Consider the following 288,358-nt stretch of genomic DNA (forward strand, 5'->3'; position numbering starts at 1 on the left):
TTTCCTCAATGAGCATGTATTACATGTCTTGGGTAGGGGTGGGGTTCTAGTCCTTTCTAAATTTTATTACTTTAATTCAGGCAGGATACTTCATAGTGAAAGGGAAACAACCACTTTGGAGAGGTAAGGACCCTTGTCTCAACTTCTGTTCTCTCTTTGGACAGTCTGTAATTAAAAATTGCCCTATTAATGTCTATCGTGACAGCAAGGTTCCTCGCTCTACTGACATTTGGGGCTGGATAATTCTTTGTTGTGGAATGCCATTCTTTGCGTTTGGGCTGTCTTGCAGCATACCTGGTCTCTTCCCCATTAGATGGCCAGTTGCATCTTCCGCCTGCCCTCGCCCGTGGTAGCAACCAAAAATGTCTTCAGAAATCGCCAAATGTCCTCAGGGAAGCAAAATGACCTCTGACTAAAAACCACTACACTATCACACGTGTGCTCATTTAAATGTATGGTGTCTAGGAGATTAGCGGTAAAAATGTTCTGTTTTACTCATTTTGCTGGCTGAAACCTCAAGAATGATATAATTTGTGATCTGATGAAAACTGCTTTTGTGGTTACTGACCTGCACATTTAAGTAACCAACCTATGACTCAGTGGCTAGTGATTATCTGCATTTTTGAAACATATCCAGAAACAAACATGACAGGTTCAACTCCATGAGAAAAGCAAATGTTGTAGATGAAGGATGGCTTGTCAGCTACGGCCTTGATCAGATTTCCTCTCCAGCCCACCAACTAACCCCTTGCACTATTCATTATCCTCCATGACACACGGAAATGTGTGGAAGTTAAAAATGGGAAATTTCTTCCTAGAAAATTAATGATGTTGCATACACATAAACAGTTCTTTTTTATTAGTAATAAATGCATAGAGACAGTTGTAAAAGGTGAGGGAAAAGAGCATTTAAATATTGCACTTTATTCGGATTTTTTCCTCATAATGGAAACATTATTAGAGAACCATAGAAATGAGATAAGGGAAAATATGAGGTCATCTTGCCCATTTTCTTCAAGAGCGACACTGTTCTGTGTGCCCCCTCCCATCTCCAGTTCAGACTCTTGTTAAATATCCCCATTTTCATCATACAGGATACTTCTCATGTTTCCCCCCTGGAGAGTAACTCAGCACATGAGCAGAGGGCATAAATTAGTGAGATCATAATCTTCAAAAGATTACTTATTTAGTTAGCAGCACTGTTACTGGTTGCACAGAAAATAAAACCTCTAGCAAAGTCTACATCAGACTTTGGTGATCCAGGTTGATCAAACACAATACGCATCATGTCTTTAATGGTTTTACATCATTATACAACTGAATGGAGTAGGTCTGGGAGTCTTAATTGTTGTTTTTTGCAACTGTTGGAAGCTCCTAATTCTAGACAAGGTATAAGATACTTACAAATTCCTTATACATTCTGAAGATCTACTTTGGAATCAGTGCTTAAATTTCTTTCTTTCTTTCTTTCTTTCTTTTTTTTTAGTGCTTAAATTTCATTTTTCATGGCAACATCCAGGGTTTTCTTTAATGGTAAGTAATCAGCTGAATGCCTTCTGTGAAACAGGTATTATTTACGTTACTGAAGGTTTACTATTTTATGCAATCTCTGTATCCTACCAGAAACGTAGGTCTATTTACACACGAGAGAATGGAGGCTGAGAAAGGTGAAATAATTCATCCAGAGTCTTACAGCTGCTGAAAGGCAGAGTCCTGATTCAGCACATAGCTCAAGTCTGACACCCAAACTCATTAAATAGTCACAGAATGTGAGGTTTTCTCTAAAAATTTGGGTGTGTGGGGGAAATATACTTGCTTGAATTCTTTAAAACAAAGCCTGAGGGCTGCATCTAAAGAAAAAACAAAAGTCCATTATAATGGAGCATTCAGGAGCATAAGGACTGTGTGGCCCAGGGAATGGACTAGATTGGGCTGTTAGATGTAGAGAAATAGCCCAAGTGCTTTGTACTGTGACAAAGAATAGATTGGCTCTTTCTGAAGCTAGACAGATTTTAGAGAGGAGGGCTCCTTAAGGAAAATTCCTGAGATTCAGGGAGTGGGGGGAAGGGAGCTCCATATTTGGTTTCTGTGTCTATGCTGCAGGCTGTTAGGGAAGAGGCTAGGTCAGGGGGGCTAGTTTCCTGTAGAAGTATAGAAAATAGAAGTGTAGAACATAAAAAGAAGTAGCCACGGCTAAAGAAAACAAACCCAAATCCAAACGTAAACCCCAAGCCCAAACTTCAAACAGGTTGTGTGAAAGAATCCTAACAATTGGAAATGAACAGTCAAAACCGGACTCCAGCCTGTGAGCATTCAACCTGATTAATTAAGGTCAAGGTGGTGATGGAAATACCAGCTGGGGAGCATTTTGCCGAAAGATAAATTTGTCCTTCTGTATCTCTGCAAGACAGCAGGGAGGTGTGTTTGGAGCTAAATTAATTTGATTTACATCATGCCATGGTAACTTCTGTTCTCTCTCCCTGCTGTCAGATGTCTTCGCTGGCTCTTTCCCTCTCCTTCACCCCCACACATTTCATAACACGGAGAGAAAGCATGGATTGGCTTCAGGCAGAATTTAGAAATGGAATAACTCTAATTTGATTATTCGGTATCAGGTGCTATTCTCTCCTCCCCCTCCCCTCTTTCTTGAGGGAGAGAAGTTGTAAACCCGAGCCTAAGTGCTATATTTTTATCTTGCGCTTAATGGCACAAACTGCTTGACAATCAGAACTCGCTCCTTGTAGCAAAACCTGGCAGCTCACCTATCCTCCTGTGTTTCTCCAACAATACTAATGCTAGAAAACGAAGTTACCACCCATTAAGGACCCTGTTAGGAATGCGCTTTTTCTGGCCATGTAGCTTTCCGACTCTGCCAAGCTCTGGAGGCGGGGGTGGAGGGCGCCCCTTAGAGACGCCCCCCCCCCGGTTCGGGTTCGGGTTCGGGTTCTTGCCTCCAAGCCGCCTGCGCCTCCAAACCCCCGCCCGGCAGGGCGCCCCGTGCCGGTTCCCGTGGCCCCGCGCGCTGGGCTGGGCTGGGCAGGATAAGGTTACGCCGAGGCTGTGCTGGACCGCAGGGAGGGAGGCGGGTCCGAGCCCGCGCCCCGGAACGCTGATCACAGCCCCGGGCCCGGGCCCCCGCCATGGCGCGGGAGAGGCCTCCCGGGAGGGGCTGCGGCGCCCTGCGCCGGTGTGTGCTCGGCGCCGCGCTGCTGCTCGGCCTGCGGCTGTGCGCGGAGCTGCGGCCCTCCGGGTCCCGACCCCCGGCCCGCAGCGCCCCGCCGGGTCCGGCTCCCCGGCCGCCGGGGCCGCACCTGCCGCCCGCGCCCGGCCCACCCCGCGGCGCCAGCAGGAGGCAGGTGACCTACGTGCGCAGCGGGCGCCGCGCGCCTCCGGAGGGCGGCGGGAGCGGGACGCCGGAGCCGGGCTGCTGTGCCCCGCGCGGGCATCCCCGCCGGAAGGTCAGTTGCAAACTGTGCATTCTTGGGCCTGACACCCGAATCCCCCTCCTGGGCGAGGCCCCCGCTCGGCCCCGGCAGGCCGCCCCACTGGACCTTCAGAGAAGTCTTCGCTTCTCCCACCTCAGCCCTCTCTGGCGGCTCCAGTGGTGGCATCCTTCAGTGCCACCATATAACGCAGCAGGACCGAGCCCAGTGTGCCCCAGTATCTGCTCGGCGTCCGTCGCGTGCCCGAGCCCCCACCAGATGCGCAGCCAGCCAGGAAGGACCAAGCCCTGCTCTCGAGGAGCTTACATTTTAGTGAGGAGAGGGTGTGAGTGATGGGCAGCGGAAGGAAAAGCAAGGTGTTGGGGTGTCGTTTCTATTCTGTGCTTCCCACCGGTTTTCTCCTTGAGGCCCGGTCGAAGCCGGCAGCATAGCCACTGTGCGTGGCTTCTCCACTGTACCTTCGTCGCGGTGATGGAGATCACTTTCCAGCCTAATTTCCCTTCAGTTGCGCCGCAGACATTGGCAGGGTGATCGGCACAGGGTGAGAAGCCGAGCCCCAGGTCCTCCTGATGGCCAGTGAGTGGGAACCTTGAGGACTGTGTAATAACCTAGGTTTGTCTCACAGCCCTCGACAGTGTTGCTCTTCCTACCGCATTAACTTCTTGGCTCACACCTCAGTGAGTGGTTTAACCTCTGGTTGGTTGGTAAGCCTCTGGCCTCCTCACCCTCCTTTTGGAGCTCAGTCATTTTAAGAGCTGCAGGTCGAGCTGAGCCGGCCTGGGCCTCCTAGCCCATTAACCCTAACTGCATCCTCTCCAGCAACTTCTCTCTGTTCCCCAAGAGCATACTTTTTTCTTTTAAACACTTCCTGTCCCCCACCACCCGCCTCCTGGGGAGAGGGAGAACTCTTCCTTTCACTCTGCTGCTTTCTTTAGCTTCCCAGTCTAACCTACTTTCGGTGTCACAGCCCACCATTTCTTCCCCTGTTTTCCTTTCCCCCAGGCCTTGCCTCTGGCGCACAATACCCCTGCTGTACCCACCTGGCCACCAATGTAACCTGCTCAAATACTTTTTTCTATTTCTGAAACCTCACTTCCCAAGTAAAGTCTTATTTTGCTTTTTGACTTCCTTCTTCATGCTCCTGAGGTGCTTAAATGAACATGGTACCACTTTACGCCACCAGCATACCTTTGCCAAGGGCTTCCCATGTTCCAGATGCTTCATCAGGTGCTGGGGGCCCAGAAGAGTTCAAAGTCGGCCGAGGGAGGCACTCACCTTAGGCCTCTAGTAATGGGACCAATACTGTACTACTTACAGTCTTGCACTCTGGCTGAGGAGTCAAAAAAGGCTAACTGGGGCACCTGGGTGGCTCAGTGGGTTAAGCCGCTGCCTTCGGCTCAGGTCATGATCTCAGGATCCTGGGATCGAGTCCCACATCGGGCTCTCTGCTCAGCAGGGAGCCTTCTTCCTCCTCTCTCTCTCTCTGCCTGCCTCTCTGCCTACTTGTGATCTCTTTCTGTCAAATAAATAATAAAATCTTTAAAAAAAAAAAAAAGGCTAACTGTGAGGGGACGTTTGACCTAGGACTTGATATTTCTTTAAAGTTCAAGTTCTTTTGTTTCTCTCCATGTCCTCAGAGGTCCCTTCTACCCTTCCCTGTAGTTTTCCTCTCATACCCGCCCTCAGCCTCTGTTGTTTCTGTTGTCACCTGTCCAAGAATCACTCTTAAATCTTGGTCTCCACTGCAGACAACAGTAACTGGAGTCTGTCCTGCAAATGGAAAGGGTTGGAATGCGCGCAGACTCAGAGGGTCCCTCAAGGGAAAGTTCACGTCCATCCCTTTGAGGAGTCTGCTGCTGTGATTCAGGCTGGAGATGACCGTGGCTTATATGCGGTGGTAGAGGTGGAGGTGTGAGGAGTGATAGGATTCTGGTTGTATTTTGAAGATGGCGGGGGGGGGGGAGGAGAGTTTTTGTTACTGTTCAGCTTTGTTTTTTTGGGGGGGGGGCGGTGCTGGACAGAAATCAGGAGGTTGTTTTTAAACATGTTGAGTTTGAGATATTTTTTTGACATCCAGGTGGAAATGTCAAACAGGCAGTTGGGCATACGCGTTTGGAGTTGGAGGAAACGTCAAGGCTTAAGATAGAGATGTGGGAGTCATCAGTGTACAAGTGGGACTAAAGCCATGAGACTGTAGAGGTCAACTAGGGAGTGAGGGTGGCTACCAGAACCAAGTCACCTGGGTCTGATCCCGGGGGCTCTGTTTTATTAAAATTAATGGGAAAAAAACAAAAGGAAATATACGTGTAGAGTCTGGTATGTTACAAACACTCAATAATCATAGCTTTAACGTTCAGTCATCGGTCCTTAGTCTCAGCCGTTTTCCAAATGTTGCTTGTTGTAAACTATCTTCATTCCTTTGGCTTACGTGGATGCTCTTACTTGTGGGTGGGGCAGTACTCCTTTCCCAGGATTCATGCCCTTTCTGTCCTTGAACGGTCAGGTCAGGGGTCATCGCTTGGAAACCTTCCCCTATCTGTCCTACTTTCTTCTATGCTGATCCTTCCCCAGTTGGGAATGACAACAGAGATGGATTCTGAATTGTGAGTTGCTTTGCCTGTGTTAAGACCCGGTAATTCATTTAAGATTGAGTGTTTTGTTTCCACAGTTGTTCTTGATGGAAAGGATTGTATTTCCCAGAGTGACCTCTAGGAAATGCTTACTCCCGAGACACCAATATGTTTAAAAAATAAATAAATAAATAAATAAATAAATAAATAAATATGAATCTTAGTATCTCAGCCTATTATGGTAACTCTAAATGTCTTTGGTTAAAAATGTATAAGAAAGAATTAAGTTTATTATTTTTAAAATACTGTTTAATTTTTTAGCTTCCTAAGGAAGAATTGTCCCTGGATTTCCTTTCTCCCATCTATTTATTTACTTTTTTTCAAGATATACATTCTAACTTCCTCACATTCCTAGATAGTGGGAATCTGGAATTTGTTTCATTTTGCCCATTTTTTTTTTCAGTTGAATTAAAACATTCCTCAAAACGGAGAAGACCAGTTATCTAATCTGTTCTCCCACTTCTGCCGAACAGAGTTTGAGATCTCTTATCTCCCTGGGGACAAATCTTGTTCCTTTTTTAGCCTCCTATCAAGATGTGAAATGTAAGCTCCATATGGCATTAAATAATTGGTATAATGAAAGTTTGAAAGTTCTGTGCTTAAAAACCTTAGATCTCACTTTATTTAAATTTTGTTTGTTGAGAATAATGGTAAACAATGTGCTTTAGGTTCTTGGTTACTTTGTGGAAGGCACCTACCAGATTGGCGAAGGAGAGAAAGTTCCTTTCTATTTTGAGGACGCCTTTTGGTTTTGGGGTGGTTGAAAACCTGCATGAAATAATTGGGCTGCCGAGGGTTTCTTGTCCACGTGCTTCCTTTGCAGGTGTTGGAGGCACAAAAATTCTGCAATTATATTGCCACTTTAATCACAGTTTATGCTTCTCTTCCAGAAAATAATCTGTTATAAAAAAGAGAAGTGTAGTCCTCATATAATTCTCCCCCTCTTTCCTCCTTCCCTGTTTCACCAGCCATGCAAGAACTGGCTCTAAATATTACATCTTCTTTCACAGCAGAGATTGTAACCTTAGGGCATTGTGAAATGGGGGCAGAAGACACACAAATACTGCCTTTTTGGGTTAGGACTACCCTGCAACCCGTGCACTTTTGTATATACAGAAGCCTTCCCTCAGAGCTCTTAGGCTCCCAGATCTGCATACCACACATGCATAAACATTTTCCAGGAATTCTTTTTCTTTTTCTCCTCTCTGTGTCTTTCTGGTTTCTCTGTTTTAGACATGTGCCATGATCACATGGGTGAAGTGTTTTGTGGGGGGTATTTGTTGAGCACTAAGATAGGTCTCCATGATTTCTTCTTTTTTTTGTTTTTTTAAGATTTTATTTATTTATTTATTTATTTAGAGTGGGGGGGAGGGGCAGAGGGAGAGGGAACAAGAGAATCTCAAGCAGACTGCCCGCTAAGTGTGGATCCTGAGGCGGGGCTCAGGCCAAGAGATCATGACCTGAGCCAAAATCAAGAGTCAGACACTTAACCCACTGAGCCACCTGGCGCCCCTACCCCCACCCCCGGATTTATGCTTCTTTATGCAGTCCTGGGTAGATGTTTGTCTTAGAGGTTAGCAAACCATGTAAAAGACAGCAGCACAACCTAGGGCTCCTTTATGCAGGAGAGGCACTCAACACAGGGAGCCAGGCTTTCCAAAGAAATTTCCTCTCTCTTATTGGAGGTATTTTACTTGACATTTAATGTGTCGGGGAGAAAAGTGACGTCTGAGTCACAGAGCCACAGAACCCAGCGATGTGCTGTTTGGTTTGTTAGTTACAGATCCTTTGGAACAGTGTGTCAGAAAAAAAAAAAAAAAAAGCTGTTTCCTCTTCTGTAAAACCATATGGAAAAATTCGGTCTTTCTTCCTCACTTCACGACATCTTAGTTTTATAATTCTGTGATTTTCATCAAGGGGTAAGAGGAAGATACACAGTATACTCCCTTGATAGAGCCAACTGCCCTGTAAGTCCGTATTCTTACCAAATACTTGGCAGGTAGGTTTGAATGGCTTGTAAAATATGACCCAGCAGTAGTTTCCAGCTACCTGGATTTTTGCAGTGTACTTACATTTCTGTCCCTCAGGGAACAGCATTAATCAGTGCTCTCACACTGTCCTCAGGAGGGAAAGCATTTTTATTTTAAACAAAGTCGTTGAGGGTAATTGAATGAGCCCCAGCAATATGTGGGTGTGAAATAGCAGTTGCTTGGTTTCAGAAAGAAAAGCAGGTTTTGATTAAAACTTTGATGTGCCGGAGCCCAGGGCGTAGGCCTCTGCACTACTTCCAAACCCCACAGCTCCTCGGAGAGCATTCTGTGGGCGAAGGAACTGCTGACGGAAGCGCCATTGTTTTCCAACAATTTTAGGTTCTTGTGTGCCATTTGTCCAGTCCATTTTCCAAGGAAAAGAAAACCCTATCCATTTTCTCAAATTGGATTTCCCTTTTAGTCTGTGAAGAGAATCAAAGCTGTGTAGTTAAACTGGAGACCGTCAAGGGTGGTCGGCATCTGGGTTTTTCCATCTGTGCTATGACACCTTTGGAGTCCTTGTGCTTCCAAGGAGTTTGGCTCTTTATTCTGTGATTCATAGAAAGTAACAAGAGCCTGCTTCACTTGCCATGAGACCCACGAAAGCAAGAATCTACCAGCATTGATCAACTTCTTTCAAAAGAAGCCCTCGAGTTCTCTGGAGACCTCACATGGGTCCCCTTACTGACCTGTGGAGCCTGCCTGCCTTCCTTCCTAAGATTTTATTTGTTTATTTGATAGAGAGGGAGATATAATAAAAGTGGGAACACAAGCAGGGGGAGTGGGAGAGAGAGAAGCAGATTTCCCGCTGAGCAGGGAGCCCGATGCGGGGCTCGATCCCAGAACCCTGGGATCATGACCTGAGCCGAAGGTAGACACTTAATGACTGAGCCACCCAGGCGCCCTGCCTGTGGAGTTTTCTCTAAGAGAGGGTGGGAAAATTTGCTGTGCAAGAAGCATTTTTATCCTATTCCAATGACTGAAACAAAATTGAGTTGTAGGAGTCTTACAGAGTAGGACCATCTGTAACTTAAACCAATAGCCAGCTGGGTTGTTAGTGGATGGCTCAGGAGGTAGATTTGGCCCATGAGGAATTTCATTTTGAACTGTACGGTACAGGGTTTGAAGTATTTGAATGTAAGGGTTAGATGGGATGCATAGTGTCCAGCGGAATCCAGCTCTGCGCTCTCTGCATCTACTTGACCTGTCTGATCTCAGAAGGCATTTGAAGTTGCAACCTCTTAGCCAGATGTCAAAATTCACAATTGTTTTTCTTAAAAAGTGACAAGCGAGGTCAATGCTGCTAAGTGCAATGGCCCCAGGGCACACAAAAATTAGAGGAACAGAAGCCAAAGGTCCTTTTTCGTCATTCCTAGTAAAGAAAGATGAGTTGCCTAAGGCTGGAGTTGGTTAATGGGGAGAGTAAGATGGTAGAGGGGTATACTTAGTCAATGTAATGTTCTTTTGGTTGTAAACAAGAAAGAATTGACTGTGACCTAGCTTAAGCAAAAAAAGCTAAAACAGACAAGAAATTGAAGAAATATATTGGGAAAACTTAGAATTGCTCACTGAATTAGAGGAAGCGTTGAGTGACCGCTCTGGGCAGAGAAGGAGCCCAGCTGCTCGGGAAATCCCAGCTCTCCTTGACCTTCTCCCTAGATAGAGCGCTACGGTATCAAGACTCCAGCTTAATGTCTTCAGATACTCACCTTGGGTCAGCCAGCTCTAGCCACAAGCCAGAAACAAGGACCCAAAAGTCCCCTTCCTGTCCCAGAAGCCATTCGTAGAGAAAAGGAAACCTTCTGTAAGTCACTCTAAGAAGCCAAGTCCTTGACATTGCTTAACGACTTAGTGTAAGGATCGTACAGTTTCACCATTAGGGTTTTGTTTTTCTCGTATTTTATTTTATTATTCTAACTAGTCCAGTTCGGGGATCTTGAACCTGAGCCCCTAGGAACAGAGTGTAGGTTTTTTGTTTGTGTGAATACGCCTAGCATCTGTGCCTTTGTGTGTATGTTTCTTTATTGGTTAGCTATTCATTTATTGGTTAGCTAGATCTCTCTAGATATATTCTTATAGATAACCTTATTTTCATGTAGCGTTTGGCAGTAAGTTGACATCTGCATATTTGTCATTTTTTTATTCAGTTGGACATGCACACAAGATCTCTGTAGATGCAGTATTTTCCTTTTTTTTTTTTTAAGTAAAAAGTTATTTGTGAGGACTTTTAGTAGACAAAGTAAATGTAATCATTATGCAGCCCATTATCCCAACTAGGGTTCTCAAACCAAAGTCTTATGTTCTTTCATTTTGTTCTCTGTCCATGTGAAGTTACTTTGCAAAAAAAAAAAAAAAATCTGAAAATTCTTCAGTGCATCTGAGTATTTATAGCCCTGTTTGCAACTGGCTAGCTTGAGATTTTTTAACATGGAATTACTTCTGTATTCAGAGTCTCTGGGTTGCAAGTGACAGAAGTCCACTGAGACTGGTGAAAATGGTGATTCACTGGAGGAAGGCCTGAGTGGTTCTGAGGAAGAGCTGCAGAGGCCAGAAAGGGGCAGGTAACCTGATTATGGGCACCTGATTATGGGCTGAAATGAGCCTTGAAGACCTTCCTTTTTCCTATGACTCGTGACCCCCTAGGGACTGGGTATTGATCATTCCTTTTGACCACACCTTTGAATTTCCCTCCTGTGTTTGAGGAATTCTCCACCTTTCCAAGAAGAAAAGCCAGATGATGATTTTCTCACTCCTTGGGCACCTGGATGGCGTTCGTGATATACCTGCATGACAGTTTAGTTGGTACCTTAGAGATGGGAAGAAGCAAGCAGCCTGGAGGACAGCAGAGGGGCGTGGTGGCCGAGGTTCCAGTGGGGGTATCCGGGGCCCGGGGTGGTGTAAGGAGCCACGGTGTCCATGCCCAGCAGTGGGCCAGTGCAGTCTACACTGGCAGGAGGGTGATACTCCTGTCCTTGAGGTTCTGCAAGCTAATAAATCTTTAATCAATTCCTTTTCTACTTAAACTAGCCGTAGTGGTTTCTGTTGTTTATAACTAAGAACCTTGACAGATCGATAAATTAGAACTGGCTGTTTGGAAGGTTACAACTGTAATTTTCTCTCTCCAGTTTTGCTTGGTCTGTTTAATTCAGATTTTAGAACACGATGATTGGGGCTCAAGTGAACTATGGGCCGAGGGATCTTTCCCTGACGAGATAATTACATTTAGCTTCAGATACTAAATTACACAGATCCGCTAACTTATCACGAGAGACATCAAGCCCTTGTTCACGGCACCATTTGTCTGGGGTATCGGGCAGGCGGGCTGAGTCTATGCTGGGATCACAAACAACTTTCAGATCTCAGGGCTCCAACTAACACAAGTGTGTTTCTTGCTTGTGTTGTGCGTCCATTGCTGGTGGGTGGGGTTGGGGTGACGCCCGATGCCATGGTCATCCTCCCTTTGGACCCCAGGCTGGCAGCACAGTCCCCATCTGGAACCTTGCCGGTCTCCTTGGCAGAGGGCTGAGTACTCTGGAGGATTTTGTTTGGCATTAGTAAATGTCCCGGCTGGAAGCCATGTCCAGCATTCCTGCTTATGCTCCAGGGGCCAGAGACCCAGTAGGGGAGGACAGAGGCCTGCCATGGGCTCAGAAGTCAGCGAGCTGGAGGAGCCGGGTAGCAGCCCTTCTGCCACCGCAGTATGGGAGCCCTTCAGTCTTTACCTGAACGGGCATGGTCGAGGTCACGTTTTTCGTTCGCTGTTCTGAACTCCTTCTGAATATGCACATTTGACAATGTTGAATAAAGCCCGGGAAGCTCTCTTCAAGGGGCCTTGGATCTAAAATGAAGCAGACATCTGAATTTAGCAGAACAGGGAACTAAAGCAAGACTCAATTTAGATCTTGTAAACAGTGCTGGGGCACGTCCTGGAGTTTGTTAAATATAATGGTTCTCGTTGACATTGTTTATGTTAGATTCTTCGCACAGGGTAATGATGGGCTCACAGTCTACAGGTTTGTTTTTTTTTTCCCTGGGGAAAAGAAAAGCAAGTTTTGACTAAATGAAGCCATGCATCTAGATGAGCCTCTGGGGAGCTGACTCAAACTCCATGTTTAAAGCCATCTTCATGGAGACCGCTTACTTTTAGTTGGAGCAAGTTGAAAGGCTTGTTCTCGGGACTGGCCCCAAATCAGAGGCCATTCTCATGTTGTGTAGTGTTGGCTGTTGGGCACAATGTGACAGCAAGTGTTTTTATTTTTCATCTACTTTGAGTGGAGCACAACAAATCACTCAAAAGTACTAATTAATGAGATGCTCCTTGAGCCCAGGAATTAGATCCCTTGTGGAAGGAGGCCTCATCGCCCAGTAGATTTGGGGGTAGAATATGGGGAAACCAGTGAAGGTAACACATGAGATCCCGGAGGCCTATTTATGCGGATCTGCAGATGTCATGAAAATATTTTGTTATGATCAATCCTCCCCTGTGAGATGGGCTCATCTTTTTATACTTGACGTTGGAAGTTTAAATTCTGCTCAGCTGCTTACTGGATGTGGCATACCTGGTCTGAACTTCAGGTTTCTCCTCTGTGAAGAGCAGTGGTGCTTAACCCACAAGGTGGTTGTGTAGAGTAAACTAGAACATGTAGGTGGAAACCCCTAGCCTGTGGGAATAGTTCCTTCAATGGAGAAGGTCTCTGTTCAGCCTTATGTTAATGGCTGGGAAGCAGGCCCCTGGACATCAGAAAGCTATAGGCATGTATGTCTGTGGGGTATAAATTTAGCCCAATATTCATTGGGATATTTAATATTTCTTTTACTCTTGACATTTTATTTTTATTTTTTATAATAATAAAATAATATACATAATATAAAAGTTAAATATAATATAAAATAAAAATATAAAAATATTTATTATTGTTTATTTTAATTTATTTTATATATATTATATTATTATTAATTATTATTAATAAAATTAATTTTATTTTATTTTTATTACATCTTTATTTTAATTCCAGTATTATGAACATACAATATTGTATTGGTTGCAGGTATGGAATACAGTGATTCAGCAATTCCATATAGTACTCAGTGCTCATCAGGATAAGTGTTCTGTTTAATCCCCACCAACCATATTTCACCCATCCTCTCCCCCTTCCTCCCCTCTGGTCACCATCAGTGTGTTCCCTATAGTTAAGAGTTTGTCTATTTTTTTTTTCTTTGCTCTTTTCTTTTGTTTCTTAAATTCCACATATGACTGAAATCCTATGTCTTTCTCTGACCAGCTTATTTCACTTAGCATAATACATTATAGTTTCATCCCATATTGTGGCAAACGTCAAGATTTCATTCTTTTTAATGGCTGAACGATACTCCATTGTGTATATATGCCAGATCTTCTTTATCCATTCATCGGTTGGTGGACACTTGGGCTGTTTCCGTAATTTGGCTGTTGTAGATAATGCTGCTATAAACATCAGGGTGCATGTATCCTTTTGAGTTAGTATTTTTGTATTTTTTGGTAAATACCCAATAGTGTGATTATTGGATCATAGAGGAACTCTATTTTTAACTTTTTGAGGAAACTCCATACTGTTTTCCACAGTGGCTGCACCAGCTTGCATTCCCAACGGTGCAGGAGTGTTTCTTTTCCTCCATATCATTGCCAATGCTGCTTGTTTCTTACATTTTTGGTTTTAGCCATTCCTACAGGTATGAGGTGTTATCTCATTGTAGTTTTGATTTGCAGTTCCCAGATGATGAGTGATGTTGAACATCTTTTTGTGTGTCTGCTGACCATCTGGATGTCTTCTTTGGAGAAATGTCTGTTCATGTCTTCCGCCCCTTTTTAAACTGATTGTTTATTTGGGCACTGAATTGTATCAGTACTTTTTTTTTTTTTTAGATTTTATTCATTTGAGAAAGAGACAGAGCATGAGCAGAGGGACAGAGGGAGAAGGAGAAGCAGACTCCCTGCCGAGCAAGGAGCCTGATGTGTGCTCAACCCCAGGACCCTGAGATCATGACCTCAGCTGAAGGCAGACACCCAACTGACTGAGCCACCTAGGTGCCCCATATCAGTTCTTTATATTTTATATACTAACCCTTTATTGGAATTGTCATTTGCAAATATCTTCTCCCATTCAGTAGGTTGCCTTTTTGTTTTGTTGGTTATTTCCTTTGCGGTACAGAAGTTTTTTTATGTTGATGTAGTCCTAATAGTTTATTTTTGCTTTTGTTTCCCTTGCCTCTGGAGACATATCTAGAAAAATGTTGCTATGGCAACGTCAGAGAAATTGCTGCCTGTGTTCTCTTCTAGGATTTTTATGGTTTCAGGTCTCACGTTTAGGTCCTTGATCCAGTTTGAATTTATTTTTGTGTTGGTGTAAGGAAATGGTTCAGTTTTCTTCTTTTGCATGTAGCTGTTCAGTTTTCCTAACATCATTTGTTGTGTGTGTGTGTGTGTGTGTGTGAACCATACTATATTTGATTACTACAGCTTTGTAATATAACTTCAAGTCTACAGTCGTGATACTTTCTATTTTGTTTTTCTTTTTTCAAGGTTGCTTTTGCTATTTGGGATCTTTTGTGGTTCCATTCAAGTTTTAGGATTGTTTGTTCTAGTTCTGTGAGAAATGCTATTGGTATTTTGGTAGAGATTACATTAGATGTGTAGATTACTTTGGATAGTATAGACATTTTAACAATATTTGCTCTTCCAACCCATGAGCATGGAAGGTCTTCCATTTCTTTGTGTTGTCTTTAATTTCTTTCTTTCTTTCGTTCTTTTTTTAGATTTTATTTTTTATTTGAGAGTGAGAGAGACAGCTAGAGAGAGCATGAGCTGGGAAAGAGGTAGAAGGAGAGGGAGAGGCAGACTCCCTGCTGAGCAAGGAGCCCAGTGTGGGACTTGATCCTAGGACCCCAGGATCATGACCTGAGCCAAAGGCAGACAACCAACAGAGCTACACAGGCGCCCCTCATCTTTAATTTCTTTCATCAGTGTTTTATAGTTTTCAGAGTATGGGTCTTTCCTATCTTTGGTTAGGTTTATTCCTAGGTATCTTATTATTTTTGGCACAGATATAAATGGGATTGTCTTCTTAATTTCTTTTTTGCTGCTTCATTACTAATGTAGAGAAATGCACCAGATTCCTGTGCATTGATTTTGTATCCTGCAACTTTCCTGAATTCATTTATCATTTCAAGTAGTTTTTTGGTAGAGTCTTGGATTTTCTATATATAGTATCATGTCTTCTGTAAATGGTGGAAGTTTTACTTCTTTGTTACCAATTTGGATGCCTTTTACTTCTTTTTGTTATCTGATTTCTGTGGCTAGGACTTCCAGTGCTATGTTGAATAAAAGTGAGAGTAGACATCTTTGTCTTATTTCTGACCGTAGGGGGAAGTTCTCAGTTTTTCCCCATTAAGTATGATGTTTGCTGTGGATTTTTCATATAAGAACTTCATTATATTGAGGTATGTTCCCTGTAATTCTATTTTGTTGAGGGTTTTTTTTTTTTATCATGAATGGATGTTGTACTTTGTCAAATGCTTTTTCTACATCTATAGAAATGATTATATTTTTAAATATCCTTTCTCTTACTGATGTAATGTATCACACTGATTGATTTGCAAACATTAAACCACACTTGCATCCCAGGAATAAATCCCACTTGATGGTGAATTATTTTTTCAATGTATTTGTTGGATTTGGTTTGCTAGTATTTTGTTGAGGATTTTTGCATGTGTGTTCATTGGAGGTACTGGCCTGTAGTTCTCTTTTTTTTTGTGGTGTCTCTATCTGTTTTTGGTATCGGGGTAATGCTGGTCTCATAGAATGGATTTGGAAATTTTCCTTCCTTTTATATTTTCTGGAATCATTTGAAAAGAATAGGTATTAACTTTTCTTTACATGTTTGTTCCGACTTCACCTGTGAAGCCATCTGGTCCTAGACTTCTGTTTATTAGGAGTTTTTGATTACTGATTCACTTCCATTGCTGGTAATTGGTCTGCTTAAATTTTCTGTTTCTTCCTGCTTGAGTCTGGGTCTATGTTTCTAGGTATTAATGCATTTCTTCTAGATTGTACAATTTGTTGGTATATGATTTTTCATAGTATTCTCTTATAATTGTTTGTATTTCTGTGATGTTTTTTGCTCTTTCTCCTCCCTCATTAGTGATTTTATTTGAGTCTTCTCTTTTTTTCCTTAAAAAAAAAAAGGCTAGAGGTTTCTCAGTTTTGTTGATCTTTTCAAAGAACCAGCTCCTGGTTTTATTGATCTGTTTTACTGGTTTTTGTTTGTTTGTTTTTAGATTCTAGACCATTTATTTCTGCCCTAATCTTTATTATTTCTTTCCTTCTGCTGGTTTTGTTTGTTCTTTTTCTAGCTGCTTTGAAGGTGTAAGGTTAGGTTGATGTTTTGAGATTTTTCTGCGGATTGAAAGTGAGGGGATGGAAAAACATTTATCATGCAAATGATGTCAGAAAAAAGCCATGGTAGCAATACTTACTTATATTGGACAAAACAGACTTTGAAACAAAGACTGTCACAAGAGACGAAGAAGGATACTATATAATAATAAGGGGGATAAGCCAATAAGAAGATATAACAATTGCAAATACATAACCAACATGGGAGCACGGAAATACATAAAACAACAATTAATAAACAAAAGACCTAATCAACAGTAATACAATAGTAGTAGGGAACTTTAGCACCACACCTATATCAATGCGCAGATGATCTGAACAGAAAATCAACAAAGAAACCGGATGTAAATGACACACTGGACCAGATGGATTTAAGGGATATATTCAGAACATTCCCTCCTAAGACCAGCAGAATACACATTCTTTTCAAGTGTATATGCAATATTCTCCAAAATAGATCACACATTAGGCCACAAAACAAGTTGGAACAAATTCAAAAAGATTGAAGTCATACCATGTATATTTTCTGATCTCAACACTATGAAACTGGAAATCAACCATAAGAAAAAAATCTGGCAAGATCACAAATACATGGAGGTTAAACAACATGCTGCTTAACAGCAAATGGGTCAACCAGGAAATCAAGAAGAATAAAAAATTATGTGGAAACAAATGAAAATGATAACACAGTGGTCCAAAATCTTTGGGATGCAGCAAAAGCAGTTCTAAGAGAGAAGTTTATAGCAACGTTCTAGAAATTTAAAAAATATATAATATGCTGAGCATATATAAAAAATATATATAAAATAAGCTGAACATATTATATATGTTTTATATATTATGAACATATATAATATGTATATATACACTGATATGCATATATATACATACACATATATGTATTTTATAGTATTATTTTATATATATTATATATATTTTAAGATCTAAAAAGCTTGCAGTAACAGATAAGTTTTTGTTAGAATTTTTATTATAGATGTATTCCCTATATAGCTTATTTATTATGAAATTGTAAAGGCTGACCTGTTCACATTAGTTTGTGATTTTTTTTCCCCTCAAAGCTGATCACAGATATCTTTTAAAACATGCTGTTAAGTAATTGTGGTCTGTGTTAATGTGACTGTATAAATGTTTCCAAGGTTTTGAAATAAAATTTTGACTCAAAAGGATGTTTACAAATCTATTAACTATACCTCTTACTGTGACTGTGATTTCTTTAGTTCAGAGGAGGCCAGTGGTGTAATTAGAGGTTAAAGAGTTAATTGCTGAATGATTTTTCTGGTCCCATCCTCTGCGTTTTAGTCAATTAAGTGCATGCTATTATGCTTGGTGCCTTATATGCATTTAAAGATTTTTTTTTTATGTATTTATTTGACAGAGAGAAATCACAAGTAGATGGAGAGGCAGGCAGAGAGAGAGGGAAGCAGGCTCCCTGCTGAGCAGAGAGCCCGATGCGGGACTCGATCCCAGGACCCTGAGATCATGACCTGAGCCGAAGGCAGCGGCTTAACCCACTGAGCCACCCAGGCGCCCCCCTTATATGCATTTAAAAGATAAACTCAATTTAACCAACACAGTAAGCAAAATCTAAGCATTGACTCTGGCAGTAGGGGAAATATAAGGCCCTCAAGAAGGTTACAATTTAAAAGTGGGGTGGGAGGGGCCCCGTGCTCAGAGAGTGGCATATATTCTTTCGTTTAATTCTCACAACAAACCGAGGTGGTGGGAATTGTCCTTACTTTGTGGATGAGAAAACCAAGGCTCAGAGACACATGAATTTGCATAAGGCACACCTCTAAGTGGGGAAATGAAGGTTTAAACTCAAAACCCATGACATTTTCAATTTGCCCACTGAGATAGGTAGCTCCCAACTAATTCTCACATCAGGTAGATTCTTTACCAGATAAAATTTAAAATCTTCTTACGAACAAACCAAAAAACTATCCTACAGTAAAGAGACAAGTCGTAGACTGGGAGAGATACTGAATGCATGTTACCAATAAAGGGTTAATATCCACAATTTTAAAACACCACTGCCCAAACCCAAAACAACCCCTCTACCACACACACGCACAGTTAAAACAAAACAAAACAAAACAAACAAACAAACAAAAAACAACTGAACAGGGAATTAATAGAGAATTATCTGAAAAGGAAACCTGAAAGACCATGTGTATATATATACATGGGGGAAAGAGAGCAGTGTAGAGTATGCAGAAAGATCATTCCTACCAAGAAACAGGGAAAGCAGATCAAAACACAGCGAAATTCTGCTTCACCCCCAGCATATCAGAAAAAAATGCAAAAAAGCTGATAAAACAAGGATTGATGAGAATGTTGAGCAAAAGGAATTCCTTACTAAATGGCTTTCTCCCCAGCAGCTCCTCATTCAGTTTCTTTTGTAAGACCTTCTCTTACCTTTCCCATGGCACTCCCACTCCTCGACAGTTTTTTCTTTTATTCTTTCTTTCAAGATTTAAAAAAAAAATTTAAGTCATCTCTACCCGTATGTGGGGCTCACGAACCCTGAGGTCAAGAGTTGTAGGCTCCACGGACTGAACCAGCAGGTGCCCTTCTTTCTTTTATTCCCGTTTGCAGTCTCATTCCCTGTGAAGGTGGCTCACCACTGTGAGCTGTCTGGCTGGCTTTCCACCATGTCTGCCATGACTCTGATAGTAGCCGCACGTAGTAGGTGCTCAGTAAATACCGGTTGAAAGAATGGCTATTTTAATCATTGCAGTGGTAGATCCGAGTATTTGAGGAACATCTGAATCTTTCAGAAGCTACTCCAGAGTGCCTTCCAGGTATCTGATTTCTGAATCAGGTTATTCCACTACAGACTTGGAACAGAACACCCGGCACTGACTTTGCTTCAGACATTGGTGAGGACAGAACGGAGGTCACAAGCCATATCCAGCCTGTACCTGTTTTTGTATGGCCCAAGAGCTAAGAGCAGCTTTTATAAATGAACATTTGCACCTGACTTGATGTTAGGGTTTAAACACCAGTGAAGCCAAAAAGCTATAAAAAAAAAAATTCCTTTCTTCTCATTGGTAGATCTGTATGATAAAAAATTGTGCATAGTTGTTATATTTTGAGTTTCATCAATACAGATGTTGTAGAAATTTGTCTTTTCTTTTGTTATGTAGGTACATACTTAATATCCTTGATTTTGCTTCTTGGCTCACCATCTAAAGTATTTACTATCTGGCTTGTTGCAGAAAACCTTTGCTGACCCCTGCTATGGGAGTGGGCTCAGCACCGCTTAACTATGACCTCCCCGTGGGGGCGACCAATGGCCTTCATGAGAAGAATGGTCTTGCCATCCAACAGGGAAACTGAGAAAAAAGCTTTGGTCCTCACTGACCATTCATAGGAATGTCATCATGAAGTCTTCAGGGTCTTTGTTTTAAGGTCATTGCCATTCAGTGAACGTTAAAGGGAGTTAAGTCTTGGTGCTTTGTTTACTATTGCCGGTGACACACCTTTTGTCACACAAGTCTATTTTCGGGGCAGGCTGTATTACGACAGTCAGCTGACCCCATCTTTTCCAGTTTCTGAGGTCCTGGCGCTCCATATTTAAGATGGCTTGAACCACGTGCTATGTGAGGTCCAATACTTTCCCTGCCCTCTAATGTTCTGGTAACGTCTGAGGCTCACGTTTGCTGGTCACTCTTTCTGAATTCCCGCGCAGTGCTCCACCCAGGCCACAGCTTTCTCCTGTCTGCCCTGCCCAGCCCATTTCTTTAGTTCCCCCAGCACAACCCCAACAGAAAAGCCTTGCTGAAAGTCTCAGAGTCATAGTGGGAGACACCAATGCAGTTCAAAACAGAAGTCCGTTTAAAATTGATTAATTAAAGTGTTCTTGGCTTTGAGGATTTCCTACTGGCTGTATTTTCTTCAACTCATGCAACATTGAGCCTGCCTTCTCTTGTCTATACTTCTGTTCCTTTCTTCCATTTTCAAGGCGTCCCGCCCCTGCTGCCCACTCCCTTCTCTTGAGCTCCTAGCAAACGAACTCCAGATACATGTCATTTTCTTACGCAGGCAATTTATCTTCTTCTGTTTTCCTCTCTCCTTCCAGGCCTGGCCTAGAGATGAATTATGCTGTTCTGCTAGGAAGGCACAATCAGCTGCAATCAGTGTTTGTTTTTAAAAAATCATGTTTCTTCATCCTCTCGACTGTTATACAATCCGTATTATGTGCTCAGCACAGTGCCTTGGATATAGTAAGCGCTCATTACATGTTGGTGGTTCTTATTATTAGGAGAAGCGTGCCAGCTGTGGTCCAGCATTGGTCCCCTCAGCCTAACGATGGCTACTCCTTTTTTTATGGCATGGGGAAACACATTATTGGGGTATTTGGGGAGCAGCAAGGAATTGCTTCATGCAGAACCCCCCTCTTTCCTTCATGCATGTCTTAATTTCCTCCTGTGACTTTTGGGATCCCTGGGGAACTCTTCTGCCTTCCGTCTCCCATGGAAATGAGTTCACCCAGAGGCTGCTGCCATGAACAGTAGGGTTCAAGAATTCCTGGAAATAACAGCAGTTGCATTATTTGGTGTACACCCAAGAGAACTGAAAATAGAGGTTCACATAAAATGTGTACACAAGGGGCGCCTGGGTGGCTCAGTGGGTTAAAGCCTCTGCCTTCGGCTGGGGTCATAATCCCAGGGTCCTGGGATCAAGCCCCACATCAGGCTCTCTGCTCAGCAGGGAGCCTGCTTCCTCCTCTCTCTGCCTGCCTCTCTGCCTACTTGTGATCTCTGTCTCTCTGTCAAATAAATAAATAAAAATCTTAAAAAAAAATGTGTACACAAATGTTTATAGCAGCATTATTCAGAAGAGCCAGAGGTGGGAAGCAACCCAAATGTCCATCAGCTGATGAATGGATACATAAATACCTGTATGATGAAATCGTATTTATATTATTGTATAATATAAAAAGGAAAGAAGTTCTGATACATGCTACAACGTGGATGAGCTTCGAAAACATTACGCTAAGTGAAAGAAAACAGTCACCAAATGTGACATACTACATCACTCCGTTTTAATGGAATAACCAGTGGGCAAATCTGTAGTGACAGGAAGTAGATTAGTGGTTGGCTGAGGCTGGGCTGAGGAGGGGATGGAGAATGACTGCTTCTGGGAATGCGGTGTTTTTGGATGGGATGAAAATATTTTGGAATTAAATCATGATGATGGTTGCACAGTCTGTGTGTATATATAAAAAACCACTTACTTGTTTAAAATGGCAACTTTTATAGTATGTGAATTATATCTCAGTTTAAAATAATGCCCAGAAACCCATGGAATTTATGACCAGTGTGAAACTACATGCTTTTCTCTGTTCAGATAAAGATATATTAACCGTGGGAGACTCCTGGAACCCCCGCCTGATGGTGCTCTTTAATGGGATTGAGTGGGGTTTAGCAGAAATTTGGAATCCATGTGTTTGCTGCCCCAGGACATTTGCATTAAAGGGAACAGCACTTACACCCATACCTTACTTTTTTTTTTTTTTTAAAGATTTTATTGATTTATCTGACAGACAGAGATCACAGGTAGGCAGAGAGGCAGGCAGAGAGAGAGGAAGGGAAGCAGGCTCCCTGCTGAGCAGAGAGCCCGATGCAGGGCTCAATCCCAGGACCCTGGGATCATGACCCCAGCCAAAGGCAGAGGCTTTAACCCACTGAGCCACCCAGGCACCCCACCCATACCTTACTTTTTAACAATTTATTTTAAGTAGGCTCCACTCCCAGTGTGGGGCTTGAACTCATGATCCTGAGACCAAGAGTCATGTGCTCTACTGACTGAGCCAACCAGGCACCCCCAATCCCTTCTTTTAAACAACTCTTCCCAAGCTTACAGAAGCTTGCTGTGTCATTCTCCTAAATGGTCCTCCTACAGTTGTATGAGTGAGATGGTTGTTCTTTCCATTCCACCAAGAGGGACTCTGTTAAATAGTTGGTTCAATAGAGGGTATTATGCTAAGTGAAATGAGTCCGTTGGAGAAAGATAGCTATCATGTGATCTCCCTGATATGAGGAAGTAGAGATGCAACATGGGGGGTTTGGGGGGTAGGAAAAGAATAAATGAAACAAGATGGGATCAGGAGGGAGACAAACCATAGGAGACTCTTAATCTCACAAAACAAACTGAGGGTTGCCAGGGGTAGGGGGTGGGGGGAGGGTGGTGGGGTTATGGACATTGGGGAGGGTATGTGCTATGGTGAGTGCTGTGAAGTATGTAAACCTGGTGATTCACAGACCTGTACTCCTGGGGCTAATAATACATTATATGTTAATAAAAAAATTAAAAAATTTTAAAAAATAGTTGGTTCAAGGTAAATAGAGATTATAACCCAGCTGGCTGAGGTCAAATTTAATATTGTTTCTACTCTGTACTACGCCAGCCTCCATGTTGAAATCTGGATCTTAGGAAAATATGTTGATTGCTATAGATTTTAGATTTGATAGTAAGGCTTTTTAGATCTTTTCCAAGTCAACGAATATATTTTAAAGCTTAATTTTAGCTATTTTGTCAGGTTGGAATTTCAAGCATGCCTTACATTGCTTAAGAACAAATTTGAACTGATTGTATAATTATGATAGGGAATGTTCCTTTGAATAGTGAATATTCATTTTGTACAGAAGTAGTAAAAAAAAAAAAAAAGGCTTATTTACCTAATGTGCACTAAGAGGACATTAACCTCAATCAGGAGCAGACGGCTACCCCACATTTGAAACCTAAGTGTTTGACTTCATTTGGGTACCCTGGATACCGAGAATTGTTTTGGAAAATTTGAATGCCTGGGCCTTTTTCCTGGATAGGGAATGTTCTTATTTATAAAACCGAACCACTAGCATAGATGGAAGTCTGTTTAACACACACAAGGTTGTATCCTTCTTCGTTACCGTGATACACTGAGACAAGGAACAGGAAAAAAAGAGTACTATCTCTATTTATAATTTTGTTATTCAAAAAAACATAGGCAAGGGAGGATGCGAATAATCAAAATAAAGGCACATAGGTTTGGTCAAGTCATTAAGTTAATAGGAAAAACAGATCAAAAGTGCTCTTGAGGTTTTTATTAAAAAAAATTTTTTTAAAAGAACAAAACCATATAGGAATGGGAGAGGTGGGTATTTTATTCAAGGCGTTTTTTAGATTATAGTTATTTTGAAACCAAAATTTTTCAATTTAAAAATAGAAGTGGAGAAATAGGAACAGATTGGAGTTTGTTGGAAAAAAAAAATAGAGAACGAGAGAAGTACAACAGGGAGGCTCTCTGCAGGGAATTCTTATGATCAGCTTCTTCCCAAATTTCCTGTGGACTGTGGACAGGAGTTTCAAAATTTGATGAAAACAATTCGATGGAAGCTACCAGACAGACATTCTAGAACAATGTATATCTGTGCGCATACACACTTGCGGGTGATTTTCACGGACAGTGCAGGCCTCAGGAAGCCCTAAATTCTGCATCTGGGAGTGGATCAGAATCAAAGTCAAAGGCGTCTGCAGAATATAGATACTTCTGCCTCACCTACCCCAGGCCTCCTCTGAAGGAGCCCCTCCCTCTCTCAGGGAGGTGTGAGTTCAGGGGAAAGACGTGTCCATTATGATTGGGATGGCTGATTCCTCAAGGTGGTGTAGAAGCTTTGGTAACTAGTGTTCACTGTTAACTGAGAGCTGCCCCGGTGTGATGGGATTTTGCCTCCCCCAGGCGCCTCATTGCTGGCAGGGCTGAGCCCTTGGGAGATGCAGCCCAGAGTCAGGACCACACGAGGCCTGGCCTGGTGGGTGATGTGGTACCGAGGTATACAGTCCTACTGATGGCCAGTTTGGCCTTCCCTGGTCTCCTTAAGCTGTACCTTGGAGAAGAGCCATGTTTTGTTTTGGTTTGGTTTGGTTTTTTTCCACAATAGTAGCCAGTGGTTCCTCCCTGCTATTGATTTTTAGGTTACTTGACTTGTAAAAAAGTGTTTGTTTTATGTCCTAAAAATATTGAAGGTTAAAAAAAATGTTTTTAAAGGCAGACAGCTTCCTAGCTTCTTGAGAAGCAAACATAATGGAAGTTATCGTCACCTCTTCCGGCCTTCTGCCTTCTCCACAGTCCTACTCCATGTTTGAATTTTTCCAGCCGCACACTGACCTTAGTCTAGCATCTTTCTAAGTTGATTAATAACAGGGCACCGTCTCTGTGCGCTTGTGGAATCTCTACGACCATTTGATTGGCAAGATGAGAAACTTCAATGGAAACTCAGCACTTGGCAGTCATTGGTTGGTTAGGTAGAAGGTTGTTAAAGCAGTGATTAACAAAAAGTGTACACATTGTCTGTTTTTAACTCAAAACCTACACGTACGTTTGTTTGCCAGTCTTTTGCTGTGAGTATAGATGGCCCCTAACTGGAGTTCTGGTCTTTCTTGCCAAAAAACCCTTCTCAGCTGCATCACTCATGTTCAATTTTGGTTTCTTCAAAGTAGAGCAAGAACTTAATACTTGTGAAGCAACTTATATGCAGAACACCTTTAGAATTCAGTAATTTTGTTCTTCGATCTCACAGTTACTTCCCTCAGACTCAAGCAGCAGCATTTAAAAATAGTGCCTTTTTTTTCCTTAAGATTTTATTTATTTATTTGAGGTAAGAGAGAACATGAGAGGGGAGAAGGTCAGAGGGAGAAGCAGACTCCCCATGGAGCTGGGAGCCTGATGCGGGCCTTGAACCTGGGACTCTGGGATCATGACCTGAGCCAAAAGGCAGTTGCTTAGCCAACTGAGCCACCCAGGTGCCCAATAATGCCTAACTTTTACTGACTTGGTTTTTTTTCTGTGCAGAGATTTCATCAGTTTACCTCAATTCTAATTAAATTATAGAATTTCAGTAGTTCTGCACCACTGCTAGAAACTGGTGTGGGAACAAACCAAATGACTCCTGGTGAAAATATAACTAAACTAGTAGCAGAAGAGAGCATGGGAAGAGAAGGTGCGGAGGGTCAGCTGATCTAACAGGTTGGTTTGGTAGAGAGGTGAAGAGTGCTTCTGTTCTAATATATGTTGAAGGCCATAAAATTTTTGTGCCATGTTTTAGAGTATATTGGAGTTATTTTATTTGTAAGGCAAATTCCGACAAGGAGGAATGCATTTATTTTCCTTTAAGGGACTCTCCCCAGCATAGTTGTGCAGGTAGAATGTTGAGAACCAGATCAGGGCCCTTATGATCAGAGGGTGTATCCCTGCAAGGCTTTGTGGGATCAGGCTCTCACGACAGACAGAGTTTTTACCTCTATGCAAACAGTTAATTGTTCTGCATTTAACAAATCAAATTTACAGTAGTAAGTATTTATAGTTCAAGGTTATTTGTCAATGGTCTTTGGAATTATGAAACCAAACTTTCAATATAGTAGAAGAGCTCTGTGCTCTTCTTAACACATAGGTTTGGATACAGCCTAACTTGATGACTTGAAGGTATAGAATATGTATGGCTTTAACTTAAATTTTTAACTGGTGTTATGCTTTTTATCTATCAGACATTTAAGGCTGGGATGCGTGGGTGGCTCAGTTGGCTAAGCGTCTGCCTTCAGCTCAGATCATGATTGCAGGTCCTGGGATTGAGCCCCACTTCAGGCTTCCTGCTTAACAGGGAGTCTGCTTCTCCCTCTCCCTCTGCCCCTCCATCCCGCTCATGCTTTCTCTAATAAATAAATAAAATCTTTTAAAAAACCCGTTTAAGGATGATAATGACTTATTTCCATCTAAATAAATAAATAGTATTTATAGTTAGCTGGATTAAAAGGTTACTATAAAGCCCAGCTAGTGACTTTCCCTACTTTCATCCAAAGTAATAAAATAGTTGTCCTCAATCCTAAGGATTATATCATGTTCTTCCCTTCTTGGCATTTAAATCAATGTAAAAATATCCCTTGGAACCATTTCTGTGGGGGACTGTAACAGAAATAAAACACATGGTGTTCTCACAGGTTTGTAGTCCGGTTAGAGAAACAAGACCAACATACTTGAAACAGATCACACCAAACATCTGATCAAGTATAAAATGAGAAGTACAAGCGATGATTGTTGAAGAGCCTGTTTTGCCTAGTTTATTTTGCACATAGTAAAGGCTTGAGTGGTTAGGAAACTTGGGGGACGTTATGGGACTAAATAGTGGAATTTGAACTGACTGGTGAGTAAAGGAAAGAGCTGTGGGTAGGAGAAAAAAGGTATGTTCAGGACAGGAGGCATTTAAGGAACAGACTAGAGAGTAGGATTTGTTTTATAATCCTAGAAGGTCCTATAAGATCCTAAGAAGGTCTTTATGGTCTTTATCTGAGCAACCCTAACTGCCCGGAGTCTTGGCAGTGAATTGTCTTTGATTCCACTTCTTTTCTTTATTTACTACCTTGAGAGTGTCCATAAAACCAACGGTCTGCTCCAGCCCACTGTTCCATCTCTGATGTTGTAGCATTGGGAGAGTTCCGCAGGGATGGGTACATAAAAGGATAACCATCTTTTACCCAACATCTTTTAGCTTCCTGTGTCAGGACGGGATAGGTTATGCTGCAGTGACACATGTCCTCAAAATTTCAGTGGATTGAAATAACATATAATGTTTATAGTAACACGAAACCTTGGTATGGGGTAGAGAAAACTCCGAGGCCTGGCCTGGAGTCAGTCCACCGCCTCCCACGTACGGGACAGTCATGTGCCATTTTCTCTCTCCCAGCTTGATGTTCTCCAGTTATAAAGGAGTTTCTCTGGCTCATCTTTATGTTCTCTTTGAATGCAGTGACCCCTCTACAAGGATGAAACAAGTAAAATCTAAAGCTAGTAAGAGTTTCTGTCTTCTGGATTCTGTAAAGCGTTCATAAGTTCTTTCAGCATGCCTGTTTTTCTTTAATATAAGCACTACTAGCCCTTTTTCCCCTCATACCATTAGGAAATATGGTGAAAATTTTCATCAGCTTACATCTGTTATATTTATTTGCACAGTTTATCCCCTTTACTCTTGTCATTTCCAGTCTGAAGTGGGGAAAGGGGAACTGGGCCAAGCTTGGTGGCCTCTTCCAGGGTTTCACTTCTAACCTCGGGGATTCGCACTCCATTCACCAGAGAGCTCAGAGTCTGGAGAGTTCCGCGACAGCAAACCCAGTAATAATTGACCTCTGAAAAGGTCTGCCTCTCTCAGCGATTCTTCACGTTCCTGAAAAGGGCCACTTAGTGATAAAGATTGTAAATCCTTCCTTCCATTTCGGTTTGAAGCTTAAGTGCTTTGGGCTCCAGAGTTGTCCGGCGAGCTGGCTCTCCCCTGTGTTACACGGCTGGAAGCTTCCCACAGATGACAAAGAAACATTTATTGAGACGCTTCTACTTGTCAGGCACTATAACTTACAGAGCATTCAGAGGGAAAAATGTTCTATAAATACAGAGTCATGAGAGGAATGTCTCAGAACCGCAGTCTTCTCTCTAATTGTCAGGAGGATTCAGTCAGGCTGCGTCCTAGTGTATCACAATCCAAAGGGCCACAGAGTGGCAATATGGACAATATGAAAGTGACAAAAGAGTTAATAATGAATGAAAATATACTGGCAGCTGAGACATACATACGCACACGCATGTATACATATGTAATTCTGTGCAACTGATGGCTTATATTCAACGGGGTGTGAGAGCCTCGTCAGGAAACTGATGATGCCCTTGAACCGTGTGGAAGTGGTTGGTTTGCCTGGAGTCCTGGGCTCCGCTGGGCTCTTTTCCTTCTGCCCGCCCTGGGCCGCCCTACTCATGGCAGGAGCACCTTATGTCCCGCTTGTTTATGTCCTTTCTCAAAGGAGACTCTGCAAGCACCATCCAGCGTCTACCATTGACTTCCTGCGAAGGTCTTGCTTCCCACCGATGTGCTGTGCCACATGTGGCTGCTGCTCCACGTGGCGGCCTTTCAGGTGGCTGCAGGGTGCTGTGACTCTGGGATTCAGCTGCTCAGGGTGTGGCCTCTGGGATGCATTCTTTCTGCCACAATCCCTGTTCTCCTGCGCTTGGTGACTCTGGGTGACACGTTCCAATTTCCTCCGGTAATGAAAATCACATCTTGTGTAGACTTCAGAACTAAAACACTTTCCCTATAAAATTGTTGAGCAACACTGAGCTTTACCGTTGATGGACTTTCATTGGGCTCCACATTGTGCCTCAGAGGCTAAAGGGGCATCTGTGTGGCTGTGTCTGGCAGTTTCAGGATTGCAGTGAGGGAGCCCATGGAGAGACCTGAGGTTTGGCCTGAGGTTTGAAGACTGATGTGAGCTGAGAGCCACCAAAGAGGCCTCGGGCATTCTTTATGGACAACTCAGATTCCAAGGTGACCTTGTGGGGAGGGTGGAGATGGCTGTGCCGGGATTGGGGGAGCACCCCCTCTTTCTTCTCATACCGTCCATTCTCCTCTTCCCTTCTCAATTCCTTTCCCTCATCCCAGTGGCTTTCCTGTCTCTCCCCCAATACCCAACCTTTGCTATCTCCACTACTCCTTTGGCTTTGGCATCTACTCAGTATCCAAGGGTCCTTGAAATGGGTTTATAGGGGTGCTCCAGACCTTCTGCCCTGAGGCTGAGGATTCAGGAACTGGTAAATGTTTGGAGGAGATGTTTACTGTCTGGAGTTTTCTATCTGGAGTAAATCCATGAATTCTTAGCAGATTGATGTTGATTCAGACGATGTTAAGATTCTAGGATTTTGAATTCCAGAAAGTTCAGGTCCCCTCTATGTTTTGAATAGAGTGTGCGTGTATGTAGAAGTGTGCATGCTTGTGTGTGTGTGTGTGTGTGAGAGAGAGAGATTGAGAGAGAGAGAGAGCACTTGGGAGTGAAAGAGAGAATCCTTAAAAATGTGATTCATGTTGTTTCTAAGTTCCTATTTGTTATCTTAAGCAAACTTTCTTATATAATCTTACTTTCGTAAGACAAATGAAACTCCTTCCTCCTTTCCTGGTTGACGTGCTACCACCGTGAGAAACATGATTTGACATTGGAGTTCCTACTATGTATGCAGACGCTGTACAGTTTTGACATCATGAAAACAAACGAGAACCTTTGCATTTGCACCGGATCTCTCCAGGAATTTGGCTTCTCTTTCTACTGTCTATGATAAAAACCTAAAATATATCATGGTTTATTCTTTTAGCCATTCCCTGGTGCATTCCAGTCTCATGCAGGCTTGAACTATTTTGACACACACAGAAAACGTGGGGAATTTAAAGACGTCAGTCGAAGAACAAAACCCAGCTCAGATTTTGTTCGGCATTTCTTTCCAACTTACCGGGATAACTTAGAGATTAAATCTAGAGCTGAGTATCTATTCTTTCTTGTCCTTAATTCCTTCCTCAAAGTTACCCAGGCCTGCTTGAATTGTGGTGCATTTTTTCCTGTCAGAGTTGATTTGATTTCTGGTTCCCTTGCCTCCCAGCCCACACTCAGCGCTATGAGGCGGAGGCGGCAGATTGATGGGCGAAGGATTCATGATGCTGCTCTGGTTTGGGCTCCCGCCTGTGCGCTGTCTGCTGCCAGAGGCATTTAGCAGATGGACTTGGGGAGGTGGGCCTGGGCCTTCATAGGGAGGGGACCTCCTGGTAAGAGGCCCCTGTGGGATGGGCTCAGCTTTTCCCGCCTCGCTGTTCAGACCCTGGCCCACCACTGAGGCCATCCCAAGATTAGTAGACTCAGCTGTTGTTGTGTTTACTTTTGCATAGTTTGAGTTTGATATGTTTGGGCATTGGTTTCCTTGAGTCTTTGGGGGCTTATGAGATTCTTAAATCTTTAGGTTTATAACTGTTGTCAAATTCTTTCAGCCATTATATCTTTATATATATATATGATATTGATATAATATCATATATAGATTATATTATAATTATAAATTATAAAAATAGCTATTTATTTATTTATTTATTTGCACTGAGCATTCTTTCTCTTACTTCTGTGGCATTCCAATGACTGAAAGTTAGACCTCTTCATATTGCCTCACAGGTCCCCAAGGCTCTTTTTTTTTTTCCACTCCGCACCCCCCACCCCCCCCAAATCGTTTTTTCCTCTCTCTTGTTTAGATTGGATACTCTCTGTAGATCTGTCTTTAAGTTCACTGACTATTTGTTGTGTCCTATTCATTCTGCTGCTAAGTCTGTCCACTGAGATTCATTTTTCGGTTCTAAAATGTCCTTTAGGCTCTTTCTATCTCCTGTTTCTTTGCTGAGACTTTCTATTTTTCTGCTGGTCTCAAGATGTACACTCTTATGTCTTGGAGTATTTCTATAATAGTTGCTCTTAAGTTTTTGTCAAATAATTCCAACACCTGTGTTATGCTTTCATTGGCATCTGTTGATTGTCTTTTCCCCATGCCAACTGGGATGTTCCTGATTCTTCCTGTGCTGAACTATTTTGGGTTATATCCTGGACATTTTGTGTATTATATTATGAGACAGTGAGACGTGTTTAAATACTGGTTGAATTCAAGCTTAAATTTCAGCCAGCCTTCTGGGGATTGTGATTTCAATATCAGTCCTATTTTCAAAGGCTTTGTGATTCCCCCCCCCACCGGATCTATCCCACAAGCATGCCACCCGGTGTCTAGTCTGGGAGCCTGTAAAAGCCTGTCCAGTCTGTCACTTTGGTTCCCAAAGCCTTTGATATGCTAACTAGGGTCCGATCCATGCTCCTACAGTTCAGGAGTGCGCCCAGGACTTGATGACCTGCTTTGTGGGGTTGCTTTCCTTTTCCACGATTTCCTTAGTATTACCCAGTTTCCTGTGGTTTCCGAACCTCTGGTTGGAAAGGTTGGGCTTTAGTTACCTCTGCTCTGCCTGTGTTCTGCTCTATACTTCTGGTAACTATGCCTGAGTCTAAGGCCCAGATGTGGGAGAAAGAGAGAAAATATGGGGGGCTCACCCCATCCTCTTGGGGTCACAGCCACAGATCCAATAGTAAGCTGCTTTTTCCTCAGAGTTTTAGGTGCCTGGGGCCCTCTGCTTGGCTTCCAGCACTGCTGTGGGATTGCCCAGGAGTTGGGATGCTAGAATGGCAAAAGGGAAGAAAAAAGACAGGAAAACATGGGGGATTTTCCCCACTCTCCCTGAGCATTAGGAGACCCCTTCCCTGCTGGAGCCTGAATGAGAAGGGCTTCTCCTGATGCTCTGGGTCTGTGCCAGTGCCCACTTCGAGTATGTGGCCACCTTGAGTAGGGACTAGGAGAGATAACCCCAGAAGAAAAAGCAGTGGTGGCCTCCTGCAGCTTCTGTGGTACTTTCAGTTCTGATCTTCCCCTCCAAGCTGCCTGCCAGTATTTACTTTCCAGATTCTTCAAATCACTGCTCCGGGCGTTCTGGCCACGTTTCATTGCTGCGTTTGGGATAAGACACAGGGTGGAGGTGTGCTTACCCGTCTTTACCCTGCACCGAAACTGAGATTCTTTTTTAATTTTTATCTATCTATCTATCTATTTATTTATTTTTGAGATTCTTTTTTCTTTTTTTTTTTTTTTTTAAAGATTTTATTTATTTATTTGAGAGAGAGAGAGCATGAGCGAGGAGAAGGTCAGAGAGAGAAGCAGACTCCCCATGGAGCTGGGAGCCTGATGTGGGACTCAATCCTGGGACTCCAGGATCACGCCCTGAGCCGAAGGCAGTCGTCCAACCAACTGCGCCACCCAGGCGTCCCGAGATTCTTTTTTTTAATGACATTTTTTTGCACGGAGTACCTGAATTTTCAATGTCACCACAACATGTGTACCTGAACTCTGCTCTTTCTGAAACAGTACTAAGTGTGAGAAAAAGGCCCACAAGCATGCCGAGGGGAAGGTGTGGCAGCTGTCACCCCGGGGATGCACAGAGCCCTGAACACTCACCCAGGCCGAGTCCTAAAAGCCGTGATCATCTATGGGCATGACAGAAAGGTGGTGTCCAAGGCTCGCATACTCTCAGCGGCGCCTGGATCTGGGGTTTCTGCCTGGGCACTGTTTTGTGCCTCCCCCCTCCCCCAACCCCACAGCTCCCACAACCCCCTTCTCTCCTAAAAAGGAAGAAACAATTTCCTCCAATCATTGTTTCCTGCCCACTAACAGATGCTCCTCATTAGCACACAATTGCAAAATAAACATGTTTTGCTTGTTTTGGGTCTTTCTCAGAGAAAGCTTAGACTTCCCCTGACATGCTCAGTGGGTCGTTCAGTGTGACTCAAGGACTCACAACCCTGTTCTTATCTATGGGCCCGACCATACAGGCACCAGCATAAGGTTGAGAATCAGTTGTTCGCCATCTCTCCCAACAGAAAATTGCTGGCTCTAAAACCCGTCAGGAACTTACTGGCTGTGGGGAATGTGCATTCTGGGAGTCCCGAAACTTAACAAAAAGATCCCAGACACTGTACCAAATACCCAGCACAATAAACTGACCATTTAAATCACTCATCCTATAAATTCATCCCTAAAGAACTGTAGCATTGAAATACAGAGGAATGGACCATTAAAAAATGGTGGTATGGTCCTTGTTGGACAATTTCTCTGGAGTTCGATGAGGTTATTCATGAATGTGGGGGAAAACTGTGAAGAAGGAAGCTGTTATTCCAGATTTCAACCAAGGAAAGGTTTTGCACCAGGCGGAATCGATGGCTCTCTTTCTGGGTCATGGGTGGGTCTGCTTTTCTTTTTATATATATAGGTAATATACATATATATAGTAAATGCAGCCAGTTTTGCTTGGGGCTGGTGATCTTGATTAAGACATTCCTATTATGCACATAAGTGTAGGCTAGTAGGTAAGAGTATTTTAAAACATTGCTTTGTTTTTTGCGTTATCTTTTCATAGTAAAATCTCAGAATTCAGTTTCTTTGGCTTGAAAAATCTTTTTTTTTTTTCAAGAAACAAATTTAATGCTGAAATAATAAATTATAAAAATATCTGAAAGCCTCATGGCTCTGCTTGTTGTGGTCTCTTTGAGCCAGATCCATTATCTGTGTCCACTGGCTTGGACTGACTCGGTGATCACTTTTTTTTTTTTTTTTAAACCCTGTGGGATGCAGAATCTCAGATGTCTGCAAAATAGCCCCAGAACAACATGAGTTAGCAGTATATATCTTCTGCTGTCTTTAATCTTAATTTTGGGGCAATTTTTTTCTCTGCACTCAAAACATACCAGAGGAAGCCAGCTCACTCTTCAGTGCACGTTGCCTGGAGAAAGTGCCAGAAAAAGCCTTCACAAACAAAGTGGGGGCAGCTTCTTTCCGTCAGAAGTTAGGAACCCTGTCTTCCCTGAGTCACCTGTCTGTGCTGGGGGAGGGGCTCCTTCGTATGAGTGGCCTGATGGTTCAGGGGGCAGGAGCATGCACTGCAAAGGGGTCTAGAGGCCCTTGTCCCTGCAGCGGCTCAAGAAGATGGCTCCTTCTCTGGGGCAGCTCATTGTGTGTGCGGCGTTTGACATTTTAGCCCAGGTACAAGACAGATCAATGCCGAGTGACAGTACAAGCACTCCCTTCTGCTGAAACTGTTCCTTTACCCATCCTCAGAGGGAGCTGGGGTAGCAGACAGGCCAGGGAATCCATGTTTCCACCTCCTGGGAGTGAGGGGGGTAGCATCGTTCTGGCCCCATGCTATTTGGAGCCTATGGGTAACGGCATATGCTGCCGTTGAGGGAATTGTTTGGGGATAAAATCTTTTTTTTTTTTTTTTTTTAAAGAAAAAGGTTTTTTGTTTGGTTTTGTTTTTGCCTTGTTCTATTAAGCACCAGCCATTGGTGTTTTAAGGTGCTCTGAGAATCCCGTCAGCGGGATGTTTGGAAGGACAAATATTGATGTGCGCGCTAGAGAATTAAGACAAATGATAATTGAAAGAGATGATAAAAGCTAGTGGTTTCCTTGGGGAAATAATCACGAACTGCTGTCAGACTGACTCCAATGAGAACATTACTTTATGTGAAATGTTTTTTAAACAGCTCAACCAAAGCATTAAGCCAGATTACTTCTAGGGCGTCTCTTCGCTGTGTGTTTCTATTATCCCTCCACCTGAGGCTTCTCAGCTGAGGGTCACTGTTTCAGCTGCCATGTTGAGCCTCATCGTGGTCAACACTTGGTTGGAAATGAGAAATTCCAGATTGCAATCAGGATCCTGTTTGCGGATCCTGAAGATAATTCTATAGTTTTACCGTGTTCATTCACCCTGTGGGTTCACTGTTACCGATTTGCAAAGTTATTTTTGTGTGTTAGCTCATGTTAAGCAGCTCCTGCAGTGTTTAGGGTGTCTCTTTGTTTTTTTCTTAAAGATTTTATTTATTTATTTGAGAGAGAGAGACAGAGAAAGCATGATGGGAGGAGGGTTAGAGGGAGAAGCAGAGGGAGAAGCCCGATGCAGGACTTGATCCTGAGACTCCAGGATCGTGACCTGAGCTGAAGGCAGTCACTTAACCAACTGAGCCACCCAGGCACCCAGGTGTCTCTTTAATGAAGCCTTTGGGCTTCTTGCGGTGGAGACTGCTTGCCACAGTCTGCATTTGGGCATTTGTGTTGGGGTTATACTTGGGTCCTTCATGTCTTGGTGACCCCTTTTACCCTCTAGAGATATCTGTCAGAGCCCCTCCAGAACTGCATTGCATTTATTGGGTTAAAGCAATTAAATTAAATTATCCTGTTTTAAATTGTAACCTGGCACGAGGCATGAGTGTCCACTGAATGAATAAATGACCCTTGCTCAAGTCTCTTGGCCTCTTTCCAAAGGAAGCAATGCTGGAGACCTTCTATTTGCCTCTCCAGATCCTTTCCACCCTTCTTCTCCTCTTCTGCACCCCCAGAGGCTGACCGAGCATAGCCTCCCTCTTCTCTGCCTTCTCTTGCCTTTGACAGTTAGTGTGGGTATATGATAGGACTTGATGTGCCAGGATTAGCTTTATTCCTTTCTTGAAGGCCTTTTCCATACAGTGTCCCCCTCTGGGTTCCACACATTCCTCTTCCTCCTTGTTCCTTCAGTCTGAGGGTTTGTGAGGGCTCCTTGGGGCTACCGACCATGGGTGTTCCATTATTCCTTACTGGTTTCCTTAAACTCTGCCCACGCCTTTATAAATAGTTTTTCTATTAAATTCTTCTCAAATCAGCCAGCAGGAAGGAGCCCACTGTATCATGTGAGAACTCAGACTGGTATTTGCCTAAGTCACCCAGATGACAAAGCTGGCTCACTAGCTAGCCTCCTCCATCTCTCTTGCATTATTTCAAGTAAACACTCTCTTCTAGGCCAGCCTGCCTCTAAATTAGAATCAAAATAGCAGGGGTCAGCAAACTACAGCCGTGCAGGCCAGATCCTGCCTGCACCCTTTTTCTGTAAATGGAGATTTATTGGAACACAGCCATGACCGTTGGTTTACTCACTGTCTGGAGCTGCTCTGAGCGACAGCGGGAGGCAAGGAATTGCAACAGAAACCGTATGGCCTGCAAAAGCCTAAAGCGCTTGCTGTTTCCCTTTGCTTAGAGAAAGAGTTTACTGCTCCCTGATTTCGAGGGCCAGATGCTGGGGGACACTTAGGAGTGGCTACAGGATGAGAACATGGGAAGTTTTAAACCCCAGGCCTAGACACGTTTGCCCAAAACACGGTCTTGTGGCCACTGGGCAAGGTGCTCCCCCATGTGATGTGAGAAGAAGGTGACCAGACCAAACTGGGAGGTATTTGTATTTAAATGTGCTTATAAGGTCTGATTTCATAATTAGATAATTTCCTGAAAAGAATTGCTCTCCCTAGTGTCTCAGCATTTCCCTGTCCAAGTTACCAGACTGCCCTTCGTGGGACAGCCCAGGTCTTGTTCGTATCTGTGCGACCACTGTTCGGGACAGAGTGACCGATGCTCTGTATTGTTTGATCAAATGGTGACCAGCATCTACTTCAGAGAAGGAAAAAAAGTAGGGCGGGGGGTGGCGGACGGTATTAACTGGGAAGATATATTAATGTTCTTGGGCTTTCTGTGATTAGAGTCTCTGCCGCTCAACCTTCACAGAACAAGACAATGGCTATAAGAAAAGGCTGTGTTCCCAGAAAAGGTGCCCTTCAGGGCTACTGGCTATATCATTTGTGGGGTTCAGTGCAAAATGAAAATGTGATGCTCCTTGTTCGAAATTATTAAAGAACTTCCAGACAGTGTCTGCAGAGCACTGAGCCCAGCGGCGGCCCCTTGAAGATGGCACAGGTCACAAGCCCAGGCCTCCTGGGCTTGAGAAAGCGGCAGCCTGTAGGAGATCAGTGAGGATTCCTTAAGTCTGGGGAACGGCAGGGTGCTCAGCTACCACAAGAGGGGTTTTCCTAGAGATGGGGAGTGGCTCTGTGACCTACAAAAGCCCCAGTGGGGAGAGCCTGATGGGGTCAAGTGGAGTTTGCTCTGAATCAGAAGTCAGATGTCCCCAGGCTTTTGCAGTCTTTTGCTTAACCCAGTAGCTGGGCTTTCTCGGGCCCTGTTTGCTTCCCTGTGACTGACATGACATTAATGACGGCAGCTCCAACCCAGGTACCCTCAGCCTGTGCTCAGACGCGATCATTTGACAGAAGCGACCGCACAGCTGTGCTGATATCCCGTGTCCTTGTCACCCCAACCCCAAGCTCCGCCACCCTTCACACATGGGCCTGTTTTCTGTCTTTCGCAGGGTCCCCGGTGGCACATAGATCTGCAGCCGTGGGCGGGCCCTGCTCAGTCCCTGGATGAAGAGGTCTTGAGGTTCCTGAGCTACATCAGCACCCCTCAGGTTGTATTCCGGGTGCAGGCGGGTTGGGAAACACAGAAAGATACCGAGCAGCCCCCTTTAAAAAGGACTTGGATCAGCGAGGGGGTGGGGAGTCTCCCGGGGACCCCTGGGAGGGACTCGTTAGGGACAGAGTCTTTGAGGCTTTGCTGCTTAAACTTACCACTTACTCAGCGGCAGATAAGATGCCTTCCATTTGCCTCAGCATCTTCTGCCTTCCAGGGCTGTCCTCATCTTGAAATGCTTTAATGATTCATTCCAATGTGTTTTAAAGATCCACTTCTGGCAACTGCTCTGCAAAGGCATTCGAAGCAAAAGATTCATGCCCGTGAGTAGGCAGTCAAGTGTGTCACAAAACAAACCCATCATCCGGAGGTTCAAGTTCCATTTTGTATTTGGAGGAATCTGCCTTTTCGCTTTGCTCCCACAGGTGCTTGGCGGACCGAGCCCCGCTAGGCCAGAGAGCCCAGGAGATGATGCAGGCTGAGAAGCTCTCCTGTTCAAATGCTCTCAGTTCTCAGGGGACGGAAAATCCTGAGGGAGCATCGGCCTTTACCGTGGTCATTTAACACCCTGTGGCAGCGCCAGCCAGGGCTGAGTCCATGCCCCCAGCAAGGAAAGGGACTGTCCACTCAGCAGAGTCTAAGGCTCTTGATGAGCAAAGCAGGGGATTCGGTCCTCAAGTAGCCTGATCCTGGGGACAGAGACACTAGAGAAGATCAAGGCCCGAGGGATACTTCGCCCTGAGCTGAGCTGAGCTGAGCTGAGAGGTGTTAGGAAATTAGGAACTCGCACTGCCTGGAATGGGCCTCGGTCCCCTGGGAAGGTGCCCTGGGGGCCTGGTGTGGCCCTGGAGGTCCTGGGCTCTGTTTATGTCCCTTCGGCCCACTGGTTCTGGGCATCCCACTTGTCCCCCAACACCTTCCTGGCAGCAGAGCCCATTTTTCATCTGTGGAAAGAACATGTTTCTACATCTTTAGAAGGCTACTTTAGGGGTAAAAGAAAGTCCCATTTTTCATGTAATGCAGTCAGACAATTGGATCTTAATATCTGTCACCTAGACATGGAAGTAAAAGCTTGTTGAATTAATCATCAGTTATGTAGGATGATAAATTTGATCCCCGTGCTTTACATAATTTCATCTTATTTTGCTGCTGCAAATTCATTTGGTGGACTTTCATAGGCTTAATTAAAATGTTGAAATTTTAATTTTATGGTTTGGTTTCTACAGGAAGGACATGAAGTCTTTGACTTTAAGAAGCCCTTAAGGCACCAGAGAAAAATGCAAGGTGTTAACTTTATGAGTTGGATTTGAGAACTGTGGACCTGCCACCCCCCAAATGAAGTGACCAAGTAAAAGTCTCCAAATCCCATTTTATATGTATTTCAGGTTAATGTTCTATAACTTATAAAAGGCATGAAAGGGTTATTTCAAGCCCCTCTTGGATTTTTCCCATGAGTTCCACGTTGAGAGGAGAAAAATTTTGAAGGGAAAAGAAAAATATCCTACAAGGTAGCCTGATGTGACCCTGGGCAATTTATTTTGCTTCTCTGGCTCTCACTGTTCTGATCTTGAAAAGGAAAAGAGTTATTAAATTATTTCTTAGGTTTCTCCCAGTTCTCTGAGCTTATAGTTTGCCAAGAGTAGCAAAGGATTGTTATTGACTAAGTGTTTTTGAGCACCTACTTCATGCCAGGCCCTGGGAATACAGTCTCTGACCTTAAGCAGCTGAGAACTAGTTGGGAAGGTAGTTAAATGGATGCATTATTCAGATTGATGAGCACAACAAGAAAGATCTGGGTGTTGGAGCGCACTAGAAGGATTTTCATCCTCCAGAGAAACTGAGATAAAGTTCTAGGCCTCACAGTGGTTTTGCAATTAGGGGTTGTTTTGCCCAGGTGGGGTCCTATGTTTTTTTGGACTTCTAGGTCCCTGGGAAGCCAGCAAGTGGGAGCTCATCAGAGATGACAGGAGCTCATTCTTTCAGGATATTTTGCTAAACAGCGGTCCCTCCCCCTCTCTACGTAATGCAGAGGGTTGTTTTTTGTTTGTTTTGTTTTGGGGTTTTTTGGGCTGTTTTGGGGCTTAGGCTTTGTTAAGACTCCTCTTGACAACGAAAGCCTACAAAACTGGAAGAATATTAGAGTCGCCGTTCTCCCAAATTTCCACAGTTAGCAGTCGTGAGTCATAATGGGCCAGGGAGGAAAAAACCCTCTGAAGGTCTTAAAGCAAATTCCACCCCCATCCTCTTATGCTGCTTTTTAAAATTAAAGAAAAAAAAAATCTCCCTCAAATCTGTGTTCAAGCTTGCACAGCAAGGCCCAACATTTGCTCTGTTTGTCACTGATGCATTCATTCCTGAAGTCAGCAGGTATTTGTCAAACCCCTGTTCGGTGGCCAGTAGTGACTAGGGCGGGCAAGCTGAATCGCATACCCCCACGTACTGGCCGACCAGCTAGGGTGCACGAGGGTTGTGTGTTCTCTGACGGGGTGAGGAGATGGCTGGGGGAGCTTCCCCGGGCAGGGGAGCTTGGAAATAGAAGCACAGGGCGGGGGACAGCGTGACATCAGACTGCAATGTGCTGGCACCCCGTGGACTTGCACATTGCGGTGGCCCTGGTGGCACAAGACACCTGGGGACCTGAAGTTTCAAGGAAACACCAGAGGACGAGATGTTTGGCGCCATGTGCACAACATCGACCCCAGTTTAGTTAGGTATCGTTTTCTTTTTCTTTTTCTTTTTTTTTAATTTTTTTTTTTTAAGATTTTATTTATTTATTTGACAGACAGAGATCACAAGTAGGCAGAGAGGCAGGCAGAGAGAGAGGAGGAAGCAGGTTCCCCGCTGAGCAGAGAGCCTGATGTGGGGCTCGATCCCAGGACCCTGAGACCATGACCCGAGCCGAAGGCAGAGGCTTTAACCCACTGAGCCACCCAGGCACCCCTAGGTATCGTTTTCTAATGTCAAAGACCAGCAGGACATCTCTGAGTTCTGGAGTTGATGAGACGCTGCTGCTAACAAGAAATGGTTAAATCATAAACACAGTCCTCTGTTCTAAGGGAAGGCTCCAGATCCAGCTTTTGTTGGCCACCCCCAAACCATATGCCTCTAGGAAGCAGGCCTTGCAGCACAAAATTAAGCAACAGTTGCTGTTTTTAAAAAGAAAAAATAGATTTTAAAACATTAGCTATCTGTCTAGCTATCGTCTGTCTGTCCATCCATCCATCCATCCATCCATCTAACCATCTACCCATCTGTCTATTTGTGAGAATAACATAAAAATCCAAGTCCTGGAGATGCAAACTTTACAACTATAACAATCATATCTATTATATTTACTGCTACACACATACACCCTGGGATAAAAGGAACAAAAATACCACGCTTTCCTTAAATTTTGCTTTTCAAAATAATGGTATTGCATATACATACAGTTGATCACTGAAGTGATTCTGCCAGAAGTTCCCAAATTTTAAAGGCTACCTTTGCCAGATTCTACTTAGGCATTGCCGGATAGTCTGTTCCATCTTTTGGGATACCAGAAGAAAGGAGAGTAAACTAGTCCCTTTAAGGGGTGCCTGGCTGGCTCAGTTGGTGAAACATGTGACTCTCGATCTTGGGGTTGTGAGTTCGAGCCCCACATTGAATGGAGAGATAAAAAAAAAAAAAACCAACTAAGGAAATAAATAATCTTAAAAAAATAAATGAATCCCTTTAAGTTAAATAGCTAAAATGCATTTCAGAAACTGTTTTTTCCTGCAGTCTCTTATCCTTTGTGCAGGCCTAATTTGCTAAAATTACAAGGGGAATTAGAAGGAAAGAACGTAAGTTACTGGAGTTGGAACTTAGCTAGGAGTTACTGGCCTTGATTATTTTGCTTGCAAGAGTTTATTGAAGCCCTGGCCATAAATCTTAACGAGAACGTTTGAAAAATCAATATTTAATTAATTTTTAGGAGCTGAATTTTACCGATTCCTCCTGGTTGTTTTCAAAAGCCAATGTCTACAGGTGAGATGGTTAATAAATGGCCAAAATGGAAAACACTCCTGTGTTACATTTTTGAGCTAGGAGAGGAAAGGTCAACATTAGCAGAGAGACTGAACGGAGAAGAATGTCTTTCCAATAGGGTAGATCTGTGCAAGACGAAATCCGCGGAAGAAGAAACGCTTGAAGTGTCACCTTTAATAGAATGAAACTCTCCTCCCCAACATCGAAAGGAAGGGCTGCTGAACCTCAAAGCCCTGAACATTGACCCTTATTATTTATCTGGTTCCTGGAGGCCTTGCCCTAAGTGTCATTGCCTGCCTTACTGGCTTTTTGCTGGGGGTAGGTTTGGAGAGGTTGCTGTTTTCTTTTTAAAAGCACTGGCCCAAGTGTATCCTCCTCCCTGAGTTTGCTAAGGCACAGGTGAGGCCGGGCTGGACCATTTCAGTGGGGCTTTACACAAGGGCATCTGTAAACTCCCAGGACCACCGGCAGAAGCATGGCTTGGAGGAGTGTATTAAAATGCATGTTCCCAGGCCTCTACCTCAAGGATTCGGACTTTATGGATCCGTAGTGGGACTCAGAACTCTGGATTTGCAAGTACCTCCTGGGTCCAGCAGGATGTAGGCGGACCACACCTTGGGAAACACAGCGGGAAAGGTGAGACTTCAGTGTCAGTGGGGTTAGGAGGCAGTTGGGAACAAGAACCTGTGAGTGTCCATACCCTGTTCTGATTAAGAAGGTTCTTAGGGAAGAGTACACACAAAGAAACGGGAATCATCAAGCCGCTTTGATGAAAGTACTCTAGGAGGCTGCCCTAGAACAAATGGGACAGGCTTAGGAGGTCTGGCTGTGCTCTGGGGCCTACATAGCTGCCCAAATGGCTGTGTATGGGGGGCAGAGCATGTGGCAGAGGGACAGTGCCGATGTTTAAGGCACTGTAACCCGCCCACTAGTAAGAGGGGCCCAGTGAACACATTGAACGTCGATTAATTAGATTAGCAGTTCTTCCTCCCTTGCTGGGTGAGTGGGGCCTAGGCAGTGGGCAGGCGGAGGCATAATTTCCACTTATCTGTGGGAGGACAGAAGGAAATGAATTGTACACATTAACACGCTGATGCACCCACTTAATCAACGTATTCTGTAATAGTTACTCGAGAGAAGATTTGATTCCACTGTTATTATTTTTTCCCTTTAAAGAGTGATAAGACCTCAGTTGAGAGAAAAGAATGCATCTACAGGGTTTCACATTTCAAGCTTCCCTCTAAAATGTCCAGATCCTAGCAATGGACTCTCTCCTTTATCTCTGATAAATAGTGCCGGATGATTTTGTCAGGTCAGCAGCCCTAGGTGACGGCAGGATCAGGGAGATGCCGCGTGCATTGAATAGGCTACGTATATATAAGATTTTCAGATTAGAATTTCGGAAGCTCCATTAAATAAAAGAATTGGGCAAACTTAGAGTATCTTCTTCAGAAGAAAATAAGTTGCTGTTCTGTTTTCCAGTGAATCAGAGCAAGGAGCCCGAGAACATCCTTGGCTCATGCAGTGCTCTGTTGTCCGTGATGTGACAGCCAGAGCTGCTGCCCGATTCATGGAGCACGATGGTGATGATGGGCGTTCGGAGGGGTTCAGGGGAAAACTGATGCTTGTAACATCATATGGACCCCAGAAGAATATCTTGGCCACAGAACCTGCTTCCTTTGGTTCCAGCAGCCTCCATCATGCACACTGTGCCAGCCTTAAACAGAAATCAGAATTCCTTATTATACAGTATATTTGTTTTATATGCATTTGAAATCAGAGACTTGCTTCTGCTTGATTTAGATACATGTTCCCTTTGATTTCCTTATCTAATTTTGATAGATGAGCTAAAAGAAGTGCTTTGGTGAGCTCAGGCAGAGCTTCCTTCCTGCGTGGGGCTCTTGCTCTTCTTCCCTAGGAGGAAAGTCATTTGTATAGTGTTTCACGAAGAATATGGTTTGGGGAGCAGGGACGACAAATGGATCTCACTTGACCCTTGATCAGCTGTTTACCTGGGATAGTGCATGCTATCTTTCTGGACCACGGTGGTCCCAGCTTATCTTCCTGAGACAAGGAATTGATAATCTATATCCTTCTGAGACCTGTGCCCACAATCATATCTCACAACTTCCTGTGGGAACATTGAGGGTTACAGACCTCTGTGTTTTGCCAGCACCGTTCTCCTTGTCTGGAATGCCCTCCTTGGTCTCAGATTCTTGGTCAACTTCTGTTCATCCTCCAAGGCTAACACACCTCTGCAAAGCCTTCCCAGACCCCTCCTCTCTGCCACCTTTGCTCCTGACTTGGTCTGTCTTGCGTACTCTGTGCTATATATGGCTACAGTAGTCCTTAACTTCCCTTCGAACCTACTTATAGTCTCCACAAGGCTCCTTCTAATCCAATATTTGGAGTTCCTCTGAATATTTGGTGCAGTCTTGTGTTTCCCCAAGGAGAGGAGTAGTTAGCAGTGGAGAAGGACATAATTCTCCTATTACAGCTTTCAGGGACTGGGGAAGCATAACTCCCTACCTGCCATTTATCATCCAATGCTTTAAATTATTCATATTGATTTCCGATCCTTACAGATTGCATGCAATCACATGAGCACAGACAGCCTAGCTACTGACGCCAGCCCTGCAAAGAAGCCCTGGTCAGTCTGTCTTGATGACAGGTTTGGCTTAGCGCATCAAATCCACAACAAGCAATGCCGCCTCTACTCTTTAGGGTAAGTGCCTTTTATAGCGGAAGAACACAAAACACTCCTGCGAGTGGTGAAGGCTTTCTCGGCAACACAGAGTTACCCATGGTCAACAGGTGCTTGGCTTTGCCTCCTGCCATCGTTTCAGACCCCGCTGGCTGTCATGTAACTGTGAGCACTGCCCTTGTGGGTCACCGGAAGTGGCTGGGGCCATTTTCTCTCCCATGACCTACACTTAGTTGGTAAGTTGGCAACTTCAATTTTCAGCATGATGAGGATGGTCCTCTTGGTGAAGCCAATGATTTCCAGCTAGAATTACAGCATCCTTATTACAAAGAGAGTATTAAGAATTAAGAGAAGGAAGAGCGGGCATATTGGGAATTCTATACATACTTAGGATGAGTGACCCAAGATGAATGGTTTCACTGTTGGATTTTTATGTTTTGTGCCCATGGTAAATCCATGTGTACTTTGCATTAAAAAAAGAAAGAAAAGGGAATTCTTGTGAAAACAGTGTGATTTTGTCAAAACTGTGGGAAATATTAATATTCCAGTATTTAGGCCGAAAGTGACCTAAATACACAAATGGTTTTGGAGAGTTTTCTATAAAAGGACAAATAGAAAGTAATGAGACTATTTCACCAATTACAGCAGTACTCACATCCAGACCTGAACTTACAAATATGTGTCTCAGAAAAAAAAAAAAGGGCAGAAAAGAGTTATTTTTATTGGGGACACCCTATTCCACAGACTCTCTGTGGAAGCTGTGTGATGAGGTTCTTAGGCAGGACAGCTGACGTCCATTACAGAAGTGCTGGGGACCTTAACAGGTGTCTTGTGCTTTCTTTTCACTGATAGAATTCATCACTTCTGTGATTCACATTCAGGCACATGAATAACAACTGTCCATGTGAATCCTAGATGAGGGGGTTGGGTGGGGGTTGGGTCTACATTTGTGTATGTGCCCAGAGGATCACCATCGATGTCAAACTCTACCAAACAAGAATTCTTAGTTGCAGTCATTGTGGACTTTTTGTAAAAACGAAAGTTTCAAGTAAGAGTTTCAGGATAGTGGAAATGTTCTTCTATGGCTTCAATGAAGTCTGTATTAGGGGGGCTTCGTACACACAGTAGGCACTCAATACATGTTTGCAACATAAATGATTGCACCAGATAAGAAGACTAGGGAGAGACGCTGGTTATGCTGTGATTTAAACCAGGAGGCTAAGGTTTAGGAAATTAGTTCCTCAGCCATTAGAACAGAAGGGAGCCTACCAGCTTTGCTTCTAGCTTATAGAAAGAATGGGAGTTTTGACAGTAGATTTTATTTTCTATCATGTTAAAAATGCATGAAAGTAGGTCATAAAAATAATTTCATAGTACCACATGCAAATTGGAGAGCTCAGCTTGGTCCTGTTTTCTTGCTCTGAACTGCCTTTATATTTTACATATTATTTTACACCCTGGAATAATCTCATTTAAAGCATATCCCTGAGTAAAATGAGAACTGGGAAAGCTGTTGAGGGGAGAGAGCTTTAAAATTCCTTTTTTGCTTTCTAATACTTCAGAGCCATTTGATAAGAGAATCCTGCTCTAAGATTTCAGATGACTTCATGTAAAAAGGTAGTTTCTTACTTCCATTGAAATGCTCACTGTTCAAGCTCAGCTTCCTAAAGAGCAGATAGGGACAGTTGAATTCTTCAGAGAACAGACGTGACTAGATGATAAGGGCCAACTTTGACTCAAAACCGAAAAATGCTTAATTGAAGACTGGAAATTAAAGAAAATATTTCCGATGGGTAAAGGAAGGATGCTTTGGGTTGTGGATGAACAAGGAGGGTTGCCCTGTGACTCAGGACAGGGTCAGGATAAGCCTATTCCCTTTGCAGGTGGATTGCTCGTCTGGAGGCAGGTAAATGGCCCGCTGACATTTCAGTTGATGCTGAGGGAAGACAGAGACCCAGACCAGAAGTGGCGGTCCTGAAATGAGGCTCAAGAACAGGGAATGTGGGCCCTGGGTTCTCGGGGTTTGGGAGGATGGGGGCAGTTGTGAGATGGCAGGGAGGGCAGGGGGCAGGTGGGTCATGGGGCCCCCACACCAGGCCAGTTTGTGCTCTGGGCCCCTGGGCTGTGGCAAGACCATGTCACTGCTGTGCCCCGTCATTCCTGGCACACCGAGGATGGCAGATAAAGCCACAGCTAGGGGTCGCCTTCCTAGACAGGGAGAAAGGGATCTGAGCACAGAGGACCAGAAGACAAGGGCTGCACGCCTTTCCTCCATCCGAAGAACTAGAGGAGGAATCAAGTTCACCTTGTCTCGGAGTCTGGAACATCTTTACTAGGAGTCAGACCTTTTTTTTTTCTGCAGCTAATGTAAAAGCATTTCTCTGGGAGAGTGTGTGTACTCTGGGTGAAGCTCAGCTGAGAATTAAAATCGGATCCTTTTTAACTTTGAAATGGGGGTAGAAGAGACCAGTTAAGATAGGGGAAGGTGATGTACAGGAAGGTTATGTCCCCAGAAGGGGGAGGAGAAGAGGAAGGAGGGGCTGTGGATTTAGGTGCTCAAGTCGTCTGCCTGACCTCTTCAGCTGGGGGCTGCCCGGAGCGTCTTCTGTGTGAGGGGGAAGGTGCGGGTGGGGTGGGAGGGGGTGATAGCTAAAGCGAGTGGGGGAAAATCACCTATTTTATCCTGCCTGTCAAAGACTGTTATTTCAGGGGTAGACGTGAACGTGGAAGAGGGAACTTGAGAAGGGATCGTGCATAAGTCCATCTTTTTATTTTTATTTTTTAAATTTTTTATTTTTTAAATATTTTATTTATTTATTTGACAGAGATCACAAGTAGGCAGAGAGGCAGGTGTGTGGGGGGGAGCAGGTTCCCTGCTGGGCAGAGAGCCCAATGCGGGGCTCATTCCTAGGACCCTGGGATCATGAGGAAAGCAGAGGCTTTAACCCACTGAGCCACCCAGGTGCCCCAGTCCATGTTTTTAATCTCTTCTTTAGTTCTCTGGTAGGTGGCACCATTTGGTTTCAAGGCATAAATTCTCAGCATGAGACAGAAGAATGGTAGATGACACGTGGTTAGGCAACAACCGGTGTCTTGGGTGGGAAATCTGGGACTTCCGGGCGCCATGAGCATTTCACGAGGAATGACCGAGATCCAGAGCCAAACCTTTTCAACTTGTAGGAGTTCAATTAACACAGCCGGCGCTCTGCTGTAGATGAATGAGGAATCAGAAAATCATGGACCCAAGGGTCCTTTTACATAATTTCTTCCCTAATCACCACCTCCCGCCCCATGAAATTTTAATGGCATAGATAAATTGTATATCTGTTTGTGTAATGTATGTATCTGTGCCTTCCATGTAAAAAGGGGAGGTTTTTTTGGCTCCCAAGAATGGGTTTTTGCCCCCTTAGGGGTGATATCATCCCTGTTGAGAATATATGTTTTAGATGAAATCGTGGCATTTTATGAAATGTTATTTAACAAAACTAATAATTATAACATGTTTTTATCCACTATTCAGTGTTATTTATGCTCCAAAAAACTTATTCACCCCCTTCTAGTAGCTGCCAGTTTATAGATCTAATCATAATCACCTCAATAATTAGATAACAGATAACCTAATTATCTATTAGAGCTCATAATAGATCACCATTTGGCCAGATTCTCTGGGTCCTGCAGGGTTGAAGAATGGGTTACTGAAACTCTTGGGGACACCGTTGTCCAGTTGTGTCACTTCTTCCCATCCTTATGCCTCAGTGGTCATAGTTAGAAACCTTTCCTGTATCTGGTTAGAAACCTGTCCTGTATCAACTTTCTTGAGTTATAATTCACCTACCATATAGTTCGCTCATTTAAGACATACATTTCAATGGTTTCCGGTCACTACAGTCAAATATAGAACATTTTCATCACCCCAAAGAGGAAGCCATAAACCCAGTAGCAGTCATTCCCAATTTCTCTCCAACCCCTTTCCCACTTTTCACCCCTTGTCCTAGGCAACCATTAATCTACTTTCTGTCTGTAGATTGGCCTTTTCTGGACATTTCATATAAATGGAAGCATACAACATGCGGCCTTTTGTGACTGGCTTTTTTCACTTAGCATCAAGGTTCGGTCTTGTAACAGGTATCATTACTTCATTCCTTTTAATGGCTGAATAATATTCCATTATGTGGATATACCACATTTTATTTATTCACTCATCAGTTGATGGCTATTTGGGTTGTTTCCACTTATGGGCTCTTGTGATAATGTTGCAGTGAACATTCATGTACATGTTTTTGTGTGGACATATGTTTTTACTTCTCTTGGATGTATTTTTCCTTTTTCCTTTGGTAACAGAGCTAGTGAGTTTTGTGGCACCTTGCCAAAGACTGCATTCCCTAGCCTTCCTTGAAGCTCCAAGTGGCCATATGATTCGCTTTGAGCAGTGAGATACGAGGGAATGTGCCGTGTGCAACGTCTAAGCCATGCCCTAAGAGGAAAGGATGTGACCTTCATTCCCCTCCTACTTTTCCCTGCTGCCTGGAATGCAGATGTGGCGGCAGGGAGTGGAACAACTCTCTTTGATCATGAGATAGAAGCCTTATGAGATACATTTCTTGCTTCATGGAATAAACGTAAAGAAACATTCCTATAAAGTAGAATTTTCTATAGTGAATTCTCTTTCAAGTTAAATAAGAACAGAAAATGATCTTCTTACAGACCAAGTACATTTTTGCTGTAACTAATAGTTTTGCTTTGGTTATTTCATTATTTTCCTATAGTTATTTGTTCAGAAATCTTTCTTCATTAAGACTTGTGAGCTTCAGTTCAAGGGTTATATTTTATTTATCTATTTGTCTCTGGTGTCTAGTATAATGCCTTAAACATATTAAAGTGCTTTTTGAAAAGTATTTATTTATTTGAGAGAGTGCGCAAGAGAGAGAGCACAAGCTGGAGAAGGGATAGAGGGAGAGGGAGAAGCAGACTCCCTGATGAGAAGGGGGCTTGACATGGGGCTCGATCCCAGGACCCTGGGATCATGACTTGAGCCAAAAGCAGATGCTTAACTGACTGAGCCACCCAAGTGCCCCTTAAAGCACTTTATAAATATTTATTTATATACACAAATAGGATAGTGAAACATAGCCTGCCCCATGCCGTGTTGGATACTGTACTATGTATCTGGGAATTCCAGACCCTACCTCATTTTCTAGTTTTCTCTCCCTTGGAGCGGCATTTTATAGATCTGTCTGTCAGCCCTCATCTCATTGCACAGCACAAGGGATTCAGAAATAAGCAGAATATTACATTTCATGTTAGCTAAGTTGAATTTAAATAAAAACTTGAAGAAGTACCATTTGAATAAGTGAAAGTAAGAATTACAGCCCCTGATTCAGTGAATGCTGTTTATTATTTTCCAATTGAGTACACTTACATCTTAAATGTATTTTATTTAGTAAAAGTAACATAAATTAACTCCAAAATGACAAATTTCAATATTTTCATGTTATTTAGGGTATCATACAAAATAATTTCTCACCATATGATGATGAACTTAAATATGTATGTGTGTGCTTATGGAGTCTCTGGTAGAGAACACTTGTATGTTTTAGAGAATTTCTGGAAGGATACACAAAAAATTGCTAAGTGTGATTATCTCTAGAAATTAGTGGCCAATATTTCTAGGGCTAGAAAACTTCAGCTTTTCATTCTATCTATTTCTTTGAATGCTTTCTATGAGTATTGCTATTTTTTCATTATAAAAATTAGTTTAAACTGAAAACATACCGATATACAATAAAGTGCCTTACTAAAAAAAGTTAGTTACTGAAGTGTATGTGCTTAATTTAATTCTTAATTTTTTTTGAAGTCTTGATTAAAACACATGGTTTAGAGGAGAGAATGTTTCCTTAAAAACTATTTCGAAAATTCAGAGAAAGAAATTATTCACATTTCTCTACTCTAGAAAGTTTACACACAAATTATATTTAATGAGGACTTTCTTGATATAGTGTTTTTTTAATAAAGTTACAAAACTGCCATTTTCCATGAGATGACCCATAAAACACTGGTTTGCTCATCTAAGTTTCAACATATTCAATTAAGTGAAAAATTCCTTGGGCCAGGTGTATTTGGCAACATTGTGATCTATCCAGAAAGAAATCTGTCTACTAAATAATGTTTTGTCATTCTTATTCAATTCTTGGACATACAGTGCATGGCAGGTTTATAAGTTCGCTGTTGCTGTATAACAAATCGCTCTAAATTTCAGTAGCTTAAAACCATTATTTATGATGGCTTATATGTTTCCAAATCAGCTGGGCTTCTGTTGATTGAGGTTGGGCTCAGCTGGGAGACTTTACATCAAGGTGTTTTAGGCCAAGGGCAGTTCTGTTTTTCATAGAAGGCTGGTGGGGTCACAGAGGCTGGGGTACCTCTACGTTTCATGTCTTGTATTTTCCCGAGACAGCAAGTTGTCATCATGAGCATGATATGAGAGAGTGGACAGAAGTACTTAGAGCCTGAGCTCAGGACTGGAATACTGTCAGTTCCTTCCAAAAAGGAAATCGTGTGGTCAAGCCAAAAAATCCTGCAAAAAAGGGGCAGGATGGGACACCCTGCCCATGAAGAGCAGAGCATGGCAGTGGTATGGATGAAGGGTGAAGAATTAGAGCCAGCAGGTCAGTCTGCCACACTGGATTAGATGATGGAGAAATTGGGGGGACACTAGGATAGAGATGACAATGGGCTGATCTGGGTGAGTGTGGTAAGAGAGAAAAATTAGGAAACAGTATCTTTTGGGTAAAGGGAATGGTAGCGTTTGTGAGAAGAGTGCTAAATCTTCTAGCCAAAAGGGTAGAGAGAATTACAGGCGAGGGACAGCAGAAGGTTAACGTGCCATGGATCCAGTGAGGGGAAAAGCAGTGGAGTAGAAGTGAAGAGAAAACAAGGTCAGAAAAAGTATAATCAGAATGTCTAGGGGGAGAACCTCTGTGCTGAAGACTTATTTTAGTCAACTAAAAGCAGGTAAATAATTGTTAGCCAGTGAGCTTGTATGTTTCCATATTATGAAATATCTGAGACAGTAAAGTCTAAGAGAACGAAGCATTTCTGCACGGGGTTCAAGTTCGGTCGATGTATTGTAGATACTCTGGGAGATTTTGGTATCTTAAATCACATCTAAATATAGTATTTCGGGCAAAGAAGCTGTAATCACCATTTAAAAAAATAATCCTCTTTCATTTAATTTCATGTTTTTTCATCCAAACTGATGCTTTAATCAAAGTGATGAATATAACTCCACCAAACACGTCTGAGTAATATGACAGAGTAAATTAAAAATGTGTTAATTATATGAGTGTTCTGCATGATATGTTACATACCGCGTTCGTAGGTACAGCTAATTCAAAATTTCTTCCTCCTGTTGATGTGACTTTAAGTGAGGTATCTCTTCTATTTCTTGAGTAGAACCGCACACAGTTGCCTTTTCTTTAGCTGTACTATTTTATTTTATTTTTTGTTTAGCATTATTATCATCAAACCTACCTTATTTATTCAGCTCTTTGATGTATGAGGTCAGTTAAGGTAAACCCATAGGTAGTTGCCTGTAGGACATCTTCTGACATGTTAAATGTCCTCATAAGGCAGGGCTGATTTCCTCTATTATTGTTCTAATTGCTGCTTTCATTTTTTTTTTAATTTAATTTTTTTCCCAGTGTTCCAAAATTCATTGTTTATGCACCACACCCAGTGCTCTGTGTGATATGTGCCCTCCACAATACCCACCACCAAGAAGCTGTACTATGTTTTTTTAAAATGATTTTATTTATTTATTTGAGAGAGAGAGAGAGAGGGCATGAGAGGAGAGGGGTCAGTGGCAGAAGTGGTCAGAAGGGAGTCTGATGTGGGACTCGATCCCAGGACTCCAGGCCAGGACTCCAGGATCATGACCTGAGCCGAAGGCGGTCACTTAACCAACTGAGCCACCCAGGCGCCCCGGAAGCTGTACTATTTTAAAACGCATTCCATTTCTAAGGAAACAGCTATTGTCTTTAAGTCAGGCCTCATGCATCGTGGCCATTAGAATGGAGACAAAGTACCTCATTAGCAAACTGTACCTCTCCCTAAGGGAACGGATCCCAGCGCTTGTATTTTTGACGTCTTCTGAGAAAGCCTCTTAAGATCACTGGATCGTCTTGTTTCGTTGCTGCTATGATTCACATCTTTGTAAAAAATTAATTTGGCATGCCTCTGCATGTTTGAACATGTGTTTTGCTGGTCTGCATTTAGCAGATGATGTCTCTGCTTGCTTGATACCCAGAAGCTCTTAGCTCTAATGCTTTTTGTGATAGAAGAAGGTTTATTGACTGTGTGCAGTTAGCCATGTGTTAAAACAGGAGAAAGCTTGATAAGAGTAAGAAAATTGGCCTGAGAATCATCTTATCAATCCAACACTTTTGCTTCGTATTGCTTTGTTCTTACTGATTTCCATCCTCTTTCTTTCTAGGCTGGGGAGTGACGATACACAGTTTGAGGTTAGCTTGGCCAACAGTGGATGCGAAGTCCATCGTTTTGATCCTAGCGTGAAGTCGGCTCATCTTCTGAAGAGTCGGCGCCTCTGGTATCACCGCTTGTCCATCGACTGGCGGGACCCACACCCAGCTGTGGCGGCCCAAAACCCGCATAGCAACACCAGAAAGCTGGGCACCATTTTGAATGAATTTGGGCATCACAAGGTGAGAGTTTTCATTTGATTGCATAATGAAATTAAGTGAAAAGACTCATGAACTTGAAAAAAAAAATGCAAACCCAGAATTGGACAGTCGAGAATCCAGTTTCAAACTTCGTGATGATCGCTCGTCATTATTTATAGAGTCAGCTCGGTAGACATAAAGTTTTGGCAAAGATTGAGGTCTTTAAGTTGATTTGTAGATTGCAGTTGCTGTTGGGTAGTGCTAGGGTTTTGGCTAAGACTGGGCAAGGAAGTGAGAAGCCTACTTCTGGCAGGGACTCAAAAGTCCCATTTTCATTTGGCAATCGACTTAAAATGTTCAGTTGGAGCAAACTACTTATGCCGGTCCCAAATACAAAGTAATCGGGGCCAGGTTTTTGTTTGATAAGAGATCGCCCACATATTGTGCTTCTCACTGCTGTAGCAACTGTCTTGAGTCTCCAGGCTCTGGAAGGCCAGAACATACGTTATGTCTGATTAAAATGAACTTTGTAAAATGGAATGGACATTCTGTGTGTTGCAACGGATAAAATTATGTCGAAAGATGTCAGATCTCTGCAAGTGTCTTCTTGTGAATGGATAGCAAAAAGAAACTCAGTCTTTGAACTGTGTTCCTTGAAAGCAAAATTTTTGGTGTAGACCTGAGGCAATTGCACTCTGTAGGCAAATACTAGATAGTTCTCCTGAGTGTAGTTGGCCTGTGTTGGTTTGCCAACCCTTCCCGGGCTTGGCCTATTTTACCTTCCTGTTCTCAGCCAGAGATGACATGTGATTTAGAACATGCCAGAATGGGTGTTTCTGAAAAACAGTGTACATGGAATTCAATTTTAAACTTGAGTTGCCTGCCTGATCTTTAATACAAGGGCCTTTCCTCGTTGTGTTTTTTTACTCCTCCTCCTCCTATTGCTCCTCGTCCATTTTTTTTTTTAAACCCCCTTTAATTGGACAGCAGGAGCTTCTTCAAGAACCACTTCAAAGAATTTACTGCTCTTCTAACATGTGATTAACGACTGATTTGTATTTTGTTCTGCCATTGACAGTAACTAGCATTTAATGATTAGGAGACTCAATGCAACATACACAGGATTTGGGGGGTAAAATCTTCAAACAGAAACTGAAGTGGGAGCATTTTTCAGAACTTTATTTTATTTTTGCCACTTATTACCTTCAGAGACCTGTGGGGTTTTTTTTGTTTTTTGTTTTGTTTTGTTTTGTTTTTTTAAAAATTTTTTTCCTTACAGCTGAAAATTACAGGCTTGATTCTCTAATATGTCAACTCTTGGTGATTCAGACAGCTAGCTACAGATTCTTTGTGTTCATTTGGGACTCCTGTTGCTCCTCCTTAAGGCTCTTTATTCCCTGGCCCTATCTGCCCTCACCCTTCAAAGAATAGACTTTGCCGAGACTGCTTTTTTGGAGAATATTTCAGCAAAAGATTTGGTAAATGTGAGGATAAAATAAGGCTTTGAAGAATGATCCGTGGATAAAATATATCCAAGCCACATTTCCTATGAAAATGTGTTTTTAAATAATCAGGTATGCACCGGAATAGTGTTTGTTTAACTCCGTAGGAGCCACAGTGGGCAAAGTTTTATGCTGAGGATGAAGCATGAGATCTTTTAATGAGATCTTTTATGCTGCTCCTGGGACAGCAGAAATATTTACAGTAGTACCTAAAAAGGATAAATGTTTTAAAGGAGGTTTTTAATATTCCTAAGGCTACTTATTTTTATTAAAAACATTAGTAATGACACCTAAAAATGGTTGAGATGGTAAATTTTATGTTATGTATATTTTACCACAAAAAAAAAAAAAAAAAGAACACGAAAGCGATCTGGGCCAGAATTGCCAAGTATATATTTGCTGCTTTAAAAATGATCCTGGGTTCGTGGGATCGAGCCCCGAGTCTGGCTCTCTGCTCAGCAGGGACCCTGCTTTTCCCTCTCTCTCTCTCTCTGCCTGCCTCTCTGCCTACTTGTGATGTCTGTCAAATAAATAAATAAATAAATCTTTTTAAAAAATTCCATATGGAGGATTTTGAAAGATTCTGATATTCTTTCCTAGGTGTTTTTTTAGTTTGTTTGTTTGTTTTGGCAAATGCTTTAAAACAAAACAGCAAAAATGAAACCCATCAGTGAGCGATTGCTTCCATTAGGAACAGGCCTCTAGAAGCTACGTGGTGCCAGATAAAAGGAAACTTCATTTCTGGCCTGCAGCAAGCAAGGTCTGTTTTCATTTTCCTGCATGTGTACAGACAGTGGTAAAGAGGAGGTAGCCCTGGCGAGGAAAGCAAGTAGAAAACTCTCACACACATGTCTGTCCTTGAGTCTTGCCTTCTTCACTCATTTCTTCTGCTACCGACTTTAGAAAGGGTTTTTGTTGTGTTATTTCACCTCATGATGTAAAACTGTTTCATACAGTTAGGAGGTGTTTTCTAGGGGAAGCCGTGATTTTTCTTCTTCTCTTTATTCATCCGTAGATTCCAGCTACTCAGGCCAAAAGGAAAAGCCAGACTCTGAGAGGGTGACAGAAAGACGCATAGGGCTTTTGTTCTGCTTTGAAAACTCTTGGGTAATTTAAGTTGCCAGCTGTAAATCAAAAACATTTCTAAAGCATCAGGTGAGAGCAGCCGCATCAGCAAAAGTGGGAGAACCAGAAGCCAAGTCTGGCAGGGAATCCTATCCCCTGGGTCGAGCATTATTAATGATCTGCTCTCTTCTCCTTGCTGATGTGCTTGTTGCTGTAACGATGCTTAAGAATTTTTCCAGAACAGGACTGGGTGTATCGAGTCTGAAATTTCCGCTCATATTAATCATGATGTGTGCTTTTTCCCCCTAAAGCCTTTATTACACAGAGTACCCTAAATGATCCGGGCTGATTGAGAAATTACTACTTTCAGTCTTAACCATGCCATTGATGGTATGAGTAACAGTACTGCCTTAGAGGTTACCTCTGGAAGCTCGGTGATTGACGTTTGAAGCACCCATTCTCACGTTAGTTAGTTAATTATTATTATTATTATTATTATTTTTTTCATTAGTATTTGGCACCGATTGAGTCATTTAATTGCTCTGGTGCTCCGTTTCATTGCCAGTGTAATAGGGACCACGATCCTTCCCAAATGGATTGTTTTTGAGAATTCGATCAGAGAACGCAGGGTGACTTAAAAATAATTGTAAACTCGGGGGCGCCTGGGTGGCTCAGTGGGTTAAAGCCTCTGCCTTTGGCTCAGGTCATGATCTCAGGGTCCTGGGATCAGCCTCCAATCAGGCGCTCTGCTTGGCAGGGAGCCTGCTTCCCGCCCACCCCCTCGCCCCACCTACTTGTGATCTCTGTCAAATAAATAAATAAAATCTTTTAAAAAATGATTTTAAACTCAAAGAATTTTAATGAACAGTTTCAGAAAGTCTTCACAAAATTTTATAGAAAGCCTTTCTTTTTTCTCTTTGTTTTCTCGGAAAATATATCAGATTCCCCAGGAAATTGATAACCGCACCTAATTCAACTCAAGAGTTTTTAATGAAAGCTTTGTGCGGAAACTGAAGGGCAATTGGTTCTTCAGAGGGGGTCCTAGACAATTGTGACTGTTTGCTGCCCCGGGGCTGGAACAGCTTTGCTGGCGATCTTGTAGAAAGTAAACACTGTGCTGTAGAGAAATTAAATAAACTGCTGAGAATTAATACGGAGCAGAAGCAGAAGCAGAGCGCGGGGCCTGGGGCCGCGGGTGGGATGGCTGCGTGGGGGCGGGTCCCCGACTCCTCCACCACCACGGGGGCGGGCTGTCCCCCACGACCCTCGCTGGAGGGGCGGGGCCTGAGTCCCTGGGCCTGGAGCTCCACACCCTTCACCAGACCTCAGGTCTGTCCTGTGGTAGGCAGGTGCTGTGCTGGAGAGAAGGGGCGCTTTGAAATTGAGCCACAAAAACGTTCCCTTTCCTTTTGCTTATTACTTGAGCAAATTATAAACAAGATGTTGATAGCTCCCTAGAGTGAAAGGCTTCTTGGGAAGAATACTCCGGCTTTGCTGGTGGAAATGGAAAATGGTAGACTCAGGAAGAAAATTTCTCTGCATGGGTATATTATGTCACTCTTCATTCCTGGAAATTTCCTTTGCCTTAAATTCTCCTTTGTTTGCTGTTAGTTCTGCTGTACCAGTTTGTTGTTGTTGTTGTTGTTTTTTCTGTTAAATATTTATATGAAATATCATTCTAGATTCCTCTATTTTTTTGTTAATTTTCAACATAACTATTCATTGTTTTTGCACCACACCCAGTGCTCCATGCAATCCGTGCCCTCCATAATACCCACCACCTGGAACCCCAACTCCCCCATCCCGCCCCCCCCCCCGCCCCGCCCCTTCAAACCCCTCAGATTGTTTTTCAGAGTCCATAGTCTCTCATGGTTCACCTCCCCTTCCAATATAGTTTTAGTTCACGTTCTTTGTGTTCTCCTTCTCTTACAAATCTCACTTTTCGGTTTGTATTCGGCATGGGGGTACATTTTCCCTTAAACTTTCCTTTAAGTCAACTTTAAACTGACTCACCTTTCTTAGAATTATCTGGAGAAGTAGTACCCATGGACTCAAGAGTAAACTGTGGCTTAGTTATGTTTTCTAATACATGTTAAAAATACCTAACAAACAGAAGATTTTGAAATGCTTATTTGTAGCGCCTAAATTATATTTCATGTCATTTGGGCTCATATTTAATGTATACGTGAATCACCGGGGAATCTAATTAGAATGCAGACGTTGATTCTAAAGTTCTGGGGTGTGTCCTGAGATGCAGCATGGCATTCGTGGCATGCTCTTAGGCTCTGGTGAGACTTGCTGCTTGGGGAACTGTACCTTGAATAGCAAGACCTGTACGGTAGTCTGAGTAACACAGGAGCAGAGGGTGTTTACTTGTCATTGGTGTCTTCCAAGAGGCCTGGCACTGGACCACTTTATTTTGGTTTATTTCATTTTATTTTATATTTGATTTTATTATTTATTTCAGTGAGAGAGTGAGCACAGGGGGGAGGGTCAGAGGAAGAATGAGTGTGAGAAACCCAAGCAGACACCCCCCCCCCCCGCCCCGTGGAGCTGGGAGCCAGGCCCTGGGCTCCATCCCGGGACATGGTGATGAGACCCCGGCCAAAACCAAGAGTCTGCCACTCAACTGACTGGGCCACCTGGACACCCCTGGACCACCTTGTGTTCCGACGTCCGCCACCCTCAGCCTGAGTCCCTGACAAGGGTGGTATGAGGCACCGATAATGTCCTATGCTTCAGATCATTTTTCCATTTCTGTGCCAGCCTCTACCAGATTTCTGTTTCAAACTTGCTTGTTTCTTGGAACAGTTTTTTCCTCGGGAGGGACATTCCTTTATAAAAATGTCTCCTGGGGCACCTAGGTGGCTCAGTGGGTTGGGGCCTCTGCTTTCGGCTCGGTTCATGATCTCAGGGTCCTGGTATCGAGCCCTGAATCAGGCTCTCTGCTCAGTGGGAAACCTGCTTCCTCCCTCTCTTTCTGCCTGCTTCTCTGCCTACTTGTGACCTCTGTCTGTTGAGTAAATAGATAAAATCTTAAAAAAAAAAAAAAGTCTCCCCGTGGTCTCCCATACCAGTTCAAGGCCAGACATGCCCCAGTCCTAGGTGACTCGTGGTTTACTCTCCAGCTAGATCCCTGCCTGTCAGAGGTATGTTCGTAACGAAGGAGCATATGGCTTAAGAGCAGCACTCCATCGTTAGGCTCTCATCCCAACTACCTAGGGAAGTGCTCAGGAAATATATAAGGCACATGACCTCATTTTCTACCCAGCATCTTCCTAAATAAAACGTGCAGGTATTGAAGTTTGGATGCTTGATCTTTTCACACAGCCCACCACAGAATTCCAAAGCGGCAGCTAGAGCATCCAGAAGCCTTAGCCACTGACGTTCAGGATACTTGGATGGAAAACACCATGGCAACAAGATATGCTATGGTAAAGGTAGAAATCCAGGTGACTCTTTTAGGGCCCAGGGCAGTCTTCCGTGTAGACTTGTTTATATTACTTTTCCAGAGAGAGGTGTGTATCTTCTGTGTGTTTGAAGGCAACTTCGTCTTGCAGAAATGCTATTTAATCATGACAAGGCTGCGTTTCTGTGAAATAAGTCAGTAGCAATTTAGGAATAATGAGTCAGCTACGCTCCTAAATTGCAATTTGAGATGTAGAGACATTTTTCTGTCCCCATCAATCTGTAGTATACCTAAAGGACAAACCAGCTTGGGAACGGGGGTCTAGAACTTTGGCACTCAACACGTAGGAAATGAGTTTCGGCTTTTTACCCTTTTCCACTTATCTATAATGGTAAGATTTGCTGTGAAGCAAATTTCTGGGCTCGTAGTGATTTTTCAGACCATTCAGTATTTAGCTAGCATGCAGGTTATAAAGCCTGTTTGAAGAACGAGTTAGGTGCCTCTGGATCTAGCAGTGGTATGTGTTTTCCTTGGGCAGAAGCCATGACTGGTGAAGTCGTGCGTGAGCAGTGCTCCCGAGTCTGGACACCCACTCCCACCTCTACAACCGAGTGGTTCTCAGGTTGCACTGTAAGCATTGGTAACACTGGAAAACAAACCAAAATTAACAGCATAAGCAAAGGATCCCATCAGCTAGGGACCTTGATTAAAACTTCGAACCCAGGGGCACCTGGGTGGCTCAGTGGGTTAAAGCCTCTGCCTTCAGTTCAGGTCATGATCCCAGGGTCCTGGGATCCAGCCCCACATTGGGCTCTCTGCTCAGCAGGGAGCCTGCTTCCTCCTCTCTCTCTGCCTGCCTCTCTGCCTACTTGTGATCTCTGTCTGTCAAATAATAAATAAATAAATCTTTAAAAAAAAACAAAAAGCACCTGGGTGGCTCAGTGGGTTAGAGCCTCTGCCTTCGGCTCAGGTCATGATCCCAGGGTCCTGGGATCGAGCCCTGCATCGGGCCCTCTGCTTGGCGGGGAGCCAAATTTCTCTGCTTCCTTCTCTGCCTACTTGTGATCTCTGTCTGTCAAATAAGTTAAACAACAACAACAAAAACTTCGAACCCAGAACCAACCTTAGAGATTCTCACTTAGTTGATCTGTCATGGAGCCCGGGAAGCTGCCTTTTCAACTGACCCACCCCAACTCTAACCCAGGTAATAGGAAGATCACCCTGGGAGGGGCGTCAGCATGTAGAGAGGGCTGTAGGGACTCAGCCTTCCCTTTGCAAATCCCCCCTCCCCTCCTGTGCGGGAAACCCTTTAAACAAGAAGGGGGTTGAGAGTCTGTCCACTTCTGCAGCCTCCTTCTCTGTCTCTTCACTGAGTTCCTATGACCTCTGTGCCTCGCTGTTCCCTGTGAGAAGGTGTGGGATATGGGCCGTGACTCTTTGAGGTCGTACAGGCCAATACGCTGTATCCGTGAGAGAAATGAACGAAGAATTTTAAGGAGAGCAGAATTATGATGTTATGTAAAACAAAGCATTTTGATTGAGTGTTGCATTTTTGAGCTTTTCAAAGGCACCTGCCATTATTACAAAAGGGGAGGGTTCCACTCCTGCAGGAAACGAGCCTCTGGGGATCTGGTATTTGGTTTTCTTCTCTGCTGTGTACCAGGGGAGGGTGTAGTTGTCTGAGGATTTTGTCATTTTGGCAAAGTTTTGGGAAGGGGAGCCAAAGGAGTCCTGAGGGAGCAGAGGGGCTGTAAGCTTCGGGACCGGTGAAGGTTTCCCTCTATGTGACTTTCTTTTGCACAGAATGTTTTGTTCAGTGTTACACAGCCCAGTTTCACCGGGTCATGCAGCTCCGCCAGTTCCTCTCTCTTGTGTTAGAAAGTGCTTAATGCCTTTTGACAGTAAGAGGCCCCAGAACTTGCTAATCTATTGGTGAATCCTCTGAGGGAGTGTATTCCTGAGCAAACCCTGTGAGGTCACACCCCGGCCAGCCATTTCTGACCGGGGAACTCAGCCATGCCAGGGCTCAGAGGTGCCCTGCATAACCAGCCACCCATGAAACAGGCTCCAGGGACTTGGGGGAAAAGTGGCCATGGTTTTATTTGGAGGTAAAAGCTGATTTATCTTCCAGCCAGCGAGGAAGGTGTCACTTGCCACTTTTTAGTTAAAAACATAAGGACATTATAAAAACACTGATTTCCTAGCATGGAGTGGCATTCAACAGTTTTGCAATTAAAATGATAATGAAACATTTCTTGTGAGAGCCTCTCTTTAAAATCAGCACGCCATTAGAAGGAATTATGTAAAGCAGCCTCTCTGTTCCAAGTTTTATTTTAAGATTTAATTTATTCCAGATTCTGCAGGAAAAAACCATCCATGTGACAAGCCTGCTAACAGATGTCAATTTAGTTTTATAGCACATGCCTGCACTTCAGAGTCAGAAAATGGAGATAATTCATTTCGCCTGCTGTTTATTACATGACACAGCTTCGTAACACTACGCCCTGGAGGATAGCTGATTAATAACTTACGGGCAAGCAACTTATCACCTGCTTTCGTCTTCGGCAGTGTTGATTGTAAGCCTTATTTCACATTACCCTTTTGGATTAAGAGAGGTTCTGGAAAGAGCAAAGGTGACAAAAGTGGATTTTTCTCATTTAATTTCATCTAGGTCGAAAGACAGATTATATGGTGATAAAGAAATAAGAGAAAAAATAAAAATTACTCAACCCAAAAGAACGAAATCTCTATTATATTTTTTTTGTGGGGGGGCACCTGGGTGGCTCAGTGGGTTAAGCCTCTGCCTTTGGCTCAGATCATGATGTCACGGTCCTGGGATCGAGTCCCGCATCGGGCTCTCTGCTCAGCAGGAAGCCTGCTTCCTCCTGTCTCTCTGCCTGCCTCTCTGCCTACTTGTGATCTCTCTCTCTCTCTCTCTCTCTGTCAAATACATAAATAAAATCTTAAAAAAAGTTTTTTTTGTGTATGGTGTTGGTGGATAAGACAAAGTAGTTCTGTAGGGTAAATACTATATCAGAATCAGCCATAGTAGGGACTCTTCCCTTCTTCATAGTCACAGGGTCCACTTCACTATGTTGACATGCCATAGTAATTATTGGTTTATATGTTGGTCTTCTGTTCGTATTCCCATCTCTCTGTCCAGTCCTTTTATCCATCCATCCCTTCCTCCATTCATCTATCCATTCAGTAAATATTTGTTAAATATCTTCCATATGCAAGTACCTGTGCTTAAATAATGAAACTACAGGGAGAAAAGTTTCTCTCTTTTTTTTCAAAGATTTTATTTATTTATTTGAGAGAGAGAAAGAGAGAAAGCTCATGTGTTCAAGCACACACATATGCTTGGGCCAGGGGGAGGGGCCAATGGGGAGGGAGAAGGAAAGGGAAACAAGGAGAGAATCCCAAGCAGACTCTGTGCTGAGCGTGGGTCCCTATGCGGAACTGGATCCCATGGCCGTGAGATCACGACCTGAGCCGAAGCCAAGATTCATTGTTTTTTTTTTTTTTTTTAAAGATTTTATTTATTTATTTGACAGACAGAGGTCACAGGTAGGCAGAGAGGAAGACAGAGAGAGAGGAAGGGAAACAGGCTCCCTCTCTCAGGCTGAGCAGAGAGCCTGATGCGGGGCTCTATCCCAGGACCCTAGGATCATGACCTGAGCCTAAGGCAGAGGCTTTAACCCACTGAGCCACCCAGGTGCCCTAAGAGTCATCTGTTTAACTGACTGAGCCACCCAGTGCTCCAAATCTCTTTTTGATTAGGAAATTTAAAAAAATGCGGTAAAATATATGTAACATAAAATTTACTATCTTAACTATTTTTCAAAAAAAAATTTTTTGGGTAAATACAAGTTTAATAATCCATGGCTCTTCACCTGGATGCAGAGATTTTATAATCCCAGGATATACAACCATGCAACACAGACCCATCAGCCAATTCTAAAATAAATTTGGCTTTTTACAACTGTCCTGTAACCACTCAGCCCTTCTTCCATTCAAAATGACCCTCAACCCACCTGAAAATTTACTGTAGGGGAGCCAGAAACCTAGCTTTGAGGCCAACAGTAAAAACCATAGGAAAAATAAGTAATTCGGTGGTTAGTTGGTGAAAGCAGGGTATCTGGAACCCTTCCCTGTGCTGCTTTGCTCTTCCTGCTGTCATTCTTTCTGTCCCCCTCCTTCAGCCCATCCGTGTTAACTCCTGGTAGGTTTGAGTAAGCCAGCCATCTGAAACTTGGGTTCCCTTCTTTGGAGCTCACCATGGTGCTGATCTTCTCTTTCCCATCAGGAGCTCTGAACAGACACTTGTCCAAGGGCTCAAAGCCTTCTACAGAGCCTTTCCTTGGAATGGGTTTAGTGCGACCATCATACTTCTTCTGGGTGATGAACACACTGCCTGACAACTGGCACTTCTTCGAGAGTCTGGTCAGCTGTGTCCCGAACTGCTTGGTCTCCGGCAGCGCCATTCCAGGGCAGCTAGCTCCCCTGCCCAGCTTAACTGTCTTTGAGGGTATAGTAATGCTAAGTATTGATCTCCCTCAAGCTTAAGGTGGGGTTATGTACTGATAAACTCATTGTAAACTCAACATAAGTTGAACGTACATTTAACACACCTCACCCACACGACGTCATAGTTTAGCCTAGCCAAACTTAAAGGTGCTCAGAACAATTAACTAATCTACAGTTGGGGAAAATCATCTAACGCAAAACTTATTTTATAATAAAATGTTGGCTATGACATGTAACTTATTGAATACTGTTCTGTAAATGAGAAACAGAGTCGTTGAATGGGTATACAATGGTTATAAGTATATGGGTTGCTGATCCTTGTAATCATGTGGCTGACTGCGAGCTGGACAGAGGATCCCACCCCAGACCACTAGCCTGGGAGAAGATCAAAATTAGAATAGAATATGGTTTCCACCAAATGCATATTGCTTGTGCACCATTGTAAAATTGAAAAATCATGAAGTTAAACCATTGTCAGTTGGGAGCCATCTGTATACCACAACATCGTTGTGTACCCAATCTCTAGAACACTTTCATCTTGCAAAACTGAAAGTCTCTTCCCATTAAACATTAATTCCACCCCCACCCTGTAGCCCTTGGCTACCCTCATTCTATTTTCTCTTTCAATTATTTTGATTATTCTAGGTACCTCACATAAGTGAAAGCATAGGATGTTTGTCTTTTGTCACTCGTTTATTGCACTCAGCACAATGTCCTCAGGGTTTATCCATGTTGTAGCATGTGATAGGTTTTCCTTGTTTATTTAAGGCTGAATAATATTCCCTTGCATGTATATGCCACATTTTGTTTATCTGTCTGTGGACCATGGGGTTGCTTCTGCCTCTTGCCTATTGTGAGTAATGCTGCTATGAGTATGTGTGTACACGTATCTTTCTAAGACCCTGCTTTCCGTTCTTTTGGATACATACCCAGAAATGGAATTGCTGCATCCTATGGGAATCTATTTTTAATTTTTTTGAGAAACTGCCTTACAGTTTTTCAGAGTGGCTGTACCATTTTACATTTCCATAACCAAGTCTCTTAAGACTTAACATGTAGCTAAAAAACCAGACATGTGAGCCTGTAATGAGTGCTACGAAGAAGTGTGATGGGCTACGGGAGGATTTAATAGAGAAATCCAATCCCAGATGCCATTTACTTTTGTATTCCTGATGTCTAGTCCATAGCGGGGACTTGATAAGGTGGATATCCCTTGGTGCTTAGACCCTTTCCTTTGTTTCTTTCCTGATATCCAGCTGTCCTCTGTTCTGCAGGAATGGCACTGGAGGGCTAGGAAAGAACTGAACAGATGACTACCTTTGCCTTGGTTGCCTCTGTTGATCTCTGGCAAGAGTATGGAAAGTATTTTGTAGTAGTGTTCTTTTTCTCATTCTGTATCTCATCTAATACTCAAAGATGTTGAGATATTTCCACCAGATCCATCCCTGCCTTTTCTTTGGGAGAGAAAAGAGAAAGCTGCCTACAGATGTAAGATCAAAGTGTAGTGGAGTGAGGGAGTGGTGGGGTATTCATGGAGAAAATGTTCTTTCTATTCTTAGAACACTGCTTCTAGTCCCTAAAGAATTTTGTTCTGTAATGATAGCAAAAGGGCCTCTTGCTCATTTTCTCATTTGGCTTAAATCAGTAGCATTTTGCTCAATTCCGTGCTATTTATAGATATCTTAAATTGCAATTTAATTCTTGAGATTTTTAAAGGGAATTTGAGATTTTCAAAATGTATAGGCATTATATTTGGAGATTCTTAACTTCTTGCCTCTGATTTTATAAAAGGAATTTGTTTCTCTGACCCCCCGAGCCAATGAAATACATAGTTATTATTCTACCCAGTTTTTCGTTTTGTAGGCAATTGAGACAAAAATGGGGCCACAGAAATATTTGGCACAGCTCTTTCCTTTGAAATTTATATTGGTTTTGCTGTTTGCCATGGCAGTATTATGATGATAAAGTGCAGAGATCCAGTTATCTGTCTGAAATAAGTCCTGAGGGGTTCCCACAGTTGCCTCACTCATGGTATTAGCACAGGAAAATAATATCGGTGGCATTAACAGAATGCTGTTTTGGGGGCAAGTGACTGGTATTGGGCCGTGTTGTCCAGCGGTAGGGTGGGTGGCTCTCAGCCAAAAAGATCCTGCCACCGCTCTATCTCCTGTTTGTTGTGTGTATAGCACAAGTGAGTTAAGCCTTCTGAGCCATGTTTTCTTTTTCTGTGAAATGGGGATGATAATACTGTCTGCGCAAGACAGTAGGGGTTAAAGACAAAAAGTCTGTAAAGAACCTAACACGATGCCTGGTCAGTTGCTCCCCAGATGGGAGCTGTTTTTTAAAGTTACTAAGTTGGACTGATCGGAATGGTTTTAGGTAGTATTCAGATACCTGGAACGGAATATTATGGTTTGGGCCATTTGGTATATTTTATTGTTCTCTGCTTTCTTAATAATAGTGGGGAATCTCTAATAGGTCAGCGTTTACTCCAGAAAATGTTAAAGAGAATTCATGTTCTGGAATGGATTTTGGAAGTCCTTAGAACACAGCAGTATGAATCGGATGTCCACACACCACTGCAATTGTTCGTAGGATCGATCTTCCTGTGGTGATGGTAAAAAATGTAGTTGGTATGCATTTCAGATAGTCCACCTGCTTCGTGACATTGGTAGAAATCTTGTAGTTCAGTCATCTTCCCCATGTCCGTCTCTGGGGCATAGTACTTAAAGTCCCACAGGCTTATTGAGGATATTGTTGGGAAATCACTTGGCTGGTGAGCACTGATGTCTTTGGAAGTATTTATGTAGCAATGATTCTTTAAGACTTCAATTACATTTGCCTTATGATGTTGTATTTGACCTCTCTGTCTCTGAACCCCCCTGTTAGATCATTTTGCCTCCTTTTTGGAGACATACCCATTATAATACCAACAGTTGGCTGAACTAAGTGCTCAGGAATATTCCAGATAACTAAATTTTCTTACTAAGTGAAAAAGGTGCTATTGCTCATTTCTGTCTTTATTGTTCCTCTCCTGTGCTCCCTACTCTGGTAACTATGATGGAACTCAGCTGTTGAGTGAGGTTTCAATGCAGTTTTCCAACTTCTTCCTTACCTACCTACAAGTATTCTATGCTCTAGCCTCATGAGGCAGTTTGAGTTCGAAGTTGCCTGAAGTTTCTCACCCCATGAAGCTTCAATCATAATTCTTTTTATCACTAATATTCTCTCAGTTTCTGAGCAAATCAAAGTCTCACCTGTCTTTCAAGTGCTAGTCCGAATGCTATCTCATCCACAAAGCTGTTCTTAAAACCATTTAAGATTTTTAAATTACATAAGTGATATTTCTCCACTGTAGAAAATTTAGATAATAGAGAATACAGAAAGTAAAAGGGGGACAATTAAAGTCACATGTAATTCTACCATAAAAATAACAACTACTAATACGTATATTTCTTTTCTTTTAGACTTTTTCTTACTATGGTAAATATATTTTCACAGAATTAAAGTAAGATCGTACTGTGTATGCTATCTAATTATTTCCTTTCTGTTATGGACTTTATTTTTTTAGAGCATTTTATGTTCACAGCAGAATACAGGGGAACTTATGGAGATTTCCCAAACGCCCCTGACCCCCATAAGCACAGCCTCTCCTGTTATCAACACCACCACCCCTGCCCCCCCACCCCCCCACTAGAGCAGTACAGTTGTTATAACTGATGAACCTACGCTGACACATTGTAGTCACCGAAAGTCTGTAGTTGATGTTACAGTTCACTCTTGGTGTTGTACCTTCTGTGGGTTTGGACAAATGTATCAGGACATGTATCCATTATCATGGTCTCATGCAGAGTAGTTTCTCTGCCCTAAATATCCTCTGTCTCTGCCTATTCACCTCCTCCTCCCACTTCCCTAAACTACTGGCAACCATTGATCTTTTTACCATCTGCTTAGTTTTTCCCTTTCTAGATTGTCATATAGTTTAGATGATCAAGTATGTGGTCTTTTCAGATTCACTTCTTTCACTTCATAAAATGCATTTGTTTCCTCTGTGTCTTTTCATGGCTTGATAGCTCATTTCTTTTTAGCCTTGACCAATATTCCGTATCTGGATGTGCCATAGTTTATTTATGTATTCACCCACTGAAGGACATCTTGGTTGCTTCCCAGTTTTGACAATTATGAATATACCTGCTATAAATATCCACAGGCAGGTTTTCACGTGAACATGTTTTCAATTCCTTTGGATCGTATGGCAAGAGTCTGTTTAGTTCCTTAAGAAACTACCAAACTGTCTTCCAAAGTGGCTGTACCATACTGTTATGCATTCCTATCAGCAGTGGATGAGAATTCCTGTTCATCCTTCCCAACATTTGCTGTTGGCAGTGTTCCAGATTTTGGTCATTCTAAGAGGCACTGTGGTATCTCGTAGTTGTTTTAACATACATTTCTCTGATGACATGTGATGTGGAGCACCTTTTCACTTGTTTATTTGCCATCTGTAGATCTTCTTTGGCAAGTTGTTGAGGTCTTTGGTTCATTGTTTGTTTGTTTTTTTTAATTGTTGAATTTCAAGAGTTCCTTGTATATTTTGGATAATAATTCTCTATCAGATGTGTCCTTTGTAAATGTTTGGGGTTTTTTCCCCTAGTCTGTGGCTTATCTTTTCATTCTCTTGACATTTGCTTTCACAGACTAGAAATTTTTAAATTTCAGTGATGTCCAGCTTATCAATTCTTTCTTTCATGGATTGTGCTTCTGAATTACATGTGACTAAGTAATTCTTTTTTTAAAATTAAATTTTATTTTATTTTTCAGTGTTCCAAAATTCGTCGTTTATGCACCGCACCCAGTGCTCCATGCAATACATGCCCTCCTTAATACCCACTACCAGGCCCACCCAACCTCCCACTCTCCTCCTCTCCAAAAATACCTCAGTTTGTTTCTTAGAGTCCACAGTCCCTCCTGGTTTATTAAACCCAAGGTCATCTAGATTTTCTCCTCTGTTATCTTCTTGGAATTTTATATAGTTTTGTGTTTCACATTTAGGTCTGTCATCCATTTTGAATTAATTCTTGTGAAGGTGTAAGGTCTATTTTTAGATTTTCTTTCTCTCTCTCTCTCTTTTTTTGGCATGTGGAGATCTAGTTGTTTCAACACCATTTGTTGAAAGACCATATTTTCCTCCAGTGCTGTCTTTTGCTCCTTTGCCAAAAATCAGTTGACTCTATTTATTTGTGAATCTGTTTCTAGGCTATTTTGTTCCATTGATTTGTTTGTCTATACTTCCGTCAATACCAATCTGTCTTGGTGACTGTAGCTTTATAGTAAATCTTGAGGATGGATACTGTCAGTCCTCCAGCTGTGTTCCTCTCTTTCAATATTGCACTGGCTAGTCTGGGTCTTTGTCTTTCCATATAAACTTCAGAATTAGTTTGTTGATATCCACAAAATAAGTTGATGGAACTTGGATTGGGACTGTGTTGAATCTATATCAAATTAGGAAGAACTGCCATCTTGACAGTTTTGTGTTCTCCTAATTACAAACATGGAATATCTTTCCATTTATTTAGTTTTTATTTTATTTTGTCAACAGAGTTTTATGATTTTCCTCTTGCAGATCTTGTACATATTTTGTTATACTTATACTTAAGTATTTCTTTTGCTTCTGTCTCCTGAAAGAGATTGTCAAGAACTGGTATAATTTCTTCCTTAATTGATTGGTAAAATTAATTGGTGAACTCATCTGGGCCTGATGCTTTCTGTTCTGAAAGTTTACTGATTATCGATTTAATTTCTTTAGTAGATACAGGCCTATTCAGATAGTCTATTTCTGCTTGTGTGAATTTTGGCAGATAGTGACTTTCAAAAAACTGGTCCATTTCATCTAACTTTTCAAATTTGGGGGCACATAGTTGTTCAGAGAATTCCTTTATTATCCTTTCAATGTCCATAGGATTTGTAGTGATGTCCCCTCTTTTATTTCTGATATTAGTAATTGGTGTCCTCTTTCTTTTTTGCTTAGTTACCTTGATTAGAGGCATACTGATTTTATAATCTTTTCAAGAACCAGCTTTTGATTTCACTCATTTTCTCTATTGATTTCCTGTTTTCAATTTTGTTGATCTCTGTTCTAATTCTTCTTTTTTAAAACTTATTTTTATTTTTTATAAACATATAATGTATTTTTATGATCTCTGTTCTAATTCCTATTATTTCTTTTATTCTGCTTACTTTGGATTTAATTAGCTCTCTTTCTAGTTTCTTGCTATCCAAACTTAGATTATTGATAATAGATCTTTCTCCTTTAACATAGGGATTCAGTGATATAAATTTCACTTTAAGCACTACCTTCACTGCATTTCACAACTTTTTTCTTTTTTCTTCTTTTTCTGCATTCCACAGATTTTGTTAAGTTGTTTTCATTTTCATTTATTTCAAAATATTTAAAATTTTCTCTTGAGATTTCTTTTTTGATCCCTGTATTATTGGAAGTTTGCTTATTAATTTCCAAGCATCTGGGGATTTTCCAACTATCATTCTGTTATTGATTTCTAGTTTAATTCCACTGTGATCTGAGGGGAGGCATTGCGTGATTTCCAGTCTTTTAAATTTGTGAAGGATGTTTTTTGGTCTAGAATGTGGTCTCTCTTGGTAAATGCTCAATGTGAGCTTGAGAAGAATGCATAATCTATTGTTGGCTGAAGTAATCTTAGATATCAGTCATATACAGTTGATTGATGGTGTTGTTGAATTCAACAATGCCCTTACTGATTTTCTGCCTGCTGGATCTGCCATTTCTGATAGAAAGGTATTAAAATCTCTAACCATGATAGTGGATTCACCTATTTCTCTTTGTAAGTCTATTAATTTTGGGGCCACATAGTTTGGCACTCTGTTGTTAGGCACATGCATGTTAAGATTGTTATGACTTCTGGGAGAATAGACCCCCTTTTCATTACATAATGCCCTTCCTTATCCCTGATATCTTCCTTGCTTTGAAGTCTGCTCTGTCTGAAATTAATATAGCTATTCTCAGTTTCTTTTGATTAGTATTAACATAGTAAATTTTTCTCTGTCCATTTACTTTTAATTTATATGTGTTTTTGTATTTAAAGTAGGTTTCTTGCAGATAGTATGTAGTTTGGGTTGTATTTTGATCCATGCTGACAGTCTCTGTCTTCTAGTTTATACATTTAGAGCATTGACATTCAACGTGATTATGATATAGTTGGGTTAATAATACCATATTCATTACTGTTTTCTATTTCTTGTCTTTGTTGTTTTTGTTTTTGTCTTCCATTTTTCCTGATTTTGTGGTTTTAATTGAACATATTCTATGATTCCACTTTTTCATTTTTTAGTGTGTCATTTTATACTTCTTTTTAAACTTTTTTTGTGTATGTATGTGAGTGGTTGCCCTAGAGTTTGCATTACACATTTATAGCGAATCCAAGTTGACTTTCCAGTAATAGTATCACTTCCTGTAGCGTGAATACCTTATAATAACAAATAATCTTAATTTCTCCCTCCAGTCCTTTATATCATCGCTGTCTTTCATTCTGCTTACATATAAACATACAGTGTATACACGTGCACACACAATAAAATACCTTGTTGTATTGCTATTTTGAACAAACTGTTATCTGTTAGGTCAATTAAGAATAAGAAAAATATGGTTTTATTTTACCTTCTCTTATTTCTTCTACAAAGCTCTTTATTATTTTATATAGATCCCAGTTTCTGACATATATAATTTTTCTTCTCTCTGAAGAATTTCTTTTAACATTTCTTGCAAGGCAGATCTACTGGTGACAAAATCCTTCAATTTTTGTTGGTCCAAGGAGTTTTATTTCTCCTTCATTACTGAAGGATAATTTTGCAGAGTACAGAATTCAGGTCAGTGGTTCTCTCAGTGCTTTCAATATTTTACTCCACTCTCATTTTTTTTAAATTAAAAAAAAATTTTGAATATAGTTGGCATACAAGGTGACTTTAGTTTCAGATGTACAGTATAGTGACTCAGTTTCTCTACTTGTTATGCGATGCTTGCCGCCATCTGTTACCATACAACACTCTTACAATATCATTGATTAAATTCCCTGTACTGTACCTTCCATCCCTGTGAGTTATTCATTCCATTACTGGAAGTCCGTGTCCCTTATCCTCCTTCACTAATTTTGCCCAGTTTTTCTACCCCTGCCCCCTCTGGCAACCATCAGTTTATTTTCTATATTTTTGGGTCTATTTTTGTTTTTTGATTATTTATTCATTTGGTTTTTTTAGATTGAGATTTTTTATGTTAGATTTTTTAAACTTATACTTTGTTTTATTGGTCCTGTGGCATTTATCTTTCTTGGTCTGACTTATTTCACTTAGCATAATACCTTCTAGGTCCATCCAGGTTGTTGCAAATGGCAAGATCTCATCCGTTTTAATGACTGAGTAATATTCCTGTGTGTGTGTGTCTGTATGTGTGTCTCACTTTTTTTTTTTTATCCATTCATCTATGGATGGACACTTAGTTTTCTTCCATAATTTGGCTATTGTAAATAATGCTGCAATAAATGTAGGGGTGCATGTATCTTTTCAAATGAATATTTTCATTTTCTTTGGGTAAACACTCAGTATCCTCCACTCTGTTCTTGCTTGCGTATTTTCTGACGAGAACTAGGATGTAATTCTGATCTTTCTTCCTCTATAGGTAAGGTTTTTCTTTTTCCTTTGACTTTGCTCAGGATTTTTTCTGTATCTTTAATTCTCTGTAGTTTGAAAATGGTATGTCTAGGTGTAGGTTTTTGGTATTTGCTTGGTATTCTCTGAGCTTCCTGGATCTGTGGTTTGATGTCTCACTTTAATTTGGGGAAATTCTCAGTCACTATGACTTCAAATATTTCTTCTGTTCCTTCCTCTCTCTCTTCTTCTGTGTATGTTATACTTTAAGTGGTTGTCCCACAGTTCTTGGATGTTCTGTTCTGTTGAATTTTTTTTTCAGTCTTTGTTTGCTTTGCTTTTCAGTTTTGGAAGTTTCTATTGATACATCCTTTTTAAAAAGATTTTATTTATTTATTTATTTGACAGAGAGAGAACACAAGCAGGAGGAGTGGCAGGCAGAGGGAGAGGGAGAAGTAGGCTCCCTGCTGAGCCCAACTTGGGGCTCGATCGCGGGACCCTGGGACCATGACCTGAGCTAAAGGCAAATGCTTAACTGACTGAGCCACCCAGCTGCCCCAATTGATACATCCTTAAGCTTAGAGATTCTTTTCTAGGTTGAGTCCAGTCTACTTGTAAGGCCATCAAGGGCTAGGGCTATAGTTTCAGTGTTGTTTGATCACAAGCATTTCTTTTTGATGCTTCCTTAGGAGTTCCATCTCTGCTTACATCACCCATCTATTCTTGCATGCTATTTTATTCATGAAAGCCCTTAGCATATTAATCATAGTTGTTTTAAATTCACAATCTGATAATTCCAGCATCTTTGCCATGTCTGTTTCTGGTCTTTCTCTTCAGATTGTATCTTTTGCCTCTTACAATGCCTTGCAATTTTTCTTGATAGCCAGACCTAATGTATTGCATAAAAGGAACTGCTATAAATAGGCCTTTAGGAAATGTGATGGTAAGGTATAGGGAAAGGGGAGGTGTCCTACAGCCCTATGGTTAGGTCTCAGTCTTTAAGTAAACATCTGCCTCTGAACTGTGAACTTCTCAAGATTTTCTCAAGTCTTTTTCTTTTACGTTAGGTGGGACAGGATGGCTCGAGTGGGCTGGAGTTGGGTATTTCCCTTCCTCTGGCTAGTTAGCCTCTAAGAATGCCCCTGCATGTGACGCTCAGGTTAGCCAGCGTCCCCTGAGGGCAGCCTTGTTAGGAAAAACAGAACGGCTGCAGCATATTTAAAAATGATCCCCCCTCTCATGCCTTCCCAGAAACCTGAGGGGATTTTTCTCTGATGTTTCCTGTGGGAATAAGCTTAAACTCCTGAGAGTAAATCTCACAGTACTTGGGGGACCCTCCATGACTGGGTCTCCTCGGCCTTGTCTACACTGAGCCTCGAGCAATTTGTCAATTACAGTTTGGGTTTTCCAGCCTTGGCTCTGTCTCCTGAGACTGTGCTCAGGGAAGCCAAGCCTCCCGGTGTTCTCTCGGTACTTCTTGTTCTCTCATCTCGGGGGCTGTGGTTTGCCCTGCGTCCTCCTCTCACAGATCCAAGAGGTGTTGATTTTTCAGTCTGTTCAGCTTTTTACTTGTTGCTAGGATGGAGTAGCAACTTCCAACTTCCTACGTGAGGAGTTGGAAACCAGACGTTCATCTGCTTTTGTTTTTTACTTAGCAGAATATCTTGAACATTTTCTCATATTATTAGACACCTCATCTAGATATATTGCAGCGTTTTTTGTAATAGCAAAATTCTGGAAATAGTGTAGTTGTCTTTTAATCGGGGACCAAATAAGTGAAATCTCTATAAAACTTACACAGTTGCACTCTGTGACTGATAAAGAACATGCTACAGATCTGTATTTTATTGACAGGGAAAGATCTCCAAGATAAATCGGAGATTCTGGGGTAGGAGGAAGACATTTCACTGCCTGTCCTTTTGAAGAATTGGAACATTTTTTTTTAACATGTGTATTTTATACTTTTCCCATAACACTTTATGAAATGCCTACCTGCAGTGTAATTTTTAAGAGTTGTGTATATTCTAGTGAATGGATGTATCAGAGTTTATTTTATTTTATTTTTAATTTTTTTTACAGATTTTTATTTATTTTTTTGACAGACCAAGATCACAAGTAGGCAGAGAGGCAGGCAGAGAGAGAGAGAAGGAAGCAGGCTCCCCACTGAGCAGAGAGCCTGATGTGGGGCTCGATCCCAGGACCCTAGGATCATGACCTGAGCTAAAGGCAGAGGCTTTAACCCACTGAGCCACCCAGGTGCCCCTATCAGAGTTTATTTTAACCACTCAAATATTTTAGACATATACATGGATTATTTTCTGTTTTTAATTACCATAAACTGTGCAGTCATTAGGCAGTTCATATACATGGCTAAATTATCCTTAAGAGAGTTTGTACCATTTCACTTTACTGGGATTCTTCCAGTCAATGTGATTGCTTGCTTTTTTGAATTTCCATAAAGTTTTGTTTGCATACCTTTTATGCAGTGTAGCTGGGTTTTTTGTATCATAATTATCTGGGTACTTAGTGTATCTTTGTGATACACTTTGTGTCTCTCTATGATACACTATGGAATTTCCGAGATGGGGAGCTGTCATGCTCGTTTTTTCTCCACTGCAGCACAGAGCATAGTGCCTGGCCCATGTGCAGTGTGCAGTAAGTAAATACAGGTGCAGGGAATTGAGTTCGTTTCACACTGTTAATGAGCAGCTTTCTAAAATGGTGGTAGTGAAGTTGCTGGGCTGGCTCAGGGTCCTGAGATCATAGCCTTCTTTATAGACCACTGTCCTCTTTGAGGACCATCGCCAAATGCCAATACCTCTCATGGAACCATCTGACCGAGTGATCATTTTACCAGGAGAAACCACGACTATATATTCGTACTATAAAGTCCCAACAAGGACCACGAGTCACCAAGCTGTAGGATTAGACAGGATCGACTACTTCAGATTTCCCCATTAATAATTGGTTGCCATCTTCCATTTCTTTCTCTTCTCTTGGCCCTTGGTGGGCGACAATTAGCAGACCGTATGAAGGCTTAAGGAAAACTGATGAGTTTTGTCATGTGGACAATTACCTGGATGCAGTGTAGTCCCCCAGTATACTACCAGGTAAGCTGTTCCACACATTACAGGTCACAAATTAAGACACTTGAATCACATGGTTTATTGAATCCATTAAATACGCACTGTGAGAAATAAGGGGAAGAAATGGAGTAGGTCCGTGTTTTGGCATTGGGAACAAGTGAGGTAGAAAGACGGCACTGCATGAGTCCTAGTTTGCTGGTCAGTCACAGACCTGCTCTCCTTCCTCATCTCCCCCACCCCCTCCCATCACCTTCCTCCCTCTCCCCCTCCCCTTCTTCTTCTCTCATCAGCCTTCCCTGCCAATGGTGTCATAATGAGGAACGGAGTTGGGGTTTAGAGCGGGGTGGGGGGGCGCAACTGGAGAGACACAGGGACAAGTGTGTCGGGTCACAACTACAAACTCACTAATTGGTCTATGAGCAGCTTTGAGTTTTATTTGGCAGAATACCTGTGGGGCCAGAATGAGTATAATCCATAAATATGGGGTGACTCATATGCCTCATGTATATTTAAGGTTTAGTAACAATTTTAATGTTTACTCAGCATTTCTATCTCTGTATATGTTCAGCTCATGTCTCTACTTATTTTACTTATGCTTAACGTTTCCTGGCTTACTTCCCTATACCTAACACATCTTGTAAGTTTCATCTCTCCCATTTGATCTCTCGTTTTCTACAGCAGAATTGACTCTTCTCAAATACAGCAACAAATGAATGTTACTTGTTTGAAACTTAACATTGATAAGAGCGTGTTGATTAACTTTGTTTTCATCATTAATCTACTTCAGACCTTGAATGCTCAACCACCCCTCTCCAGTGTTCCACAGGAGCCTAAATTAATAGGGCCTTGTTCATAAAACAGCAAGCAAAGTGAGGTATTTGACAATACTGTAAAGTCATTCTGAACTTCACTCTTACGGTATAGTATTTTGTTGTAGAAGATAGAGCTGGGTGTGCACTTATCTTAGGACTTTCTGTGGAAATTATTTTCATTCTTTATTTTTACTTTTTTTTTACAGTTTTAGTTATTTATGAGGGACCTGGGTGGTTGAGCGTTGGTTGAGTGTCCAACTCTTGGTTTTGGCTCAGGTCATGATCTCAGGGTCATGAGATCAAGCCCTAAGTCTGGCTTTGTGGGCAGCGGGGAGTCTGCTTGGGATTTTCTCTCTCTCTTTCTCTCTCCCCGCCTCTGCCCCTCTCCCCTCACTCTCTCTCTAAAATAGGTAAATCTTAAAAAAAATTTTAAAAGCCCACAATATTTCTTACATGAATCTGTCCTCTTAGCACTCAAGTACCTTAAACTGGATCTGCAGAAAGTTATTTTGGCAAGTTTATAAGCCCTGTAGTGCCCAAGACAATGATTTATGACAAGTAGGAATTTTTCTCCTGTCATTAAATTTTGGTTCCTTGAGCTCTTGCTGATCAGCTAATGCCTATCATTGCAGAGCTGGTTCTGCCTCAGGATATCAGTCTGAAGGACACAGTCTCTGGTCTCAGGCATAGGACAGCCAGAATCTTAAAATGTAATAGAATGTTGAACTCACCAAATCACCTATTACTGTTTCCATAGCCATTGGTCTCAGTTCCTTCTGCTGATCTAGATTTTAACCCAGGTGGGTTCAGAGAAGAAAGCAAAGAGTAACAGTACAGCCTTGTCCAGCTACCTTCCTTGTAAAAAGTGGTACTATGCAGAGAAGCCAAAAGCATTAGCAAAGAAACATAAACAAAAGGTATATTCTCCTCACCGTAAAGTCAGCTCTCAAAATGCCTTTTATTCATTCAACAACACAAGGGGAGGGGGAAGAAATGCAGAAATGAAAAAGTCAGGGCCTTCAGTGAAGTAGCTGCTTTGGCCTGATAGGGTTACTGGAAGCAAGAAGGATAGGGATAAGGAAGCAAGAAGGATAGTACCCACCCTGGTGGACATGTACTGCGCAGAGCACTGGGTGTGGTGCATAACAGAGAACCTTGGAACACTGAAAAAAATGAAACAAAATTTAAAAAAATAATAATACCAAAAAAAGGATAGGGATTCAGCCAACGGTATTTTTATATAAACAAACTTGTGCTAACACTGATGGCACTTTCAATAAGCCTCCCATGACAGTTACCCAGACTCTTTTCCCTCATGGCGGGGCTATAACAAGCAATAGCTGAAGAAAATTGATCGTGTACAGAAAACCCAGTATCATTCTTTATGCTTCTTATATATATTCTGTTACCAAGGATATTCTTTCATTAATGCTTCAGGGGAAGTCAGAATAATTTTGCATGGGTTAGTTCAGACTGGAATATTCCTACTTATGTTTTTTAGACATGCTAAGAAAAGTGTGTTTCATCAAGCAAACTCACTTACTTATGAGAAGATTTCACATCAAATGCAATAAAAATGAAAGCTAGGTTATTATGGATGAGAAAATCTCCCATTCAAGTAGAAGAATGCTCATAGATGGTGACAGCAAGAGATATTCAAGGAGCTTTCGCTTTCTGTAACAGTTTCCTGACAAAGATTCCTATACTATACCTTCAGCTGTACTTTTGAGAGGCTTTTCCATTTAGAGTGAATTTAACAGTCAGAGATATAATATAGGGTAGCAATTTCCAAGACATTATTGGATAGCAAAGCTTAAATGAATCCTGTTCCCTAGGCAACTGCATGGAGGGGTACAACATCCCCAGGCTCCTAAAATGAAGTTTAAAGTTGCTACTATTTTCAGTCCTGGCTTATTCTGGGAGTGGTTTTTATCCCTTGAAATGACTTTTTTATGTAATGAAGTTTGAACCCTTTCCAACTCTTCTCTCTAACATTTAGTCTTCTTTGCGTCAGGACTCTCCACCCTTTGATCTCAGCACGCGTGGCTATAAAAGGAATGGCCGTGCTGAAAATAAGATCAAATTGGGGATAGAAACTGGTACCCTGAAAAGTGAGGGTAGAGCAGAGACGTTTCTAGCCACTCCAGGCTTTCATAATTTCAGGAAGAAAAGTTCTCTGGAGCTTTCTGACCCACTCAGTCTTTTTTTTTTTTTTTTTAATTTTTTTTGTGGGGGGGTGGCTAATATGTCATAGGACACTCAGATTCTTTAGGGGCAAAATGTTTTAAATAGAAAAAGGTGATGGGATGGATACGTCTCTGACTTTCTCAATAAGCTCCTGGTGTGAGTGCCCAGTGCCATCTGTTTGGGCATTTTTATGTTCCGGTGCTTCCCTAGATACTGACGTGCTTTCTCACCTGACACTCTCTTCTCAACGCTTCCCCTCGCCTTACTTCTGTATGTGTCTGCACTAGTGTATACACTGAGCAGCTGTGATTTTTGGAGCACTGGCCATCAAAGTGAGGTGCCCTGGGAAATCCCTGCAGACGTGCAGGGTGTGGGCAACCTTTCAGAGATTTGGGGGGGGGTCCCGCTGCTGACATCGTCTCTTCCATCTGGGAGCTGGCCATATCTAGGGGCCCAGAAGCCGTAAGGAACTTCTGGAAGGCATTCTAATAAAAATACCTCTTTAGTATATTTTGCTGGTTAGATTCAAGTGAATTAGCCACTCTTTTAAAAAGATATGTCGCCTTGGAAGATGGCGCCTACTCTTGTCCAAACATCAGTCGTGTATGTTGTAGAATCTTACTTGTTTCTCAAATAGGAGACTCATGCTGTTTGGCCGAGAGAGTGGAAGATGGCTGAGATGGAAGAGGGGGCAGTATTGGTGTATGGCTTGGTGTATGTTCTCTAAGAAGCTTTGCCCCACCGGTGGGCACACAAGAGCAAAGGCAGTGGGTGTGAAGTCACAGGAGGTGAAGGAGGAAGGCAGAGGAAGGCAGGAAGAAGAAACACTTGGGTATTCTTTGCCTTCTTTGCCATTTGGGCTGAGGTTGTGGAGGTGCCCATCTGCAGAGTTTTCGGGCTTGCTTTGCTTGCGAAGGTCAGCCATGGGCTGTTAGTGCTTGTTATGGACTAATACTCGCAACTATTTCCTGTTCCATGCTAGAGAGGAAGAGAGAGTGTTACTGTTTACTTTTGCCGGATGCTAGTGCACACTCTTTAGGTACTCAGCGAACTCTTTTTCAGGAACTCAACCGGTGACAGGGGAGCCATGATGGTGTTCTTGACCTCAGAGACATCACAATCATTTACAGAACCGGGAGTGGTACAGAAATGGTATAGTAAGATGCTGAATACCACTGCAAGAGAAGCAGAAGACAGGAGCTCACTCTTCTTGGGGTGGGGAGTGGTCAGGGAGGTGGCTTAGCAGAGGTGTTACTGCAGCTGGCTTTTTCAAGCTGAAACGGAGTTGGTCAAATATTGAAGGTGGGGGGTGCCTGGGTGGCTCAGTTGGTTGAGCCTCTGCCTTCTGCTCGGGTCATGATCCCAGAGTCCTGGGATCGAGCCCCATGTGAGGCTACCCGCTCAGTGGAGAGCCTGCTTCTCTTCCTTTTTTTGCTCCCCCTGCTGGCATGCTCTCTCTCTCTCTGTGTCAAATAAATAAATAAAATCTTTTTAAAAAATTGAAGGTGGGCGGGAATAGTCAGTGCAAAGGCACAGATGTGGTCAAGAGCATGGTAAATTCCAGAAAAGCGAAGAATGCAGTGTAACGGGCACGAAAGGTGATTGGTGGAGAGAGCAAGGACATGAGGCTGGGTCCAGGCTGTGAGGGACCTGGTGAGCCCGGCAGAGGAGTTTGGATTTCATTTTGAAGCTGTAGGAAGCCTGCAGAAAGTCCTGAAACAAGGGACTTAAGTAATTAGCTTTGAAATTAGGTAGATAATTCTGGAAACACTGTGAAGGGTGGACAGTTCAAGGCTGAGCTCTCTTGAGAGTAGAATTCATTGGAAATATCGGGTGAGCAAGCATTAAGGGATTGATAAGAGCCAGTGCGGGGAAAGCGACATTAGTCAGCCTTGGCATTTTAGGAATAGCAATCATGTCTGTCAATCCTGGGCAAAATTTAAAGCGTGGGCGGGAATAAGAGACTTCTACTTTACAATTTATGTCTTTCTTTCCCAGTTGCATTTTTACAACCAACTTTTTAATAAAACAAATTTGTTTCGGGGGGAAAAAGTCAAATCCCAGTGCAATAAAATTAGAGCTACAGAACAAAACATTTTAAGACTATTTAATAATTCATTTTACAAAGAAATATTCATTTCTCAAACATTAAAAAATTCCTCTAGGGCTTGCTATAAACAAATTTGAACTGGGTTTTTGCCCATGAAGAAAACAGAACTATGTCACATTCCCCACAAACAATGAAAGTGGTTTTTTTGCTCTGTCAGCGACTTACGATTTCCCTCCAGGGATCTAGTTAATCCAAACTGTTTATATCTTGGAATAAATATTTGATGCGTAGCCGCGAACCGTGTCCTTATAACTGTTTTTGAACGTGGGTATGGAAATTACCCACTATATAACTGAGAAGTGACTTTTTAAAAGATAACTTCCTTTTAAACCGTTTTTTAAAGTTCCAATGTGGCTCTCATTGATAGTTTCCAGCACATCGATCAAGAAACTCACAGCTGAAAGTCTAGCTTACCACACTTATTTTTTGGGAAACAGCAAATTGAAAATGTGTGCTCTTAACTAAACATATTAGGAAGCTATTTTCAGTATGAATTCATTAGTTAGACATCCAGTTACCAAGGAACTCACCCAAATTTGGCAACTCACTTCAGAACCAAGATGGTGCTGCTTTTGCTTCTTTCACAAGAAACAATAATTAGAACACGACAGTCTCCGTATTTAGGCATTTATGGAAAACCCTGGTATGAGAGTCATTAGTAACTGAAAGATCTTCAACTTGCTAGTATAATGTCTTAGAAGAGATTTCCTTTATAGGAAGTTCAAGTGTTATTACATTATTTGGGGAAGAATAACATAATAACTATTTTTACGTACTTCAAAGCTATCCTTGGTGCCTGAATGATGTCTGCCCGAAGCCACCCATTCCCTGAAATACGGAGCATCCGTTTCAGGGGAGGTCTTCATGGTGACAGGTTAACAACGGACTGTGTGTCAAGTTCCATGAGCAGTGGGTGCGTATGTAGAAAACTGCATCCTACCCTTGGTTTCTACTGAAAAAAATGTCATCTGGAAAATTCTTCCAGCTCCAGGAAAATGCACTGCCTCATGGCTAAAGTTCCTAGGCTTCAGTGATTCTTTTAAAGAAGGAAGATGAATCAGAGGCTCGAAAATCCTGGGAGCCTCACTTTTAAGATGATCAAAAGAGCCACCATTGAAATCAAGCAAGAGGATGAATTTCCTGGTTGACAACCTGTAAAGCTTTCCTGATTACCTTCATTCTCTTTCTTCTGGGCCAACACACAGACTTAAAACAAAGTCCATTATACGTATCGATCTCTTTGATTCAGTTAGAAGTGTATAGATTTGGATGATTTTCAAAGACAGGCAGCTGCCAAATCTCCCACAATGTTAATTAGTAGCAAACAAATCATCAAATGTATCTTTTCACTTTAACTGCTGGGTGGCCCTTCTACTGTTCTTGCTGTGGAGCTGATGCATACGAAAGATTTTAGGGCAGTGGGAGAGGAGAAATCTAACGAGAAAATCTAACGAGAAGTCCTCGGCAAGCCTTGCCCTCCCCTATTTCACATCCCTTTCTTTGACCTCTTCCTTATCAAACAAACGAGGCTCAGACATATTTTGATCTTGTGTCTCATGACTCCTCCACTCTCCTATATCTGCTGTATCCCATCCTTTCTTTTGAATAGGGAGTCTTTCCTGCTTGTGCAATTCAGAGGTTGCCAGGTGTAAATCATAGATGTTGTAAAACGTGAAAAAAATAGACTTCTCACTAAATTCATATTAGCGTGAAAATACAGTGACAATTTATATTTTCCAGGAAAATCAGCTCTCATTTTGTCGTGTAGTTCCACAGAGGGTAAGGTGAGTGGGCACACCTCCACTACTTTGGGATCAAAAAAAATCCCAAGATAGGGATTTTTAGGCTTAGGCTGTTTGCAGACATCTCTAGAATACTCAAGATGTTGATTTGATCTTTGCCTGGAGAATAAGGGAGCTGTACAGGAACATTAAGAGTAGGTGGCCTTAGGAGCACCTTGGTGGCTCAGTCGGTTAATGGTTGAACTTAAAAATATATATATATATTTATTTATTTGACAGAGAGAGAGATCACAAGTAGGCAGAGAGGCAGTCAGAGAGAGAGCCTGCTGAGCAGAGAGCCCAATGCAGGCCTTGATCCCAGGACCCTGGGACCATGACCTGAGCTGAAGGCAGAGGCTTTAACCCACTAAGCCACCCAGGTGCCCAGTGGTTGAACTTTTTATCTCAGCTCAGGTCTTGATCTCAGGGTTGTGGTTTCCAGTCCCACACTGGGTTCTGCTCTGGGTGTGGAGCCTACTTAAAAACAAAAACAAACAAACAAAAAAACCTTTTAAAGTAAACAAACAAAAAACAACAAAAAACCCACTGGCGACAGATTTCAGAATTATATATACTATTCAATCTCAATTATCTGTTCCAATAGATATAGATAAAATAATACAAGAATGATAACCAGAATGTTAATGGCCATTTCCTCTTGGGACAGGGATTTTGGTAATGTTTTTTCTTCTCCATATCTTTCTGCACTTGGTCAATTTTTAACAACTCTGTGTCTTATTTTTATAAATAGAAAGAAACACAATAGCATCCCAAATTGTTATCCTCTACTAAGGAAGGGAGAAGCCTAGGGTAGGGGCGGGATGTCTTGTGTTTGTTGCTGGGTAGGTTAGGTCTCAAACAATGTTTTCATTTTGACAATTTAACTTGTTTGGTGTTGGCTGTCAGCCTGGCCTCTTCCCATGGACATGAACCTGAAATTAGGAACTGAAGGGGATACATTAGGAACTGAAATTTTCAGTTCCTGGTAACTGAATTACCAGGTAACTGAATTACCATTCAGTTCAGTTCCTGAACTGAATTTTCTGTTCAAGGTAAAATTTCAGGAAATTTTCAGTTCCTGAAATTAGGAACTGAAGGGGATACTGAAGGGTAGTCCATTTTGGGTGTAGAGGGGATGAATCTGGGGGAGGAAACCCATCTTTAGCAGGAGCGGGGGCTCATGGCAGTTATTCCAGCCCACAGATGCAAATGGTGGTTTTCTCCTAATTGTGTATGCATATTAATTTGTATGGAGCTTTACAAAACATGAGGTGGCAAAAAAAAAAAAAAAAATTGTCCCAGCCCCAAATTTTGCCTTTTGGTCATACAGAAGCTATGAAATGAATATAAATGACAACGTTATTATTCTAGAAAAAGAAATAGACGGAACAAAGGGGAGAGGGCACTAGTTCCTGTGTGACGTGTGTGTGTGTGTGTGTGTGTGTGTGTGTGTGTCTTGTCTGAAGGCAGGCCTGACTGCTGTCTTTCTTCCTCAAGAATGGCAGCCTGTGGGCCATGCACAAGTCAGGAACTCAAGAAAGACTTCGTCACTTTTCTCCTGTCACTTTTGCAAAAGGAGCCATAAACCCAGAAACCATTGACAATGTCTTATTTTGTGTCTGCATCCCTGAACACTGGTGAGGGTATAAAGAACACGGTATTAAGAAGAGCCTGTTTTGGAGTCAGACCCAATTAGATTCCTGATGCTACTACTGCTGTGTGACCTGGGCTGGTTAGTTAACTTCTCTGAATCCCAGGCTTCCATGGAAACTGCTTGGATTTGGTTTTGGCTTTACAGCTTATGAGCTGTGTGACCCACTAAGCCTCAGTTTCCCCATCTGTAACATGAGGATAATAAAACACTTCATTTTTTGGTTGGGGGATTGAATGGGGGCATTGCATGGAAAGTACTTAGCGTGCTACATGGCTTGGCATACAGCAAGTGCTTAATTAAAGATGGCTGTATCTGTTACAGTGGATACAAGGTAAAAAGATACTGTGTTCTGAGGGGTGGCCCATCTAACACAAATATTAGGGCTTTGTACCCAGGAGGAGCGAATCAATGGTTATTTCTATAAGTCACTGTTTTTTAACATTTCCCCTAGGATGAAGTTTTTATTTATTTATTTACTTTTAAGATTGTATTTATTTGAGAGGAGAGAGAGAGAAAGAACAAGTAGGGGGGAGGGCCATAGGGAAAGGGACAAGCAGATTCTCTGCTGAGCTGGGAGACTGACCTGGGACTTGATCCCAGGACTCTAAGATCATGACCTGAGGTGAAGGCAGACACTTAACTGACTGAGCTACCCAGATGCCCCTAAGATGAAGTTTTTAGATATAATCTAAATATCTGAATATTTAGCACATTTCTTCGAGTATCTTATGGGTGATATCTGTATGTGGTAGCTGGGTACTGATTTTTTGTATATAAAGTTGTTTTCCTCCTCTCACTGTAATTGCTACATAAATTTAATAAGAGGTTCAAAACTGGTACACTGGTATTTTTTCTTGCAGGTTTTTAAAAATTCTTTTTTTTTCTTATTTTCCGGCTTTTAGTGATATGTCTGTTTATAGTTTTTTCATTTAATTTTGTCTTTTCTCTTGGGTTGGGACTTGTGTTTATGTCTTGATTATAAGCAGAAGTGATTTTACCTAATCCTGTATTCTGATTCTGTATTATTTCTCATAAAGAGGGCCCTTAAATTAAATAAGCTCCAAGCTCCACAAAACCTCAATCTTCTCCAGTTAGAAATTACATTTGTTTTCCAGGTGAAAGACTTGACATCTTCAGCTTAAAATCATCTAAAGTGAATGTTATTATGGGAGCACTATGAGACTAAAGATATCTGTATTTTCTTGTTTGCCTCGAGTCCTGGCTCAATTTTGCTTTCCTTCTTCAAGAAAAAGTATCTGTGCTTTCAACAAAAATATACAGACCTGTAGAATTCAGTAGACGGTCAAAGTAAGAAGTCAGTGTCTGGCTTCTTAGGTATATATTACAATTTCAAACGCATAGAACAGATCAAGAAGAGAACGATACTTCAGTTACATAATGCCTCAAGCCTGGGTCTCTCAGGCGAGAGGACTGACCACGTGTGATTTCATAGCGCCATTTCCTTGGCTCATGATGAATTGGGGGGCTCAGGGAGGAAGGGAGAGTGCGGGGTTGTGGTCATGGACATTTTGGCAGGAGAACAAGAAACATGGTTCCCAAGCGAAGAGGAGGCGGCAAGAAGAGTTGCGATCCCAGAATTAGAAAGTTGATTACCAATTCCGGGGAAACAGTGATCTTCCGCTAGGCGGGGACTGCTGCGTGGATTCACCATCACTAATGACTTCTTTAGGGAAGGCTTAAGCTCTGGATAACTTCTAAAATAGACACCACGCTTTATAAGTAAGAATATGTTTGGGTGCCTGGGTGGCTCAGTGGGTTAAAGCCTCTGCCTTCGGCTCAGGTCATGATCCCAGGGTCCTGGGATTGAGCCCCGCATTGGGCTCTCCGCTCGGCAGGGAGCCTGCTTCCCCACCCCCCTCTCTTTGCCTACTTGTGATCTCTGTCTGTCAAATAAATAAATAAAATCTTTTAAAAAATAAGAATATGTTAGAATATGTTAGGTGTCTTTGAAATTACATAGGGTTCCACATGAAGAAAAATTATAGTGGCTTAAACTATAGAAAATGTTTCTTTCTCTCACATAAGAGTGGTCTTGGGGTAGATAGTTCAGATCTTGCAGAGAGACTCGGTAGTCATCAGAGACCTAGGATCCATGCAGCTCCCCTCTCTTCCATCCCTAGGGTGTAATTCTCCTCAGGGCCCAGGATTGCTGCTGCAGCTTCAGCCATCACAGCCTTGCTCCCAGCAAAGGGTTGGAGGAAGCACTAAGTACCACCCTCCTCTTCTCCTCCTTCTCCTCCTCTTCCTCCTTTTAAGAAACTTTCTGGAAACCCTACATGACATTTTACTTATATCTTATTGGTCATATTTTAGTCCCATGGTCACAAGTCAAAACAGAGACTGGGAAGTATGGGCAGCAGTGTGATCAGCTGGAAATCAGGGTGTTCATATTGAAAGAAGAAGGAAGAATGGCTACGTGGTTAAGCAATACCTCTGGTGTGCCACCTTCGCCTTTAAACTAACTGACAGTACATATGTCTATTTTTCTCTATTAAAAACTGAGCATTATATAGGATCTGAACTTGTATTAATGTGCTTAGTGGGAGCTGGTATTGATCAGAAGTAAATTTAGAAAATGCCAGATTGTGCTTTTTCTGGGCACTCCTAGTGCAAAGAGATTCTTGGCAGAGAGGGATACTGGGAGAAAGGAGGGGTCACACTTCTTTCTCAGATAGTGTAGCAGTCCTTGTACGGAGCTCTTCATCAATCCTTAAGTCTAGGGAGGATGAAACTTAGAGTTGGTCGTTGTCCCAAAGCAACACTAGTGTGTGATGAATGTTAGTGTGTGTGTGTGTGTGTGTGAAAAAGAGAGAGAGATAGAGACAGAGCAAGGGAGGGAGAGACTCAGAGCAGAGAACTGGTGTTTGAGATGTGGAATATCTGACACTATAATTAATTTATGATCTTGGGCAGATCATTTCGTCCTTTCAGGCTTAGTTTTCCTTGTCTATAAAATGAGGAAGTTGGACCAGACCTTCCCAACCCTACTAGCTCCAGTCTGCCATAATCCGGAAACCGGGAGGTCGATCTAGCCATCTTCCTATCTACACATCCTTCTGTCCATCTGTCCATCCATTGACCCATCTACCTACCAAATACTTTTGATAGTGCCCGGCACTGTGGCTGGAAGCTGGGGGTTTAAGCAAGTAACTTATTAGCCTTGTTGGAGCTTACAGTCCATTCTAGGGCACAGAGATATGATGCTTTTGCCTCTCGTGAGATGTAAATGCAGTTGAAGAAACTCTGTTTTCAGCTTTACCTGCCAGTGTGTGCAGTAGAGATCGCTCCTGGCTCTCATGTGTGGGATAGCTCTGTATCTTCCCTGTACCGAATTTTAATTCTTCCTTTGAGTCATTTCCCAAAACATAGCAGCTGGGGCCCGGAGAAGGCCCATTTTGATATTAGCTTAAACAAGATGACCTTAATTTGGCAGGGGGTGGTAATGGACTGCCCTGAGAATTGGTAAGTATAGTAACAGCTAGCTCTGATGGAGCCCTCACTTTATTGGGAGCTGTGCATGGTACTATATGGCATTTCTCCTTTAGCCTCGGGATAGGTAGGAGGAGCCCTGTTTTCCTGAGTCACTGAGAGCCTAAACAACCTGCCCTGGACCCACATGAGAAGCAGTCGTCCTCATAGCCGAAGTCCCAGTGACCACAGTGTTCTCAGAAGAGAGCTCGTGAGCACAGACACACATTTCTGCACACAGTTTGGGGAGGACGCGCCTCACCTTGGTGATGTGTTCAGGGAACTCTGACCTAACTGTGTCCTAATAAAGAAAGCAGCTGATGTTGGAAAACCCACTCTCTACCTTCCCAGATCAGAGATTACCAGTGTGTGGACACTTCTGTGTCTGATCATGAGAGTTGGGGGGGAACCCAGCCTGTGTAGGGGTGAGAGTTCCGGTAAAAACCTCATGTTGCAGGGGCACTAGGGTGGCTCAGTCAGTTAAGCATCCACCCTTGGCTCACGTTATGATTCCAGTGTCCTGGGACTGAGCCCTGCATCGGGTTCTCTGCTCAGTGAGGAATCCGCTTCACCCTCTCCCTTTCCCCCTCCCCCACCTTGTGCTCTCATTCTATCTCATATAAATAAATCTTTTTTTTGTTTGTTTTAATCTCACATAGTGTCATCAGCCAAGTCCACTGGTTCTCAAAGTGTGGTCCTTGGATCAGCAGCCTCACCGGAAGCTGAGCTCCTGGTAGAAATGCAGATACTCAGCTCTGATCTAAATCTACTGAATTGGGCATGTTCACACACCCTTCTGCTGCTGCTGATGCCTTTGGTACTCTGAGCAGCACCGTGCAACAAAACTTTTGTGTAGTGATGCAAATGTCCGCTGGCTGCACTGTCCAGCCTAGGAGCTGTTAGCACAGGTGGCTGTGAGCATTTGAAATGTGGCAGAACTGAAATTTTAATTGTATTGAATTTTATTTAAAGTTTAAATGGCCACGTATGGTGACAGCACCACCTGGCTCCTTAAGCATTCCTTCCTATGCCTTTACATCTGAACAGTTCACTGCATAAGACACAATCCAACACGACAAAAATATGGAATGACGCATATAGAATTATGTATTGATAGTATCTATTTCCTTATTTCAGTCTTGTCATTTAATTAGAAAATGTTTGGGATGGGGACCTTGCAGTTTAATGCCAGAGAAATCTTCCATAAGAGATAAACAATCTGTACATATTTCCAAGTTTTGTCAGAACTTATGGTAAGTAGTGCCTTCTTGGATAATTGCCTCCACTTTCAGACGTTGAGGGCAAGAATTTTTGAATCTTCTCAACTCAAGCTCTGTATCAAGCAAGAACTTTTGAATATTTTCAACTCAACATTCTCAACTGGAAGCAACTCAAGTTCCTTAAAGAGAAGGAAATTCAGCTTGTACTTGAGGGACAGTCGTGATGTTCTGTATGTTGGTAGAGGGGAGATAGGGTCCCCAGCAGAAATTTGTGGTGTTGTGCACAAAAGGAAGTCCTCCAAATAAAGGAGCAAGGGCAGGAAATGTCACGTCATTCTGAGGAATAGCAAAGTCTTCCATTTGGCTAAAGTGTAAGGTTCGTAGAGCATTGGAAGTAAAGACTGTGACACCACCCGTGCGGAGTGGGACGACGGGGTCTGCAGCTGCCCTCGTTCCTAACTCTTCTCTGTTTCAGTCAGTGGGGTCTTAGGCAGGGTGACCACAGTGCTGGAGGTGGAGGGACAGACAAGAGGGGCTAGGTGTAAGGTGTTAAAGGGCCGAATGGACGGTACTGGTATCTCCTGGGATATCCTACCTATCGTGTGTCAGGAGCCTCCGTAGAAATTTGATAGTCAAAGAAGTGTTGGGTCCTGCCCTGAAGGAATGGGTGGACAGTCCAGGTAAGGAATCAGAGGTGTCAACAAATGAGTGCAAGTCATGCTAGAACCTTCTCTTGGAGTCAGCTCAGGGCCCAGAGATGGAGGACATCGAGGTGACGCTGACCTACAGCAGATACCCTGAGCCTCTTGCTCTTCCCTCATCTCTCATTTCTGCCCCTGCTGAGCCTTTTCTACTAATCGCCCCCAGTGGTATTTTTCCTCAGTGTGTAGTGCAGTGTATTTTAGACAGTAAATAACCCAAAGTGTTTGCTTCCCGTTTCTCCAAGTGCTTGTGTTTTGTCGTTGGGCCACGTCTTGAGGTAGCTTCTGTCCCACGGCTGGCCCTACCGTGCTCTGAGATTGACTCAGCCCACATCTAAGAGTAAATGTCTGGCTGAGAGACATTTTATTTGGGTATTTGCTTGGTTATCGATCTTCTATACCTCTGTTCATTTAGGAGTAGTTTATATATATATTTTTAAACGCCCTGTCTCTTTCTGGAAATACTAGAGAATGCCTTTGTAAATAGGATTAGACCCGAAAAATAAATGAATGAGGTGATGTGGCTTTAAGCCACAGGGTTCTGACCTAAGGTCGGAGACAGATGCGTGATTTGTTTTCAGCTGCCTGGGGTAAGTGGGTAGAAATAAGTAATTAAAACCCTTGCCTGTCACCGTCCTGGCCCCGCCCATCCTGACTGCCTGGGCCAGGTGCCTTGCTGCCATCTCTGACCTGTGGAATTTGCACTGCTTGGCTCTTTGCTGTCAAAAGTCTCCAGGGATGTAGGGAAGATGTTAGGGTTCAAAGCCGACAGCCAAGAAGGAATTCTCAAGATGTCATCAGTGCAAAATTATTCAAGCACTGGACGGACCTGTGGGAAGAAAGAGCTACAAGGGGAGGGGGTGATAGGTGACTGATTATATACTTTCAAGTGGGGAGGAGGTTAGGGATAATGAAACTCTCCAAGGAATTTGGAAGCGAGGTTTCTCGGACCTCTAGGGGGCTTGCTCTTATTAGGAAAAGGTCACTTATTACTGTGTAATAAAACCCGAGTCATGAGACCCTTCAGATGTATATTGATGGGTCATGTGCTTGGGGGTGATTGCCAGCATGTATCTTGGGGGATGGAGGTAGAAATGAAGTTTCCAAAGGAATTTTATATGTTAAAGAAGACTTACGGTGTCCTGGGGGTTGGGTTAAGATCACTTTTTTCCTGTAGCAAAGTATTAATATCAAGGCAGCAGAGTCCTAGAGGAATGTCACTCTGCTAGTTTTAAAGACTTGTGGATGCGTTGTAAGTAGTAAGGCAATGTGATAATTTTTCTTATGCCTTTGTTTCCCACATCAACTTGTAGCCTGCTGACTTCTTTATTATTATTATTATTATTATTATTACTAACATATACTATATTATTTGTTTCAGGGGTACAGGTCCGTGATTCATTGGTCTCATACAATTCACAGAACTCACCATAGCACATACCCTCCCCAGTGTCCATCACCCCTCCACCCCATCCCTCCCACCCCCTCCACTCCGACAACCTTCAGTATGTTTCCCGAGATTAAGAGTCTCTTATGCTTTGTCTCCCTCTCTGGTTTTGTCTTATTTCATTTTTCCCTCCCTTCCCCTATGATCTTCTGCCTTGTTTCTCAAATTCCTTATATCAGTGAGATCATATGATAATTGTCTTTCTCTGATTGACTTATTTCACTTAGCATAATACCCTCTAGTTCCATCCACGTCTTTGAAAATGGCAAAATTTCATATTTTTGATGGTGGCATAGTATTCCATTGTAGATATATACACCACTTCTTTATCCATTCATCTGTCGATGGACATCTGGGCTCTTTCCGTAGTTTGGCTATTGTGGATATTGCTGCTGTAAACATTGGGGTACACGTGCCTCTTTGGATCACTCCATTTGTATTATTGGGGTAAATACACAGTAGTGTCTACTGACTTATTGATTTCTGAGCAGCTCACCAGTTCCTGTCCACAGCCTAGGTTTTTGGAGCTAGGACCAGGTTATAGTACCACATCCAGCCCAGCAAATTGTCACCCAGCTGTCTGAGATTGGATTCTTCGGAGTAGGCTGGAGATCTGACAAATGAGTCTTTGTAAATGTTTCCCTTACTTCCTTGAATCTTTTTTGCAGAGTGTTGCTTCTTGCTGGGGCCATTTCTGTGATCTGATCACTACATAAAATTATTTTCTTTTTTTAAAAAATTATTTTCTTTTATCGTTAGTTCAGAATTGATCTTACATTAGCTTCGAGTGACCTCTTTCTTGTGATATTCAGGGCAAGCCTTATCTCTCTTTCCCCGATGGTAGTGGAAATCTTGTAATATTACATTTCTGCCAGCCAACACTGACAATTAAGTCTGATTTAGTGTGTTTAAAGTCTAAGGATCTTAAAGAGACGTTTAATCCTCTTCTTCATTTAAGATAAATTAATTCCTTCCATTTTTCTCTCTTTTTATACAAAACGAAGATTCTTTAATGGTATTCAGCTTTTAATTTTGTTGGTGTGGCTATATCTTGCTTTAAGTAAAGTCGATAGATAAAAGCCTGGATTTACTTTGCTTTATTCATTAAGTAACAACTTTTTGTAATTTAGCTAAAAAGCAGGAAGAAGTTGTGTGGATACAATTATTTTAAAATTATGATTGAGGGGTGCCTGAGTGGCTCAGTGGGTTAAAGCCTCTGCCTTCGGCTCAGGTCATGATCCTGGGGTCCTGGGATCGAGCTCCGCATTGCGCTCTTTGCTCAGCAGGGAACCTGCTTCCTCCTCTCTCTCTGCCTGCCTCTCTGCCTACTTGTGATCTCTGAGTGTCAAATAAATAGATAAAATCTTTAAAGTTATGATTGAATAGTGACCCAAACTACAGTGAATATGGGGGAATGAATATAGCTTGATCTGTTGGGGTAGCAGGTAATGATAATTTAAATTTTTAAAATATTCATAAATAACTAGATGAGGTTAAAAATCATTTTCATAACATGAGCCCAATTACAAAACTCAATTTGCACACTTCTTTTCAGGAATCTTCTTTTTTTTTTTTTTAAACAAAATATGAGATGTACCTGTAAATGCCGTAAAGTGTATGATTCTAGCCCCAAACCAGACAGCTTATACTGAGGCAAGCGGCTGTGTTGCAGGTCAATTACAGCCTGAATATGAAGTTCCTTGTTCTGCATTAGTTGATTGATAAGCTGGATGGCTGATACTGCAGTTTCATTGGTATTACTTAGAGTTTTGGCTCTTAGCCAAGGATTTTGATGAATATAATGATTAATTTTAAAGCAAATTAATCATGAAGAGGGTAAGAGCCTGTTTTAAGCTTTTTTTTTTTAAGATTTTATTTATTTATTTGACAAACAGAGATCACAAGTAGGCAGATAGGCAGGCAGAGAGAGAGAGAGGAGGAAGCAGTCTCCCCGCCGAGCAGAGAGCCCAATGCGGGGCTCCATCCCAGGACCCTGCGATCATGACCTGAGCCAAAGGCAGAGTCTTTAACCCACTGAGCCACCCAGACGCCCCTGTTTTAAGCTTTAATATACATTTTCTGGGTATGAGAAAGAAGCTATATCCTTTGAAAGATTTAATAGAGACTAATAAATCTTCTCTTATTAAGAGATTTTAAATAAAAAGGTATATAGAAATAATTTAACATGTACTTAGTTATAGTTGGTTTGTCCTGTTTTTCCTTCCTTTAAATGGCATGCAGGTTTTTGTCTAATCTGATGACTCATTTAGACCCAGAGACACAGGTATGTTTAGGAACACTCCAGAGTGTCACATGGCTTTGGCATAAGAAAACAAGGGGTCGTTGACCCAGCTGATACAGTGGGGAGGCTTTGGCAGTGCGTCTGTACAGGGTGCCCAACCTTAGTATCCCTTGGTTTGTCCTCAGTTTCCCAAGAGCAGGTACAGGAAGGGTCCACAGGTTAGGAAAATTACTAAAAATTGTAAGCTGTGCCTGTTGAACACATGCTGTTCCACTCCTGGGCATGTCTTCTAAGGAAATCAGAGAACATACTTATATTTAGCTCCTGGTTCATTGATCGCATCAGTGGACCATAGCTAATTAATGATAGGAACCTCGATGTCCATCAGAAGGGGGATTGGTTAAGCAAATTAAACCAATATAAAAGTTATTACGAAACACATTATAGAGGGAGGCAAACTATTTCTCTTGGCAGGAAAGATTTTCTTCAAGTTAAAATTTACAAGGGAGTCCAAATATATAAAAGAAAGAAAAGGGGAGTTGGTCTTCTTGGGTCGAGGTAGAGGAACCAGAGCCTCCCCCACATCTTCCTCAGGTGCCCCAGCCACCTCAGTCACGTGCTTGTGACATCCTCGGGGGGACACAGAGAACACTGATGGAAATGTATTGGCATGGAAAGATAGCCATGGTTTGTTACATTGTTACATTAAAAAGCATATTTGAAAACACAGTATGATTCTAATTTTATAAACAACAGGTGTGTTTGAGTTATGCCTGTGTATGCTATGATCTGTGTGTTTTGTGTGTGTGTGTGTGTGTGTGTGTGTGTGTGTTTATGGCAAAGAAAAATGTTTAGCAAGAAATATACCAGGTATTCAAGAGTTAGCTCTTAAATCTGGATTATGGGTGTCTTAACTCCTTTTCTTTTTTCTTTTCTGTAGTTTTCATTTTTAAATAATGACCATGTATTGATTTTTTAATAAGAGAGTATTTTTGGTTATTTATGTATGAATCTCCAGGAATCACAGCTTTGGAATATATAGTACTTGATACTGTACAAGTAACCTGTAACTTTTGCATAAATAATACTTGGTCTCTGTTCTAGTTATCTACTGCTACATAACGGGTTATCCCCCAAACTCAAGTTCCATGATGATGACATTATTGATCACAGTTTCTGGAGTCAGTGTTGGGGAAGGGCTCTGCTGGCTAGTTTTGGCTCAGGGTCTCTCCTGGGGTTAGAGTCAGACGATGGCTAGAGAAACCAGGGTTGGTCGGCATCTCTTTCTTCTTATTGACCAAGAGCCTCTTCATGTGGGCTCTCTGCAAGGGCTATCTTGGACTTTCTCACAGCACCATGGTCTCAGGACAGTCAGACACCTGGCCTGGGAGCTAAAGTTTTAGAGAGTGAGTGAACAAAGTAGAAGCTTTTATGGTCCAGGCTTGGATGTCATCTAGAACCACTTCTACCAAACTCTTAGTCAATGGCAACAAGCCCATCAAGATTCCGGGGGAACATCACAGGACAGGAGACCTAATCTGTGGGGCTCAGTGCAAAATGAAAATTCAGGGTCCCTTGTTCAAAACTTATTAAGAATTTCAAGTTAGCAACAACAGAGCATTAAGCCAAGTATGGAGCCCTTCAACTTGGGGGTTCTGGTGTGGCTGTGTAGGTTGCATCCCCTGAAATCATCTCTTGGGAGGGAACATCAATTCCATCTCTTGATGAGAGGAGGGTCAAGGCCACATTGAAGAAAAGCAGGAGACGGGAATTAATGGGGACACATCTTTGAAAATAAAATCCGCCACAGTCTCATCTTCAATTAAGGAGGTGGCTCACATTTTTACTCCCCAAAGCTGGAGTTAGCCATTAACCACAAAGGAGGGACTACCGGCTGTCCTGCACTCAGGCTGCCGTAACAGTAACAGGGGTGCATTTTAAAACTCTCTGTGAAAAAAAACCAAAAACCAACCAAACAAAAAACTCTCTGTGGAGAAATACCAGTTGCCTATAAATAGACTCTAACAAAAATGCCGGTTTAATACCCCCTCCCCTGCCAACCCCACCAAATTTATGGGTTGAAGCACTTACCCTCAGTGGGACTGTATTTGGTGATAGGCTCCCTAAGGAGGTAATTAAAGTTAAATGAAGTCATGAGAGTAGGACCCTAATACTATAAGATTAGCATCCCTCTAAGAATAAAGAGAGATACCAGGAGAGCATGAGCCCAGAGAAAAGTCTGTAAGAGGATACAGTGTAGAAACAGCTGTCAGCGAGCCAAGGAGAAGCCTCAGGAGAAATCATGATTGCCCACACTTTGATCTTGGACTTCCCAGCCTCTAGACCTGGGAGAAAATATAAATATCTGTTGTTTAAGGACCCCCCCCCAACCCCCAGTCTGTGGCATTTTGTTATAGCAGCCCTGGTACACTAATAGGATATCTGAGACTTACATGTATTTATTTTACTTGTCCTTTGTAGTATTGTCTTTATTAGTCGTGCTTAATCCATTCTCTCTCCCAGGGTCTTTGTCAACTTCCAAGGAAAGCCAGCTCTCATAGCAAATGCCACGTTTTGATGTTCCTTCTTTAATAACATTCCGATGAAGAAGGGCTTCATGATTTATTTTTCTTGGAGTGTTCCTTGGGCCCAGCCAAGGTTCGCACCTCACCTAATACTGTGGCTCATTTATGGATTTGCATATCAATTTGAATATTGCTTTCAATCCCTGGGGTCAATTATTTGCGACCATGAATAGTTTGTCTCCTTCTTTCTGTGTATGCCACTCTTCCCCTCAAGGGCTGGAGATCTGTTTCCCCTCACCTTGAATCTGGGCTGGCATTGTGATTTGCGTTGTCCAATAGGACATGGAAGTGGAAGTGATGCCGGAGAGCCCCAGACCCAGTCCTTTCAAGGGGCGGAGTGCCCGTCCTTCCCCTTGAAAGGGAAAAGGCTCAGATGGGGAGCTGCAGGCATGAGGGTAACGGGTGCCTGAAGAGTCCCAGGAGGGAAAGGGAAGTGGCTAGGGAATTGGGGGGAGCCAGAAGACAAAGTTCACCTACTGGGCCTGCTTGTGTGGCCAGGAAGGAACCCGGGAACGAAGCACAGGACTTTGATGATGGTGGTTTTAATTGGCCTTGGAGCTCTGTTGACCTGCCCTGGATGTTGCAAAGTTGGAGCGGTCAGGGCTGGCTGCTTAGGGACTGGCAGGACACAGTTCCCTCAGAGAGTCACTGGCCCTTGGGTCTCTGGTACGGGACACTTTCACCAGGCATTGACTGGTGAATGGGCTCTAAGACATATACCGCTTCACCAAAGCTCTGGCAGTGAGAGTTACCTCACACACTGTGTGGTTTGAGTTGTGTGTCCCCAGACTCGCTTGTGGGAGTCCTAACCCCTAGTACCTCAGAATATGATCTTCATTGGAAATAGGGTCACTGCCAAGGTAATTAGCTTAAATGAAGTCATACGGGTATAGGCTGGGCCCCTAACCCAGTATGAATGGTGTCCTTATAAAGGGGGGAAATTTGGATGCAGGCAATGGGTAGATGAAGGAATAACCCAATGTGAAGATGAAGAAATAGATCAGGGTAACGCAGAAGCCAAGGAATGATGGAGACTTCCAGCAAACCAGCAGGAGCTAGGAGAGGGGCCCAGCCCTCAGAGGGAACAACGCCGTCGGACACCTCCATGTCAGGTGTATAACTTCCAGAACTGTGAGATGGTATGTTACCGTTGCTAAAGCTCCCCAGTCTGTGGTACTTTTTTTTTTTTTTTTTTTTAATGGAAGCCCTAGCAAATTAATACAAAGGCCACTGCCCCTTTGCCCACTTTTTCTCATCTCTGCTGTTCCTGGCAGACGAACCCAGACATAAGCTGATGCCCATGATGAGGGGGGCTGCCAAATGGCCTTACACCCGAATCCAGTTAAAATTAAAATTCTCTTTTCCTCAAAAAGTTCTGTGAAAGGAGATTTGTTGGGTGTTTTAGGCACAAGGGAAAGTAGGTTTTTTTTTTTTTTTTTTTTTTTTTTGGTGGTAGGACCTCTTTCATGCCCCTGAAATTGTAGCAGACAGGTTGCTTGACCTACCTCCTCCTAGACCCTTCCAACCAAGAACATGTCTTTCATTATAACAGAGTTTACAGAGAGTTAACACCTCGTTGCTTTTCCTCAGGAAACCTGATTTAACCTAACTGGATTCGGATTGGCACTTGGTTATTCCGATGTAATCATTTGCATGATTTTTAGGGCCGTGATTGTTGAGAGCTGATGTTAGAATCTGAACAGTGGTGTACCTGATGCAGAAATGTTTGGTGCCTTATATAAACAATGACATTGCATGCATTATGCAGTAATAATGGAAATTACATTTGCAGAATAGTTGTGGTGGTAGAACATTCTGAAATACAAAAAGTGGAAAAAGCGCACGGGGGAAGAAACCCATGTTTTTTTTTTGTTTTTTTTTTTTTTTTTTTAAAGATTTTATTTATTTATTTGACAGAGATCACAAGTAGGCAGAGAGGCAGGCAGAGAGAGAGAGAGGAGGAAGCAGGCTCCCTGCCGAGCAGAGAGCCCGATGCGGGGCTCGATCCCAGGACCCCGAGATCATGACCTGAGCCGAAGGCAGCGGCTTAACCCACTGAGCCACCCAGGTGCCCCGAAACCCATGTTTTATTCACAGCATTTGGCTTGCTCTGCTTGCGGGCTGGACGTCAGGGAAGAAGTTGATGAGCTCCTTGGTCCTGTGCGCTCCTGGGCTGTGTGATTTAGATCAACCTGATCAATTCTGATTGAAGGGGAAATTTCCAGTCATTGGAATCAAACAGGGTGTGCAGAGTTGTCGTATTTGGAAATACTTTCCACTCTTTTGATAGGAGATAGTATTTTGTAAGTGAAAATTGGATTTTCACAGTAAGCATATATCTGCTATGATTTATCCTACTTTGGTTTTTTGTTTTTTTTTTCTGTTGCTCATAACTTCTGATTGATAGCTTATTTTAAAAATAGGTTTGGGGGTTGCCTAGGTGGCTTGTTTTAAAAATAGGTTTGGGAGGGCACCTAGGAGGTTCAGGTCATGATCCCAGGGTCCTGGAATCAAGCCCTGCATGGGGCTCCCTGTTCGGCCTGCTTCTCCCTCTCCCACTGCCCCTGCTTGTGTTCCCTCTCTCGTGATGTCTCTCTTTGTCAAATAAATAAAGAAATCTTTAAAAAAAATAAAAATAAGTTTGGAAAAAATATGAAACATATATATACTCTAACTCCCCAATGTAGTTTTTAGGTCAGTTGCAGTCTGATTAGCTTTGCCCTGTCCCTTTAATAGTTTGATATATTGGTCACGTTCAGCATATGTGAACTCACAGAAAACCATGGTAGAAATAAATCTCTAAAGATTTTTAAAAAATTCTTAACTATGTGAATTGACACAAAATGTTGATTTTGAGTTTTGGATATTTTCTATACTAATTAGACAATTTTGTAAAGTTTTGATTACATACTTCTTCTGGCAGTTTAATCACCCCAATTCAAGAACATTTAGCTTAAAATTTCAGTGATTAAACAAAGTCAAGAAAGTGGCAGGGCAGCAGGGATGAAGAAAAAAAGAGTGAGTTAATTCTTTGGTGTCCAATCCGCAAGAATTATCTTAGCCCCAGGCATGTTTGCATGGAATCTGCCTTTGTTCAGTTCCTCTCAGAAAAGAAAGGAGTTTTTTGTTTTGTTTTTCGTTTACTTTTTCTCTTTGAGTTTGGACAGGGTGGTTTACAGATATCTAGATGATTCTGAGGCCTCTTGGTATTCTTGGCGTGTTACCATCACTCTTTCCCTGGTGGACCGTGGGGAGCTACCGTCCAAGGCAAAAAGCAAGCGTCTCTTTTGGGATGTCAGGACACTGGAAAAGGACCATTTTCTTGGAGCAGTTATGTCTAAATCCTGTCCATCTTCTCCTCCACCCAGTTCTTCAAATCTCACAGGTGATTTGGGGAGCCCAGAATCATTTTTACGAAAGCCTCATCTGCATATAGGGCTGTTTGACTGAGGTTATGTATGTAGAGAGTAATTCTTTAAGCTGTAAAGTGCTCTGCAGATATAAGCTGGGGATATTGATAACAAGGCTTCTACTCATGGGCCCTTATTCACTCTCTAATGGCACCTTATTTCCTAAACCAAAAAGCCTTTTAGGGAATCCGAGTTGCCTCATAAACCTCTTGTGGGTTCATGGAATGGGTAAGAACAGGGGCCATGTGGACAGACTCATCCCCATGTCCCCATAGCCTCTCCAGCTGCATGACTGGGGACGGGTTCCTCTCTGAGTCTGGTTTCCGCAACTTCAAACAGGGATAGCAACAGAGTCAGGCTCACAGAATCGTTGAGAGGAGTGAAATGGATATTGCAAGCGAAGCACTTTGCATGGTGCGGGGCGCACACAGGCGCTCAGTAAGGAATTAGCTTTTCTTGCTTCTTGAAGGCATTTGGGGTTCTGTTATTCTAATAGCAGAGCCAGCAAAAATAAGCTGATTCTCCTAACTTAATTAATTGCAAAATCTCCCCTAGCCTACTCTTCTCCGTATATTTCATCTTACCTAGGATGTGAATTTAGGTTCATTAAACAAATAGAGAATGGTGTTGCCTTTTTTCCTCCCTGCCTCTTTAAGATTCTGTGCTGGTGTGTACCTTTAAAAGAAATTATGGGATAATCATCATTATTTTTTTTTTAGAAGTCTAATATTCAGATACCCAAGAACTCTCCCTGGCTTCCAGTCCTGAGGATTTGGAGGGGGGTGAGGTTTGTGACATGGTCCCGGCAGGCAGTGGCCATCTGTCCATCCCTCCCCTGTGGGCCACCATGCTGTCCTGACATGGTTGGGTTCCTGAGAGCGGAGTCTGGGTTGTTGGGGAGAGTCTGAGGACATGGAGCTCTGTGAAATCTCCAGCATCTCCTTTTCAGGCATCCATTCCCACAGGGCAGAAAGTAGGGAGGTCCATTATGATTTCTGACTGGCATTTCATTATTTGTACATTAACATTTGGTGTGGTGTGCGGTTAGAAACTCATGTCATTCGTGGCCCCAGAAAAAGGCCTCTAACTCTAAAACTTGAAACATTCTGCTCTTGTAGGAGGTCCTTAGTTATACAGCGACGCTCCTGATGTCAAGGTGGTATTTTTAACGTTTATTGAATCTGCTAATCTCGTTTCATCATTTTGTTACAGATTGATGTTCTCAAAGCAGATCTGGAGAGTGCAGAATGGAAAGTTTTAGAAAACCTTATTCTGGAAGATGTCCTGGAACAAATTGGACAGCTCACCTTTGCGATTCACCTCCACTGGCCCGGTTTTGAGGTCAGTGGCGGCGACAGCAGTGTCGTGCGATTCTGGTACAGCCTCCTCAAGGAGGTAGAACTAAAGGGCTTCAGGCTTTTTCATAGTTACAAAGATTTGTCTAAACCCCAGCTGTTCCTGAAGAAGGACATTTTCAATGCAAGTAGCTGTTATACTCTGAGTTGGGTGAATACAAGGTGGACCTAGGGTGCCAGACCTCATCAAGAGCTCGGGGACGCAGCTGCAGAATGAGGCATGTCCGGCGTGCTAACGATTGGTGTCCTGTCCCGCCTCCTCCCACTAGCCTGTCAGCTGCTCTGGGCCGGGGTTGTGTGATTGCCTGTGGCAGGGACACACTCAACACCTGTGGTTGGGATGGACACAGGGGTGCCACCGGGGTCCATCTCCATCGTCCAAAGCCCAGGCCTTTCACCCGTTTGCCTCTGGCAGAGCGGGGATGCTTGTCCTTTTTCATTATAACTGGGAGGATAACCCCCACTCATTTGTTTTCCCTAAAATCCACTATATATCTAAAATCCATGAATTCACCAACATGAAAAAGAAATTACATCAAATTTCCTTTTTTCCTGGGTTGATGAGATTCTTAAGTTTGTAGCTAACTGGGTAACATAGGGCCTTCCCCTTGACTTTCGCTCCCCCTCTTTCAAGGTTGTTCTTGTTCAGCTGGTCCGCGACGTTCTTTAGGACCTTGTAGATTTCAGCCATTCGTCTTCAGCCTTTGTGGAGGCCGTGCTGTGGCTTTAGAAGCACCCCTGATTCTGGTTTCTGGGGACTCAGACACACCAAAGTCTGTCACTGAGTTTAAAAGACTAGACTGTCAAGAACTTGAACTCAGGATCTTTTCATACTCAGCCTTAAATCCCCTTCTGCTCCTGCGAACTAAGCACAAAGCAGAATTTGGGTGTCTGTGCTATTGTCTCCACTGACTTCAAACCTGATTTCTCAACCACAGCCTTGCTTATGCTGTCAAATCTTTTTTTTTTTTTTTTAACACATTATGTCAAAGATTAAGTGAGTTTTTCTCTACTGCCAGTGGGCATTTGTTAGAAGACTGCGGCCTAAGAGCCTAAGTCTGTCTCTTTCCTGAGATGCTTACATTGGGTTTCAGTAACCCCAGTCCTTTCTATATTTTTAAAAATTAAACAGGAAATGTAGATTTTCAGTAGATCAAGTGATCTCCATCATTTTTATTTATGGGATTAGACATTTACCCCCATGAATGATTTTCAAAAAGTCTACTTCAAACAAGTCAATAGTTAGCATAAAAATAAACCAAATTATTACCTTATTATAAATTAAGTATATTTTCTGGCTTTTTTTTTTAACATCACAAGAGAGCAAGAAAACTATAGACTCATTGTCCAAGAAACTTGGGGAGAGAGTAGAATGCTGGTTGCTACTAGACTTTATTCCTTTTCCCACCTTTTTACCGCCTTCTACCCCAGATGTTCCCTGGGTTGGCTTTTTATTTCTTGCAGTGGTTTGAAAATACCATGCCCTCAAGTGAGAAACCAAAATATAGTAGAGTTAGATGATCTTACTGACTTCAGTTCAAAAGGGAACAAGACTTTCTGAATTTTTAAAAGTACAAATAAGCTTTTTATTTTAAAATGCACTGTACATTAGTAAAAGTCATTGAGATGGGAGCTTAAAATAGCAGCTAAGTTGCTCTCTATGTCCATGGGCATCTCAAAAGCACAAAGGGTCCATGAAAAACTCTGAAAAGCCTGTGTCACAGCCTCTAAAACAAAGTTACCTTTAGTCCACTTCCTGCTTGGATTGTATCACAGATCCTCTCTTTTATTTTTTTAATTAAAATTTTATACAGTGAAGTCTATACGATAAACCTTTTTATACATTAAACCTTGTGAGCCTTCTTCTACACCGGAGTATGAAGTGTGCTGATCTGATGTGTCCAGTCTGATCAGATTTTAGGTACATACACGCCCATATTAAGATTTTTAATTCAGGGGGATTGAAGATTGATGGACTCACTGAAAGCCCCCTTTGTACAGGGCAAGTCCCCATTTATTGCAGACTGGTGGTACAAACATAGACTTTATATATATATATATACATATATATATATATATATAATCTGATATATATATATATAATCTGAAGCAAGAATGGCTGTACTGTTAAGGAAAAAAAAACACAAACTCAAAATAAATTGCAAACACACCCACCCACACCCACCTACAAGGCAGCTTGTTCAATAGTTTTTTGTACTTATTTTGTGCTTATTTCTAAGACTGTCCTTCATTCCCTTCAAGGATAGTTTGAAATTTATGATGACTATCCTGACTGTTGCTATGGTTTCCCCTACCTCTGAAATTTATTATGCTTATTGTGTAGGCTGGGGTTTCTTAACCTCAGTACAGATTGCCATTTTGGGCTGGATTATTCCTTGTTGGGAGAGAGAGGGCTGTTCTGTGCCTTGTACAATGTTCGGCAGCATCCCTGGCCCTCCCCACTAGCTGCCAGGAGCACCTCCCCACCTCCCATCTCGGAGGAGAGGCTGCAGACCATCCCCCCGTGGAGAGCTACCGGTGTGGGCCACGAGCAAGGGTCTGGGGTAGCACAGCACGGCTGTTTGGGAAGATCCCACTTGTGAAGACAAAACAAGAGCCAGCACCACTGTGACCCCCACAAGAGCAGCACAAACAGAACCCAGAGAAGGGGCAGAGTCAAGAGCTACTATGGAGAGCATCCTGTGTGCCCGGCACTGTGCACAGATGGTTCCCAGTTCTCCCAGCAACCCTGCACAAAGGTGTAATTTTCCCCATTACACAAGTGAGGAAACTCTGAGAGGGTTAGTAGCTTATGCAGATGCTGCCACTAGTAGATGGTACAGTAGGGATTCATCTCTAGCTTTCAGATCCAGAGGCTGGGTAGGTCCCCTTCCCTCTGCTATGCGGCCTCCACAGTCTCTAACAGACGTGAGATACCAGGCCCAAAGGACTTTTTACTTCCTTACTAGTAAATTGGGAGGGGGGGAAGCTACAAATACACTAACACACTAACATCAGACCTGCCAATCTGTTAAGAGTTTGGGACGTTTTGGTAGCATGCAAGTTTAGTTTAAGCAATCTACTTAATTAAAATATGCCTGCCAAATGGAAACTTCCTGAAAGGATGGGGGGCCCAGTGACTTCTTTGTCAATATTTCAGGTTGCCAGAAAAGCTCTTGCGAGGCCTGGAAGCAGCTCTCGGCCCTGGCTTGTCCCACTATGTGGCACTTTCCTCTTGGGTTTTAGAAAGGGCCCAGTCACTTGGAAATGCACTGTGTTTCCTGTGTTTTCAAGCCAGTTTTTACCTGCAGGTTCATGAGCCTCATCTTACTAGACCAATGCCTGTAAGTGAATCTGAAAATATAAATTTAATAATGTTCTTCAAATGATTTTAAAAAAACCTTATTTAGGTGAAAGACATAAAAGAGCTATGTCAGAGATTCAGAAATCACCTTTTGGCGCAAACTCTGTCACAATTCGAGATTAAATTAAAAGGAAAGGAATTTCCCTTTCACCTCCTCTTTGAGTGATTGTATCTGATACAGCTTTAACAGGTTATCGTATAAATATTTGCAACTATTTGATGTGTTAAAATGAAGAAAGTTAGGGAGAAGAAAGCAAATATCTGTTAGAATTCACCCATCTGTATCAGGGTAGAACAAAAGTAAATTCATGAGTTTACAGTGTTTAATCCAAGTTAATTATTCACGTATGCCCTCTCTGCCTTGGCTATATGATCTTAGATACAGTAAATACAGTATAAGATCTGTATCTCCCACGTATTACATGTTTGGGTTTTGCAAAGCTTTGATTAATACCAGGGAGCTCGTCTTATCATCGCACTTTGTCAGATTAAAAGTGAAGCCCTCATTAAAACATTATTATTCTTGACAACACAACAATACCTCCAGGCTCCATTAATATAATTGTTCTTTTCATCTGGAGATAAGTTTATGTTTGCCTTTGAAGCAATAACATAATTCTTTTTGTATTAGCCAACTGCCGCTTCTTTGTGAGTTCAAAAACACATTTAACTTTATGTAAAAATGTCTTTTTCTTATTGAAAGAGGTATTTGAACTTGACTTACCACATGAAATCATAACCCAAAGATTCAATGTATTTTTTTTTAAAGATTTTATTTATCCATTCGACAGAAAGAGATCCCAAGTAGGCAGAGAGGCAGGCAGAGAGAGAGGAAGGGACAGGCTCCCCATTGAGCAGAGAACCTGATGCAGGGCTAGATCCCAGGACCCCGAGATCATGACCTGAGCCAAAGGCGGAGGCTTAACTCACTGAGCCACCCATGTGCCCCTATCCAATGTATTCTTAAACTGCCTAAATTTAGAAAATACTGAAATTCTTTAATTATGTTTCTGTCCTTAAGGAAAATAAATCAAGTGAGCTTAATGTCACATTTTAACACTATATGGAAAAATGCTAGTTTCATTAAAATTAATGCTTTGTGGGGCATCTGAGTGGCACAGTCAGTTGAGCATCTGACTCTTGGTTTCAGCTAGGGTTGTGATCTTAGGGTCATAGGATTAAACCCCATGACAGACTCCCCACTCAGCACGGAGTCTGCTTGTGATCCTCTCTCCCTCTTCTCCACCCCACTGTGCATGTGTGTGTGTGTGTGTGCACACGCACACACGCACGCTCTCTCTCTCAAATAAATAAATCAATCTTTGGGGGAAAAACAATAATTAATTCTTCTTAAAACAAGCAACATTCCCGTGGGCACACTGATGGGGCCCAACTCTAATGGAAGAGACGAAGAAAATGCCATTCACTAGGTTCTGTTTTACTAAAGGATGAAACACAGTCTCAACAGCGCAGTGTTTCTTTTGAACTACCTCACTCGGAGACAGCAAGCTGGAAGCCACAAAGACTATGCCACAAAGATGACAGTTAAAAAAATCCACAACTAAGTCGGTTATGGGGAGGAGGCAGAACAGTAGGATGAAAGGAGAAAGACTGTGCTGCTGTCGCTGACTAGCTGTGTGGCATCGAGCAAATCACCACCTTTATTGGCCTATTTGCTTATCTGAGGTTGGAATATTTGATTTTTGAGGTTTCTTCCAGCTTGAAAATCTCATTATTCTAAGATTTTTGTGATTAGAGAAGGCTCAGACAGTGGCAGGGTAATTTCTTGATTTGTGTGCTATGAAGAGAAGCCTTGGGATAAATTTAGAAGAATCCAAATGATGTGCTTATTCAGAAGAAAAGGCCCAGATAACAGAGGAATGAATTCATGATGATGGCTCTCCAGTCAAATGAAGTGCCCTCAGGCCAAGTACCTCTTCGGATAATATGCTTAAACTCACAGGGTTCTAAAAACTGGAGTGTTTCAGACTGTACTGGTTTATACATCTGTTTACAGAATATCCTAATGAAGTGGCACTATCTGAAGATACTAGATTAAGTGTGTATATCTGTGGTGATCCTTCTGTATGTGCATGTGTGAACGTGCATGTGTGTACACGACACACACATATGTACATATACATTTATATGTATGGCGGAACGCCGAAGAGGGAAAAATCTTCATACATACAAAGCTCAGAGGGAGCCTAGACCCAGACAGGTAGAGCAGGAACCTACTCAGCAGGAGTCCTAAGGGGTTAGTGGACCAGCCGAGCTAGAGGCCTATAGCACCAGAGATAAGGTGGAAAGGACTGGCAAGGAGACACCTGCGCAGGGGGCCCTTGGAGGGCTACATGACCTCAATGCAAGAGCCCTAAAAAAAAACCTACTGCCCTCATCCCCAAACCCCAACACAAGAAAGCCTATCCTTGCTGCAGCTCTGGGAGGAACTACAAGTTTCCCATGAGAATTTGAAACCTCTGGTCTGCTTGAGGAGTTGAATTTATATTAATCTCATGGGGAGGAAAACCGTAAGCTGAGAAATGAAGATAAAAAAACCGAGGGAGTGAAACATAAGGGTGTATGGCAGAAATGAATGTAAAACCACTGTGAAAGTACTCTTCAACTTAGGCTACAAAGATTTCTTCAAAAAAGAAAAAGCAAGACCTGCTTAAGATGAACGCCTGATAGAAAATTACAACTGACAAGGTAGCGGCCCACCATGAGGTAAACGCTGGGGTTTTCAGCTCAAGCACTTGATGTAACAAGTCTTAAAGTATAAAACCAATTGTTTAAAATGATTAAAGGCATGAAAGACTATATAGAAACCTTAAGAAAATGATATATGAAGAATAGGTAGATATAAAAATCTATAAAACTACTTCCATAAAGGGAAAGTCACTGCAATACATTTAATGGATTAAGCGGCAGATTAGACACAGCTGAAGAGATTGCAAAGCAAACTGGAATAAACCCGAGGAAACTACCCAAAATGAAGCAGAGAAAAATTTATATTCTTAATGTATTTTGAGTAGTCTGAACCTTTGATTCCTTTCCGAAGATAAAGCAGTTTAGTTGAATATTTGAGCCATGGGTGTATAAAGCGGTGCTAGACCCATTTCATGTAACATGGTAGCCATTAGCTGTAGGTCGCTACTGAGCACTTAGAATGTGGCTAATGTGACAGAGGAACTGAATTTTAAATTGTTTACTTTTAATTAACTTAAATTTAGAAACATCTACCTGATTCAATTACTAGAAAGCTCTGATATATTTGCAACAACTTGGGCTTGGTACATCGACTTAGTGTGAAACAGGTAAAATTATCTGATGAATATTTAGTGTCTAATTGAGACATGCTGTTAATGTGTGAAATACATACCAGGTTTCAAAGACTTTAGTATGAGGAAAGTAAAATATTTATTTAAAAAATAATTGAGGGGCACCTGGGTGTCTCAGTTGGTTAAGCTTCTGACTCTTGATTTCAGCTCAGGTCATGAACTCAGGATCTTGGTATCGAGTCCCACATTAGGCTCTATGCTCAGTGGGAAGTCTGCTTGAGATTCTCTTCCCCCCTCTTCCTCTGGCCCTCCCTCCCAGCTGGCGCTCTCTAAAATAAAATAAATAAATTTTTAAAAAAAGATTTTATTTCCAGAGAGAGAGGGAGAGGGAGAGGGAGAGGGAGAGGGAAAGAGGGCAAGAGTACAAACGGGGGGAGTAGCAGACAGAGGGAAAAGCAGGGTCCCTGCTGAGCAAGAGAAGCAGAGTCCCTGATGCAGGACTTGATCCCAGGACCCTGAGGTCATGACCTGAGCTGAAGGCAGATGCTTCACTGACTGAGCCATCCAGGCATCTCTAAATCGATCTTTTAAAAAGATAACTGAATGTTGAACTAATACTTTGGCTATATTGTATTAGATGAAATGTATTATTAAAATTAATATCCCCTTTTTTTAATGTGGCCATTAGAAAGTTAAAAATTGTACACATGAAAAAAAATTACACACATGGCTCACATTTTCTATTAGCACTATCCTGGAATGTGTACTTAAAAAATGTTTGAGATTTGAGTCAGTCCCTCAGATCGCAAATGCTGAAGAGTGAAGAATAGGATGTGGGGGGGCTAGAAAATTCCCCTAAAGATTGTGATTGCAGTTACAGGAAGCTGTACAGGCAGAGGAGTTTGCTCTTTCTTTGTCACTAAAACGAAAGCCCTTCTAAGGACTCTGGTTCCAAGCTGCAACTTTTTTTCCTTTAAGTTCCAGATAAAATGACAGTGTTTAGGTTGAGAAAGCTGTTTCCACAACTATTAAAGTGATTATGAACATATAAATACAGAAAATGTATATATATACATATCTTCACATGCATATATATACACATACCTAAATGTACATGCACACATGCATGTATTTATGTCTGGCTAACAAAATTTCTCTTATGTGTACTAAACAGTTCCATTTCTGAAATACTTAAGACAGACTCAGACTCTGCAGCACTGGTTCTCATTCTTAGTGTGAAGGTCAACTGGGGACCTTGCTAAAGTGCTGAGTTTGACCCAGTGAATGACCATACAACTTTTTTGGCATATTCACATTAATATACATTCAAATATATATTAATATAAATATCTCTATATTTCCCAATGGCGGTCTTTTGTTGGTTCATTTGTTTTATTTACCCATTGATCAAAGCGAGAACATTTGAGAACATGGGTGTTCTCTGCAAATCTATGGGCTCTCACGAATTTGGAGCCACGTGCTGTTACAGAACCTTCTTTCTACTGGATCATCTCTTCTTCAGAGGTCCCCTCGCACCTGCCTTGTTTCTACTGTACTTCATCAGTTACTGTATGATCCACTAAGAGAGAATGCTGTCAATTAAACCATGACACAGCACTGATTTTAAGATGCAGCCCTATTTCAGAGATGTCAGTATGTGGAAAACATGCATCTTTGATGGCGCACAGCATCGGCGTTCCCTAAGTCTCACCCTGAAACTCACATTGACTCGATGGCACTTCGCACGTGCCTTCCTCATACCTCATTTCGTGATGGCTCTTCCAACTACTCTCTCTTCTTCTCTTCTGTATCTCAGCGAGCAACACCATCATCTCTAGGTGATTCTCATGTAGAGGGTTCTCGGTCTGCACTGAGACTTCAAGGAAAGCATTCTATAATCACTGGTGCTGCCGCAGGCCTTACGGCTGTCATTCAAGAGTTTAACATTTCACTGTCACTGTTTTCCTTCTGGTAATTTATAAATATGCCAATAAGGGCATCAACCAGCCTCAAAATGCTTCGTCAAGAATCACTCTATACTTATTTACTTAGAGAAGTGCCTGTTTGATACTGTTTCCTGTTCCTTATCTTAAAACTGTCAAATAAGGACAAAATATTCCCAGCTTCTGCTTCAGTATTTAAATATTTATTTGATTAACACTTTCAGTAAAGCATCACTTTTATGCTAACCTTTAGGAGGGAAATCTGGGTGTGAGCAAAAGGCTACAGTGAGGAAAAGGGGCCAGAAGGTAACCACTTAATTCCAATAACACAATCTTGAGACTTTTTTAAGCTGGAAAAGAACCCCACTTATTTGGATACTCTGAAATGGGTGCAGTCATAACTCAGTGCCACCACTGAGTGAACAAATACGGAATGTGTTAGACTTCATCTGTGTGCTGTCAGCACGCCGCCCCATATTTCTGATATTAACTAGAATAAATCCATTCATATACCATATTCATATATCATCCCCACTTCTAAAAGCATTTCTCCCCATAAAATAAAAATGACCATTTAAAATCTGCAGATGGTTTAAGCTGTTGTCTCAACAGTTAAGACTTAAGACTAAGAATGAAAATTTTGATAACGCTTTCTAGAAAAAATGCTTTATTTAAAAATACGATTTTTTTAAAAAAAAGAGACAACTTTTATATACAGTTACTTAGTTTAGAAACAGTCAAAAGCACAATAAAATAAACCCAGATTTAGAAATTATGATTTGTAACATGTATAATACTGATGCTAAATAAGATCGCTTAAATGTATGATTAATTCTTTCTGGCCCATCACAATTCAATCATTCACATTTGTTAAAACCAGTGGTTTGGGACTAAAGAAAAGGTTTCGTGTGAATTCCTTCCTCTTTGGGAAGGGCAGCCACTCTTACTGGCAGATACACAAAGGCAGAGGCCGGGCAGTGTGTTCGTATTTCTTTGAGTGTCTGTGTGCCCCCAAAATAACATGTCTTACCATTTTTTATTCTCTTTTTCTATCTTCTTTGAAATTTATTTATATGTGGCCATAGTGCCAGGTCATCTATACTGGGCCTTTTTAAAAGTTAATTTTTTGAAAATGGAAGTCCTTAAGCACAAGGAGCATGAATTGTTCTCGAGAGCCCAGTGCCCTTAGGATATCAACATTCAACATGATTTTGGTCTCTAAGTCAGCACTCTGAGCAGCTATGAACCAATGTTTTTAAGCATGGTACTGAAATATTTCAAAGCACATTCAAATATTCACATATCTTACAGAGATTTGTAACAAAACAGGAGAAATGGCTTATCAACCAAAGTGCTGTTAGCTACTCTATTCAAGAGGCTATCCTGATTTCACAATCCGAGTTCTTAAACTTTTTTTTTTTTTTTAAACCAACTAGTTATTGCTTCTCAAACAGGGGAATGACAGCCATCTTCCTGGAGTGTCAATTTTATTCAAAGATTCGGAGAGAAGTTAAAAATTTTTCTACTCCTAAAAAGTTCTGTTGCATATATTCATAAGCAAAATCAGAATAGTTTTAAAGATCAAACACACTACTTCAAAGAAATTACAAGTTGACATTTTAGACGACGCCCTCATACCCCATCTCCTATGAGGAGTATTTCAGTAGTAACATCTATGAATCGATGACCTAGGAGACCCTGATTTCTGGAAGTGTAGCCAGGTCCTTACAGATAGTAAATACAAATAAAACTCAAAGTCTTGACTCAATTCTCTTGAGTTTCACTTTCAAAAATAACATAATTCTCTTATAACATATAGTCCTGTCTATACTGACTGGGAAGAAAGCCAAGGAAAAAAACTCTGGACTGTTTATTTCCCATTGTTTAATAGTTAAAGGAATACTGCAGTCAGAGAAGATTGCTGCCTTACAAGTAAACATACGATATATGTCATAAAAAATAGAACTCTCGAATCCAAAGATCTGAACTTGACCCACCAAAAATAATGGAAACAGTAATTGTGCATGGTTTTACCTTCTTTCAGATTCACATTAAATTATATCGTCCCTGCTCCTACTTCCCTTTTTGTTGAAGAGGTAAACATGGTGCCTTTCAGAATTATCTGTCATTAATTATATTACCTCCTTTAAAACCCCCAATCCACCAGGGATTCTTCCTCAACCCCAAAGAGATCCTTTCGGTATGTCAAGGGGGGAAGGGCGTTAAACCCAGACTGCCTGCCAACAACTACTACTCACCACAATGAAAGCCAATGGTCATTTCTGTATAAATAACATCTATAAAGAACAAAATGAAGTTGCCAATGAAATTGTGTGAGCCGAATTTGCCAAAAAAAAATTTTTAAACAATGGGTCAATTTCATAAGGCCATGTAAGGAAATCATAATTTGTAAATCAAGTTGTCATCCAACACATTTAATAATTAAATATAGTTAAATATGATATTGGATCAAAAATGACCCTAGATAAGGATTAATCTCATTAATCCCACAACTTAATGAGACCATCCCAACCACACGTTATGACTTTAGAGGTTTCATGAGGATGCCACACTGCCCCTATACACACTTTATCATGAGCTTTAAATCGACTGTAGAGTTTTGTGGTCTTCCAGTCCCAGATGTTCAATTTTCCATTGCCATCTCCTGAAATCACATAGCTAGAATGGGAAGAGAAATAAATTCAAATTGTTAAATTCACCTTGATTAAATTGTTAAATTCACCTTAAACTGACAAAATGGATAAGAAACAGGGAGTTTATCTTTTTCATGGTAATATAAGTCAGTGTGAACACACAATGCTCAGTGAGAATAACAGAGTAGAGCTTAAAGCAGTCTATGATTTAAACTTCTACCCAAAACACTCTCCCCATCGAGCTACCAATCTGTGAGTAAAAAATGGATTAACCTGGAAGGTTGGGAAACCCAGGGGCCACAAGAGAAGCAGTATCCAATCACTCTTTAGAGAGAAACAGTGCAGTTTCTCTCTAAAAAGAGAGAACCGGCCTCACACAGCGCAGGGGACACCTGTTCTACTGTAATTGGACTCAACCACCTTCATAATTACTTTTTGGCTTCAACACTTCTGAAAATGTTTAAGACTAACTCGGAGGCAGGAGTCTACGGTATAATTCCTATCCTAAATATACAAGGTTACACAGACTTCTGGATTACTTCTCCTTATATATTTTAGTTAAGAATGAGGGAATGAATGCAGAGTTTTACTCATAGAGAGACTTTCTCCGGGTTTCACAAACAGTGCAGCCTAGAAAGACTCAAGAGCTGGATTTGAGGTCTCACCACAGAAAAGCTGCAGGAAGTTTTTAATGTCAACACTGCAAAACAGAATTAATTCTGCCAGCGTTTGATCACAGCCATCTAGTGATTACAGAAAAGCAGAGAGAAAACATGGCATAGACTGTATGCACAGGAACTTATGCTGTGGTTAAAGGGCACAGGACTAAGCAAGATAAAGAGACCCATTGAAGAACTTAAAAAAGCTAAATGTAGTTTTCATAACTTGTTCTTGTCCTTCCATCAGGCGTTGTGACAATCTGCATAGTAATCATGCGATTACGTATGGGACAGTGATTTTTAAACTGTTACTATTTGTACAACATTGGTTTATGTCATCACATTTGAATACGAGAATATAAAAGAAAATTTAAACTTACCTCATGTCTGGTGAAAAGTCCACCTGACAAGCATAACCCGCTACCATATGGCCCTTAAAAATTTTTTTCTTATTCAATCTAAATCTGTTCTGTGCTCCAAAAATTAAGATTTGGTTGTCCATCGATTGGCAGGCTAACCATTTCCCTGTGAATTCAATAAATGAGACATATTAGAGCAAGACTGAAAATTCTGAAAAGACTTTTTATTTTCAGTCTGTTCAGATGTTAATATTCTTTTGTTCCCAATTGCTTTATAATAATAAGAAAATGAATTTACCATACCAGCTATAAAGTGTTACAAATCTGTCACTGACAAGAGGGATTTATATATAAAGAAGTAATGGATTTCGCTCAAATAATCCCATATCATTGAGCACTCTTCATATAAAAGCCTTTTTTGTTTGAATAAGGATATGTAGAAATTCTGAGTTTAGCATGAACAAAACTAAAGAAAATTTTATGAAATGAAATTAATTTTAGGAGTAAGCACAGACAAGAGAACCACGGGGGAAAAGAGACTTATCTGTTAATTATGGGAAAAGGAAAGATTAATGCTAGGTAAGAAAACCTAGGATTATTAAATAAAACCATACAAAAAAGAGGTATCGGAACTGTTCCTGAAAGGCCAAACTGCTTTTATCTACCCAAGATTCACCGAAGTCTCTAGAGCCCAAACTGCAGTTCTCTTCTTGCATCCGACATACTTGCACACTTATTAAGGAAGGGAATGCTCTTAACAATATTCAATCTGAGAGGGTAGATGGCCTTGTTCAAGATGGGCACAATATTTGTAACGGGGAGTGTAAAAATTACTACATAAGGTGTAGAGAGAGACAAATGTGACGGTATACAACGTGGTGGTTATCAAAATCAGACCCAGTTAGGTGGCTCTTCTCATAAAAATCATAGGGTGCTTGACAAAAATGATCACTGAGCTGCCTGTGGCAGATGCCTGGATGGAAGAGCAAAGGATTTCTTGCCGCCTCTTCCTTGCTCTACACTCACAGGAGCTATGGGAGTTAACAGGGGCCTCGGTGACAGTGCTGCCCAGACATCAGACCGTCTACTCCAACACCCTCATGGACAGGGCTGAGTCAGTACACTGTCAGGATATCTGCAGTATAAGTTACTTCGTACTTAGAAGGCGATGCTCTATTGAACAGAAAACAGTCGTAGCTGGATTTATCTTTTTTATTTTGCCTGAGAACATCTTTTATAGTAAATTGCTAAAGTATTCTTATTACGGGGAACAAGATCAAAATTGTCTATCCTCTGAAAGAAAAAGAGCTCACAATAAAATCACTAAATGATTGAACATGATTCTGCTGGAAAGAAAATTATTAAAAAAACAACAACAACAACAAAACCCTTATTCTCAGATGGAATGTTCCGTCAGTGTTAGCTGCAGTTCACTGTTTCTCCTCCTCCTTCTTCTTCTCTTTATTATTATTTTTAAAAACAAGAGAATGGGTGAGGTGACTCACAGATGAAAACCAGTGACTATTTTTAATATCGAAAAGGTTTCCTTATACAAGTACGGCCCTGTGACAGACTTCCCCTAGGAGGAAACGGCCAAAGTTCTTTTGAATACAGAAATCACACTTTGTCTTAGAGGCTCTTTTCAAACCACATTCTACCTACTTACTCACCGTTTGGAGACAAAGTCACCGCGGGCATCGAGTGCATACTGGGCTCTGCTATATACTTGAAATCCACAGGGATGTCCCTAAAATTTAAAAAACAGCTTCTCAGAATTAAGTAATTTCTAAAAAAGTACCTTTGGAAGAGTTCTCTCCTAAACTAAAGAGATATTCTTGAGATTATATATTTAATTAACCTTTCATGAGACTTCCTGGGAGGAAGGAAAAAAAAAAAATCACAAAATGGCCTCCTGTTGCCTGTTACCAGTCTTGTACTTCACAAGTGCCTTTCCATGATAATTATAACAGTGTTAGTGACTTAGTTTTCCAACTCTATTTGACTTAAACTTTGGCCTTTATGTTAAAAAAAAAAAATGTCTGTGATTGAAGTCCTCTGACAATGAACTCATCCAAAAATGTACCATGGTAGGCAGCAGCAAGATGTCTGAGGCAAGCCTACAGGGAGGGAGGTGTTCTTAGTTTACCTGCCAGTCAGCCTTAACTTGTTAACTCTGCAAGCAGGTGAGAGGGTTAAAGAGGCTTCGGCAGTGCAAGGGGATAGTGGGCAAAGCTATAGAGGGATCTGCAGGCAGGCAGAGCCCATCTGGAAGTAATGAGATTTCTGAATGGGTAAGGGAGATTTCCTTTCCTGGGTACCTGGTACCCAGGCACCGGGGCATCTTCTATTATTCTACATGTATATGGTGCAGGAGAATAGTGCATTAAAGAAATTCTTAGGGGCACCTGGGTGGCTCAGTGGGTTAAGCCTCTGCCTTTGGCTCAGGTCATGATCTCAGGGTCCTGGGATCGAGCCCCGCATCGGGCTCTCTGCTCAGCAGGGAGCCTGCTTCCCCCCTCTCTCTCTCTGCCAGCCTCTCTGTCTACTTGTGATCTCTCTCTCTCTCTGTCAAATAAATAAATAAAATATATATATAAAAAAAGAAATTCTTATATGAGTGACACAAAGAATAAAACAAAGACAACAAAAATCCAAAACTAGTCACCTAGAGCCGTGAAAAAGTTCCAAATGCCTTTTTAATATTCTCCATGAAAAAAAAAAATCTCTTTAGTAATTCTGAAGGATCTTGGTCTTGTTGCTTTTCGTGAGTGACCAGAAATGTCTTTTTTACAGAGTAACGTGTGGAAATCTGCTGAATAACAGAATATCAAGCAGCACTACCACTTTCTAACTATGGTTCAAGTTCCAAAGCTTTGATTAGTTAGAATAACAATAATTATAATAATAATTTGCCTTTACATAAGGATATTCTCTATCCATCTATCTACCCATCCAGAAGAAGCAAATGATTAGAAAAAACTTCTATGAGACTGTTGGTTAGAACAAAGTATTTTTAGGTGTAACCTGGGGAACAGTATCATTTATCAAATTTCCAACCCTTTATTCCTCTCTAAAATACCAATGAGAAGTGACATTCAAAATAACCCACATGTATTGAAAAGAACCTCAGTATGAAAAAGGTTCAACTGTTTTTTCCTCATATAAAATTATTTGCCAATAATAATCAATAACATAGATTAAAACAGAAGAGCATTTCTAAATTAGCCAGAGTCTAGGTTCAGATCAATCAATGTTTTCCTAAAAGTAAACAAACAAACAAAAGACTATATACACAATCCCTTATTTCAAGGACTGGATACAGTGAGGTCTAGAACAAGAAATGGGTCTGAGCACTCTGTGAACATTGTTAACTGCTAGTGAAAATGTCTGCTGGGCATAGTTACATTTAATAAACGCAACACTATTTTCTCATTAGAAACTAATTCAGTATAATAAGCTAGTAATTTATATCTTACATATAATCTTCAATCTGGAAATGAACTCTTTGAAAAAAACCTTAATAAAAAACAGTCTGAGGGGTTTGAAGTGGCGGGGGGGTGGGAGGTTGGGGTACCAGGTGGTGGGTATTATAGAGGGCACAGCTTGCATGGAGCACTGGGTATGGTGAAAAAATAATGAATACTGTTTTTCTGAAAATAAATAAATTGGGAAAAAAAAAAAAATCTGTGAAATTTTAGGCACCTGGGTGGCTCAGTGGGTTAAAGCCTCTGCCTTTGGCTCAGATCATGATCTCAGGGTCCTGGGATCGAGGCCCACTTCAAGCTCAGTGAGGAGCCTGCTCCCCCCCACCCGCCTACTTGTGATCTCTCTGTCAAATAAATAAATAAGATCTTTTAAAAAAAATCTATGAAACTTTAAAGATACAAGATAAACAGTAGGATCAACATCTGTCAAAGTTTCTTCTAAAAATATTTTAATGTAATAAATACCTTTGGGAAAAAAAATGTCTATGATACCTCATGAATCCAGCCAATTAGCATACCAGGCTGTTCAATATCTAATGATAACCTCTTATTCTCCTTTAAAATTGTCTAATAATCTTAATAATATAGCATTGTTTATGAAAACCAGGTTTCCCTTAGTTTGTTTTCTTGTATCATTGTGCTACTCTTAGCAGGCACAGGGTGTGAAAGTTTGGCAAACATCATCCATCTGAGGGTCCTAGTAATAAGAATTTTCCTACTGTTGGGGTCAGTTTTCACTTTGAGGTGGTCGGAGCCTCCCTTTCTGCAAGCTGCCAGTAACACTAGGAATCACCTTCACGGATGGATGTATGTGGTAAAGGTCAGCCCTAGGGATACTGAGGTGATTTTGCTTCCTATTTGGCTTTGTAGCAAGACTGATGCTCACGTTTCCTTCTGACTCACTAAACTGGATGCAAGTTACCTTCTCTCCCCACTAGACCCTTCATCATCTAACTAACCAGCCATATGATTAAGAATGCAAGACGTGCATATTTTATGTAAGCCTCACGGTATGCATGAGGCAAAAACTTACTGATACACAAAAGAGAAACAGAAGGAAATCAAAGCATACTACTATAGAAAAATCATCAAATCACAAAGGAAGGGAGGAAGAAAGAAAGGAACAAAGGAACTACAAACAACCAGAAAACAATGAACAAAATGGCACTAGTAGAAGTCCAGACCTCTCAATAATTACCTCAAACGTAAATGGACTAAATTTACAAAAGACTCAAGTTAGTTGAATGGAAAAAAAAAAGACCCAACTATATACTGTGTATAAGAGACTCACTTCAGTTTGAAGGACTGACAGTGGAAGGATAGAAACCATATTCCTTCCATGAAAATGGAAACTAAAAGCCAGGGTAGTTGCTATGCTTGTATCAAACAAAATAGACTTTAAGCCAAAAACTACAATAAGAGACAAAGAAGGCCATCAATTCATTAAGAAGATATAACAAATACAAATATTTATACACCCAACATCAGACCACCTAAACACATAAAGCAAATGTTAACAGACCTGAAGGGAGAAATAGATAGCCAGCAATACAATAATACCAGGGGACATCCATACTCCATTGTCAACAACAGACAGGGCATCCAGACAGAAATAAGGAAACATTGCACTTAAATGACACATTACACCAGATGGTCCTAACTGATGTATATAGAACATTCCACCAAACAGAGCAGAATACACATTCTTCTCAAGTATGTATGAAATATTCTCCAGGATAGATCATATATGATGCCACAAGACTATCTTTAATATAGTTAAAACTGAAATCATATCAAGCATCTTTTCTGACCACAAAGGTATGAAACTGGACATCAATTACAAGACAATTGGAAAATGTACAAGTATGTGGAGATTAACAACACACTACTAAACAAAACATGGGTTAAAGATGAAAACAAAAGGGAAATCAAAACCTATCTTGACACAAATGAAACAGAAACACAACATACCAAAACTTATGGGTGCAGCAAAAGCCAGTGGGAAGTTTATATTGATAAATACTTACATTAAAGAAGAAGAATCTCAAATAAACAACTTAACTTTACACTTCAAAGATCTTGCCAGGAAAAGAAGAACAATCTAAGACCCAAGTTAGCAGAAAGAAAAAAAATACAAATGTCAGGGAGAAAACACATGAAATAGGGACTAGAGATAATAGGAAAGATCAATGAAACTAAGAGCTGGTTTTCTGAAAAAGAAAATTAATAAACATTTAGCTAAACTAAGAAAAAAAGAGAAAAACAAAAACAGAAATGAAAGAGACATTATGACTGATAACAGTGAAGCACTAATGGTCACAAGAAACTACTATGAACAATTATATACCAACAAATTAGAAAACCTGGAAGAAATGAATAAATTCCTAGAAACACGCAACTTACCAAGACAGACTCATAAGATATAGAAAATCTGAACAGACCAATGATAACTAAGGAGATTGAAACAGTAATCAAAAACCACAAAAAATGCCCAGGACCAGATGGCTTCAGTGGTGAGGTACAGTAAACATTTAAAGAAGAATTAACAGTAATCCTTCTCAAACTCTTCCCCCCGAAAAAAACAGAAGAGGAGGGAACACTTCCAAACTCATTTTTTAAGGCCAGTATTACCCTGATGCCAAAGCCAGAAAAAGACACTACAAGAAAACTATAGGCCAACATCCCTAATGAATATAGGTGCAAAAATACTCAGTACAGAGGCGCCTGGGTGGCTCAGTGGGTTAGGCCTCTGCCTTTGGCTCGGATCATGATCTCGGGCTCCTGGGATTGATCCCCGCATCGGGCTCTCTGTTCAGCAGAGAGCCTGCTTCTCCTCTCTCTGCCTGCCTATCTGCCTACCTGTGATCTCTCTGTCAAATAAATAAAATCTTAAAAAAAAATACTCAGTACAATTTTAGGAAACTGAATTCCACAGTACATTAGAGGAATCATATACCATGATCAAGTGGGATTTATCCCTGGGATGCAAGGATGGTTCAATATATACAAATCAATGAAATACAAATGGGAATGATAAAAAACATCATACAATAATCTCAAAAAATGGACAACATTCAATATCTTTTCATGATAAAAAGTCTCAATAAACTGGGTACAGGGGGAACGTAGCCACATGTGACAAGCCCACAGCTAACATCATACTTAAATGTGAACGGCTGAAAGCTTTTACTCAGGATCAGGAAGGATGTCTGCTCTAACCATTTTTAGTCAACGTAGTACTGAGTGTCCTAGCCAGAGCAATCAGGCCAGAAGAAAAAGGCATCCAAATAACAAAGAAGTAAAACTGTCTCTGTTTGCAAATGACATAGTATTATATATAGAAAACCCTAATGATTTCACACGCACACACACACACACACAAACTGTTAGAACCAATAAATGATTCAGTGAAGTTGCAGAATACAAACTCAGTATTAAAAAAATCAGTTGCATTTCTAGACACTAACAATGAACTCTTGGAAAGAGAAATTAAGAAAACAATCCCATTTGTAATAGCCTCAAAAAAACAAGAAAATACTTGGGAATAAATTTAACCAAGGTGAAAGATCTGTACTTTTCTTTTGCTCGTCATATTTCGCTGACCAATGTTCTAATTTCGAAAGCACACGCAGGTGTTCTTAGAGCTCTGTAACTGCTGCTTCATTTAAATATTTACCAATTTCGTTTAAACCAGTCCACGTTTTAAAATGGAGCTGAAATATCATCTGAAGATAGAAACATCTGAAAGTTTAAGTATAATCAAACTGTGTATAAACAAAACAAGTACACGGATATGTTTATGCTTCAGACTATGGTGCAAGTAACGTAAGGCGGCTCATATAAAACTTGAGGTCTGTATGGGATTCTTGGCATGTATCATCATTTCTGATGTAAAAAAGATCTTAGTTATGAGACAGTCTCAAATCTTGGACTTTAAGGATGACATTAAAACTGTGGATAGAGGGGCGCCTGGGTGGCTCAGTGGGTTAAGCCACTGCCTTCGGCTCAGGTCATGATCTCAGAGTCCTGGGATCGAGCCCCGCATCGGGCTCTCTGCTCAGCAGGGAGCCTGCTTCCCTCTCTCTCTCTCTCTGCCTGCCTCTCTGCCTGCTTGTGATCTCCGTCTGTCAAATAAATAAATAAAATCTTTAAAAAAAAAACAAAACAACTGTGGATAGAGTACACAGCTGGCGCTCCATGAGTGGGGGCAGTCTGAAGAGGTTTACTGGTGGTGAGCGGGGGACAAACTGCAGTTCAATCACACGAAACCTTCAATTACCCAAATTTCCCTGACGAGGGTTAGGGACCTGCTCAGTTCCCCAGAGAGACTCAGTTTCAGAAGCAAACTCCTGGCTTCCCACTTCTTAAAGCAGAGCATCTTCCGGGGTGGGAAGTCACACTTTTTAGGCCCTGCAAGGCTGTAACCACGGCTGAGCTGTGTTTTGCAACGGACTATAAAAACGAGCTGGGCGCCATCCAAACATTCCTTTGAACAAAAAGACTCTTACATATTTCTTCATAAATAAATGAAAAAACATGATCTATGATACTTAGTGAAATCAGTTTTAGTATTTCTTTAGGAAAGTTTTCCTTTCTCTCTCAAGGAAAGCAAAACTAACCAACATATTCTACAAATAAAACATTTGATTTTTACCATTATGTGTTAGGAATGGCAGGACACAATGGGTGATGGCCTGGGGCCATTTTCGGTACTGAATAATCATAATGTAGACATTTAAAAACTTAAGAGATTTTTAAGTATTCTTTCTTTTTTGGGGTTGACTCTGAGGTCAGGGTCTAATATTTAATTCCAATGGTGAATAACAGGGTCTATACATTTGTGGGTCCTACATCGCATCAGTCATTTTGCAAAGACAAAGTACCTAATAAACAACGAAAGGCAACACAATATAAACTTTTCACCAATGCAAGAAAAATGGCTCAAAATATATAACCTGTAGATAGACTGCTTGAAGACTATGAAATGTAGCATGTCTAAAGTTTTATTTCCATATTCTGGGTACTTAAATGTTTAAAACAGTTTGGTTGGCAAGCCAGATATCGTAGTTGTGGAAATATTCACATGGTTGCCTATTAGCAGGCTTTTCTTTGGCTACATATTTTTAAATTGCTTGATATAACTATAAATCAGATATTCTACTGACAAACACTCACCATTCCCAAACTCTTAGGCTCTTATCATCGGATGTGCTCACAAATCTCCTGTTCTCGTCAACAAAAACAATGGTGTTGACGGCCCCCAAGTGCCGGTCATATTCCTGAACAATTTCCCCACTTCGAATGTCCCACTGTAGATCAAACAAGAGAAAAGGTAAAGACAGAAGTGGAGCAGATGTGAAAATAAAGACCAGAACTATGGAAAGTGAAGAAAAAGATCTCTAAACATAATGACTGTTTTCTACTAAAAACAGACCATTAGCAGCAAGCACTAAACAAGTTAACATTCCTTATTCCATCCCCTTAATACAACATAAACTATAGGAATCTTAATAAAAAATATTGTAAAAAAGATTTACCTGCACAATCTTTTTATCAGACATACCAGCTACAAAGAGATTTTGCTTATCTTCATCGGGATTAAATTTGACACAATAGGGCACTTTTCGGTTTGTAAATCTTGATATACACTGTCCTAAAACCAAAGACTCAAGTTAAAGTAGGAAACAGAAATTTGACCACTTCAAAGACAGCCCGAGGATTAAAATCTAGAGATCATTTACTTAATACATTTTGGAGAAGGCAGACTGCTTGTTCCTTACTATAAACTCTAATGTTCCTTTTCACAGATTCCTTATGATTAAAAATATTTTTTTCAAAAGTAAATCTGGATCATCGACTGCAGAAGAGAGAAAGTGATTATGATGGGGAGCCAGAGTTGAGAACTACTGTGGGGTAAGCGCAGGGGCTCTGGCATCAGAGAGACGTTGGTTTAAATCAGTTCAGCCACTTACGAGCTGTGTGGCTCTGGAAAAGTTCCCCCTTTAAGCCTCAATTTCTTCATCTATAATAATAATAGTAATTATATGGCTATTTTTAAGAATTGGATGTGATGCTGGATACAAGTGCCTAGTACAATGCCTGGTAAACAGTAAGTGTTTGATAAATATTAGCTATTATCTTTACCCTTAGAACTTGGTAAGATGAAAGATGGTCTTCTAATTATGCAAAATTATAGTAGCCACAATGTACTAAAATAATTAACATCTGTGAATACATTAAACCACCTGACCCGTGGGTCTGTAGACAGACTTACTTTGTAATTAACAGGGGCAATTAATTCTGTTCATCAGACATTTATTGTGCTTCTACTATGTGCAATGCAGTGTTCTTGGTGGTGGAGGGGAACAAGAAGATAATTAACTCATCTACGGAAGATTTCAAATTTGCTTGCCTATCAGGATGTTCGCTTTATAAGTTGCATTTGATAGAAACAAAGGTTCAGAGTAAAAGAGCTACTTATGTAGCTGAGTTTGAAATCTATGAACATTTCATGGTATTAGCTGACAGTCGATGATACAAGAATGAGCAGCTACAGAGGCACCATTTTGCCACAGAAGAATGCTCAATGTTCTATGATTTATACATGCTAATTTGTAAGATAAATGCATACTGGCATTAGTATAAGTGAGCTCTTACCTGTCTCTGTGTCCCAGAGCTTAAGGTACCTGTCGTAAGCTGCGCTGAGGAACTGCGTCCCTGCAGTATTAAAGCAGATGTCCCTAACGGCTTTGCTGTGGCCTAAGGCAGGGACAACAGAAATGGAAGTGAGGGGAAGGATTTTCTCTTAAAACAGAAACACCATGAGAGAAATAGCATTTGCAAACCACCCTGTGAGTCTGAATCTCTGGAATCCTATCCTGACTTACTGACGCAGAATATGGTAGGTGTGGGCTTGGGAACCTAAGTGGTTTTTTATTTCTCCTTCAGAAAGCTCCCTAGGTGTTTCTGATGCCTAACATTTAGGTAAGAGCCAAGAGAAAAGATCTAACATTTAGAGTTTGTCAAAGAAATATTTTAATATGCAGTATACATAATTGATGACTAAGCAGCCAAGAATTTAAGGAAACATAACAGACCAATTATTGCTAACAAAAGAGGAGGGCCTAGTGACATTTGGGAGGTTCGTTCTCCAGATTATTCACTAAGTGAAACAAAGCGACCCAATCCTAAAGTTCATGGAATCATAGCTCTTCTCCAATACCTGCAGATTTCTGTGATCAAGTTACCAGGTTTCAGAGAAGTGACTTCAGAACCTCAAGAGACTAAGTCTTTTGGAATCTAACATTAATGTCTATCTTGTTTTAAGATACCATCTCGACAATAAATTAACTTAAAGGTGCTTTGCTTGGAAACCAGTCTGCCAGACCAAGCCACTCTTTTGAAAGTTACAGGGACGAATAAAATGTGGCTAAATCAAAGCAGAAACTTCTGTTTTTTACCACCCCTCATGACCAAGACTGACGCAATATGGGTTGCATGAATCGTCAGCCACACACAGCAGCCCTGGACCGCCATCACCAGTGAATTCTTTTTTTTTTTTTTTCCAATTTATTTATTTTCATACCAGTGAATTCTAATTGGGCTATGTGTGACAGTAATTAGGGATTCTTTTCTTTTCTCCCCCCGATTTATTTATTTATTTTCAATTTATTTATTTTCAGAAAAACAGTATTCATTATTTTTTCACCACACCCAGTGCTCCATGCAAGCCGTGCCCTCTATAATACCCATCACCTGGTACCCCAACCTCCCACCCCCCCCCACCACTTCAAACCCCTCAGATTGTTTTTCAGAGTCCATAGTCTCTCGTGGTTCACCTCCCCTTCCAATTTACCCCAACTCCCTTCTCCTCTCTAACACCCCATTGTCCTCCATGCTATTTGTTATGCTCCACAAATAAGTGAAACCATATGATAACTGACTCTCTCTGCTTGACTTATTTCACTCAGCATAATCTCTTCCAGTCCTGTCCATGTTGCTACAAAAGTTGGGTATTCATCCTTTCTGATGTAGGCATTCTTTTCTACAGCAAGAGTTCCCTCTTCCAAAACTGGTCATTTCGTTTTCCACTGAAAAACTATCTGCTGGTTAGATAGTTTCTCCATCTGTCCGCTATGGAGACCAAGTCCATTATGCGTACAAGATGGAGACCAAGTTCACTATACATACAAGATGGAGACCAAGTCCACCACATGTACAAGATGGAGACCAAATCCACCATATGTACAAGATGGAGACCAAGTCCACTATATATACAAAAGGCATTTTGTTCCCATCTGCTGCTTAGAGTCTCCCTGTAGAATGCTCTGGCACCTTGGGCAGTATTCATTTGTTCAGCAAGGTCCCAAAATTCTAACAAGGCATGCAGAATGGACTCCCACTTATCTAAAAACAGAGCCACTACAAATCACACAAAAATTCAGTAACGTACAGTTACATTTGGAAACGTAACCGACCTTCACATGAAATCTCACAAAGACAGTAAACTATCGTCTACCCAAAAGGCTAGTTGGCCACAAAGCTGTTCTCTTTTTGGCCTGTTTTCTCCTTCAAGGAGTTCGCTCAGTCTTATAATTTTGTGTGCTTTAGCTGCTGATTCCTAACCTCTTTTCGAAGCTCAACACCAGGCTAACTGCTCACTGGACATGTGCATCTCCATACTCCAAAGGCAGTTCAGGTTTAACAAGTGACACGTCGTCATTGTCTTATGTCCCCTCTCATGGCCAATGGCACCCCGTTCAGTCAACCAGCTGGGAGTCACCCTAGATTTCTGCTTCACTCTTATTACTCACATTCAGTGACTAAGTCCTGCTGATTTTAACTCTTCATGGTTCTTTTCCTCACCATCATCTGCTTTAGGCCAGGCTCTCATGGTCTCTAATCCAGGCCAATGACATAACCCTGTCATTTGTCTCCCTGCCTGCAGGCTTGCCCTCCCAGGACATCTTCGTACTACCACTGTGACTTCTGTAAACTTCAGATTGGACCGAATCAATTTCCTCAAGAGCAGTTTAATGGCAGGCTTTCCAAGGCCCTCTGCATAGATTCTCCACTCCTCACTGATGGCACCCAAGGTCTGTCATGCTCTGCTTCTGGTTATACTGCTGTTCCCTCTTGGCACATCTCACCGTGTCCCCTCCCTGGTAATTCTGCATTATACCTGGCTGTCCCAAAGAGCATGCTTTCTCAGACCCCTTTCGCTTCTGCTCTGCTCTCTTTTTTTGTCTATGTGTCTATGTGGAAGGACATCCTCTTCAAGACTCAGTTTGAGTCCTTGAAGACTTCCCTTCGTTAGCAGTGTAGTAACATTATGGTCAATGATGGAGTTTAAAAAGTTTTTCCAAACAGATTATAGACAGAAAAGAAAGGAGTATTACCAATAAATGTTCGCAGACAGCGTCTGTCTCCATAAACCTCCCAGAGCTGGGGAAAAAAACACACAGAAATATTAAATTGAATACAAGACTTCCATAGAATGACAAGTTTCAAGCAAGAGCAACAACCATCTGCCAGCTATGTGTGTGCATGTCTGCGGGTACTGGGATTTAACCAAAGGCATCATACATTAAACACACACACACACACACACACCCCTGAGATCTGACAAAGATACAGCAAAATATCAAGAGCACTTAGGTGGAGCTGATACAAGTGATCTTCCCTTTCTTCTTATTCTTTTCTATATTTGACATATTTTCCATGATGAAAAGTTTCTATTTATGTAATATGAGCTACTTCCAGAAGAACTAAATGTTATTTATTTTTTTTTAAAGATTTTATTTATTTATTTGACAGAGAGAGATTACAAGTAGGCAGAGAGGCAGGCAGAGAGAGAGAGGAGGAAGCAGGTGCCCTGCGGAGCAGAGAGCCTGATGTGGGACTCGATCCCAGGCCCCTGAGATCATGACCTGAGCTGAAGGCAGCGGCTTAACCCACTGAGCCACCCAGGCGCCCCAGAACTAAATGTTATTAAAACTGCCATGTTTATAACATTTTGGTACTGAAGACATTTTTTGAACTTTCTAAAGTAACAAAATATTATAGAAGCTATATGAAAATGATGATCTAAAGTATAATAGGCTAATAATTCTCATCATACCTAAAGTGAATTAATACATACAATAGCTTCAAAACTCCCTTTATTCTTTCTTCTTTTTTTTAAAGATTTTATTTATTTATTTGTCAGGGAGAAAGAGCACAAACAGGGGGAGTGGCAGGCAGAAAAAGAAGCAGGCTCCTCGCTGAACAAGGACTCCATCCCATGCAAGACTCCATCCTAGGACCCTGTGACCATGACCTGAGCTGAAGGCAGACGCTTAACCAGCTGAGCCAACCAGGCACTCCTAAAACTACCTTTATTCTTGCGTGCCTCAAATCTAATCCTCAATAATGTTACAATTGTTCTAAAAGAAACAGCACTCTGGTCACCCATGCCAGGAGGATAAAGTCTCAGTCCCCACAGCACAGCAGGCAAGGACCTCTAGCACCTGATCCTTCGCTGATGCCTGTCACCATTCTGTATCTCTGATTCAAGACTCCAGCAGCCACAAACTCACAGTGTTCAGGCCATGTCTATCTACTACTATTACCTACGCTCCCCTCACCCCCACCACTTTTTATTTAGTTACCTTTCTGCTGAAGGACGTTTCCTCTTAGAAACCAGAGCTTTCCACCTGACTCTATAACTATCATTTACATCATAATGAAATGATCACCCTGAGGGCAGGGACAGGGCCTTGCTAAGTTTTCAGTCTCAGCCCCTTGCATGTAATGGATACCTAGTAAATGTTTATGCATGTGAACAAAATTGAATGCTAGGCTTTTTTAAGACCTTCATCTCAATTAACATAGCTTGTATTAAGTCAAAGTTAAAGGAAACAAAGGGGGGCGCCTGGGTGGCTCAGTGGGCTAAAGCCTCTGTCTTCAGCTCAGGTCATCATCCCAGGGTCCTGGGATCCAGCCCCGCATCAGGCTCCCTGCTCCCCCCTCTCTCTGCCTGCCTCTCTACCTACTTGTGATCTCTGTCTGTCAAATAAAAAAATAAAATCTTAAAAAAAAAAAAAAGGAAAAAAGGTTTTCACTCTAAACAGTTTGGCCTTTGATTTTAAGCTACTGAGTAGAGACAAATGCCTAAATGATTGCTCTCATCAAGAAAAGCTACCTTCATATATTGTTAATATCCATGAATTGTTTACAAAGAGTAAAATTTTAATGATTCAACTTTCCAAGCCTCAAGAGTATTACAGAGTTGATATTTCTTGACCATCATAACAAACTAGACACAGAAGACACACAAAAAGATAACTATTCTTTCAGATTTACGATTTTTAAAAAAGGCTTTCCCCATGTTCAAGCTGACATGCTGTGGCAAGTAAATTTTTCCCCACATACTCTATAGCAGAAATCTAACTTAAGGTGGAGCCTCCTGAGACGAAAGAAACTGAAAGAAGAAGCTAGGAGCGTTTCTGCTACTTGGTATCTACTTGCATTTATAAGAAAAAGTGTGAATTACATTATCTGCTTTCTAAAATGGGATTTCTAATGCGTGTTCTCTCTAGCTCATATGGTTCTGAGGAAAAAATGAACTTAGTTACATATCCAAAACCTCTTAAAAAATGCATTACTAGTGGTTAAATATTTGTGTATCTAAAACCAAAGTGATTGATTACATTCTAATCAGTTATCTAGGCTTACAAAAGAGCCTAGCCAATTGGACCACAGAGCCACACATGTTTGGAAGGAATTCATAAATGGCTGTATTCACGGGGCCTAAGAGAAAATAATTAGGCTCTAATTGCCTATCAAACACAAATTTCTTTATAATTAACCAAACAGACTTCACCAAAGCACTAGCTCTGCAGCATTCCTACTCTGTCACTGAAAACTCACCTTGATTTTACAGTCCATGGAACAAGACAGCAATAAATGGCCAGAGAGAGGAAATAATCTGACGGCACTGACGCCCTATAAAAAGGTATTACAGTAATCAATCAACTGAAATGAAACATAAGGAAAGGACAGTATATTTTTAGGCCATCTAATTTACTTTTTTCTTCATTCCAAAAATCATGCCCCAGAATAAGCTTTGTTAGTATTCCAAGAACAGCCTTTTTGACACTAAACTTTTGAAGATACGTTCTTTAACCTTTAATACCAGCTTTCTCACCCAAGGGAATTCTTAAGTCAATCAAGTTGCTAATGCTCTCTCTCCTCTTCCTTCTTTTACTCAGTTCCTTTGCTCTTTGCTAAAAGCTGGGAATTATCAGTTGGAATAGTGCAGATGACAAGGAATATCAACATCAGAAGTTTCAAGTCTCCTGCCTCTGCCTTAGTCTCAATATGATCATAGTTTATAAACCAGAAACCATCTAATCTTCTCTTAAGCACGGTAATCCCAAGAGCTAAGGTAGAATTACTGATATTTTGGTGCTACTACCAACCCATTATTCACTGACATTGCACCCTAGAAAAAGCAGAATGTGCCAGGAATTTCTAGGGAAAGTCTTGGGCTACGAGAACACTGAATTCTGAATGGTATGTCATGGCCAATCCCTATGACAAACCTGCTTACCTTCGTATGTCCAGACCACACATGAATTTGCTTTTTGGGAAGGTAACACTTCTCAGGTGGCACAGTCGACCGAAGATTAACACCAACATCCTGAGGTATGTGAAGATAGGATCTACCTTGGTAGTCATACATTTCTTTAACTGAAACAAGACAAAGGAAAGCAGTGAACAAATACAAGCTAAACCAGATAAACCTGTATCCTTAAGGATACAGATAACCTATCTGCATCCTTAAGGATACAGTTAAAACCTATCTGTATCCTTAAATGATAACAATTTACTCACAGGGCTATTGTTCCTTATTAAGGTTTAGGTAACAACACTCTGATGAAGTTAAAACTAAGAGTCAGCTAAAATTGAGCTGTTTGAAATCCCTGCTATTATTTACAATTAGAGGTAGTATTTTGGAATTTCTAAATACCCAGAGAATATCAGTCCTTTAAATAAGATGTATAGTTCTTTTACTTAGTTACACATTTTAATGATATTTAAAGAAGATTTCACTGCAGCATAATTATATCGAGGGAAGAAGAGAAAATGCTTGGGCCTTGTGAGTCACTGGCAAAGACCCAGAAGCAAAACAGGATAGAAAAGAAGTTAAAACAAAAATATCAACTATCCTTTTTCCCTGACTTCCTCTTTTGTGCCCTTCCAGGTTCCTTTTCCATTCTCTTTTCCACTTTGAACACAAAGTTTGCAGTGAAGTCACTAGCGGGACTTAAATTGCATACTGTGCATAAAGCATTTAGTAACCTGCCTGCCACACAGTAAGTCCTGAGTAGCTGTTGGCTGTTAATTTGATTACGGCTGCAAGCACCATAGTATTAAATTGCGTCCTTGGAGAGAAAACTGGAGTTTGAGAAACCAAATATGGACTCATCAAACCTAAATATTTGATATTTGTGATCTAACATTAGAATAATCAATACAATGGTACTAAATTATTCTTTACAGTTTGATAATCACTACATAATTTTCCAAATATAACTGGTTATGAATGAACCAGGAACATTCTAGAATATTTATAAATCCTTTTGGAATACATTTCCTGAATATGCATTTTCTTCCACATATCAAAATTAGTCTGAGAATCTTAATCTCCAGTCTATTCACATGAAAAACAAAGTTTTTCTTTTAAAGTATAACTTAGTTATGAATGATATATATATCTCTGGAGATAAGGGTTAAAAACAAAAGAGTAAAGTGACTGAGGGAAGAGTCTGTTCTTAGGAAAGAACAGATTATAGACAATTCAGATTTCTTCTTTACTATTTTTAAAAATTCACTAGCACTTCAAAGAATCATCTGTGGTGATCATTAATCATGTTATTTTCTCTCCTTTATTAGAATATGAAGAGTCTGCTGTAATTTCTTTGAGATGCAAATTGCCAAATATAATTATTCTTAATATAGTGAAGTACAGCAGCTGATTAGTAAGGGCAGTTGATACATATGAACAGAGAACAGACCGAATATATGAAAGTTTATCATGAAAATGAAGAGGCATAAGAAATATATTACCATGTAGGATTGTCTTCTCCTCCCCAGGTTTCTCTTCTTCCTGTTTGCCTTTTTTCTGCCTCTTTGCTGTAATTTCATCCAATTCTTTTTGTTCTTCCTAAGGAAATTAAGGAGTGAACTTTGAAATGGATGTTCTAGAACCCCACTGTGCCCAAAGCTGCTTATAAATACTTTATACTGAGCTCCAATTTTGCGTGAAACAATAGCTGTTACATATGTCTCCTGGGATAATAGTCTCAACTCTCTGACTGATTACAAATGACATGAAACACATAATGGGTACTAGTTAATACTTTTAAACTCATTTTATACAAAACCCACCTTTCTGTAACACCTAGAAACAAATTTATTGTAGTATGCTAATTATGTAAGCAAAAAAAAAAAAAACACAAAGTAGCTAGAAAATCTGGTATTGGAAAGGAAACTCAATTTTTGTACACAATGCTGTTCTCCAGTAAACAGCTTTTACTATGTCATAAGGATTTAAGCAATGACCACAGATTTGTGACACAGCTTTTATGGGAGGAGCAGTGCAAAGAAGGTGGGATAGTGGTAAATCTTTATCTGTAATAACAAAGAAGTCAACAGATGATGTCTAATGTAAATAAAAAGCGGCACATGTATATGACTGAGATACATGGATGAAAGATACAGCTAGAATACAAGCTTCACGAGGACAGGATTTTCTTGATTTTGTCCACTGCTATATCCCTAAGACCTAGGACAGTCACTGGCTCATAGAGACAGCAAGATTAGGAGATGGAGAAGGACAGGTAGAGTTCTATGGTTTTACCTTATAAAACTTCATAGTATTATTATTTTTTTCAAATATAGATTATTCTTTGTTAAAAATTTTTTTGAAATTTTTTCAGTGTTCCAAGATTCATTGCTTATGCACTGCACCCAGTGCTCCATGCAGTACGTGCCCTCCTTAATACCCACCACCAGGCTCACGTATTCACCCACTCCTTTCCTTTCCAAAACCCCCAGTCTATTTCTCAGAGTCCACAGTCTCTCATGCTTCATCTCCCCCTCCGATTTATCCCAATTCACTTTTCCTTCTCCTTCTCCTAATGTCCTCTATGTTATTCCTTATGCTCTACAGGTAAGAGAAACCATATGCTAATTGACTCTCTCTGCTTGACTTATTTCATTCAGCATAATCTCCGGTCCCGTCCATATGGATACAAAAGTTGGGTATTCATCCTTTCTGATGGCTGTATAATACTCCATTGTATATATGGACCATATCTTCTTTATCCATTCATCTGTTGAAGGGCATCTTGGCTCTTTCCAGTTTGGCAATTGTGGACATTGCTGCTATGAACACTGGGGTACAGATGGCCCCTTTTTTTCACTACATCTGTATCTTAGGGGTAAATACCAAGTAGTGCAATTGCAGAGTCATAGGGAAGCTCTATTTTTAATTTTTTGAGGAATCTCCACAGTTTTCCAGTTGTTGCATTCCCACCAACAGTGTGAAAGGGTTCCCCTTTCTCCACATCCTCTCCAACACTTGTTGTTTACTGTTTTGTTAGTTTTGGTTGTTCTAACTGGTGTAAGGTGGTATCTCAATGTGGTTTTGATTTGAATCTCCCTGATGGCTAATGATGATAAACATTTTTTCATGTGTTTGTTAGCCACTTGTATGTCTTCTTTGGAGAAGTATCTGTTCATGTCTTCTGCCCATTTTTTGACATCAGCTTTTCTGTAATTTTAGAATTGCTGGTGGGTTTATTTAAATTTTCATATCAGCTAACAAATAAAACCCACCCCCAATTCTAAAAACAATAGAAAGGCTGATTCTGTGGTTACTATCGGAGTACGTGGTATCAAGAGCAGCTACCAAGGTAGCTTAATAGCATTATCAATTTTTACTAAATTTAAATTATTAAAAATTGTTCAATGTTGTATTTTAATTAAAAATATGGAAGAAAATAAATCAGAAAAGGATAAATTAAAAATATTCCCAAGAAGAATAAAAAAATCTGACTCTATTTTTGCAGTCAACCACAGCAGAGAAATATTGATGAGTCATCATTTGTTTCTCTAAGGAAATCTCAAGTTTATTAATATAGTTCTCTTTCACAGACACACAGCATCTACCTGAACTGGCAATGAAAAACATCAGAACTTACTTCTGAGGGTTTGGCTACATCTTTTTCATCCACATATTTTGCCCATGGTCCCAAGAAACCATCAATATTAGATGCATCATTTTCTTTGAACTTTTTCCTCTTCTCTATCTTTTTCTGACCAGTTTCAAACACGGTTAAACCTACATTAAAAAAAATGGATATTTTCTAAAGAAACAGTAGCATATATATAATTTTTACTTTATGTGGTTAAAGAAAAGTGATTGTTCAAGTGACCAAAGATTCATTAAAGAACACAAAATAAAGTCTGTATGAATCTGCCAGGTATACCAATTCATGCCATACAAAGAGAAACTCAACCTTCTGGGAAGAGAAGCTTTCTACTACTGCAATGTTTTGAGAATCCTAATATACTTATAGAAAAGACCTGATTACATAATCCTACAAGGTACACAATCCTTTTTAATGAATCAAGGACCTGTATCAGTGGATTTTACCACTTTCTGAAAGGAATCCAGCAATTTAGTATCACTAAATAATGATAAAACCATTTTTTGTTGTTGTTTCAAGAGAGAGTGTATATACAACGGACAGAGGGAGAGGGTGAGAGAGAATCTTTAACAGGCTCCACGCTCAGCCTGCAACCCAACACAGGGCTTGATCTCATGACCCTGAGATCATGACCTGGGCTGAAATCAAGAGTGGGGTGCTCAACCGACTGAACCACCCAGGTGCTCAGATAAGGCTACTTTTGAAAGCAAGAATAAATTAAAATTTATCATTTAAAAACTGAATTATAGTAAGGAATTAGTAACTTAAAAATTAACGATCTATATATTTAGCAAGGTTTCACAAGAATCTGGTTTTCTTCTAAGTGATCAAAATCTAAATTGGACCTCTCATACCATAAATCTTAGATTAAAAAGAAAACAGGAAAGAGGATGTTTCTGGTTGAGATTCTGATTTGATAAGTAGGAGGCGGCAAGTTGCGTGTAGTCATTAACTTGGAAAAAGAAAGGTTTATGGGAGTCATAATCACAATTTAACTGTTAACAGATAATCTAACTACATAAAGATATGGCTTGTAGACGTCTAACTTATACAAAAAAGCTTGCCTATATTAATTCAAATGAGTTTCCTTTAGGTTGTGTGCTACAACAAAAGCTTGTCAAATTCTATTTTAACAATAATGTAGCTCATACACTGAAGGTTGCTGGATGATACAGGGTCTTCTAAGTAGAAGTATCCTCGTACAAGCAGCATATTCTTTTTCTTTTTAAGATTTTATTTATTTGACAGACAGAGATCACAAGTAGGCAGAGAGGTAGGCAGAGGGGAGAGGGAAAGCAGACTCCTTGCTGAGCAGAGAGCCTGATGCAGGGCTCGATCCCAGGACCCTGAGATCATGACCTGAGCCGAAGGTAGAGGCTGAACCCAATGAGCTCCCCGCAGCTGCCCAGCATATTCTTTTTCTAATGAGCATATTTTATGGATAGATTCCAGTGATGAGCTTTGTGACAAGTCAGCATTTAGAGTATGATACTTTGTCTTGTAAGTACAAAATGAATATGAGCACAGACACATATTCTAAAACATATTCGAACTCAGCCTTCAAAGCAACCCTAAGACAATCTCCATAGACAATGTATAATAAAACTTGTTCCGCTCTGTAAAAATGTAGCTTGACATCTGTGCTGAGAAATAAACTGCAAACATTTGCTACACATTAATTATAATTTATTGAATGATTTCTACATGGTTGGCACTGTGCCCAGTACTCATAACAACAGGAATGATAGGTACCAACACCTTCCCTACAAGGTTGCATTCCTCATAAGTGGCAAAAACAAGCTTTAAACTATAATAGTTCTAAACTATATTGCTCTATATTACTTGTCTCAACTTAAAAATAAAATCAATCTAATAAAATACTAGTTTTTCCTACTGTTTCAGGTCAATCTGCAAGACAGCAGTTGTGTGTGTGTGTATATATACATATACTTGATATGAAATATTTCAAATAAATTTGAATAAATTACCTTGATTTTTTTCAGCTTCTTCTACTGAACCAATATATTTAGTAGACACTTGATGGTTATCTAATGAAGGGTCTAATGCATAACCTGTAAGGAAAAAGTCCATATTACTGATCCCATTGTTGCCATTTAAAATTCATTCTCTTACATACAGATACACTCATCTCACGTTTTCCTTCCCAGATGCTGAAATGGTCTCTCAGCATCTCAGGATGGACCATGAAGGACTTCAGCTGAGTAAGAAGTATCTTCCAGAATGAATCTAGCATGCTGACCTTACATTATTTTTTTTTTTTAAAGATTTTATTTATTTATTTGACAGAGATCACAAGTAGGCAGAGAGGCAGGCAGAGAGAGAGGAGGAAGCAGGCTCCCCACTGAGCAGAGAGCCCAATGTGGGGCTCAATCCCAGGACCCTGAGATCACGACCTGAGCTGAAAGCAGAGGCTTTAACCCACTGAGCCACCCAGGCGCCCCTGACCTTACATTATTAACAGTCTCTCTGGCCAGGCAAACGTTAGTCAAATTTCTAAGATCTTACAAATATATGTACATCACACATTTGGAAGTTTAGAAACCATTCCTTTTTGGTTTTGGTACTAGATAATACAGGGCTGTAGCTTATCAAATTATATAAACTATTAAATACTTTTAAAAAGAACAGAGTAAGAAGAATTATATAAAATCTAGCTATTATTTTGAAAATGCTATTCTCTGTAAAGACACCCGTTCCTCTCGATTTTAAAATAATACATTTCTACTTCATAAGTCATCATGTATGTTTCCTTGGTAAGAAAAATAAGTAAGAATAGCAACTGGCATGTGAATAACTCCTTCAATAAGTGATGAAAGTATGTCGCTACTATCGATATAAAAGTAGTCTGCCATGGTGTCTGGGGAGTTAAATAAGGAAAGAAAATCTGTATTAACTCAAATCAATTTTTCTTAAGTGGGGGTGCTATAACATGATATATGTTTGGAAATTACTTCTAGTAATCAGCATATTTACAAAAGAGACCCATCATTAATCAGTTTATGATCTATGACTCATGTGAATGATCACAAAATACATTAAAGTACTGGCCACTTTTTTAAGGGGTACATCCTAATGGATAAAGTTGACACTTTAATATTACAGCTAAGATTAAAGAGAACTTCCTTTGGGAAACAGAAAAAGATTTGTCATCGAACACACTTTCCAAATAAGCTAAGGATATAGGTATTCAACGCACCCTCATGATAGACTAGACTAGAACCAACCACCTGGCTATGAACTCAACTGCATATAGTTTTTTTTTAGTATTAAAATATGTTCTTGGCCCAAGGAGAGTGCTTGATGGCAGAAAAGCAGCTTTGGAGTAAACTCTTTGAAATCACAGATCCAAATCCCATGAGTTACTTTATCTTTTGTCTCTTTGAGGTGCAGAGCAGTCTTCTGTAAAGGCTTTTTTAAATGAGCTTTTATAAGGCTCATACAAAATTTAGACCAACATATCTGATGTTAAAAATCCCCATCTCAATCATAAGAATTGATCTACAATGTAATTCTATCTTGGGAGAGATTTATGTCTATACAGATGACACTGTGTTATTTTTGTTTGGAGGGATGGATTGGGAGGCAGAGAGGAAAGGAAGATCCCTGGTACTTCCTGTGATGCCTATAGAAGCACCAATCCCCAGCTCATCTGGCCATAGCCTTGTTTCTGAGCACAGGAATTCATGCTCTCTTCCTTCTCCACATCATCTACAGTAAACTAAATCTTTACTGCCATATGATCACCATGACTACTGCTACCGCCTCCCACCTCAGGTAGTTAAGGGACAACAATATTTTCCCTTCACAAATGAGAGATGTTAAATATTTAGCTATATGCCCTACTAGAAGTCAGCCAGGCACAGAAGAAGACATAATTCTAACACTACAGAATTTTAGTCCAATTAGTTTTCTAATATCCTATGTTTCAAGAAAGTGACTATGTCTGCATTTTAGTTCTGAGGTAGTCTCATCTATCCTGCTGAAGTTTATTTTTAATATAGTTAATACCTACTTTCTTCTTTTGTAGTCTTATTTGAAATGGCTCTATTTCTTAAAATTTTTTATTTAAATTCAGTTCAATTTTATTTAAATTCAATTCAATTCAAAGTACACCAACAGAGTGTATTATTAGTTTCAGAGGTAGAATTCAGGTGATTCATCAGTTGCATCTACAGCCCAGTGCTCATCCCATCGTGTGCCCTCCTTAATGCCCATCCCCCAGTTACCCCATCCCCCACCCACCTTCCCATCCCAGCAACTCTCAGTTTGTTTCCTCAAGTTAAGAGTGTCCAATAATACCACTTTTATTATTAGAGCTGAGAAAAACAATCTGCAAAGAATGGTCACAAAACCTTCAACCTCACTAGTGGTCCAAATGAAACAAATTAAAGAGATTAAATATTATATATTTTTGTTATCACATAAATAAAGGAAAAACGATCAACCAGATCTTGGGTAAAGAGAAAGGACTTGCACAGGACTTGCACATGGTGGTGGCCATGTAAGGTGGGAGAATTCTTTTGACAAGATGTAACAAAACCTTCAAAAACATTTATATTCAGTTAACATGCAGGAAACCGTTACACCACCACTTGGACCATGTTTGCTGGCTCCTGCCACCATTCCAACCCTTGCCTCTGGTGCACAAGAAAGATCCAGAACCATGACCGACTCCAAGTATTTCACAATCAATAAACATGGAGAAATCAAAGCTTTGAATTGAAGGCTGAACTCAACAATGAAAAGAAAGAAAAGAGGAAGGAGGCTGTGAAGAAAGTGACTGCTACCGTGGCTGTGGGGAAGGATGTCAGCTCTCTCTTTCCAAATGTAAACTGACAACTGGAATTGAAGAAGCTTGGGTATCTCTGTTTGATGAACTATGCCACGAGTCAGCCAGACATGGCCATCATGGCTATCAATAGCTTTGTGAAGGACCGTGAAGATCCCAGTCCTCTCATTTGGGCCTTGGCCATCAGGACTGTGGGAGTGCATCTGGGTGGACAAGGTAATGGATGATCTCTGTGAACCCCTCTGCAAATGCTTGGTGGAGGAGGAAGCTATCCCTGTGTGTGGAAAACAGCAGTACTCTGTGTGGCAAAGCTCCATGATATCAATGCCCAAATGGGGGAAGATCATTTCGAGATTCTCTGTGGGATCTCAGAGCAGATTCAAACCCAACTGGCTAATGCTGTAGGAGCATGCTCTAAAATCAGTGAATCTTGCCCAAACAGCAACCTACTTGATCTGAACAAAAGAACATTAATCAGCTGCTGACAGACCTGAATGAGTGGGCTGGATGGGCTCAGATTTTCATCTTGGACCTTCTGTCTCATTACAACCCTAAAGATGACCGCCAGGCTCAGAGCATCTGTGAGCCTGTAACTCACTGGCGGTTTTGTGCCAACTGAGCCGCGATGCTTTCAGCAGAAGAGTCCTAGTGAAGTTTCTAGAGTTGTTACTCAGGGACTGGGACTACTGCAATATGCTGCTGAAGGAGCTACCCCTGCGCTTGTCACTGTGCTGCCCAAGGAGCTGGAGGTGCAGTATGTTACCCTGAAGAGTATCAGTGTAATTTTCCAGAAAGGCCCCAAATCTTGAAGCAGAAAATCGAAGTCTTCTTTGTGAACTACAGTGATCCCATCTATTCTAAACTAGAGCAGTTGGACATTGTGATTCGTTTGGTGTTCTGAGCCAACACCGCTCAGGTTCTGGCAGAATTAGAGGAATACACCACAGAGGTGGATGCTGGCTTTGCTCGTGAAGCTGTGCAGGCCACTGGCCAGTGAGCCATCAAAGTGAGCTATCTGCAGGGTGCCGTGTGTGCATGCTGTTTTAGCTCCTCCAGACCAGAGGAAATTATGTGATCCAAGGGGTAACTGTTGTTATCAGGGAGAGCTTTCACAAATATGCATCAAGTAGGAAAGCACCATGCCACTCGGTCTGAGAACATAAGACTCGCTGGATGCACCAGACGCTCAAGTAGCTATGATCTGGACTGGGGGAGAATACGCGGAGAGAATGGACAGTGCTTCGAGTCACTGGAGAGCTTCCTGGAGGGTTTTCCTGACGAAAGCCCAGGTGTAGCTCACTCTTCTTACTGCCATCATGAAACTGTTTCTCAAGAAACCATGAGAAACACAGGAGCTGCCATAGTGAGTCTTGAGTTTGGCAACACAGGATTCTGCTAATTCTGACTTTCAAGGCTGGGGCTGGATTTATTGGTGCCTTTTCTCAACAGACCCTGTCACAGCCAGAGAAGCAATCTTGTTTGAGAAGCCACTGGTGTCTGAGGAGACAGATCTTAGTAAGATCAACTCTGCTGGAGGGACTAATCTGCCACATGGGTTCTTTGGCCTCCATGTACCATAGCCGCCCAGTGCTTTTATAGAAGGGAGTCATGAAATCCACCACAAACACTCGCCAGTACACCACGGGAGGACTGATACTGGTGACAGCCCTTCCCACACCACCACTGCCACCAACCTAAAACAGGCTCAGGTTAGCAGCTCCCAAGGTGACCTTCTAGGAGACCTTTTAAACCTTGACCTTGGCCCCCAGTCAATGTGCTACTGGTGTCCTCCATGCAGATGGGAGCAGTGGGTCTCTTGGGAGGAGGACTAGATGGTCTGGTGGGACAATCCTTTGTCCCTTCATCAGTGCCTGCAAACTTTGCTCCTTCACCTACTCCTGCTGTGGTCAGCAGTGGTCTGAATGACCTGTCTGAACTCTCCACGGGGATAGGTGTGGCACCTGGTGGATGTCTGGCTGCCTGTAGTAAAAGCTAAAGGCCTGGAGATCTCTGGAACACTAAGTCACTGCAAATGGCACATCTATATGGAAATGAACTTCACCAACAAAGCTCTCTAGCACATGACAGACTCTGCAGTCCAGTTTAAAAAGAATAGCTTTGGGGTCACCCCAAGCACTCCTTTGACCCTCCATGCATCACTGATGCTAAACCAGAGCATTGATATCTCCCTGATTCTCAACACCTTGGGCCCAGCCATGAATATGGAACCTATGAATAAACTGCAGATAGCTGTGAAAAGTAATACTGATGTCTTCTCATCCCACTCAATGTACTTTCTGTAGAAGATGGCAAAATGCAGCACCAGGTCTTCCTTGCAACGTGGAAGGATATTCCCGAAGAAAATGAGCTTCAGTTTCAGATTAAGAAATGTCATTTAAATGCTGACACTGTTTCCAACAAATTGCAAAACAACAGTGTTTATAACTATTGCCAAGAGGAATGTGGAAGGGCAGGACATGCTGTACCAATCCCCGAAGCTCACTAATGGCATTTGGATTTTGGCTGAGCTATGCAGACAGCCAGGAAGCCCAAATTATATGCTGTCACTAAGTGTAGAGCTCCTGCAGTCTCTCAGTACATCTATCAGGCCTACGACAGCATTTCTGAAAAATGAACAGACCGGTCTGGTGCCCTCCGGCCCCCCTGTGATTGGAACAAACCAAGAACTCTTATCTAAAAATACCGAGAAATTGAATTACTGCATAAAATTTGAACCCCAAAAACACTGAGCCCACCCACCAAGGTAGTGACCAGTCTAACCTGTGCTAACACTAAGGCACAATCTGTTGGATAGTTTTAGCTTTCATTTTTTAAGTCTTTAACTCACTAAATAGTTCAATCTGTGTTTTAGCCCACCACTCCCTAATGGGAGAGGCAAAAACCACTGGCTATTTAAAAAAAAAAAAAACAACAAAAAAACAGGCCTATTTTTGAAACCAGGTCTAAAGCCAACTGAGTAGTTTTTTTCTTTATTTGACCCACAGAGTGAGTGAGCATATGCAGGTGGAGTAGCAGACAGGAGAGGGAGAAGCAGGCTTCCTGCTGAGCAAGGAGCCCAATGCCAGGCTCTATACCAGGACCCTGGGATCATGACCTGAGCCCAGGGCAATCCCTTAACCAACTGAGCCACCCAGGAGCCCCAAACTGAGTCGTTTTAAATGCTTATTCTTACTATAGGATAATTTAAGAAGGAAAATAGATATCAGATAAACTTAAGCCTTTTCTTTTCTGTTTTGTTTTAAAGTAGTCATAGCTCTCTAAATTACTGCTTAAGTCCTTTACAAGCAAAGTCTTTGAAAGTCTGTTTCATCATAGACTATAATATAACAAACTCATGATTCAATAAAGTTGATTTTTGTGTGCCGCATATATACTTGATATTTACATGTGATCCCTCTCCAAGTTACTCTGTACTATAATCATTCTATACTGAAAAATTTGTGTCTTACCTTTTTATTGGCGTTCTATTATAAGCATTTTCCAGTGTTAATATGTAATCTCAGTTCGTCATTTTTAAGCACTATGTCGTGACTGTACCATAATTCACATAATTATTCTTATGTTGGAAAGTTACTTTTTCCCTAATTTTTAGAGAGTAATGTAAACTGACTCACTGTAAAGTAGTTTAAAGTTTTAGTACAGATAGTCTTAGTGATTTATCACAATATAGTCTTAGAAATTGGTTGTAAAGATTGTCATATTTCATTGATCATATTTCACCATGACAAAGTTATAACTGACAGTGTGCCAAAAGCTAAGACTATGTACCTCTGAAATCACCTAGAAGGATTAGACACTTCCAGTCCAAAAAATGGTTATCCTGCATTGTACGCATCACAATGCGTTATAAAGACCATCTTCTTTTAAAGGAGATTCCCAATCTTGTGCGCATGTTAACTTTCTTAAATTCTACCACTGATAGGATATAATTATTCTACACAATGAATCTGGAGCCATTCTATTTCCTGATGTACTTTAGTGAACAAAAGAAAACATTTCAGAGATAAGATCTGAGAATAAATAAAGAATAAGGTTCATCACTAAATAACACGATAAAAAGATGTGCCAAAAAACAAATAATCTGATGAAAAATGGGCAGAAGACATGAACAGACGTTTCTCCAAAGATGACATCCAGATGGCCAACAGACACATGGAGACATGCCTGACATCACTAATCATCAGGGAAATGCAAATCAAAACCACAATGAGTATCACGTCACACCTGTCAGAATGGCTAAAATCAAAAACACAAGAAACAACTGGGGTTGGCAAAGATCCAGAAAAAAAGTAACCCTCATGCACCACTGGTGGGAATATAAACTGGTGCAGCCCCTATGGAAAACAGTAGGGAGGTTCCTCAAAAAGGTAAAAATAGAATTACCATAGGATCCAGTAATTCTACTACTATTTACCCAAAGAATATGAAAACAGTAATTCAAAAAGATATATGTAACCCTATGTTTATTGCAGCATTATTTATAATAGGCAAGTTACGGAAGCTGGCCAAGGTCCACTGGCGGATAATGGATAAAGAAGATGTAATACGTATGCACTGGACTATTACTTAGCCATAAAAGACAATGAAATCTTGCCATGTGCAGCAACGTGGATGGATCTAGGGGGTATAAGGTCAAGTGAAATAGGCCAGTCAGAGAAAGACAAATACCATATGATTTCACTCATATGCAGAATTTAAGAAATAAATGACCAAAGAAGAGACAAAGCAAAAAACAGACTCTCAACTAGAGGAAACAAACTGATGGTTACCAGGAGGGAGGGAGGTGGGGGGATGGGAGAAATAGGTGAAGGGGATTAAGAGTACACTCATCATGATGAGCACTGAGTAATGTACAGGACTGTTGAATCACTATACTGTATACTCTACTGCAAATTAATATAACATTGCATGTTCACCATACTGGAATTAAAAATAAAAGTAACCTCTTAACACTATCTGGTCATTTACCAACTTCAACAGCAATCTGCATATGATGGGCATTCAATAACAAGTGTTCATTATCAAGTACAACAGAGAATATTCTGTTTTTAAGGCCACAGAATATTTCTAGTACTCAGAAATAACAGCATATTTAGAATGATAGCTAAAAACACGAGTTCATCTTCCCATTTGTATAAATATAGATGCATTTAAGGAAATACACTATCTTAAAAAGGAAACTGGATTAGTAAATTTAAAAAGAAGATAAAACAGATTATTCACACAAAAGTGTGTCAAACTGGAAACTGTAAATCTTAATCACCTTACCGTATGTGGCAAACGTTCTTCTTTGCTGTTCAAACATAAAATCATTGATATGAGCTGGTTCAGCATATCCAGAAAGCATATTCCTAGGGGCAGCCATTTGCTGTGTCCTAAAGGGATTTTCTGGTCCAAACTGCAATGTTATAAGAAAAAAATAAACTTAAGTTCTGATATATAAAGCTAAAATTACTAGAATTATTCTACAATATATTATCAACTCTAAATCATTAGGGGCTATTGGGGAACATACTGGGCTCCTATTGAGGAACATGTTCCCCACACATGGTTCGGTGCAGCGGGGCAATGAGTGATTAGCGCTGTTTGTCAGCCCCTAGGTCAGAAAGAGAGGAATCCAGCTCTCCTAAGTCTATGGGGGGTGGGGGTGGGGCTATTTAAATTTAAATTAAGTAAATTAAATTAAGTAAAAATTCAGTTCCTCAGTCACACTAGCCAAACTAAGACTTCAAGAGTCACATGTGGTTATTGGCTAATACATTTCCACCACTGCAGGAAGTTCTATTTGACAATGCTGCTCTCGATAATTGAAAGTAACTGTATTTTTGTCTAAATCCTGATTTGGGATTTTTTTGTGGCGACTTTTTTTTTTTTTTTAATTTGTAAAGATGATTTTTGGTGACTTTATTTCAATAATGGCACCATGATGTAATTTTAAAAGATACATGTTTCTTCTCCACTAGATTATGAGTTCCTCAAAGGTAGAGACTTAAAATCTTCAATATTTACCATAATGCCTGGCATATAGAAAGCACTAATGAAGTAAAGATTACTCAGAATCCCACTGGAGGCAGAGTATAGGAAATAGAAAATAAAAGTAAAATGCTTGAAAAAGTCCCCAGAAAAGACATTATAAATGAAAATAAAATCTCTCTACTGTGAAAAGCCACACTAACAAGTCTTATACAAATTAGTACATTATTCTCTGGTTTATAAATGCTTCCGCAACGGTTTCTAAATGTTATTTACTTTGATCTGTACAAAAATCCTGGAAGGTTAAAGTGGTATTCTCCTTTTCATGTTAAAAATGAAGGAAAAAAACTAAAGATGATGTATTTTATCTGTCCTAATGTCAGGAGTTTTAGTCTTAATTGGTAGAACCAGGTTAGAACAAACCCTAGTCTAGGATTCCACTGCATTGTAACATTCTTTAAATGTCAATCATAGTAGCTTTTTAAAAAATTGGGTAAAAAAGTACCAGATTATATCAAGCACTATTAACTTAAAAATATTTATTTAATGGTAATGGAAAAATCCAACTCTGTATTTTTTTTTAAGATTTTATTTATTTATTTGAGAGAGAGGGAGAGAGAGGGAAAAGTGCAAAGGGAGAGTGAGAGGGAGAAGCAGACTCCCAGCTGAGCAGCGAGCCTGACATGGGACTCAATCCCAGGACCCTGAGACCATAACCCGAGGCAGATGCTTAACAGACTAAGCCACCCAGGCATCCCTGTATTTTCTTTTTAAATGAAGAATAAAGTGAACTTCCCACTTTGGAAACTGTGGAATTAGACAAGGTATTTTTATTTGAGCTCTGCAGGTATATCGTCATGATGAAGTATTTCGAAGTTAGAACATCTTTAGTCACTACCATTAGAAACCACCTTTCCTATGATTCATTTCAAAGAGCCATAAATATAACTTATTGATCCTCTCTTAAGCAGAATGCTGCCTTCTCCAGATACCAACATTATATTACGCACAAAAATCTGAAATTAATTGTTACATGTGCGTTATGGTTTTTTGCTTCAGAAGAAAATAAATTACTATAATACTTTTATATTGACAGCTTCCACTTCTATATTTAAAATGATTCAATTAAAAAATATCCAATTTTCATTAACTTTCATTACTATTTATTCTGAATTATAAACTTTCACTACTATTTATTCTGAATTATAGTAAAGGACAGTGCTAAGACTTACATAGCCCACATTAGTTCCTCCTTGCTGATGGGCGGAAATGTAGGGGAGAAAAACATTTAGACTGCTGAATGCTGGCAATTACAGTAACTTCTTCAGTCATGAAATTTATTACAAATTTATTACATTTTACAGATATTTAAGCTGTGACAACAAAAAGATCTTCTAACGGGAAGTTGGGTTGAGGGAGGATCTCCGTACTTTTGGCTCACCTTAACTGCCTGGTTACCAGCAGCTATTGGAACTATCTCAGAGACATTAAATAAACGCCAACAAAGAAAGGGAGAGAATGTTACTCAGCAGAACTCAGCTCTTCCGAATTACTTAAAAATTATGTGTCCCAGATGTTCCTGGTGTCTGTGAATATGTACTTTTTAAAATTCTGGGTTAACCATTAAAAAACAAGACAAAGCATAGGAGTGCCTAGCTGACTCAGTAAATCATGCGACATTTGATCTTAGGGTTGTAAGTCTGAGCCCCATTTTGGGTGCAGAGATTACATAAAAATAAATCTTTTAAAAAAATAAAAACAAAGCCTATAAAAAAACACACAAAACTGACTTCCAATTTTTTAAAACTTCTGTTAATTAACTAAGTTTAAAGTAAATTTGCATTCAAGGGATTTTAAAAATACACATTTAAGTTAATTAGGTAGGAGTATTTAACAGTTTTTAGTTAAGACCATACTGAAATACACCACAGTCTTAATCTCCCATATAATTATAATCTTAATCTTCCATATAAAATATACGTATTTAAGTATTCATAATTCAGAACACGACATCTCAGGATATTCCTGAGTATGCTTACATCTTTCACCTGAGTGAAGTAGTGATTTATTTATAAAGTAGGAGGAAAGCATTTTATTTATTTGACAGAGAGAGGGACAGTGAGGGAGGGAACAAAAGCAGGGGGAGTGGGAGAAGGAGAAGCAGGCTTCCTGTGGAGCTGGAAGCCCAATGGTGGGGCTCAATCCCAGCACCCTCGGATCATGACCTGAGCCAAAGGCAGATGCTTAACTGATTTAAGCACCCAGAGAAAAGCATTTTTTAAAAAAACTTATTTATTTATGTATTTGAGAGAGAGTGAGGGCATGCATGTGTGGGGAGAAGGGCAAAGGGAGAGAAATCCCAAGCAGATCCCCCACGGCTTGTGGAGCCCACACAGATCCCACGGCCGCTGACATCACGACCCACGCTGAAACCAAGAGTCCAAGGCTCAACCGACTGAGCCACCCAGGGACCCTGAGGAAAGCATTTTTAATTTGTTAAGACACTGGTAGATAAATCTAAGAAACCTGTGTATTGTAAAGCTGTGGCTCTCAAAAGTCTTCAGAAGGTAGAATGCTTGAGGGTCAATGTCTTAGTAGTAAAACATTAGAGGAATTAAGAAAACTTACACTGGTAAAAACTGACTGTATGAAATCATAATAATAAGTTTACATATAGAATGACCCCCCAAGTTACTGAACAAATAGTAATATAATACTTAGATTGCTGGTAAGTTTTTCATTAATATTTATTGTAGTCATCAATGTTTAAATACTTATAAACAGACTTTAAGGTAAGAAGAGCCTTTTGAATAACTTAATTATTTTCCACAAATTTGGAAAAGATCACCACCATTCAATTTTATTGGCAGAACACCTTGGTCTTTTAAGACATAAGAGCACAGTTTAAATATTATTAATATAAGAATATTTTATTAGTGTGGGTTTTATGACCTTGGGCCTCAGTTTCCTCATCTACAAAATAAAAGAACTGAACTATCTGATTTCTAAAGTTCACTCTAACATTAGTATTTACAACAGCCCTCTGACCAAAAAAAAAAAAAAAATCTCTGGCCAGATTTTTAACAAAAACTAGGATTTTTTTCTTTCAATTTTGATATTTTTTTCCTAAAAGTACTATTATTTTAAATCTGAAAATCTCCCTGAGGCTTATGGTTTTTATATGAGTCTACAAAACCTGGCAAATACACATTTCTCTAAGTAAATCCAAAAAGGATGGAGTGAAAGGAAGAAAAGCAGTGGACTAAAACAATGGCTAGTATCTCTTCAAGTTCTGTCTGTAATTTGGGAAAGCTTATCTGGATACTAAGTTAGACCATTTAGGAAAAGTCCTTGGTTGGGAGGGAAAAACATATTTTATAAAATGAAATAGTCAATTCAGTTAATTTACTGAACTAGCAAAGTCAAAGTACGTGCATAGGGGTGTGACATGTAAACCCCGTAACAGTCTGCAAACTGCTCTTCCATCCACAGAGCAATCGTTAGGAGTGACATGAACTCACATTCTCAAATATGTTACTGAGACTTGGTTTCCTCGAAACAAAACAGGTATTAGAATACTTATTGCACAGGATTATTGTGAAGACTAAAAGAGATAAGGTACACAAATACATAAATTCCTCAGTATGCTACCTGGTATACAGTAATAAATGACAGTTTCATTTCATTAGTTTCTGTTCCTGTTCTTTTCCATCATGCAAACCCTTATCAAATTAGCCTTCCTACAAATTCAGCTCTGATTATACCACTCTTTAATAAGAATTTTAAAAATCTATTTATCACCTATTTTTTAAAAAAGATTTTATTTATTTATTTGACAGAGAGTGTGATCACAAGTAGGCAGAGAGGCAGGCCGAGGGAGAGGGGGAAGCAGGCTCCCTGCTGAGCAGAGCCAGATGTGGGGACCCTGGGATCATGACCAGAGCCTAAGGCAGAGGCTTTAACTCACTGAACCACCCAGGTGCCCCAATATTCCTTATTTTAAATAGTTCTTCCTCTGTGCAACTTTTTCTTATCTTCACAATCAGATACAATCTCTCCCTTAACTTGAATACCACTTCAGGCATATACAAAACAGTCTGGTCTCTATCTTTTTTAAAAACAACACCGAACTATCATCTCTGGTAAACAGTAGCTTGCGGAGAAGGACTGTATCTTTTTTCCAACAATGGATTCTCAACATATGGGAACGTGAATTTCATCAAGCAAAGTTCCTCCTAACACCTTTCCACACTTTGTCAAATTATACAGATCCTAGTCATAAAATTCAAAGGTAGTAAGCTCATTTAGCAACCAGGAAAAATAGTAATGTTTTTCTCATTTGTCCACCTCATCTTTCTTTTCTTAAACTGATGACAAGCATTAGTGTTCTAACATAAATTAATTTATATTTTGAATGCGAGGCTCCCTAACATGAGAAAAAAACCCCAGAATACTAAAAGGATTGGTAATCTCACAAAGAGGATGATAGGCCTAATGCCTCACCAGTATCACCAAAAAAATCTTAATCTCCTAAATTTCAAAAACTCTAGTCACACAGCAATATATTGGTTATGCAAAAGGTCTAAAAATGGAAGAGAAAGAGACTTCATATAAAATGCACTGACATAAGAATGTCACACACCACACTACTTCCAAATTTTCTTTTTCTGCATTTAGTGGCCCTATTTTATGGAGGCACTTTTCATTTGAAAAATCACGAAGCATATATGTAATATACAACCTTTCTTCACTGTGCCAGCTAAAATGGTACCAAGGGTTATGAAACAGTCTATAGGTTCAGCAGGCTAGAAGGATTTAAGAAAAATAAAATAAGATTTAAAATGTGCTGCAGTACGAGAAAGAGATCTCTGCTTACTAGACACCCTGGGAACTGCCGGAGCCCTGTCTAAATACTACCACTGACATCGTCGGCCATATTCTAAGTAACTACAGAAATCTGAGCAGGCAAATTATACAGAACAGCTTTATGACTCTGCTTTATCAAAAAAAAAAAGGGGGGGACAAGTGACTACAAGCTAAAAAACCAAAAAATTAAAAAGTACCTCTTTCTCTATCCAGTTGCAATAACATATGACCCCATACCCCATTTTTAAAGTATTTCTTAAAGACCCTACTACTGAAGGCCTATTTTGTTTTATAATGACCATTTTTTGGCATCTCTATTTCTCAATCAGGCCTTCATTCCTTTTTAAAAATGAAATAGCTAGGAATTTATTTTTTTACACCAAGACTTTCCCAAATGGACAATTTTCACTGTTTTTTGGCCTTTCTTCCTTCCTCATTTTCTTTATGCTTCCATCACCATTTATCACCAGCATCTTCACCATCACCACCATCTTCATCATCGCCACCATCACTATCATCACCATCATAAGATATCTTACCCAGAGCAGGCAATACACACTGACCACTACCGAGCAGCGAACACGTTAGCATGGCATTTCTTGCCAGCATTTAGCACAGAACCATTTGTAACCAGATGTTTCACAATACACTATGCACTGATGATGCTAATAATAAATTCTTTTTCCCTTATGGGTAATTTGTAATACTCCCTAAACAAAACTGAGGAAGATGTTAACTACATTCTTGTCTAAGAATCAGATATTTAAAAATTTCTTTTTTCGAAAGGCATTGTTCCATTCTGTCAGATGTTGTATGTTGGTAGATGAACAGTAGTGGATTTTTAAAAGTATATTTTCTTGGGGCACCTGGGTGGCTCAGTGGGTTAAGCCTCTGCCTTCCGCTCGGGTCATGATCTCAGGGTCCTGGGATCAAGCCCCGAATCAGGCTCTCTGCTCAGCAGGGAGCCTGCTTCCCCCTCTCTCTCTGCCTGCCTCTCTGCCTACTTGTGATCTCTCTCCCTGTCAAATAAATAAATAAAATCTTTGAAAAAAAAAAAGTACATTTTTCTTTTCCTTTTATTTAAAAATTGAAATATAATTGGCATATAATAGGGCATATTTTTTCAAAGTTTAAATAGCATACTCTCTTGAGAAAACTCTGAAAAATTCACCGTTTATCTACTTATGTATAATTCAAATGCTTTAGCAAAAGGCCGAATCTTGAATAGAATGTCTTCTTACCTCAGGAGCAAACATGGTCTCATAGGTAGGATTATACTGAACTTCTTTGACAGCAGGGTCAAGGTGAACTCCAGTCTCCAAATCTTCCTAAAAGAAAACCAAACGAACATTAAAGATCTGACAAGTAATCATTTTATTCTGGAAACTATATTAAGGTCACACTAGCTATTTTAATACCAACTTTATGATTATTGTACTAACACCATATGATTAATAATTCTAATACTCAAAGACTAATAAAAGTAACGTATGTAGGTATAAAGGTTAGAATGCATAACAATATTTTTTTCCTTCCAAAATGCTGATTTTATCCCACCTGGACAAATTAAAAATTTCTAAATAGGCTAATAAGCTACTCAAAGCTTTAAATTAAGAGAGCCCAAGTCCTCTTTTTTATGAATTCAAAAGACCTAACCTCTGGTTCCAAATTCAGGACAACCCCTTCTTTATTCTTTAAACCTTATTAGACATATACCCAGATGGCACAGGTTCTGGGCTACAGAAGTGTCAGGGCCCTAATATTCTAAATCTAAATCTTACATTCTATGCCAATGTTTCAACCTTCTGAAATTCACCCCCCAGTTTAATGAACATAAAAATCTCATGTCCACTACAGAATCACTGGTGATCTCTATTTTGTGTAACTATACCACCTGCTACAAATATTATAAATTCCAAATTGGTATCTCTAGCCTGGGCCTCTGCTCTGAATTCTAAAGACTTGTGTATTTAACTTTTAGCTTGACATCTTTTCTCCCAGGATGCCTAACAGATATCTCAAATTTGCTATATCTCACTTCCCATTCCCCCCTTCCCCAGTGCCTTCTTCCAGCCTTACATTTGCTTACGCAGAAACTCCCAGAGCTATGCTCACTTCCTCTATCTTTCCTGTTGTATCTCCAATTCATCAGCAAAGCCTCTACCCTCTACATACATCCAAAGTTCAACCACTTCTCAAGTCCTCTTTCATGGTCATCTCACAGTCTAATTTACCATCTCACACCTGATTACCAGGATCCCTGCTTTTACCCTTGTCTACCCACAGCTTCACTTCATGCAGGAAGCTGTGTGATTTTAAAATATTGTATGATGTTTAGGTTATGAACATTGGAGAGGATATGTGCTATGGTGAGTGCTGAGAAGTGTGTAAGCCTGACGATTCACAGACCTATACCCCTGGGGAAAATAATACATTATATGTTAATAAAAATAATTAATAAAAAATATTCTAATAATATCCTGTTCTAAACCCTCGAGTAACTTCTCCACTCAGAGTAAAAGCCTAGTGAAGGCCAAAGGCTCATTACCAGTTGTTCTCAGAGAGTAAGTATGGTTCCCCGGATAGTGCTATAGGGGATTTTATCTTCCTGTATTGTCCTGCCTGAGTATTTACACATTAAAAACATGTTATTCATACATGTTTAATTCACATATGAAGCAGGCTATATATACCTTTCCTTTAATTAGGGCAGTCAAGTTATATTTTGAAATTTTTAAGGAAGTTACATATCATCTCTGAATTACATTTCGGTCAAGTAGAATTACAGAACTGTTATTACAAAATGAGGATGTTTGAATCTATCTGGTTGAGAATTAGCCTCCTCTTCTGAGATCTCAGAATGATCGCCCCCTGTGAAACTTGCCCCCACAAACTTCCATCTTCACGAAGTGCTATGCCAGTGCTCATTAACTCAGGCCTCACTGGCTCACTTGCTATTCCTAGAATTCACCAAAGGTTGATCCTGCCTCAGGGTCTCTGCATATACTATTTCCTTTTCCTGCAATGTTCTTTCCCTAGATAGCCACATGATTGTTTTCTTTCCTTTATCAGGTCTCAGTTTTTCTACTTTCCTCTTACCTTGTTTTATTTTTGTCCATTATATTTATCGTCATCCGCCACAGATGTACTTATTGTCTACATCCCTTACTAAAGATTGGATTTCAAATGCACACATGTATCCTCGACCCCTGGAATCAACCCTACCATATCACCTTCTTTATTCTGTTGGCCTTTTGCTAATGTAACATACATCTGTCTACATAATACAAAACACAATTCAAAGCAATATCAAATAATTTTTTTAAAAGGTGAGATATCATGAAGTTGATAGTGATGGTGGAGAAGAAGCAATGTCACTGACCAGTGAAGACCTGGTAGACCCAGAACAACGAATGACCAAAGACTAGAAAACAACAACAAAAAATAGTACTAGAGGCACACAGTGAGTATTCCAAAATTTTACCATTTGTAAACCATCCATCACCCAAAGCAGGCAACTTAATTTCTCTACTTCTCAAAGATAGGGTTCCTCAGGTATGACTCCCTTGGACTTCCATCCTCTCTAGTTTCAGAACTGTCCATATTTTTACCTTATCTTTTCTGTCTCAGGACTTCAATCTCCTCCTCAAATTTTTATCTGCAACCTTGACCACAATCCTGGCCTCTGGATCCATATTATCTAACTGCCCATTGAACTACATGATATGGATGTTCTACCACATCAAACACTTTGCTATGTCTCATTCCATGACTCCACCTTTACTCAGTAACAAATAAGGCACTGAGTCTTACTGATTCTATCTCTGAAATAGTTCTCCAGCAACCCTACTTCTACTGGCCTTCTCATCCTTGTCTCCATTATCCTAGTACAGACTGCATCATATCTTGTCTCTTCCATTATAATACCTCCTATAGTACACTCCCACCTTTGCCTTTTAGATATAGTACACTCCCACCTTTGCCTTATTAGATAAATCTCTGATTTTTAAAAATATCAAGCACTTTCACCCTAGCTGTGCTATTGGCGATATTACTGTCTTTGTTCCTTATGCATTTCCCTTTATTGTCTGATAATACGTCATCTTCTTATTTTCTCTTTTACCTTCCCTTCTCTTGACTCGGGAAAACTGCTCTTCTACAATCATTTTACATAATTCCTTATAGCAACTGTGATATTATATCACTTGTTGCACATGGTTTTTACTAACATTTTAATCCTCCCTGCCTAGTAGAATGCAGCGTAATCAGTGCCTGTTCTATAAGTATTTGTTAAACTGAAAAAAGAAAGAGTCCAATCCATTGAGAAAGAAGATGAAGGCTGACTAAAGATCATTGAATTTGGCAATTACATCACATGAAACCTTTGCCAGAGCGATTCTGGTAGTGGGATAGAGAATGGAAAAGCAGTCGTAAGAGACAGAACTATAACTAAGGATTTAGAAAAACAAGACAGTAATCATTTCTACTCTCTCAAGACATTTGGCAATAAAGAAAAGAAGATATGGGGTGCCAGATTGAAGAATTTTTGAGGTAAAATTAAGTTTGTTTTTTCCCTCCTTAAGGAAAGACTAAGCCAAGATTTAGTCAATTATAAGCTACAGGATAAGAGAAAGTAGGGAGAAACCCAGGAAAAAAGCCAGCACAGTTGGAAGGTTATCCTCTGAGAAGAGGCGAGTCCTCTCTGAGATGAAACAGACAGGACAAAGACAAGGATAGATGTTCGGAGTTGGTGGGAGATGTTAGAACTCACAACTGATGTTATTTTCTTTGTGTAGTTGGGGGCACAGGCCTCTTCACAAAACAAGTGTGGCAACTTCAAATTCATTTATACATTTAACAAGTATCGACTGGGTGCCTACTGTGTGTCAGGCATTGGTCTAGGCCCACAGAAACAGATATCACTCCCTGTCCTTGTGGAGCTTATATTCTTGTGGGGGAGACATACAATAAACAGAAGAGGGTTTGCTAGAAGAGGGTACGCACTATGAAAAATAGTGCTTAACGACCTTACTGTTGTCTCACATTGTCTCATATAATTCCTATAGCACTTCTATGAAATAAGCACTAGCAACATTAAGTCACTGACCCCAAGAAGCTAACAGAATAAATGAGAAGGGGAAAAAAATTCAAGTAACCACAAAGAACGATATTAAAGACACCCAATTAGCAACAAACCAAAAAATCACTGACAGACTCTGAGTCAGGGTTCTTCACTGCAAACAGGGGAAAACCCCTTACAGACCAATTAAATAGCACTGAGTCCTTTTGAGTTTCTCATCTTTTCTCTTGGAATTGCCAAGAAGGGTAGAGACTCGGTTTGGGAAAATAGGGTGGGTATACAGAAGGAATCCCAACTGAAAATCAAGTGCGTCACAGAATCAAGCATGTCACCGAAGCAGTCTGCTGAGGATGAGAGTTCACCATTCCTGAACATCATTACTAAACCACTGTGGCTACTGGCCTAGTTGAGAAACTATAGACGTTGGCCACCACTGCCACTCAACATATTCTCTTTCCTTGCTTCTTTGCGGGTTGGTTTTAGATTAGAATTTAGGTGCGTGCCTTTATCTGCTCAGCCTAAGTTACTACCCTGAGCCTTAGCTGAAAGGGAGCTGGGGGAATGAGAATCTGGGCTTTTCACCACTGAAGGCTGGGGGAAGCAAAGGCTGTTCCTCACATTAAGACTCTTAGTAAGGGGATTCAGATGCGAGGCCATCTAAAATATGATCCGTGTACAGTTAATCCCTGCACAACACGGGTTTGAATTTGTAGGCAGATTTTTTTCAATAAATACGGTACGGTACTATAAATGTATTTTCTTTTATAGTTTTCTTAGTAACATTTTCTTTTCTCTAGCTTCCTTTATGTAAGAATACAGTATATAATACACATGACAAAGTATGTTTTAATTGACTATTCATGTTATCAGTAAGGCTTCTGTCACCAGTAGGCAATTTGTAGTTAGGTTTTTGAGTAGTCAAAAGTGATACTGGGGGGGGAGAGGGTTGCTGTCTCTAACCTCTTATTGTTCGAGGGTGAACTGTTTACTACCCTAGAATGCACACTAGAATCTCCAATGATTAGAGACAGTATTTGCTGAATGTTGAGTAGAAAAATTCTAGGATCATAAAATTAAAATGTCACATACAAATGGCTTCAACTGCATAAAAATTAAATTAAATGCATTTCTCAATATTCAATTCTAGAGTTAACTGCTTAAACTAACAAGGCTTAGCCACATTCAGACCTCCCCAGTAGATTTCACAGAATATGTTTGCTAGAACCACTTTAAAATGTGGTTTATCAGATCTTTTCGATTAGGAGTATTTTGATTTTGAATTATTTTGAACAGAGTGCCATGAGATACCAAATTTTAAGGGCAAAGTATAATTTAAAAAGAATTACTCTTATATACACATCAGTGGCCACAAATAAAAAATATATATAGGTCCCAGTCTCCGGTTCCTGCTAAAATTGTAGAACAAATTGAACAACCCTCCAGAAAATGAAGAGTTTTTAATTAATTATACATTTAATTAGAAAAACTTGGACAATATCACAATCTTGTTTTAATACCCAAGAGGAGTTTAATAATAATTAAGCATGCAATTGAAATTACCACAGAATTACAGAGGACTTCCATTCAGTTTTAATTATCCATAAAAATCAGAGTGCAGTGAGTGAAGGGTACCCTATGGGTCAAATAAGTTTGAACGGGTTATCTTCTGTTGAATCAAACTAATTTGTGGATAATGAGATAATATTTACTTTTGAGACCTTTTCACATGTTTTACTCATGTACATGATAGATGGAAAAGCACTTTGTAAACTAAAAGCAGAAAAAAATATTAATCATTATGAGCTATTTATCAATTTATAGTCCCCCCCCTCAAGAAAGTAGAAATGAATAAACTTCCTACGATGGACATTTACATGGATGAGATAAAAGAACAGAAATTCACATAAAGATATCCTTTGGGTTTGGCCCTTAATAAATGCAGAGGAAAAAAGTGATCTAGTTGAAGTTCATAAGTATAAGAAAGATCACCCATAAAGAAATTAGAGGCTGAATTCTCATTTTACTCAAGTTGGCTATGTTAAAGCAGGGAATGCATTCAGGAAAAGTAACATTCATGGACTACAATGAGAGAGAGCCAGGCCTGCTTTTACTTTTTTAACTTTAAAGTCAATTAACAAGCAACTCTTGCAACCCAATAGGGTTCATTACCTGATTTCCAAAGTGCCAAATCTGACAGTGTTGCATTAAAATACATTTTTTAACCAGAAAATAACTGTTCTCATACACTGGAGTAAACAAATATGTTTGATTGGAGTCCTAGCAGAAAAGAAGTGAGAACAGGACTAAAATTATACGTGAAGAGATAAGAACTGAGGACTTTCCAGAAACACTGAAGATCCACACTCCAAACCCATCAATTCCCAATTAAAGAAAGCCCACTGATTCTGAGCAGGACAAACAAAAAGAAATCCGCATCTGGGTATCCCATAATGAACGTGAGGACTGAAACCACACCCCCCACAAAGGGGGCAGAGGGTAAGGGTCTTAAAAGCAGTCTGAAGAAAAAAGAAAAATATTTTAAATATGCTGAGAGAAAAACTTGCCCGCTAAGTAAACTAAACCTGGTGAAAAGATCGTCAAAGAAGAGGGTTAAATAAAAACATTTTAAAACAAACTGAGGGAGGATGTAGTTGATGGCTCAGTCAGCTGAGAGGCCAATCTAGATTTCAGCTCAGGTCAGGGTCATGGGATCCAGCTCCTGTGGGGCTCTAGGCTCAGTGGGGAGTCTGCGTGGGATTCTTTCACTCTACCTCTGCCCACCCTGCCTCGCTCAATCACTCTCTCGCTCTATAATAAATTATAACTCTTAAAAAAAAAAAAGACAAACTAAAACTACAAGCATTTGCCACCAGTTAGCCCTCACAAGAGGACATAAAGTATGCACTGTAAGGAGAAAAAAGCAATCTCTTGCATGCGAGATGCAAGAATCAGCTTGGCTTACGGTCATCTTCTGAAGTTTAAATATATGTGAAAAATACAGGATGCTAATAGCTAAAGCAGGGGTAGGGCAATATTAATAAAACTGAAATATTCTAAGGCTTTTGTACTGTTCAGTAAGAGACAAAGTACTGATTAATTCAGGTTTTAATGTCTACGGGTAACCACTCGAAGAGCAGAAACTGAGGGCATAATTTACAAATCAGCACTGGAAAAGGATGGAATGATAAGAAAAAAAAAATCAATCCAAAAGCATGGATGCCTAGCATACTAACTTCCTGTGAAGTCTGTCTTCTTTCCCATTACCTGTATTTAAGACTATACTTAAAAAAAATTATTGCTATGGCTGCACCTCACAAGTTCTGGTGAGTATTATTTTCCTTACTGCTCTGGTTCAAAGTATTTTCCCTTATCATTATTTTTTTATTTTGGCCCCTGGGTTATTGAGAAGTACAATTTCATAATTTTCAAATACGGGAATTTTACAGTTAACTGGTTAGCTTAGAAGCATCATGGCCAGAGAATGCGGTAACATGATTTAAAATTTATTGAGGCTTGGGGCACCTGGGTGGCTCAGTCAGTTAAGCTTCTGCCTTCAGCTCAGGTCATGATCATGGGGTCCTGGTGATCAAGCCCTGAATGGGGCTTCTCTGCTCAGCAGACACCCTACTTCTCCCTCTCCCTCTGCTGCTCCCCCTGCTTGTGTTTGCACTTTCCTCTCTGTCAAATGAATAAAAAAGATCTTTAAAAAAAATTATTCAGACTTATTTTATGATTTAGAGGAGTTGCCAAACTAGTTTATGGGGAAAATCTAGCCTTCAGTCTGTTTTTGTACCAACAAGCTAAGTATGGCATTTATTTTAAAGGCTTGTTCAAAGACGATAAATAGAAGGTATGACAAAGACTGTATGTGGCCAGCATGGCCTCAAATCTTATTTGGCCTTTTACTGAAGTTCACCAGTGCCTGGCCTAGTGTATAGTCAGCTTTTAAAAAATGCTTTATTAGTGCTTGAGAAAAATATTCTCCTTTGAGTGCAAGTTCTTCATACCCTTTACTTAGTTTGTTAATTTTGCTGTTCAAATTCAACGTTTCATAATTTTTCTTTTTTGCTTGTTCTATCAATTGTCGAAAGGTATAGTAAAATCTCTGCTGTGATGGTAGATTTGTTGGCTTTTTGTTGTAGTTCTATCAATATTTACTTGAATATTTTCAGGTTACATTATTAGATGCACATGAATTTAAAACTGCCATATACCACTTTGTGAATTGAACCTGTATCATTATGAAGTCTACTTTATTGATCTTAATACAACCAATGGCACTTATTTTTGTTGTTGTTGTTCAGTATTTGCTGGATATATTCTTCTTCCACCTTCTTACTTTTGATCATTCTGGAAAACTTAGCAAGCATGGCAAGAAAAAAAAATGAAAGAAATAGAGTCAAAGAAAGATATTGTCATACTTGCAGCAGATAAAACTATGTAAGTAGTGTGACCAGTTAAATTAATAAATAGAAAAAATAATGCTATTTTTTATGCTAATACATTAGCATAAAAATAAGACACACTTAGAAATACTGGCAGCAAAACTGCAAGATATTGATAGAGAAAATTAAAAGCTTCGGAAGAAATTAAAAATCTAAAGAAAACCTAAAGAAATGAATAGATACAATATTGTCTCCAAATAGATCTGTGGTTCACTATAATCAAACAAAATCCCACCTGGATGTTAGTAAAACTCCACAAGTCAATTCTAAACTGTATATAGAATTACAGGGGATAAGAATAGCCACAACATTCTTGACTAACAACAACAATAAGGGGTGAAGGAAAAAGTCCTACCAAAAGATCAAGCCATAGTACTAAAAATGTTCACACCATGGGGCACCTGGGTGGCTCAGTGGGTTAAGTCTCTGCCTCCGGCTCAGGTCGTGACCTCAGGGTCCTGAGACTGAGCCCTGCATCAGCCTCTCTGCTCAGCATGGAGCCTGCTTGCTTCCTCCTCTCTCTCTCTCTCTCTCTCTCTGCCTGCCTCTCTGCCTACTTGTAATCTCTCTCTGTCAAATAAATAAATAAAATCTTAAAAATAAAATAAAAATGGTTGGTTAACAGACTTCACAGACTGAAGTTGAAGGCTTGAGAGAATATGAGGGGTGAAAGGGGGACTAAGGGCAGAGTCAAAGGAAACACAAGGGAGCACGGAAGAGCAGGGTTTCGGAAAACTAAGGATGGCTCTACGGAAGCCACGGGAGAGAAAGCTTCAAGAAACAAGACCTATTTAATAGTGTCACTTGATACAGATATTCAAGTCAGATGGCAGAACCTGACAAGTTCTCAACATTTCTTAGGGAGAGTAAGTAGTTTCCTAAGAGGCTAGGTTGCACTTGGTTGAGAAAATGAGATGAACTGAGAGCTCCAAAAAGCTAAGCTGTGCAAAGAATGACAACTCGGGAGGCTGCTGGAGTGGGTGAAACAAGTTTGGGGAGTTTATTTTGTCATAAAGATAGGAGGATCCTAAGCATTCTTTCATACCATTCTATTAATAAAAAGTAAAATTCATAGGGGCGCCTGGGTGACTCAGTGGGTTAAGCTGCTGCCTTCGGCTCAGGTCATGATCTCCAGGGTCCTGGGATAGAGTCCTGCATCGGGCTCTGTGCTCAGCAGGGAGCCTGCTTCCCTCTCTCTCTCTCTGCCTGCCTCTCCATCTACTTGTGATTTCTCTCTGTCAAATAAATAAATAAAATCTTAAAAAAAAAAAAGTAAAATTCATAAAAACTTGCGGAAGACTTGCCTTGGGAACATCTTTTTTTTTTGGGTCTGATTTTTCCTTTATTGAAAAAAAAATTACTGTATTCGCATACAGTGTTCTATTAGTTTCAGGTATACAACATACTGATTTGACAATTCTATAGGAAACATCTTAAGTACAAAGTAATTTTTGCACACTGCCACCCATCACCCTATCTTGAACTTCTGATCACCCCCATTAGGCTCTACTGGGCGTACACTACCAATTGGTAGATGCTTTCTTCTGGCTCTAGACACACCAACCTTTCCTCAGATCTTCAAACCCACTAGGCTCTTTGTCATCTCCAAGCTTGCTGTCTTCTTTGGAAACTCTTGCCTTGTCTTGCACATGGCTGGTTTCTCCTCCTTCTTCAAAGCTACTCTTTCAGAAAAGACTTCCCTGACCAATCTATGGAAGTCATAATCCTACCTTCTTCCCTATCACAGAACTCTTATTTGTTCCTTCACACTATTTAATTCAATCTGTAACCACTTTATTTGCTCACATTTTATGGGCTGCCTCTTCCACTAGCATGTATGCAAAGATGTCTGGCTTGTGGACCTCTGCGTCTTCAGCCCCTAGGATAGTTCCTGGCAAATAACATGTCTTCAGTAAATATTTGTTAAATGATCCATACAACCAATGTCTCCGTCTATCACTTTCCTCAACTGGGATCAAGCACACTGTTTCTTAAACCTAAGGGCTTTTGTCACTCTTTGACACATAAAATCACGAGGGTTAAACTAACTTTTACTGTACTTTCATTAGATACTAGGTTCTGTACTATAATCTACGTTTGTATCATTTCACTTAAGTTTTACATAACCCTCTCGTATAGATAGTACTTCTAAAATTATCTCCATTGTACAGGCGATGAAACAGAGAAGGTTGTTAAGTTCACAGAGGTGGCAGAGCGGGGATCAGAATCGAGTTCTGACTTCAGAAACAGAACAAAGCCGGGCCATTACTCACTTCAAGTGAGGATACATACTCTAGTTTGGGAAGTTCTAATTGAAACCTGCTCTACCCAGGCACATCCTAATCACAATAAATTCAAATTTCACAACCCGACTCCCCTTCCCACTTGCTTGCTGGCGGGAGGCGAGAGCGGGGAGCCGTGGAGAGCTGTCCTGAACTTCCAAGTCCCGGCTTCTCCCGAGTAAGACGCATGTAGGAAGAAGAGATCCGAGCGTCAGCAACTTAAGTCTCCTCACCGAGGAAGAGGGAACCCGGGGTCTAACGAGAGACTGCCGGATTCTGGAGTAGAAGCAGACAAGTCCCGCACTGCATCAGTAACCAAAGAGCTTACCTTAACTGCCACCTCCGGAGCGGAGTCCACCGCCACTGCCAGAGAGGGTTTGGTCGAAGCTGATTTCGTCAAGTGCATGAGGGAGTCGGCGGCTGGAAGGGAACACTGACCACCCTCACTGTCCGAGTCCGATTCGGACCCTGAACCCGAACCATAGGACGCAGCCAGAGCTGCAATCGCAGCCGACATGACGGCACCAGATCCTCTGCGGAGACCAGGCCCGGGCGGAAGGAGCAGCTTCCAGGTCCTGACAGATGACCATAACACACAGTATTTACTTCCTTGGTAAGAATTCACTAACGGAATTTTAAATTGTACACTAATTAGCACTTGAAGAGGTATACGAGAACCGAGAATATGAAAGCATTGATCTAGGGAAATAGAATTATAATACCTTTTTAACTTTCAGGACCTTTGTGGTCTGATTAAAGACTACGAGTTCCGAATACCTTGAGGCCGTAAAGTCCCACACTCCCGGCGTGCAGCGCGGCGGGAAGTTGGAGAGGTACAATGGGAAATGTAGTTTGGAGCGAGGGGCGGGGCGGAGTGGGCAGGTCTCTCTTTGACCCCTCCCCCGAATGGATGGTTCATTCAATTGGCTATCATCTTCCCTCACTCCCCGGCCAAGCACTGTTCTCTCCGTCCCCTTCCCCCAGATTGAGGATTGGGCAATACCAAACAGCCTCAGGAAATGGGGGGGAAGCCGTATTCATTCCCTCTGTTCGGTGGGTGGGCGGAGGCTGAGTTTTCCACCACGGCTACACCTGGGCATTGGGAGCTGAAGAGGAAAGCGAGAATCTTAAACTGGAAGACCCTGAGTTGTGGAGAATAGCTCCTGTTGGGAAGAATGGGAGATTAGGTGGCGAGGGTCAGCGGTCCCCCCTCCTTCAGGCGCGGATCCCGGCGCCCGGTTGTGGAGCGTCGCGCGCGGGGAGGGGGCGGGCGGGGGGCGGCGGCGGCGGCTCTCGGTGTTGTTCGCTCGCGCGTCGAGCACACGGTGGGTCCGGCGACCGGCGGGCGCCGCAGGCGGCGTTCCCAATAGTCCGGTGCCTCGGCCGCTGCCCAGAGACGATTCCACGCCGGAGCCTGTCGCTCCTGGAGGCTCTAGGTGGAGTCCCGGGAGCTGAGGGGGACCGGCGGCCGCCACCGAAGCATGAAGACGGGGTAAGGCAAGACCCCCATGATTTCACGGTGAGCGCGAATCTCTCAGGAATTGGTATTTGGTAGGGAGAGGGTGCGGGGAGAGGAACTCTTTCTCACCGGCCAGAACGGAGAGAGGTGTGTGTGGCGCTCTTGCCCGGCAAAGGTGACGGGGATGGGCGCGCCTCCCCCGCGACGGCCCCCACCCCCATTCGCGGGTTTCCGGAGCTCCGGCCGCCCACCCGCCAGCCGGGCTGGGCTGCCGAGGGAGACAGCAGCCGGCCGGCGCGCCTGGGTCTCGGTTGCAGGGACCGCCCGAGGCTGCTCTAGGTGGAGAGACTGCGGGGCTCACCTGGGGTGCCAGCGTCTGAGCGCCCCTGACCTGGCCGGGCACCCTCTTGCCTGCTCGCTCTGGGGGCGGCTGCAGCACCGGGTGGTAGAGCAGCCCCCGCTTGCGCTACGTGCGGGAGGCTCCGTAAAGCCGGCTGGTGCGTTTGCGTGTTTGCGCCGCGCGTTTTTATATTACAGACATAAAGGTAAAGCGAGTGCGGGGATCCCTTTCTTCCCCCGAAGAGGGGGCGAGGCGGGGAGGTCGCCTCCGATGCGTGGTCTTGGGGGAGTGCCTCGAGCAGAGTTAGGGAGCCGCTTACTCAGCTCCGATGTCGGCAGGACTCGCCCATTGTGCCACCCAGATAATTATTCAACTATGCAGCATCCATTGCACCTTTCCCATTTTTCTTTTCCCCTTGCTACAGCATGCCCCCTAGCTTCGGTACTCCGACGCCTTCTCTTGCATGCGCTTGGGTGCTGAACTGGAATAATGATGAAAAGAAAGCACCTCTGACCTAAACATTCACAACCTGTTTTACAGCCGATTAATTAACTAATCTCTAGCTAGACTAGATACTTTAATGTGACTCAGTCTAATCCTGACCCTTTCTGTGTACGGTGCGCTTTGGATTAAAATTTATTTTTTTTCTTTGGTGTTAAGATTCACGTATGAAGTCTTATTTCTTGTGCGGTAATTGGTTTATTGGTTATTCAACCCATCTAATGGTCTTAAATGTAATATGTGTGATAGGTAACTTTCATCTAATTGTTGATAGTGCTATCTCGTAATTATAAATGCAGTCTGTCTTTGAACTCTCGGGCACAGCTTTTCCCATATGTTCTAAGTTTCTGTTAGCGAAGTATTTTTATTTATGGCGAATATTTGAATAAAGTACTTGATAGAAAATTTCTCAAGTTTTGGGTAAAAAAAGTTTTGTATTTTGTTATCTTTCGGTAATATTTTATTGCTATTCATAGCTTTCAGTTGAATGAAAGGAAGCATTTAATAAGGCATTTAAGGTGGGGTTTCAACTGCCATAATGAGCATTAGCTAATTTCTCTAAATTTTATTTTTCGTTCAGTTCTTTGCAATACCATGTATTTAATTACTTGTGGAATTTTTTTTCTTATTTTTTTTCTAACTTCTCTCTCCAAGGATGGGCAGGCTCCAGTTTTGCACGAACTACCTGAAAGATGGAATATTTTTTTGAAAACGGAAGAAACAACTGTTGGTTACTTGATTTTTGTGTTAAAAACTGTTTACCTCTCCTTACCTAAAAATAAATGATTCACTGCCAAAAATAAGTGTTTCCTTTTTGTTTTGTTTTGTTTTGTTTTTCTTGTGAACCTCTCCTTTGGCTTTTCTCCTTTAAGCTTGTTGCCATAACCCTCTTGATAAAACAGAATTGCACATAGGCATTGCAGAGGCAGTTGTTTTAAGGTACAGTAATTGTTTTACAGCGTTTGGAAGTGGCGCACTTATAACTTGATGGTGTAGAATCAGTGCTTGGTTAGGAAATGACCTTGCAATTTACAAAATGGACACCTCTGTGCCTTGGTTTCCTTATATGTAAATGGAGACAATACCCATTTATGTCATTGAGTAGTATGCATAAATTCAATAAAGATGTTTTCATAATGCTTTTAAATTTTTAGATATTTTAACTGATGGATAATGAAAATATTTCAGGGTAAAATACAAGATAAAAACGTCATTAGAATATCACCTGGCATGTTAGAATGGCTGATTTATATTGAATTTTGCTTTGGAGATATAGGGCTATAAATTGAAAAATGTTTCTCATCCATAAAGAGTTTTTAATGATTGCAAATTTAATAGGTATTGTAGTTAATACCTATATGTAGATTTAACTATGGATATAGTTCATATTCATGAAAAAAGTTATATGACTTGATAATAAACAAGTAGAATCTTGAATCCAGTTTGTAAAAATAAAATTTTTTTCCCAAAAAACATTAAGGCCTTTTTCATTGAAAAATTTGCAGATGACATGATCCAAAATACATAGTTGGGATCATTTGTAAGGTGTGGTATGGAGTTTTGTTTAGGTTTATAAATAATTCCATATTCAGATGCAGTATATTAATGTTGTATAATACTATATTACACTTTTTTTTTCATTTTCAGAATAGTTTAAGGTATCCATTTCCAAGTGTTTGGTTTTCATTATCACAGAGATAGTAATAGTAACTTTTTTTTTTTTTAATTTTTTTTTAATTTTATTTATTTATTTGAGAGAGAGAGACAGTGAGAGAGAGCATGAGCGAGGAGAAGGTCAGAGAGCGAAGCAGACTCCCCATGGAGCTGGGAGCCCGATGTGGGACTCGATCCCGGGACTCCAGGATCACGCCCTGAGCCGAAGGCAGTCGTCCAACCAACTGCGCCACCCAGGCGTCCCAGTAATAGTAACTTTTGATCTCCTTATTGGAATATTATTAACACAGTTAATTTTCATAGCAAAAGTTACTATTAAAATATATTATTTGAACTTTTACCAAAGCTGTATTTTTGGTTACTTTGTGGGGAAGCTTCATATAGATGATGAGTTTATTCAAACGTCTTTAAAATTACTAATGTGTAGTTTCTTTTTTTGAGAATGAATTTGATTAAATGTTTAATATTTTCTCAAATGATCAACTTAAAATTCAGCTGTCATTTTTACTTGGGTAAATACAGTTAATTAAAGGTTTTTCTAAGCTTCTTGAGGACAGAAACTATACTGAATCTTACTGTCAAAAATCTAAAATGGCTAGCATAGTGTTTAGCAAATAGTAGGGCCTCATTTTTGTTGTTATGTGACAAATAGAATGAGTGAAGAATATCCATTGATTTAGTGGATTGAGTAGAAATTTTTAAAAACACATTTATCAATAAATTTTAAATCATGAAATACAGCTTTATTTCAGGAGAAAAGAGAAAAATGCTTTGGAGGTTCTTTGAACTTTTTTTACCTGCTCAATTAGAATTCCTTTACTCCCATTTTTTGGAAGAGTACTAAATATCTGTATACAATAATGTTAGGGATTGTCAACCTTTCATTCATAAAATGATTAATTTTCTTACCTCTTCTAGGTCACTTCATGAAAATATGCATTAAAGGTTTTTTGTTGTTTTTCCTAAATTAGATAAGTATAGAAATGTTTTGGTTCTTTTTTGCTTACTTCAGTTTTCCAGTGAAATATTGTTAAAATGATGTATGTTAATTATATCCTGTGAGAAATGTGCCTGAATACCAAGTTTTAAAAATAAGTGACCCTGAGGTAGAGCTTTTTATGAAGTGAAGAATCTTTGAATTTTTAATTTATCACATTCAGTTTATAATTTTGAGTCTTTGTGTATTGCTGTTTCCTAATTTAGCATGAGATCTTTATTTTAAAATTTGTGAAATAGTTTGGAATTGGGAACTTCCTCAAAAACAATATTCTTGGTGGTTAGATTTGCAGGCAGCCCACCAAATTTAACCCATAATATACCTACATTATAAGATTTATAATATTAGAGAATTATATTACTAATAATTAGGATAAACATATTGAAAATAACTACAGTTGTGTACACCACTTTATCTTTCAGAAAATCCATTCAGAATTTTCTTTGAAATTCTAAGAATACATTTCTATTGTGTTAGACATGACAACATTATTAGGAACTTGTTCTCTAATACCCAGTGGATGTGAAGAGGAGGATCTTCCTCAGTTCAGTGAGCCTTACATATTATATGGGGCAAGAGGTGAGAGAATGAGAGAAATTGGAAGGAGCTAGGGTCTTCTGTGTGATGTTTGATAAGTCATTTTACTTTTCAGGGTCTTTGGTTTTCTGGATTGTAAAATGAAAAAGTTGAAGTAGATAATCTCTGAGGTTCCTTTTAGTTACAAATAAAATTCAGAGGCATTTCAATGCTCAGTGTAACCACTTGTTCATGAGAGCTGATTTTTCCTTTCTAATATTACTGCCTCTGTACTTCCTCCTCTCAGGGAATTTCTTCTCTCTGGATCTACCCCTGAAAAGATTATAGTCTTAATCTTTTTCTCACATGCCTGTTCTTGGAAGCAAGACTTTTTAGGGTTTTTAAAGGAGTTTTTTTTATAATGTTGGTTGTTTTGTCTGCTTTTATTTTTATTCTTTTTTATTCTTTAACTCCTGGTTCCACCAAGAAACAAAGACTATTTGCTTTGTTCTATTCTTTTGAGTTTTTTACTGATAGCTGTTAAATAAAGTCAAGGTAGAATTTATTTATACTTTGGAAGAAGATCATACCCAGTGAATCTTCAGAGAAATTTTTTTTATAAGGAAAAATATTGAAACTAGGGTTTTGGAATGGGTTTATGAAGGTAAAGTGATGAAATATGGCCTGAGAATAGGTTGTCACATACTGTGTGGGATATCCTGCATTTTTATTTGTTAAATCTGACGGTCTTGCATTGGGTGCTGTGGAACTTTGGGCATGGCCGGAGGATGAGTGTGGTGGGGTTGGAGGCAGAGTGAGAAAGTATGTTCATGGATCCATTGAGAATAGAGACAGTTTTTTTTTGTCTTACTTGGTGATTTTGTTTGTTTTGCTTCATTTTTGTGTTTCTAGAACTCGTTCTGTAAGTTAAATAGATATTTGAGTGGGTACTTAAATTACTACAGAATAGTAGGTAAGTAATTCCCTTAAGTGGAAAGATCAGGATGCTGTGAGAAAAGGGGTTATGAGGGGCGCCTGGGTGGCTCAGTGGGTTAAAGCCTCTGTCTTCGGCTCAGGTCATGGTCCCAGGGTTCTGGGATCAGGCCCCACATCAGGCTCTCTGTTCGGCGGGGAGCCTGCTTCCTCCCCTCTCTCTCTCTGCCTGCCTCTCTGCCTACTTGTGATCTCTGTCTGTCAAATAAATAAAATAAAATAAAATAAAAAGAAAAGGGGTTATGAAACATAGCTATGTTAGTCATACACATTGGAGTATTTTGCAGATTTTTAATTAACTTCTTATTTGGAGGTTAATATTATTACAAAAAAATTATAGGTGACATGTTTTCCTAAGTAGATAAAAAATTACATTGCATGCTTGCTATATATATAAGTCACTGTATACCTACCATTGTATTTGTTACTTTATTTCATTGGTATCATAATCCTATTAGAATTTAATGGAAGAAGAGGGTTAACTGAAATAAACATGTTGTTTATTGGCTCAACAGAAGCACAGGTTGTCTGGAAACCACTTTCTCTTTCCTTTCCTCAGTAAGTTAATGTGGAGCAACCATTTTAATAACTTGATAACAGTAATTCTGCCTGCCTGCTACCCTTCCCCTCATCTGTAATTGGTCAGTCTAGTAGTGGTTACCACTTGTCCTAGGCTAAACCAATTATTCATTCAGCACATAATTATTGAAGGCCAGCTGGGTGCTAGAAGTATATAATGGAGAACAAGATAGAGGTCTCAGTTCTCTTGGAGTTAACAGTATAGTAAGAGAGACAGATACTGAACAAATACATGAGTCTGTAATTAGAAATTGTGGTGAATGCTATAAAGGAAAAGAACAGGGAACCAAATTTACCTTGGGAGTCAGGGAGGGTGCTTTGAGGAAAAATTAGTGGAAGTTAGCTATGTGAAAAATGAAGAGAATGCAAACAATACATATTCCAACAGTTTTGAAGTGGGAAAGAGCTTGTTAGATTCCACTAAGAGCTAAGAAAAGGCCAAAGTAGATAAAACTCAACGATATAGTGAGCAAGAGGGATTGTGGCGTAAGGTAATAAGGTTGTTAAAGGTAAACAGGGGTCAACCATGTAAGGCCCGCATAAGTTATTTCAATTAGGGTTGTGGATTTTATTGTAAGTGTATTGGGGAAAGCCAGGAAGGGTTTTTAATCAGGTTAACAACTGGACCAGAACCATCTTTTAAAAAGATCACTCTGGGAGATGAGTCACAGTTCTGCCCATTTCTGTAGTTTATAGGTGTAGTTCTATACACCTACACTAAGCAAGGAGGACACTCAGAGCTTTTCCTGAATTCTAAGTGCCCAGAGAGTTTTGCTCTAGTGAAACTGGAAGATATAAAACCCAGAAACTGTTAGTGGTGGTATTTCTTGTCATGTGAACTAGGTAAATGGGCATCTGGAAGAAAGAGCAAGAGCAGATACAGTCCTAGCTATAGTCACCTGTCCATGGTCCTGAGATTGGGTTCCAAGAGACACCCAAGTGTAATACCACTACTACTGCTATATTTTTTTAATAAGTTGTCTTTTTTTTTTTTTTTTTTTCATAAACTAGTAGGAATTGTATTTCTGGTACTTAGCAGCCAACCAGCCAGTCCTATCATAGATTAATTTGTATTCATAAAAATGATAAAAGTAAAATTGAACACAGATTTTAAAATCCCATTTTTTTCCCTAACTGCCCCGTGCTGGTAAAGTACCACTTCTTAAACTACTGGTTCTAATGGAATTCTAAGGAGGTGGAGGTTGGGTGTGGTTAACACCTATTAGGTGATGATGGCAGCAGTGCTTTATTTGGGGTATGTTTGACAATGATAGAGCTTTCTGCCATTCTTTCCCCTTGAGTAATCGTTACTCAGGTCTACTCTAATTAAAGTAAATGTTTCTATACTGACTAACTCATTTGAAAAGAAAAAAGAAAAGCTTACATGTCAGTAGATTAACTTATTTGATTTCTCTACCAAAAATGTGAACTTTATCATTTTTTCACATTATGCTACAAAAGTAAGTCTTTGTTTTCCACTTTTTAATAAGACTCTATTGTCTCACATGTGTCATATTTTTGGGGGGACTGTGATAAATTTTGTAACATACATGTGCTAGAAATGATGTTAGAAAATTGTGGAAAGGTTAAGGAAAAAAGGAACAGGAGAAACATTTTATATTTTAGTTGAGGATGAAGACTAGTACTTATTTGTTCTAAAAACCAAAATAAAAGCTTTGTGTGATACATCATAATGTCTGGCTAGAAATTTATCAATTTTGTTGATATTTAAAAAGAATCATTTGGTTTCATTTGTTTTCTCTGTTGATTTCCTGTTTTTAATTTTGTTGATTTCTTTGCCAATGCTTGCTATTTCTATAGTTTGTTAAGATGGAACCCAAGATTATTGATTTTAATCTTCTTTCCTACTGTATGCATTCAGGGCTATTAATTTCCCTCTAAGCACTACTTTTGATGGATTCCACACATTTTGATAAATGGTATTTTTCATTTTCACTTATTTCAAAATATTTTAAAATCTCTCAAGACTTCTTTGACCCATGTGTTATTTAGAAGTGTGGTGTTTAATCTCCAAATATTTTGGGATTTTCTGGCTATCTTTCTGCTGTTGCTTTCTATTTTAATTGTTTATAGTCTGAGATCATACATTATATGATATATTTATTCTTTTAAATTTTGGAAGGTGTGTTTTATGGCCCAGAATGTGGTTTGGGTGAATGGTCTATATGAACTTGAGAAGAATGTGGTTTCTGCTGTTGTTGGGTGAAATACTGTATAAATGTCAATTAGATCCAGTTGATTGATGGTGTTGTTCAGTTCAACCCTATCCTTACTAATTTTCTGCCTGTTGGATCTGTCAGTTATTTATAGAGGGGTGTTGAAGTCTCTATGATCATGAATTCATCTATTTCTCCTTGCAGTTCTGTCAGATTTTGCCTCACATATTTTGGTTCTCTGTTGTTAGGTATTTACACATTAAGGATTGTTATGTCCTCTGTTTCATGAATTTACCCGTTTAGATTATGTTATGCCCTTCTTTATCCCTGAAAAATTCTTCTGCTCAGAAGTCTGCTTTCTCCGAAATTAATATAGCTACTCCTGCTTTCTTTTGCTTAGTCTTAGCATGTCTCTATCCTTTTATTTTTCATCTATCTGTATCTTTATATTTAAAGTGGTATCTTGTAGGCAACACATAGTTGGGTTTTTTCATCCACTCTGGAATTGTCTTTTAATTGGTGTATTTGAACCATTCATATCTAAAGTGGTTTTGATATAGTCAGATTAATATCAATCATTTTTGTAACTTTTCATTACAGTTCTTTTTTTTTTTTTCTCTTTTTCAGCCTTCTCTGGTTTTATTTGTGCTTTTTATATGGTTCCTTGTTCTCTCCTCTCTTAGAGTACCAATTATACCTTTTTTTGGAATATTTTTAGTTATTGTCCTAGAGGTTGCCTGCCACTTCACAGGTATTGCAGATTTCTTAATGGAGAATTCCCAATTTCTCTTTCCCATCTGTCGTAACAGTGCTGCCATTTATTTTGCTTATCCATATGCTATAATCAACTGGAATTTTGTGACTACTATCACTTTGAACCAACAATTATCTGTTAGATTCAGGAATAAAATATTTTTTAAATCTGTCCTTCATTTATTCTTCTGTGTAGCTCTTTCTTTATGTAGGTTGGAGTTGCTAACCTATATCATTTTCCTTTTCTCTAGAGAACTTTTTTCTTGCAAAGCAGGTCTATTGGTGACAAATTCATTTTTTATTTGGCTGAGAAAGTATTTCTTTTCATTTTTGAGATAATTTCTCAATGACAAATTCTAGGTTAGTGGTCTTTTATTGAAATATTTTACTCCACTCTTGTTTGCATGGTTATGGATGAGAAGTCCAACATAATTCCTATCATTGTTCCTCTATAGATAAAGCATTTTTTTTTCCTGATTTCTTTCAATGTTTTTCTCTTTGGTTTTCTTCAGTTTCAATGTTATAGACTTAAGTATAGACATTTTGGTGTTTCTCTTTGCTTGATATTTTCTGAGCTTCGTGGATTTATAGTTTGGCTTCTGTCATTAATTTTGGAAAATTCTCAGGCATTATTACCTCCACCAGTGCTTCTCAGCTTTTCTTCCCCACACTGTAGGTATGTCAGTAAGGCAAAGGTGGGCAGGAATTGGGTAGTTTTCGTTTCTCCAAGTTGGATAAGGCTCTGATGAAGTCTTTTTCTTTGCTAGTGTGAATTCTATGGACTTGTTTCGAAATGTTATTTTTTCCTTTGTCCCAGTGAAGCAGAAGGGGATTTTTCTTTGATTTTAGCTAGAGAAACTTGTGGGGCATAAAACCTTGGAAAGTGTTATCAGCCCCCCCCCCGCCCCACTAGACCTCCAGGAGTTTTAAAGTCTCAAACTAGTCCATAATCAGCCTCCAGCAACTTCTTCAAGTTACGATTTAAATGTTCATATCAGTTCCTGACTTCTGTACCTTCTGCGTTCTGTTGGCTAATCTGTATTCTCTGTATCATTCTTTCTAGTTTCTTGGGTGAGTGTCCTCTGGTCTCAGTATCTCAAGATCTAGGAAAAGTCCAATATTTTTCAGGTTGTTCAACTTTTATTTTGTTGTGAGAGAAGAGTAATGACTTCCAAGTGTTTTACATGTCAGAGGGGAACCTGGAAGTAACCAAATAGGAAAAAAAACGTGTAATATTCCACTGTATGGATATACCAAAATTTATTTCATTTGTCCCCGCCGTTAGATGCTTAGGTTGCTTCCTTTCTTTTATATGGCAAGCCATGCTCTAGTAATTCTCCTTGGATAAACTGCAATTTTTATTTTAATGGCTATTTTTCAGTTATCTATATCTCCTCCTGTAATTACCCAGAGATTAATCAGGAATTGGCATACCTAAACCAGAAGACTGGGTTTAATTCTTAGTCCTTTCTCTTAGTCCTTTATCTTGGATCATTTTACTTCTGATCATTTGTAAAATTTGTAAAATGTGTATGATAACCACCACATGGAAGAGCTATTGTAAGGATTAAAAATACCTTAGAAGGTGTTTGTGAACTATAAAGCGCTATGTAAAAGTTAGGTAACTTAGGTATATTGAATTGTGATATAAACTATGAGGCTCAATAATAATCAAGCACCTTGGTAATTAACTAGCTTGAGACCAGGCTGCCTAGGACAATGTTTTGAAAGAAGATAATATGATTTAATGATAATTCTGAGAAAGGAGGCACAGTTGGTTCTGAGGGAGATAGCTAAGTAACAAGTACGCCTTAAAAACTTGATGAAATGATATGTTGATAGGGAATATTGTTTCACTTATGATATGCTGGCGTACATTGTTATGTTTGATACTTTGAACTTCCTTAAAAAAAAAAAAAAGATTTATTTATTTGGGAGAGAGGAAGAGCATGAATGGGGCAGAGAGGCAGAGGGAGAGGGAGGAGCAGACTTCCCCTTGAGCACGGGAGCTCTATGCAGAGCTCCACAAGGACTTTACCCGGAGCTCAGTCCAGGACCCTGAGATCATGACCTGAGGCCAAGTCAGATGCTTAACTGAGGCACCTAAGTGCCCTTGAACTTTCTTAATATTTCACTGTCAATCTTATATGCCTGCTTCTAGTAGCTTCCCCCTCTAAATTGTCACATCTGATCTACTGCATTCTAGGAAACCAAATGAAATTATACATCATAGGAGGGTCTTGTCCTCTCTGTTAATTAATATTATATTTATTGAGCAGCTGTTAGGTGCCAGATTCTTCTGAGTGCTAGGTGTTCAGGGGAGAAAAAACCCAAAATCCTTGCTCAAATGGGGCTTACATTCTAGTGAGTGAAGAAGGCAATAAACAAATACCAATATGGTATGATGATAAGTGGCAATAAGTGCTATGAAGTAAAATACAGCAGGGCAAAGATACAGAAAGTAATAGGAGGAGCCACTACTTTAAATAGGGTTGTTAGGGAGAGAGAGGGGAGCAGACCTGAATGAAGTAAAATGAGATGCAATAGTTTTTAAAAGAAAAGTACAAAAATTAGTACATAGCCGGGGGCTTCCTCTGCCTGGAGTCCTTAGGTGTTTATTTAAGATATACATTTTAAGTATTTCTACAGTTTTGATTTTGTTATATAACACAGAAACTAAAAGTATGCATCACACCATCTAAAAATTTTTATGCTAACTTCTGGGATGAAAGGCAGGCTGAAAGATGAAGTTAAGATGACAAAATGTTGAAACTTTAGGAACTTTGAAAGGTTTAAAAGAACCATTGTAATACAGTCATCTAAATTAGAGTTGCCCTAGAAAATGTAGGACATAGATTGATTCAAAATAACACTGTAACAAATGTGTGCTGTAAGCAGTGGCCTGGAGGAACAGAATGCCTTCCCATTTGGCTGTATTGCTTCTGACCTCATAGTGACATCAGTAATAACAGTAGTACCATTTTTTGAGCCCTTATTATATGCTAGGCACAGTGCTAGGCATATGTGATAATACAGGCTGACAACAACCCTGTGAAAAGGTGTAGTTCTAATTTTTATGAGGTACAGACTAAGCTTTAAGCTGCAGAATCTTTCAGCAGTAGCCAAAATTTAATTGCTCATTCTTGTAATGCTTATGCCTGACTCAAGCTTTCTCTAGATGTAGGGGAAAAATGAAATTATTTTGATTTACTTGTTAGGTTGTAAAAATGGAGGTATGTGTTGGAGATTGGTTCCAGAGTTTAAGCCATGCACAGTGTAAAAATCGTGTTCCAAATTAGTGTACCATCAAAGGAATTAAATGAAAATGACTATATCTTATTCCTTTGAGCTTGTAGTTATTTTTGCCAATAATTCATACACAATCAAAGGATTAGCAAATTGATTAGTAAGGAATCTAGTACTTGGCTTTATTTTAGAGGTGATCTCATATTCTAAGTGATTCGGTGCTGTTAACCGGAAATAGAGAAGTCCAAAGAATGAGTACATTTTCTTTCTTTTTTGAAGAGTCATGGAAAATGACTTTGAATTTGGATGTGTTGAATTTGGATTAATGAGACATTCTTGTGGTATTGTCTGGTGGACTGATAGCACAGGATTAAATATTTATAGGGATGTTGGGGTCGTTTGTATAAGTGATTTTGAGGTGATAACTCAAGATTTGAAAACAGATGGATTTATGAAGAAGAGAGTGTAGCGGAATGGGGTGTAACAAAACTCCTGACTTAGTATTTACAAGGTAAGAATTAAAAGGAGAACCAGAAGAGAAATGCTGAAAGTATGGTCAGAAGGTATATAATATGTTGCATTCTGTTACAGCTTGGGACCAGAAGGTAAGGTCTTGTGGTCTGGGGCCCTTTTCCTTTGAAGAGGCATCTGAAATGCTAGTGAGGTAGGAGGGGAAGCAAAGCCAAAAAGTTGATGGTTTTGAAAATAGAGGAGTGTGAAAGGATTACAAGGACCGTCTAAGGTTAAAAATTTATAATGAGGAATTGAAGAGGTAGGATAGACTATTTAAATCAGAAAGGAACATTTCAGAAATGGAGGTTTTGGAGGTAGAACTGTGTAAGAATGTGTACACAGACACTTCATATAGTTTGTAGAAGGGAAGGTGCTGACTCCTCAATCCTCAGGTCTGGAAGTAGTAACAGTGGAGCCCTCAAGAGAAGGGTGGTATGCTTTGGAAAGCCTGGCTTTAGTCTACATGCTTCTAACACTTGATTTGGAGTTGGCAAGCAGTACGTGCCATGTCATCTGAGGTGGAAATCTTGGAGGGAGGAAAGGAGTCCTGGGCTACTAGCGAGTGCTCAGTTACAAATGCATTCTACTTCTTGCTTGCTAAAGCAAATCTTTTTCATTGGAATAGAGGCAGCTCACCAACACTCATGTACCTTATATCTTAGTCAGTGCTAATATCATAAAATTCATATTTTCATTGTCAGTCTAGTCATGGAAGTAAATGAAATAAAGCATGTTTCTACCGATTTTTCTATAAAGGACTTAGTTTCATTCATTAGCATTAAAAAGAAAATGTAAATTTCCTTTTTGTAATGTTATACTAAATACAGAAGGATGACATTAATGACCTGCCATCCGTTGAGCATGAATTTTAATATATATTCCTTGTAGTGGGGATGGATTTATGATTCTCCAACTAATTTTAAATTCATTAAATTCACTCATTTAAAGTCTTACTGTTATGTGAGAGGTCATGTTAGGAGCAGAAACTGCTGGTTAAAACAGTATTTACTGTAATATCCTTGTGGAGTCTTTTGTAGGGTAAAATGAGATGATTGTTGTAAAAGGGCTTTGAAACAAGTCTATATTAATATAGGATGTTACTGTTAACATTATAGGCCCACAGGACTAGGACTGTAGATAAGGCCATGATTGACGTTTTTAATGAAATACTTAGTGTAATATTTAAGTGTTTCTAATTTAATAAATGACTAGACTGAATACTAAATTATTTGTTTTGGTACTCATTAATTTAACTTTATTTTTAATTTTAAAGTAACTCCCTATCAGTTATAAGTAAAACTAAAGAAAGATGGTGATGACATATTGAAAATTAAGTCACTTACTCTACTTAAGATTTTTGTTTCTATTTGAATCTGTTTTTATAGATAGCTGCATCTGCAAATAATGGTAGCTGTATCTATAGTTTATTTGGGGATGACAGTAAAGTGTACAAATTCTTCAAGTTAAATATAGATATGTCTCACATTAAGAAAATTTAATATGAAATCACTAATGAAGTGAGTGTAAATAAAAATAAGAAAATAGGTCTAGGGACTAAGTCCTGCCTGCCTGAAGTACTTAGTATGTGTATTAGTAAGTAAGATTTAGACGTACAGAAGGTGAGAAGGTGGTAGGAAGCAAGCCAGGAGTTGTGGTTTCTAGAAAGCCCAATTTAAAAGCATTTTCAAGGAGTGAACACCTGTGTCAGATGTAGTTAATAGGTTGAGTGAGAAGAGGCTTGAGAATTAGAGCAGATCATTAATCGTGGTGAGTGGTTTGGTACGCTGCTGGAAATGAAAGCCTGCATGGGACAGATTTAAGTAAGAATTGGTGGAGAGAATCCGAGAACTCAAGGAATATTGCCATAAAGGAGCACAAAGAAATGGGAGAGGGGTTAAAGTTGCTAGAGGGAGAAGTGAGACCAAGAGAGGTCTGTTTTTGTTTTTGATCTTTTTTACAGAACAATGAAATTATAGCATGTCTCTATGTTGATGGCAGTGAACCAGTAGAGGGAAAAACATTGATGCAGAAGAAGGAGAGGCTAATTAATCCCTACTGCTTAAGTAAGATTTGGGAACTGGTCTAGAACTTTGTCACCATATGAAATGGTTTCTGTGGAAATAAATTTGACTTTGACATAGACAAATTGTAAATTTCTAGTAATCCAACTCATCTTCTATTTTATAGTTTTGTGGATTATTTTAAGTGATGGGGTGGGAATTGTTAAAGTTGTACGCTTACCAGTTTTCCATGGTGATTACTATATTTACTTTCATATGTGGACAGAGGATAGCAAAGCTCACTGATCTACCTGAGCCTGTTCGATTTTGTTAGTCCTTAAGATTTTTTGCTTGCATATTTCCAGAAAAATTTTTATGAAAAACCATATCCTCTTGTACATTGAAGTTGATCTCTAATATTACTATTTTAAGTTTACATCATCTATTTTTTTGTTTATAGGTAGTAGAAAATAAGCATTGTATAGCGTGATATGAGTATTGACTATATTGGAATAAGTAGTTAATAAATGCTATTTGAGTAAATGGATTTTTGATAGCTTTTTAAAAATATTATTGACATATAATTACACAATTGGATAAGTTTTGACTTATGGATACTTGATTGAAACCATCATAAGATAATGAATCCTCCCAGATTTCCTAGTCTTCCTTTATATTTTCTGCATCCTACCTCTCCCTACACTTTCCACCAACCTCACCAACCCCACCAAACCTAACTCTCACCCTTGGCAATCGCTAATCTACTTTTTGTCACTATAGGTTAGCTTGCATTTTTCTTGAACTTTATATGAATGGAATAATGTAGTATATAGTCTTTGGCTCCTTTTGCTCAACATAATGATTTTAAAATTCACACAAGTTGGGGGCACCTGGGTGGCTCAGTGGGTTAGGTCACTGCCTTCGGCTCCGGTCAGGATCTCAGGGTCCTGGGATCGAGTCCCACATCGGGCTCTCTGCTCAGCAGGGAGCCTGCTTCCTCCTCTCTCTCTCTCTGCCTGCCTCTCTGCCTACTCGTGATCTCTCTCTGTCAAATAAATTAATAAAATCTTAAAAAAAAATTCACACAAGTTGTTTCATCCATAATTAATTCTTTTTTTTTTTTTAAAGATTTTAGTTATTTGACAGAGAGATCACAAGTAGGCAGAGAGGCAGGCAGAGAGAGGGTGAAGCAGGCTCCCTGCTGAGCAGAGAGCCCAATGTGGGACTTGATCCCAGGACCCTGAGACCATGACCTGGGCTGAAGGCAGAGACTTAATCTGAGCCACCCAGGTGCCCCCATAATTAGTTCATTTTATTATTGAATGCTCTTTTATTGTATAAACACTATTTCAGTGGATAAGAGTTTGCTATTCATTCATCTGTTGATGGACATTTGGGTTGTTTTCAGGTTTTGGCTACAAATACAGCTGCTATGACCATTCATGTAGAAGTCATTATTTGGACATGTGCTTTCATTTCTCCTGAGTAAATACATAGAAGTGGAATGGCTGGGTCATATATTAGGCATTTGTTTATCTTATAAGAAAGTCCCAGAGTGTTTTACCAAGTGATTGTGCCGTTTTGTATTTATGTATTTATTTTTTTAGATTTTAGATTTGAGAGAGAGAGAGAGAGAGAGAGAGAGCAAGCACAAGTCAGGGAGAGGGCAGAGGCAGAGGGAGAAGCAGACACCCTGCTGAGTGCAGAGCCCCATGCAGGCTGATCCCAGGACCCTGAGATCATGATATGAGCCGAAGTCAGAGGCTTAATCAGCTGAACCACCCACGTACCCAACTGTGCCATTTTTCTACAAGCAACTTACGAGTTCAGTTGCTCTACATCTTACCATTCTGCTTTTAGCCATCTTAATAAGTCTGTAGTAGTATCTCATTGTGGCTTAAATTTGCATTTCCTAATAACTAATGATCTTGATCCATTTTTCATGTGTCATCTGTATGTTTTCTTTTGTAAATTATGTGTTCAAATCTTTGGTTATTTATTTATTGGGTTGTTTTCTAATTGAATTTGCAGAGTTTTTTATTCTGAATGCATGTACTTCATCAGATCAGTGATTTGCAAATATTTTCTCTTAATCTGTGCATTGTTTTTCCATTCTCTTAACAGTATCTTTCAAAGAGCAGAAGTTCTTAATTTTGATGGATACTAGTTTACTAGTGATTCATTTTATAGATTGTACCTTTGGTTTTATATGTAGGAAATCTTTACCTAACCTAAGGTCACAAAGATTTGTTTTTTTTTCTAAGAAGTTTTATCATTCTATATTCTACATTTAGGTCTGCAACCCATTTGTACGTGGTGTGAGGTAAAGATAAAAGATTTTTTTTTATGTGAAAAATTAATTGAATGTATATAGATATAGATATATATATATACACACACATACATATGGGGCTATTTTTATAATAAGTATGAAGTCCAGTAGTATAAATCCTTCACTAGTATTTTCTTTTTTCAATGGGCTATGTAAGTTAATTATTTCTTCTTGAGTGAGTTTTAGTAGTTGTTTCAAGGAATTTGTTCATTTCACTGAAGATGTTGAATTTATTAGGATAGGTTGTTTATAACATTCCCTAACTATTCTTTTTTTAAAAATACTTATTTAAGTAATCTCGATTTACACTTGAGTGTAATTACACTTGAATTCATGACCCTGATGAGATAAAGAGTTGCATGTTCTTGGGACTGAGCCGGTCAGACGCCCCTCCCTAACTATTTAATATCTATAGAATCTCTGTAGTTATATATGATATAGTTATCACACTGTTCATTCCCGGTATTGGCAATTTGTATCTTTTTTTTTTCTTCCTTGATCAGTCTGGCTAATTGTCAATTTTACTGATGTTCTCAAAGAACCAGCTTGTGGTTTCATTTTTTTTTCTTCCATTGTTTTTGTTTCTGTTCCATTGATTTCTGCTCTCATCTTTGTTATTTCCTCTCCTTTGTTTATTTTGAGGTTAATTTGCTCTATTTTTTTTTGTTTCTTGAGATAAATGTAGTTGAGGCCATTCATTTGAGACTTCTTTGCTAATACAGACGCTTTAGTGCTAAATCCCCCCTCTGTGCACTATTTTAGCTCCTTCCTTCAAATTTTAATATGTGGTTTCCATTTTCAGTTAGTTCAAAATAACTTTTTTTCATTTCATTTCTTCTTTGATTTGGGATTATGTAGAAATATGTTTTCTAGTTTCCAAATATTTTTGTATTTTCCAGGTATCTTTCTGTTACTGATTTCTAATCAGACTGGTCAGAAAACACATTTTGTAGGACTTGAATCCTTAAAAATTATTCTTACATGTTTTACATTACAGAATATGGTCTCTCTTGGCAAATGTTACTTGTACTCTTGAAGGAACATGTATCTGCTGTTTTGAAATAGGACATTCTATAAAATTCAAGTAGGTTGGGGTACCTGGATGGCTCAGTTGGTTAAGCATCTGTTTTCCACTAAGGTCATGATCCTGGGGTCCTGGGATGGAGCCCCCCTCAGTCTCCTTTTCTTTCTGCCCCTCCCACCTGCTTGTGCTCTTTCTCTCACATGCTCTCTCTCTAAAATAAATACTATAAAAAATTCAATTAGGTCTTGTTGGTTAATGGTGTTCTTCAACCTTTATGTTCTTATTTTCTGTCTACTTGCTTTATCAGTTATTGAAAGAGATGATGAAATTTCTGACTACAGCTGTGCACTTTATTTCTCCTTGAAGTTCTATTTTTGCTGTACTTTAAGGTTATTTTTATTAATTTTTGAAGATTTTATTTATTTGAGAGAGAGCAGGGGGAGGAGCAGGAGAGAGACAGGCAGACTCCACACCAAGTGCAGAACTGAATGTGGGGCCCAGTCCCATCCCGGGACCATGAGGGATGCCAAAACCAGGTTGGATACGCAACCGACTGAGCCACCAGGTGCCTCCAAAGTTGCATAAACATTTTAGATTTGTGTGTCTTTTGATGAATTGATTTTTATTATTACAAATGATCCTCTTTATTTCTAGTAATATTGACTTTTTGTCTGATGTTATTATAGTTGCTCCAGCTTTTTATTCATTAGCATTAGCATGAAACGTCGTTTTCCATTCTTTGACTTTTAACCTATCTGTACCTTCATATTTAAAGCAGATTTCTTGTAGACAGTATATGGATGGGCCTTACTTACTCTTTTAATCCAGTCTCACAGTCTCTACCTTTTTATTGGCATGTTCAGATAACCTATGGGTAATGTGATTATTGATATAACGGAGTTTAAATCTATCATTTTGTTATTTGTTTTCTTGCTCTCTTGACTCTTCATCAATCCTATATATCTCCTTGTTTGTCTTTTCTTAGATTGAGTAGTTTTGGGTTTTTTTTTTTTACTGCTTCCTTAATGATTCCATTTTGTCTCCTTTGTTGACTTAATAGTTATAAACTCCTGTGATATTTTAGTGTTTGTTTTATAGTTTATAGTATACATTTCTAACTTATTGTTTATTGTCAGGTGGAATGGTGAGTTTTTCACAAATTAATTTTTCCAGTTTTCAGATTAATGTTATATCATTTTACATTCATATTCCTTTAAATTTTGAAGTCATATCTACCTGATTCAAATCCTAGCCATGCTACTTACTCATTGTAGGATCACTTATACTTTTTGTGTCTTAATCTTCTCATCTATAAAGTGTTAAATTCTTTCATACTCTTTTGTGAGATAGAAAGCATTTAGAATAGTACCTGACATGCAGCTCTAGAATTGATAGCTACTTTTACTAAAAATCATGTTGATGAAACTGTCTTGGGAATTTTAGTTCTCTTATCTTGCTTCTCAACCACCCTACTTAAGATACTTAGGACTTCTTTAGATTAGTCACTGGTCTGCTACTCTTCTCCTTTTTCCATTTTGAATCAATCCTGCCAAATTAATCTTTCTGCAAGGTAATACCAATCATATCATGTCATTTCTCTGTTCAAAATATTTCTAACTAACTACTCACTCTCTCTAGGATTAAGGACAAACTCTTCATCCTGACAAGCAACATAACCTATTGTATCTGTACTTCAACTTTCTTTAATTACTTTTAATTTAACTTGATATAGTTTAATCAAACTGCAGTTCTCTTTCAGTGTATACTGTATGGGTGGTTCTTGAACAACATGGGTTTGAACTGCATAGGTTCACTTACATATGTATTTTTTTTACAGTATACTGTAAATGTGTTTTCTCTTTCTAATGATTTTTAAATTTTTTTCTCTAGCTTACAGTAAGAATACAGTATATGATACATAATAACATACAATGTATGTGTTAATCGACTATATTTTGGTAAGGCATCTGGTCAACAATAGAATATTAGTGGTTAAGTTTGGGGTAGTTAAACATTACAGGTGGATTTTCGACAGTACAGGGGCTTAGCACCTCTAACCTCTGCATTTTTCAAGGGTAGTTTTCTCTGAATTTGCTGTTTTGGGGAGCAATTATGTCTGAAAATTACCTTTTGTAAGGTTTTCCTGTGTTCATTTGTCACAGTCCTTTGCATCTTTGAAGGTTCTCATTAAAGGCTCTTTCATGAAGCTTTTAATGGTTGTGGTCTCTCCATTCATTATGTTTTTACAATTATCCTGTGCTTTTCTTATATCACTGCCCTTACACTCCCTTGTACAGGCCCCAAATTCCTTATCTGTATTTCTGAAGTCCAAAAGACTCTGTAGGCTGGGAGGGTTTTTTTTTGTTTTTTTTTTTTAACTTATTTGGTGGCTGTGGTGTACAGGGTAGCGTACCCTCAAAGATGTCTGCGTCCTAATCCCTGGAGCCTATGACTGTGCTGCCTTACTTGACAAAAGGGACTTTGCAGAGGTGATTTAATTAAGAATCTTAGAATGGGGAGATTAGCCTGGATTATTGAGACAGGCTCAATATAATCAGGGAAAGAGAGAAGCAAGAGAGTCAGAGAATGAGATGTGATAGCAGAAGCTGAGGTCAGTGTGATGAGATAACTGTTCTGAAGATGAAAGAAGGCCAGGAGCCAAGGAACACTGACAGCCTTTAGAGACTGGAAGGGGTATAGAACAGATTCTCTCATAGATTTTCTAGAAAGAACCCAGCCCTGCAGACATCTTGGCTTTAGCTCAGGGAGATGTCTGACTTCCAAAACTGTAAGATAGTAAATTTGTATTGTCGAAGCCACTAAGTTTGTGGTAATTTGTTACAGCAGCAGTTAGAAACATACAGTGATAAAACCTTACCTGAACTGATGTGAGGCTATTTGTAGTCTTCATTTATAGCAGGTAATATAAATGTTCATACATTTTATTATATAAACAATAAAGTTAGAAGTATATATATTGTATTACCTTTCTAAAATTTGAGAAATTCTAAATTCTGAAACACATTAGTCCCCAAGGGTTTCAGAAAAAGAATTTGTGGATCTAGAGTCATTTACACTAAATGACATCTCTTTTTCAACTACAAGATTATAAGCTATGCGAGGGCAGAAATTGAGACTTATTGTTCATCTCTGTCTCTCAGTTTAATGATTTACAGGTAAAGTTTGAAAAAAATATATTGAATTGACCATAAGTTTCTATGTACACTAAAAATGTGGCGGCCTGGGAACTGCGCAGATCATCTCAGATCCTAGTAAGGGAGACAAGACCTATGTTGGCCCATGATGAGGAACCATAATGTAAGTGACATACAAATAGTAAAGGACTGAAATAATCTGTGCAAGTCCAACCAAAGAGGTGACATTTAGCCAGAACAGTGACTATCATTTGTATAGCACCTACAGTACTAAGCTCCTGATGTGTATCATTATTATTATTTTAATTGAAGTAGAGTTGACACACCATGTTACATTAGTTTCAGGTGAACAACAGCAATTCAGCAACTCTGTACGTTATGCTTACTACAAGTGTAGCTACCATCTGTTACCATCCATTGTTATTACAATATGACCTGTGTTGTATGACATTGACTATATTCCCTAATTCTATGATTTATTCACTTATAACTGGAAGCCTGTAAATCCCACAAAAATCTTATAAAACAGATGCTCAGAGTTGCTAAATAGCTCTCAGAGTTGCTAAATAGCTAAATAGTAGATTAACATTGGGTTCGTTCATTGAGGAGGGAATTGCATGAACAAAAATCTGTAAATGAATAGGCACAGAATATATAGAATTAGATTCTCCTTCAGAGTGTGTCTACTTAATACTGTAGTAAGTCTGAACTATGGTTATTTGTTGAGTAAGATGTTAACTGTTCTCTATTAACGGATGATTTTTATTTTTATGTATGTGAATATTTCCCAAATTTCCTTCAAGAAACGTATTGATTATATTAAAAGCATAAGTAAATATTCTTTCACAAAATTGAAAGATAGGTTTGTTTCTGAATATATTTGGAACACTTTGTTTGATGCTAACTACTATTTGATAAAAAATTTTTAAATTAGTGACCTACTTAAATTTTTAAATTAGTGACCTACTTAAATTTAGTTCATTATACTGATTTACAGGCCATACAGATATGTTATTCCCCTTTAAAATAACTGACCTTAGAAATTCTCTCTTCTCAACAGCCTGAAAACAACCATTATTTAAAAATCTGTTTCAACACAGTTATTGCTTTTTTACTAGAAACAGTGTGATCCTGTCTTGGGATCACTGTGCTGTGTTTGGGAATTACTATATAAATTTCATTTCTGTATGTTTCAACAACCTGGTATTTAACCTGGTAAATGCTCTTATGGTGAAATAGGAAAAGTGGAAAGCCTATTGTGAAGTCACAAAGTCACACTAGCAGTGATATGATTATCCCTGTGTTTCTAAGTAGCAAGATGCTTATCCTAGATACTCCAGGCACATTGGAACCAGGTTTTATTTGTCAATTAATAATTTAGGTGATGGTAACAGGTATACATTTTTAGGTAATAAATTTTATTTTCAGGTTGGGTGTTGACCCTGGAGACTTTCTCATTTTAATTCCCTGTGGTGAATTTAGTTTTGTCCCTTCTTTCACTATCTGCTCTTGGAGAATAAACCAATATGGTGCCATACAGAAAGTAAACATTGCTTATTTTTAAAATACTTATTGAATACTTACTATGTAACAAGCAGTATGCTGAGTATTGGGACAGTAATGAATGAAACATAGTTTCTACTCTAAGGGAGGACTTTATAGCCTAGTAGGAAAGATATAACATTAAACAAGTAAATACACATTTATAAATTGAAAACATGCTATGAAGGAAATAAATAGGACACTATAATAGGATAACAAGGGGACCTATTTAAGAGGAATTAGGAAAGGCTTTCTGAGCCTTGAGAAATGAAAAGGAGCCAGCAGTGCTAAGGGGAAACTGTGCATACAAAGGCCCTACAGTGGCAAAGAGTGGTGTGCCAGGAGACAGTGTTTTATACGACCACTAGGATCTTGTAATCAATTTCCAGACAAATAGGGATACAGTGGGGAAAAAACAACAACAACATTGAACCTGATTTCTAATTTTGATTCAACTGTGTATAAATAAGTATTTTGGGCTAGTTACTAGCTTCCTAAACTTCAACTTCCCTTCATGTAAAGTAGGAATAGCCTCTCTCTCCCCTAAGGACTTTGTAATGACTTAATATGATGGTTACATACATAAAAACCTGTACATCTACATGTATATAGCATTTAGCAAAGTTCCTGACACAAAGTAAGAGTTTCATTTCTCTAAAAGACCTTAGCATAATACCCAGTATGTAGGTCTGTGGTAGATCCCAAAAATGACCAAATGAACAGCTTGGCTTGGTATATCACCCATTTTTCTCATGAATGTTTCTTTTTTTCCAACTCTACCCCATATATCTAATTTTGCATTACTGTATCCCTATTCCTTTTCCTTTGATAAAACCTTGGCCTATCCATTTGACTTTTGTACCTTGCTCCCTTTATTTCTTTATTTCTAGAATTCATGCCCCTTGTGAGGAACCTACAAGAGGAAATAGAGGGGTGCTAAGTCTTCTAGAATACTGTACTCAAACTGTACCATGCATCCTGATTACCTGGGGATCTTGTTAAAAAGCAGATTCTGATCAGAAGCTCCAGGGTGGGACTAAAATTCTGTAGTTCTTACATGTTCCTGGGTGATGTTAGTGTCACTGCTGCTAGTTTTAGGACCATACTTTGAATGAGCAATGCTATAGAAGGTCTAAGTCAGAAGGAGGTTGTTTAAAAAAAAAAAAAAAAATGCCTTAAAGGAGACTTAAATGATAATTTTTTTTAAAGATTATATTTATTTATTTGACAGACAGAGATCACAAGTAGGCAGAGAGGCAGGCAGAGAGAGAGGAGGAAGCAGGCTCCCCGCTGAGCAGAGAACCCGATGTGGGGCTCGATCCCAGGCCCCGGGGATCATGACCTGAGCCATAGGCAGAGGCTTTAACCCACTGAGCCACCCAGGCGCCCCATTAAATGATAATTTTTAAAAAATAAAAGCTCCCTGGGCGCCTGGGTGGCTCAGTGGGTTAAGCTGCTGCCTTCGGCTCTGGTCATGATCTCAGGGTCCTGGGATCGAGTTCCGCATCAGGCTCTCTGCTCAGCAGGGAGCCTGCTTCCTCCTCTCTCTCTCTGCCTGCCTCTCTGCCTACTTGTGATCTCTCTCTGTCAAATAAATAAATAAAATCTTTAAAAAAATAAAAGCTCCCTTTCTTTTTCCATCATGTGAAGACACAGTAAGAATACAACCATCTATAGATAGGAAGGGGGGCTCTGATCAGACATCTTGGTCTTGAACAGCCTTGATCTGCGTTGATATTAGACTTCTGAGTCTTCAGAACTCTCAGAAATAAATTTCTGTTGTTTATAAGCCGACCAGTTTGTGTTATTTTTTTACAGAAGCTCAAATGGACTAAGTAGTTTGAGTAAGAAGAGATGGAGAGGAAACAGACATCTAAATAAAATATCTTCTTGGTTCCTAATGTGGCTAGAACGCTCTTACGACTTTTTGAAAATGGTGGTAAAGTATACGTAACAAAATTTATCATTTTAACCATTTTGAAAGTGTACAGTTGCATGGCATTACATACATTCACTTTTTTTATGACTTAAATTTTATTGTTTTAGAGCAGTTTTAGGATTACAGCAAAATTGAGCACAAAGTAAAGAGACTTCCCACATTCGCCTTCAGGTCACATGTGTACCTCCTCCCCGGCTATCTAACTTCTTTACATCTTGCACCACAGTGGCACATTTGTTACAGTCAGTGAACCTACACTGACATATTGTTATGACTTGGAGTCCATAATTTACTTCAAGGTTCACTCGTGGTGTTATATATTCTGTAGATTTGACAAATGTATGATAACTTGTATCCACCATTTTAGTATCATACAGAATGCTATACAAATCCTCTGTGTTCTGCCTCTTCACCTCTGCTTTTCTCCCTAACCCTGGACAACCACTGATTTTTTTTTTTTTTTTTTTTTTTACTGTCTCCATAGATTTTCCTTCAGCCTTTTCAGATTGGCTTCTTTCTCTTAGTAATACACATTTAGGTTTCCTCCATATCTTTTCATGCCTTTTTAGCTCATTTCTTTTTAGCATTAATATTCTATTTGGATACACCATGTCTGTTTACCCACTCACCTGTTGAAGGACAGTTTGGTTCCTTCCAAGTTTTGCAATTACAAATAAAGTTGCTATAAACATCTATGTGCAGGTTTTTATGTGGACTTAAGGTTTCAACTCATTGGATGTGATTGCTAGGTTATATGGTCAGGATTTGTTTAGTTTTGTAAGAAACTGCCAAACTGTCACCCAGAATGGCTATATCATTGTGTATCCTCTCCAACAAAGAGATTTCCTGTTCTTCCACATTCTCATTAGCATTTGGATTTTGTCATTGTTTCAGGCTTGGGCTGTTCTAATAGGTATGTAGTAGTATCTCATTTTAATTTGCACTTCTCTGTTGACTTATGATGTTTTGCATCTTTGCATATGTTGATTTGCTATCTGTGTATCTTTTTTTGGAACTGTTTAGGTCTTTTGCCCAGTTTTTAACTAGGTTGCTTTCTTACTGTTGAGTTTTAAAAGTTATCTGTATAGTTTGGGTAACAGTCCTTTTTCAGTGTTTTGTGAATATCTTCTCTCAGTCTGTGGTTTGTCCTCTCATTTTCTTGACAGTGGCTTTCACAGAGCAGAAGTTTTTTAATTTTGCAAAGCCTAGTTTATTATTTTTTATGGGTCTGGTGTTATATCTAAAAAGTTATTGCCAAACTCACAGGTATCTAGATTTTTCTTCTGTGTTATCTTCTAGGAGTTTTATGGTTTTACATTTTACATATAGGTCTGCAATCCATTTGGAGTTAATTTTTGTGAAGGGTATAAAGTCTGTGTCTAGTGGTGCCTGGGTGGCTCAGTTGGTCAAGCATTTGCCTTTGGCTCAGGTCATAATTTCAGGGTCCTGAGATCAAGCACCATGTCAGGCTCCCTGCTCAGGGCAGAGCCTGCTTCTCCCTCTCCTCCTGGCTTGTGCTCTCTCGCTGTCTCTGTCTCTCTCAAATAAATAAATAAAATCTTTTTTTAAAAAAGGTTGTGTTTACTTTTTTTTTTTTAAATGCATGAGGATGTTCAATTGTTCCAGCATCATTTAGTGAAAAGACTATCTTTGTTCTATTGTATTGCTTCTACTCCTTTGTCAAGATCATATATTTATGTGAATCTATTTCTGGGTTCTCTGTTTGTTCCACTGATCTGTTTGTCTGTTCTGACATGAGTACCACACTGTCTTGATTACTGTAGCTTTATAGTAAATTTTGATGTCAGATATATCAGTTCTCTAACTTTGTTCTTCAGTATTGCGCTGGTTTTTCTGGTTCTCTTGCTTTTCTATGTAAACTTTATAATCAATAGTCATTAAGTAATGTGCTTTATAGTCAATAGTCATTAAATAATGTGCTAAGTTTTTATTAGGATTTGCATTGAATCTAAAGATCAAGCTGGCAAGAAGTGATGTTTGACAGCATTGAGTCTTCCTATTGATGAACATTGAAATTTTTCTCCATTTACTTAGTTCTTTGATTTTTTCAGAATCAGAATTTTGGAGTTCCTCCTACAGATCTTATGTGTATTTTGTTAGATTTATACTTAAGTATTTTGGGGTTTGGGATGCTAATGTCAGTGTGCTTTTAATTTCACATTTTAATTGCTTACTGTTGATATATAGAAAAACAATTCGAGTTTTGTTTATTAACCTTATATCCTGGAACCTTGCTATAATAGCTTATTATCCAGGAGGGTTTTTTGTTGATTCTTTTGTATTTTCTATATAAACAGTTGTGTCATCTATGAATAAAGACTTTTATTTCTTCCTTCTCGATCGTATACTTTTTTCTTTTTTTGTCTTAATTGCATTAGCTGATACTTTCAGTATTAAGGTAATGAGAGAGGACATCTTTTCCTTTGTCCTGATCGTGGCAGGAAAGCTTCTAGTTTCTTACCATTAAGTGTGATGTGAACTATAGGTTTTATGTAGATGTTCTTTGTCAAGTTGAGCAAGTTACCTTCTGTTCCTAGTTTGCTGAGTTTATCATGAATGGGTACTGGATTTTGTCAAAATTTTTTTCTGTATCTACTGATGTAATCATGTGATTTTTCTTTAGCCTGTAGATGTGATGGATGTAGATATGATGGATTACAGTAATTGGTTTTTTGGGGGTTTTTTTTAGTAATTTATTTTTTTAAAAGAGTTTATTTATTTGACAGAGATCACAAGTAGGCAGAGATAGAGGAGGAAGCAGGCTCCCTGCTGAACAGAGAGCACAATGTGGGGCTCCATCACAGGACCCTGAGACCATGACCTGGGCTGAAGGCAGAGGCTTAATCTGAGCCACCCAGGTGCCCCCGTAATTAGTTCATTTTATTACTGACTGCTGTTTTATTGTATAAACACTGTTTCAGTGGATAACAGTTTGCTATTCATTCCTCTGTTGATGGACATTTGGGTTGTTTTAAGGTTTTGGCTACAAATACAGCTGCTGTGATCATTTATGTAAAAGTCATTAATTGAATTTTGAATATTGAATCAGCCTTTTGTAACTGGAATGAATCCCACTTGGTTGTGGTATATGATTTTTTATACATTGTTGAATTCACTTTGCTAATTTTATTAAGGATTTTTGCATCAGTGTTTATGAGAGATACTGGTGTGTAGTTTTCTTGAAATGTTATTTTCTGCTTTTTGTTTCAGTGTAACACTGGCTTCATAAAGTTAGGGAGTAGTCCCTGTACTTCTGTCTTTATTTTATGGCTTTTGAAGAAGAAATATGCTGTCTTCCTGGCAATATCTTTGTTTATATCTTGCTTGTCATGAGAATACTGTACAATGAAAAAGCAAAAAAGTGATGAGGTCAGAGTGGACTCTCACAGAAGGGTCATCATGGAAAAAATAGGGGAAGTAAAGTCCCTAAAAAAGAAAAAATTTTTCCTACATATCTAATCATTCTTGATGTGTTGACATCACTTTTATTCTTCACAAACATTTTGAATTAGTTTTCTGAAATATACTCACTTAAGTTCCCTGTAATCACTTCAGATAGGTCTATGAGACAGAATTCTGAATTTCACCACTTATTTTTATTCTTTCAGAATTGCCTAACAATAAATTCTGGATTTATTAAGTTCAGGTGGTGGTAACCAGGTCCCCTCATTGCATGTTTTGTTTTGGATCCCTTTTCTTTATTTGCTTTTATGTGTAAAAAAAATTAACTTAGGTCTTCCCATATGGGCTAGGTTCTTGCTAAAATGCGTCCTTCCATTGTGGTTATGTTAAGGCAGTGCCATGGCTCTTGCTGTATTATAGCCTGTTCATAGAAGATAAGTAATACTGTTCATCATAGTAAATGAGAAATCTGGAATGCAGACATCTTTGTAATAGTGCATTGAAATGCATTAAATGTAACCTATATGATACTGTATTTTATCAGGCATTTAAGGCAACAGAATCAAAACATTGAAAAATATGTTGGAGGGAAAAAGTGGAATTTAGAAAGAAGGGACTTAAGTCTTTGCCTATCAACTCATCTTCTTTGCTATTATTCAACCAGTTTGTAGACTCCCACTTCTTGAACATTTCTTCAGATACAGGAGAGGTCACAACTTCTCCTGAAATTTACTTTTGGAAGTCAAAAGAATCCCTCTCATTTTTCACTTCAGAAGGACCCTTAATTCTTCTCCCACCTCTCTCCCCCGCCAGGTCCTTAAAACGAACTTACGTGTGTTACCCATGAAAAACAAAAATACATGGCCGCACACAACCTTGTACAAAATGCTCATAGTAACCTTTTTTGCAGTAACTTTAAACTGAAAATAATCCTAATGTCCATCAACAGATGAACAATCTATTTATCCATACAATGAAATACTATTCAATAAAATGAATGAATGATTGATACATGGAACAACACTGATGAATATCAAAATAATTAGGCTGAATGAAAAGAAGGCAGGCAAAAAAAAAAAAACCTTTATAGTTCCATTTTTATAGACTTCTACAACAAGCAAATAAATCTGTAGTGACAGAAGGGAAGTCAGTGATTGCTTGTGGATATGGGTGGAGGGAGGTATTACAAAGGGACACAATATTAAAAGGGGTGACTGGTGATTTTACAGTGTTAAATGGTGTTAAAACTATTTTAAAACTGATCAAACTGTATACTTTATGTGCATTGTATTAGTTTTCTGTTGCTGCTTAATGAATTACCAGAAATTTAGCAGATTAAAATAACCACTATTATCTAACAGTTTCATAGGTCAGAAATCTGGCTGGGCATGTCTGTTTTTCTGCTTAGAGTGTCTCACAAGGCCAAGATCAGGGTGTTAACTGAGTTATGTTCCTTTCTGGAGACTTTGGGGAAACATCAGCTTAATTTAAGCTCATTGAGGTTGTCAGAATCCATTTCCTGCTGTTATAGAGTTCAAGTTCCTGTTTTATTCCTGCCTGTCAGGTTGCTCTTAGCTCCTGGAAGCCACACGCAGGTCCTTTCAAGTGGCCCCCTCCCTCTTCAGGCTAGCCATGGCACAGTGAATCTCCTTCATGCTTTGAATCTGACTTCCTCTTCTGCTATCCGCTGGAAAAAACTCTGCTTTTAAAGGGCTCATGCGATTAGAGTAAGCCCACACATTTAATCTCCCTATACTAAGTTAGCTGATGAATGGCTATAATTCCATCTTCAAAATCTCTCTTAACATGCAATATAGCAATCATAGAAGTAGCACTAGGGGCAGATTTGGGGGCCATCGTAGAGTTCTGTCTACTACATGTAGTATATCAAGCCTCAGTTATACCTCATTAAAGTTTATATATTTTTTTCCTAAAAATAGGACAAAAGACCAAAAGTAATAGTAATGATAGTAATAATAAATACTTGCAAATGGATGATTGTGAGACTCAAATAGAATGCAGATTGATTATTCTCATTGATTTGATTCAGCATAGCATTTCTATGTCCAAGTTGGGATAACTAAAAGATTAATAATATTTGTATTCTCTTTCACCTGTCAAGAGAGAAAACACTACAAAAGTGAGGATGTAACTAAGAATTGAATATGATAGAAGAGGTGATTTTGTAAGTTTCACAAGTTCTTGACTCAAAATTGTGATTAATATCGTGACTCAATGTGTGTCTATAAATATAAATTTAATATTTTAAAACCTCAACTTTTAATTAAATTCATATAATAGATGACTTAGTGTAGCTTTGTGCATTTTGTTGATCTTGTTATTAATTAGACCAGTCATAAAATTCTTGAGTTTACAGAAATCTTACAGAATGTAGGGAATAGTGTTTCTATAGCATGGGAGAGGTTTTATGTACTGATTGTTTACTTCACAGAAAAGATTTAATCAAGAATAATACATTTAATATTTTATTATAATAATGACAAAAGACTTTAGATATTAAACTCTTTGATAGATTAGATGAAAGTTCAGAATAAAATGTGATTAGTCTTGCTTGGGTCATCAAATTATTAAAGTTTAAGGGTACCTCGGTGTCTCAGTTGAGCATCCAACTCTTGGTTTTGGCTCAGATCATGGTATCTTGGGTTGCAGGGTAGAGGCTAGTATCAGGCTCCACACTCAGCAGGGAGTCTGCTTAAAGATTTTCTCCCCCAACTTGCCCTCCACTCACTTTCTCTCTCTCTAAAATAAATAAATCTTTAAAAAATTATTAGTGTATAATACCAAGTGTTAGCAGGGATATCAAATTGCTGGAATTATGATAAATTGCTGGTGGGGGTATAAATTGGGTCAAACACTTTGGGAAACCATTTAGCGATACTTACTAAAGCTGTACATACATATGTGTATATATACCACTTATATGATGCACCGGTTTACTGCCTCATCCTTTCACATTTAGTCCAGAAGAAACAGTAAAATCTCTTTAAAATCTCTAAAATCGAATGTTTGTGATCTTTTACTCCTTAAGAAGAATCATGTGTTCTTCCTTAAATATCAAAAAGTTCAAAATCTACAATTTGATGACATTTTTTATCTTGTGTTTCCATCTCCATGTACATTTCAGGCAAGTTTCCTTATATTTCAGGCAGGTTTCCTTATATTTCTTTCCTTATGCCTCACTTAACCTATCTTCTTACCATTTTATCCATTTTGGGCTTCGGTGCTAGCCAACAGACCTTTCTGCAATAATGGTGTAATGTTCTGTAGCTGTGTTGTCATATGTGGCTAGTGGATTGAAGAACTGATTTTTAAATAATTTGTTTTTAAATTAGCTACATGGGGTTAGCAGTGAAATATAGCACACAGGTCTATTATCACTATTGTCTTGCCTTAACCTCTTTAGCTTGTTTTGATTTCATTCTCTTTGATCACCCAATAATGTGTTTTATCCTACTTTTAAACCTTAGTCATCCATATGTTCAATTTTAATACTTTTGAGTTTTTGGCATATATCTTTGCTTCCTCATTATCTTGTAAGCTTTTGGGTGGTAAGGTATTTTACTTATTTTGTATCTCTTTTGCCACCAAATTTTGATCATCATACATAATGTGGAAGTAATATTTAAGGAGGTAGTCATCTGAGAATTGGGGAACTTCAAAATAACCACTGGAAAAATTTTAAGGTATTGTGAAATTTGGGAGACTGTTTTCTCAAGAATATAAAATGGATTTAAAAAAATTTTTTAAGATTTTATTTATTTATTTGACAGATACAGATCACAAGTAGGCAGAGAGGCAGGCAGAGAGAGAGAGAGGAGGAAGCAGGCTCCCTGCTGAGCAGAGAGCCAGTTGTGGGGCTCAATCCCAGGACCCTGGGATCACGACCTGAGCCGAAGGCAGAGGCTTTAACCCACTGAGCCATCCAGGCGCCCCTATAAAATGGATTTTAAAAATGCATTTTAAAAATGGATTTTATAGGAGAAGGAAAGAAAAAGTGAATTGGGGTAATTGGGGGGGGAGACGAAGCATGAGAAACTGTGGATTCTGAGAAATAAACAGGGTTTTGGAAGGGAGGGTGTGGGGGATGCATGAGCCTAGTGGTGGGTATTGAGCTCACATATTGCAGGGAGCACTGGGTGTGGTCCATAAACAATGAATCTTGGAACACTGAAAAAATAAAATTAAATTAAAAAAATAAATAGGGGCCCCTGGGTGGCTCAGTGGGTTAAAGCCTCTGCCTTCGGCTCAGGTCGTGATCTCAGGGTCCTGGGATTGAGTCCCACGTCGGGCTCTCTGCTCGGCGGGGAGCCTGCTTCCTCCCCTCTCTCTCTCTGCCTGCCTCTCTCCCTACTTGTGATCTCTCTCTGTCAAATAAATAAATAAAATCTTTAAAATAAATAAAAATGGATTTTAAAATGCATTTTAAAACAGATTAAGAGAAGAAGAGTGGGTTAAAAACCTGGAAACCTAAAATATAATCATAGCTCTGCTGCCAATTTTGTTAATAACTCAGACAAGTTTCTTAACTGTTTCAGGTAAATTTGTTCATCTACAAAAATGAAAGATGAATTACTTGGCTTCCAATATATGTTCCAGTTTATGAGTCTTAAAAATAGATGGGTTTTCTGAATTGAAAACTATTAAGAGTGGGAATTAATGTTGGTACTAGTTTTATTTTGTATTTTTAAAAATGTTCAGGAAGAGAAGTACATGTTGAAATGCCCAGGTTTGAAATGCCAGAACACTCCTCTCTGTAGTGAAATGCCAAGATAAAAAGTTACGTGAAGATCTCATGAGACTAACGAGTGGGCAGGAAAATAGCAAATCACCTTTCTTGTAGCAAATAGTAAATGCAACTAAAGAAAAATAAAACTATATATGATTATTTTTTCCAAGTAATTAGTTGCAAATTCAGGAATGAAATTTAGGAGAAAATGTCAGCGTGATATAATGAAGGAAGCAACTGAACTGGAAGTCTGAGTGAGAGGATTATCCCTCCAGTGCCAGTAATTAGCTGTAGGACAGTATGTGGTAAACTTTGAAAACATACTTACTTTTGCATGCCGTAGCATTGTCTCTTGACACCATTAGGACCATAGCATAAACCAAAGAGAATGCCCATATTCTTTTCAAAAGACCTAGAAATAATTCCATTATGTTTCATCTGACTGTTTTTCTGAGTCAGCTGGCAGAAGTACAAGCTGCCTTTGTTTTCTGTTATCCTCTGAACTCACATCTTACACTGCTTTGAACAGTTCCTCATTTGACCCATTTCTCCATCTTTCCCAAATCCTTCCACTGTACTCCAGAGAGCTTCTGCTTCTGTGACTTGGAAACTTCCTTGTGTATAGTTATTTTTGTCCTCTTTTCCAAACTTAAACCTTCATTCTCCTTGCCTTAACTGATAACTAGCTAGTCCCTAAAATTAGTTTCATCCGTACCCTCTTGTGTGAGAGTGCTACCTATATTCATAAATCCCACATATATTAAACTTGGAAAAGATGTGGGTCAGTATTTTCTTTGCTCTCTGATGTTGCTTCTGTATCGTTTTCTTCTCTTTAAAATGAGTCAAAGAGGGGTGACTGTGTGGCTCAGTCGGTTGAGCACCAAGTTTTGGCTTCCACTCAGGTCAGGATCTCACGGGTGTGAGACTGAATTCCAGGTGGGGCTCCATGCTCAGAGCAGTCTGCTTGAGATATTCTCTCTCCCCCCACCCTACTCTCTCTCATTCACTCACATTATCTTTAAATAAATCTTTGAAAAAATTATAGAGTACTGTCAATTCTGTCTCTTAGTGACTAATGTTGGTGAGAAACTACAATAGTAGTAATATTAACTGTGCACTGACCATGTAAGAGGGACTCCCCTCTAAGCTTTCTTGAGATGTAAGTAATATATAACAATGTGATAATTTGAAATACATATATTGTGAAATGTTTACAATAGCACACCCTTCATGTCACATAATTACCATTTTTTGTTGTAAGCACATTTAAGATCTCTTCTTTTAGCAGTTTTTAAGTATGTAATACAATATTGTTAACTATAATCATCCTGTAATTACATTCCCAGAACTTACTTGTCTTATGCTGTAAGTTTGTTTGTACCCTTTGACTAACATTTCCTCATTTCTCCCAACCCCCAACCCCTAACAAGCACCATTCTGCTCTGTTTTCTATGAGTTCAGCTTTTTTATTTTTATTTTGTTTTTAGTTCAGCTTTTTTAGATTTCACATATAAGTGAGATCATACTGTATTTTTCATTCTCTGACTTATTTTACTTAGCATAATGCCCTCAGGGTTCAGCCATGTTGTTGTAAGTGACAGGATGTCATTTTTTATGGCTGAATAAAATTTCATTGTATGTATTTACCACAACTTTTTTTATCCATTCATCCCCCAGTGGCCACTTTGGTTGTTTCCATGTCTTGACTATTGTGAATAATGCTGCAGTGAACATAGGGATGCAGATATATCTTCAATCTAATGATTGCATTTTGGAGAATATATACCCAGAAGTGAGATTGCTGCATCATATTGTAATTGTATTTTTGATTTTTTTTTTTTTTGAGCAGCTTCCATACTGGTTCTCATAGTGGCTGTGCCATTTTATAAACCCACCAGCAATGCACAAGGTTTCCCTTTTCTTCTTATCCTCACCAGCACTTGTTATCCCTTGTATTTTAGTAATAGCCATTCAAACATAGGTAAGGTGATACATCATGATTTCGATCTGCATTTCCCTGAGATTAGTGATGTTGAGCATCTTCATGTACCCATTGGCCATTCATACATTGTCTTAGAAAAATGTTTGTCTATTCATTCCTCTTCCTGTTTTTTAATTGGATTGTTAGTGGTTTTTGCTATTGAGTTGTGTAAGCTCGTTAGGTGTTTTGGATAGTAACCCCTTACCATTTAAATGGTTTGCAAGTGTTTTTTTCCATTCTGTAGTTGCCTCTTGATTTTGTTGATTTTTTTCTTTATCTGTGCAGAAGCGTATTAGTTTGCTGTAGTCACACTTGTTTATTTTTGCTTCTGTTCCTTGTGTTCACCATATCATATTCATAAACTCATTGCCAACAGCTATGTTAAGGAGATTTTTCCCTGTGTTTTCTTCTAAGAGTTTTATGGGTTTTGTTCTTACACTTAAACTTAACTTTAATACATTTTGAGTTAATTTTTGTGAGTGGTGTAAGATAGGGGTCCAGTTTCATTTTCTTGCATGTGAATATCCAGTTTTCCCAGTACTGTTTATTGAAAGGACTATCTTTTCCCCATTGAAAATTCTGGGCTTCCGTGTCAGGTATTAACTGACCACGTATGCATTGTTTATTTCTTGTCTCTCACTTCTGTTCCATTGACCTGTGTGTTTATTTTCATGCCAGTACAATACTGTTTTAATTATTATAGCTTCCCAGTGTTGTTTAAAACCAGTAAATGTGATGCTTCCATCTTTGTTCTTCTTCAGTATTGCTTTGGTTCTTGGGGTCCTTTGTGGCTTCATACAAATGTTGGGTTGCTTTTTCTATTCTTGTGAAAAATGCCATTAGAATTTTGATGGGGATTGCATTGAATCTGTAGTTTCCCATTTATTTGTGTCTTTAGTTTCTCTCCTCAGTGTCTTATGATTTTCATCATACAGATCTTTCACCTCCTTGGTTAAATTTATTCCTAAGAATTTTACGGTTTTTGATGCTATCATATATACGGTTGTTTCCTTTATTTCTTTCTCAGATGGTTTGTTGTTTCTGTATAGAAATACAAATGATTTTTGGTATATTAATTTGATTCTGCAACTTTATTGAATTTATTGGGTTTTTTTTTTTTTAAGATTTTATTTATTTGAGAGAGAGAGCATGAAGGGGAGAGGAAGAAGCAGAATCCCCACTGAGTAGGGAGCCCTGGTGCTGGACTCAATCCCAGGACTCTGAGATCATGACCTGAGCCAAAGGCAGACGATTAACTGACTAAGCCACCCAGGTACCCCAGCCTATAGTTTTCTTGTAGTCTATCTGGCTTTGATAAGGATAATGCTGGCTTCATAACAGTTTGGGAGTATTATTTACTCTTCAATATTTGCGAAGAGTTTAAGAAGGATTGGCTTTAATTCTTCTTTAAATGTTTGGTAGAGGGGCACCTATGTGGCTCATTTGATTGACTGACTGACTGCCTTCCACTCAGGTCATGATCCTAGAGCCCTGGGACCAAGTCCTGTATCAGGCTCCCTGCTCGTGGGGAGTCTGCTTCTCTCTCTGATCCTCTCCCCGCTCATGTTCTCTCTCTCTCTCTCAAATACATAGATAAAACCTTTTTTTAAAGTTTTTAAAAATAAATGTTTGGTAGAAATCACCAGTGAAACCATCTGGCCCTGGGCTTTTCTTTTTTGGGAGGTTTTCAGTTACTGCTTTGATCTCCTTACTGGTTTGTTTATTTTCTGTTTCTTCCTAATAATGTCATAGGTTGTATATTTCTAGACATTTACCCATTTTTTGCTAGGTTATCTAATTTGTTGGTGTATAATTGTTCTTAGTAGCTGAATATGAAATTTGTATTTCTGGCATCAATTGTGATGTCTTTTCTTTCAGTTATGATTTTGTTTATTTGAGTCTTCTCTTTTTTCTTGGTTAGTCTAGCTAAAGTTTTCTCAGTTTTATCTTTTCAAAAACCAACTCATAATTTCATTGTTTTTTTTTTCTGTTGTCTTTTCCTATTTCATTTATTTCTGCTCTAAGCTTTATTATTTTCTTCCTTCTCCTGACTTTGAGCTTAGCATATTCTTTAATTTCTTGAAGTATAAATTAAGGTTATTTATTTGAAATCTTTTTTTTTCCCTTAATGTAGGCATTTACCACTATCAGATTCCCTCTTAGAACTGCTTTTGCTACATCCCATAAGTTTGATATGTCATGTTTTCATTTTTGTCTCCAGATGTTTTCTGATTTTCCTTTTGATTTCTTTTTTAACCTGTTGGTTGTCCAGGAGTGCCAAGGACTTTTCTGAAAACTCTTCATGTAACAACCATTTTAACTTCCATAAAATACCCTTGAGTTGGGTGGTCTTATTCTCCCTACTTAAGGGAAGGAAGCTGAAATATAAGAGGTCTCATAGATAATAAATAATGGAGTTGAAGAAGTGCTAAAATAGTCTCATGTGTGGTAAAAATGAAAATGGAATCATTTTTAAAAATTTTTTTTAAAGATTTTTATTTATTTGACAGAGAGAGAAGGGAGAGAGGAAGAGAACAAGCACAGGCAGGGGAGAAGCAGGCTCCTGGCTCAGCAAGGAGCCCGATGTGGGGCTCGATCCCAGGACCCTGGGATCATGACTTGAGCCAAAGACAGTGGCTTAACTGACTGAGCCACCCAGGTGCCCCGAAAATGGAATAATTTTATTGGAAGCAATTTGGAAATAAATAATTAAGAGTCTTGAATTTTTCATACTTCAAGAAAATAACCAGGAACTTGTATAAAGACTTATATAATGGAAGCTTATCAAGTATTATTTATTATAATAAAAATTTAGAAGTAACCAAAATTCCAGAATTAGGAGAATGTCAGATAAATTATGGCGTATTTTACAGAGTGTAACATGGGTATTAGAAAGCCCACATGTTTGTGAGGATATGGAAATACAAATTTATACAAAAATTTTGGAAGTTTTTCAAAATTTTTGAGGAAAATACCAGTAGTTGGATACCAATAGATGATCTCCTAGGAATTGAATAGATGTTCTTGTACAGATTAGATTTGTTAAGATTGAAAGGAGTCAAAGAAGATTCTATCTAACTAAGCTATACTTTGATGGCACTGTTAATTAATATAAGAAATAAAGAACTAGGTTTCTGCTGGGGAAAAATAATGACTTTAGTTTGGGGCTTATTATTTTAAGGTTTTATTCATGGGAATATCCAGAAAGAGATAGTCAGTATTTGGAATTATGTGTGTGGAGATAAACAAAGAAAACATGAAGGAAAGATAGTGGGAAGGGGTAAAATGTTCCGTATTTTGGGTTAAATCAAGTACAGAAGGAGTCTGTTGGTGGGCTTGTTATCATCCATGATACATAACTGATGTGTTTCCTACTCTTTAAAAATAGGAAAAAACAGTGTTCATCTGTTTTGGTTTGTGAAAGAATCATTTTGTTTCTCCTCTTATGTGAGATTTTGCTCAGTCCATGAATAGTGAATTGATAGAATGGTTTTTTAAAGTGCAAGTTGTATAAATACTTCTTAATATGAAGAAACAGTAGAGTTTGATAAAACATGCATGCACACAAATAGATTCTGTTCCTGACCCTGCTTCTTGAACAACTCATTGCACCTCCTTAAATGATGTCTTTGGTTTGGCCTAGAATAGTTCTCAGCCTGGACCTATTTTTGGATGTTTATGAGTTTTTCTGTGTGAATTTTAAAATTTTAAGAATTCTTTATTTAAACTTTTTTGAATATAGTTGACAGTGCTACATTAATTTCAGGTGTACAGCATTCAGTATCTCAATACATTATGCTAACCTCACCACATGTGGAGTTACTATCTGCCACTATACAATGCTATTACAATATCATTGACTATATTCTCTATGCTGTACCTTTTATTCCCATGATTTATTCATTCTATAACCAGAAGCTTGTATCTCCCACTGTCCTTTACTCATTTTACCCCCATCCCCCTTCCCTTAGGCAATCTTTAGTTCTCTGTATTTGTATGTCTGATTCTGCTTTTTGATTGTTTATACATTTGTTTTGTTATAATAATTCTTTACTTTGAGGGGTGCCTGGGTGGCCAGTGAGTTAAAGCCTCTGCCTTTGGCTCAGGTCATGATCCCAGGGTCCTGGGATTGAGCCCCCGCATCGGGCCCTCTGCTCAGCAGGGAGCCTACTTCCTCCTCCTCTCTCTCTCTCTGCCTGCCTCTCTGCCTACTTGTTATCTCTGTCTGTCAAATTTTAAAAAAAAAAAAAAAAAAAAAAAAACTTTAAAAAATTAAAAAATTTTAAAAAACTCTTTACTTTGAAAGGACTTACTGAAAGCGTATTCTGAATCGTTTAGTTGTCTACTTTATATGAATCCTGGGAAGTAATTTTAGTATCTCTGTTTATGATTGTGTTTATCATAACTTTAGTGCCAACGAGTACTACTTTAAATGGTTTAGTCTAAATGGTGATACTGCAGGGAAATACTTGCGTGTAACTGTTGTATTTGAACATAATAAAGCCCAATATTGTCAGTTAGGTAACGAATAAAATTTCACAGTAGTTCAAATAAAGGAAAGGCTGTTACATAGCAGGATAGGCATGAACAAAATAAAGCAGATTTTTGGAGCAGTCAGTACAAGATTCATATGGCAAGCAATGATTGAGTTAAAGTGATTTTGTCATATTAAATAATATTATTTTGAATTGTATTAGTTTTGTATTTAATTTTAAATCTAGTTTGTGTTTAGGGGCGCCTGGGTGGCTCAGGAGGTTGAGCAGCAAGGTCTGGATTTTGGCTCAGGTCATGGTCTCTGGGTTGTAAGATTGAGCCTTGCATCAGACTCTGTGCTCAGTGCAGAGTCTGCTTCTTCCGTGCCCTCTCCTCCTCCCCCTGCTCACATTCTTTCTCTCTCTCTCTCTCTCAAATAGATGAGTGGAATCTTTTAGAAAATAAATAAACATGATGCCTTTAGCAGTATTGTAGCTAATTTTATTTTTAATTTTACTGTTCATATCAGGATTTAAAATTAAACCCATAAGAAAGGTTCTTTGAATTAAGAAACAGATTTATTAAAATGATAGCTGAATTATTTTATCTTAAGAAATAATTTAAAAATCCTTAGGGGATGTAGACGTCAGTTTGCATTCTCTCAATCTCTTGATGTTTGCTTCAATAATTGGCAGTTTAATTGCTAAGAACCCAGGAAAATAGATGAAGAAGCCTAGGAATTTTTTAGCAAACGATTACTTTTAGAACCACATGGGTTATATAATAGTTGGGAAATTTTTGTTTGCTGTATTTAGTCATGACCTAAGAAAATAGATTAACAATTTTTAGAGTTAGTTATTTTATATCTTAGCACAATACAGTTTAGCTTTTTTTTTATTATTAAATGAAAGATTTTTACCCTTAAATAGGCAAGTTAGTCAATGGTGGATCAAAAGATGTTAAAATATATGTTATTGGTTCATCCTGTGCAGTATTTTTTATTGTTTTTAAAGAGGAAATAGATCATTTGCAGTATTTTATTATTTTAACTTGATTTTATTTTTTCAGTGTTCCAAGATTGTTTATGCACCACACCCAGTATTCCATGCAATACATGCCCTCCTTAATACCCACCACAAGGCTTACCGAACCCCCCACCCCTCCAGAACCCTCAGTTTGTTTCTCAGAGTCCACAGTCTCTCATGGTTCATCTCCCCTCAAGATTCCCCCCAACTCACTTCTCCTCTCCTCCCAGTGCCCTCTGTGTTCTTGCTTATGCTCCACAAGCAAGTGAAGCGATATGATAATTGACGCTCTCTGCTTGACTTATTTCACTCAGCATAATCTCCTCTAGTCCCGTCCATGTTGATAGAAAAGTTGGGGATTCATCCTTTCTGATGGAGGCACAATACTCAATAGTATATATGGACCATAACTTCTTTACCCATTCGTCTGTTGAAGGGCAACTTGGCTCTTTCTACAGTGTGGCGACTGTGGCCATTGCTGCTATGAACATTGACGTACATATGGCCCTTCTTTTCACTACATCTGTATCTTTGGGATAAAGACCTAGTAGTGCAAATGCAGGGTCATAGGAAAGCTCTATTTTTTTTTTTAAGATTTTATTTATTTATTTGACAGACAGAGATCAGAAGTAGGCAGAGAGACAGGCAGAGAGAGATGGAGAAGCAGCTTCATGCTGAGCAGAGAGCCCGATGAAGGACTCGATCCCAGGACCCTGGGATCATGACCTGAGCCGAAGACAGAGGCTTTAACCCACTGAGCCACCCAGGAGCCCTATTTTTAATTTCTTAAGGAACCTCCACACTGTTTTCCAAAGTGGCTGCACCAACTTGCATTCCCACCAACAGTGTAAGAGGGTTCTCCTTTTTCCACATCCTCTCCAACACTTGTTGTTTACTGTCTTGTTAATTTTGGCTATTCTAACTGGTGTAAGGTGGTATTTCAATGTGGTTTTGATTTGAATCTCCCTGATGACTAATGATGATGAACATCTTTTCATGTGTCTGTTGGCCATTTGTATGTCATCTTTGAAGAAATGTCTGTTCATGTCTTCTGCCCATTTTTCTATGTGATTATCTCTTTTTTGAGTGTTGAGTTTGAGGAGTTCTTTATAGATATTGGTTATTAGCCCTTTGTCTGCAGTGTCATTCATTTGCAGTAAAAATACCGAAATGAATTTGATTTTAGTTTTGCTTGCTAATTAAATTAAACCTTCTAGCATTTAGGATTTTTTTCACCCTTTCCCAGTATGACAAAAGATCCTACATTAAAGATACTGTTATAAATTCTCTAAAACAGAAATTAGGCAGTTTCCTCAGGATTTAGGATATTAAGTTCTTAGGCTTTATTTTACTTTTGCCACCAAGATTTTGATATTTGAGTTAGATAAGTGAGTTAGATAATGAGTTAGATAATAAGTTACCATTAAAATCACCAAGGAGTAAGATAGAAAAATATGAAAAGAATATAATACTGAAACTGAAGTAAAAGATGAGGAAGAGCGTTTTTCTCAACAAAATGAGATGAGGAAGAGAGTTTTTCTCAACAAAATGCTTTTGAATTTTACCTAAAGGCACTATTCTAATCACAACAAAAGCTGTCCAACCCTTTTTGGATTAGGGTAATATTTTGAAACAACTTTCTTCATAAACATTATTTATCAGTGGGTGAGTATAGGCAGTCCTCATTTTGCATGATAGTGTGGGACTAAAAAGTAACCATACAAAATAAAACTGCACATAAGGATCTTAATCAGTGGGAAATATTACCATCGTTCTATGATCTTTAAAAAAATTTTGTCGGGGTGCCTAGGTGGCTCAGTGGGTTAGGCCTCTGCCTTCGGTTCAGGTCATGATCTCAGGGTCCTGGGATCGAGACCCACATCAGGTTCTCTGCTCAGCAGGGAGCCTGCTTCCCCCTGCCTCTCTGCCTACTTGTGATCTCTCTCTCTCTCTGTCAAATAAATAAATAGAATCTTTTAAAAAAATTAAAATTAAAAAAAAATTTTGTCAAGATGTTAAAACTCTTATATTATAAATGTATATAGGAAAATGAAAAAGTAAAACTATATTTAATAGTGTTCTATAAAACATTAAAAACAATTAGAATTAAAGTGTTTTATTTCTTTGTAAAAAACTTACCAAGAGTAGCTTGAACAGTACTTTGCCATCTCCTTGCAAGAATTAATAGTAGATCTAGCCAGAGTGAGCATTTTTTCTGTGCCTTGGCAAATTGTCCGTTTGGATCAGCTCCCAACTTTTGCATTTTTAATGTTGGGAAATATCTCCAGGAGTTTCTTTAATGCAAAGTTTTTTGCTTGCATCACTTCCCAAGGGACATCATCTTTTTTGTCTCAGTCATTTTCCTTATTTATGTCAATAAGTTACCTTTGCTACATTCTTCTGACTGCAGATCTAGAGTCTCATAATGGCAACATTCCCACAATTAGCTGTTTCTTCTATTACTCCATTTAGATTTAAATTCAGTTTCACTTCCAGCTTTATCATTTTTTCGTTTCTTTGTTGGCCAATTCCTTCTTTTAGTTACCCGTTTTGTAAAATTTCAGATGGGTGTAGGAGGCAAGAAGGTAACCCAGAGCTACATGCTTTGCTGTCTTTAGACAGGTGAATTGGATGACCAATCACCAACAAACTTTGGAAGGAAATGATCAGTCACTGATCATGATATACATGTCTTATTAACATAGTGCTTTGTAGACTAGAGTGCTAAGAAGGAAATTTGTATTTGTGCAGTTGTACTTAATATAATGTGGTAAGTGAAATTGGAACCATGTTGTTGGAAACTGGTATTCTTGAACTAAACCTATGGTAGCTGTAATTTGTGCAGATGTGAGACCTGGGAAATAAGGGCTTCCCATAATTGTAAGAAAGTTAAACTATTTGATCAATTAAAGCTATGGTCGGTGTTGATAAGATTGGAGATATAGGACTGTTGGACTATTTGATCTCTGAGCCATTGAACTTCAGCCTGATACATTTTATGTGAAAGTGTAAATTTGATCCATTCTTCTAGCCTCTTTAATTCTCTTTAAGCGCTTCCTTAGAGAGGACCTTTCACACCATTTCTAAAAAAAACAAAAAAACAACAAAAAACAAGAAACAAAAAAACAAAACCAAAAAATACCTCCCTAGTTGTAGTAAGTAAAAACTGTGGTTTTAGGAGAATAATAGTGATAGTGATTTATGAAGCAACTGACATTGAAAGTTGTTTTTTTTTTTTTCATTTTTTTTATAGAATGTTAAAATTCTAATAATTGAAGGTGAAAAGGTGGTTAATAAATAAGTTTTGATTCATTTAGCCAGTAACTCCATTTTCATTGTCTTCCTACTAGCAAATATTTTATTATTAAATGTGAAAGATGAGGTCTTACTCTGTTTGGGGTTGAATTGAATGATGTTAATTTATTGTTTGATTTCCTACAGGTGACCTGGCACAGACGTTGATCTCAAGATGCCATTAGTGAAAAGAAACATCGATCCTAGGCACTTGTGCCACACAGCACTGCCTAGAGGCATTAAGAATGAACTAGAATGTGTAACCAATATTTCCTTGGCAAATATAATTAGACAATTAAGTAGCCTAAGTAAGTATTTTTATATCAGTGAAACACATTTCTTGCAAACCACAATGTTACACTTAAAGAGTATATATACTAAGAAGATGTTCTTAGGATTAATTTGGGGGGATGTTTTGTGAGAAGAATACAATGTTGTCTTGAAAAATGTACCCATTTTAAATTAATGAGTTTTAGAATCATTTTTTTTTCTGCATGTTTCCTCTGGTAAAGAGAAATAAGGACAGTTTTAGGAACAGGATCACATGATGGACAAGAATTACTGAAATTATATTTAAAATATGATTTGATCTATGAAAGATAATGCCAGGGTTGTACTTTTGCTTGCTTATTATCATTGTTGCTTTTTTAGAGGCTTCAACTATTTACTAGTATCTCTTTCTTTACATATTTTACATTTATTTTATATTTTATTTACATATATTTTATTAGCCTAAGGAAATATTTTTCTATTATCAAATATCTGAAATTAAGAGGTGTGAGGTAGTCACTAAGAGAATCAGGTTAGTTGGGTGAGTTGTCTAAAGGACATTAGTAGTGTGACGTGCAGAACGCTGTGAAGATAGCAAGTGAGCTTGGCCTCTTACAGATGAAAGGCAGGAAGGTTGGCCCGATAGTAAAGGCCAATGGGAGGGACAGGTATTGGAGGAGACAGGCAGTGTGCTCCCATGATAAGACTACAGGAGAGAATTGCTGAGTTAAGGAATTAAGTAAATCATTCAAAATTTAAAATCTAGAAAATTTAAAAAAGTAAATCCAATCTGTCTTTTGAAGTGATGGCTTAGATTTTTAATGAGACATTTATATTTCATTTTAAAGAAAAAACAAGATGTTCTTGGCCTTGAGTATATTCTCTAAGTGGTGCTAGATATATTTTAGCCCCACATGCTTTGTCCTTACAGGCAAGATTGACTCTTTTCTTTTCCTTTTTTGTTCTTTCTTTTGAGTACCTAGCACAAGATAAAGAGAGGTTGTTAATGTGTTTCAAGTGAGAACAGTTGGACATACACATACATAGCTAGAGCAACATAAAAATTACTTTTGAATGCTCTTGGTGAGAGCACTAAATTTCTACATTGCCTGTGAAATAGTTTTAAAAATAAAAGGATATTTATTTGAATTTAAGTATATTCCTTGCCTCTTTCGGTGGTTATTTTTTCAAGTTAGTTATTGGCAGTGAGTCACTAACATACTATATTATTTACCTGTTTTTTTCCTTGGGGAAGTCAATATGGAATGTACTTTTGAGACAAATCAAAAGAAGAGTCCTAAGTATCATACTGATATATGATTAACCATATTTTTACAGATATTTGCTGACCTTTTTTGTGACATAGCACTAATTGAATCTAACATAACTTCATATAAAATTTGTATTACTACATGTACATGAGTATATAGGTTAATATTAAAATACATATTAATAGCATAGAAATGACAATAAATCTTAGTTAACATATTTCTTAAAGTGAATTTTGGGTCTAATACAGGCATGTTGTTTTAGGTGTATTCCCAATGTCAAATTTAGAACTAATATAATGATTAAGAGTGTTAATTTGCTGTACTAACCCATATTTTATATGACCTAAAGGTGGAAACTTAAGGAATGTTCAAGCTGGTGTAATGCATGTAAGTGACATCTAACCGCAGGGACATGGTCATGTTGTAGCCAAACTCTGAAAATAGAAATACCTTGTAAAATATAGCTGATGCTTCAGATTTGGAATCTGAGACTATTGTGGACATTTTCTAAGCGGTTTGTAGAGATTCAAAAACAAAAGAAACCCCATTAATACTGTAGCAAGGTGTAACAATAATTTACTGCACTGGAATTAAACTCTCTGGCAGCTTTCCCACTGACATAGTTGGGAATCCGGAATCAAACCTAAAAAGCCCCTAGCTAGCCAAAATAAACAAGCCCGTGCACTAAAAACTATGTACATAAAATACCCAACTGATCCTTCTCTCAGAGTCTGTTTACTTTTACTTTGATATTTCATACAGGTTTGATGATCTGATTTCCAAACATTTATGCTTCAGAACATTAAAAGAGGGAGGCATTGAGGAGATAAAAATAGAAACAGGTATTACCTAAGCCAGTCAAAAGTAGTAGTTTACAGCAAAGGAAGAAGTGACATAGGGAAAAAGCAGTATAAAAACCGGAAAGAGGCCATTTCATGTAAAAGCAGATAATCTTATGCATTTCAAGGCTGCTTTCTCACTGAGAACATTTTGATTTCATAATCAACTCATTACTGAGTCCTCAAGAAAAGGTTAAATTATGTTTAATTTTGTATTTCTACTTAAGACAGGGAAGCTTAAAATAGATTTTACATCAGTATTTATCCAAAGTAGTTAAAATAAGTAATGCATTAAATAATCTCTGAATTACTTAGTGAACTTGGCTATCCAAAATGGTTCTAGGTAATTGAAATGTTGACTTTGGTGCTATCATTAGCACCAAAAGTGTTAAGAGAGCACCAAAATAAAGGTCAGTTGCAAGGGATATCCTTCTGTCTTCTTCCTCACAAAAATATTTTTCCTAGTTGAACACAGTTCTGTTTTCTACTAGATAAAAACTGAAAACATAGAATTCACTTTCTATAAATTTATTCTGTTCTACCAAAATTCTTTTCCATTTTATTGTTGTCTTATTTAATGATCATTGAGACTCTAACTACCTGAGGGATCTTTAACCATTCTCTCTTCCCAAGGCCACCCTTCTGTTGAATACAGTCAGTTCATGCTGCCAAGATGAGCTGATAGAGCCTAAATTTGACAGATAGATAGCAAATTTGATAGAGCAAATTTGACAGATAGGAGGAAGGATAAATAGATTGGCCTGATAACACTAATTAGAAACATAGACAATAGACAAATAACACTGAACACTTTGCTGTGTGATAAACTATGTGGTTCTTGTATGAAGAGTATATACCCCATTTGAATTGAAGAGTCAAGTATGATTAATACTGAAATCATTCTGAATAGTGTGAGCATGTATATAATTAAAATCATGAGTTTTAGATTACAGGAACTGAGAAAAGATGAAAAACAAGGTGAAGTCATTACAAGAGGCTTGCTGAACGAAATGTGAATTGAATTGGACCTTTAAGAAACAAAAGAACTTAGAAAATGGAGAGGAAATAGGAAGGAAGGCATTTTTATCTTGCAAGAATAGCCAAATGAATAGAGTCAAAAATAAATACATAGTGGGGATTAAAGGGACAGATGGTATTGGATAAATATGGCAGATCCTGATTTTGGAAAACATAGAATGTTAACTGAGAGGATTTTGATTTAGATTTTTAACATCATAGATGGTAAGACAGTAAGGAGACCAAGTAGGTTCTTGAAGGGTAATAAATACAATATTTCTAATAATTCAAATTCAGATACATGCCCAATCTGTTTTACATTACAAACTTTATTCCTTTTACCTCGAAGAGAAAGAGGAGGTAGATTTGGAAAGTAAGAAGGGATATGAAAAGAGAACAGATGGGATGTTATTTTATCCACTGAAGTACTTTAGTAGTTGAGCCTCTAGTGAGGGGGAACGTAGACTCTTTTAAAAAAATTTTTGAGAAACTCTCTCCAGAAAAATACAAATACATTTAAAAACCTGTGTATAATTTTCTGTTGGTTTACAGCTTATAAATTAAGGATCCCTGTGTTAAACAAAGTTGTTTAAAGGACAAAATTGTCTCTTCTATCTCCATGTTCCTAACGTTTGTATCCTTAACATTAGATGAATAAATGACTTTATACCTGCCTTTTCTTACCCTTGGGACTTGGGGTGCTTTCCTTATCTGCTGAAGGAGCTGTGTCTCTGGAAGTGTCTCCGACACCACCCCACACTCAAAAGTTAGGGGCTTTTTTCTCTATGTTCTGTGGCTTTTACCTTATATTATAGTAAGGGATGCCCCTTGCTGACCTCCTACCCTGTATGTGGAATTCCGCGAGGTTCTTTGCTCACTGTCTCCTTTTCTTGTAAATTGTTTTTGAAGCAGATATTTTTATCCCTATTTTACAGGTGAGGAAATTGATACCAAGGCCTCAAAGTAAATGGAATAAAGATTTGGACTTATTTATTAAATTGCTTTTCATATTTGTTTAGATGTCTCTTTCTCCCTCTGTTCAAAACTCATCAATGGCAGAGACCCTTGTTCAATCATTTTTAAATACCCAGGGTCTGGTACATATAAAACCCTTTCAGTCAATTTGGTTTAAAGATATATGTGAGTAAATGAATATATACAAAACAATTCTTTTTTATTATATTATTGTAGACATTAAAGTTCTTAGTTTATTATCAAGACTTTAAAGTTTTGATTTTTTTTCTTAAACATTATAGAATCTTCTAGGACAGGAATTTTGTGTTTTACTTTTTGGTGCCTTCAGAAGGTCATACATCTGCCTGGCACAGGGCGAGCCCTCATTAAATGCTTGTTGATTTAACAGGTAATGTATTGGCATACCTTGGAAAAGTGCAATATTACTCAAATATAAACTAGTGAGATTAATGAATTCATTTAATAAATATTTATTATCTCTGTCTCAGGAACTGTCTCAATAGAACTTACTGTTGAACTAGATTTAACCTACCCAGTATCCTTGGGTCTAAAATGTCTTAATTTAGGAAGACTATCAATTTTTTTATTCAAAGGTGCACATAATAATGACTCACCTTTGTATCATGGTAGGTTGCCTAAACTTCTCCCTGGCTTATTTACTAGATAGAAATTTCTCTTCTTTTTCTCCTTTTATAATGGGATTATTTTTGCTTATTCTTTTCAGTAAGAGAAATGTATATGACTAGAGAAAATACAGTGATTTTAGATTTTTGATGCTTTTTTGAGAAAATAGAACAAGAAGATACTTTATCTCATAAATTTTCAGAATCTATGTTTTGGGTCTATCTGAAACTGTCTTCAGTTGGATTTATGAAGACTCTTAGATTCTGCCATTTGGCCTGAAAATCAGTTCTAGTATAGAGTTTATTTATGAATGCTGATTTAAAAGACGTATTATTTGTATATATTTTAACATCATAATGTTCTCTAACCTCAGCAACAGGGCAGGTATGGATAAAGCAGATGATTTCCATTTTAGGCACAAGACACCTACGAAGTGGCAGATATCTATTTAAAATCAGATATCCCAGGGTTTATGTTGTGTTCCCACTCTGTCTCAGTTGGTCACTTTAGGGTTTAAAGTATAAACTAGTTCCAAATAAATGCCAAATTTCAGGACAGCACTTTTAAAATGTCAAATTGTTTGGTATTTATCTCTGATCACATTAAATTTTATGGCATATATTTTCATTTTTGCCTAGGTAAATACGCTGAAGATATTTTTGGAGAATTGTTCAATGAAGCACATAGTTTTTCCTTCAGAGTTAACTCATTACAAGAACGTGTGGACCGTTTATCTGTTAGTGTTACACAGCTTGACCCTAAAGAGGAAGAATGTAAGTTTATTCATATTATATTTTCTTTCTCATGTACCCTAGGTTTGGTGAGATGAGCATTTAATTTAAGAACAGTATTAAACACGAGTTTATTATAAGTCTTTTTTACCCATGGCCTTTGATGTATATGTTGCAATAAATTATGGGGTAGATTAGAGAAGGACTCAGAATCTAAAAGCTGAACTGCTTAATTTGTTACCATTTTGGGGATGTTGGAAAAAAGACATTTTCAAAGTTACTTATATAACTATAACCTAGATTTTTAAACTCAGAGTTCACATGAAATAACATTATGAATATGATACAAAATTACAGAGTGTAATACCAGTATTTTTGTTTTCTAAATTACTATTAAATAATTTAAGTAATGGTGAGAACTATGAATATAATTTAGAAACTGTGTAAAAAATTATCTTTTAAACAAAGACCTATATAATTATATTTAATTACATTTACAAATACCATGTTGACTTACTGTGTTACATAAAACTGTTTAAATATCAGATGTCATGTTGGCAGCTGGAAGGGCTTTTAGCACGGCGGCATGTTAATAAGACAAATGGTAAATGAGAGCAGTTGAAGATGTAAAAGTGCTTATTAATGGGGCACCTGGGTGGCACAGTTGGTTAAGCATCCAACTCTTGGTTTCGGCTCAGGTCATTGTCTCAGGGTCCTGTGATTGAGTCTAGTGTTGAGCTCCATGCTTCGTGCAGAGTCTGCTTAGAGTTTCTCTCTCTTCCTCCCTCTGCCCCTCCCCCTGCTCTCTCTCACTCAAATAAATAAATCTTTTTTTTTTTTTTAAACTGCTTATTACTTTATACATTCTTTACATCCTTGACTAAGAAAGGTTGGGGAGATTAAACACTAGTTTCCATCATGGTTATATACTTACAGTAAACAAGTGGGGTGGGGGAGTGGCAAGAATTGATCCATTTTGATTATAGAAAAGGGGCCATATCTGACAGGAGCCAGAGAACAGTGTGTGGTGTTAGGGCTAAAAGGATCAGCCTCGGAGGCAGACAGATTGGGGTTTTCTCTTCTGGCTCCATTGCTTATTAACCATTTTGCCTTGGGCCAGTTTTATCATGTTTCCTAGCCTTGGTTTTCTTATGTTTAAATGGAATAATAATTTCTCTTCTCGTTGAATTGTTGCAAAAATTAAGTGAAATAAACATTAGTGAGAACATCAAGCGCATATAGTCTGTTCTCATTAAATACCTCTTGTATCACTCTTTAGCAATAGTGAGAAAAAAACTTTTTTCCTTCTCTGAATTTTATTTTGGTGTTTTTGAGTGTGTTACAAATCATGTAGCAGTGGAGTTGCTGGAAGGACAGTTGTGGTGTAGCCATCCAGAGCCACATTGCTCCAGCCAGTCCATAGATCCAGACTCAGCTCACGCTGAGTGAATTTTACTTGTGAAGATGATAGAGATACTGCTTTAGGGAGAAGAATTAATTTAAGAATTGTGTAGTACTGGCCTTGCTATGGTATTTACCTACATACTTAAACCCATATTAAATATTTAAGAAATCACCTACTTTCTTAACATCAGAAAATCATTCTAAGAATTAAGAATGTACAAATCTGGTACATTTCTTATTTTAACATGCTGCATAGTCCAAAAAATATGAGTAAATGAATTATTTTAGATTATCATGTATGTGATGGAGCTCTGCTAGTTACTGGAGATACTGATGTAGGAGACAGGGTCAGTCTTCAAGAGCTTATAGCTATATAGAGATCCTTAGAGTATAAGATAAGTAATAAGTGAAATAGATAATGATATAGATTGCCTGGCACTTGTAAATATTTTCTTTATGGTAAACTTTGTTTTAAGTTTAAAGCGTATGTATAATATTTATAGTCTAGATAGCATAGACGTCAACAGTATGTTTAGCCAAGAATGCCACTGAGGACTAAGTAATTCAGTGTTGTTGGTGTAAGCTAAATAAAAGTAAGAAGGAGAAATGGGAAAAAAGATTATTTTAAAAAAGAAAGAAGAAAAATGTGGGTTAGTGGGGGCTAGGGATGGCAAGTGGGAAAAAAGATGTTTGATGAGAAATGTAGATGATGCTTCAGGCTGTCATTAGAGCCTTTTGAGCCTTAGAAATCACAGGTGCCTTCAGACTTACCTGGTTGGAGCAACACTGTGATATAATGGTAGAGCATTTAAAATGTGCTTCCTGACTCCTAAGCCTCTACAGTCACAACTTCCTGAGCTGTGCTAACTCTTAAATACGGTATGTGGATTTCTGTACTATGTTAAATCCACTTAGAAAAAGAAATAAAATAGATTTTTTATTTTTCTTTTAGTATCTTTGCAAGATATAACAATGAGGAAAGCTTTCCGAAGTTCCACAATTCAAGATCAGCAGCTCTTTGACCGCAAGACTTTGCCTATTCCGTTACAGGAGACATATGATGTTTGCGAACAGCCTCCACCTCTCAATATACTCACTCCTTACAGGTCAGTGGGGGAATAAATGTGAAGGCTGGCGATTTAGTGCAGACTTTCCATCCAGATCAGTAGCACTCCACCCTTAAACGCTGAATCCCCGAACATTTTTTATGTCACTGAGCGTTTCACCAACACATAGAACCCTCCTCATCTACCACCTTTAGAAAACTTTTGCTTTATACACTAGGTGGGTTCCCAAGGTTCTGGCATACAAAAGACAAAAACTTACTCAAGGAAGTTGTTTTGAAAAGTATTACTAATCAAAGCCAATGGCAAACTTATTAATACGAAGGGGCAAAGAGTTACTATCTTTTTAATGTAATAGCTGGTCAGGTGAAAAATAAAAAATGAAGAGTTCAAAATTCCACCACACTAACAAAATGTAGACATATCATTTTTGCTTGCTTATGCCTACTCTTGATCTATATGCATTAAGTTTTTACAAAATGCATGTGTAGTATCTTTTAAAGATCTTTTGTGCCATTTAAAATAAAATCTGGAATTCATCAGGCTTTCTTAGGGGGTACTTTCACATAATTTGTTCAATTGGTAATATACATAACACATTTCCTGAATAAAATGGTATTCAGATATTTATCTGAAACTGTTTTGTCAGTATGCAAGTCATTGGCTAAAAATAACTGTTGCTACTAGAATAAGTTGTAAAGGATATTTTTGGGGTTTGGTGAGATAATAAGCAAATTAGAGTAATTGGCAGAAACCTGTGTAATTTCTCTATTCTAATGATGTTATTGTCTTTTCAGGCTTTTATCTTTGGCAGAACCTTTTGTAACTATTGGAATTTCCCAAAGGACTTTTAGAAAAGTTGGTATTCAGCACAAGTTAGGGATGAAAATCGTCCAGCTGTTCTTCAGATTAGTAACACCAACTCTGAAAAACACCTGGTTTTCCATTTTCCTTAAGTTTTTTTTGTCTGATTCATGAGAAATATTTTATTGATGCAGCACTCTAATTTATTTTGTCAGTATTTTTACGCACGCTTTATTTCATTAATGTAAGAGAAAAACATTTTAGTAAAATTATTCTGATTGCCTCTGTATTGCCTCTTACTGGTATATGTTTTAATTGATATTTTTACATTTCAGAGATGATGGTAAAGAAGGTTTGAAGTTTTATACCAACCCTTCGTATTTCTTTGATCTATGGAAAGAAAAGATGTTGCAAGATACAGAGGATAAGAGGAAGGAAAAGAGGAAACAGAAGGTATTACAAGAGATTCAAAAAATTAAAGTTAGTTTTCGTGTATTTGTGTTTTGTCGCATGCAGGGAACTTGATTAGGCTTGTATGTTGACAGTTTTATACTGTAGTCTTTATAACCACACAGGAAGATCATAGTCTAATGGGGGAACAGATGAACAATCAGTATTATAATGTCGTGTAAGTGCAATACCAGAGGTATGCATGGAGGGTTTAGGTAGCACAAAATGGCACCTGTTTTAGCCAAAGGACAGGGTTGGTAAACACTTCAAACAAAGCTTATAATACTGTAGAACAAATAGGAATTAAGTGGACCAGGGAAGAGAAGGGCATTCTGGTAAGAAGGGACAAAGGAATATTGTGCAGATGTTGGCAAAGTAGATTAAGCTATATTTTCTTACCACAGATCATATCCTAAATGTTTTGGAAAGATTATATTCTCACTAAATTCCTATTATCTGTCTGGTATGTTGCTATTTTCTACTTTGTAATAAAATGTTCTTGGATCTGCTTTATTATATATTGATAATAACTGGAATAAAGAAGGAAGCAAAATTGGGATTTAGGCAGAATTATGAAGGAGACAAAATCTGTTTCTTATCATCTGTGTTTCTCCTGTAGCTATCTCTCCTCTCCTCCCTTTTCTCCATAATGCCTTCGTGTTATTATTTTCTGTACTAGACAGTATCCCAGCATTCTAGCCAGAGTTTACAGACTGGTGACTGGCAGCTCAGATTATGCCTGCAGTCAGTGTTTTGTTTGACAAACACAGTGGTTTTAAAATTCTTGAAGTGGAAAGCCTTGAATGGACATGCCTGTTTTTTCATTGCAATCCCCATCTTACACCTGATTTTCTTCATTCATGTATGTGATCTGCTTCGCCCCTTTGGGCATTTGACTTTGTTACACCAACTCTTGACCTCTCTCTGCTTTCTCCCACAATTTGAATCATTCTGTTTTTTTTGTTTGTTTGTTTTTTGTTTTTTGAATACCCTGTTTCTGTTGAGTGACACATTGTTATGGGTTAATTGAATAATTTTAATGGCTAGTTAATTGGTCACTTTCCAGATTACATAGCCTTAATAAATTTTAAGATTTAGTGCCATTACTGGTAGAAATTTCACTCATTATAGCAAAAACTAATAGATTTGGGAGGAGAGTTGGTGAATCTTTTTTCATCTGAAAGGACTCTCTGACCTCAAATTTAATTATTTAGGCATACTATTTTTTAATTAATTATTTTATTAACATATAATGTATCATTTGCCTCAGGGGTACAGGTCTGAATCGTCAGGCTTACACGCTTCACAGCACTCACCATAGCACATACCCTCCCCAGTGTCCATAACCCAACTACCCTCTCCATAACCCTCCTCCCTCCAGCAACCCTCAGTTTGTTTTGTGAGATTAAGAGTCTCTTATGGTTTGTCTCCCTCCTGATCCCATCTTTTTAGGCATACTGTTTTTATCTGGTACATCAGTTAAAATTAGAGGTTAAAGAAACGTGACCAGAAACTAGGATTGCAGGCAAGCTAGCTAAGATTTAATTCTGAATGTACAAATGAACTGTCTCTGTGTTACTTTAACTATATTATGATGGAATTGTCTTTTTCAGTATTAATGTTAGAATTTTATTTTGATTGTTAATAACATCTTTTTAAAAACTTAGTACTTCAGCATTTGGCTTTGTTTCAATACATCTGTTATAGCAGAAAAATCTAGATCGTCCTCATGAACCAGAAAAAGTGCCAAGAGCACCTCATGACAGGCGGAGAGAATGGCAGAAACTGGCCCAAGGTCCAGAGCTGGCTGAAGATGATGCTAATCTCTTACATAAGCATATTGAAGTTGCTAATGGCCCAGCCTCTCATTTTGAAACAAGGTTTCTTTTCTTTTGTTTGTTTTTTAACAAAATTAATGATAAAATACTGGCTTTATTTCTGATATCCATGCCTCTAAGTCTTAGGTCCTGAATTGTTGAACCAGCAGACCCTGCTTGTGCTATAGAAATAATTTTGAAACCCTGACTTTTGTGAGCCTACTGAAGTCTGGTCTTGGGCAGGTCATTTTCATACCTGGATTTTAGTTTTATCATCTATAGAAAGAGGTGGTTGGAATAGATGATCTTTAAGGTTGTTTAAGCTTTCATATGAAGTCTCAGTCTCTCAATTTTTCAGGCAGAGTCTGCTAGAATTTCATAATAGAGGAATGGGGTCTGGAATTTTTTTGAAATATTACTGTTTCACTACATATAAAATAGGAGCTAAGAAAGGGTAATATTTTATTCCTTTTCTTTGTCCTGACTCCCTTTCTATGCCACATCCCCCACCTCAGTCACATCAGGACTTTAAAACAGAATTACTCATCCCCTTTTGTGGAACTATAGAATAGGTCTTTTTCCTTTCTCAGTCACCGTGGCCCCATCTAAGTAACATGCTACCCTAACTAAACATTATACTAGCATATCTCTGTAAAGGAATTTGTTAACTTTAGTTGAATGAGTATAGTCATTTTTATATATATATTGTAGTTATTTTTGAATGGAAAAGAGTTTCAAGTTTTCTTTGGAATAATACATGTAAATTATTAGGCTAATATCTTTGCCAAGTTTAGAAGTAACGTACACATAAGATACTATTAATATACGCATTCAAAGAAAAAGGCCTAAAGAATTGAGATTTATTTGAAAAAGCAATCTATAGATAAATACTTTTTCTTCTACTGTTAAGTAATTATGGTATTACCTTACCCAGTAGTGTAAGTTCAGTACAGTTAATCCTTGAACAACGAGGGAGTTAGGGACACCAATTCCTTGTGCAGTCAGAAATCCACATGTGACTTTTGACTCCCCCAAAAGCTTCAGTACTGATAGCCTCCTGTTGACCGGGAGCCTTACTGAGAACATAAATAGTCATTTAACACGTATTTTGTAGGTTATGTGTATTATGTACTGTACTTTTATAATACAGTAAGCCACAGAAAAAAAATGTTAAGAAAATTATAAAGAGAGGTGCCTGGGTGGCCCAGTTCTTAAGCGTCTGCCTTCAGCTCGGGTCGTGATCCCAGGGACCTGGGATCAAGCCCCACATTGGGCTCCCTGCTCTGCAAGAAGCCTGCTTCTCCCTTTCCCACTCCCCCTGCTTGTTTTCCCTCTCTTGCTGTGTCTTTCTCTGTCAAATAAATAAATAAAATCTTTAAAAAAAAAAAAGAAAATACATCAACAGTGCTGTACTGTTAAAAAAAAAAAAAACCCTCATATAAGTGCGCATGCTCAGTTCAAACCTGTGTTCATAACCAGTTGTATTTTCTAACTCACTTTGTGTACATTCATCCCCAGCATGCACTACAATCAGTAAATATTTATAAGTCTAAAGTTCTACTTAAATCTGATCATAAGTCATGTGTTGCTTTGTTACTCAGTTATTTTCTGAGTACTCTGCCACCTTTGAAAACACCAAAAAGACAAAACAATATAGTTTGCCATCTCTGTGGTATCATGGAGGCCCTTCTCACTAATACAGACATTTAGAAGTCATTTAAGCTTGAGAGAGCAACAAGATATCCTGATGGTGGAAAATTCCAGTTTTCATATTCTGGCTTTTTGTCATTGACATCATATTTTGAAGGAAAAAAATGAAATAGAGGCAGATAGGTTTGAACACAATTTGCCAAAAGCTAATTACTTTCTTGCTTATAAGATTCTATATGTAATACTTTCTATCCTCGTGAATTGAATTAGTATTATAATAGAGTAAAATAACTGCAAGGAAAGGTTACATTGTGAGCAGCATTCTTTGTTTTAAAAGCAGTAATAAATTTCTGAAGTTTCTTAGCAGTGGTTAAATATTAGCAATCAAAGGATACATGTTAAATATCTCCTGTAGAACACTGTACTCCACCTGTAATTCAAGAAAAACACACTGATACTGTATTTTTTTTTTTTAGACCTCAGACATACGTGGACCATATGGATGGATCTTACTCACTTTCTGCCTTGCCATTTAGTCAGATGAGTGAGCTTCTGACTAGAGCTGAGGAAAGGGTCTTAGTCAGACCACACGAACCTCCTCCACCTCCACCGATGCATGGAGCAGGGGATGCCAAACCCATCCCTACCTGTATCAGGTACGCTGGGGTGGGCAGGTGATACTTGTTCTCAGGGGTTGGTAACCTTTTTCTTGAAAGGATCAGTTAGTCAGTATTTTAGGCTTTGTAGGCGTAAGTTCTCTGTCACAGCTACTCAGCTCTGCCATTGGTGACTACACATAAATAAATGCCTGTTTGTGTTTCAATGAAACCTTACTTGTAAAAACAGCAGTTCAGGTTTGACTGTGGAACGTCATCTGCCAGCCTCTGATAAAAGCTGACGTGTTCTCGGGGAAAATTTAGTGAATGAGAATTTACTTTAAAGGTTAAAGTGTGTTTTATTTTGTTAAAGCTTTATTATTTATTATTTATTTATTTATATTTATTATATAATGTGCAGTGTATTAATAAAAATGAAAAAATTTTGGAATGTGGTAAGGGACTAAGAAATGGGAACCAAAGAATGTGATTCTAAGTGTTAATTGATATTATGGGGAATACTCTGAGAATTTGAGAGAAAAGAGGCAATAGTCTTTCAGTAAAGTGATTTTGAAGTTTAATTTTGTCCATTGTTATCCAGCTTATAAAATTTTTAATAGGTAAATAGAGACCAGCTTTATAATTTTCAGTTTTTAAAAAATCAGTCTTCTGTCACTGAGTCATTTATTTGATGTTCCATCCTCAGGAAGGAAGAGAGCCATAAATTTCCTTTTGTGGCTTATAATTAGTTGTTATTGATTTAACTGAAATGACATATGATGAGTCTTAATAGCTTCAGTATCAATGCAGCATTGTAATGGCCACAAGTATTGCTGCAAATAATGTTATATGATAAATGTTGAGTCATTATAAAGACTCCTATCACAGCATAAAATTGAATATTTTATTTATCAAAGTAAGCATAAAATGCTTGAGTGCATATGACAGGTGCATGAAGGATGAGACCATTTAGAATATTACAAATGAAAGCACCACCTCTTAATTTTCTTGTTGGTGTTTTCCCTTCATCCTAAATACTGAAGAATTTTTAATTTCTTTAGGAACATGTCAATGCATTTGCCCTGATATAATTACTGGTAGTCCTATCTTTCCTGTGGTTAGTTCTTTCTCTTTTAATAACTTGCTAGGATTTCTTTATCATTTCAGTTCTGCTACAGGTTTGATAGAAAATCGCCCTCAGTCACCAGCTACAGGCAGGACACCTGTGTTTGTGAGCCCCACCCCCCCACCTCCTCCACCACCTCTTCCATCTGCCTTGTCAACTTCTTCATTAAGAGCTTCAATGACTTCAACTCCTCCCCCGCCAGTACCTCCCCCACCACCACCTCCAGCCACTGCTTTGCAAGCTCCAGCAGTACCTCCACCTCCAGCTCCTCTCCAGATTGCCCCTGGAGTCCTCCACCCAGCTCCTCCTCCAATCGCACCTCCTCTAGTACAGCCCTCTCCACCAGTAGCTAGAGCTGCCCCAGTATGCGAGACTGTACCAGTTCATCCACTCCCGCAAGGTGAAGTCCAGGGGCTGCCTCCACCCCCACCACCGCCTCCTCTGCCTCCACCTGGCATTCGACCATCATCACCTGTCACAGTCGCAGCTCTTTCTCATCCTCCCTCTGGGCTACATCCAGCTCCATCTACTGCCCCAGGTCCCCATGTTCCATTAATGCCTCCATCTCCTCCATCACAAGTTATACCTGCTTCTGAGCCAAAGCGTCATCCATCAACTCTACCTGTAATCAGTGACGCCAGGAGTGTACTTCTGGAAGCAATACGAAAAGGTAATTTTCTTGTGGCCTTTAAAAGCATTGCTATGGTATCATTAGAATCTTCCTAAATGTTTGACAGAATAATGTTTTCCTCACTTGAAAATTTTTTAAGTATCTTTGCACACATGGTTCTTGGAAAGGAAAGCTGTGTTCAACATGTATTTTAAATCATTTTCCAGAAAACAAATCACATTTAATTATTTTATTTTCATACTTTAGTAGGGATTCTTAAAATGTTCATTAAATAATGAGAAGTTGAAAGTGTCAGACTTACAAGTTATAGAAAATTTAGTTAAAACCCTTTATATTATGTTTAATGTGTATATTAACTCCTTTAAAAAAGGTGTTTTCTTCAGTGTTAAGGCTGTCCATTTGGTGTATCAGTGACACTTGCTCTACCAGATGCCTTTATAGGATTAAATTTCCTCCCTTAGTAACAAAGGAAAGGCCTCTCATACTCATTCATTTATTCAGCCTGCTTTTCCTAGGCACCTACTATAAGCCAGGCACCAGCAGCAGAGAATGAATAATACTGCCTTTCCCTCAAGCACTGGAGAGAATAAAGTCCAGAAGATACACTCAACAACATTTATTTGACCACCGGTTGACTTTTTGGGGGGAGGTGACCATCATGGCTAAAGAAGCTGTAGATATTCACTGGGATAGCTGCTAAGTTTGACCAGTTAGTTTTACAGATAATGAAAGAATTAATTGACCAAATTAATATAATTCTAAATATGATCCCTTCAAATTCTTTTTAATAGATCTTGCTTTTCATTTTCCAATTAGTTTTTCTCACGTGTATTTGATTTTACTCCAGAAAGATTAATAATATGTAGTAATGTAGTATATGGTATTTTGGTTTACAATGAATGCTTTGATTTTTCTGTATCAGGTATTCAGCTACGCAAAGTAGAAGAGCAGCGTGAACAGGAAGCTAAACACGAACGCATTGAAAATGACGTTGCCACCATCCTGTCTCGCCGTATTGCTGTGGAATATAGTGATTCAGAAGATGATTCAGAATTTGATGAAGTAGATTGGTTGGAGTAAGAAAAATTCATTGATAAATATTACAAAACTGAATGCAAATGTCCTTTGTGGTGCTTGTTCTTTGAAAATGTTTGGTCATTCCAGTGTTTTGCTTTCTTTTTCTTATGATAAATAACCTTTTCCTCCATAATTTTTGATTTCTAAGAAAAATATTAGCATACATTTCAAACTAAATGTTTTACAGTGGCTTATCTTTTTTTATTTTTCCCTGAAAAAATAATTTGGTCAAATAAACCACTAAGTATTAAGCATGGACAGCTGTTGTTAGAGTAGCAGATTCAGTTTTTTGATATATCTTAATTGTGCACTTTGTGAATTTTAATTTAAAGAAAGCAACTGAGATTGAAATCTTGAGGGCAGCTGTATCTATTAATGAGCCTTATTCCATTTCCTGATGTTTTAAAAGAAGAAACACTGCCTTGATTATATGAATACACTCAGAAAGTATGTTTAGCTAGTAGTATTGAATTCTCTTAAAGGAATGCTTGAATTTTTTTTAATTATTGTTTTACTGTTTTTAAATACTTGCCTTATTTGAATGTTTAGCAGTACCCCCTTCCCACTTATATATTGTGTGGTACGATTTTGCTTGCCTATAAGAGTTTAAAAAATTTCCATGTGAAATACTCTGACATAAACATACATGTAACTTACATTAACTGTTAAGAATAACAGTCTGATTTAATAAATGGTTCATTTTAAAGGTTCTTGGGTGTTGCTCTTTGAATAAAACTATTTCTGATAATTTATCAAATATATATAAAGTAGGATTTTAATACATACATAGTAAGCAAAAAACTTTAAAATCACTTAAACTGTATAATTTCTTCTTAATTATACAGATTCATGTTGTCTAGTATGTAAGGTAGCTTTTATATCATTTTTTCAAAATCAGTATTTTTCAACTCCTTAGGCTCTTAAATTAAAATCTCAATTTGCTGTCTAATTTCAACACACTATGACTTGATACCCTAACAACATTCTTGAAATTATATTTTACAGTGATAGTCTTATTAATGTTTACCCAATCCAGATTTAAGCTGGAGGGAAAGCAGTGTTAATATTAGATTGTTTAATGTGAAGTTCTCCAGTTGGACTGTAAAAGTGTCTGCAGTCCTCATCCTTTTATAGTACAATCTCTAGCTCCTCCCATCAAGAGATATGGGGGGTTCTTTTCCCACCCACCTTGGATCTGATTGTTGCTGAGACCTGTTCTGGCCAATAGCATTGTCTCAGGTTAAGCTCAGGATACCCTGCTAGAAGATCAGAAACCTCATACAGAGGGCTGTGCCAGGTGAGACCAGCTTATACCAGCCAAGCACAAGCTCCCCCGCTGGCCGGCTATAAACTGATGAGCAAGGCTAGCTAAGATTAGGCCAGCTCAGAAGAATTGTTCAACTGACCTATACGTTTATGAGCAAAAATTAATGCCTATTGTCTTACACCTGAGTCTTGAGATGGATTATTTCACACAGCATTAGTCCACAATAATAGAGAGCTGATAGATGAGGTCATTGGTTACTTGATAATTTGGGGATTATTTAGGTAAATAACTAATGACCCGTACTCTGTGGAGTAACAATGAGGAACTAAGTGGCAAACTATCATGGCAATAGTTTGGACATAAAAAAAAATTTCCTTATAGCTCTGATTAACAAAAGATGTGCTTTGTTCTTTTGGGTAGCTTTGCCTAGACAGGAGATTAGATAGTGGGGGCACCTGTGTGGCTCAGTCAGGTAAGTGTCTGACTCTTAGTTTCGGCTCAGGTCATAATCTCAGCTCGGCTCAGCTCTGTGCTGAGCGTGGAGCCTGCTTAGGATTCTCGCTCTGCCCCTCCACCCTCTTGCTCACATGCACATATGTGCGTGCGCTCTCTCTCTCTCTCTCTCCCCCCAAAAAAAGCTTAGATAGTGATTTGAGGTTTCTTTCAACTTTACAAAAGTATGTCGAATTCAACTCAAGAAAATATGACACGATTTAAAAGTTTATCTTCCTAAGTGTGTAGAAGGCAATGGCAGTATATAGTTTTTATAAAGCTCAGTTGTGGCCAGTAACCAAAATGCAATGGTACTGGCATTGGAGTAGTTAAAGGTAATAATAAAGGAAATAGTGGATATTTCTTAATAATAGAAGTGGATCTGTTTTAAAGCCTGGCAGTAGATATCCTAAATAGCTCTTGAGATGATTTTGTTTTTCAGAACATTTCTGAAAGATAAGAAAGTGCCAGTAGAAAGCAAAATAACCTTTCAGTCTAGATAATTCAGCTTAATTTGGTGAGAGAATTTTAGAACAGTCATTCAGTGGTCAATTTTAATAGCTAAGAAGAATGAAAGTTACTGGACGATTATTTTCTTATGAATTAGCTCGCTATTTGTGGAGCCTAGAGGCAGAAAAAATGAATTGTCTATCATGGAGGAATAATTAGCTTCACTTTTTTGGTCAAAACTCTTACCCATTTACCTCAGTATTGCCAAATTCAACAAATACTTTTTAGTCCTTAAGTTATTTGACCTTTAGTCTGTGACTTTTAGTCTTTAAAAAATACATACAGAATATATTCTGTGTATATTTTTCATTTTCACTCCACTGTTCCTTGAAGCTGTCTCTGGCTTTTTTGTGTGTGATGCTGAAGAGGAACTTCACAATCATGGTAAGATGAAAGAGGAGAGGAATATTTAGATACAGTGGAGTTTAGGATGATATTCAGTCATTACAGAGGGAGAGTGTGTCTATAACTTTTTCTAAGGAATATTTGTAAGCTCCGTATTTTTAACTAATCTTAAGCTAGAACCACTGCTTTCCATTTATTTAGGCAGATGAGATGACTTCTGAAGCATTTTCGTGTTATAAATACTTATTAAAAGACAATTAAGGAAAATGTTCATTTGGATTGTGTTCTGTAAATTATGAAATACTTTTATTTCCACTTTCAGAAAGCCCTACCCTTCCTTCAACATCCATCTCACATCTCATATTCTCATGAAGTCTTCAGATCACCACAACTGGAGTTAATATGTATTCCTTTTCAATTTCTCTAGGTCTTTATTATTATAAGCTTTCTTCAAGTACACTTAAATGCCATTTTGCATTACAGTTATTACCTATTTGAGCTTGCAAATAGGTTACTCACAAGAGAGCAGGGGCCTCATCTTAAATAGGCAACTCATAATTATCTCTTGTAAACAGATTCAGAAATACCTTTGTTTTTCTGTCCACTAGAGCTCTTAAAATCATATCTTCCTAGGCACTGCTCTTATGTGGAAAAATTTCTTCCACTAACCTCAGTAACACAGTTGAGCCTAAACCAGTCCTAACTTCATCAAAACCATGAGTGTGTGTAATTTAAGAAATAGCATAAGATTGACTCTTCTGGCCAAAAGTTAAAAGTTACGAATATTAGTGAAGTCTTTTCTTAAGGCAGAGACCAAAATTGATAGTGTTTTTTATTTAATGGGAATACCATGAATTACTTTCAAAAGCTCTAACTTTGCCCTTAGTAAACATACTACTGCTCTGTATTTTTTCATTTTCACTCTACTGCATTTACCTTGACCCCAGCTTTTTTTTTTATTAACATATAATGTATTATTTGTTTCAGGGGTACAGGTCTGTGAATCATCATCAGTCTTACACAATTCACAACACTCACTGTAGCCCATACCCTCCCCAATTTCCATCACCCTACCCCAGCTATTTTTAAAACTACCTCCCTGAAAATACTGAAGCAGGTATAAAATAAATTACTTAAAGCTCCTAAATAGTTTAAGAAATTCCTTTTTGGAATTCATGATCTATGTAGTGCCTACATAGTAAAAAAATGTAAATTAACCAATGCCTGATATTAATCATGCAGTATCAGAATTTGAAGATGGCTTTGCTCCATTGAAATAATGAAAATGAAATATCAAAGTATGATATTTCTAAGTTGTATCTTTTAACTTTAATAAGCTAATCATCTTACTAAAGACAAACAATGCATAGAAGACCCTTATAATACAAAGAATAAGTCTTTTTCCTCCCTTTATTCATTGCTGTATGAAGAATAAATTTATTTATCATTCTCCATGACTTGGCTGTAGAATGCATCAGTAATCTCTTGCCTTTCAAGCCTGACAGCAAGGCTCTGAATAAAGAATGAATACCAGCCCTGAATGAACATTTCAGGCACTTTTTTTTTTTTTTAACAGACTAGTTATCAATACCTTTTTCTCATTATTGTAAAGCCAGCTGCTCTGACGTTTTTTCCTTTAGACAAAAAATTTAAACCACTGACCATGTATTGAAGTCATCTTTCTCAGGATATTTATAGTTTCTCCTTTTTCTTACTATAGGTAAATTTGCTTAGTGGTAATGATTTTGAATATTTTATAGTGTCTGTATAAATATGTTCCTTATGTATATGTGTGTGTTATACTCAAAGACTTCTTAATAAATTTCTTATTTATCCATCCTGCCTTTAGGCTAGCCTTTTTAGTGCTACTCTTTTGATATAGGACAGTGATGTCTCCGGGGGTAATAAAATTTCCCATCCATCTTTTTGGCCTGGAAACAACATAAAAGACATAAGAACCAGCAAATCACAATCTATCTTCTATTGTAATAGCTTCCACTGTAACTTAAAAGTATCTGTTTTATTCTTACCTTTGAAATCCATGACGTGTTGCACTTCAAACTTTAAAGGAAATCTATAGGAACTGTATCTAGACCATTCCAAATGAAGGAGCACATCTCCTATCATTAATGCTTTATTTTTATTTTTTTAAATTTTATATTTATGATATTTCTTTTCACTTGTTTAATAGACTTTTTTGATGCCTAGAGTTACTTTGCTGGGTATTGGCGCCACAGCAGTGAATAGACAGAGCCCTACTTTCTGAGCATACAGATAAATTAACAAAGAACAATGAGTGTTATGTTAGGGGAGCACATAGCACAGAGACCAAACCTAGTGTAGGAAGTCCAGAAAGGCCTCCCAAAGGAAATGACATTTAAATAATGAGGTAGACCTAGGCAGATAAATATTATAAATATATAATAAATATATTATAAATAAATAAGGTCAGGGTGAATAGTCTACCAGGCAAAGGAAATAGGTATATGAATGTCTGGGAATGCTTAATGCAAAGCATGCATGGATGGAGTAGTAAAACTAGAAATAAATGAGAAAGCCAGAGCAAATCATGAGAGAGTTAGGAGCCATGTTAAGGAGTTCGCATTTATTTCGTGGACAGTAAAATTGAAGAAGTGACCTATCAGAAGAGCATATTGGGAAGATCATTGACAGCTGCAATGTGGTAAATAAATTAGAGACTAGTAAGCTTGGAGGTCAAGAGTTCAGTCAGGCTTTATAAGAGATGACAAACAATATTTAGGGATGGTGGTGAGAGAGGAGATACATGATGAGATAGATTCAAGAGAAATTCAGGATGTGGAATACACTGGATTTGGTAATTAGAGAGGAGTTGAGGATAACTTCGGAATCCTGGTTTATAGACCATTAGAGATGAGCAGTTTGGGACATAAGGTAGGGAAAGGATCCATCTACATGGTTGGAGGGAAGAATTAGTCTTGGATTTGTAAAGGGAAAGCTCTTTGCAGGAAGGAAAGGATAGATGGGTAAGCCGTTAGATTTAAAGGTCTGGTCCCAAAAAGTTGAGAAAGTTTCCTTCTAATGGGATGTTTCCTGTTTGAAGTAGATGGCAGTGCTGCTGAGGGTGACTGGGGAGATGTGAAGAATGTCAACAGTTTTAAGAAAAGTCCTTTAAAATGACTTTTAATGAAATAGTCATTATGATAAATGGGAGAGCTTTCTAGGGAAATAGGAAATTGTCAGACCATATTGAAAACATTGTTGAGATTGGTGCATGAATTGATAGAGGCTCCAGGCTATAAAAGGAAGTTGCCAGAAGGAAACCATTGGATTCTTCCAGCTTCGGGTTTTGATTGTACTGTGAGATGGAAGGACAAACTCTAGGAAAGACTGACTGATCTCCTTGCTATCTGAACCCCATGATTAGGCTCCCATGTTGGAGTTCTGCTCTATTTTGCCATAATGCTAATTTGATCTCCTTTTCTCATTAAGTACCTCCATAGGCTCTTCTAGATTGTCAAATCATGCAGCTGAGTCTTCGCTTGTTTTGAGACTTTATATTCCACCTTCCCTATGTGCGACATCATTGTGGTTTTCTTTTATTATGAGGCTCCTCCTTTCTATCCTGTCACATCTCCGGAATTCCTGCTCTATTCCCATTTTAACGTGCTCAGCTCCCCTTTATTCTGTTAACTTTCAGATCTAGAAATCATCTTCTCAGGATTCTGTCAAAGATAATTCTGCCACAAAGGTTATGTAATTCAAAACAAAGAAGTAGCAAGGGATTTGACTTTTTATCCCTTTCAAGTCCAAGCTGTCTCATCTGTCTCATTTACTTGGTCAGTGGGAATCCACTTTCCTTTGAAGATACTTCCCTCAGCTCAAAAAATAAATTCTATGCTTGATTCTATTGATTTTGTTTTTTGGAGCATATAAGATGAGGCCAAACTTTTACATTTGATTCTTGGATTGGTTAATAGCCAACCATCTCAGAAATGTCTGGCATAGGGTCTCAGTGAAACAATCTAGATAATTTAATGTGAACTGCTTACCATTATCAAAAAAATTAAAAATGGGGCCTATTAACCAAGCACGAAGCCTTCATTTTGATATCAAAGACCAGCTTATTCCTTTTGCTTGGTTGTTTAATTTTTTTTATTGTAAAACATGCATAGCATAAAATTTTTTACTCCGTAATTACCACATTGTGAGTGCCAATGCAGGTCAAGAAATAGAATATTACACTCTAGAAAGTGCGTGCCCCCTCCTAACTACTGGCCCTTTCTTCATCTCCAACCATTACCAAGAGTAATTTATGGTAGTCACTTCCTTGTTTCTATCTTAGACTTTCACCAACCACCTAAGCATGTGTTTCAACTATAATAGTTTAATTTTGCCTATATTTTGAACTTTACATCAGTGGTTATCTTTTAGTATGTGCTTTTTTTGTGCCTGACTTAAAATTTTGTTTGTGAGTTTCAACCGTGTTATATGTAAACTACTTTGTTCATTTCCATTGTTTTATAGTAGTCCGTGCTATAAATATGTCACACTCTATAAATTCTTCTGTTGATGGATTCAAGTTTGTATTTTGGGGCTTGTACAAGAAGTACTGGTGTGAACATTTTTGCATATGGTTCTTGTTGTGTGGGCATTTCTGTTAAGTAGATACCTAGAAGTGGAATCACAAACTCATAGGACTTGAGAATCTTCTGCTTTAGTAGCTAATGCCAAAGAGTTTTCCAAAGAAGTTGTACCAGTTCATACTCCCACCAGCAACCTGAGAATTTCTATTCCTCCGCATCCTTGTCACTGCTTTTGGTATTACAATGTTTAGTTTTAGCTATTCTGGTGGGCTTATGACAGTGTCTGGTCGTGGTTTGTTTTCTTTTCCTGGATTACTAATGAGGTTGAATACCTTTCCTTATGTTTATTAGCTTTATCTTTTCCCCCTCTGTAGCTTCTCTTCTCACTTTATTGGTGCTCTTTGAAAATAAGTTATTAACTTTCAGGTAGTCCATTTTATCCATTTTCTTCATGGTTAGTGCATTTTGTGCCCTAAAAAATACTTCCCTATGCCAAGTTTATGTGATTGTTCTATACTGTCTAAAAAGTCCAAAGACTTCATTGTGTTACCGTTCACAGCTGGATCTGTAATCCATCTGGAATTGATTTTTGTGTGCCATGTGAGGTCAGAGATATGTTTCATTTTCTTTTCCTGTGGATAGCAAATCAAGTTAACATCATTTGTTGAAAAGACTGCTCTTTCCTCTCTGTTCTGCAGGGCAATTTTATAAAAAGTTCATATGTATTTATGCTGATACGATTGTGTAATCTGACTGTAGAATGATGACAGTACAGATATGCACAAATGAGTCTATTCACAGACCTTCTTCTGTTCTACCAGTCTCTCCTTCCACCAGTATCACAGTTTTCTAAATGGTTTACAGCCATATAGGAAATGTTGATATCCAAGAAAGCAAGCCTGTTCACCTTGTTGTTTTTCTTTAAAATTACCTTTACTATTCTTGGCCCTTTATACGTCTTTATACCTTCTAGAATCAGATTGGCTGCTGACAGACTGGACATTTAGATGCAGCTATAGCTAGATTTGCTTAGTAAGTGGGAGCCCACTATGTGGTCTTCATTTTTGCCACAGTGGCCTCTCTGTTCATATGCCTTCGTGTAAATTTTCCTGGCCTTCCCATTGTAGACATCCATCAACTGAGCAATTCAATGTCTCTGAAATTCTGTGACTCAAATGAACAAATCTCCAGTCAGCTGCTCAGTTATACCTGCTCTTCCATAGCCAGAAATAAGGGCCTTTTTGTAAGTAACCCAACTAAGCTCTCACCCTTAGGCTTGACGTGCTTGTTAACAGTCCTCACATTCTCACTATTCCTCTGCAGAACATCATAGCAACTTGGCAGTAACCAGCCAACCCTACTGCACTGTTAGGCATTGTTCTCCTCATTTTGTTCAAATGTTTGAATCATTATGCATGCAAGGGCAATCACCTCTCCAGGATGTTTTCCCACATCACCTTAGGTGAAATCTGTAGCAGTTTGGCTGCTCCCCTGTGCCAGAGACTCCCTGTCCATGCCCCGCAGACCTCTCAGGGTAATAACATTCCTCTTGGCCTGCCAGGTGATGAATAAGCTAGTCCAAAATTCCATCCCACCACTTGTGTTCTTAGACAATGGTGCCCTAATCCTGCCTCTGCCTGTGTTAGTTTACGTCCTCCAAGATGCATATGAAAGAGAGGACTAGATGTGCAGGATATTTATTGGGGGAGGGAAAGGGAGGAGACCAAAGAAGTCATGTGGAGAGCCCTTGCATGGTGAGCAGAGAGGAGGAAAAAGGGAAGACTGGTTGAAAAATGTCTCAGACTACAGAGCTATTCTAAAAGTTTTGACTAGGTCAATGGGGAGTCTTCATTCCAAAGTTGCCTGTTAGAGGGATGGGCCACTACTACTAACCTGCTGTGCTTAATGATTGGCTAGGAGCAATATGAGGTAAGCTGGGCCTTGGCACGAACATAATAGTCAATCCAGAAGGGTAGCAGCTGGGGCCTCAGTTCACTATGCTTCCCCCAGCAGGAGATCTCAGTACATTTTTATGGCCACCACAGATTACTTTAGTGCCTTTGCCAAATTCAAATGAATATATGAGTACAGCTTTATTTCAAGGCTCTCTTCTACCCCATTGGTTTCTTTGTCCTGTGCCACTACCCCCACAGTTTTGATTACTGGTACCTTTAAAAGTCTTGGAGTCAGGTACTAAAAACCCTTCAATTACTTCTTTTTAAGATTGCTTTAGGCATCCTAAGACCTTTATATTCCCGTGTCAATTTTAGAATAAGCTTGTCAATTTGTACAAAAATATTCTTCTGGCAGTTTTGACTAGGATTGCATTGAATCTATAGCTCAATTCGGAGAAGAATCGACAACAATATTGAGTTTTCCCATCAGTGAACCTGGTCTGTCTATTTAAGTTCCCTTGAATTCTTAGCAGTATTTTGTAGTTTTCAGTGTAGAGGGCTTGCATGTTTTCTGTTAAGTTTACTCCTAAAGAATTTTGTGTTCTTGACAGTAGTTAATTTTTTTTAATTTTACTTTTCAGTTGTTTGCTTATCATATAGAGAAATACAATTAATTTTGTATATTGAAGTTACGTCTTTTCAACTTGCTAAACTCATCTATTCTACTAGTTTTATAGAATCCATAGACATTTTTATGTAAACAGTCATATCTGTGAATAAAAACAATGTCCTTTTCTGATCTGTATGCTTTTTATTTATTTAAATTTTGTTTTTTTTACTCTGGTTAGGACTTCTAGTGCAATATTGAATAGGAGTGGTAAGAGGGGCAGCCTTGCTTTGATCCCATCTTCAGTGAGAAAGCATTCATTAAGTATGATGTTACCATTAAGAATGATGTTAGCTGGGGGGGGGCGCCTGGGTGGCTCAGTGGGTTGGGCTGCTGCCTTCGGCTCAGGTTGTGATCTCAGGGTCCTGGGATCGAGTCCCGCATCAGGCTCTCTGCTCAGCAGGGAGCCTGCTTCCCTCTCTCTCTCTCTACCTGCCTCTCCATCTACTTGTGATCTCTCTCTGTCAAATAAATAAATAAAATCTTAAAAAAAAAAAAAAAGAAGTGCTACTCTTCTAAAAAAAAAAAAAAGAATGATGTTAGCTGTGGCGCCTGGGTGTCTCAGTGGGTTAAACCGCTGCCCTCGGCTCAGGTCATGATCTCAGGGTCCTGGGATGGAGCCCCGCATTGGGCTCTCTGCTCAGTGGGGAGTCTGCTTCCTCCTCTATCTCTGCCTGCCTCTCTGCCTGCTTGTCATCTCTCTCTGTCAAATAAATAAATAAAATTTAAAAAAAAAAAAAGAATGATGTTAGCTGCAGGTTTTTGTAAATGCCTTCTACCAGATTTAGGATGCACTCTTCCATTCCAAATTTGAGGTGCATTTTGTCAGATGCTTTTTCTGTATCTGTTGAACTGATGATAGGGTTTTTCTCCTTCTATTACTGGGATGGATTATATTGATTTTCAAACATTAAATCAACCTTGCTAGAATAAGCCTTTGCTTGATCATGATCCTTTGTATATATTAGATTTGATTTGCTAATGTTTTATTAGAGATTATTTTTATCACTGTTCAGGAAGTGTAATAGTTTTCTTTTTTTGGAATGTCTTTGTCAGATTTTCACTTAAGAGTTATGCTAACTTTATAAAAGTATTCCCTTCTCTGTTTTCTGAAACAGTTTGTGTAAGATGAACATTCTGTTTTCAAATGTTTGATAAAATTTACTAATGAAGCCATCTGGGCTTGGAGTTTTTTTGTAGGGTGGTTTATTATAAGAGATTTAACTTCTTTTCTTTTTTTTTTTTTTTTTTTTTTTAAGATTTTTCTTTATTTGACAGATCAGAAGTAGTCAGAGAGGCAGGCAGAGAGAGAGAGGACAGTTCTATACATGACATTACTCAGTGCTCACCATGGTAAGGTTAGTTACTATCTGTCACCATACAGTATTATTATATTATTCGCTACATTGCTGGTGCTGTACTTTTCATCGCTGTGACTTATTTATTTCATAACCAGAAGTTTGTACCTCATAATCCCCTTCACCTGTCTCACCCATTCCCCCACACCTTCTCATCTGGCAACCATCAGTTCTCTGTATTTATGAGTCTGTTTCTGTTTTATTGTTTGCTTGTTCATTTGTTTTGCTTTTTAGATTCTATATATAAATGGAATCATATGGTATTTGCCTTTCTTGGTCTGACTTAATTTGGCATAAACTCTCTAGGCCTATCCATTGTACTGAAAGTGGTAAATCCTTCTTTTTTATGGCTGAGTAATATTCCTCTGTGTGTGTGTGTGTGTGTGTGTGTGTGTACCACATCTTTATCCATTCATCTATCCGTGGACCCTTGGATTGCTTTCATATCTTAGCTATTGTAAATAGTGCTATAGTAAACACAGTGGTACGTATATCTTTTTGAATTAGTGTTTTCATTTTCTTTGGGTAAATACCCAGTAGTGGAATTACTAGATGATGTGGCATTTCTATTTCTAATTCTTTGAGGAACCTCCATACTGTTTTCTACAGTGTCTGCACCAATTTACATTCCTAACACTGTATGAGGGTTCCTTTTTTACACATCCTCACCAACACTTGTTTCTTGTGGGTTTTTGTTTTTGTTTCTGTTTTTTCTGACAGGTATGAGGTGGTGTCTCATCTGGGTTGTGATTTGCATTCCCCTGATGATTAGTGATGTTGAGCATCTTTTCATGTGGTTGTGACTTTGGGAAAATGTCTATTCTGGTCCTCTGCCCATTTTAATTGGATTATTTGTGGAGGTTTTTGGTATTAAGTTGTATAAATTCTTTATATATTTTGGATATTAACTTCTGATTGCATATATCATTTGTACATACCTTTTCCCATTCAGTAGACTGCCTTTTCATTGTGTTGGTGTAGTTTACACTCTGTATCTCATTTAATCCTCCTAACAACAGAATGAGGTAGGAACTAGTATTACCACCATTTTGCAGAAGAAGGAGCTGAGTTTCAGAGAAGTTGTGACCCATGCCTCACAGCTTATAAAGAATAGAGCCTGAATTTGAATCCAGGTCTGTCTCACTCTAAAACCCATGTCCTTAGTTACTATGATTGCTGAAAGGTACCATGAATTTTCTACCTTTTAAGAAAGGATATTGTGGACATCATTTCCATTTTAAAAAGTGAAACTAATATGACACTTAAAAGAATGTATTGTAATTATTTGTTTATATCACTATTTCCTTATATTAGACTGTGAGCATCTTGAAAAGTCCAACTTGTTCATTTTTGTATCTTTAGCCCTCAGTGTAAGCCCTAGCCTCATAGGAGACTCTGGAGGTCTTTAGTGAATGTTAAAATAATGAAAGAATGAGTTAATGTCACTATCAGCAGTATTAGTTATTGGGAGATGCTAAAAAGCAGATCTAAGGTTAGTTTGTGGTGCATAAAGCTAACAGGGTAATGTGTCCATCCTTGTACTTGAATTTTTCTCTTTGGAGAAAAGTCCCAGGTGTCATCTTTCATTTTTGCTCATTTCTTTTGATCAGTCAACAAATATTTACAAATTGTTGCTATGTGTCAGGTGCATATGATTATTAGGTGTTTGTAAGGAAAAGAAAGACCCAGATCTAAAGTAGCTTACAGTCATCTTCTCATAAAGGTGTGAAGCCCGTACAGCAGCACCTCTTTCAGGAAAGGTAGGATGATTTGTTTTTTTTCCAGAAAAAAAATAATTAGAAATGATAGATGGAAACATACTTAACATAGAGAATCGTCTGGCTCTAAACCAAATCCTCTGCTGACCTATTATGTTGACTTGTCAGCGCGATTCATGCCTCATTAATGCAGGGAATACAGATACCTCTCGTAAAGCTTCTATCTACACTTCCAGTTCACTTGCGCTATTAGTTCATGGAGTGAGGAGGAGTTATCTACCCTTTACCCAGTGGTTTTTAAACTGGGCTGATCATCAGGTTCATCTACGGAACTTGTAGAAACCTCTCAGCCATTATCTCAGCAAATTTCTTTCCTGCCATGTTTTCTTTCTTGTCTTCCTCTGGGATTTTAATTACATGTGCTTGATTATTTGATATTATCCCACAGCCCCTGGATTCTCTGTTCTGCTTTCTTACCCACCCTCCCACACACTCTTTTTTTTTCTTTTGTGTTTCAGATTGGGTAATTTCTATGGCCTTATGTGAGGTTACTAATGTCAGATGCATTACAGCTCCTTACTGGGCTTTTCATTTCTAGCATTTCCATTTCATCTTTCTTATCTTTTCCATCTCTCTGCTTCAATTCCCCTTCTGCTTATGTGTGTTGTCTACTTTTTCTGTTAGAGACTTTAACATAGTAATCATTGTTGTTTTAAAATTCCTTGTCTCATATTCTAGCAAGGATAGGTACTGATGATCTTTGTAGTTCTGGTGAATGTGAAACATTATCTCTTTAGTCATTTTCTTTCATGTCTTTATTGGCCATTTAAGTTTCTTCATCTGCATTTGTTTGTATCCTCTGCCCATTTTTCTAATAGAATATTTGTCTTTCTCATAGTGATTTATATTATACAATAATATGAACTGTAAATATCTTCTCCCAACTGTACCTGGCCTTTAACTTTGAGTATGAAGAGTTTTATCATACAGAAGTTTTCAGTTTTAATGTGTGAACTTGTTACTAATTTTCTTTATGGTTGTATTTTTCATTGCTGAATAAAGATAGCTTTTTTTACCCCGAGGTTGTAAAGATATTGTCATATAATTTCTTCTGAAAACTTTAGAAGTTAGCTTTTTTATGGTAGGTCTTTAACTATCTGGAATTTATTTTTATTTGGGGTATACAATAAAGAATCATTTTTCTTTATGAATAATAAACAATTATTCAGGCCTTCTTATCCACTGAATTGTAATGCCACCCACTCTCACATATCACATCCCAGTGTTGAATGAGAATGGTGGTATTCAGTGTTTCTCTACAGCAATACATTTTCCCGACTGTTATAGACTTCTAAGTATTGATTTCTGGAGGCCAAATTTCTTTTGACTTTTCCTAAGAAGAATATTGGTTATTTCTGGCCCTCTACTCTTTCAAATGAGCTTTAGGACCAACTTAGCAAATGCCATGAATACTTTTGTTGAGATTTTGATTGAAATTGCATAGATTACTATCCATGTATAGATTGTATAAATATAACATGACCCCACTGTCCAGGGAGCACCTGTCAAGCCACTCCCAAAAACTCCCTTTCCATACTTAGTTGACAATCTGGGTGCCCTGAAGATTTTGCAGCTCAGTTAGCAACCAAATAGAGAACTCATTGTTAGGCATCCCCAGTCAATTAGTCTCTCTTGAACCAACTGCCCTCCTGACACCCACTCAGCCAACCATGAATTACCACACTCTTCTTAAGGTTCTTGCTGACTACTCCTTCTTTGGCCTTGTAAATGCTCTACCTAATACGTGGTGCGGAGTAGAAGTGGATGGTGGTAATCCTGTATGCCCTAAAGGGAAGAATATGGTCCCAGATGTGGTTGGTTCATGGTAGTGTTCCCGCAAGGTGTGTCCTTCTTTACTCTTGACCTCACTTTCAGTCTTAACAGTTCTGGGATGATAAAGCACAAAAGTTCCAGTTAGCATCCTGTTTACATACGCCTTACAACCTTAGTTTATAAGGCAGAGATGGTAAAATCTTTGGGAATAAGTACCTGTCTTGATAAATGTATCTCTAGCATTAGCACAGTACTAGGTGGAAGAAAGTGATCAATACATGTTTTGTGGAATGTATGGAGGCTGTATGTGATTTTTTAATTTTTTTTTTAGTTGTTAATTCTTGATTAAAAAAATAAAAACATTGAGTATCTCTGTACCTTTGAGATCTTGGGACTACAAGAGAAGTTTTTGGGTATTTGAGAAATTAAATTCTGTTCGTTTCAGTGTGAAACTAGAACCTTCAGTAAAGTCTAAGATACAAAGGAGGGACAAGAAGCAAATGACTTCAGCTAGTATCGAGGACTGAAAAACATCTCAGAGGAAAGCAGTGCAAAGAAGGGCCAGCCACCAAAGTGCCATCCCATAGAGGACAAAAGGAGAGGCTCAGGTAGGAAGAAGCAGCTGCTGCTTCAAGTGAAAGTAGGACAAGTAAAAGACCTTTCCTATTGTCGTTGGGAAGTTCTAGCCCCTAATTCATAAGCTCCTGCTCTCTGCTTCTACACTTTCTATTTCTTCATCAAAGAGAAAACCTTGGATGTGCTGTACTTGCCTGCCTCTCCATTTCTACCCATTATTTTCTACATAACCCACTCCATCAGCTCCATTCTGAAAATGTTTGGGTTATGACCGATAACCTGCACTGGACCACTCATCAGCGATCTCTGACTGAGAAGGGACTCCCCTGGGAGACAGGCACTCTTCCATGCTCTTGCACGCCAGCAAGGCCCAGACCGCTCTTTACCTGAGCCATGTCTCAGCCTTGTTTTTGCAGTGAGCAACCTTAAGGAATGAGGTAATCTCTCTCTCACAAATGAAGAGGAAACTTGCTTGCTTCCTGCTCTAAAACATAGATACCCCAAGCTCAGTATTATTCTCCCAGAATATAACCCACTGGGTATGCAGGTCCATCTACGTCTAGGCCCATTCACACCCCCAATCTCCGTGGGACCAGGAGCTTAGGGAACCACTGAGAACATCTGACACTCTGGCTACTGCTTTTGCCCTGAGTAATAATATAGTTCACTTTTTACTCAGCTGTCTCATGTCCTCTGTCAGCATCCAGGAAAACAGCTTGCAAACAGGATGAAATCTCAGACCTTTCACAGCCCTTGACAGACTACATTGTAACCGCGCAGCGGGTGAGGTTGTCTGAGACTTGCCTGCAACTGGAACCATCAAAAAATGAGTGAATTTTCTCCTCTTGTGACCAACCTGTTTATAGCCTTGCAGGAACATTCTGAAAATTGGGCATATCTTAGAGGAGGGCCTTTTAGAACTGGGGTTTGGGACTCTGAACCAAGGCCAAAAAAGAACACTTTTTTTTTTTTTTTGGTCAGAAAATTTGCTATAAAAAGTCTTTCTTCCTGTAATTAGCGAAAGGTGATAGCCAGTATCAGAACCAGAACTTCTAGGTCTCGGCCTCAGCCGACTCCCGTGTGCTTGGCTGGAAACTTAACATCTACCCCTTTTCTTCACCTTCCTTCTTCCTACCCTCTCTCTCCCTTAAACCCACAAACTGGCTAACTGACTTTTAAAATATGTTTTATTTGGAAATAACTTCAAACTTACAGAAAATGCACAAGAATAAGAAATAATACAAAGAATATCAGATACCTTTTGTGTATCGGCTTACACTTAATTCCATCCTATTGTGAGAAACGTTAGCCTGAAGTTGCTATGTGCTCAGAACGGTGTTACCATCTTGAAATTTTTTTTTTTTAAAGATTTTATTTATTTATTTGACAGAGAGAGATTACAAGTAGGCAGAGAGGCAGGCAGAGAGAGAGAGGAGGAAGCAGGCTCCCCGCTGAGCAGAGAGCCCGATGCGGGACTCGATCCCAGGACCCTGAGATCATGACCTGAGCCAAAGGCAGCAGCTTAACCCACTGAGCCACCCAGGCGCCCCTGCCATCTTGAAATTTTAATAAGGAACTTTGTGGTTGAGAGTTTGGACACCGAGTATTTCTCCAATAAAGCTATTTTCACCTCACAGGAATATTATGATATTTTATATCATAGTTCCACATGTATAATTTGTTACTAATCTTCAAAGCATATTTCTGGAGGTATCAACACTTTTTTTTTTTAATTTCAGTCCTTCCTTAGGTTGAGATCTGATTTAAAAATCATGCTGTCTACTGTTATTTGGAATGTATGATTTTAAAATATTTACTTATCTTTCTCCGATTTCATAGATGTTAGTGACAAATGATTTGTATTAGAAAACCACAGCAAAGGAATTCTGACTGATTACCGCAGGTTGAAAATCCTTTCTTTGCACATGCCAGCGCCACACAGATATTTCTTGCAGCTTGCAGCGAGCGACTGCACAAGGTACCAGTCTGGCATGTAGAAGAAAGAAAAGTAGCTTAAAGGAAAGGGACAAGCAAAGCAGTTGATAACAGATTAATTATTTGATTATCTGGGATTCTGTGGGCAGGGTCTTGGTGCCAGTCTGCTGCCCGGTAAAAATGGCAAAAGATAGTCTCTGAATATTTTAATGAAAATTCATAAATTCAGAAATACTAATGGTGGTTATATTTCATTAAAACATGATTTTAGTATTGGCCAGTGACGATTTGTGACACTGAAACCTGAATAAGAATGAGCAGAAATCAGAGCAAGTTTGCTTGTATCAGTTTAAAAACTTAGTGCCAGATCCACATTAATAACACGGTTAGCTTTAAGAAAGAAAGGAGCTGGTTTTAATTAGGATTGAAGTCTCCTACCGTGACTTGTACTTGGAGAGTATCACATTAACTTAAAATGACATGGAAGCTATCTTCCTAAGAAAATAAAACCAACACCTTCTTACCAGAATTTTACATTTTGGGAAGGCAGATAATAAATGAGTCCATGAAAATTTCAGCTCACTTTAATAAAATATCTGAACTAGCTTGTTGTAGCAAAAGCTGGAAGGCATTTTCTTTTTACATGTTTTGCAATACATAAAATTTATGAAATGTATGCGCCGAAGCATATGAAATTTCTGTTTTCCCAGGAAACTTTCTAACATGTGAATGTATACATAAACGATGTGGTTCATGAAGGAATACGTTCCCTGATATGACTTAGATATTCCAGGGACAACAGAGACAAGGGTATACAGCAATAGGAGGCTTTTCAGAGAAGACGTGGGTGTAGACATACACTCCTGGCAATCAGAGTGAGGTAATTCTGAATAGAGAGGTTGGAGACACTCAGCTCACTGCATTAAGAATTCAAATGGCAAGGACAGGAAGAATAAACTGGAAGGTTGGAATCCGCTAGTGGAGATGGTCGGCTCTGATTAGCAGATTGGGGAAAGAGCCAGGGGACCAGGGCCAGGAGAGAAGGCATACTGGTGATTTCTTAGCAGAGCCCAAAGCGTGGAAAGCAATTTTGATGTCGGAAGGGTATACTTGGGTTCAGACAGAGAAATAATCGTGCTATTCCAAAAACAAGGACAGCCTGTCCGAAAGAACTCAATTTAACAGGGGTTTAATAAGCCTTCAGGCTGGCAAACAGAGTCCATCTTGCCCCCTTTCTGTCCCCAGGGCTGAAACCTAGGGAAGGCGCTCACAGCAAGGTCTGAACAGGACAGTTTAATCTGTCAACCGTTTGAGTACTTAAGATTTGCTTTGTACTATAGTAAAGATCAGAACCAACAACAATCCTGCTATGTTACAGCACAAGGGAATGGATAGGGATTGAAGAGAGCGAATTAAATCATGAGCACAAGAGAGCTGACTGTTCAGGTGAGGTTAACCTTGTCTCATGGGGCAGGGCTGGGGTGAGGGGGAGACTTCGGAAGAGCAGCTGGAAGCAAACCAAAGCTAATGGTTAAACCATGACAAAAGGGCAAGAGTTTGGAGGAAGGAGAGGGTATGCCATGGAACTTAGGTTTTATCTCTAGGGAAAAAACAGGATTGTTTAAAAAACAATAATAAGATAATAATTATAATCCTAATTCCTTTCCTTAGGAAGGGAACATTTAATGGTTTTTGCTGTTTACTTGTTTTGTTTTGTTTTAATTATTGAGAAAACAGGAGCGCTTGTGTGGTGCAGTCATTTAAGCGTCTGACCCTTGATTTTGGCTCAGATCATGATCTTGGGGTCGTGTGAGGGAGCCCCAAGACTGACTCCCTGCTTGGCGCCGCGTCTGCTTGAGACTCTCTCTCCCTCTCTCTCTGCCTGTCACCACCCCCCATGCTCTCTCTCTGTCAAATAAATAAATAAATCCTTAAAAACAAACATATATCCAGATTCTTAAAAATCTTATCGACATAATCCCAACTATGCAAAAATAATAAAACATTGAACTCTTGAATGAACTATATATCAGCTATATCTCTAGATCACAAGATTGCCACTTTTTTCTACAGATAATATGCATTTTCCACATCAAAATTGTATTTCAAAAATAAGATTTATTTTAAAAAATCATACTTGGGAGCTTTAAAAAATCTTCAGAAAACCATACTGATGGTGGGTTAGAATCACCAGCCAGGGCCAGCCTGAGGTAGGAGGGAAGGAAAGATAGACACAGACACACACACATGTATGTATATATACATGTCTATGCAGAGACAAAGTGTTTACTTCTTATACTTTCCATTCTCTCCAGGAATAAATTTCCCACCTCAGTCATAAGGACCTCTCCATCTCATCCACCCCACATACCCCTTCCCAACCACCTCAGGGCTTCCTCTGTCCACTGTGCAGCGACTCTGCGGCCCCCTAACCCCACTGGGCACACCCCCCACAATGCTTCACCCCCATCTCACCAATAAAACACACAGTCCTCTTCTGTGTCTCAAGTGGGCTTGTACACTATCAGCAAGTCAATAAGCTAATCACCCGTAAGGTTTGTTGCTAAGAGTTTAGTACCTATAACATCTTTAACAGGAGATACTGAAGACTGGAAAAGCTTAATTTAACAAGGTGATTTTTGCGTTTCAGGAAAGTGTTGGGCCAAGAGTCCCTGGGTGCCTTTCAACTCACACCCAAGACTTGAGGTGTCTTGGGTTCTCTTGTGATTTTAATATTGTGAGAGGGTCATGTCCAACAAACACAGCTGTAGAGGAAGGAACATCCCGCTGAATCCAGCTGTCAGCTGAGCTCATCCAACCCTACCCTTGTACATTTTACAACCCTGAAGAACCTTATTTTTCTTTGGTAAAACTCCTGTTATTCTAGATGTAGCCTTTTGAGATCTTTAGATAAATTTAAATTGTTCCGGGGTGCCTGGGTGGCTCAGTGGGTTAAGCCTCTGCCTTCAGCTCTGGTCATGATCCCGGGGTCCTGGAATTGAGCACCACATCAGCTTCTCTGCTCAGTGGGCAGCCTGCTTACCCCTCTCTCTCTGCCTGCCTCTCTGCCTACTTGTGATCTCTCCGTGTCAAATAAATAAATAAAATCTTAAATAAATAAATAAATCTTTTAAAAAATTAAATTGTGCCAGATATCCCATTATCCAGGATGAGATCTAGTCTTTCTAGAAATAAAAGAATAAGAAATTGGGTAATACAGAATATGAAACAGAGCCATTTTTGGGTTGGTTCAAACTTAAAATACTTCATTGAGTTTCTAGGAAAATAGTTTGAAGGAAGAAAATATATACCATACATGTAAACTTATATAATGTGTTCTAGAATGAGCTACCTTTTAGGTATATTTATGTACTTCTGTAATTCTTCAATAAGATTTATCAGATCTCTAACATCAGTATTTGATTCAGCCTTTTATTTTCAGCAGGAAATGATTTGTCTTCTCAAAATATGTAATCTCTGGAGTTCATTCAAACATGTTCCATTTTCATATCTAAAAATAATGCTATCAAAGTAAATTTTTTATTAATAGCAGTATGAACTGTCTTAAATTATATGTGGCTTTAATTTGGTAATCGTTAGCTAAACTAAAAGCTAAAATACTAAACTCACTATGTTTCTTTCTTGGAACCCTGCTGAACTCCACAAAAATAGGAACTGTTAAAAATATATGGAGTAGAGTTTTTTTTTTCTGCTATGGTATTTTAGAAAAAGCTACTCTGGTTAGATGCCAGAACACAGAGGAAAGCGTATCTAAATGACAATACTTCTAAATAATTTTCAACCACCAATTTAAACGCTTAAGATTATCCTAACTTTTCAACAGATCAACAAACATGAATTAACACTTAGATGAGAGGCATTTCACATAGAGGGAAAACACCAAGCATAAATATTCAATAAATATTTGTATAGCTCCACAGCACTGAAATAATAAAACATCATGATGAAAAGGACCCATCCATTCAGCGCATCTTCAGGACATGGGTGTGGAGTATATCTCTATGCGGTGTCTTTGAAGGGTCTTGTCTCTATGGTCGGGGTGCTCACTTGAAGCAGAAGTAAGAAGTTGTTGGCTGAATTCAGTCGAAACTGGATACTCTGCCAGGGACGACGGCGTGATAGTGAAGGGATATGGAAAGGGCTTCTGTGGCCCTGATGGGCAATGAGAATTGAAGGGTGGCTCTAAAGGGTCCCCAGACATCCCTGCCATTGAGTGTGTGGCCTGTCACATGTGAACATCACTACTAGACCATGAGACATCCAAGGGAAACTGGAAATGATTAAAGAGGCTAGATACCAATTTCTTTTCTTTTGTCTCATTTTAACTAAAATCCCTTGCAAAATTGAATGCCTGCAAAATCTGAAATGATAAGAAATGTATCAGTCCCTGAAGTCATTAAAAGCTAACACTAACAGCTTTCCATACATGATGTCATTTTGTGTTCACATCCACCCTGTAAGGTAGGTGTGAATAGGGTGCCCATTTTCTAGAATCCGAGACACAGCAGGTGAAATTAATATCTTGAGGTCACCCAAGTAGTGATTGGCAGAGCAAGTCTTTGAACCCAAATAGCCTGGCTCCAGATTCCGTGCTCTGCACCTCTCTACCCTCTACCGATGCAGCGTGAACATTTTCAGTGTCCAATGCCTGAAGGTGTCTCCTCGAGCTGGACCTCTGGTAGACCAGCTGAGTTGGAACTGGCGACTGCCGGCTGCATGCATTGTTGAGTTCCTGGCTCTGGTCCGAGAGCACTTGCTCGTGGTAACAGATCAGCTCGTTCTATTGCATTCCACTTAACAGGGCAGGCGGGGAATTGTCTCTTTTAGAAGAGCCATGTGTCTCTCCTAAAGGTCTGGATGTGGGGATGGAGTTTTCATTCTTCTTTAATGAGACATTAAACATGATATTTTCCCAGTAATAGAGGACCTCTCAACGGACCACGGAAAAACCCACCAGAACAGACCGTCAGGAAATGTGGAAGAATTATTCTAAGTCTACTGTTATCTTTTATTTATTTATTTATTTTTTTAAGATTTCATTTGACAGACAGAGATCACAGGTAGGCAGAGAGGCAGGCAGAGAGAGAGGAGGAAGCAGGTGAGCCAAAGGCAGAGGCTTAACCCACTGAGCCACCCAGGCTCCCCTACTGTTATCTTTTAAAATTAAAAAAGGATGGTTAGAAAGTAATTTTGTTTAAAAAAAAAAAAAAGAAGGAAAGAAAAGAAAGAAAGAAAGTAATTTCGTACCTCCCACAAGAACAAGACTAAAGCTCCAGTGATAAGCAGTAGTCTGTCAGGCAAGAAAAGCTTTGAAATTAAGCGATCCCAATAGAACAGAATTAACCTTGTGATTAACCAGTCATGGGATTTTAGCACTACCAGCTCATCTGAAAAATGAACCCATTAATTCCACTCTTACAGGTGCCTTCTGCTTTTGTCTTAACACTTTATTTCTTCCTGAGACTCCTTTTAAAATGTAGCTTCCCCTGGGAGAGGGGACAGCTTCTGCCTTTATCAGCCCACACCTGATACAGCTCATCACTTTAGCAGGGGTTAGAGGACAGGCAGCCGAGGGGCAGAGCAGCCCATGGAATCCGGCAGAAAACGTGCAGAGAAGGGCCGGAGAAAATCCATTACCCACAGATTTCCCCATGCCCGGTCCGCCTCGGAAATTTGATAAGTAGAGTATTCAACCTAGAAAAAAACGAAGTTTTGAAAGCCCTTTACAAAGGCTGTCTTGTTTAACTCTGACCCCACCATTCTTCTGGTTGCTTGAGCTTCAAGTCCTGGACCCTAAGGCTTAGACAGCAGTTCACTCCTTTCTCTCCATCTGTGAACTAGTTGGTTATCGAGTTGCATTTCTCTTTGCATTATTTCTTCTACTTAACCTTCCCCTTGCAATCTGATTTTTAACATCCTAGCTCAGACTCTTGTCACTTGCTGAAGTTACTAAGTGCCAGCTTGCCTGGGGTGACCGTGGATGGCAAATTTCTCTGAGACGGAGGATTCCTGAATGAGGGCAGGGTACCCCTGAGCACCCTGCTGATCCGAAGCGTTGTTTCCCCGGGGCTGTCAGCTCGGACCACTCCCTAGTGAGAGGCACTTTCAGGAAGAAAGACAGAACAAAGCACTGAGCGGTGTCAGGGACTCTGGAGGCTGGGGGAGGGATGCTGAGATTTGGAGAACTGCACCCTCAGGTGTAGAAGAGAAAGGAAGAGAGCCACAAGCTCCAGGTACTAGGGAGCACGGAACCTAGAAATCAGACTAGGACAACTTTTAAGGTTCTGGATCCTCTGGATGGGCCCTGTCCTTATCCTTCTCATTCCCTTATTTATTTATTTATTTTAAAGATTTTATTCATTTATTTGACAGAGCAAGAGCGAGAACACAAGCAGGAGCGGTGGGGGAGGGAGAAGCAGATTCCCCATTGAGCAGGGAGCCCGACCCAAGACCCTGGGATCATGACCTGAGCTGAAAGCACTTAAAGACTGAGCTACCCAGGTGCCCCACATTCCCTTAAAAATAAATAAATAAATAAATAAATAAATAAAAGGAAAAGGGCCTCTCTGCTTAATTTTTTTTCCCAATTTATTTATTTTCAGAAAAACAGTATTCATTATTTTTTCACCACACCCAGTGCTCCATGCAAGCCGTGCCCTCTATAATACCCACCACCTGGTACCCCAACCTCCCACCCCTCCGCCACTTCAAACCCCTCAGATTGTTTTTCAGAGTCCATAGTCTCTCATGGTTCACCTCCCCTTCCAATTTACCCAAAAGCACATACCCTCCCCAATGTCCATAACCTTACCCCCCTTCTCCCAACCCCCCTCTCCCCATCTCTCTGCTTAATTTTGGAGATAAAAGAGAAAGGGGGGGGAAGCAAGTTATTGATCAGTGCTGAGAAGGTTACCATTTGCCGTCAGTTAAGCTTCCAACTCTTGGTTGCAGCTCAGGTCCTTATCTCCAGTTCATGGGCTCGAGTCCCGTGTGGAGTTCCACGCTCAGCAGGGAGTCTGCTTGAGGATTCTCCCGCTCTCTCCCTCTGCCCCTGCCCCGCAGCTCTCCTGCGACCTTGGGCAAGTTTCTTAACCTGCCTAGGCTTTAGTTTCTTCATCTGTACAATGAGGATAATGATTGTATCTATGTCATAGTGATGCTGAGAGGGTTTAATGAGAAATGCACACAAAACCCTAGCACAGAGCCTGCTAATAGGCAAATGCCTACTGTTGTTAATTATTCTGTGTGTAGAATCAGAAGGCCCCACAGAGAACAAGAAACCATGTAGGCCTGCCTGCTTGTGTTAGATGGGGAAACTGGCCCAAAGGGTCTGTCTTGCTCAAGGTCAAGTCTTTCACCTTGTATGTTTAGGCACAAGGACCAGGGCAAGTCCTGGCAATGCTATTCGGCCACCAGGACTTCCTCAGGGCCACACACAGTGTTGAGTCTTTGAAAGTGATACAACTAAGGAACACAGAGGATGCCGTCCACCCCAGGTTTAAAGTAAGTAAACATTATTGGGGGACAGCAGAGCAAAACTCAGTTAAAAGTACTTTTTAAGCAGACATCACACAGTACCTTGTAGTGAAAGAAGTAAAAAGGAAAAAATTCCAAATACAAAAGGCTCCTTTCCCCTTAAACTAAGATTAAGTGCTGAATGCTTGCTTTAATTACTCCTACCCTTGTTTATAAAATGCTCAAGGCAATTTCCTCTATTGGTTTTACCGTTTAACAGTAGTTAGGACTGGTTCCACCATAAAACCTCCCTGCTGCCCTCTCCCCAGGGGCCAAAATAGCTCCCTGAGATCTTTCAAGCCGACCAGAGAGAACAGGAATTGTAGACCTGGATGTACCCCCATTTGTCCATTGCCTGCTGTGTGACCTTGGCCAAGTCACCTCGCTTGTCATTGCCTTAGCTTTTTCTTTCTTTTTAAAAAAGATTTTATTTATTTATTGGACAAAGAGAGCGAGAGAACAAGCAACAGAGGGAGAAGCAGACTCCCCCTGACCAGGGAGCCCGATGCGGGGCTCTATCCCAGGACCCCTGGATCATGACCTGATCATGACCTGAGCTGAAGGCAGACCCTTCACCAACTGACACACCCTGCCTTAGCTTTTTCATCTTTAAAATGAGAAACCCTTCCAGCTAAGAACAGAGAGATTATGCAGGTGATGAAAGGCCTGGATGCTGAAATCCAGCCTCGAGCTGCGCCCTGGCTCCTTGTCTTAACTCGCGCCCTAACCTTGGACGAGTCACTTAGCTGGTCTGTACTTACGTGGTCCCATCTGTGAAATGGGACTACTCACTGCGCCGCCTCACAGGGTTGCTTCGAGGATCCAACAAGGGAATGGCAAGTATGTTAGTTCATGCTGAATGCATGGTGCTATTATTAAGTAGTCTGTAGTTCTGTAATGGTATGGAGAGAATCTTTTTTCTTTCTTTCTTTTTTTTCTTTTTTCTTTTTTTAGCAACTAGAAGGAGCATTCTTCTTGGGGAGGCACCTGTCCTGGGAGGCTGGCTTGGTGATCGAGCATGGGGCCTGCGAGCCCATAGGACACAGGGTGGGAGGAACAATGTCTCCCTCGAGGGGACAGGTCTCTTCCAGCTCCAGATCTTATTCTAATTCTCTGCACACTCCTCTGTTGGCTAAATTTCCGAAGCCTCTTTTCTGTCAGAGACACGGGCTAGCACCATGTCTTGACCCCAGATGTTTTTAATTCTCCAGCAGAACGATTTCTCTTACCACCTCATGTGTTAGCAGAGCCAGATCATTTAGCAACAAAATCAAAAGGAGCTTAAAAACCGCTAGACCGTGACATGTCCCAGCCAAGGTAGCACACGGATGTGCAGATGTTTTCTTCTTGCGCGTGTGTATTCGTTCATTTGCAAATACCTGTGGATCATCCACCACGAGCCGGGCACTGTTCTGAGGCCCGGGGTGGGTGGGCAGCAAGCGACAACAAGTTTTTATGAACCTCACAGTCTACGGAGGGACAGAAACCCTTCTGATGATACAGGTATCAGTGGGGCAGAGAGAAGGACAGAGGGATAAAGGGACAGAAGGAAATGTGGGGCTGAAGGTGTAAGGAAGATGGTGGGGGGAGGGTCTGAGGAGAGAACACAAGCCGGGAGAGGGGGGATGAGCTAAGCCTGGTGTTCCGGGCAGAGGTTCTAGCCAGCGTGAGGCTCTGACGTCACGACTGGAGTAGCAAAGAAAGCCAGCGTGTCGGGAGTGGAGTGGGCAGAGGGGAGGGTGGTCAGAGAGGAGGCTGGAGAGGCGGGCACACCGCGGCACCATGGGCCCCAAAGGCCCTGGTAAGATCTCCAGGCCCGGGTTCTTACTGGAACCGGAAGACATCAGAGCAAGGTGGGCAGTGGGAGCTGATTTGTGGTTTTCAGAGATTCTAGGTGCCGAGTGGGGCACAGACTGTAGGAAAGAGAAAAAGGCAAAACCTGAGAACTCAGGACAGACTTAGCACAATCCAGACGCGAGATGACAGGGCCAGCCAGGGTAGGGGCTGGGCAGGGGTGAGAAGGGCTCAGAGCGGGGCGGTACTTGGATGGGGAGCCACTGTCTGTTTCAGGAGGACAGTTGCGGCCCTGCTGTGTGTGTGTGTGTGTGTGTGTGCGCGTGCGTGTGTGTGTGTGTGTGTGATGCCCGCTGGCCCTCCACGGGCACCCGATGAGCCGGGCTACATCAGCCTCGACTCTCAGAGCTGCCGTCCGTGTAGGCGTCATCAGTGTGCGGGTGTAGTGAGCCTGCGGATGGCCGGCGACATCACACAAGGTGAAGGCAGAGGAGACAGGAGGACTTCCAAGCCCCAGGTCAGCTAATGTTAGGGGATAAAGGGAGATCCTGCAAAGGGGAGTGAACAAGGGCACTCAGCTGGCTCAGAGGGAAGCAGGAGAGGGGCTCTCTGGAAGTCAGGCGGAGGAGATGTGAAGGGACAGAGGCCGTGACCCGCTGTGCCCGGTGCTGCAACGAGATGCGTAAACTGAGCCTGAGTCCTGAGATGCCGCTCACCGGGCCCTTTCCAATGCCAGGGATGCTCCCCCTCTCAGAGACAGATCGCTCAGGGTCACTGGGCGTGGTCTCACTCTCTTTGAGGAGCTCTTTCCACTCCAGATTTTGTCATGGCAGCTCTCCCGCATGTAATGAGCCGACATGAGCTCTCTGCAGTTGACTAAGAGTCAAACATACAATTTTGCCACCGCTACAAAAGCTATCTAATGAATGGTGGGATCCTGGGGTGAACTCCAGTCCCTCCTTCCTCTTGAATGGGCGGAACCATATCCGGGAAGAAAGACCTGGCCCCCTCACTTCTCTCTTCTTGATGATGTGCTTATTTCTCTCTGGGTCCCCACCTAGTTTGCATGAGAATGGCCACCACAGGGCTGATGTATTCATTTAGGAAGACTTTGCATTCTGTTTGCAGTTCAAATCTCAGTCTTTCTGTTGAGACCTCCTCATTCTTCTTCTTCTTCTTTTTTTTTTTTTTTAAGATTTTATTTATTGGCAGAGAGAGACACAAGCAAGGGGGATGGGAGGAGAAACAGGCATCCTGCCAAGCTTGGACCCCGATGTGGGGCTCCATCCCAGGACCGCGGGACCATGACCTGAGCCAAGAGCTCCGGGAAGCCAGGATCATGACCTGAGTCAAAAGCAGATGCTTAAGGACTGAGCCACCCAGGCACCCCTGCGCTCCTCCTGCTTGTTCCTAGTCTGCGGCTTCAAGAGCCCTGTGGGGCGGCGCTTAAAAGGGGTTCACTTTCCTTGGCATGCCCTTTGTGTGGCTGGCTGCCGCCTTTGCTGAATGGCTTCTCCCTCCCTCCGGTGTGACAGTGGGGGTGCTGACGGGGCGCACCTGATTTTTGGCTGGGAAAGGCCAACTTCTAAAGCAAGTTGCCATAGTTACCAAGTCCTTTCCTGCTGCGTAGCAGTCACTGACTCTGCTCCTTTCTTCGTGTTGCTCTATCAGACATCTCCTTGGGTAGAGCCGCTGGTGGGGGGGGTTGTTATTAAGCATTTCATGCCCACTTATGCATGGGTGGCACAGAGCGAGGAGCACAGGGGCTGTATTATAAGGAGCACACACGTCCACCCACACACCCATACATGCATATTTCACATTCGATGTGCTTTACATCACAGACGTGTTTCTCAGCTACGCTCACTTGCACTAAATCCACACTGGAAGGTTTTCTACAACGATAACAGATTTTTGTGTGGAGTCATTTCGTACATTTGGAGAAATGTTTGTTTCCATGTTTCCGAACACAAATTATTGCACTTGGAAAGTTTTCCCAATTCTTCTCTCCGTAATTATCTATTTTTTATCTCGAGGAGAAAAATAACATAAAATAGAAGTTGATTGTGGATGAAATGATTCATTTGTGAGCAGTTCTGAAAAGTTAATGATTCAAATCACACCCATTGTTGAGGTTTTTTCCATTGTTTGTGCCTGACGGTAATTACTAGAAACTGTGACGCTTGGAGCCTAATGGAGCTCCTCTCTTATCTGACAGACACCGATGTTCTAAGTAGAAATTCAGGAAACTAATGTAGTGGGGGATGAACAGTGTGTCGACCTTGCTTCCCCCAGAGCTCAAGGAAAGTGGGCGTGCAGACCACAACCCAGAGCTGGGGTTAGTTCAAGGTCACGGTGAGGGCCTGGCGACAGGGCTCTGCAGGACTCTGGCTCCTAGTCCCGTCTTCTCGTCCTTCCCAGTCTGCCTGGCTCTCGGAGCTGGCTCTCTGGCTAGAGATTCTTGATGTGGCATGGCAGCCCCTGGCTCTCTGAGGCCCATGGAGCAGGCCCTCTGGCAGACTGATTTGGGGATCACTTCCTCTATGCTAAGCTATTGGTCCTAAAAACCCACAGGAAGCCTCTCCCTGTCCCTGCCATACGGGATGGGCCGCCCGCAGGGAACGTCAGCCTGGGGACTGCGGGAACTAGAACATGCAAAGAACATGCACGAACTAGAACACAAACTAGAACAGGCAAAGTGCTTCGGAGGAAAAACATGGTAGCTGTGTCTCTTCCAGGGGGGTGGGCTTCTGGCGGCTGTTTCTTACTGGGAAGTTGGCAAACACAGGTGTGATGTTGAATTTCCAGAGAGGTTTTCCAAAAACAAGGCTGAGGAAGGGCAATCCTAGCGTGGAGGAGAGGCTCTGGTTCTGACTAGGGCCCTGGAACACCCACGGGCTGTGTCCACTCTTCTCAGCCAGTCCCTTACCCCTGCAAAGGTTGCATCTCCTTCCCCCTGCACCTGGACTTTTCGAGAAGAACAGGGCCTCTCCATCACTCTCCCAGCCAGGCTGCACGCTTTATTTTTATCTGCTCACGAGGCTCCTTACAGCTGGTTCCAAACAGTCTGCCCCCTCTCCTGCCACACACACACACACACACACACACACACACACACCATGAGACCCAGATTTCAAAGCCACTTCAGGATCTCTGGAAGAAAAGAAAGGAATGACTCAAGAGGTCTCCCCAAACTCTCACTTCTGTCTCCCAGGACAGGAAAGCCATTAGGCTCTGCCTAGGTTTCCCCCGTTGCCCAGCAGCCTAGAAACTCTCTCCAGGCAGTGGACTGGGTGGCTTTCTTGTGCTTTCTGTTTTTCAAAGTCTGAAAACCAGTGTTGCGTGTGCCTTGTCTTTAGACCACACACGCAGGAGGGTAAGCTCGGTCCCTCTTACTCCACTGGGGCCAGAAAAAGAGTCCTCCTTTTCAGGAGACATGTTCTTCTCGATGGGATTCCAGACCTGACGTTCTCTGGCTTTGTCTTCTGCTTCTCTAGAAGCTCTCCTTGAGCCCTGCAGGGTCATACTGTTAGAGTCCCTCCACCGTCCACAACCCTCTCGCTCTCTCTGTTCTGTAACTGCTCCCTGGGAGAGCATGTCCTTGCCTGGGACTTTGGAAACCACACCTGTCAAGTGGATGCCTCACCCAGAGCCCCTGCCCCAGGTATCCAGCTGGCTCTTGAACCATACAACTGGGGGTCTCTAATCACCATCAAACTCAAGTCCAAAATGCATTCATTGTTTCTCACCATCAGATATGGTCCTCTTCTTACGACACAACCAATTATGAAACCAAAACCCATGGGTCCTGCTTGACATTCCCTCTCCCTCTCCTCCTCATGGAGCCTACTGCCAAGTCTCGCTGACCCTTCTTCATCAGACTCTAAAACCTGTTCCCTCCTGTCCACCTGTGTCATCACTCTGGTCTAAGTGGTAACTCCTAACTGGCCTACACCATCGTTTCCTATTTTGTTCTCTGCTGCAGCGAATCCTGATTTTTTTTTTTTTTTACTATTATTATGTTCAATTAGCCAACATATAGTACATCCTTCATTTTTGATGTAGTATTCAGTGATTCATTAGTTGCGCCTAACACCCGGTGCTCATCACAACACGTGCCCTCTTTAGAATCCTGATTTTAAAATGCAAATCTGATTATTTCACAGCACTGGTTCACAGGCGTTAAGGACTTTGCATTTTTCTGGCCAGTCGGGACCCTCTCCAGGCTCGCAGCACACCCCTTCTACCACTCACGGTCATCTTTCTGTCCTTACAGACTCACACTCCCTCTTGTCACTGCTGTCCCCCTCTGCCTAGACTGGCCATCCAGTCTAGGATGCCTGTTCCTCCTTCGGTCAGCTCAGCCGCCACCCCCGAGGGAAGCCCGACTAGCTCACGTTGTACTCTCCCGGTACCACGCAAGTCCTTTTCTCGGCACTTGGTATGATGATAGCTTTATTCTTATTTGTCTAAGTTTTGTGTTTAGTGTTACTTCTCCTCCCTAGACTTGGTGAGTTCTGTGATGGATTTGAAATTTATTTTTCCCCTTGCTGTCCTGTCCCCAGCTCCATTGCGGAGCTTGGCTCTGGGTGGTGACTCCAGAAGTACCCTGCGGAGCGCATGAGGGCCATGTGGGTGTCCAGGAAGTGGGAGGAGCGCCAAGCAGGGGAAGTGCACAGACTCCGGGTGCAGGGACCACAGCTGCTCCCCCAAGAGGAGGAGCGGACCTACACCTGCTGAGGCCAGGCCCACCCCCACAAGCTGCTGGGCCTCTGATGTTGCTAATGTCCTTTCTGCTACCAAAATGGCATAACTCTTCTAAGTATTTCAGGTGATATATTTAACTTTCTTTCCAGTATTTTAATAAAACGTTTGGGGGGGGCTGCTAACCAGGATCCCTGGAGCTGTCCTCTCAACGCTCAATGGAAAAGGCCGCTGCTCAAAGCTGTGGGCCCTTGGCTGGGTGTGGGGCCTGGCCCCGAACCTCTGTCCAGCGGCTCTAAGAGTTCCGGAGCATCTCTGGCTGTGGTCTTTCCTATCCCCTCCCGGGCCGCTGTCTTCTCTCATCGGCTCTCCCAGCACCAGGAAAGTAGAGGGGGGGGGGCAGAGCCAAGCCACACACGGTCCCTCAGGAATTTTGCATCCCCTGTGTGAAACGAGCAGCGTGGGTTGTGTCCATGATGACCTCGTGGTTAGAAATCCAGCTGGAGGTGCTCTGGAGGTGGGTTTTGCTGTGAGGGTGCTGCTGGCCCTCTGGGTGGGGTGGGGTGACCTCCCAGCTCGGGGTGCCTTTCTGACATTAGGCGCTCTCAGGTGCTCCAACACAACAGGATCCTCTCTTTAAAAGGTCCTAGGCAGAGAGCAGACATGTTTACCCTCAGAAAAGATTTCAGCACGCAACGCACTGATGTGGGCATTCGGGGGAGAGTAAGTGAGTCAGTGAGTCAGTGAGAGGGAGGCCCCGGGAGAGTCACTAGCTGGGCTCCGACAGCAGATGGCATTTGTTCTTAAAGAATGCATCAACTCCTGATTCTGTCTGGAAAAAGGAAAACCAGCATTTCCCTAGCTCTGGTCTCTTGGGCAGCGGGGGAGGACAAGAGGAGGACAAGAGGCGGGGGCAGCCGCCATTCTCGGAGCCTGGGAGGTGGCTCTCCCTGCCCAGGACTCTACAGGGAGAGCACCGCATCAGCCCTGATGGGAATGCCAGGCAGTCAGGTCCCATTTCCCAGCCCCAGGGCCAGGCATTATGCTGCTGAAGTTGCAAAGACATTTGAGGCAAACCTTTAGAGGCTGCAGTTCCCACACCTCTTTGGGAATTTTTGACATGGAAGAGTTGGTAGTGCAAAAGTGTGCAAAGAAGTGTGTGTGTGTGTGTGTTATGTGATTATATCTTGGGGGCATGGTGCCAGGTAGTGAGGATCTGGGAGCCAACAGTTTAATAAATGTTTTTTACTCCACATTCCTGCCCTAGTGAGGGCAGACCAAAACTGTATCCAAAGGTCTGAGAGTCAGACAGATTTTACAGTCAAGTCTCAAATTTCCCCTTTGATCAAGTACTTAAGTTCCCGGAGCCTTGGTTTCCACATCTGTAAAGTGTGAAGACATGATATCCATTTCTTTGTTCTAGTCGTGGGAGACAGACTTTGAGGCAGAGATCCACGTGCAGGAAGAAGGGCCTTGGGGGGACAACACATGTAGGGGAAGGGAAGGAAGGAGGACTGGGCAGCAGGAGAAGATGGGACAAGGCCTCTGCCAGCGTCACAGGGAGCTCCAAACTTGGCCTTTCAGAGCTGTGCCACCTTGAGTCAAGAGGGGCCAGTCCTTGGTGCCTCACGCATTATCCCTCATCAAACAGCCACTGGGGAGAGGGTGTGATCTTGGGTAGGGAAAGTGACTCAAACACCCCTCCCCCAACTCTAGCACCTGGGGAGGATCTAGGCAGCGAAGAAAGGCAGCAACTATACAGGGTGTTGGAGGAAATGAAATGACAGAACATCTATATAGTAAGGTCAGAATTAAAAATAAGTAAATAAACAAAACTTACCTAGGTCATCTTTTCCCAGCCTTGTCCTTGGAAAAAGTGACATTGTGTTATTAAAGTTCTGAACTATCGTCCTTAAACTCAACACCCCGCAGGGGAGAGGAAATGCTTTCGTGTTTCAAATTCATTTAGGGGGAGCAGGCTGGATGGTCCCAGCCCAGAGAAGATGGAGGCGTGTTTGGAGATAAGAGATGGGAATGGTCTTGATTTTAAAGGGACTGGAAGAGAAATCCCCTACAGCTGAGAAAAGATCAGAGGACGTGGATCCTGATTTGTGAGGGTTGGTCCTCTCCACTTCTATTGAAGGAGCAGGTGGGTGTGCATTTGAGAGGAGGGAGGTTGTACATTTCCAGCTGTTGCTTTGGAAATCTCAGAGGAAACCCTCTGGGATGACATCTGGCAGAGAAGCAGCAGACAGCCTCTGTCCAAAGACTCCCCAGCATCCTCCAAGAGAAGCCAGTAGGAATTGAAAAGTAGTTGCCCTTTCCAGAACATTCTAAACTGCCTAAGTTCTCATTCTCCTGGGACTTCTGCATGACTCTAGGGAGGGAAAGCTCCCTTCATCCCTGAGATAGATTTTTTTCCACTAGCCAGGTGGGTAGAGGCCCAGGCTGGTTATCTGACTGAGAGAAATAAAGAAGTGAAACAATCTCTGTGGAGGAGATTTCATACCCACACACATATTTAGCATCTAGCAAGTGCCCAGCCCTTAGTGGGCACACAACGAGATATCCATTTATTTCTCCTTCCTATCCCCAGGGATATACCTAACCCTTACAGCTAGTTGAAAAGCTTTTCCCATCTAAAACAAACAAAAACAAAAAACCTGGACAGAAAGACATGCTTCTCTGATAGCTTTGCTAATCAACAACAGACACTTATTAAATACTTACTATGTTAGATTGCTTCCAAGATGGAAGACTAGATCGGGCCACTTGCCAGTCAATACTGAAGAAACACAGAAGCGAGAAGAAAATGTGCATTTGGGAAAACAACAACAACAACAACAACAAAACAGACCCCAAAACAACAAAAGAACAAACAAACAAAACTCCCAACAAGCCCCTGGGAAGGCTGTCTTGAGCTCTTAAGTGAAGGGAACCAGAGGCAGCACAGTGAGGAGACCAGCTGGAGAAAAGCCCTTTAAGGGCTGTCCTCGAGTCTCCCCTGAGTGGCTTGATGGCACCCGCCGCCTGCTTCTTCAAGGCCGACTCCTGCGGCTGCCGCCGCAACGTCTGGTACAGGCGTCAGCAGGGCAAATTCATGGCAGCTCAAAAGCCCAACCAGGAGGAAGAAGGGATGAAAATCGATGTGGACCAGGGGTGCCTCTGTGGCTCAGTTGGGTAAGCCTCTGCCTTTGGCTCATGATCTCAGGGGCCTGGCATCGAGCCTTGCATTGGGCTCCCTGCTCAGTGGGGAGCCTGCTTCTCTCTCCCCATCTTCTCCTTCCCCTCCTATGCTCTTTCTCTATACCTGTCAAATAAATAAATCAAGTCCTTAAAAAAAAAAAAAAATGGATGTGGACCTAACATCTAACCTCTGAGAGTCATCCCTGTCCTCCTCTTCCCTCTCTACACCCCCAGGGATGGGTAATTACATGCTAGGGGACTACCTCCTCTGCCATTCCCTAAAGATTCAAAGATGAAACTTGCTTAACCAAAGTTGTTGCCTGACGGAAGGCCAACAGCCCCGAGGAATCAGTAGTAATCCCATGGTGCTAGGGACTCTCCATGGGGGGAGACAGCTGTACCCTCTCTTCCCCTTAAACTCACTGGAACAGACACGGTCTCGTGTCTTTGGCCCTATGTATTGAGAACGCATATTACAAAACAGAGGAACTATTAACAGGTGAAATAAGTAGGGGAGAGAAGAGGAAGAGAAGCTCATGAGCCAAAGTGACTGGAAAATTCAGGGGCTAATTAAATAAATAAATAAACTGCACAATGTATCCCACTGGGCAGAAGTATTTGAACAGATACACCAGAATTTAAAGCAAGCACTATAAATACACTTAAAGAAATAAAGGAAGATTTTAGCAAGAGTAAAAAAAAAATCACCAAAAAGAACCAAGTAGAAAATATTAGGTGTGAAAAGGTAAGAGGTAAAATTAAGAACGGCACACATGCGATAACTAGGATTGATACAGCTAAAAAACCATCAGTGAGTTGGAAGATCAGATTAAGAAATTCTCCCAGAATGCAACAGAAAATGGTAAGATGAGAAAGGAAATAGGTATTAAAAAAATAAAGCTAAAAGAAATGGAAGATAGAGAAACGTCTACAACCACATAGTTAGAGTCCTAGAAATGGAGAAAATAAAAATGAGAAGAGGCAATACTTGAAGAAATAGTAAAGATAAATTTTCTGATACTAAAATATTTTATTCAGCCAACCTATTCTATCATTCAGACGTAAGGCCACACAAGAAATGTTCTCAGGCACATAAAGCTTCAGAGGTTTTGCCACAAAAAGACCCATATTGATAATACTTTCAGAAGAAGTATTTAAATAATAGGAGAAATAAATCCTGACTGTGGAGGGAGAGTTGTGGGAAAGAAGAGTGACTATGTATCTTGATGAAGTTTTCTATTGTCTTAAAGCTAGGATGGAAGGAAATGTATTTACGTAATGTGATGTAAGAAAGATATTTGGTCTTTGTCCCCAATTCCTGGCACAGAGCTTCTACGACTCTTGTACTAAGGTGGTAAGAGCACCTTTTGTGCTAATGAGGCAATTCCTGGCAGACCCGTAGATAGCCTCAGGATAGGGGCTTCATGGCCAGAAAAAGCAAGCCGTGCTCAGAAGCTTGGAACTCTCAACCTTACTTTCCAACCTCCGAGGGGAGAGAGGGGCTAGAGACAGTTAATCACCAATGGCCAATGGTTTAATCAATCTTGTCCATGAAATGAAACTTCTGTAAAAAATCCATCAACGGGGGTGCCTGGTTGGCTCAGTGGGTTAAAGCCTCTGCCTTCGGCTCAGGTCATGATCTCAGGGTCCTGGGATCGAGCCCCGCATTGGACTCTCTGCTCAGCAGGGAGCCTGCTTCCCTTCCTCTCTCTCTGCCTGCTTCTCTGCCTACTTGTAATCTGTCTGTCAAATAAATAAATAAAAATCTAAAAAAAAAAAATTCATCAACGATGGGGTTTGGGGAACTTCTAAGTTGGTGAACACATTCGCATGCTGGAAGGGTGGTCAACGCCACCCCCACATGGACAGAGACGTTCCCACATGGACAGGACTCAAGACATTGCCCTGTGTGTCTTCTTCATCCAACCTGGGGTTGGGGGCGGGGGGTTGTAAAAAGCCTTGACTCTATAGCCAATTTGGACGGAAACGTGGGTGACCCAGGAACCAATACTTGTGACTGGCATCTGAAGGAAGGGCCGTCTTAGAGGGCAAGGCACTTGAATCTTGTGGAATCTGACTAACTCTGGGTAGTTAGTTTCAGAATTTTTTTTTTTTTTAAAGATTTTATTTATTTATTTGACAGAAAGAGATCACAGTAGGCAGAGAGGCAGGCAGAGAGAGGGGAAGGGAAGCAGGCCCCCTGCTGAGCAGAGAGCCCAATGCGGGCCTCGATCCCAGGACCCTGAGATCATGACCTGAGCAGAAGGCAGTGGCTTAACCCACTGAGCCACCCAGGCGCCCGTTAGTTTCAGAATTTTAAGGCTCGAAGTTGGAGTTAGAGAGTTGAAAAGTAGTGTTCGGAAAAACACTATGTCTTTGGTGTCAGAAGGGAAAGAACCTTCTCACGTCATAACCCGGAAATAAAATTCTATCCACATTATGGAGGGGGCAGAGTCAGAGGGAGCATGAAAGAGGATGTGAAATCTAGTAAAGGAAGTGGGAGGGTAAGAGAGAGCCATGCATTTATGAGGAGAGAGAAATAGGAGTATGGAGCTTAAGGAAAACTACCATAAGGATGAAACTGGAGCGTATCATCTCAGTCTTACAGAAGAAAACTTGGAATTGTCAGTGGAATTTAGGAACAGAGCAAAGAAGGAAAGAGAAAGCAAGTAGAACAAATGGAAAACAAACGGAAAGCAAGGAAACAACCTGGATGGACCTGCAGGACACAACCCTTAGTGAAGTAAGTCAGATGGAAAAAAATAAATACCATATGATCCCAGTTAAATGTGCGATCTTAAAACAAAACAAAGCAAAGCAAAAACCGAACTCATAGATAGAGAGAACAGACTGGCGGTTGCCAGAGGAGGGGCGTGGGGTTGGTGGCGAAATGGACGAAAATGGTCAAAAAGTACAAACCTTGGTTGTAAGAAAAATAAATTCCGGGCATACAATGTATAGCAGGATGACTATAAAAATAATAAAAATAAATAAGATAGTGTAACTAAATTCTAGTGTGGCAGCAAAAAGGTTAAACTCACCAAAGATAGAGGCTCTCGGAGTATATTCAAACACAAATAAAATATGATATAATATATTGTCTGTAAAAGACACACATGATAAAAATATAGAAAATTGACAATAAAAGTAAATAAAAATATAGACCAGGCAATCATGAAGAGAAAGAAAATTGGGACAGCAATATTAATATCTTACAAAATGGGAACTGAAGGCAAAAAATATCACAAGACACAGATGACTGACATATATGCATAAAAAATAAAGGAAGAAAAGATATACCCATTGTAAACATTTATATACTATTTAGAAAGCTTCAGAAATAGTCCAACCAACAAAAAGAATGGCAGAGAGAAATAGATAATCCTACTTAAAAAAAAAAAAAAGTAGAGCTATCCATGACCTAACAATAAAATAAAATGAAAATCAAAACAAAGATTTCTTTTCAACCATACTGGAACGTTTACAAAAACAGATCATGTTCTAGGCAACAAATTGAAACTGAATACATTTAGAAATGAATAAGAAACACAGAACCAAACAAGTCCTTTTGTTAGGAAACAACATAATTTGCTACTGAGCTACCTTTGAGATACAGAGAAAATCATAAAGGAATTTAAAGAAGAGCGGAGTTACGGTGAACGTTGTACATCAGAACTGTGGGCACCGGCTGAAGGTTTCAGGACAGTTTGCAGCTTTCTATACATTTATCAGGAAAAAGGAATGGGAATAGCAAATGAAGTAAGCAATCAATAAGAGAATTTGGGGAAGAGCAACAGAGCAAACAAGAAAGAAGGAAATATTTATAAGGGCAGAAATCAATGAGGTACTAAAACACAAACTGCAATTGACAGGATGACAAAACATGTTTTCAGGAATTAACAAGACAGATCCCTGGCAAGATTGATTAAGGAAAAAAAGGATAAAATTAATTTAAAAATACAGAATCAGAAGAGGGAAAGAACTAGGGAAAGAACAGAAAGATGAAAGGGGACTGGAAAGACACGTGCGCCACTATCTGCCACTAAATTTGAAAGCCAGGATGAAAGAAAAGAATTCATTAAAAAAAATATACAAAATGTTAAAGTTGGTCTAAAAGAGAGAACTTGAACTAGAGCAATAAGCATGAAACAAATTGAAAAGGAGGTCAAAGACCTACCTCTCCCTATATCCTGGGCTCAGACAGACTTACAGGTGAATTTCACCAAGATTTCAAGGAATAAATACTCTTATCTTGTGCTGTTGTACCAGTTGTATCCATAAAGAGGAAGAACAAAAGCTGCCCAGGTCATTTTATGAATCTAGTATCACTTTGATTCCAAAGAAAGATAAAGAAAATTCTAGATTCGTTTCATTTATGAATGTAGATATATAAGCAGAGAGTAAAATACTGACTGAATACATGAGTTTATTTTAAAAAATAATGGATCAAGGGACACCTGGGTGGCTCAGTCCGTTAACTGTCTGCCTTTGGCTTAGGTCATGATCTCAGGGTCCTGGGATCGAGCCCTGTGTTGGGCTCCCTGCTCGGCAGGGAGACTGCTTCTCCTTCTGTCTCTGCCGTTCCCCATGCTTGTGCTCTCTCTCTCTCTTTCTCTGACAAATCAATAAAAACTTAAAAAAAAAAATACATTAGAACCAAGTGAGGATTATCCCAGATATGAAAGGTTGGCTCAGCTCAGAAAATTAATCAATGTAATTCCCCACATTCTACACATATAAAGGAGAATTATATAATTATCTTAATCTTTGCAGGAAAAGCTTTCGGAAAGGATTATTACCTATTTATGATTAAAAACTCTTATCAAGTTAGGAATAGAAAGGAATGTCTTAAGTCAATAAAGCTTACGTACCAACATCTTCTTGCAGATACACACTTACACCTAACAGGAGACGTTTAGCTGTGGTTCCTTTAAGATAGAGATCAGAACAATAATGCCCTTTGCATACTAATAAATTCTACTTTTGCTATTATAGATACCCCTTAATATTAACTTACAGGCATTTAGAGGTCCTGGATAATATTTGAAAGAAAGGAAAAAATATGTGTAAAGATTGAAAGGAAAGAGTAATTTTTTATTTTCAATGTTCTTTCTAGAAAAAGCAACAGGAATTATAAATTATGAACAGTGATACATTTAGCAATGTGCTGGCTAAGATCGACCTGTAAATATTAATAGTATCTTTTACATTATATAATCAGAATTAAGATAATTCATAATAAAAACAAAAAAACTATAAATTATCCAGAAATTCACTTGATCAAGACTACATAATAATTTTGAGGAGAAAATTTTTAAACTGCTATGAACACCGTAAAATATGTCAGTGAAAGACGAGAGAGTCCAACTCTTGGATGGCATGATAAGATACTATCAAGATGTCAATTATTCCTCAAAGTAAGCTATAAATCAAACGTGATTTTAATCTATATTCAAGTTGGATTTTTTTTTTAAGGAACTTGGTTAATTTACTCTAACATTTATATGAAAGAATAAAGATTCATGACTAATCTGCCTTAAAAAAGAAGAGTAAAGACAGGGAGGGGCTAATCCTCGTAGATTCTGACATACTACCAAGCCATTATTACTTGGTTTAAGTGGATCAACAGGAGATGGATCAACAGGAAAGCTCAGAGACAAATCCAAGCTGCGGGTGAACTAACAGTATACAGGTGACACCACAGGTCAGTGGGGGAGGGAGAGATTGTTTAGTACAAATGGGAAATCTGATTCACTATGTAGAGAAAAACACAACTGGATCCTACTGGACACCACATCACCAGGGGGCTGGAGAGGAACTAAAACCCAAAATAGAAAAGATAAAAGTACAGAGTTAATCCAAGAAAATACAAGAGTTATTTCAGTGATCCAGAAACAGGGAAAGAATTATTCAACAAAACTTTGAAAGCACAAATCACATTACAAAACAAAGAAACAACAAGCAAACAAAGGAGCTGGGACCTAGGCACACAAGAACCTCCTGCAAATAAAGAATAAAATGACAGAGGCCCTAATAGAAAAAAGGAGCAAAGGATAGGGTCTGCCTTTTCTATCTACCCCAGCAGCTAATTGCACAACCCTGTGTAACGCAGGTGAAGAGATCCTTCAGATAATCAGCAACTGGACAATGGAAACTGAAGCAACAATGAGATGTTAATTTCTACTCATGAGCCTGGCAAAAATATGAAGTTAGATAATGCCAGGTATTTGTAAGGATGTAGGAACCCTTAGGTGCCACTCAAGGGAAGGAATGATTCATTCAAATCCTTCTGGAAAGAGCAGTAAGTTTTCTGGTCCTACTTAGAAAAATGTGGCATATGCATCTTGCAATGACCCATCAATTGTGTCCTGAGCGTTAGGCAGAGAAACGCTCCACCAGTCCTTAAGGAGACTGCTCCTCACAGAATAGTTTGTGGGGACAGAGTTGGAAACTTCCTGATAAGGAAGACAACGCTGAATGAGATGGGGCTCTGCCTGGACCGTTTGCCACCTGGCTACTGAGAAAGTAGCCTAGCTGGACCCCAAAAACACAATGCCCAGGGAAAAAAGTCACAAAGACAGTGAGCAAACAACATACATTTTAGAAGAACGCAGATTTCCAAAAATACGTACAGGAAAAATACTGCCTTGTTTGTGCATGTGAACGTGATTAAAGAAGACTGGATGTGGGATATGAAGATAAAGAAATAAACTTAAAAAAAATGAATGAACAAATAAGCCAAGCGAAAGTATCTAGAATTCACACAAACAGCTGGGTAGAGGTCATCTCAATAAACACATTGCTGCTAAATTTGTGTTTAATCAAGTCAATTTTGATGAATTTGTTTTGTGCAAACATTAAAAAAAAAAACACCAAAAACCTACTGTCATTTTCAAATTGTTCCCACAATGCCTCAGGATATCTCATATAATGACGTTTAAAGGTAATTCTAAAAGGGAAATTCTATGTTGATCTGTTTAATTAAAAAAAAATAAATCTATAAAATATGTAGCATCTAAGAGGGAAAGAAAACAAAGTCACCAAGTCAGACAATGATAGGACAGCCCATTCCAGGATGGTGTATTATTTCAAATGATTGTCATCTGCGGCTTTTTTCTGTATCAGTATATACTTTGTGCTGAAATGGAAACTCATTATCTCCTGTTTTGTCCTCCAAGAAGGTCCCCACCCTCTATGTGGCTGACACCGGTGTACTGGGCTTCTGTTTCTCCATCACCGGAGCCTGGCTTTCTCCAGACTTCCCGCCTCCCTCCCTCCCAAGGAGGCCACTGGACCTTTATCCCCACAAGCCTGCGCTGACTGCTGATTTCTTGAAGGCTTCTCTGTCTCTCTAGGCCCATTAATAAAATGCAAATTGCTTTGTAGGGAATTCTTAGTTGAAGCAGATGGGCCTTTCCTCCTGGATGTGCGGATTAGCTGGAAGGCGGCTGGCAGCTGGGCGGATGGGGACAGGACGTGAGGATTAGGGAAGGAGAAGGAAACTGAGCAGGGTGGTGAAAACACACTTTCGCTTCCTCACATCTTTTTGGAGGAGGAGAACTGTCACCCTCTAAGCCTCAAGGCAAGCGGAAGACCAGAGCAAAGTGCACCATTGGCTGCGGCCGCCCCCTGGTCTGATCTGATTGGGGGCGCTGGTTATCTTTTTCACAGACTCCCTGGGACTCTCTGCACCTTCTTCCCCTGGAGTGGTAGCTCTCTCTAGCCGCAGGCGGTCGGATGGGTGCTGGAGGGCTCACCCCTCCACAGGGACACTGCTGACCATTCGCACTCCCGGGGCTCAGCCTGCTTTGCTTTCTTTCTTTCTTTCTTTCTTTCTTTCTTTCTTTCTTTCTTTTTTAATGATTTTATTTATTTATTTGAGAGAGAGAGAGAACATGAGAGGAGAGAGGTCAGCGGGAGAAGCAGACTCCCTGCCAAGCAGGGAGTCTGATGTGGGACTCGATCCCAGGACTCCAGGATCATGACCTGAGCCGAAGGCAGTCACTGAGCCACCCAGGCGCCCCTCAGCCTGCTTTTCTAAGAACGCTCGCCCTGGTGGGTGATTTCAGTTGGAGATGGACTGCCTGTCCCCGCAAATCCACCCCCACACCTCGCCCTCAGGCTCCCTTTACAGCCTCATCTCCCCAGATGATCTTTCCTTGCTTCTCTGGTGCTCCTTCCCAGACATTTCTCTTTCTCTCCTGCTCTTGCATAAGGAAGCGATGCTTCCCCTTTCTATTGTTTCTGCAGCCAGCAGACCAGAAGAGACCCTCCCAACCCTCAGGGCTCTGTGTATGGGAAAAACAACTTGGTGTTAACCTCTGCAGAGTATTAAAATAATAAGTTTTATGTCATGGATACTATTCAATGCTCCATAGCATAGGGTAGTTCTACCCTATGGTGGAGGGGTGGGGCGCAGGGAACTCTGGCTAAGATTGCCTTTTGCCTTAGCAAGGTATTAACATTAAGGCAGCTGAGTCCTTAGGGTGAATGTCAGTCTGTTTCAAGGACTTGTCAATGGGCTGTAGGTAGTAAGGAAATTTAATAATTTTTTTCTGTTTTTGTTTCTCACATCAGAAGCTATAAAATGGGCCTCTTTTTCGGGGAGAATATGCCTCAGATTCTCAAGTCATCGCCGAGGGGGCCTTTGCGGAAAGAAGAGATTTGCTGTTGGCAGGCGAGGCTGACAAGGTCTTCTGACCACCCAGGTCCAAGGCATGGAGTAACTAAGCCTGATTCTGAGGTCCGACGTCTGAGAACGCATGGGACGAAATAAGTGAACACGTTTTAGATACAACTCATGTGCTTAATGAGTATAAGCAGCATTTCAAAAATTTTACAATAAAACGTTCTTTTTTGATTGCTGTAATTTGCAACTGATTTTCCTATTTTAGCAAATGTGTAGTCACATTTTTAGTTTAAGATGTAACACATCAGGGCTGTGCAGGGACCTCGGAGCCCCCTTTGCTCTTCCATTTCTGTGGTTGACTGTGCAACTTGCAAGGCCCTGTTTTTCCAGGTGCTGCAAACCTTCAGAGCTCCAGAGTCACAGACCCAGGGGGCTGGGGCTGTAGGGCGGGCGGGCTGCTGCTTGCTCACAAACTTGGCTGGGTTCTCTGGCGCCAGGGGTTCTTCACATGGGGAAGCCTCAGTTCCTTCACTTGGGGTGTGTGTGTGTGTGTGTGTGTGTGTGTGTATGGTGTGGGGGCAGATCTGGGCTCCTTGGAGGCAGCAGCAACCAATGGTGGTTTGAGGACACCTCACCTTCTGTTGGAAAAGATGGGAGGGAACCATTCCAATAAATGTGGGGGAAATTCCCCCAGTCACCCTCTTGATTTGAGACTCCTCCTTTCTACAGGCCCAGTGAACTGTTGCAGTCTTGTAACAACACCCTGCGGAGGCCTCAAAGAGAACCTGTCTACTAATTTTCTTAAAGTAGAACTCCTGCAGTATAATTTTCCTAAAATTCACTTGAAATGTCTTATTACATTAGGTGTTACTAGGTACCCAGAACCTATAGGGTTGGAGCTGGAAGTCCCCACTTTCCTCACTTACCACAGGGCCTGTCAGGGGAAGGGGACGTGGCCAGCCCCACAGCTAGCAGTAGTCATCCAAAAACAGAGCCCAGAACTCTTGAACTTGAAGCTTGAGACTCCTTTACTCCTCTGACCTTATGTAACTTTCACAAATGTATATGCAGTGATCACCTGCTTATTCAGAGGTGACTTTTCCAATAGGGAACTGGGATTGAAAGGTGACTTTAAACTCTATTCGTGAGTTATTTGTGCAAAAATGGACACATGGAGCAAGAATGCAAGATACCAAATTTTCTAAGTATTCGGCAATAGTAAAAAAGCTGGATTATTTTTTACAAAGTGCATGCGCATGGAAATTGGTTGGTGCTCAAACAAGGTTTCTGAATGATCAACAGGTGGCAGTATTTCCCTGCCTTATGCAGTCCCGTGAGCCTGCTGAAGGGAGGGGTACCCTTCCTGAGCCTCCCAGTGGAGCACGGACAACTTGTCTAGAACCTTCTCTAGAACCGTTGCCAAGCAGAGTGCAGGAGCTAGTGCCTGGCAGTGCCCCTGGGGCCCTCCACACCTGCCTGCCAGCACCCTCATAGTGGCAAAGTCCCCTCCCCCAGAAATACCACCCCCCTCATCTCTCTGAGGGAAAGAATTGAGAGAAGGGAAAAGCAAAGCCCACACAACTGGCCTCAGCTGTATTGTTACTTAAAGTTTAATTTATAAAAGACTTGGAAAGATTTTTTTCCTTCACTTTTAATTTAAAAATTCACGGTGCATACTGGACGTAGGGGTGAGACTTGGAAAGATGTTCCCAGGGGCAGCGGTCGCCCGGGTAGTGGGGTGGGAGGCCCTGTCTGGTGAGGAGTCTGCGGGGTCGTTGGGCTGGAGGAAGGGCAGGGCAGGAAGGAGGGCCAAGCTCGAGGCAGCAGCACAGACCACCGCGTCCTGCTGGCGGGCCCCAGCCAGAAAATAAACAGCGCAAAAATCATAGCCAGTGTTTATTGTGGCCCAACTCTGTGCCAGGCGCCGTTGTAAACTTTGGACATGAACTGTTTCGTTTACTTCTTACAACCCCCTGTGAGGTAGATCGCAATGTTATATCTGACAGATGAGCAAATCGAGTTTCAGAGAGAGAAGCTTGACCACGTAACTGCTCATGGAGCCGGAATGTGGACTGCAAACCCAGGGAGTCAGACTCCACACTCCGCGGCTGGTTGGGTCCCTTCTAAGCAGAGGACACCTTTGGCCCAATGGAGGGCAGGAGCTCATTCTGGGCAGCCCCGAGGAGGAATTCTGTGTGGAGTCGGCCCCCATGCTTCGCTGGGGCTGCCCTAACCAGGGCCTCCTGGGTGAGAATTACACTCATCATTTTTGGAATGACAACAGTCTTGGACTCCTGTGGCTTCACTAACTAGCACAAGTCAACACCTGGAGTAGAAGTGGCCTGGATGTTTGCATTTTATGAACAGTCCTCCAGGGCTGTATGGGAGTTCCATTCTTTGCGGAGCTCCATATGGCATAGCCTAGGCTTTGGTTTGGCGTAAACACACCGAACCCCCATATTTCAAGCTCGAGGGATGCTTGTGAAGGTCTGTGAACTGAGGAGCCACATTTTTTGAGGGACACTGATAAGTACTGATCTTGCCTTGGGTGAAACATCTCACCTCCATTGTTTGGTTCATTTTTGCGGCTTCTTCCACTCCACAGAATATGGCTTAGGTCTTCATTCATTCAATCCTTTTGAAAATGTTTACTGATGCCTCTTAAGCACCAGGCTTGTGCTCAACATAGGAATAATGATGATAATAATATAATCAGCAGCAGCAGCAGCAACAGCAGCAACAGTAGCAACAGCTAACATTGATTGAATTCTTATCATAGAGCAAGTTCTGTGCCAAGGATTTTTAAGTCTTAGGAAACTTGGTCTGCTCCGCATTCATAGTGGGTGACTGTGATCTTCCTGAACTTTAACTCTAGTATTAGCATCCTTGTTTACATATGAAGAAAGGGAAGACCAGAGAAGTTGAGCAGCCTGTCCGAGGTAATACAGTTGGAACATATGGATCTGGAGTTTGACCCAATGGTCTGAGTCCCTGGGCTCAGCCACTGAGCCCAGGGCATGCTGAAGACATGTGATATATGAATGATTGTCTTTTAAGTAGGTCTATAAAGGGGCTGTCAAAGAAGATGAACACAAGAATCAGAGCCATCCTCCTGGGTGGGGTCAGGATTTGAACCCAGATCCATCTAACCCAGAGGCCTGCTTGCATGCAGCCGTGCCATACTACCTACTGGAAAGTAGCTTGGGATGTAAGTTTGGGTATGGAGGCAAAGACTGAGAGACGAGCAGACAGACTAACTCAAAGTTTATTTCTTTTACATCCCAGGCTGAGCAGGGCAGTCCCGGGCCTGCATGGTGGCCATGGGGGTGGGCCCCGAGGCTTCCTTCATCTCTGTGCACGGTCGCTCTCAACATGCTTCCTTCTTACGGTGTGAGCTGCTCTAAGTCCAACGACCATGTCTGCATTCCAGCTTTGGGAGAAGAGGGAGTCTCCTTCCCTCTGAGGGCACCTTCTGGAAACCATTCGCACTAATTCTTCTTCGGGGACTGCTCCCAGCGCTTAGGCACATGGCTGCACCTAGCTGCAAGGGAGGCTGGGAGTACAGTGGGAACCGCTTACAATTTAACTCTTTAATAAGATGGAGAGAATGGCTAAGGGCGCTCATCTAGCATTCCCTTCTGCAGAAAATACAAACCAGAGTTGAGGCACATGCAGGACCAAGTAGGGGAGGGGGGCTGTCAGGAACATACACTCTTGGTGCAGGGTCCCAGGTGCGGGATCCAGAGGCAGGTGCGTGGGTGGCACTGCTCCCAAAGCTTTGGGACTTTCAACACACGCTACTGTATCTGTATCCCTGTGATAACAGTATGTCGGTGTCATAGGGATTGAATGAGAGAATTCGATCTGAACATTGCTCCTTTTGAATCTCAGCCTGGGTTCCCTGGAAAGCAGAACATGAAGAAAAGCCTAAAGGTTAATGCTTTGTCAGGAAGTGCAACCTTGGGGCAGCCGGGGTGAGGCGGGGAGGGTGGGGAGGCCAGTATAGGGCAGCATGCTAGGGTGCCGGCCAAGGCTTCAGAGGAGACCCACCTGTTAGCTGGCCCCATGAGATGTCTGTTGGACAGGAGCAGGGGGTGTTGGGGGGGCCTTTATCTCGTGGGTCCCTCCTGAGCCTCAATCCCTTGTTGGCCCAAGTACATTCCCTGTGGAGTTAACCGCCCCACGCTGTCGGGTTGCGTCTCCTGGCCCCCGGGATGACTGCTGAGGAATCCTCCGCCACGTCCTATGGCGTGGCTCTCCCTCCAGGTCTAGGGGTGCTGTAGGGAGTCAGAGATGCGGGGTGTCAGCCTCAAGCAAAGGACCACCTAGCGCAGTGGTAACCAGAGTAGCTGAGGGCCGGAAGACTTAGGGCTTAGAGCATCCGAGTTGGCTCCTGAGATGTACTAATAGATTACTATTTTGTGCGGGAAGAACGGCAGTTTTGGAGTTGGGCTCAGTAGCCATTTCTCTAGCTGTGGAAACCTAGGCTTGGGGTCCCCTATCTGAGACTTGGCTTTCTCACATATAAAGATGTAATAAGGGGTGCCTGTGTGCCTCAGTTGGTTAAGCATCTGCCTTCGGCTCAGGTCATGATGCCTGGGTCCTGGGATCGAGCCCAGTATTGGGCTCCCTTCTCAGTGGGGAGTCTGGTTCTCCCTCTCCCCCCTGTCCACCACCCCCCAATTTGTGCTCTCTCTCAAATAAATAAATAAAATCTTCAAAAAAAAAATAATAAGATGCAGGGGCGCCTGGGTGGCTCAGTGGGTTAAGCCTCTGCCTTCGGCTCAGGTCATGATCTCAGGGTCCTGGAATCGAGCCCCGCATGGGGCTCTCTGCTAAGCGGGGAACCTGCTTCCTCCTCCTCTCTCTCTCTGCCTGCCTCTCTGTCTACTTGTGATCTCGTTCTCTGAAAAAAAGAAGAAGAAAAAAAAAAAGATGCAGTGATACAGCCCATTTGACAAGGTTGCCATGAGGATCACGTAATGTGGTTTCTGTGAAGGGACCCAGGGCCATGCCCCGTAGATCAGCAGCTTCCTGCCTGGTTTCCTCCTCTCAAGATGTGGGAACCAGACTCTCCTTCCATTGCCGGTGTTTGATGAGAAACTGACATCTCGTTTTCAATCTTGCACGCAGAGCCATGCAAACAAGAATTAAAACACCTCTCCTACCCACCTTCTGACAAGATTGACGCTTAGAATCTTGCTTTGTACAAATTCTAAAGCCAAGATGGTCACCTCAGGTAAAGCTAGGGAGCTCCTGGTTGTGGCCCAGAAAAGCTTCTCCAGTTATAAACTGGGCTTTGGCAAAAACCCCTGACCCCACAGCTCTTCACATCACTTTATCCTCAACGTCTGGAGGGCAGGCAACACGTTTATCTGGTTCACGGCTATCTCCCCCACCCCCGCCCCACATCTAGCCCAGAATGGAGGAGAGTGACAGAAAGTTTTATTCCGCATTTTGTGATATATGAAGTACCATTCTGAGCACTTCTGTGAATTTAATCTACTTTAAGTCTCATGCAAACCTCCAAGTGAGGTCAGCAGCCACCTTCACCAGAATCACCTGGAGGCTTCTTCAAGCGCAGACTTCCAGGGTCTTCCTCAGATCTGCAGCAGGACCTCTGAGGCAGGGCCCGGATGCTGAATCTGTGACCAACGTTCAGGTGCCTCTCTTATCCCAAAGCTCAGAGATCCAATCCTGTCTCAACTTCCTTTTGGGATCCCAGCTGGTCAAATCCCATAAATGAATGTACACTATTCATCCCCAAGTAAGAATGTTTCTCTAACCATGTAACTCTGCCACACAGAGGGAAGTTAAGTGCTTTGGGGGTTATGGGGATGAATAAAAAGTCAATCCTATTGTAATAACATTGTGTGGTGATAGATGGCGAGCGTGCACTAAGGTATAGAAAAATTGTGGCATCGCTCTGTTGTACACGGAAGCTAATAGAACATTCTGTGTCAACCATACTTCAATAAAAAAACAATAAAACAAAACAAAAACCGAGACCACTCGTCATGGCTCTTCTAGAAACACCAGACAGTCGCTCCTCCCAACACAGAGTAATAATAACAACGTATTAGACACATCTCAGATTCCCTAGGCTGTAAGTCTTCTGGCCCAAAGTGAGCTTGAGTAGGAAGTCACCAAAGCTGGAGTCCCAGGGGTTTGGGTGTTAGAGTTACAGCTGTGGTGTCGGATCCCCACAGCTACTGGGGACAGTCCTTCCAGGACCCCACCCCCAGCCCTCAGCCCCCAGCCCCCAGGCTGGCTGTGTGGCCGCTGCTGGGCGCCTGCCTCCCTCCTTCTCCCTGGGGCCTTCCAATGAGCCTCTTGTAATCGAGGTGCTCCAAACAAGCCAGAAGATCCTCCTGAGAGGGGCAGGGTCCCAGGAACGAGGGCCCTCAAATCCTGGCACTGTACCTCACAGAAGGATGGCCTGGTCCAGGCCCTTGCTCTCAGCTCACAGATTCTGGGTAAGAGAGGCGCGTGGATACTTTGTTAAAAATGCAGTGTCAGGGGCGCCTGGGTGGCTCAGTTGGTTAAAGCCTCTGCCTTCGGCTCAGGTCATGATCTCATAATCTCAGGGTCCTGGGATCGAGCCCCATATCAGGCTCTCTGCTCGGTGGGGGGCCTGCTTCCTCCTCTCTGCCTGCCTCTCTGGCTACTTGTGATCTCTATCTGTCAAATAAATAAATAAATAAATAAATAAATAAAAATATTAAAAAAAAAAAAAAAAAAGCAAAGCAGTTTCAGGCCCCATGTCCTCTGGGAAACTTGGAAGTTCAGGTGGTTTGGGGGAAGGTGACCTTGTGGCCTCACTTGTTGCCCCTTGCCTGAGGCCTCCAACTCCGTTTGCTGGTTCTGCTAAGAGCAGGCAGGAGATTTTTTTTTTTTAAACATAAGCATTTATTTCATTTTCTTGTATAATACTTTAAAAAGTAGTTACTAGGGGCACCTGGGTGGCTCAGTGGGTTAAGCCGCTGCCTTCGGCTCAGGTCATGATCTTGAGGTCCTGGGATCGAGTCCCGCATCGGGCTCTCTGCTCAGCAGGGAGCCTGCTTCCTCCTCTCTCTCTCTGCCTGCCTCTCCATCTACTTGTGATTTCTGTCAAATAAATACATAAAATCTTTAAAAAAAAAAGTAGTTACTAAAGAAACTGGCAAACATTCTAAAAATAGGCAGAGGACAGGGTATGCCCTTTGTCCCACGGAGCCTCTCCCCCTGCCCCCCGCCGGGGCCCTGTTAAAATCTCAGTCCCCACCAGCACCAGCGTGGACCCCCCCCCCCACAACCCCGCAGGTGCGGGTCACTGTTGATCTGACTTTTTGTTGATGTTTCATTTCCCCAAACATAAAATAACTTGAAAAGAGAGGAAGAAAATGAAAGCCAAGGAAAAATGAGCTATCAAAGCAGACTCCGGAGGTTAAAATCATTCATTTGGCTCAAAAGGAGTTTTCCTTTCCTCTGACCCAGGTCGCTAGGGAAGCTCCCCTGCCTCCAAGCATCCTGGCAGGAGACAGACTTCCCCGTTCCCATGGGGGACACCCCAGCCGCACCCAGCCAGAACCAGGGGGCAAAGTTCAAAGTTCACTTAATACTGGATCTTGCCTTCCTCTGGAGGTCCCAGTTACCAAGGCACAACTCACATTGTATCAACACACCTTGGCCTGTGCAAGTAAGAATGTTTCCTTTAACCACGAAACTCTCTGTTATTTATGAACCAAAGCGACTGCATGCTCGATTGCCTTCCTTATGTGGAATCACTGTTTGAGGCGCCAGCAGGGAGAACATCATTGCTGTTGTTACATGGCTGACTTCTTCCTGATGGGTTCCAACGATTTCTCTAGTGACTCCCTGCCAGGGTTCCATCCAGGGTTTGTGGGACCCAAAGCTTACTTAATTTTGGCGGCCTTCTTAAAAACAAAAACACACATGACAAAATTAGGTATAATAGTGAGTATTTATTTAGCATGAGAAATCACAAAGAACACAGACATTATAAAATTCAAACAATATACTATTTTCATTAGTTCTTTGAAATGCCCTTGTAACACTATTCCTTTTTGGTTTTGTTTCTGTTTTTTTGCTTGCACACTCAATGACTTTGTAACTTTTTTTATGGAGAAAAGAGAAAGATGCCTCATTTTTCATTCAATCTGGCTGATCAAAATTTGTTTTTCATGATTATGTTTTGGTGAAGTTTCTCCCAACTTCACAAATCTTCATTGGCAATGTCATGTTTAGGCTTGCTGTCAGTGTTCTGGAAACTGCTATCAAGTTTCTTTTCTATATGAGCTATAAGAACTGGATGGCTTTTCCAGACTGGTTTCTGGCTTCCTCCATTCCAGATCTTGGCTCTCCTTCTCTGCCCCAGACTTCCAGAATGTGCTCGCCCTGCTGCATAGTCCCTGGCCACCTTTGTATCAGGAAGACAAATGAGAGGGTCCAGGGGAAGGCCCATCTCCTGGAGGCCATTCCTCAGGGTGATCGGCAGTAATCTCGCGGCACGTGGAAGTAACCAGAGACTGCAAAAAATGTCCCATGAAACCCAAATTTCAGTTTGTGGAAAGGAAGCAGAGTCTCTTCTCTGTGATTAGCTACTGTGTGGGATTCACACGGGGCAGGGACCGGCCTCCTAGTGGCTCTTCCCTCTGTTCTGGGACTGCTGTCACTTTAGCCTTGGGCCCAGGATGGAGCAGGTGTGATCTGCTTTGAACCCCCAGATCCTTTGCTAAGATACAAGAAATCCAGGCCTTCAAATGTCTGGCTAGAAAGCACTGGCAGCAGCTGTTTCCCCATTCTAGTGATTTCTGCCCCGAGGAGAAGGAAGGCAAACTCTGTTTCTCTTCCAAAGAAGAGGGCGTGGGAGGAAGGGGGCTGACGTCGAAGGTCTGTGTGACTGGTGTTCCCCCGGTGTTCCAGTTTTTCAGCTCAGCTCGTGTGAGTGGTTTCTTGGGAGAGGTCCACGTGTCAGGAAATTATTTCCTGTCAAATTAAAAGTGATAATAGGCAATACCTGGCAGTGTTTGAAGGTATTGAGAAGGCAGTGAGACAGAAGACAGGATTTCTTCGCTTGTCTCTGCCAAGCCAAAAATGTCAGTCAGCACCGATAGCCTGGCTTATAGGGAAATTGGGGTTCAGGCAGTCACAAGTCTCGTGAGACATTCTGCTCAGGATTAGTTTTTATGTTTTTATGGGCTGCGCATAATGATTGTCTTTGGTAATGCACAGGCTCTGCTTTAGGGTGAGGACCCTTGGGACAGGTCAGGCCAAGCTGCCGTGTGTATTCACACCCTAGTGAGAATTCGTTCATCGGCTAATTCCACACACTTGATCTCTGGGATTATCAGGAAGGAGACCTGTTGGGGAGGACAGTGTTGGGGAGTTCAGAACTCTGGCCTCTCTCACCCCTCTTTCCTAGCACCCCGTAAGGGACAAGAGAGCTCCTGGCATCAGGAATGAGGGGCGACTTAAAGTGGGGGTGAAGTTAGAGGAGTGTCCAGGGAAATTCCAGTTGTCTCATGGGCTAGGCTAAAGCTGACCCACAGTCTTTCCAATAACCTATGGTCTTCTGTTCCCAGAAGTCTTGCTGAGGAAGAAAGGAAGGAATGTGGCTCCGGGATCTGGTGCTGACGTGACTCTGTTCTCAGGATGCCCCAGGATCTGGGCCATCCCGGGTGGTAGCCGTCATGGTCTCGGCCAGTGTGCTATGCTTGCCTCTTCCTGTCTCCTCCGTCTTTCTTCCTTCCTCAAATATCCCTGAGTCTTAGCCATTTTTCAGGTGCTGGGATTCAGAAGTGAACAAGCACAGATTGTCACAGGCTTACACCTGCATGAGGAGGGACTCACAGAGGGTACATTATGACATGCTAGACGCTGTGCTCTGTGTTTATCTCGGATCCTCCCAACCGCTCTGCAAATGCGGATTATTATTCCCATTTTATCAATAAGAAAATAATACCTAGGACAGTGTCTGAAAGGTGGAACTTACTCTGTAGAATGAGTGAACTAGTGAACAGAGGCACCGCGAATGTAAGTGACTGACCCACGACCACAGAGCTTAGCCTGGGTCTGGCTCCAAAGCCTGGGTCTGGCTTTTTAGACTGGGTAGGGTTAGACTCTCCGGGGATTCTGGAAACAAAGGCAAGTGGGCTTCTCCCTTCTGAGCTGCTTTACCCTTTGTCCTTCTCCTCTCCTTTTAAAAAACAATCTTCCCTTCCCCCTTCTTCTTTCCCATTTCTCTCCCATTCCTCCTCGTCCTGTCTGCTTCTCAGCAGATCTCAGCTGACAATGGCCTGGCTGTCCTTCCTAGGGGCCTTTGGGCCTGGAATCAGCGACCTCCCGGAGAATGGTGTGTGGTGACTGGGAAGCTAAGGAGAAGAAATGAGAATCTGGTCCTCCTCACTCTGATGCCACACACCCAGGGAAAGGGTTTCCGACGAGACTGGTGAGTATCGACAAAACAGTCCATTTCGAGAAGCCTCTCATGGGCCAAAATGTGTCCCCCGAATCCATACATGGAAGCCTTAACATTCTAACCCCAGAATGTGACTATATTCGGAAATTGTATTTAAAGAGCAGATCACATTAAAATGAGGCTGTTCGTGTGGCCCCAATGCCATCTGCTGGTGTCCTTCTAAGAAGAGAGGGTTAAGATACAGAGAGTGACCAGGGGCACCTGCGCACAGAGGTGTGGCCCGTCTGAAGAAATAGCAAGAGTCCAACCACCTGCAAACCCAGCACGGAGGCCTCAGGGGAAAGTAATTCTCGGGGTGCGTGGATCTTGGGCTTTTAGGTTCTTGGACTTGTTTAAGCCACCTAGTCGGTGGTAATTAACATACTGAGATTGGAGATGCTTCTGCTAGCTTGAAACTTCTCAAAAGATGGTTAAGAAGCTTCTTCCCCATGTCCTCTAATGGGCAGTGGGCACTGTGAGTCAGGATGCCGGGCTGGGTGGTCTGGGCCTCCCTTCCTGACACCTTTCGCAGGCTCCCGGCCCTGCCCACCCGAGAGGGCTGGCAGGCGTCATGGTCATCCGAGCAGGACACGGGACCCCGGGGCCCAGGAGACAGGGCAAATGGCTGTCAGCATGCATGGCTATTTTGGGGCCTAGAATTTATGTAACTGGAACATGGAGTCTTAACTCCTGGGGCCAGAGAGGGATTTGGGTCGACGGGAAGTTGAAAATAGAACTAGAATGAGTCCAAGGGGCTCCACTCACGTGAAGCAGGACTTGCCTGGCCTCCGAGTGGACCGCGTGAAATAGGAAATAATTAAATGTTGTTTGGTGCCCATGCAGCCTGCGGGGTTCACTCAGGAGCCGGCAGGGAGCAGCTGCCAGCGACGGCCACGTCCGTTCTCAGAAAAGTTCTAATTGAAATAGCGGCTTATTCCGAAGTCAAAACAACCATTTTCATTTTGTTGCACGTGGAAAGGCCACTCACAGTGGAACTATTTTTTTTTTTTTTAAACAGATCAGAGGTACACTTAGGTGTGCTACAGTCTGGTCTTTCCCTGGTGCAGAATTCAGCAATGCCCCCATCCTTCTCCCCTCTCCAGGGCAAGCCATCCTCGCCTCCTTTTGGGTCCTGTGCACTTGGCGGAATGAGTATCTTTTGAGAATTTCTACCAGGCTGTGGATTTCTGGAGGGCATTAGCCATGTCCTATTCATTCTGCGGAAGCTAGCACGTGTGAGGGGCTCGTAAGCATGTACCAAAGGAATAAATTTTTTTAAAAATTATTTGAGAGCGAGAGAAAGAGAGAGATCACAAGTAGGCAGAGAGACAGACACAGAGAGAGAGGGAAGCAGACTCCCCGCCAAGCAGAAAGCCCGACGTGGGGTCTGATCCCAGGACCCTGAGATCAGGACCCAAGCCAAAGGCAGAGGCCCAACCCACTGAGCCACATAGGTGCCCCAGGAATAAATATTTGAACCAGTTAATCCTCAGGGAAGACGGTGGGAGTGAAGCCAACAGCACTAGCTGCTGAGAGGCTGAGAATCAGCTGTTCCAACTGAAGTGAATTTCCTTAAAAGCGAAAACCTGACCTTTGTACAGTGCTTCACCGTGTGTACAAAGCATTTCCTCGCCCAATAGCCCTGCCACCCTCTCCAGGTCTTTCCAGCCCCTTGGTCGCCAATTTCTACCTGGAGGTCTGAGAGCTAACCCTCCATGGGTGTTCTGGCTTTGACCGTGGCTCTGACGGAAGCAGGCGTGGGCTGCACCCCTGCTTCAGGTGTGTGCCCTTTAGGGATGGAGCCTCCCAGGGACTTTGCAGGTGACAGCTGAATTTTCACCCCGCAGGGGGCCTCTGCTCTTCTCTTTACACCCTTAGGAGCTGCCGTGGATCCAGATCTCTGGCCCAGGCTCCCGCAGTCCAGATGTCTGTGGTCCTGTTTTAAACTCCGCACACTCCGGAAAGTTCCCTCTCTGTCCGGGTGTGGGCACGCAAGCAGGCACACGTGCATTTGTGTGGGTGAGGGCTTTGTTATCTTTCTGACCCGATTTCCTACTGTCCCTATGGTCTGCTTAGACCTTCGGGTTAAAGACGCCTGCTCCCGCACCTGCTCTTCTGAGTTCTTTTGTAAACGTATCACCTGCCGGGAGTGGACTGCATACCCCTCCTTACCTCTCCTTCCACGTTTGCTGCCCCTTGAGGCAGAGAGATTGCTTTTCGCACACTTCAGGCAGAGGGATTAGTGTTAACCCCTCCTGAGGCTTTTGCTTGAAGGCAAGCGTTCAGCCAAGGTGGCTGAGACTGTTTTGCATTTCAAAGCCATTTTAAAAGCCGCAAATCACCAGCACGTGCTGCCCTAGTTCACCATCATATTTTTACATCACAGTGAACCCAGAAGCCCATTTTACTCCGTGAGCTCCATGAGAGAGGGGGTCACCCAGCAGAGAGTACAAAGCTGCAAGGTCCTTGGTGGCGGCTCTTGGAGGTCTGAGTCCCTTTGGATCCGTAAAGACAAAAGGAGCTGTAGCACTTCAAGGCTGCCTTCGACAACCAGCCACAAGTGACAACCAAGTTCCCGGACGCTTCCTTATGTAACCATTTAACTAGTCCTTCCTGATTTCAACTGAGCACTGAGGAAGACAGCTTGCAGGTGCCAGGGGTCAGGGCAAGCGCTGTCTCTTCCATGCAGCGCTCCATGATAGCCGGTTTCCCATCTGGTGTTACTCTTCCTTTCTCCTCCCTGATCCCAGAATGCTCCCCTGTTCCTCTGTTAGTTTATTGTGTGTTACCCTGAGTTGTGGGGTATTCGTTACATGTCCTACCTACATCCACGTAGACCTCTTCAGAGTGAGGCGTGTCACCTAGGGTACACATCGGCAGCAAGGTAGATGCCTAGGGTCTGCTGAATGGAAATGAATTTAAAATGTAAGATTCTCACTATTTCAAATACTGTTCACAGCCAGATACTGGCGGTGCTATGTCCTGGGTTCCAAATCACCTAGGGGTCTGGGAAGCGGAGGAGAGCTCCCAGTCCTAGGAGCAGTCGTCTGCCTGTGGGGGCGGGGTGGCTAGTCCGGCCGGCCCTCAAGGTCTTCAGCCTAGCGAGTCCAGAGCTCTCCTGTTTGGGGGCCTGGACTCCCTCGGGGGCTGCCTGCCCTGCAGATTCTCTCTCTTTCCCTGCCCTTCCTGGGAGCAAGGCTCCCTCCTTGCCCTTTCCAGCTTCTGCCACGTGCTGCATGAGACTTCAGACAGCACGGGTCTGTTTTTAGATTCTGCCTCACGTGTGCTCTGCTAACTTAATGAGCTCTCTATAGGGGTAGCTGTCTTGAGAGACCGTTGCTAAGGGCCAGTCACACGTTTCTCACTGTGTTGTGATGGAAACATGATTAGATGCTGATCCCAGCTCGGCTGAACCTGCTGGAGTGTCTGGTTGGAGTGGCCTCTTCTGCAGGAGCCTGTGGGATTTCACAGGCCAACGGAGGCAAACTTATGATTTCAGCAAATGGACCAAGGGTGGTAAAATGCCAGGAGGTGGGGGGGTTCGGGAAGGCTTCGGAGAGTGCAGTTTGGGGCACATGCCCACTTCAATGGCTTTGCCTGAGCGCCGCCTGCAGTGGGCACCAGAGAAGGAGGACCTGCGCGGTCCCCCTCTCCAGGAGCGTGGAAGTGAGAATAGACAGAAATAGTTCATTAGCAATCGGGAGATGCCTAGGCCTAAGTCGGGAAGGTCAGGGAGTTGAGACAAAGGAGAATAGCTCATGGGGAATCGGGCGGGAGGTGGGGGATTGCGGGGGCTGCAGTGTTCAGCGTTCAGTTGCCCTTGAACTAGAAGGTAAAGGGCCCCCAGCACAGTAGGAAGGATCAGGATGAACCGGGCTGGAGGAAGGAGTGATCCGTCTGGCAAACTGATGGTGAGGGCCACCGGTCACTGACCACCCTGTCCGGGCCAGGCTCCACTCTAAGTGTTTCTTCTCTCTGCCTCACCAAAAACAGTTTGTGCTACGGTCCAGTTTCACCAACGAGAACCGAGGCCCAGGGAAGTCACATATGGTGTCCATGTTCACACAGCTGGTAAGCTGCCGGCTGGAGTTAATCCCAGGTTGTTCTGACTCTAAAGGGCGGAGGAGCGGAGTGGGGTGACTGTGTGAGAGAGGAAAGGTGTGGACGGGGGTGGAGAAGGTCTTAAGTCAGTCTATGGAGAGACAGCAGAGCCCCTGAAGGGCTTGGCTTGGGTCTCCAAGGAAGGTGGTCACTTCAACTGAACCACAGGAAAATGCTTGGCATAGAAAATATTAATGTGTATATACATATACATGATACATACTACTATACCAGTGGATGATATGCTTTCATAAAGCACAAAAATACAAAAAATGTTGAAGAATGAGATAAAATGAAGCACACATACCCTCTCTCATATAAATGCATGCACACAGAAAGGCATTTTTAAGGTAGAATTCTTCATTTTTTAATGTAATTTTTTTTTTTAATTTTTAGAGAGAGAGAATGAGAGAGAGGCAGAAAGGGGAAGAGGGAGAGAGAGAGAGAGAATCTTAAGCAGGCTCACATCCAGCACGGAGCCCTCTAATGGGCTTGATCTCATGACCTTGAGATCATGACCTGAGCCGAAATCAAGAGTTGGATGCTTAACCGACTGAGCCACCCAGATGTCCCAACGTGGAATTCTTAAAATGGAAAATATTAATGTGTATATCACATAATATATATAAAATATTAGGTGCCTACCTAAATACTGTGTATATAATATATAATAAGTAACATATGAAATATTAAAAAATAAGAAAGAGTACTTAATCTCATTCTCTAACACGTTCCATATTTCTTGTGCCTTCTGAAGTACACAAAATATTGGTACAGTAGTACGGGTCTGTAGTGTATATATAATTACATGTATATATATTGGAAGTACAGGTGCACAAATGTTTTACTGATGGGATCTGTGATGAAATTAGTTGGATCTACTGTTGAAGATGCTGTTCAGGGAAGGGCAAGTGGGTACATGGAGTCCCTATAAGCATCAGGATTACGAACTACACAGAACCCCAAAAGAAGGTGGGAGCTGGAGATTTTATACTACTCAACTACAAGGCTTCCTGTACGGCTACTGTCATCAAGGCAGTATCGACATAGGGTAGCTATATCCATTGGTGAAACAGAGTAAATACCACATATATACAGTCATTTGATTTTCAATAACGTACTGAATTTTCAGGTGCTGATGTAACTCAATGGGGGAAAGGATAGTCTTTTCTTTTTCTTTTTTTTTTTTAAAGAGTTTATTTTTAGGGATGCCTGGATGGCTCAGGTGGTTAAATGTCTGGCTTCTGCTCAGGTCATGATCCTGCGGTGCTGGGATCAAGTCCCCTGTCCTGCTTCCTTGCTTCTCCCTCTGCCTGCCCCCTCTGCCTGCCCCTCCCCCACGAGTTTTCTCTCTCTCTCTTTCTGATGAATAAATAATTAAAAAAAAAAGATTTTACCTTTAAGTAATCTCTACACCCAATGTGGGGCTTGATCTTACAACCCAGAGGTCAAGGCTTGCCTGGTCTACCACCTGTGCCAGCCAGGCGCCCCAGAAGGATAGTCTTTTCAACAGATGATACGAGTATCCCTTTGGAAAAAAAAACAAGCTTAGTATCTTACATCAAATTATATGCAAAAATTAATTCAAAATGGATCACAAACCTAAATATAAAAGCTAAAATTGTAAAACTTCTGGAAGAAAACACAGAATAAAATCCTTGTGATTCTGTGGCAAGCAAGGAGTTTTAGGACACATAAATCACACACCATGAAAAAAGATTGAGGTATTGGATCTGTTCAAAACTAAATGCTCTGCTCTTCCAAAGATGTTAAGAAAATGAGAAGGCAAGCCACAGACTGGGATAAAACATTCACAAATTTATGTGTTTATATTATAAATAAATTACATATGTAAATAATATATTTATTTTATACATTTATAGAACATAAAATATATAAATAAAATGAAAATGAAATATGTGTATTTATGTTCATAAATACATAAAATGTATTTATTACTAAATGTAAATAAATATATTTGTGAGTATCTTGTGGCTATTTTTACCTATCATCATAAAAGATTTGTATTAGGAGATATAAAGATCTCAACAATAAGGCAAAAATCCAGTGAAAGAATGGGCAAAAGATTTGAATAAGCATTTCACAAAGGAAGGTATACAAAGGGTCAATTAGCACATGAAAAATGCTCAGAATTATTAGTCATTAGAGAAATGCAAATTAAATCCACAGTGAAACACCATGACACAGTCTCTAAAATGGCTAAAATTTTAAAAGACTGACAATTACAAGTGTTCACAAGGATTTGAAACTACTGGAATTCCTCAGTTGCTGGAGGGAGCATAAATTCACTTTGGAGAGCAGCTTGGCAGTTTTCTATGAGGTTAAACACACACTTACTTACTATATGACCCTGGGTATTTACCCAAGAGAAATGAAAACATATGTCCAAAAAATTTTTTATGTAAATGTTCATAACACCTTTATGAGACCCAAACTGGAAACAGCCCAAATAACCCATTAGCAGATGAATGAATAAACAAAATGTGGAGAATCCTTATGACGGAATATACCCATCAATGAAAATAATTGAGCTGCATCATGATTGAATCCCCCAAAACATACTATTTGTATGAAACTTTACAGGGAAAGCTAATCTGTGATAGAAAGCAGTTAAGTGGTGGCACAGGTGGATGTGGGGTGAGGGATAGACTGGAAAGTAGCACAAGAAAAATTTCAAAGTGAGGGAAAATTGCTACATCTCAGGTGGGGTAATTGATCTCTAGGTGTCCGCATTTGTCAAAACTTACAGTCTGCCCCCAGCTGTACTTCTTTAGATTGTCAGATGCCTACAGGAGGAGGGTCAGAAACTCTGACAATAGGCATAATTCCATATTTGATTAATCTGTGTGCTTCCTTCTTTCAAAAATGGATTCAAGTCACTTTATAAAATTATCTGCAACAGGATAAAAGGTAAGTAGTTGGGAAAACTGAAATAAAGAGAAAATAATGGAAAGAAAAGCAGATAAAGTTATAGGCGAGGTAGAAACACGAAGGTAGTTACCGACCATTAACTCCTGGACAGCGGAAACGGGCTTCGAAATTGACTTTGAGCTTCCTAGCAACCGAAGCAAAAAAGGGAACATAATCATAGTGTAATCATAGCGGCCACGAGAGAAAACAAGTCTGTTGCTAAAAATGGTGTATTTATCATAACAGCTTTCTGAGAAAAGTGGTTAAGCAAAAAGGAGACTTTTCGATATAAATGTGTGTGGGGTCTTGTCAGGGAATCTAAATGCTTTTTATTTTATTTTATTAATTAACATATAATGTATTATTAGCCCCAGGGGTACAGGTCTAAATGCTTTTTATTGTCTTTACTGTTTTAGGTTTTGCAACAATTCTGTCCTATTCTATGTGTGAGTTGGAAATACCATGACTACTCAATACGTGGTTCTTTTTAGCTCCTGATCGAACTGAAAATCATAAACTTGCCATTAGGTTTGGGACCCAACCTAGATTCTCACTGTGTTTCAGCCTCAGATATATCCCGTTCCCCCAGTGTTATTGAAATATAATTGACATATAACTTTGTGTAAGTTTAAGGTATACAGCAAGATGATTTTATGTATGTTTATACTGAGAAATGATTTCCACAATAAGGTTAGTCAACACATTAATTACTTCACAAATAGTCATGATGTTGTGTGTGTGTATGGTGAGAACTTCTAAAATCTGCTCTTAGCAACTTCAGACATACAATAGTTTGTTAGCAGGGCACCAGGGTGGCTCAGTGGGTTAAGCCTCTGCCTTCTGCTTGGGTCATGATCTCGGGGTCCTGAGATTGAGCCCCACGTCTGGCTCTTTGCTCAGCGGGGAGCCTGCTTCCCCTTCTCTCTCTGCCTGTTGCTCTGCCTACTTCTGATTTCTCTGTCAAATAAATAAGATCTTACAAAAAAAACCCACAATAGTTTGTTAGCTGTAGTCACCGTGCTGTACCTGAATTTATTTATTTTATAACTGGAGGTTTACCCCTTGGCCGTCTTCACCCATTTCCCCACCCCCACCCCTTGGCCCTGGTACCTACGAATCTATTCTCTGTTTCTATCATTTGGTTCTTTTCTTTTATCTTCTTTTATTTTATTTTAAAGATTTTATTTATTCATTTGAGAAAGAGAGAGAGAAAGCGCACAAGCAGGGGGAGCGGCAGGCAGAGGGAGAAGCAGACTCCCATCTGAGCAGGGAGCCTAATGCTGGGCTTAATCCTGGGACTGCAGGATTGTGACGTGAGCCAAAGGCAGATGCTAAATGACTGAACCACCCAGGTGTTCTGATCTGGTTTTTTTCAGATTCCACATATAAGTGAGATCATTCATTATTTGTCTTTCTCTGTCTGACTTCCTTCATTTGGCGTGATGCCTTCAAGCTTCATCCATGTGACTGCAAATGGTAGGATTTCTTTCTTTCTCATGGTTGAAAAATGTTCCATTGTATATACATGCCACATCTTTATGCATTCATCTGTTGGTGGACACTTAGGTTGCTTCCATATTTTGTTTTTTGTAAATAATGCTGCAATGAACATAGGAGTGCAGATATCTCTTTTTTGAGATTGTGAGTTAATTTCCTTCAGATGTACCTCGGGGTGAGATTGCTTGATCATATAGTAGTATTAATTTTCTGAGGTCCCTCCATACTGTTTTCCACCATGACTGCACCAATTTACAGTCTCACCAACTGAACGTAAATGTTCCTTTTCTTCTACATCCTCACCAACACCTGTTGTTTCTTGTCTTTTTGATAATAGTTATTTTAATAGGAGTGAGGTCCTACCTCCTTGTGGTTTTGATTTGCATTTCCCTGATGATTAGTGATATTAAGTACCTCTTCATGTACCTGTTGGCCATTTGCATATCTTCTTTGGAAAAATGTCTACTCACGTCCCTTGCCCATTTTTAGAATTGGATTATTGACTTTTTTTGCTACTGAGCTGTGTGTGTTCCATATTAGGTATGTGGTTTGGATATTAACCCCGTATCAGATTTCAGTTTACAAATATTTTCTTCTGTTTCATAGGTGCCTCTTCATTTTGTTGATTTTTTTTTTCCAGCTGTGCAGAAGCCTTTTAGTTTGAGGTAGTCCAATTACGTACTTTTGTTTTTGATGTCTGTGCTTTGGATGTCATATTCAAAAAATCATTTCTAAGAGCAAGGTCAAGAAGAGATGTAACCCTTTTGAAGCAGACCCCAGAGAGGAACAGACATTCTGGGCTCAAATATGACTGAGATAAGATTGCCTCTTTGGCACCTGGTGAAGTGAAGGATTGTGGGAATCCAGAGCTGGGGCAGTGGATTCTTCCAGAGCATCATGGGCGGTAAAGGGTATTCTAGTAGGCCTTGGGGGAAGATTGGCCTTCCCCACTCTAGTCATCATTCTTGACAAGATTCACAATTTGAAAATTATATTAAAATAGATATCAATTCTAGGGAAAGATGTCTTTCATCTTACATTTTAATTAAATTAAAGGATAAAAAGTAATAATTCAAGTGGGTACAGATGTTTTCATATTATATTCTTGAGATACATATCTCAAGATATGTAATCTATATATATCGCCCAATATTAGATGTTACTTCTATCAGCTATGAAGCTTTTAATATTTCTATCGCCTGGACAACATTATTAATAGTTACTAGTATCAAATGGGAAAAAATTCACTCATAATTATTTTCACCACAATGTATCAAACTGCTCCTTTTATGCTGAACAGTGGTCCTGAAAGGATTAAGGCAGAGGAATGTTGCTTTGTGGAACTCGGGGGCCAGATAGTGGACTGGATTGGTTAGTTTGCATATCAAAGCCATGCTCGGGGCTGAGTGCTTTTGTTGTCTGGAAGTACTGCCTAGCCTGAGGAGCGCAATCTCTCCTTAGCCAGGAGACGTTTTTAAAACATCAAAACATTATAATATACAGACCGCTGCAGGCGCACACACAATTCACAATCAAAAGATTTGACGATTTTTTTTATGGCTTTCAATATATATTGACAAATTGATTTCCAAAGTTCTGTGTCAAATTGCAGTAACACTTAACAGGGTCCAAATGTACAACTTTTATTAGTCTCATCATTGTTGGGTTTTATCAGATTTTCTACATTTTGTGAATTTAATACATTTTCTCTAGTTCTTTCTCTTTAGGTTAATATTTTGGTTTGTTGCTTATTTTAAGAGATGGGGGATGGGAACACTTTTCCTATATATTTGGATAATTATATCTATTTTTGTGTGGATTGTATGCATCATTTCTCATTTATAAGTCAGAGATTTAATCTTTTCTTAATAAATCTTTATAAGTTATTCATGTAATATAAATATTAACCCTTTGGATCTTTAATAAAGATGTTTTCTCTCATGTACTGTTTTTTCAGTCTTGGTCTTTTCAAACTATTACACTTGAGAGACACCGCAAGCATGTTAAAATCTGTTTTAATTTCCACAAATTGCAGGTTCACCCACGTAGCAGTCAAATCTAACATGGCCTGACTCGGGCCCTGTCCCAGCCAGGGCCCCCTTTCCTTTCCTGATGACATGGATTTCAACATAAATTATGTTTCTTCCCCACGATCTCATTTGATGGGGAAAGCGGGTTTCCAGGCCAGTGTGAATGGGGAGTTGGGAAGAAGAAGAAAGGAAGGAGAGAGAGGAATGGTATTCTAGAACTCATCCAGAAAGGACTGCTAACACCTGCCCTTTTTTTTTTTTTTTTAAAGATTTTATTTATTTATTTGACAGAGAGAGATCACAAGCAGGCAGAGAGGCAGGCAGAGAGAGAGGAGGAAGCAGGCTCCTTGCTGAGCAGAGAGCCCAATGCGGGACTCGACCCCAGGACTCTGAGATCATGACCTGAGCTGAAGGCAGTGGCTTAACCCACTGAGCCACCCAGGTGCCCTAACACCTGCCCTTTAACCAAGGAAAACCAGAATGGGTCCACAGATGCCCAGACACGGGAGGGAATGTTGCATTTTGAACTTGCACTGGGCTAATTCCTTGCTGGTGTTCTGGGTACAGCCCCTTACATTTGGCTGGAAGGGTCATTCGGTCAGCAGCATTTATGGACCCCCTATTCTGGTTCCTCCTGGGAGCAAGTGAAGTGCAGCTACTGCTCCCTTACCAGAGAAATGGAAGTCATTGGGTCTCCTTTGTTTTCTCTCTCCAGGGAGAGAATGGATCATAATGATGAACAGTCTGGAGCATAAGCCGCTCTTTGAAAACTTCCCAAGAAGACTATTCATGATAAAATAATGAGTATCTTTTATAGCAGAAATCCTTCTATCATCTTATATGAGAAAAAGCAACAGGGAGCTAAGAATGGACAAGATGTTATTAACACAGATTTCACTGAGGGCAGTGAAAAGCAAAGCCCTCCACATCACCCCGTAACTCCAAAAGAACCAAATATGGATTCACACACACACCTGGCAAACATTATACACAGGCCATGTGGAGACTGTTCGACTCTGGGATCTATCTTTAGCTAACACTGTAACTCTAAGCAACTTGGTTAATTGGGGCGAGTCTCCATTTCTTCAGCTGCAAAGATGTAAGGAACTTGTTAATTCAAGCAATGATAGCAAGAAAAAAATTTTAACTCAGTCCAAGTGCCTGACTGACAGGGATTTTGAAGGCCTATATCTACTTTAAGATGCACTAACATTTTAAAGCTGCGTTGTCTAATACAGTAGCCAATGTTATATTAAACTGTTAATTAAATTAGGGGTGCCTGGGTGGCTTAGTGGGTTAAGCCTCTGCCTTCAGCTCAGCTCATGATCTCAGGGTCCTGGGATCGAGTCTCGCATCGAGCTCTCTGCACAGCAGGGAGCCTGCTTCCTCATCTCTCTCTGCCTGCCTCTCTGTCTACTTGTGATTTCTGTCTGTCAAATAAATTAATGAAAATATTTAAAAATAAATAAATAGATTTAGTAAATTAATTAAAACTACATAAAATTTAAAATTGAGTTGTTCAGTCGCCTTAGCCACATTTCAAGCACTCAACTGCCACAGATGGCTAGTGGCCAGTATATTCGCTGTCCAATATACTAGTTCTATTGGGCAGCACTGCTTTAGAGTAGAGGTCCACAGATTTTTTCTGTAAAGAGCGAACAGTAATATTTTCAACTTTGTGGGCTATAGGCTTCGGTCTCAAGCATTTAATACTCTGTTGACTAAAAACAGCCTTAGACGATATTTAAACATAGCTATGTTTCAATAAAATTTTATTTTTGAAAAAACTGGTAACAGGACAACCCCCACTATAATGACTCTGAGAACTTCAGCTCAAGTCTCTTTGCAAACTCTAGTTCAGCTTAGACTATAGATGGTCTCACAGAATCCCCATTTACAGAATGCTTGAGCTGGAGAGATAGGCCACACTTCCAAGGAGAGCCACTGACTATAATTGAGTCAAATTCATGTATATGAGATCATATACATATTACACTGTAATTTGGTGGCCTGTGGGAAATAGTCCAAGCAGAAGGTTACTCTCTTTCTAATCCATTTGTTAATCATACCTAGTTTTGCAAAGGGTGACAAGGTTCCCCGAGGGGGTAGACAGTGTGCTTAGGGGGAAACACCGCGGTTCCAGTCTTTCTTGTAGCTATGAGTGGCCATGTGACCCAGTTCTGGCCAAGGAATTAATTGTTGTTTCTGGGACACTCTTTAAAAGGGAGGGCAGACTTGAACTGCAACCTCCTTTTGCTTTCTGCCTGTCTTTTCTTTCCTGCTTAAAACCTGTCCCCGTGCTGAGGAGGGACCAGCCAGCTTGTGCCCATGAGGTGGCAGGCAAACCCTAGGGAGAGCTGAGTGGAAAGGCAGAAGGAACCTGAGTCCCTGTGACAATGAGAAGCCAGTATGCCGACTCTGAACCTCATAAATCGGGACTTTCTAAAATGAAAAAAAAAAAAAAAGTCCATTTAAACAAGTCATTGTCCGTTAGGTTTTCTGTTCTTTGTAGCCAAGTGCATTTCTAAGTGCTACAGCATCCTTACACAAGGTGAAAAGGAATCACTTCCCTCTAAAGGCAGCATGAATTTAGGTGGGAGCCAGACAGACCTGGGTTTGAATCCCAGCTCTAACACCCGGACAAATTACTCAGTTCTTAATCTAGTTTTCTTATCTTAAACTTAATCTCAGTTTTCTCATCTAAAAATTATCAATACATGTTATAGGAAGAAAAAAGTGTTGGCATAAGTGTCTGATTGACAGGGATTTTAAAGGCCTATATCCACATTAAGTTGCATGACATATTATCTTCATAAGATTTTTCTGAGATTCAAAATAAGATAATGCAGATATTAGGCACATAAAAAGTGCTCAAGAGCAATATCTCTCTTGAACAAAGACAAAGAAATTCTTTAAAAATATTGCCTAATTAAATCCAGCAAAGAAGACCATTATGACCAAGTGAGGTTTATCCTAGGAATGCAAGGTTGGTTTAACATACAAAACTTAGTCAATGTAATCCATCACATTAAACAGACTAATAATGAAAAATAGTATGATCATCTCAACAGATTAAAAGTATAAAAAGCATTAGATAATATTCAAAACTGATCTTTTTTAAAAAAACCTCTCAGTAAACTAAGATCAGAAGGAAATATTCCCATCTAGATAAATATCATCAACAAAAATCCTATGGCTATCATCATACATAAATTAAAAAAAAGACTGAATGCATTCAAGATTCAAAACAGAATAAGAATGTTTATTCTTATCACTACTATTCAACATTGTACTGATTCTAACCAGTTTAATAAGATTAGAGAAGAAATAAAAGATATATGGATCAGAAATGAAGAAATAAAACTGCATTTATTTATAGATGACTTGATTGTCTATATAAAGAAATCCTAAGAAATCTACAAAAAATCTACTAGAACTAATAAATGAATTTAACAAGGTTGCAAGATCCAAGGCCAGTATACAAAAATAATTGAATTTTTGTGAATAATCAATGAATAATTTAGTAATAGCATAAGAGTAATACTGTTTATAATGGCATCATAATTATGAAATATTTAGGAATAAATTTAGCAAAATATGGGCAAGACCTATAGAGTGAAAAATGTAAAACATTGCTTAGAGGAATTAAAGGAAATCTAAATAAATGGAGATATATACCATGCTTATGGATGGAAAGACTCAATGCTATTCAGATGTCCATTCTCCTCCAATTGCTCTAAGATTCAATGCATTTCCAGCCAAACTCCCAGAAGGAATTTTGTGGAAATTTCAAGCTCATTCTGAAATGTATAGGAAAATGCTAAGGACCTAGAATAGCCAAAACAATTTTGAATAAAAAGTTGACCTTCAGTAAAAA

At 40.3% G+C, this 288,358-nt stretch overlaps 4 protein-coding genes and 1 pseudogene across 6 annotated transcripts; 3 read left to right on the plus strand and 2 right to left on the minus strand.

The window, feature by feature from the left end:
• The first annotated feature begins 3,140 nt into the window (after nucleotides 1–3,140).
• METTL24 (methyltransferase like 24) lies at nucleotides 3,141–101,811 on the plus strand. Its single transcript, XM_044244425.1, has 5 exons — nucleotides 3,141–3,458; nucleotides 37,198–37,296; nucleotides 43,889–44,028; nucleotides 52,499–52,727; nucleotides 99,801–101,811. Exons 1-5 carry the CDS (start codon nucleotides 3,141–3,143, stop codon nucleotides 100,113–100,115), a joined length of 1,101 nt encoding a protein of 366 aa, XP_044100360.1. The 3' UTR covers nucleotides 100,116–101,811.
• Nucleotides 62,729–63,148, minus strand: LOC122912282 (signal recognition particle 14 kDa protein-like). Its single transcript, XM_044257830.1, has one exon. The coding sequence runs from the start codon at nucleotides 63,146–63,148 to the stop codon at nucleotides 62,729–62,731; it is 420 nt and encodes a 139-aa protein (XP_044113765.1).
• A 7,370-nt stretch (nucleotides 101,812–109,181) lies between the features above and the next one.
• Nucleotides 109,182–160,208, minus strand: CDC40 (cell division cycle 40). Its single transcript, XM_044244418.1, has 16 exons — nucleotides 160,147–160,208; nucleotides 159,753–159,999; nucleotides 148,859–148,945; nucleotides 142,047–142,176; nucleotides 133,936–134,019; nucleotides 131,939–132,078; nucleotides 129,801–129,897; nucleotides 128,281–128,420; nucleotides 127,599–127,673; nucleotides 125,087–125,132; nucleotides 122,346–122,447; nucleotides 121,226–121,341; nucleotides 120,864–120,997; nucleotides 113,874–113,950; nucleotides 112,225–112,369; nucleotides 109,182–111,210 (listed from the first exon to the last, which is right to left on the minus strand). The coding sequence occupies exons 2-16, from the start codon at nucleotides 159,939–159,941 to the stop codon at nucleotides 111,033–111,035; spliced, it is 1,740 nt and encodes a 579-aa protein (XP_044100353.1). The 5' UTR covers nucleotides 159,942–159,999; nucleotides 160,147–160,208; the 3' UTR covers nucleotides 109,182–111,032.
• LOC122912617 lies at nucleotides 136,632–139,392 on the plus strand (annotated as a pseudogene).
• A 592-nt stretch (nucleotides 160,209–160,800) lies between the features above and the next one.
• On the plus strand, nucleotides 160,801–221,163 carry WASF1 (WASP family member 1). 3 transcript variants are annotated; one of them, XM_044244432.1, is made up of 9 exons: nucleotides 160,801–160,943; nucleotides 204,255–204,415; nucleotides 209,742–209,876; nucleotides 212,191–212,344; nucleotides 213,442–213,559; nucleotides 215,267–215,436; nucleotides 217,500–217,679; nucleotides 218,787–219,415; nucleotides 220,299–221,163. In XM_044244432.1, the coding sequence occupies exons 2-9, from the start codon at nucleotides 204,283–204,285 to the stop codon at nucleotides 220,454–220,456; spliced, it is 1,677 nt and encodes a 558-aa protein (XP_044100367.1). In that variant the 5' UTR covers nucleotides 160,801–160,943; nucleotides 204,255–204,282; the 3' UTR covers nucleotides 220,457–221,163. The 3 variants fall into 3 exon arrangements, with proteins under 3 accessions (XP_044100367.1, XP_044100365.1, XP_044100368.1); XM_044244430.1 differs by having other exon boundaries at nucleotides 160,802–160,943; nucleotides 215,264–215,436; XM_044244433.1 differs by lacking the exons at nucleotides 160,801–160,943; nucleotides 204,255–204,415 and adding an exon at nucleotides 208,795–208,867 and having other exon boundaries at nucleotides 215,264–215,436.
• Nucleotides 221,164–288,358: the final 67,195 nt, after the last annotated feature.

The sequence above is a fragment of the Neovison vison genome, chromosome 1 (assembly GCF_020171115.1).
Source record: "Neovison vison isolate M4711 chromosome 1, ASM_NN_V1, whole genome shotgun sequence".
NCBI classification, from domain to species: domain Eukaryota; kingdom Metazoa; phylum Chordata; class Mammalia; order Carnivora; family Mustelidae; genus Neogale; species Neogale vison.

Excerpts from the sequence above, each read along its gene's own strand:
- METTL24 (XM_044244425.1), top strand. The coding sequence starts at position 3,141 with ATGGCGCGGGAGAGGCCTCCCGGGAGGGGCTGCGGCGCCCTGCGCCGG. Across the intron at positions 3,459-37,197 it reads GCGGGCATCCCCGCCGGAAG|GGTCCCCGGTGGCACATAGA; the intron begins GTCAGTTGCAAA and ends TGTCTTTCGCAG. Across the intron at positions 44,029-52,498 it reads TGCCGCCTCTACTCTTTAGG|GCTGGGGAGTGACGATACAC; the intron begins GTAAGTGCCTTT and ends CTTTCTTTCTAG.
- LOC122912282 (XM_044257830.1), bottom strand. The coding sequence starts at position 63,148 with ATGGCGCTGCCGGAGACCAAGCAGTTCGGGACACAGCTGACCAGACTC.
- CDC40 (XM_044244418.1), bottom strand. The coding sequence starts at position 159,941 with ATGTCGGCTGCGATTGCAGCTCTGGCTGCGTCCTATGGTTCGGGTTCA. Across the intron at positions 142,177-148,858 it reads AGACCATGTTTGCTCCTGAG|TTTGGACCAGAAAATCCCTT; the intron begins GTAAGAAGACAT and ends ATAACATTGCAG. Across the intron at positions 128,421-129,800 it reads GGAGAAGACAATCCTACATG|TTAAAGAAATGTATGACTAC; the intron begins GTAATATATTTC and ends GTCTTGTTTCAG.
- WASF1 (XM_044244430.1), top strand. The coding sequence starts at position 204,283 with ATGCCATTAGTGAAAAGAAACATCGATCCTAGGCACTTGTGCCACACA. Across the intron at positions 217,680-218,786 it reads CCCATCCCTACCTGTATCAG|TTCTGCTACAGGTTTGATAG; the intron begins GTACGCTGGGGT and ends TTATCATTTCAG. Across the intron at positions 219,416-220,298 it reads TCTGGAAGCAATACGAAAAG|GTATTCAGCTACGCAAAGTA; the intron begins GTAATTTTCTTG and ends TTTCTGTATCAG.